The 244,093-nt window shown below is 42.1% G+C and overlaps 5 protein-coding genes across 7 annotated transcripts in view; all 5 read right to left on the bottom strand.

Moving 5' to 3' along the window:
- Positions 1-15,654, bottom strand: part of LOC136044326 (pre-mRNA 3'-end-processing factor FIP1-like) — a 23,849-nt gene extending 8,195 nt beyond the window's left edge. The window contains exons 1-11 of the mRNA XM_065729586.1: positions 15,267-15,654; positions 14,767-14,806; positions 11,836-11,920; positions 10,462-10,568; positions 9,384-9,442; positions 8,668-8,778; positions 6,218-6,348; positions 5,348-5,472; positions 3,617-3,722; positions 2,029-2,227; positions 1,420-1,446 (exon numbers count right to left, since the gene is read on the bottom strand). Coding sequence (XP_065585658.1) covers positions 1,420-1,446; positions 2,029-2,227; positions 3,617-3,722; positions 5,348-5,472; positions 6,218-6,348; positions 8,668-8,778; positions 9,384-9,442; positions 10,462-10,568; positions 11,836-11,920; positions 14,767-14,806; positions 15,267-15,360 — 1,084 coding nt within the window. The 5' untranslated portion in view covers positions 15,361-15,654. The remainder of the gene's footprint in view (positions 1-1,419; positions 1,447-2,028; positions 2,228-3,616; positions 3,723-5,347; positions 5,473-6,217; positions 6,349-8,667; positions 8,779-9,383; positions 9,443-10,461; positions 10,569-11,835; positions 11,921-14,766; positions 14,807-15,266) is intronic.
- Positions 15,655-19,658: 4,004 nt separating this feature from the next.
- Positions 19,659-37,864, bottom strand: CHIC1 (cysteine rich hydrophobic domain 1). Its single transcript, XM_065729551.1, has 6 exons — positions 37,670-37,864; positions 30,753-30,807; positions 24,197-24,352; positions 22,188-22,244; positions 21,947-22,006; positions 19,659-21,143 (listed from the first exon to the last, which is right to left on the bottom strand). The coding sequence occupies exons 1-6, from the start codon at positions 37,846-37,848 to the stop codon at positions 21,093-21,095; spliced, it is 558 nt and encodes a 185-aa protein (XP_065585623.1). The 5' UTR covers positions 37,849-37,864; the 3' UTR covers positions 19,659-21,092.
- A 4,474-nt stretch (positions 37,865-42,338) lies between these two features.
- On the bottom strand, positions 42,339-50,669 carry LOC136044459 (homeobox protein CDX-4-like). The gene is made up of 3 exons (XM_065729786.1): positions 50,228-50,669; positions 45,378-45,523; positions 42,339-42,949 (listed from the first exon to the last, which is right to left on the bottom strand). The coding sequence occupies exons 1-3, from the start codon at positions 50,667-50,669 to the stop codon at positions 42,743-42,745; spliced, it is 795 nt and encodes a 264-aa protein (XP_065585858.1). The 3' UTR covers positions 42,339-42,742.
- Positions 50,670-59,688: 9,019 nt separating this feature from the next.
- LOC136044458 (homeobox protein CDX-1-like) lies at positions 59,689-71,914 on the bottom strand. The gene is made up of 3 exons (XM_065729785.1): positions 71,476-71,914; positions 62,724-62,869; positions 59,689-59,943 (listed from the first exon to the last, which is right to left on the bottom strand). Exons 1-3 carry the CDS (start codon positions 71,912-71,914, stop codon positions 59,689-59,691), a joined length of 840 nt encoding a protein of 279 aa, XP_065585857.1.
- A 42,616-nt stretch (positions 71,915-114,530) lies between these two features.
- Positions 114,531-229,634, bottom strand: LOC136044318 (vascular endothelial growth factor receptor kdr-like). 3 transcript variants are annotated; one of them, XM_065729569.1, is made up of 30 exons: positions 229,410-229,634; positions 199,336-199,432; positions 195,073-195,284; positions 184,744-184,871; positions 181,485-181,644; positions 179,938-180,074; positions 178,103-178,262; positions 177,394-177,511; positions 175,520-175,695; positions 164,371-164,521; positions 162,293-162,398; positions 154,017-154,125; positions 147,787-148,080; positions 145,756-145,902; positions 144,066-144,191; positions 143,848-143,954; positions 142,413-142,548; positions 141,026-141,130; positions 138,532-138,648; positions 135,537-135,625; positions 134,479-134,644; positions 133,806-133,903; positions 133,115-133,237; positions 132,898-133,009; positions 128,382-128,481; positions 127,706-127,811; positions 125,918-126,042; positions 125,604-125,682; positions 123,337-123,431; positions 114,531-115,242 (listed from the first exon to the last, which is right to left on the bottom strand). In XM_065729569.1, the coding sequence occupies exons 1-30, from the start codon at positions 229,471-229,473 to the stop codon at positions 115,032-115,034; spliced, it is 3,954 nt and encodes a 1,317-aa protein (XP_065585641.1). In that variant the 5' UTR covers positions 229,474-229,634; the 3' UTR covers positions 114,531-115,031. The 3 variants fall into 3 exon arrangements, with proteins under 3 accessions (XP_065585641.1, XP_065585643.1, XP_065585642.1); XM_065729571.1 differs by having other exon boundaries at positions 125,604-125,679; XM_065729570.1 differs by having other exon boundaries at positions 138,532-138,645.
- Positions 229,635-244,093: the final 14,459 nt, after the last annotated feature.

The following is a 244,093-nucleotide window of genomic DNA, read 5'->3' as shown; positions in this document are numbered from 1 at the left end:
ACTGCAATAGAAGTAGCCTGAAGTCTCTAACTCATCTTGCAGAGACCTGTGCTGCAAACAAGTTGAAAGACATCTCACCCTTAGATGCTTTTTATACTAGAAAAAAAAACATCTTCCAATAAAATACAATACCTAGAGCATTTCCATCACATTTGCTCACCAAGTGTAAGTACTTCAAAGTGCTACTGTTATAAACACCTCAGTATAATGGAGGTGGATCACCTTCATTACCATAATTAGCAGGTATCCTCCTTCATCTCCCTTTTCAACCTTGTTACCTGCACTGTAAGTTCCTTGCAACAGCCTAGTTATTTCTTCCACCTTACTCCTCCCAAATAACTTCAGTCTAAATGCACGTGACTAGCACCTGGGTGCTGCAACTTCTAGAATCAAGAACAGTATTTGTATCCAGTTTCACTGCAGTACAATTTTCTAAATCCAAGTTTACTATGAGCAGGCTCCTTTAAGGACTGCAAGAAGAACCAGCTCTGCAACGTTAATGTACACTGAGAGGAGCACAAAGAGTGATGTTTTAACAAATAGAAATTATCTCAGTTTCAGAGATAGCCCATCTGGTAGAGGTTTTCTGTATTCCTATTTGGGAAGCCTTGGGCATACCATGAACACAAGAGCACAAACACAAAAGCTGTGCAACAAGTCCAACATGTCTGACACACAGTGAGGACAAGCACATTAAGTCCAAAAAAGTGCTTTGGGTGCAGACCTTTTGCAAGTAGATGAATCAATGCAGAGGCAGTGGCCTGACTGCACGTATGTGGTGGCCACCAGCCTTGGATTTGCAGATGTACAGCATCTAGTCAGAACTATGGCTACACAAATTGATACACTTTCTTTTCTTCCCTGGACTAGGCAAAACTTATACTAGAAAAAAAAATAGTTAAATGATACGCAGTTTTATGACAGCTTTAAGCTAGTGAGGTTTACAGTATATGCAAAAGACTGATTGTTACATTTCTTTATTAGCATTCACCAGCTCTCAAGGCAAGCTAGGGAGCAAAGGCTTCTGATGCATTTCTTGCATTCCTTCTGCTCAGTCTCACACTCTAAATTCCTATACAAATCATCAATTTGTCACTCAAAGACTTGCTGTGTAAGATGTCAAAATAAGAACTAAACTATTTCAAATTTAAGTGGCCTTTGCTATCTTTAATTCAACGCCTGCATTGTTCTTCAGATTTAAAAGAAAAAAAAAAAAAGTATGAATCCCTAGTAATTATTATTCAGGCCCAAAATACAAGATAAGCAGCCAAAGTTCAGCACTGCACTGAAGTTTATTAACCATAGATTAATTGTGATCTAAAATGGGCCTTGGTGTCATCCTCTTTTGAGTTACTTAATCCAAATGCTCAATAGGGCCATCTGTGCATGCTGCTGTTATTAGAGCAAGTTAACACCTACCTGGAATAGGACCGGGCGGCGGCAGACCTATGGAAAGGAACAAGCAAGAAAAACAAGTGAGGACAACAGGCAAAGCACGTCACCCTCTGTACCTCATGCTAAAGCTTTTGAACAAAGTTTCACACATTTGAAGAAACAAGCCAGTGAAAAAAAACAAAACTGTGCTAGTAAGCAGTAACTGGTTTACAAAGTATTACTCTCTTAAATTATGATCTGTTTACCTTCATATAATGCAGTTCTAGCATCATTCTTGAAGCACACAGAACCAGCCAGGTGCTGTACTAAACAGCCTGCTGACCTCACACAGGACAGCAATTCTTGCGCCCTTGGCTTCCCCCACAGATAACCAGAAACCCATTTCCCTACATTTATCAATACAGCAAAAGGATCCACAACATCTGAAGACCCTCTCACGGAAACAAACCTTAGATGTTGGTTTTTTTTTCAAGGAACAGATGCCATTTCAAAAATGGACAAACATTAAAACGGTCGACACACTGAGCAATGATTGGTAAAGCCTAAGGACCTGCTGCCTGACTACGACATAACCTCTGATTTGCTGAGCCTGGGATGCCCCAGCCCGGGATGTCTGCACTGCTCAGCACTCACCTGGAGGGTGCAGTGGTGGTGGCACAGAGGTGACGGGTGGAGGAGGGTGCAGGAAGTGCGGTGGAGGTGGTCCGGCGAGTGGGGGTGGTGGAGGGCCGGCTGGGGGAGCAAAGGGCTGCTGCTGGGGGGGCTGCTGCGGCTGTGCCGGCTGCTGGGGCTGCTGCGGGGGCTGGGGTTTGCTTCCGTGATCCCCGAGAACCTTGAGAGGCAGAGAAAAAGACAACTGTTTTAATCTATTCATTCCTGAAGAACGGACCTCAATGCACCAGCATAAAGGAACTGAATCAGCCAAACCGGCCCTGTGATACCTGACAGATTAGGCTGTGCTGGGCCTGGGCACAGCACCCCTTCAGGAGGAAGAAAGTAAACAATATACTTACAAACATACCTTCTCTTAAGCTGAACATCAGCATGACCAGATTCAAGTAGTATACACAACTGCGCAAGACAGCTCAACATTTCAGTGCTACAAACACCATTTGATCCATTTCTGAGAGGTTGGATTCAACCTCCAATAGAACAGCCACCTGCACAGGCTTCCAAACAAGAGCAGCCATCCTTAAGGGTGACACCACACTGCTTCCTATTTGTCTCCTTTTTGTCTTTTTTAAATCCAGTTTATCTTTCACAAGGACAAAAAGAAGAGTCCAAATTCTGCTCTAGATTGTGTCCATGTAGGCCAGAGGAAGACTGGATTCACATATCTGACAAAAGTAGGTTAAACACACGCTACTGCTGAAGGAATGATCAATATGTAGGGAGACCAGAACAACTTGGAAACACAGGTACCAATGCTTCTAAGTGGGAGGAACAATAACCATTACCCAGCAAACTTTCTCATAGCAAATTCCTTTTTCGGCCTCAGTTGGTAGAAGCTGGGAACTGACCACTAAGAAGTAAACAGACCTTGAAAACACATGTGAAAACAAAATAGAAATTGGTCCCAGAAAGGGTAATGTGGCTTTCTTTTTTTTTTGTGTGTGTGTGTGTGAATTAAGGGTGGTTAGTAAGGTGATACGAGATGAGTTCTTTCCATATAAGCCTACCAGAAAATGATGGATGTAAAAGATCTGAACTGGATCCAGTTTGAAGCTGCAGGCTTTTACTTCTTTTAAGATTCAGTAACACAGGCCCACTCCAAATCTGAAGTGCAGATGATGTCTCATGATGCTTAGTCTAAATGTTACTCTGAAGAAATGCAAGCCCCTCACAGAAGTTCTCTGCTACAAGATTGGAAATTCCAGTGGAGGGGAAGGGAAAAATCCACATGGGAGCCCCCCACCTCAGCAATCTGAGAATACCTTGGGAGATCCAATAAGAAAGGGAAACTGGGCATTCCCATCCAGATGGGAAGGTTGGTGTTTGACAGGACAATCCCTAGCTCCTAGCAAGGTAAAGCTTTTAGCACCAAAGTTAACTCAGCCTGCAAAAGAGAGTGATACACGCATACACATTAGGAGGGGTGATACTACTACTCCATAGATGCTTCAGTTACATGGCAGATCAGGAATGCACAGACTTTTTTCAGGGCTCACTGAAAACACAGTAAAAATATCAGATTATTTTCAAGGCAGCTCAAAACATGTACCTGAATTGGATTTTCTTCAGAGGCATGCTTATCACGTCGTCTTCCCTCCACTCTCCTGATTGTGCCTGCCTGGCCACCGATCACATCAATTGTTCCACCCAGCTTCCTGGTACAAAGCAGATGCATCTTTTTAGGCTCAAAAATAAATAATCGAATCATGCTGAATGAAAAATAATATTTATCAAGAGAAGCCTTTAGCATGACAAGTCTAGATTTCTCTTAGTTTCTGTCCAGTCTTCCAATTGATGCTGATACCACTGAAACTATAAATCAGATTGTTACACTTTCTCTCCTATCCCCCAGCACTCTGTCAGTCAAAAAAAGTTTTGCCACTGTCTTCAGCAAAGTCAAGATTGAATCTTTGGACAAAAGTATACTCACGTAGCCCAAAAACAGCACTATCTGGGCACTGGTGAAAATCAGCCACAGAAACTGCATTCTGGTTTGTACTTTTTCATCCGTACCCGCATTTTGCTCAGGACTAAACCATTTTTATAGGAGCTTATTGTAACATCATTACAAGTTTGAGAGAGAGAGGCATCCACAAGGGAAGTTTAAGAGCCCCTCATCCTATAATAACAAAGCAATAGATTTGTGTAAATTTGGCCTTAGACATGGTTTCCAGCAGTTATGATAGAAAAGAAAACCAAAACATTTTAACTTTTCCCATTTAGCAGAATTTTCTAACTCTGTAGGCAATTTAGACAAGGTGAACAAAAACCAAGCCAGCTAGCCGGGAAGATTACTCAGTGAAACCTGCTTACTTCGTCTAAGGAAAAAAAAGAAATCTCATTGCTAAAGCCCATGATTTTGAGTGATGCTCCAGTGCATGAGGATATTCTTCCTGGTCCATTAGCCTGTATCAGTACTTCCAAAACAAGACTGCAAGTTAAAATGGACAAAAATGCAGCATAATTAAAACAGCACCAGCTTCCCTTACAAGGCTGTACATTTTTTGAAGTCTGGGAGGGATGTATAACATCTGGAAAAAACAGGACCAATCTGATGACACTATGAACAGTGACAGAAATACTAGCAAAGTGAGTGAAGTGCTCACATGCAAACAGACCAAGAAGTGATTTATAAGCTTATTCTTAAAGTATTTGGTCAATTCTCTCTCAGACAAAACTTTATGTGGAAAAGGAAAAGCTGGGATATAAGACTAATCTGTGCAAGATAGGACTCCAAGTCCCTGACCTTTCTAGTTCCTCACAGCTTTATTTTTCTGAAGCTTTTGATTAAAAAATATAAAGTCAAAGTGATTTTCCCTGCAGTGGCTGTCAATCAAAGTAACCCTTCTTCTTGTGGCAGGAAGATACAAATTTGTACACATCTAGCACTGTAGCACACATTTTCAGAAACCAATAGTTCCTCTCATCAGTTGCCAAACATGTAATTCATCCTCATTTAAAAGCAAAGACTAACATCAAGGGAATAAGAAAAAGTCAAGTAAGCATGAGCAGTCAGCAAGGCATGCTCTTGGAGCTGAGGGATTTGTCTTGTGTTTCCCACTTGGGTCAGAGTACAGGGACCCATAAATGAGCAGGCAGGGGCTGTACAACCTTAAGCAAAGCACTGCTGCAATTGACAACAGGGAAAAAATGAACGAAGTAGCTTCCTGTAAAATTAAATCTTCCTTATGTTTCAAGTTCGAGGAGATTCAGATGTAGCCCAGGTGGATACCAACTACACCAGAGTGCTTGCAAGCTTTGTATCTGCATCACTTCTTACCTATTAGGAGGAGGCCCAGCTTTCATGCGTCCTCCCACTAGAGCCAAGAAGTCTGTTTTGAATTCTGTTTTGATGATATTGTTTTCCACTTCTTTTTCAGCATTTCCTGTTCGCCCTTGCTGGACCTAAGGAAAATAGTACATAATACACAGATTTAATGCAATTACTTTCAAATCAATGAAGCATCAGAGATGATACTGCACTGAAGGTCTCCAATGAGAAACCATTACAGTGCTCCTAGAAACAAGCAACCTACTCTACAGTCAAGGAGGCTGACATTCCTATAAAGTAGTTGGTTATTCCTACCTGCTGCCCCTTTTTAACCCATCAGAAGTCCAAAAGTTTAATGATCTCACATTCAGTTTCATGTAGTCCTCAAATCAAAACTGAAAATAGTAACATGTGCTCAATTTGTTGGTTTGAGTTCAGATTCACAGCTGTTAGCCACCTAATGAAATTCTACAAAGGCTCACATCCAAAGCAATCACTAAACACAAAATGCAGCTACACAACTGCAACAAGAATAAGCAACAACCACTGCTATCCAGCTCCACTCAGGTCAACCCTGAAATCAATCATACTCCTATCCACAGGATCTACCAATCAGACACCCTAAAACCTGGACAACCTCAAAGTCAAGCAGAAATCAACTCAGGTCAAGCAGTTCAGACTTGCCAAGCTGTTCGCTCCACAGAGACAAGATTTTTAGCAGTGTGATTTAATCTTTTAAGATATATTTTTGTATTTCTCATCATTGAAAGGAATAGAGAACAGCTCAGTAGTTTAAGTCCGTGTGCTCTGATACTATCTCCATGACTACACAAAAACAAGCCCTAGCTTTACTGTATGCACTGTATACATGTCACCCACCGTGATCTTATTTTCAGTGCTGATGGGAGGAGCAGGATCCAACCCAAGCTGAAGCCGTCGCTGCTTTTCACAATAAGCTTTCCACGTTTCTTCATTGAATCCGTAGTTAAAGTAATCAGAAAGATCAGCACCTGATAAAGGGAGTGGAAATTAACACTGGGATTCTGGTAGGTCTGCATTCTCAAACTGTCTTTTAACAGCTTAAACAAAGTTAAGAGAACTAGTCCTTGTATTTACAGAGTTCATTTCATTCTGTCAGAAAGCTGCTGTGTGACACAGCTAAGACTGCTGCAACTTGGAGTGGGAGGAGGACTGCAGCCTAGACAGCAGCAGGACTGCTCGGGGAGTACAGGAACGTGTGTATGCAGGCTATAAAAAGAGAGGCTTGCAGACAGCTATTCAATAACTGGATTCTTTTTTCAGTCTGGTTTCCTACAATTGTCCAAAAGAGCTGAGAACTGGGGAAAGCACACGAAGCACCACCAGTAAATGGAGTGATATGGCTCATACTATACTATTACATCCTGGTCACAGTCCTAACTGTGATCATTCAAGATGTTATCTTAGTTTGACATTCACTCTCCTGTAAAACGTACAATTTCCACTTGAACGCTTCTGAGCAAGAAGAGGCCTCAACTCCTTGCCAAACGAATGCAGATGCACAGAGACACATGCTGCAGCTCTGCAAGGCACAAGTGGCAGCAGGAAACATAGGGCATCTTGCACCTTGCTAAAGTGTCCCTTGCATGGACGCTCCCAGCCAGCCAGTTCTAAAACAAGCAGCTGATGCACAAGGGCTTAGCACAACCCTCTGGTCATGGTTCTGGATCTACAAAGTGAGGTTGTAGTTTATCTCCAAGGTAAGCCACTCCTCCTGTTGTACCTCCCAAATACACAGATGTCAGCAACACAGATTCAGAAACACTCACTTATCTCTCTGACTGGCCTATATTTCAGCCTTCTATTATTTTTTCCACACCATACTTTGTCATTCTCTCTCTCCCTAGAAGAGATACCAACCTGCTGAACAATTAAAGGACACAAACCTGAAAGGCTGCTGAGTAAGCTACTTACCTGCCATCTCAAATAAACTTACGGGCCACACCTCTGCCGACACCTTCCTTCTCTATGCATACTCCAATGCTATTTTTTAAGTCTAGTTGGCTCTGTTTTGGTCCAGGGATGTCAGCACAACCACACTGATTTCCATGCTTTGACTTTGAACTTCACTTCATTGTTTTCCTTTCAGTCTTCTCTTCGTAGTCCCCTCATTCTCACATCATAATCAATAGGAAAACTCCTACATACAAAAAGCTACAACTTCTATACTGGCTATCATTAATCATGGGCTGCTTAGTGCTGGTTTGACACCATAATACATCAATGCAGTTATTTGCACTGCTATATTCTGACAGCCTTCATTTCAGGCAGACGAGATATCTACAATATGCCACAGATAACCTTACAGAAGTACTACTTACTAAGCATATTAAAATTTCTGAAAGATAGGTAATATATAGGTGCACCTGGGAAAATAATATTTCTGTAAAGAGACAAGTGGATTTTACATTTCAGCTAATATTTTGTTAAGTATTTTATTAAATTAGCACAGCAAATACCTGGATCTCTTTGGCTTTTTCACTTACTGCTCTTTTATCATCTTAATTTGATACAAGTTCATTTGTAGTATCTCACAGCTGTGACTTCCGAGAAGCCTCCCTCATACAAATGATGAAGACAAAGGGACTGCGTATATACAATCATCTGCTGTCCAGAGTTCTGCCTACATAACATTGCCCTGAAGTAGTAAGTGGTGACTGCTTACTCAGTCATACACACAGGGGCAGAATCTGGCTGAGAATTAGGCAATGCTGCTTTTCTAAAAGAAAAACCATAGCCATATCAGAGTCGAAAGCATTTTGCTCTTCTCCTTTAGTCAACTGTCTGCAGCAGTAGAATTTAAGAGAAAAAACTGCTTTTGTGTTAGGATACACTGCAACACCACAATGCTCACGACCACTGCCCTGAAGAGGGGATGCTTTACCCACCACCCACATGAGAAAGCTGCATGGGGTGGCTGGGAGTGTGGCCACAAGATGGAAGTGAGCAGCTGCTGCACATGAAGGACAGAGCATGTGTCACCCTTAGGCCAACAACTTCATTGTATTGCTATCAGTGCAGTGTTCACTGCTAGTGAATTAACAGAGTGCTTTAAAAAGTGTTCTTTTTAGGAAGATTGTATCAATAAATTAAATGCAAACCAACTTTAGGTACAAGTGTGGCTCGATCAATCAGTAAACATAACCAGTTGTCTAGATAGACATCAGAGGCTGAGCAGAATAAGATCTGGCATCCCCCTTCACTGGCAGCAATAAATGGACAGGAAATACACATGAAATTAAAAAGACAACTGCAAAAAATATTTACCACAAGAAACTGTGAGGCCCCACCTGGTTTCCTCCATGGCTTGTCTTCAAATGAATCTAAATCCACTTCTATAACAGGCAATCCGTTTATATTCCCCGCAGCATCTAAATCAATACCTTTGGGCTGCAACTTGGCTTTGGAGAAAGAGAAACTGTTACTACCTTTAATCCACTAATCTGAGAGCAAATTGCTCTAGTTAAAAAAGTGCTACTCTGAATTACATTTAAATGCTGGCTTTACAGCATGGAAGAAACCACAGTCAACTTTCAAATAAAAGAATATAGATTACTAACTCTGTGAAGTGCCAGAGTATTCTGCACTTGCAGTTAAATAACAGAGAAGCAAATTCAACACAGACTGATACTACAGGAGCAAATGATTACAGCAAGCATGAAATATACCCCAAACAAAGAAAAGAACTTTTCTCCCCATGCAAAATACTATCTTCTCCCTCCTCAAAAATGCTTAAAAACAAAAAGCTTTTTCAGGATTTATCTTGAGCAGACAGCGTACCAACTAGAGTCAAAAGAAAACCACTGGGTACAGAACTCCCAAGGGAAATTTGTGCTCATATTCTCAATCAGAGGGTAAGCTGCTTGCATAAAGAAATTACTTGACTTGATCAGATTCACTAATTTATTTCCCTCTAAACAGAGCACGAGATGTGCAGCTGCTTTGGCTGTCACTGCCAGAGAAATGAAATATTACAAAATATGAAGGATAAAAGTAACAGCAATACCTGAAGCTGATGCTCCATAGCCTCTACCCGTTTTTAAGTTTAGATTCATAGGAGTTCCCCTATATGGAAAAGAATCACAAGGTTGGTATTCAGACAAATTATTTGGAGTTCTTCCACAAAAAGTACAGTAAAACACTGACATCCTTCACAAGACACTTGGTTCACTTCAGTTTACTCACACCTCTCTACAATTTTTAATACTAAGCAGGAGCACCCTGAAAGTGAGATTCATTTGGCACTCTAACCCTATGGAAACATAGGAAACATACTGGCCAACAACACTGATATGAGGGAGTTGTCTTAATCAAGAACAAAAAAGGTATTTCAAAGAGCTGCTGGCAGCTACAAGAATGAGTACAGTTATTTAAATGGAACTGAGCAACACAGAAATTAAAGCTGCACCTATATCACAGACTGAGGTGAGACAAAGAAGGATCAGATTTCAAAACGGATGTATGCAAAATCTAGTGAGCTGCTGACAGAAAGGATGGAGCACTGCTAGTCAAAGCAATCCACCAGACTCCAATCACCTCCATGACCAGAGATGTAAGAAACATATGAAGTAAAAAAATTAGAATACACTGCAAAGTACATGCAAGCCATTTCTTTAAGAGGAAGGTAGCTAAAAGCAAAAATACTGTCTTATTTTCATTAAGCCAATGTAGGTACAATTTTAATTCAGTGACACTATTTCCTGGTTCACAAACCAGCCTCACCATTTGTGAACCATATTGTGAACCATAAAAAACCAGACAGTTGAAACTAATCAGTTCACAGCTTCTGTAAATTCTTAACAATACAGATCTTGCTTCTCTAAGTTTTCACAGCTGATGAATTACATGTAGCTTCCCACCTTCAATTTTACTCAATCAAGTGATAAATATTCAGTTAATTTTCCAGCAGCAGATCCATTATCATTCTGACTTTAGAAATGGATTTCAACAAACAATTCCTTTCCTGCTTTCTGGCCATCGCTCCCATGCCTCCCAGGATACAGACTGACCCTTATTCCCACTTCCAATGAATATGGCAGCTCTGCTTTGCATCAAAACCTGTCACCACTACCAGACATACATACATGTATGACGGTGCTCCCGTTTTAATATTGCCAATAGTAACTTTCACGTCGTCGTCATCGCTGTCACTGTCACTGTCTTCTTCATCATCCTCTCCACTTGGAAGGGCCTTACAATAATAAAAAACACGCAGGAGTTTATTAACACATAAAAGTGAGAAGTTCCCCTAAACAGTAATTCTAATCTTATAAATCTTGCGTGAGGAAGGTCTGTTATACTGAAAGACCTGATAAAAAGGTAATGCTTTCTACTGCACTCCAAAGCTGTCTATGGAGACAAAAAAAAAAAACACCCATGGATGCAACCTGCCTTCAGCATAAACAGACAGGTGCCAAGAAGAAACTGCTGTGTCCTTTGAAAAAATGACCCTAGACGAGAATCAAAGCAGGATTTCTCAAGGTGGGACTGGTTTAACCCAGTTCAAAGAATTGCAACACATCTCACAGATCCACTCTCCTGCTTTCTTTGAGAGAGGTGGGAGAGCGATATTCCTTCACTGGTCCACAGTCATGGTATAAAACTACAGATAAAGTCACCAAAATATTCACCAGCCTCCTCATAAGGCCCTTGGAATAAGTATGCTCTCACACCACAAACTTCACAGCAGGAAGCTGCTGAGGAGCTCTGTTTGGCTCATTTCTCACATTGAGTTTATTGACTATACACATTAATTTTGCAGTTGATCTGCCTTCAGTGCAGCACTCACTGAGATCAAGAACACACCTCTGCTGCTGGCGTCCAAGATCACAGGAAACTTCCAGCAGGTGCAGTTTTATAAGATGCATGATCTGAATTAACATTTCACCACTACAAAAGGACATGGGAAAGTAGTTTCCAACGCTCCCTCCCTTTCCATAGCAAGCAGGTTTGATAGAATGCTCTCCAGGAATGCTATTAACATACCACAGTGGCAGAAAATAACCCCACTGAAAGGCTGGAGGAAAAGGGAGGGGAGATGCAAGCCTCTTCCCACCCATTCAGCAATGAGATGAGGTCTGAGGAAGAAGCAAAATGAGACCCCCAGCAAACTCAGCACTTTGGGCCTTCTATTGCAGCGTTCCCTGTATTTTACTGACTCCCAAGTAACATATTGAGCTGACAGCAACACCATACTTTTCCTTTCAGCCTGTGGCATCAGAGGCCTTCCTTCACCACCTCAGTGGGCATAAGCAGTGCTCAGACCACAGCTTACTCCCCTCTATGCAAGACAGACCAAGATGAGAAGCCTGTTGCTGTCATTAACATTGGGAATTGTCAGGATACCACAACAGTACAAAGGTATTTGACAGCAGGACCAGCACCTTAACAAACAGATCTTTTTATATGTGAATATTTACAAGCACAAAACCATCTACCATTTGCAGCAGAACACATACATGCTGTGACACCTCTCGGTCTTCGTTGCCGACAGGCCGGCTCTCCTGAGGAGCATCTTGCAGAGGATGAGAAGATTCTGCATGTCTAGTAAATGCAACAGGTAAAAATCAGTGGACAGAGGTTTACCTACAAACATTTCTAAAACAACTGCCCAGGTCACTTTCATACAGTGGTTCTACTCACGAAGCATGCTTATGCTGCTGGCAGTTAGCTCAAACAGAAGACAAACTGTTAACCTCCCTTGTTTGGCTTTGCTTTTCCTGAGAAGAGCAAGGTTAGTGATTTCAAAGAACACCTGACAGACAGCAAGGCCAAACATCACTGAGCAGTTTATGCTTGTGGCTGCTGCAACAGCTTTCAGTTTTGGTTTGACACAAACGCCAATGATAGAATAAAACAATAATTCAACGTCCACAGCGTAACAAAACTTATCTTGTCCTAAAGACTGCTACTAACATGTGTGTACAGTAAACAATAGGGACATTTATCCAGTAGACAGACAAGTATCTACCCCACCTTACTCTTCATTTCAGATTAGTTCTAAAGCAACAATAGCCAGTTTCAGATTTATCTCCAGTGAGAGACTTGGTACAAACACTAATGGCCTACTGCATTCACCAAGCGAGGAAGTCAAACCGGCACACGTGCTAGGAAGGAGTATACTGCATGTTACAGATCTGGAAGGCAAAGAGGAGCCATTCTTCTCTAACGTACAGGTAAAAACCCAGCAGAATTTCAGAACAATTTTGTTTTTTATAACACACCACCGAAGCAGCCCAAGCCAGTTCTGCCACCAGGACTTTGTGGGGACAAAAACCAAACCAGCAACTCCGCAATTAATTTAAAACATTATGACTGATAATAAACACACACAAGGTTATCTTCAAAAAGAAACACATGTAACACCTAATAGAATCCCAACACTAGTCAGATTAAAACCACAGAGGAGACTGCCTAAAAGGAGACACCAAACATATAAGCCAGAGATCACACTAACACAACTCAGCAACTAGTAAGAAAAAAGAATAAATCAGTAAAAAAAAAACCAGACAGGAACAATCTGAGCTGTCACTGAAGCTCTCATCTTGCAAAATCCCCTCCTATACAGAGAACTTCAGTCAAGTGGAGACCAAAGAGATGGATGAAGGTTCAGCAGCAGACTGAGGATGGCTGAAGATACTTGCTGTTACACAAACTAGAAAATGTGCCTAAGAGAAAAATCAGTCTCTGGAATTACACCCAAGCTGCAGACATGCTGTTACACAAGGACCAGAAGATGCATGGCTACTCACAGATGTCTCCAAAAACCTTAACAATGGTTTGCTAAATCCAGGCAACTTGTAACATCAACCTCACTCCTAGAACATTCTTAAGAATTCTAGATGACTGAACTAAGGAAGAGTGACAAGTATTACCTCCAGCTTCCAGTCACATGGAGTATCTGTGGGCGTGCATTAAAATTTATGAACTGGAGTTCAAATAAACATTTGCTAAGTAACAGTCAATCCCTAACCTGTCTGCTACCTAGGAACAAAGAACCTGACAGGACCACAGCCATCATCTGCAGGCAAAGAAACGTCACAGCTGCTCTATTTCCTTGGAACACCAACGTAACCCCACACACTGCATGTAGATGGTGCACAGACTGCAGGTACCCAACATGTCCTTTAGGTCAGGGAGTGTCAGTGGGTCCTGTGTCCTGCACTCCAATTCACGGATAGAGTCAAACACTGCAGCCAACCCAGCTGTTGTGGGTAGCTGCTCACAGAGCTGCAAACAGAGCCATCTTCTCAGAATGTGCCACAGCTCTGAATTCAGGAAGATACTCACTGTGCAACAAGGCTGCTGACACATGCATCACAGCTAATGGAGATGCCTGCTGAAAATTCAGTTTTTAAATCTTGCTTGTAAAACATAATTATTTCTAGAAGATAGGGACAAACAACAGTTTCATGCTAGAAACTTGTTGCTAACTATCTCAACTCTAGTTGGGGGTTGGACTAGATGATCTTAGGTCCCTTCTAACCCCTACAATTCTGTGATCTAAACCAAGGGAGGCTCTTTTTCACAACGCTCATTTAATGTTTTTTGGTAATCACTTACCAAGCCAGCCTAAAACTTGTGTTTTGTTGGTTTTTGTCAATTTGTCATATTGCCTAAGCACAGCATACGTACTGCAGCAGTAGGATAGTACCTGTAACAATCACTGAAGTTCCAGATACCAGATTCACAGTGACCTCAGGGAAAAGTGAACGTGACAAAGAGCCACATGATGGCACTGAGCACATCACAGCTCAGGCAACATTGGGGCATTCTGACACCATCCTGCACGTAAACATGGCAACATAGAGCAAATACTGAGAGAAAGGCCTGCTGGTGCAGAACACACTGCAACTGCAGAGGAGTTACTGCCCAGAAGAGCAGGTGATAGTTTCATGCACAGAAATCAATACTGATCATTGGGCTACCCCCATAGCTTTCATCTGACAGTCTTACCTGAATCACATAGTTTACACATTAAAAAAAAAAAAAAGTTACTGACTTGATGATGTTAAGAGTTTAACTTAAGCTCAAGGTTTTTAGCTTTTCCAGGCTAAAGGACATGCCACAGGTTTAACAACACCAGACCAACATGAAGTCTTATCCCCAGGCCACTTTATTTTCCCTGGAAATTAAACTGGAATATAGATTTGATTTAAAATTTATTTGAGGGGAAAAATGTGAGTAAGAGTTTTAAGTCGAATGGGCCAACTGACCCAGTCCAACTTCCACACGTGCAAGTGCAAGTCTGATGGTGGTGGCCCTGTGTGATGGGCAGGGCTGGGATGCACCTGGCAGCAGCACCGGTCCATGGCATTCCTCAGGCTGTGCTCAACGCACCTCAACCTCTGCAGCACAGTCTAAGAACGAACAAACAGCCTCCAACTTACCCAGAAGTTGGTCCGTCTTCTTGCTTACCAGTGGTGTCATCTGGAAAAACGGTAACAATAGAATTATTCAAGTGAAAGCAGAGGTAAGACATAAGTACAGAATACACACCGTGAGAGAAATACCGAGCTGTGACACGGCAAGCGTAAGCCCAGGGCAGGCTGACAAATTTCAACTAGAAACGGTGCAACCAATAAACCAACAACCCACAGCCAGCCAAGAAGACCCCACAGCCACAAGGGAAACAGCAGCTGCCTGCAGCAGACTCAATCCCAAAGGCAGAGGCACAGGAAAAGGCACCCGCCGGCGGCTGCGGGGATCTCTGCGCAGCTCTGTAACGCGTCAGAGCAGGGGAAACACGGAGCCGTGCAGCCAGGCGGGCTGCGGGGACAGCCCGGGCTGGAGGGACCCCAAAGCCGCACGGCTCCGGCCACAGCCCCCGCCTTGCGCGGGCACCCGCACCCACGGCTCCGCGCCCGCGCCCGCCCCCGCCGGCCCGTACCGCCGTACAGCCAGTGCTCCTCGTCCTCCTCCGCCTCCAGCGGCGCTCCGCCCGGCACGGCCCCGGCCGCCGGCGGCTCCAGCTCGGTGGCCATGGCCGAAGGGAGGAAGAGGAGGAGAAGAAGCGGCGACCGCGGCCTCCCGGGCCCCGCTCGGCTCCCGCCGCGGCCTGAGGCGAGGCGCGCGCCCGCTGCGCTCGGCACGGGGCGGGGAGGGCCGCAGCCGCCGGGCCGGGCCGCGCCGAGGACGACCCGGCTAACGCGCCGCCATCGCTCTTTCTTTGCCTCCCGCGGGAGATGAGGAGGGGAGGGAGGGAGAACGGGACGGGTCGGGACCCCCGGCGGGAGCGGAGGCGGCCCCGGGCCCTAGCGCCACCCGCTCCCGCCGCCACAAAGGCGCCGCGCAGCGGGACGGCGAGCGCGCATGCGCAGGGCGGGAGCGCATGCGCCGGGGGCGCCCAACGCGCGGCTTCGCGCCTCGCCGGGCCCACCTGAGGGCGGGGGGAGCTCCGCTTTCTGCTCTCGAACAGGAAGGGCGCGAGCAGGCGGCGGCTGGGGGTTTCGGCCGCCCGGGGAGGAGCAAGTCTTGGTAACGGTCCCGTCCTTCCAGCGGTATCCGCACGGCCCGGCAGGATCTCCGTGTGAAAGACGGCAGCGTCTTTTGGGCGAGATCTGCGAGCCGGTCGCGGCGGAGCAGCGCCGGAGCCCCGCGCCCGCCCGCAGCAGCGCTATGGAGCGGAGCGTGCTGGCGCGTCCTTTCCCACGGCGGTTCGTGCCCTCAGCCCGTGCCGCCTCCTTGCCCGCTCAATAGCTGCTGCTGATAACGGGGGGACAAGTTTTTTTTTTTCCCTTCCAGCATTGAGCCTTGCAAACTTGGCTACAATTATCAATATCTATAAAGCCAACAATACTTACAGCAGTACTGATAGCAAAGATGTATGTTGGCATAGATATTTTGGCAAGATTCATTACTGAGAAATACCGAAACTACAGTCCAGGAGTAGAAGCAGAGGGAAAATCCCAAATGTTCTTAAAATGGAGCCGTGCTGTAGTCTAGGTGGTCACATCTCATTAACCCCAATGGGATTAATACCGTGGCTCAGCCAAACATTCCTGTATCCAGCATAACAAGAAAGGAACGATCTCTACATTTCTCAAATAATATTCCGTAGCAGTTACATGCCAGAACTACTCATCAACCCAGGTGCTCCTGTATTTGTCCAAAACAACTGAGGACATCAGTTTCCAACAAAAAACACTGCTCGTGCCTATTTTGGGAATGTGATGTTTTCCCCCAGGGATGAACCAAAGGCTTTAATTTTAAGCCCTGCTTTCACAGCTACGAAGTTAGCCCGCAAACACACACAAAAGGCTGCATTGTCCTGCGGTCACACAGCACTCACATGAGCCAATGATTTATGTCATGATCACGCTATCCATGCTCAGGTTAGGCTCCCTCTGCAGAGCTACTGTAATGGAATAGGAAAAAAACCTCTGCTCTTCTCACAGCTCTCTGAGCTCAGCATCACTGCACTCCAGCAGTGACACTCAGAGCATCTGCCATGAAAAGGAAGGCACGGCCACAAAAATTCCTTGGTACAGAGGGTCAGCATGCCAGCTGAAAAAAGTCACACAGAAGACTAACTGTTCATTGTAGAATTGTGTTTTTGGGAAAGCCTTCCTAAGTTTTCCAAGCGTTGTCCCCTCAACCAGACAAACCACACTGGGAGTCCCACTGCTCTGTGTCAGAAATGTGTCTCATATCAAAGAAACCAGTGACTGCCATCGCGCTCACACAGTGCTACAGGAGACACAAACCACTTTGTTTCCAGAAACACACGGCACTATTCAGAGGTTTTCATCTTTAAATTTAATTAAAGAAAAATGTCTCATAGTGATTAAGCATGACTGACTTCCAGCTCCTTTAAATGGCATAAGCCTATGAAGTAAAATGTAGAAATAGAGCTCAGAATTTCATTTTAAAAACAAAAAAAGAAAAACTTTCAAGGTGTGAGGTCATATTAAAAAAGTGGCTGTTCACTTGTAAACAGAATAAAAATGTTAAGAAGACAATTTAAAAACTTTCATACACCTTAAACAAAACCACTTTCTATAAGCCATACAAGTAACATTACAGCATCATGAGGACATCAAGAGCAGAAGAAAATGGCAGAGGAATCACACAACATTACTTACTGAAGTAATAACTTATTTACAGTGAATATTAATAGCTTGACATTTTTATTGCTCTGATGGTAGTGTGTTGACAAGTAAACACAGTAAATTGTCATAGTGGGACAGTAATATGCATATATTTACAGTTTTGCATACGGTGGTTTTTTGTACCTATCAATAAAAGTATAGGGACATTTTCCCCCCAGACAATACCACACTAGATTTAGCAAAAATGTTCTCTTTTTTCAGTTATTCACCTACAACTGAGTCCACACTTCCTTAGACATCCCTGTGCACATTCTAAAATACATCTTTCCTCCTCTGATGGTAAAAGAACTTCTCAAGAAGTAGGTGGGGAACTGGAGGTAAGAGCTCTAATGCTCTGTCGGTATTCTTTAATGCTCCTCACATACAAAAAGTTTCTAATTAAAAAACAAAGCAAAACAGGCATTTCATAGATAAGTTAAAAAGGAAAGTGTCAACATGTTTATATGAAAAAATGAACGCTGGTTAGACAAATGTTCTGTAAGAGCTTTAAAAAATTAGCTGCAAACCCACACTATATACTGCTACTAGTCTCCTTTTCTCCTTTCTTGTTGCACATCTTCATTTTGTTGAAATCAGTCAAGGCACTGTCTTCACCATTTGTGTTACACTTTGCTCGTGTCAGTCTGTTACATTACTATGCGTGCTCACTCCAATTAACAAGCATCCTATATAAACAAGCTTACCAATTCATGTTGACTTTTTATTGGTGAAAATGAGTTCTCCAGCAGTATGAGATATAAGCTACCTGCTGGACGTTTTCATATTAAAGCTAAGGATAGCCTGGGCAAAAGAGAACCTGGAGGCAGAGGAGTTCACAGCAGCATTTACAGTTGCTTTCATCTTTAAACGAGCTATTAAACCCGTCTTTCAGATGCAAATGTAATACCACATGCTGTTATTGTATTTTAATGCAAATTTATCATCTTATTAAAACATGGAGCTGCTGTAAACTTCTGCTTTGGCTCTCATACTCTACTAGTTGCTTTATGGCCACATTTTTAAATGCCTGTTAAAATATAAAAGACCCTTTCACGGTTTGAACGCAATTGATATTTGAGGACAAGGTAAAGCATATCGAATTTATGTACTTGAAATGTAAACTTTTAAAATAAATATTCTGTGCTTAAGTGGGACACTCGGTATTCCCTCTGCTTGGCACTGCATTTCACTGAAACAGGACAGATCAGCTGAGAAACTCTCAAATCCATACAATGAAATCAGCACAGACTCAGCAGAGGATTTCTGCTCACAGTGTGCAGAGGGCTGCTCAGCACTCAGTACTGGCATCTACTGAAGCTCTCACGTGCCCCTCCTCTCAGTTGGAAAAGAACACTTTGAAAATATGATCATATAAAAGCAAAAATTAAGAACCTGCGGAGATTTCTCAAGTTCTTATACAAAAGCGAACAGTGAACAAAGTTATGGTATGACTGTAAGAAACTCCTATTGTTCCGTCCAGCTAAGCTCCCTTCACTTACACCACAAACTTATTTTTAAGGGAAATTAACTGTGCTATGTCAATTTTGCTTTTCACTGTTTCTTTCTGCCATTAAGTATTTTCTCTGCTTCCAGTTAGCACTCATCCTAAGAAAAATAAAATAAAAACAGAGAGAATACTTTTCATGGTTCTAGAACAGAAATCTGAATTGCAAGGTGTCGCTCACGTTAAATTAACACAACAATGCAGTTCATCCATTAGATTATATTACAACTGCAACTGATCAGTTAGTCATTACCAGTCTACTGGTCCAACTAACCTCTGCACTAACCACACAGATTTCAGACCCCGAAGCATTAATCTGAGATCAGGAACTACCGCAAGCGCTAGAGTCCAACACAGCTGTACACATAGAAGGGTGAAAGTAGATTCCAAGTAACAGCTTACATAGAACTGGCCTTCTGTAAACACTGTGCACTGGGTATCTGGCCCATTACAGCTATTAGAATGTAATGACTTTACTAATACTGTATGTTAATACAATATTGCACACTGAAGAGATGCAAATACATTCAGAGGAAGTTCTAAGACAGCCTGAAACTAAAAAGCAACCTGTGATGCTGCTGCAAGGAGTCAAGTCACTGCAAAGAAATACCTGCAGACTTTTATGATTATATTCATCACAATTACTGCAGATGATCAGTTACCTGGTTTTTTTGGGGGGTTCTTTTCCTCTCATATTTCTAGTTAGGAAGGGAGGAGAGGATACAGTGCACTGTTATTTGCTTATTTCTTTCATTTGCTATGAACAAATGGCCTTGCTTAGGCCAGGCATTACAGGAAGCTTTTCTACAGTCATTTCCCTTCCTGAAAATAGGCAAACAGGGAAGAGTCCAAAAATGCTTCTGAATTCCACAAGGTATTTGTGACTCTTCATGCTGTTCCTGAATACCAAAATATATACATAAGCCCATTCAACCGATCTACTTCCTCCCATCAGCACATTCTGAAATACTGCTCTGATTTTTTTTCCCCTCTGGAAGGGGATGTCATATCATTTAACTGTCAAAATGCTGAAGTACTATCATGCTATGAAAATATTCACTGTTACTTCAACTTTCATTTGTCTGTTGCAAACTCTTCTCATTAGTAATGACTCTCCCCAATTAAGAAACACACTTCTTCTTACTCTGAAAACAAAACAAAACACCCACAGAAACTGACTTTCAGATATCCCAAGTTTAAAAAGTGGGCTTTGGCATATTTTGCTAATAGCAGCTGCCATCTCGCCATAAATGTGATTTTTTCAAAAGATAATATTTAAGGTTCCCATTTCAGCTGCCACAAATAACACCTGAAATGTAACAGACAAAAAAAAAGAGAAATGCTTGCTACACATTTTTATCCATTTACTAAACAAAAGTGCAACGGAACCCTACACATCTGATAATATGTACAATCTCATTATGGCTTTACCAGAAAAACAGCATGTGAATGAGTCTATACAATCAGAGGGATGATAACAAGTGTAATGAATAAAACAATGTCAAACTGTTGGTAATAGAACAAGAGCTATATTACATTCTGTAAACCTTGGCATACCACACTTTACATTATGCAAAGAGTCAATATTTACAAGTCTATATTGGGTAAAATAATTAACTCCCTAACATAAATGATGATTTTGCAAAGTGCAGGACAAAACCAGTGCTGTTAATTTCAAGTCCTATGCAAGCAAGTGACACTAAAATCTTTACTACTAGATGCTTACCTGGACATTTCTACTGAGGGTTTATAGGATTGTGACATTTCTAATGAAATACAGGATGACACAGCATTAGAATGCATGTTTGAGGACAGCAAATGTAAAAATTAATAAGGCAGCATGCTCAGAAAGAGTTTAAGCAGCACTGATGTTAGATCCCTAGTGGCAACTATATCAGTTTTAGTTAATGTTAAAAATTCAGAGTGCAACACAGAAGCCTTATTTAACATTTAAAAAAAATGTGCAAATTGTTGTCAAACAAAAAGTAACATCTCAAGGAAGATACTCTACTGAAGAAATTTTTTTAAACCACAGCAAAGTAGACCATCTTCTTTCCAAAATCATCTACAAGGCACTAAGGGTAGAAAATGACAGGTAACATGAAAGACCAAATGCAGTTCCTCAGTCAGGTCGAAATATGGGATATTTTGGTAAGAACTCTATTAATATTACCTGTTGAAGAAGGGGAAAATACAAGAACAGAATACAGTAATCAGCAACTTGCAGTCTTCAGCATAACTTTGCATGCAACATTAGCTGGTCTGTAGGACTTGTTCAAGATTATTTTATAGGGGAATGTTATCCAAAGTAACAAAGAAGGTTCTGATTATTTTGAAACACACAGCTTATCAGGGCTTGGCTTTTTGGGGGTGATTTTCTGTCCTCTTTAAACCTAAGCAATCTTCATGTTTATACGTGAAAGTGGATGAAAGAATAGTAGGATAATAAAAATATTTAAAATACCACTTTCCTAAATGGACTGTCTTAGTTAAACCTTTATGGAATCAAGAGCCAGGAATAAAAATAAATAAAAATCAATGGTTGATAAAAAAAATAAACACAGAGTATTATAAAAATGCAGTATTTCTGTACCAAAATGTTGAATCAAAATAATCATAAATAGCAATAGAAAAGATGGGTAAGTGTTAAAGAGCTATGGACTGCTGTGAGAATCACAGTAGGGCACAAAGACCCAGTGGGCCTCCCTTGTTATCAGTTACTGATCAAACTATGTGCACCTACACTACAAAAACAGAATTGTTATGAATGGAAAACAAGTTCAGTGGTGACAGTTTCTCAGTTTTAACACATGACACAGCCACTCTTTAAAAATTGGCCTTCACAGGTGTATGTCAAACAGCTGCTGCTTCTTATGAGAGCTTATTCAGACAGGTGGGAGTCTGCTATATTAACAGATCTCACTATAAAGTCAAAGTAATGCTGAATACCAAATAAATATCAGAAATAATACTTACATATTCCATCATATTGCTAGTTTCGCATTTCCTTTTACTCAGCTTCCAGTGCAAACCAAGCTAAGAAAATAATTATCAGGGAATTAATGCATACCACAACATAATTTTGATAACTAATGTAGCAAGCATAAGCATTATCAAGTCATTAGGATCTGCAGCACTTCAGACGAGATTTAAAATCTTACAAAAAAAACATACTCTACTTAAAAGTGAAGAAAACAAGCACCCCAACTTTTCTTACCTTATGATATAGTCTGTTATTTTCCCATTCTAATAACTTCTGAATTGATCTTCTAGTCTGAAAAAATAAGTCAAAACTGTATTATGAATGTCTCAGTAGCAAGCCTCATCCAGAAGGATCTTACTATTGCACTTCTGGGTTAAGAATCACTTAAAATAAATTAGTTTTATAGAAGTAGAACCATGCAAAAGAAAAATTGTAAAAGGGAAGTTAAAGTGATAGGACTTCCGTTCCTCAGCATCAGAAAAAATAAATAAAAAAAAGCAGAACTCAGAACTGGACACACTCTGCTCTGTCTGCAAGCTCCCTTAAAAGATGGTCCAATTACAAACTTTGCTTTGATATTATAAATGGTTTACAATGAGCCTTACAGCTACAAAGAGCTTCCACAATACTTATAATATTTCACAAGATTATGGCAACCATTAACAAACAAAGGTGAAACCCTGGATAGAAGATACATCTGCTCCCTTATCTTATATCTATAAAGGAGATCTTACTTTGAGGAAAGCAACCCATTTCAAGAAGTAAGAAGGCATCTTACTGTGGGAGAAGGAAGTATTTTTAAAGTTAACTATTTTTTTCCCCTCTACTGTCACAGAAGAACCACTGTGACAACCTACTCTACTTCCTGCATGATGCTCCATGCAGGTATTTCTGATTTTATTCACAAACTTAACAATGGTAGGTGAGCTACACTACCTTATCAAAAAAAAATGCAAAGATATCCAGTCGTGAGTCAAAGACTCAATGATGGAGAATCCACTAACTTTGCAAATTATTCCAGTGATGAAGCTATCCCTCAGAGTTAAAAATTACATGTTGTTCTTTGCACAAATTGATTAAATTTCTGATTCCAGCCTTTGGATCTAGCCTTTTTTCCCCTAAATGAATATACACGGACTGGCTAGGACGTAGTTAAATTTGTTACAGCAGCCAGCACAGTGCTATGCTTTATATCTAATGGCTCATAGTGATGGTTGCACACCAGTGCTGCAGCTCTGGCTGAACAGTGCTTGCACAGTATCAGGGACATCTGTTTCTAACTCTACCTCCCTCTGGGGTGGGCAGGAGGTTGAAACAGCTGCTCCAGCTTGACCAAAGGGCTACATGACACCATGCTCAGCAACAAAACTGGGGCTATCAGGGCCCAGAGAGAGGCTGAGCATCACCCTGCTGGTGGCAGACGGAACGATTTGTTTTTGCATCTCTTGGGTTTTCCTCCTCTTTTTTTCATTCACTTGTCAAACCGTTTTTATCTTGACCTGAGTTTCTCATGCTTTTGCTTTTCAAAGTCTGTCCTGGCCTGCTGAAGACTAAGAGAGCAAAGGGCTGCTGTATGCTCAGGTACTGGCTGGTTCAACCCTCCAGAGATGAAGAACAACCTTGTACTTTTGATTCTTAGAGTGACCAAATCACATATATATTCACATACATACATATTTATATATTTAAGAATTATATTAATGCCACAGCCTCACATGGGCATTTATTTTTTCAATAATGAATAATAAATTTAAATATTTAATATCCCTATGCTTGTCTTTAATAGAAATAACACAAAGCATGACAAATAAGTAACAGTTCAAAAACATTATGGTATCTATTAGAGATAATAATAATAAAATTTATTTGCTTGCAAATCTTCGTGGGAGAAAAGGGAAGAGGAATAGAAATACTTACTCTAGTGAGAGTCAGCACTCACTAATTCCATTTTCAGAACTTTAGAAATCCTGGAAATGTTGGTTCTCCTATGTAACACCTTGTTCTTTTAACTGCAGTAAGATTAGCTATGTCCTTGACTGTCAATTCAATTGGTAATTTGGTATAGTTTGCTTCATTAAGAAGTGTTTTTTTCTATTTTCTAAAGAGTGGAAAATGGAATTTGGTTTTGAATGTAAGTGAGATAAATAAAAGGGTTTTGGAATGGAGATGATGCTATGCAACATTATTTAATGCTACGAGCAATTGCAAAACAAGAGAATAAGACAAACAAAAAACGTACTTACTCTTTTGTTAAGACACACTACAGGCCACAGGCTACAGCCCAGCGTGCAGCAGCAGCACAGACAGCCACAAATCAGCCATTTTACATTCACAGGAAGATTCTTTCTTAAACAGGTATTCACACGACTGATGCTGGTCTTGAATTCTTCTGGGGCAACCTGCAACAGAAGTGCTGAACTTCAGTGGAATGCCATTACAGATGTATTTTCTCAAGAATTACCTTTACAGATTAAAATGTAAATGAAACATAATTCCATTATGCAACATGACTCCATCATCCCAAACACCAGTCACACAGGGAGCGTGAAAAGTCATTTTCCTGTAACAAATTCATTTATGGTGCATGCTTTGCAAAAATTTGTGTTAAAAAACTCAATGCAGCTTAGATGAACAGCTTCATCCATATTTATTACACCACAGATCAATAGACTTGATAACAGAGTGGTCGCTAACAAGGCTAAGAAGTGGAACAGCTGTGCAACACCTTGGCTATGCTGACCACTAAAAAAAAAAAAAGAAAGAAAATGAAATTAGAAAAAAAAAAAGAATGAAGGCTATCATGTTTCCCAGGGAACAAGGAATAATAGGCTGTTACTTCAGAGTAAAAACATTGTTGTGTGTCACATTTAAAAAGACGGATATGTCCAAATTACTTTCATCCCAACTCTACACTGTGCCTGGGTGAGGGTGGACTGCCATCCACAAACCAGCTCCTGACACAGCCCACACAATCAAGAGGCTGCAACTTCTTTCTGTGACTCCTTCCTAAGCCAGGAAGGCCAGAAAGACAGGGAGTGGATTACATCCAATGCTATGAAATGCATCTTGTACATGATTTTCGGTAAGGCCTAGCTGTTGAAACTATTTCTTTAAGTACATTCAGCTCACTATTTCCTAAAGTAATATTTCCTATATGTGAGCACTTGCCTACTCACGTACTCCAAGCCCACCATCTCTCTGCAGTACCTAAACAACAAGTAGGGATCCATTCATTATCTAACAGCTAACGTGACCGCAGGATGGCACTCCTAACTGTAACACAGCCCAGAGTTGGGCACACAAAGCAGAACAGTGAGATCCAACTTCAACAGACTCCAACAGCCAGGTATAACAACTCCAAAATAATGATAAAAAAATCCTTCCTTGCTACTTGCCATGTTGAAGAACTGCCTAGAACTGGTCGACATGCAGTTATTAAACTCCTACATAAGCCTTCCAACCACCAGCCTGACTCTTCATTTGATTCCACAAACAAGGAGGGAAAAAAAAAAGCATTAACTGGCAGTGCCTCCTTGCTCTGAAGAGGTGAATTCAGCAGCCAGGAAGTGGCAACAACCTGGTTCTGCCACCTCCACCTATCACAAGAGCTAACTTGATTAAAGCATGGCAGGAAAGGGAGTAAATGCACAGAGCATCTGTTTCCTGGCCATTCAGATCACCACGCAGTACACAGTCAGAGGTCATCTGGATCTGTACACTAGCCAGACCTACAGTTAGCATCAGTTAATGCTGTGATTATTTTATAGCAGGAATGAATAACTACACAACAACCACTTATTCTGCAATTATACAGACTACCTTTCTTTCCTCAGTATGGAAAGACCTTCTTGTACACCTTTCTACATATACAAACAAAGCAAGTCCAAAAATTTTCTTTAGACTATGTGGCACATCAGCACTTAAATGTATTTTGTAACAAATATCCCAGATAAATAAATAAACAAACTGAACAAAAGAAACAGTAGTGGGATGTTTTTAGCGAACAAGAGAAAAAAAATACTCTGCGACGTGGAACATTAGCCTGTACTTTCAAGCACTTGAAACAGAAGGCTCTGCAGATCTCTGCCAGTGGCAGCTCTTATATTTAGGAAATCTCAAACCTTTGATGCATGTGAGTAAGACCACTTCATATTCACTCTGGGAGCAAGATTGGCAGTGAAGTATACAAGACTGGCTGTACACTGTGTGTGTAACAGCAGTACAGGAGTTGAGCTTCTGCAATCAGATTTGATTCAAAGTGAATCGAACTCACATGCACGAACACACCAGAGTTCACAATGCCTAAGGAAGTTCACATGCAAATATGTTCTTAGCAGTCATATATACAAAAATGACACCATCTTCAGTAAGTCTTTTGAAATTTGTACATGTATCATCCTATCTATTTATTTGAAAGGTAGTAACATATTTTTCTTTACCCCATTAGTACTTGTGTTATGAAGTCCACTAAGGATAGATAATGGCTCCTTACGTACCACTCACAAAGCTAGCAGCACACCTCACCCCCAGACACAGCTGTACAAACCTACACAGGATCTACAGTCTAGAGTTCTGTATATCACAAACAAATTTTATAATCAAAATTGACATCATCCAACACAAAAAAGAGGTCAACTACATTCTTTGACCACTGGTCTCATCATCAAGTAGCATGATGCTGCATTACAAGAACAACACTGAAATGCTGTCTTGAGCACAGCACTGCACACAGCTAAACTAGAAACCAGCTCTGGGTGCCATCAACAAACACAGATTTCTACTTCAGCTATTTTCATATTAGCACAGCACTGCTACTACCTGCTAATGCAACAACTACTTCTATAAAGGTGTATCTCTTAACTGCAACACAAGATGAAATTACTGAAGACTGCTTCAGCTAACCCAACCTGCTGGATGCATTTCCCCATTTCAGAAGGCTGATTGTGAAAAATACTTCCGTTAGTGACTTCATTTGAAGCTAAACTAATCAGCAACCAAGATAAGCCTCATTCTGTGACAAAGAGAAGCAAAGCCAGTTCGCCCCTCTCAGTTTATAGCTCAGTCTTGTTACAGTGACAAAGAACGAAATATCCATAAATAAAACAACACTCTTCTTATTTTATTCTAGAATCATTCTCTTACTAAACAGTCACAAAAGAATTTTGCTGACTTTTGGACATAATTTTAAATCTTGCCTTTCTTGAAGATAAAGATACAGAAAGGTTAAAAGAAAAAGCCTAAGTATTTAAAACAAACAATAAAGAGCAGCTCCTGAGCAAAGAAAGCTCACTAACAGCCTGGTTTAGAGCAACTCTGGAACGTCACTTGTAGAATTTCTGAGACTTGAAAAGAATGAAATAAACACATTGCTCCTGGCTGTGCAGTACACCTTGTAAAGAGACACTGGTTCCTTTTAGGTCTCCAAGGGAAAAAAGACATAAAAGGGAAGGAGGGAGTGTTATAATATTTTACAACAGGATGTAAGAGAATCTGCAAACACAGGAAGAGAGCAAGTACAGCCCAGCAGGCCTGATCTTTCTCCTTCAATCACGATCACAAACCCTATCAATCACACACTGCAATGGGATCACAACAGCAAGAGCACATTTTATGGCTTCCATTTCCCTGCACTGCACAGTAATCTCTGCGTGAGACCCTGACTGTTTTAAGTTTGGGGCAGGAAACTCCACTTCTTTCTTAAGGCTCACTGGCTCCACCATTTTCTTGTCACCTGGAGCACTGCTCTCCATTAACAATTCCTCATGAAAGTATTGTTTTTAAAGTCGGGTTGAAAAATCATGGCAGCCAAGGAACCACCCAAACTTTTAGCAGTTGAAGGTCTACATCATTTCAGAATAGTTACCAACACAGCTATTTTAAAACCCATTTTAAACGTCTGTTTTAAAAGAATTAATAACCCTATATGACCTATATGACCATAGCACACAGAATTTGAATTTATATCCAGAATTTAAATTTAAGCCAATTACTACAAGTTAATTACTGCCCATTTATTTTGTAAATCAGACCTTTTCTTGCAAAATTTTGTTGAAAAGTTCCCCAAAAGCTAAGCCCTGTATTTATACACTGGCTGATACTTGCTTCTTATCCTGCAAGATAAACATTAAGCCAATTGTGTTGAATTAACCAGACCCAATATCTGACCTAACTGATATCTTTGTTATTGTTTTATTGTCTATGTTATTTCCTCAAACATAAGCAACTACTTAAATATTTAAGATGTGCTCGCACGCAGCTTAGCTCTAAGCTAACTTACAGCAACTGAGAATCTGCAGAAATGAGGAGGAAGGAGAAGATGGATAAAAAAGACTATTCCATATCAAAAAGATAACAAAGAACGAAATTAGTGCAAGGTTTATCATAGTAATTATGTAGATGAAAACCAAACTGAGGATCAGGAAACTTAAGTAAATTCCCATGGGCTACACAGGAGCATAAATCTAAAAAGTTAGTGTGTTCATCCTCTGTTTAAAAACCAAAATCCTCATTCTGAATTTCTTAGAAGAAAAACAGTATAACAGAGAAGTCCATCAGAGCCACGTAACGGCTTCATCTTTTACACTGCATTAGCAGGGGAATTATATTATTACTATCAATTCACAGTGGACAACCAAGTAATTAAACTTAACATTACATGGACATTCTCCCAGTATGAAAACCATCACTATGTATTAATGCAGTCTTTACAGTATATTTTTTAATATAAAATTGTTAATACAAACAGCCACCACACTATTCATAGATGGATTTCATAAAAAGTAAAAAAGTAAAGATCTTCAAGAAAAATAAAAGATATTTAAAATAAAAAAGATTTTAAAAATAAAAGTATCACATCAGTAGACCACAATGCCTGCTGTGAATTATTAATCAGGGTATTTGAAGAACACTTACTGGAAAAATCTGACTTTTCGTTTTCAGCAGCGGTAAATGTGACGGACTGCCATAACCAGAGGAAGAAGCAGATTATTCATTTGTGGCAATTTATGAAAGTATTAAAAACCCAACAAGCCACAGCTATCACCTTTCACAAAAGCGTGTGGCAAGCATTAAGAAGCATTTGTTTACTATCTATTTTGATTGGTGAAAGTTGAAAGTCATCTTCCTCGAAACCTATCAACCCACATGTGGAAAAAAAAGAGTAACTGGATTATCAACATTCTCAACATAAGCAGTGTATCTATAGACACCAAGTTGACACTCAGGTGACTTACGCTGTTACTGGTTCAATCTATAGAATAAGAAAGTTATTTAGAAGTTTAATTTAATGAAGTTTAGTTTAATGAAGTTTAATTTAAACTTCTGCTCCTGTAAGCTTAGATCCTGTGGTAAAATAAGTTTCTCACTGTTTACTTAACAACAATAATACAATCATGTGGGAAATGTGATAATAATTAATTATTAATTATGATAATTAATGCATGTATTAAAAAGAATACATTTTTGGGGGGTAAAGTTTTATTTTTTTATATTTTCTATAGGCTTACTTACAGAAAACTACCACTTAATTAAAAGAACAAAACTCTTTCCAAAAAGCATTCCATGGCTGTTCAGTGATCTGAAAGAACTTTACAGAAAATAAACTTCAGACATGCAAAGCAGTGAGATGCAAGCTGTGCTATCATCAGCCTGTGCATCAGGCACTGTTAAGTCAACAAGCTTTCCCTTTTGCCTAGTGAGGTCCTGAAACAAGTCCAGACTTTACATGTCATCTTTTAACAAGCACATCAGCAGCTTGTCCAGCCAATGAGTGGACTGCTATCAAAAATGCAGGACAAATTCACCACAAGCGTCTTATTCATTATGCTTGGAGATAAAAATGAAGGAGAAAAACCCCAGATGGGTTTGGCAGAACCAGGATGCCATCAGAGGGGGGAAACTTCAACAAGCTCTAGCTGCAAGAGACTGGGAGGCTGCAGCTGCATGGGATATCCTTAGAGAAAGCAGCAAGAGCCAAGTACCTTTTTCTCACAAATTCTGGAAGTGATATGCAAGGGGACAACAAAATGAAGCACAGGAAAAGCACTGTACACTAAAATAGCTGAATGAAAAAAAAAACTGGAGAAAAAAAAGTCTAAAATACAACAAAAAACCAACCAAGCAAAAAAAAAAACCACAAAAAAAAACCAACAGAATTATGGAAAGAATTTAAAATAGTCAAGAAGTTTGCTACAAGTTTTCATTAATAAATAGCTACAAATGAATATTTACTAAATTGCATTTAGCAACACGACTCCAGAGAAATGATGAGACTTGTCACAGCAAATTTGCAGAATGACACAACTGCTGTATTTCAGAGAATGTTCTAAATAAACCTACTTAACTTACAGACTTGAGACCAGATTTTATTCCTTTTAGCTTCAGATAAAATTCTCTTCTTCAGATAAAGTCCAAAAATAAACTCAGGACTTGACAGACATACTGAAAAATGAGGTCTAGTACCTGAAATAGTTTAATTTGCACAGAAAGTAGCACAAACTGCAGGCACCTATGAAGCAAGGGTGAGCAAGTCTAACTTTTACGCAGACTGCCTACATGAGAACAGTACCACAGTGTGCTCAGAATTGTCAGTAATGACTACAATCATTGCAAACTATCTTTTCTGTAGGGACTGGTCATCAACCAGCTATTTCGTACAGGACAGAGTTAATTTAGCAGCCTTCAGTGCAGTGCTGGCCTGCAAGCAGTTCTGTTGGATTCATAGGCACATATTTGTAACACAAAAACCACTGGAGGCACTGGAGCTTGCCATTGAAAAGAACAGTTTAATCTCACACTTACCTTCCCTGTCAGAACAGAGGGAAATTCTGTATCAAACTTGTTGCTCAAGCCAAACCTTAAAAACAAAAGAGACAAACAAAATATATTCCACCTAACTTACTTTGTTTCCCTTAATAAAAAATGCAATAGATCTTTTTTTTTTTTTAAAAAAAAAGGAAAACTATTTCTTTTGCCTTTACACGTACAAAATTTTACAAGCTTTCAATCTATTTTTATATAAGCTCTTCTGTATTACTCAAAAGACTGAAAGAGAAATACAGCTTGTTGCCTTAGTTCAATACCTTTAAGCCACTAAAAGCAGAAAAAATATTTTACAATTGGATAGTGATAAGTTTCAATGGTTTCTTTTTTAAAGAAAAAACAAAATCCTGCAATCAGATGCTCATCCTTTTATTGCTGTTTTTCTTACTCATGCAATTTATTCACATGCAACAGATAAAGCTGCTTATAAGGAAACCATTCATCACACTGGAAAATTTATAATCATACAATCTTTAAAAACTGCTTTGATCTGAATTAAACTATCTCATGTAAAATATGTAAGGGCCCACACAGAGTGGTTTCAAGCAACTACAAACTTTAGAAACTGTCTTAGCTAACATGGTGCCTAATGGCTCCTGTCAGTGCAGCCTTTTTATTTAGCAAGAAACAAGTGTTCGTTACAACCAGCAGAGCCTGCAGGCAGGAAGGTGTTTTCCAGAATTGAGATGCTTTGCTTGAAAGCCCATGTTGCTCCAAGCTCCAAACCTACTGAACCAATTGCCGATGTCAAGAAGCTACTTGTGTAGGTCAGTAGGAAACAGCACAGCTGACATTACTGTATCTAAAGCATGCAGATAGGAAAGATGTTAACTAAACTCTGAGCCCACTAGTTTCTGTAAAATAAAATATTATGACCTTCTGTTCCCTCCATCTCATTTGAATTCTAACCTTTGCAATTCAGTAATGAAACAACAGCAATTGGTCCCTCAGCTCCACTGGCTCTATTCAAAGGAAGCTTCCTACAAAGCTTGTAAAGTTAAATACACCGCACACCAAGTTCTGACAGCCCTGATAAACCATTTCCTGAATATTTTTGTTCAAACAGAAAACAAAAGAATCACAGCCAAGAAGAAGAGCACGGATATTTGGTATTGTAATATTTACCATAGAAACAAACCCTTCTGGGCAGAGAGCATTCCTCTGAACCGACACTCAAGTGCTCTTTGCTGGTCACCAGGATGAACACTGACACTGCCCAAGCAGTCCCCTACCACTACACAACACGTAGCCCACGAGCACCCAGAAATAATTCAGTTACCCAAACCCAGCCATGGCACTTGCTTAGCAGTACAAACAAGTGAAAAATAAAGCTGAAGGATGAGAGGGGCATAAATATCTGTGCTGTCCTCAGAAATCCAGTGAGTTAATCAAAATGTTTGTCAGCAATACTAGTGACATCAAGCTCTTCAATTGCTTTCAATTTAAGTCAGAGCCTTGGCACCTGCAAGAACTACGTTAGCACACTATTTGTATAAGTATTACAAAACCACCAGAGATCAGACCTTCACTGAGGTGCCTGTCAACCTTTGCCTCTTCAGCCATCCTAAGCGCTATGACCAATTGCCACTTGTTTGTGTTTCCTTCAACGTACTTTCACTGGAAATTTTCTAGAGGTGAATGTGAGTGAATGGAACAGCAGCACAGCATGAGCTACAGCACATCTGAGTCAACTGGAAAACCATGATGCTAGATTACTGCTATAAATGCAAAAAATAAACACAATGTGATTTTAAGCAAACGAAGAGGCAACTGATACAAACTTATTTTCATTTTCTGACAATGTAACCTGCAGACCAGTCTCCCCATTTTGTAGCTTGTCTTTTTTAAAATGAAATCTTCCAAGTAAGTTGGTCTTTTCAGTTTTAAAAAGAACCACAACCACCAACAACAACAAAAAGAAAAGACTAACAGCCCCACAAAGCACATATGTCAGCCTGTTGAGAAAAATGGACTTCTATTGAGAAAATGTATGAAATGATCACAGAGCTTTAGCAACCAAGCAATGTAATTAACTCATCATAAATTAATTACTGGAAAGCAGGGCTATAGAGATGGGGAAGGGCCTGGAGGGCACCGTGTGTGAGGAGTGGTTGAGGTCCCTGAGTCTACTGGGCCCAGAGCAGAGCCCTCATGGCAGCTGCAGCTCCTCACCGGGTGCAGAGGGCAGTGCTGAGCTCTGTGACAGTGACAGGGCCTGAGGGAACTGCATGGAGCTGCATCAGGGGATTGGGGGGAGGGTCAGGGAACGGGTCTGCTCCAGGGGAGTGGGCAAGGCATATCCACAGGGCAGTGGGCACGGCCCTGAGCTGACAGAGTTCAAGAAGCATCCAGACAAAACTCTCAGATATAGGGTTTGATTTTTGGGTGGTCCTTTGTGGAGCCAGGGGTTGGACTTCATGATCCTTATGGGATCCTTCTAACTCAGGATGTTTCATGATGCTTTGGAAGCTCTGTAGAATTATTTACCCACATCACAGACTAAAATTACACTCACTTGTGCCAAAGACCCACCTAGATCAGAAAACTGATTCTCACCACAGCCAGTAGAAGATGCCTAAGGAACAGCAGAAGGAAAATGCCCACAAACTTTATGTACTATTGCCCCAGAATACTCTTCAAACCTTCAACAGTTTGCAGTTCAAAAACTTCCTGAGCCATAGGCAGCATCTTTCATCTCACTGGTCGCATCTACTTGTTAAAATTCCCATTGTACTACCAATTTCCCAAAAAAATAAAACAAATGAGTGCTTTTTGCTTTAGAACTGTTACAAACATAACAATATCACAGCGTACGTTACTGGGTTAAATCTGAAGGCAGACAATGTCTTGAAACAGATTTAGAAAACCAGAACTTTTATTAGTTGTGATAACAGTCCACTCAGATTTAACATGACAGAAACACATCTGTTTTACAGTGACACTCACATATGGCTAACAGAGCACCAGAGGCCTCAGCTACAGTGCAAACACAACTATGCCACACTGCAGCACTACGGCCTTCAGCAGTATCACTGAGACATGTGCAGAGGTCGTGCAGCCATCCTCCCAATGCACTGCCATGGAGTTCAGAAAGACTAAGCTCTTATTAGATGGGTAGAAGATTCAAGAAAAAAATAGTATTGAAAATAAATATTTTCAAAGAGTATTGAAGCTTTATTAAAAACTTCATGTAAAAAAAGGTTAACATCTGAACTTTTAATTAAGAAATAGTCTAGACCTTCTCAAATAGGTCATAGCAATAATTGATCTAACGTGATTTTGCCTTCACTGCTTTGTAAAATCCTGTGTGCTTTAAAAATAGCTATGCAAAATTAACTGCAGTATCAGCCAGCTCAATTATTTAAAACATCAGTTGGTGGCCACTTATTTCTGAGCACTTTCATTGGGTCCTCAGTGTAAAGTGTGCAAGGTCTAACACTCAGAAATTCACATCAATTCACTCACACACTTCAGCTGGAATTTTCTCTCTGGATGACATACCTCTATGAGCAAGGAGCCATTGCCTAACAGGCATCAACACTGGAACAGAACAAGGATGACCTCAATTTCTTTTCCCTTGTTTTAATGTATGACATAGCAGAAGCCCCATCATTTCATTTTCCCCATTTGCAAAGTGGAGGGAATGCAACTTCTCAGAGGCAGTTTAGTAAATAACAGCTCATACATTAAAGCCTGAAAGGAAAGTTCTGAATCATCATCTGCAAATCCTAGCTGCAACAGGGATCACATTATAGATTTCTTTACAAAGCATTACCAGAAGCAAGGTTGCCTGTCCCCAGATCTGCAACAGAAACATTCTGGAAAGCAGTTATATCTAGAACAGTCATATTTACAGACTCTTGAACTTTTTCCTTTTGACTTCAATAGTCCTTCATTCTTGTTTATCCTACTACTGTATTTATAGATAGTAAACAGTCTTACAAGACCATGTAAGCTAAAGCTATTCAGTCGACTCTCCCATGACAGGTTCTCTAGTGTCCTTTCTGCATGGCTCCCTTCCCCACACCTAATCCAGCCTAAGGTTAACCTACCTGGAACAGATGAACTCAGATATCCAGATGCCTCCTCTGTAGAGGCACCACATCAGTTTGTCCAACGTCACTGAATAAAGAAGACATTCATAAAGAGCCCTGAGCTGAAATTTCTTTCTAGTCTATGATCCTTTCCTATGAAGCCAGCAGAACTACTAAAGGGCTTCCTTCCTCATGCATAATGTTTTGAGGAACTAACTTTTTGATAACTAGTGGTAGGCTGAGGTCATTTGCTATTTTAAATACATAAAGGATGCGTAGATGGGACTAAGAAAAGATAACCAAATATCCCCTTTCTTACAACTGTGAACACCTGTCCTTTCCCTGCCTTGCCCAGTTCCTGACAACACACTTTTCATTGGCACCTGCATCGTGTGTCCCTTGGGCTCTACTAAAGGAAACATCACGGAAGTGCAAAAGTTAACTTATACCCAACACTATAAAGTTTGCAGACCTAAGCAGGAATCAAAAGCAGAATGCTATGGGCAAAAAGAGGCTCAATGTCTTATTTCACTGCCTCGTGTAAGTCAGCATGTCTAAAAACAAACTCCCCAGTTAAGAGTTCATTTCATGCTGTGTTTCTGAAAGTTACTGCTGTTGCTTTAACTCAGTCTTCACTAAAAATGTTATTCTGAGATTCTTGAATACATCAGAGTAACACTAATTATGTATGAAACAGCAAATTCCCTTACATGGAATTCTAGAAGCAAAAAAAAAAAAATAGACATTCACCAAGTTGTAGTAATTGCACTAAAATTCTAAAGCTTACTTAAAACTATGATGGCTAGTTAAACTTTTCTAAAATGAGAATCTTCTGGAGTGCGTGTTGAACAAGATGAGCATAAACTCTGCTACCTGCATTCATACACACTAGTTCAGAGATGAAACAAATACAATGTATACAATCATTTTACCATGCACAGGGGTGAAAGGTTAGCAAAAATAGAAAAAGCAAGATCCCGCTAAAAAGATTCCTGGAATTTACCATTAGTACAGCTGGACACTGCAGGGTAACTCTGTTAGGGTCAGCCACGCACTGACAAAGGTCATAACAACTCTCATGCAAGAAAATAGCACGTAGTTTAAATCTACTAATCTGGAAGTGTTTGAGAGGGCTGTACATGAAAAACTGGACCAGAAAATGAACCTAGGGTTAGAGGATATCCTTTGCTATGTAAGTATCCAAGCAGGCCAGCATCAGGAGAGGAACAGAAAATATGTGAAACAAAATAATAGATGGTTTGTTTTAAAACTGAATGCTCTTCTTTATTCTCCTTTTTTTTTTTTAGTTAAATTGAGTGTGCGTTTCTGATGTCTGTCAGGACAGTTTTTATTAGCAACATTCCAGACAGGTTCAGAAAACAAACACAAGTTTTAGGGCATGACATGTCTCACTTCAGTAACTAGAGCAGGCTCCTTCTGAAGCCAGCTGACTGCAAAAGATGCAGCATCTGTGTGATCAGAACGCAACAGAATTTCAGAGCTGATGCACACTAATAATCAGAAAATCTACAGGAAGCAAAACATTGCCCCATTTATTAAAGAGGTTAGGATTGTTTATTACAGTGTCCAGAGCCTATTTGCATTTCATCAGTAACATCCACTAACAGTTCCTATTAGTATAGAAGGATTTTGAGGAACTGTCATTAATGGATAAAAGAAAAGCCGTTTAGTACCACCAGACAGGTGTAGTTATTACAGGAAGGAAGGTGGCAGGAGTGGAAGAGAGGGAAAATAAGGTAGGTGGGAATTCAGGCCAGGTACTTTCATGGGCAGTATTCTAGCTCACTATTCCCACATCATTTACTACTATTTCTTTTGATGTGGACATCACTAGCTGACAATGCTTGGAGGGGTTCCTGCCTATCCCCAAAAGATGCTGGAGCCACGAAGGAACCTTAAGGAACATTGGTACACTGAAAGCTTCACAGCAGACAAAGCAAAGTGTGCAATGTTTTTTCCAGTTCCGTGCTTAAAAACAGATAGCTAATGAAGCAGGTATATGCTACTCTAGTCATTTCACTTAAGCTATATCCCTCCTTCAGTCAGGCCACATGCTGCACGGGGTCAGGACAGCAGGCACACTGCGGTGCAGCGGAGCAGCCACCCATGGCACCAGCTCAGCAAACTGCTTCAGACTTACATGGCGGACACAGCAACTCCAACATTAGTTCTCCTAGGATGAGAGCCTTCCCCACCCAGTGCTTTTGCTGCAGAAAGCTAGATCACACTGCACCTATTCACAGAGAGAAACGTGTGTTCTTATATGCAATCCAGACAGAACCAAAGCAACACAAGCCTGATGGATCCCTGCATTATGGAAGTTTCAATACCTCCCTCCTCGTTACGTAAACCAGCACAATCACCAACAACTTGGCACAGGTGCACTCTGTTGCGCTAAATCATCACTTGCTGGAGTGGGGATACTAAGAAAGCAAAACCAAACGGACACTCCACATTTACGCCGCAGCTCGCTCTAACGGGCAGCAAACAGTGCGCCTCGCGGTGCACTGCAGCGAGGAAAACGCTTAAACTGAGCACAACTGAGAAGGAAGTTTGGGGTCGGCAGATGACAGCGTGGCCGCGTGTGCATACCCTCCCCCCCACCCCAGCAGCGCCGTGCCAGAGCCCGCAGCGCTGAGGCCACGAGGGACAGCGGCTCAGCGCACCCTGGGCCGCCACGGCCGCGGCGGGACCTCAACGCCCGCCGCTCGCTCACCTGCGGCACTGCTCCGAGCTGCGGCAGCCAGCTGTGGGCCGGCACCTTCCCCGTGAGCAGCCGGCACGCCGCCCCTCACAGCCCCGCAGCTCCGTCCCTCCCGCCCCGCCGCCCCCACTCCTTACACGGTGATGTGCCCGGCGCCCCGCACCACTACGGGATCCGGCGCGTCGCGGGGCCGCGGCAGCTCCTGGCTCCGCACCACGGGCTCGGACTCCTCCTCCTCTCCCTCTTCTTCCTCCTCCTCCTCCTCCAGCTCATAGATCGTGTCAAAATCCGCCATGTTGGGGAGCAGCACACTCATCTCAACCCCACCCCCGGCGCGGCCCCGCCGCGCGCCTGCGCAGTCCGCCGGGAGGGGGCGGAGCGCCGCGCGCCAGGGGCGGGAAGAGGGGGTTGCGCACGCGTACTGCGTGCGAGGGTGCGCGTGGACGGGTTTCTTCTCGCTGCGGTCGCAGGTTCTGGCTCCTCTTCCCTTCCCGCCCTTTTTAGGGGCGCGAGGCGCTGCTGAGGGAGGCAGCCCTCGGTCGCGCTGTGCCGGCCTCCGACTCCTGCCTCGAGTGTGCTTCTGCAGGGCTTTTCTGAGTAAAATCAACCGAGCACAGACCCCTTCCTCCTGCCCCTTCGCTCTCAGCTGCTCGCTCACCCGCTGCTTCCTCGCAGGTTTGTTGGTAGAGAGCTGCGTGGGGCTGAGGTGCAGCGGGCTGAGCTCTGTGGGCTTCCTATCATTTTGGTAATTGGTTCCCCATGCAGAATAACGGTGCCCTCGTGAGGAGGAGCCCCGAAGCTGGGCAGGGCCCTCAGGAGGCTGCGTGCGCTGGAGCTGTAACAGTGAGCCTGCAGGCAGGCGCGCAGCCCTGCAGGTGCGTTTGTGTCATTGGTGCCGGTGCTGCAAACTGAGGCGTTCGGCGCACTGTGAGGAGGGGAGCTCGCCCTCTATGTCCTCTGCCCCCCAAAAATGGGGAGGGAAAAGATTTCTGCTCCCGTCTGCTGTTCTTGGGATAAGCTCCCCTTGTCAATTGCCTTTGCTGTTTTCCAGGGCTTTTTAGGTGTTAGCAAAAAGCAGCTGGCTTGATTATGAATACCTTTGCTGTTTCTGAAAGCACAACTGCACGACTTACAGGTAACTGGTGCTGTGTGCTTGTACCCTGGGGTGCTGCACCTGGTGTGCAGAGCTGCAGCGAGTCCTCGTGCGAAGAGATGCAACTTTCAATCACCACTGAGTGCATGCTGTAAGAAATTATAGGCTTGGTGCAGCGCGTTGTCCCTACGGATTTTAGTAATTACTGTTTTTATTCTTGGCAGCTTTGATGTCTTGTCCGGGAAGTACGTAACGATGCGTAAAATATAACTGCAGGGGGTGTAATGGACTGCCCCCTGCAGCAATTTCTATGGGAAAGAGCTGGGTTCACAGCTGTGTGCTGTGGCTGAGCAAAAGTCGGACAGTCCAGGGAGCATTTTGGAGCAGTCCAAGGAGTAGATTAAAATGCATGCTGTCTTAGTTTATTAGGGAAGCACTATATCTGTTGAATGCTTTAAACAAAATACAAAAACATAAAATACTGGGGTGCTGGTGACTTCTCTGACCTTCCAGTCTGATTTTTGCACTTTTTTTTTTACCAAGAGAGGAAGATGCAGTAAATGGTCCTGTGTGAGCGCAGTGTTCATGTCATGATTAAAGAATTGGTCTTGTCTGAAAGCAGTAGCTCTGTTTTGGAACGAATATAGACATGCATGATCACAAACACTGGAAGTGGTATGCAAGTACACTCAGTATAAAAATTGGTCTGGCTATGCTGTAGCTGTCTTCTTGGTGGGAAGGTCTGGGCAGGATTTGCACATGTGGTTGAATAGAAAAGCGTTTGTGTTGGATGAAGATGATGAGCTAGATGTGTGGAGGACAAAGAGCAGTGACTAAGTACAAGTGTGTACTGAAGTACCAGCATCTTGTTTTATTAGAGTCTGAGAGCCCTTAAAAGCCCTACTGAATGTTGTAGGAATAGCGTTGACCCATTACCAGGCAGCCTTATGCTCCTGAAAGTTCTTGAACTAACCAGCTGCCCTGTGAGCAAGCAGTTGTGCTGCTGCCTTCAGTACAGTCATGACTGCATGCCTGCTTGGTGACAGTCATGTATTTCTCTGTCCAAGACACTTGCTATCAACTTGCTATCAAATTCTGAATTGCTTATTTCCCTTGTGTCCGCTTTTTGTTGTGTACGTAGTTTTAAAATGATCTATTTCATATCCAACTTCTTCCACGTTGCTCTGCAAAGTACACCTAGTACAAACCTTACTGTAAGTCATAGCCTTGCTTTGTTGACCTTTTCCTGAAGGCCTCGGCCAGGTTTCTTCTTCAACATAATGATGCTTTCTTAATCATTGAGCTTTAAACATGGAAATGAGCTTATCAGTAACTGAGTTTTGTTTGGTTTTATTACATGCTGAATCTTAACATAAAAAATGACAGCAGGTATGTTTTTAAAACATGGTGTTCAGAGCTGCAGCTATCGGGGGCAGTCATATGATGTGTGCTACTAAACCCCTACATGTTCTTTCCAGTGTCCTGAGGCAGGTATCTCATTCAGAAAAAGTTGCTCTGGCTGTCTGAAAACTGCCTTATGAAATGCTCAGATTTCTACTGGTCTGCTGTTCTGTGTCCTGTCTGTGCGTGGTACTCACAGGTGTTCTGTTTCACTGAGTTTAGGTGTTCCATGTTCTATTGGCTCCATTTCTGATATCAGACAACAGGGAAGATAGCAAGTTCTGGGGAGTTTCAGTTCATGGAATGAGGTATTAAGTTGATCAGCATTTTAGTTACTTCTTAATCTCAGCTGCACAAGAGAAGCAGCAACTAATAGTCTTCAGATCCAAGATTATAACCTGGGTTACTTCGTGGTTGCACTGAAAATACCTATTGTAGAGGTAGATCGTTTTCATAACCATCTTAGTTTCAAGAAGTTGCCAAGTTTATGATCCAGGTTTTTATTTCTACTACTGCTCATTACTACTAGTAATAGTAGCCAAATTTGGATTTGGTTATGCTCTCCTCTATTAATTACTCTTTTTTTTTAATGTGTATTTCAATAGGATCCTGTAGGATTCAATAGGATGCTGTAAAATAATATTACAGTAATTAAATAAATCTGTATGTCTTTTCTGCCCCAGACCTGTACTTAGAAGTTAATTAATGAAGGCAGATAACTGTGGTGCTACCCAGAGCCTCAGTTTATGGTAAAATCATGCTTTGCAATTAAATATTTATAGTTTATCTGAAAAAGACAGTTGTTCCCGAGGCTTTGGCACCTCTACAGTATCCTCATAAGAGTAAAGAGGATTCAATTAAATGTCAGAAGGGATTTGCTGGGAGTTAGTTGTGTGATGTAGAATTTTCTTTTGATATCAGCATGGTGTAAAAGTGGTTCACTACATTACAAACCCAAAATACCGGTCCAACAACTGAATTTGAGCAGTGTGATGGTTTTCTTTTTACATGAAGTGAAAAAGAGAGGGAACTGAGAGCTTGGGAAAAATACCCACTGAGTGAGAAGGATTGTTTGATTTTATTATTTTAATTGCCTCATGTGCTAAGGGAGAGTCTAATTAAAGTCCCTGGAGGAATCTTCAAAGGTGGAGAGATAAATACTGAAATTGTTGTGTATAGCCTTTAGTGTTTCTTCTCACCCATATAAATACAAAAAATAGGAGTGCTGGGTCGTGTCTTCTGAAGCTTTTCCTTTACATAAGCAATGTAGAAGAGGCAATCATAGCTCCCCAGAAAATAACAGTGATGTAGGGACTCTAGTGGCTGGGTTGCCATTCTGATATCTGTGTTCCCATGCTGGTATTTGCAGAGCACGAGTACAGGATGGATTGACGTCAGAACGTCCTGTAGTGGGCCACTGAAGTGGGCCAGCATGTAGTGCTGTATGAACTTGTATGTGCTAGACAACAGTACTTTGTTTTTCTTTTCTGATGACCCTTCCAATGAAATAAAGGTTTCTATATGGAGCACAGAATTCTGTGTATCAGAGAAGCTCATATTATGAGATGCCCATGAGTAGGACTACTGAGAGGTTTAGGTATTCCAGTACTTCGTGTTTTCTTCCTGCTTTTTTCAATCTCATTGTTGCCTTCTAGATACTGATACTGACTACTCTGACAGTGTAGAACAGTAATCAAAGCTAACTTCTGTGAGCACGTTTATCCCAAATTGGGTATCCTCCAGGAGTGCACAGTTGGTACATGCTTGCTGTGACAGTGAATGCTAAGCTGCTTGATAACAGTTCTGAAGTACAAGGTCTGCTTCTACGGGGTATTCCTTGTCTTTTAACCTGAAATACTTGTCACATATCAAATTGGTGGCTCAAGTCTGCTATTTGAGAAAGCTGTAGAGATACTAATCAAATTCTTAATTTGCTTTTTGGTAGTGTGATAATAATAACAGTTCTATTTCTATTACATTTCTCCTTTCATTTTTCAGTGATATTACATGTGTCATTGAAGCTGGCAGTAAAGTAATATTTACACCTTCCGAACTATTTGATATTTATAAACGTGCATCACAGTTTGTTGCATTTATTACAACTGAACAAATTTTAGCAGGTTTGGTGTGATATTATGTATCTATTGCTTAGGAGGTCAGCACCCTTGGATAGAACTACATGGAATACACAGACTGTTCATTTTATTTAATTGGAAGCACTATGTCACCAAATGTAACATTGTTATGTTTCTTCGGTGTTGAAGTGTTTCAAAAGTTGTTTTCAAAAAATAACTTAATTTTCAGTACATGTTGAGTGTGAATATTTATAAACATCTACTGTTTAATGATATAAAATGTAATGAACTAAATACATCCAGCATCTTACATTTTATGCACTGTTACTCTATAATCAATTTACTGACACTTTTCACTGTATACATGAGCAGGCTAGAATTATGTTTACTTGGATCTTCAGTAGTATCTTTTCCTGTGTCGGTATCTGGAGCAAATTATCTCCTATTCAAAAGATTTTGAGTGGTGAGTATTAGCAGCATGAGTTCCCTGAGATTTCTTTAATTGAAATATTTCAATAACAGTCCTAGATCGTCTGTGTAGAAATAAGTACTGTGAAGATAGTTAAACAAGAATGGTCCTTTGCAAAGTTGAGTTTCCAAGAGAGAAAACTTCTTTTTTTTTTTTCTTTTTCCCTCACTGTTCATTCTGAAACTATGACCTGATGAATGTCAGTAGACTGTAATATATTTATTCTGTGTGGTGGTGGGAACAGGGAGCTTGTTATTTCATTTGGGCTGAGTGAACCAGAGTCACTCTGAACTGAGCCCCCACTGCCATCAAACTGTGAGATTTTCTTCTTGATTATTTTTCTTTCTTTGGCTCGGCGATTCTGGAACCAGATTTTCACCTGCAATGTTATAAGTGATGTCTGATTAGTTGAAAGCAGTCAAACTTTTTACAGCAACAGTAGCAATGAAAAAATACACGTAAGCAAAACAAATAAACATCCCCGTTCAGCTCCCAAAAACCAGTGCTGGACTTGTGCAGTGGAAAACTCTGAAGTTACTTTGTATTCACTTTCTGTACTATAATCAATAGAAAATAATTTGTACTTCTTAGACATGGTGTAAAGTGAACTTGCTGTGTTATGTTTAGAAACACAGGATTCAAATTTCTCACTTAGTGTCTGCAGAGTTCATCATCTAAACTTTGACAGTAGCATGTGTCATACTTAAATGAAGATGCAATTTGAGAATACTTTTTAAGGTTTCTTAATCTTTGATAAAGATTAATTCGAACATAAATAGTGAGAGTGCATTTTCTTCTTTTGATTGTGATTTGTGTATGGATGTATATTCTTTTGCATTTAATTTTTTTAACACGCATCTGATTCTGTGGCTCTGTGTTATGCCCTGTTATGGCAGTGCTACTTGAGGACAATGAATTTCAAACTAAATGTTTATTTTGAAAGACTTGTGAAACCCAATTTTAGTTAAGTATATAAATTCTCTTTTATTTTGTGAGGGTGTAAAAGAGCAGAAAACTCCATTTGTTTTCCTTAATGTTAATTTCCCATTCTGATTTCACTGTTTTTGTTACATCCTTTAAGGTATACTGAATACAATATTGTACAGAATGTTCTACCTTGGCTATATTTTCCAAGTAGTTATTCCATTATTACCTTGCAGGTAATAACATTAAGAAACATTTAGCAGTGTCAGGAGCTAATGCAAATGCATCATATGCTTTGATTACATCTTACCTGAAGGAAATTTACCAATCAAAAATTGGATGTCTTTAAGAAAAGAGCAACAGTTAGATAAAACTAACAGTTGTTTTTATGCAGAATCACTAGATACTCCAGGTATGTCTGTGTTCTCAGCTAGCTCATGTAACATTAGGACAGGGGCTTGAATTTTTTATAACTGCACTTCTCTGAAAATTGTCCAATGGAGCTATATCCTAGTGTACAACAAATGCAAGCTCTTTGGTGATGGACTTCTTTCTTAGCTACTTCCCAGAGCCACTTAGTGAACCACAGAACATCCGGAGTTGCAAAGGACCCTCAATGACCATCAAGTGCAACTCTGCTCCGTGCAGGACTACCTAAAACTTGATGTCTGTGCTCATTGTCCAATGGCTGATTGGTGCTGTGACCACTGCCCCAGGCTGGGAGTACCCAACCATTCTCTCAGTGTTGAACCTTTTCCTAATATCTCATATGATTTATAGTCTGTGGAGTGTAGTCTGTGTACTGTTTGGTTTTTGAGATTGAACACTGCTGCACTACAGGATGATTCTAAAACCCCAGTGCTTGAGCCTAAAATCCTGCTGCTTGCCTACTCATCCTTACACTTTTCAGCCTCAAATGATCCCTCTCTGTTCCATGTTCTTGCACAGACTGAATGCAGAAGAGAATGATATTTTAAAGGGCTGACTATATATACAAACAATAGTTTGTCAAATTTTAAAAAGAAAGGTCTCTTACTTAAATTTACCTGGGGGCAGTAAGTCTGGTTGCTAAGGTATGAGGTGCTTTATTCAGTACCGCCAATCTTCCCTTATCTTCCAACTGTAGCTGAACCATTGACATTGTTACCTAAGGAGGACTGGATGCAACAGTTGCTACACTTGCAGGCATTTCAGAAATGTGCTCTCCACCACAGTGATTTTAGGAAATTCTCTCCTGAATTCCTCTAACCTTTGTATGAACACAACTAGGATAGCTCAGGAGGCTCTTTATTCAGGACAGTGCTTAGATATGTACTTAACTGTAAAGCAGAGGTGCTTCCCAAGTGAGCAATTGACCCAAGTATACACTTCTAAATTATCTGAGCAGGTGGTCTATTACATGTGTAACAGGTATAAAAATTTAGCATCACATTTTGTAGCCTAAAGCTTCCTGTACATAATAGGTGTTTGTAGTACCTGTGAATGTGGCAGCAAGATGAAATCCTGACTTGAAAATCCCCTGTAAAAGTTGCTTACCACGTAAAATGGAGAGTGTCATAACTATTGAGGACTTAGCAAAGATAATGTTAAGCCAAATTGTTTAATTCCTAGCTGCCTAGCAAGCTGCTTTGCAACTAAAAATAACTACTTTTCCATACTTCTATTACAGATGAACTCCTAATACTTAGCTGTAACTAGAGGTTTCTGTCACATTAACCTATTTATTAATTTGTGTGGTGTATTCACTGTGTGGCTAATATATTCACAAGCTATCATGGTTGCCCTGGTACTACTTTTGCATACAGAACAAGAATGCTGTTTGTATCTTCTGGCAGCAGCCGTGTCTGGTGAAGGGGTGCAGGCGTTGGTTAGTCTCTGGGTACCTGTCTTTCAGATAGTCCAAGGTTTGCTGCAAGTTCTGACTTTCTCCTTATTGTAATATATCTGTTGCAGTGAAATTCCTTCTCTAATTCTAGTCTCTGATGGTCTGTGTAAACAACCCGGTACTTCTCTTTTGTTCTTGTTTTACCTGTTTGAGAAAGAAATGTTATTAATTCACTGTTGATTTTCTGTAGCATCTTTCTTTCATGCATCTTAAACATCGCACAGGCAGTTAATAAAGCTGCAGAGTATTGCATAAGACTGTTTTCTGAGATTATTTTCTGTGTTGCAGAGGAGTATGAAGTACATAGTAAATAAGTTTTTTTCCTAAGTGTTTTGAGAGCACATTGGTTATCATGGTTATTTTTTTCCCTCTCTCTGTAAGCATACATCTAAATATAAAGCTCTTATGTGAAGAATGTCCTGAAGCATCTTAAATTTGTAGCAATAATTTAATTAGTACTGGATACATTTGACCTCAAGATTTCGTGTCATTGTTCTGTATATCGCAGGATGTCAAGACTGACTCTGTCAGAGTTTGCTTATTTACGCTGTGTCCTAACTCTTTATTTGGGCTTTTGTAGCTCACCTCTGTGACACGAAGAAACATCCACTGAAAGTGTGTCCCCTTCCTTTTAGCCATGCTTAAAAGTTCAATTAATAATGTGGTATTTTTTTCATTAAGGTGTGGTTTTGCAAGGTGCTGAGTGCCTGTGGGTTCATTTGGTGTGCTGAGTTTCCATTTGAAATCAAAGACACTTGACAACTTATAAGACTAGACAATAAAAAAAAACTTGTAAAATTATTTTCTTTTGATTGGGTGAATACTGTTAAGAGAAAAGTTACTTGATATTTATAAAATACTTTTCATTTGTTACCCTTTTTCAAACAATTATTTGTCTAGTATTAATGCAGAGAGATGACTTTTGAACTATTTTTTTTCTCGTTTTCACTTTTAACTGCAAGCTAGGTACTTGCTCATTTTCGTCTGATCTTACCAGGTTTCTGTTTTTTTTTTTTGATGTGAGTTTTCTGGGACAAACTGTAAGACAAAGACTCCTTTAAAGTGGTTCCCTAAAATCCATTGAGGTGTTAAGATGAAGCACACGCCACACAAAAGAGCGACAAGGAGATCTTATCAAGAGCTCCTTTTACATTCAGAACACAAGCCAATTGGTTTGGAATTTACAAGCCCTAAACAAATGTCAGACTCTTTCATCTTAGCTGAAGGGAAAAAAGGACAGAAATAGAGTATTTTTTCTTCAGTTTTGGGCAGATATTTAGGATAAAATGAGATATTTTTTGCATGAAGGTTAATACATTTTGAAATACAGGAAATGAAGTGTATTTTTCTAAGTTCTGTGCTGCTTTGACTTCTAATGTACAGGATTTTACTGCTTAATTTTGCAGGGCTAAAACATTCATTAAACTCAAGTTTACTTTTTTAGAAGTTACAATTTGTTGGCTTTGAAATATTTGCTCTAGATGATAGTAAGAATGCTAACAGTACTATAGATATTCAGATTCCATGTAAACTAAAGGCTTAGAAGGTAATCTTTGAAAAGAAGTTAAAATTCAACAGGGCTATTCCGGATTCAATATAATCAGTAAATATAACCATGATTTGAGGGGGTGGAGAAAAGGAGTAGTTTTCCCCATTCCCTTTGGTCGTAAAATTCACAGAGCATTTCTTCTGAAGACAATAAAGCTAGGAGAAGGCCTCTTTATTTGCTGTGAAAATCATCACCCTTTCCGGCAATATAACTCCTGAAGAAAAAAGGGAGAAGGAAGAGACAAGGCTGCATATCAAAGCAAAGAGAAGTGTTGAGAGGGTCTGTTGCCTCAATATGACAGATAGGCCTCAAAACCAAAGACAATGTAGCCCAGTGGAAAATAGATGTCTCGACTAGTTTACAAAGAAAAAATAAATTAGCATTACAGCAGAGAATTGGCTTTTTTTTTTTTGCTTTTCTGTTTTGCTTTCTAGCTGTGTTTATGCTGTGAAGTAATCTGAATTATTTGAACATAACTGCTTGTTATGACATAAAGGTATTGAGTATACTTGAAAAAACAAAACCAAACAAATGAACAAAAGCCACTGAACAACCTGAAGTTGATCTTGCAAAATATAAAAAATGTTCTTGTCCTTCTGTGTTTTCTTTTTCTGAGAAGGATCATACCCAGCTGAAATGTCATATAGAGATTTCAAATTCTTGACCCTTGTTTAGATATGATCTCTTCAGTTAGTTTCATGCCTTGAAGATTTGCTCTCACAGAATTGCACTTTTTACACATAAGCTCACGGAGTTTAGAAATGATTTGGTCTGAAGTTTTAGTCTCACATAATTGAAGTTGTTTGGGCATGGTGAAAGTGTTCCCTTTCTCATTTTTGGAGCCGATGTGGGAAGATATGTTTACCAAGCCCTCTCTGGATGTTTATTTTTTAATCTTTCTTATACAGACACTGCAAACGTATTTATCAGTATCTGAAAAAATAATCTGAACATGCAATTATTGTTTTCTACTTAGAAGATACATCAATAGTAAATTTCAAACTAAGTTTGGACTGCTGTAAGCATGTAGTACTTCAGTCTTTGTGGTACTATCATATCCTAAAGACTGTCTTGCTCAGGCAAATTTTCAATTCAGCCTTCCTGATTTTTTTCATATAAAATGCCAAATATATTGAATCAGCTTAAATATTTAAATAGAGGGGATAAAATTCAATTAACAGTTCACCCAAATAGTTCCCAGTGTGTTAGTATTTTAGTACCCTACCTCATTTAATTAGATGTGCTTGAATTTTTGTTATTTTATGTTGCTCACATAAATCGTGTGACTGTGCACCATAAGTGTTGTTAAGGATATGTGTATGTATATAAATATTTGTAACATTCAGGGCTAAATAATTTTGATATTTTAGAAAAAGAATGATATTAGTGAGCAATATGATTGTAGAGGAGGAGCCAGTAAAAATCTGTTTCAAAGAGGGGTCAGTGGTATCAAGTAGGTTTTATTATGTTCTGGAGAAAGGATTGGCGAGTTAATATGCAGTTCCTTGCACCACGTTACCCTTGCAATTATCTTGTAATTTCATATAACTTTTTCTGACAATTTTTTCCAGCTTTTACGCTTAACATTGTAATAAAAACACTGAAGAAAAGCTGAGTGTAATTTGGTACTTTCCTTGTTTTGCAAAATAGCCAAGTTTGTGTTTTACTTTCCCAAACCCTTTGCATTAAGCAGGTTTGTTGTCTTGAGCCAAATTCAGTGAGGTCTTGAGCTGTTTGTAACACTTCAAAGAACTGGGCTCCAGGGTTGTAAAGCCTCAGGACACTTATCTATGCACGGCCCCCAGTTCACCTGTCCAGTATTGTTCATGAGGTGTTCCAGCATGGGTGTAAATGGTGTGCTTTTCAGACTAGAGATGAATTGAAGCACATAACTGCTTTTCTGAATTGCATGTACATTTTATGAAATTTAGTAAAACTTAGCAGTGCCTTCCTTGTCTGTGCATTAGGTTCAAAACTGAGGTGTAGATTTTTTTTATGCTTTAATCTGAAAAAATCCTAACATGTTCTATCATGTTTAAACTTCAGTGACATGACAGAAGGGGTTGGCTTTTTGACGTTGCACCATTCTCAATTGCTTCTGGTCTACCTTAGCTCTTGCATCACTTTCACACCTGGAAGACTCCAATGATGTTAATGAAGTTACTGCAGATTTACATGAGGATACGTAATCGGGGGGGAATAGAGTTGAAATCTGCCTGGCTTTGAAGATCTTTGTAAAGGCTTCCAGTGGAACTAACACACTGTGATGCCTTAATGTCCTCTAGGTATTTTATACTTGGTAACAAGGAGGAAACAGCATGTATCTACTTTATAACTGAGAAACAATTATTAGACTAATTTTACTCTTGAGTGATAATGTTGGAAGGATTATTTCTCAAGTGACACTGCTGATTTTCTGTCTTCTAGAACTGCTCCAATTGTCATTGCACTTATTTCTTTAGAGAGTTTTCTTTGATGCTCTCTGACACACACTTACTACTTTTAACCTTAACAATGGCTTTAGCAAACCTTGCTACACACAATTTACACCTTGGGAATATACACAGGAAAGCTCCGCTGGCATGCAGCTTGTGACTGAAACAGGCACATCAATGACTGACACTTGGAGGAAAGTGAATTTTGGTTGTCTAATAGTAGCAAGCTGCAAAATTTTGATTTGAAAGTAAATGAAATCAAAATTTTTATATGAAAGTAAATACAGCAAAAGCTTAACTGATAGAGATACGTGGTCTGCAAACAAAGTAGTCTATGCAGAGTATTTGAGTCAGATTACTTGTCTGGGGATATTTCTTCTCATAAATATCTGGAACAGTAAATAGCACAAAAACACCAGATAAAGAATGCATTATCACATAATTTTCTTAAAAAGTTTTTAGAAGCCTGTAAAGGCTTAAGGTCAGCCAGCTTGTAGTTTGAACTTCACCTTTTGGCATAAAATAATTATGTATTGTTTTTGCATGTAACTTCTAACAGCAGCATTTTCTGGTGTCAATTTGCATCTATGATGCTTCAAAATTGTTAGAACAAAGATACTCAGATGTGAGTTTGATGTAGCCACGTGTAAACACAATAGCCATTCTACCATAGTCACATAAAACCTTTATGGGGTGAAAGTGAAACTAGTGTAAATTTAGTTAAATCTGCATTAAGCAGTAATAGGTTAAATAAATGTCATAAGTGATCCACCAGCCTATGTGCTTTAAGTAAAGTTAATTATTTATAAGATCAGTGATAGCAGAAAAATTCTTTTTGAGATAGAAAGTTTAGTATGCACTTACCAGTAGTGTTAGTTTGCACGGTTTTCCTCATCCATTCGTAAGAGCTGTGCCTTTGGCTGTTGGGGGAGACCTGCTGTGCACTAACGGTACCTGCAGGAGGTAACCCCCCGGGTGCAGCGGGATGGAGGGAGCTGTACTCAGCTGGACTGTAGGAGCCCTGCCCAGGAGACGAGCCGCTGAGCTGTGCGGCAGCAGCCGTGCCGGAGGGCCCTGGGCACGGGCCGTAAGCGTTCCAGTCCTCCCTCTGGGGGCCGTAGTGGGGTCCCCAGGCTCCCGCGGGCTGTCCGTGGCTGTCTGGAGCTGGCACGTGGTGATACCCCATGTAGTCTGAGTAGGGGGGAGCAGGCACAAAGTTCTGCACTGGCAGGTTGTTGTTGCTGCACCTTGCAGGTCCTCCTGGATACATGCTGGTCTCTTTATCCAAGAGAGAGCTCACATACATGATGCTTGCAGAATGTAAATACGTTGTCACAACATCTTGCTCTTCCGTATTTTCTTTCGTCTATTTTTTAATTGTTCTATTTTGCTAATAGTATCAAACTGCTTGAAATCTTCTACTTCATCCTCTTCTATTATCAACTGTGTTACCAGGTGCTGGTGGTAATGGTTTACCAAGATCTTGTCTGACGTCAGCCAAACTCCCAGCCTCATAATTACATTTACATTCAAATGAAGGGCTGACCAACCCCACCTTGCTGCTAGTTCTGGTGCTTGCTCTTTTGGAGAACTTTTGTCTGTCCCATTACCCTTCACTGATATTCATCAGTGATTCCACTGTAACGTGATGCAACTGTTGCTTGTATTTGGAACTTAGTAAACAGACCTTTTTGGAAAGAAAAACATCCAAGTACCATACACTGCTATTATAGTTTAAATGATTCTTTTCAGGAATGTATATTTTTCTGTCACATCAGTCAACAAGTAAATCTATTACTCTCTTAATTTTTCAGATGCTCAAAAATCTCATTTTAAATTCTTTATTAATGGATGTAGTCAATTTGATTAATAACTGTCTCAAAAATTTCCCACTTGTTATTGATGTTTGTAAGCTTTTTAGTATAAACTAATTAAAATTCTATCTGTCACAAATAGGTTCATGCTTTCCCCATAAGTGGTGGTTTAAAGAGATCTCTTGGCTGTTGCAAATTGATTATTTTTAAGAAGTAGGCAATAGGTCTTCTAAACAAATGGTAGCAGATATGTAAAGAAAATGACAAAAAAGCTCTGAAGGTCTTGTATTAGGCCCAGCAATATTGTTGGTTTCTGATTCAAGTTGACGGTAACTCTTATGTGTCTGAAAGGTCTTCCTCTGAAACCCATGTGTAGTTTGTTCAGTGGTGGCAGCTAGAACAGTGGCATGAAGTGGCTGCATCCTCTGTCAGAGGTCAGAACTGCCCTGCTCTGTGTCTGTTGGGTGCTTGACACGTGGTAGTGTGCAGGTGAGCTTTTTCACCAGGAGGAATGATGCTAAATTTATTGTTGTATGTGATTATTAGGAACATGATAATAATGTGGGAGAATTAGTCCACTCTTTATGACTTGAGAATTGCCTCGATGTGGCTGACTCATTACAATTTGTAGAGTGCTTCTAATATCAGATTTTTATCTTGGATTAATTTCTTTACTATGAGCTATTTGTCAGGGGGTATGCCTGCAAAAGAGGTGCAAATTGTAATGACTTGTTTCCCTTTATGAAGGTGTGGATCTTCATTCTGCAGCTTTTGTATTTTGACACTGCTTATACTCGCACATCCCTTCTAATTTCAGCACCAAAGGGTTCTATGTACTTAAAGAGGAAGGATTCAATTTTTTTAGACTTTTTATTGATAAATGTTGCAGTATTTAAGGTTAATTTTTTATAGTTATGAATTTATTTCTTAATCCATGCAATGATGCTGAGGAAAGCTGTACTGTGGGATAGGACATGGAAAAAGTTAGACCCCTGTAATTGATGTGCCCCTTATTGAAAAAATAAAGTAAAATGTGCATATATGGACTATATATGGAGCATCACTGAGATTAAACAAGATAAGGTTTCCTATCCTGAAAGTATATTATATATTGTATACATACTTAGAACTTAATTTTTAACTGTCTTCCTTTGTTTATGCTTCTCCTCATGCCACCACAATTTCACTATCACTTGATCCTATTTTTTGTATCTCAGAGCCTTATCCTTCATTCCTTGTTCTTCTTTTATCTTTTGTTTATGCTCCTCCTTTCCCTTTCTTGTTTTGCCTGTTCCATTATCTGAAATTTCTTTAGATCTATTTCGATTCTTTCCAGAATGTAATTAGATCAAGATATGCTGATCACGAATTGCTGTACTGATTTTATATCGGTTGACAATAGTTAACTTTGGATAAGGCATTTTGTTTAAACAGATTTACATAGAAGGATAAGATTGGTGGGTAAGTCTGCAGATTTTTTTTAACACCAGAGTGAGAATAAGATAACTAAAATGGCAGCATTCAAATGATCTTCCACATCCTGACTGTTTGCCTCCCATTTCGTATCAAAGAACTGTGTGGTTCATTAGAAAGCAACCACATCTTTTCGTGTACTCTAGTATTTTAAGGAATGATTTTGAATTTGAGAACTAAATCTAAGCCCTTCCCATGAATAATTTCTTAGCCACCCATGTGTTGTTCCACTCATATCCACCCTATCGTTAGCTTCAGAGCCACATCACCTTCAGTGTAGAAGTGATTTACCCTGCAGGAGCAGAACTGCAGAGTTCCAGAAACACTTTTAGTAGACATTGCTGTCAAATGAGAGGGAGAGAGAGAGATCTCTGTCCTTCCACTGTCCGTATTTGCACTGTGATGGAGCACCAGTGAGTTGCTGGTGGGAGAGCAAGGGCAAGTGTGCTGCTTATGGCTGTTCCATGTGGTTGTGGAACTCTCATGTTACCATGGTCCTTCTTTGCCTTTCTGGGATGTGAGACGAAAGGGGAAACAGATCTGAGGCAGTAGGCGAGGTGTCTAGGAGTCTCATCCATACAGAGGCTTGTATTTATACAATTTTCAGCAGTGGGGGAAAAATACAGAATAGTAATCGTTGGTAAGGTACTGGCAGCAAGACTGCTGCACATTTTGTGTGCTTCAGAGAGGCTGATGGACAGAGAGAACTGAGCTCCAAAGTAATCATTTTTCATTTTACTCCAACTGTCAGAACATTATGTCTAACTTAGCTAGTGTCAATGGGAATTGTCTGAGCTTTTGGTTGGAATGAAGTAGTTTGTGTGTAAAATTAAATATAGGTAGGTTACTCTGAAAGGAATGCCTTATATTTATTTCCATGGAAAGTACAACACATACAAAGTGCACCGTAATCAGCAGAGCAAATTCTCAGCTACAAACCCCTATTTTTTGACATAGTCATCTCCATTACCTACGCATTTTCACCAGCAATAAACAAGACCCTGCATGCTGCACTTGTAAAAACTGGCAAAGCCATCCAGAACACAGCTTGTCTTTCACATCACTGCTGAGACACCACCCACTGCATCACTGTGCTCACATCCACTGCTTGGTTTACATTAATGCTTAGCAAGCTTTGATTAATATCAAAGGGTGCAATTTTTTCCACATACAGGAATTCACTTCCACCCCTTTGCTACATATGCACTACTGTCAGATGCCTCTGCTGCCAACTGTCACTCAGCAGCAAAATGTAATGGAAGATTGGTGGGAAGGTTCAACCTGTAATGCTGCACCATCAACATCTGTCTCTGACATCATGGGCTGATAAAATAAAATAGGAGGCATTACTTTTGGAACATCCCTCATACTTCGTGTGTTTAATCTTTGTGGAGAGAAATTGTCTAATTTTCTAGCAAGTGGTTGGTGAAAATTTAGTATTGCTCGTAGCAACAAGTGTAGTGATAGCTACTGGACTATAATAGAAGTGGTATTTCCGCAGTGTCGATGGAATGCCACAGTATGGGAGCTGTTCGACAGAGCGTTTCCGGGGACAGCAATAGCAGTGTAACCACAAATATGTGGTTAAGGCATTTTAATGACAACTGTCATGGCTCTAATTTCATGGAATACTGGCAGATTAAAATTGACCTGTACAATATGTGAATTAAAGGTGTTTATACCTGTGATTGTTTTTATAAGCATATTGTAAATGCTTGCTCATAAAGTCACTCTTTTTATATAAAGATAAGAAACAAATCTATTTCTGACACTTGGCAATTGTATGCAATCTACTTTCTGGGGTTATGTTTCTGAGGAGAAGAAAGTGTGTGAGTTTAGTTGTCTCATCCTAGCTAAGGTGCTGTCAGCAGATGTTTGTTTTCTTGCCTCCAGGGGACTGCTCCAGTAGCACATCAATAATGTAGGGATTGGGAATGCTTCTTGCTGGTGCCTTCATAACTGCATGCCTACGATTTCAGTGGAATGGCAGGCTGAGGAGTTTGCTAGTGAGCTACATATTAATGATGGATTTAGTGTAGTATTTAAGAGATATTACCCTTTATTAAAACCAGGCTTTACGTGCGCATCCAATCCTTCTAACATTAATAACTGTAGAAAGCTGAGGGAAAGGACAGTCAGTACAGGGCATGCTGTCAACTGAGGTCAGTTTTGTTGGAAAAAAATCTATTAATTCATGAAGAAAGGCAGTCTGTTTTTAAATCTTAAACCGATGAAGAGAGTGATCTTGCTTTCATGGGAGCTTCTACAGACAACCATTCTAAAAATGCTATTTACTCTTTTTAATTGGAATGGTTTAACAGTCTAGTTAGGTCTCATTTTCAGAGCATGAGATGCCAGACCATGCCAAATTGTTCTCCTTACTGATGAGCATGGTACAGCTCAGAGAGATGAGTCAGCCTTGGTAACTGAGCTACTTTCACCTGCTGAAGTTAGCTTTTCTGGAGGGAAAATGGGGAGATATCAGAAGTTACACTCTGTACAAATAAGTAGAAATAGAAGTGACAAATGTGCATGAAGCCTTCATCAATGTTGCAGTTTTGTATTCCACACTCTTAGATTTTGCTTGTTAACAAATCCTTCTGAAAAATGATCAGTTTTGAAAACTGGATTGTTGGGAGTATGGTGATCGTGTTCAGCCTTCTACCTCTTATGGCTATTTTTCTGACTGCTGCTAATGAGTTAGTTTTTATTTCCTAATGTTAATTTTTTCCGCTTTCTTAAGGTAGCAGCAGTATCTGTCGTGTATGATTTGCACCAGTGTTGCATGTGCTAGGGAAGAGTGGAATTAAAAGAGAGCCTTTCTGATCTGAAATCTAGATAATTTAAAATCTGATACAAAATCAATACAAACAGCAATAAAAGTGTGTCTTACTGCTCAGCAAACAGTCTTAGTGCAGCAGGTTTTAAAGAACCTGTATGTGAAATCCAGGTTAAATTGATTCTTTTTACCAGAGCTGTAAACAATATCAGCAGATCCTCTGATATTTGGTTTCCTTCCCTGAACCTGCTGTGCAGGGTTCCCACTTACTGTTGCTAATTCATCCTGACTGGAATTCAGCTAGATGGGGATTGTTGGGCACTCAGTATTTAGTCCTTCGGAGATTCCTTGAGTATGGTCTTTGTTTTTCATGAGGAAATAAAAGAATTGCTTGCTTTTACTGTTTACCATTATTGCTATACATGTGGTTTATATTCCTGTCCATCCAGTGTTTCTGTCAGAGATATTGAACTGTTCTTCCTCCCTCTCAGGTGAGAGGTCGTGTGTATCGAGTCCCTCCTGCCCTGGAGGACCAAGAGCATGCAGGATAAATCTAAGTTAAGCCTCTCCATTTTGAGACACTTCACAGAACAGTTTGTTACAAAATGTACAAAAAAGTGAATAGTGCTCTTTGACCACGAGAATAGCTGGCAAACATTTTCACCATGAAAACAGTGCCTATTCCTTTAATAGCGATGTCCACACAATTTTGAGTGTCACTTCTAACATCCAGTGCCATTTCCAAAATGTGACCCACCATCGAAGTTGTTCAGAATGAGCAGAGATGCACCATCTCAGTGTGTGCTCTGGGTGTAGAAGTGTGGCTTGGAGTGAGCCTGCACTGCACCAGAGAACTGAATAAGGATGCTTGAGGTAGAAGCATGAGTTTTATTTTTTGTGTTAACATCTAGAATGAGTCTATTTGTTTGTCTGAAGGCTTTTTTCTTCTGTTAGGAAATGTCACTTCACATTGTACAGCTTTCTTAGTTGCATGAAGTTTTTGCAGGAGATCCTGCCTGGTATGTTCTTGATCATTTTGTGCCATGCACTTCTCTCTGGGTAATGGGGTTTAAAGGTTAGTGAATTCCTCTGAAAATTGCATATACCTTGATCGTTGCTTTAATCACAATTAGGATTAAGGGCTTAGATATTCCTGTGATGTAGACTACGGTATGCTTTTCTTCTTGAAGGCACTTTGCTAACAACCAATCAATCTTTGCAGCAACTCTGCTTTAGTGTCCCTACTTTTATAGATGTGCTAGAAGTGATGGGTTACATGATTTGCCCAGTGTTGGAAGGGAAGCAGTAGTCTTCTGAGGTATTTAATGACTCAAAATGTTGGACCAAAATACTTCTGGTTGATTTGCCTCCCATTTGATGCTTCTCGTTTTTAGTTTAGCTAAGCAACAGTATTTTACAAGCTTTTTAATGAAAAATAGCTTATTTGTGTTTTTTTGGTGGACAACTTTTTAAAGGATTAAAGCATATTGGAAAATACTTACTTGAACAGATTGCTAGTAAGTTAAAAACAACAACAACAAAAAATTACATTAAGCCATGTAATACAATCACTGGCATAACCAGAGGGTTAATAATCCCTAAGGTATTATCCTGGTTTATAGATACAGCTTTTTGAGCAATAAATTTTAACCTTTGAACATGTGCTTCTGCAAATAAAATTCAGCCTTATTTTGTGTACTTAACAACTTCTGATTGGAAACACATAGCAACCTATAGTGAGCAAGCTTTCAGCAAACTGGGGCAGAAACAAGGGAGATCTTCAAAGTAGTCACTTATCTTCCTCAATAACTCTTCTACATGTAAACAAGATAAAACAGGTCATTTTTGCCAAATCCCTCACTCTTTGAATGATGTTGAAATAATTTTAAAGAGAAAGAAGTTGAGTCAGATTTATTTTCTTATAGTTTCTAAGGGCTTTTAAAATATATATTATTTTTAAAAATCTATTACAAAATCAAACTACGTCATGCAAACGTGATTAAAGGTAACAGTGAACTTGATCCTGCAAAACTCTGGTGCATTTAGCTAGAACTAGGTATCAAATTATTGTATATCATTACAAAAAACAAAGCCTCTTTCTGTATGCTTACAAGTTTTAAATTGTAAATCTGGGTGTTCTTACTGATTTTTCTCTGGTATGCAACCTAAATTCTGCTTAATTGCTTTTCTCTTTTAACCTTTTTCAGTCTCTGTTAAGTAGAATATGCCTGCAAGCTGTATGTAAAATATGTGTAGCATTTCTCTCTGTAGGCAGAATGGCTGTTCTGGGCATTTCCAGTGGCTGCTGCTTTTAGACATAAGCAGAAAATATCTCTTCTGGGAGACCGATGTTTCAGTTTGACAGCTGTGCTCATCAGTGTGGATCTTAAATCTCTCCTGTTCATAAGTGCTATTTATCATGTTCTGCTTTACATAATACGTGAAAAGCACTAGAAGTTTTTCTGTTGCTGAACTTTGAATTGTATTGTAATTGAGTTTCTTCATCTCATTTGGCTTATCTTACCAACAAAAAGCTTCAAAGTACTCTTGCTAACGGCACAATGGAAGAAAAGTGTGGGAATTTTACAATGTAGATGTGCATCCCTTTCAAGTTTACTCCTTGCATGCTGTCCTTGTTACAACCAGAAAATTCTAAGTAAAATTAAGAGAGAGAGAAAGAGAGTGAAAACTGCCAGCTCCCCGAATCAGCCTGGTTTTACCGTTCTCTGTTTTTTCTAAGCATCTCCCTGCTTTTCTACTTGATTCTGCAATTCAGTAACGGAATGTTCATCAAAATTATGTTGACTTTCTACAGTAGCTAATATCACAATGGCAAATGGTTATTGAAAACGTCATTTATTTTTATGATCTCTATATACACAGTAACTTTACATTACCTACATTTTGATGATCTAATAGTACTGTTTGTTATAATTAAGAAAAAAAAAAAAAGAATGTAGTGCCGAAATGACTTAATGTTCCTAAGTCTTATTTGTAACAATGTTGGAGATATTTATGAGGACACTTTGATGGAAATTCGTGAGGATAAGCATCCTAAAGTTCTAAATAGCTTTTGGCAAAGGGGAGTATAAATTCCCAAATTACCCGAGTGCTTCAAAAATTTTCTCTTTGCAGCCAGAGAATTATGTATGTGTGATTGATAGTCAACTCAGGAAGCAGATATCCAGATTATTCTTAAATAGTGATTATCTTCCCAAGTCTGCTTAGTGTAGAAGGGATCAGCATTTGGGGATTGGAACCTCCTATTCAGATGCTCAGATGTGGGTTTAGGAGATTAGTATTAGGTGCCCACTTAGAAATTGACGAGAGCTTATAACTAGGAAAAATATTTTTGCTTTGTCTTCTATTAATTTAGCTTTTCAGATTTATTTTTATTTTTTAGTATCACAATAGCTCTGAAAACCAGTCCAAATATGAAATTAGTTGAATGCAAGTATTGCATCTCTGTCCAGGGGTTGTGCTGTCTCACAAAACGCTGTCTATACCAAAAATGAACTTAGGCCAAGATCTGTATTTCCCAAATGTTTCCAAAACATTTATGATAAGATTGATTCATGTATGTCTATACCAGTATAGGGAGCACTGGAAATCATACCTGTCAAAACAAAATAAATCCAAAAAGCTCATCCATGACTTTCACCCTTTAAACAGCGAGTGCAACCACCACAACTCAGGGTTTCCATCAAGTGGGCCAAAACAATTAAACCAAGTTTTCATTTATCGAGATCCATGTGTAACATCAGTGAAAGTGAGATTAGTACATGGAACCTGTGTGGAGATGGAAGGAGAGGAATGCACTCTTTACCTAGGGGTGGGGACAGAGCACTCACATTAAGCTGCCGTCACAGCCTCAGCAATGTCATATTGCCTATGGCCTCTTTTGTGCTTTTCTTTGTTCACAGAATATACTTTCTGGTGGCCACTCTAGCCCTCAGCTCTCCTCTTCCCCAGTGCCAGCCCACCTGCTGCAGGGATGCTTGCCCTGTGGTGTACTCTTGCGAGGCTCTCTGCAGCTAGGACTCCTGACACACAACAGTTTCAGTGCCACTGGAACTCGCACTGTCCTGCAGACTGGGCAAGTGACTTCATTTACTGAACTTGAAGCAGATGTGCACAGAACTGTGTCATGCTGGAGACCCCTGCAAAGCAGCTGTCCTGCAGATGTCCTCTTCCATATTGTAGTGCTCTGTGTACTGGTAGTTCATAGTGTTTGTTAAGCAGCAGCTCCTCAGCCAGCCTTACTGAGAGGCCACCACCTGCTGCAGGCTCCCGGTGTGCTGCAGGCCGTTCATTGGAAGCGGAGCTGGCGGAGGTGGAGGTGGGAACAAAGAGCTGGGCATTTCTGAGTGAGTCTGTTGGTCAGGAGCTGGCATCGGGCTCACTGAGCCAGAGTCATTCTGCATAGAGCCAAGATTACTGCCATCAAAATGAGTCATTTTCTTCTTCATCAATTTTCTTTCTTTGGCTCTGCGATTCTGGAACCAGATTTTCACCTGCAGAGGAGCAGAGGAAATTGTTTTCAGTTGTTAATAGAATGCAGTGTGGTTCTTTGTATAGTCAAGGGCTGTAGGAGAAAATCAACTGCATGAGGTCCAGTGAGAAAGGCAGTAGCAAATTGGGACAACTGAGCTCTTTGCTTGCTTTTGTACATTTTTTTCCACATAAATAATCTTTCCTACTTCACAGTAAAATATTTAGTTTGATAAATAGCTTTATTAGTGTTTTATTCCTAGGAAGTATTTATTAAATGTTTGATTTTTTTTTTTTTGTACAAAGTCAAACAGAACCTAATGCATCACAGCAGTGGCCAAAAGAATATGAAAGTATCTTTGAAAAGTATATTCTCTAAGTCAGAGCAACTCAAAGCCTGTTACTGGCCTGTGAACTGAGAAAAGGTTTCCTGTTTGGATGCTGGACTCCTTTGCTACAATTGTAAGGCAACAGGAATATACCTGTGAGCAGAAATTCACCACTGCACTGCTGTAGGTATGTGTTACTTCAAAGTATTATAGAAGTGGTGCCTCAGTAGCTAAGCACTTTTTCCTGCATGTGTAGACAAAGTTAAAATCTGCTGCTACTTCCCACACAGTCCATGACTTTATTTCATAGTCATTGCTCTGTCACAGAAATGCAGACTTTGAGAAGAGATGAACTATTGAAGAATAAATGTATTTAGATTGGGATAGAACAGGGGAGGACATGAGAAGATGACAAAATTTAATTAAAAATGCAGCAGAATTTGTTCAGGTGTGAAAAAGTGACTCTTCTGTGGTAACTGAAATGTCATTGGATATGAATTCCTGATGTGGGATTTAAGTCTGTGTGTATCATTGGAAATGATTCTATATTATGTATGGTCTGCATAATAGGTCAAATTATCACATTTGGATCTATTTTTTGTATTTAATCAGATGACAAAGGCAGTGCTTTTGTCAACTGCTTTTTATCAACCCAAGGAAAAATCTCTGGTTTTCTGAGAAATGCTGATTTGTTTTCTTTTCCTTTCTAGCTGCTCGGCAGAGAGATAACTGACAATCAGAAAGAAGGAAAAACAGTAAAAACTGATAGTATCTGTGACCATTAAAAAAAATCTAGTGGTGAAGTCCCACAAGACATCACGAGGACTCTGCCAGTTTGTGTTCTTATTCTTGAGCCATTATTATACCCATTTTCCAGCTGAATGTGACAATTCCAGAAGCACATACATTTCCTTATGGAAATTTGAACCTGGATTTCTTAGGTCCCAGGCTTTCATCTCAAACATGCAGCAGTTCATTTCGTTGTCTTCATTTCTGAAATATCACTTTAGTAGCAAATGATGTTCATGTTCTATTAAAGCTGTCTCAAATATCCTACTTTCTGACTGTGCTGTGGTAATTTGGCTTTTCCCATCATTTGCCAGAATATATGGAGAGATGAAACTATCTAATAAACAAACTAACACCTGGTTCAGATTTGCTCTCTATGTTCCGTGATGTCTGCTTTGAATTTAGGGGTTTTATTCTTTTCCATCAACAAGCTAGATGTAGAGATCTGCAGCAGAGATCCAGAGAAATGTTTTAGTAGGCATTTAAGGGTTGCATACCAGTTATCAGATGCAGGTAAATACAAATCTGTAACGTTAGGCTAATAGCTTATGTGGACTTGTTCTTTACCTGTTGCTGTTCTTTTACAGTACTTCTGCCACTGCTTAGTGGTGCAAGTAATCCCACAGTGCAAGTTTAACTCTTCTTTCTTGTCCTCAACATCTGTTTATTTTTGTATCCTGTCTATATCAGAAGTGCATCATTTATCACTTAAAAAATAATTAGATATTACTTCTTTCCTTTCTTGTTTACGTGTTGTTCTTTGTTCTTCTGTCTTGAGATAATCTATCTGTAGAGTTCCTCCAATGAAGCTTTTAAAGTCATTGCTTACTTCAGTGCACTGTGGTAAGAAATCCCCAAGTAAAATGGAATAGAACATGCTCAGCCCATGTTAGAACTATAACAGAGCTCTCAACTGACATTTTATCTTGGTTGGTGTGAGCCAGCTGAGGTGTTTGAAAGCCAGGGTCTGTGCTCCTGCCTTGCCATAGCAGGAGGTGGCATAGGCACAAAAATTACATGATTCAAGAATGTGGCACTGAGTGGTTCCAGAGCAAATTGTATCTATCTTTTTGTCAGGAAAAATTGATTCCATTTATGGGAAAGGAAGGAGAGTTTGCAGGGAATGGAGGGAAATAGGGAAAGGAGAAAGGATTAGCAAGTGTGTAGGAAATTTTAAAGAAAAGGTAGAAGGTAGCCAAGACCCAAATATCTGCAGTGTCCTGAACATGGAATTCACAACTAATAGTACCTATGCCTCTGCTAAGAGTGGCCTTGCTTAAGGCTTCCCACTGACCTCAGAGGAACCAGGACTAGGAAATGTTTGCAAAAGCTTCTCCCTACTAATACTGACCCAGCTGAACAGCAAGAAGTCCTGGCAGGCTTTGGTTGTTAGTTTCTCAGAGCAAGACTGTACGTCAGGCTTCTCTTTGTCTTTTCTACGCAGTTGCGCAGCTCTGTGCTGTAATCATGTAAGCTGAACTAGAGCTGATGGGATGTGTCAAAAGGAATGCAAACCATGCCATCAGGCCATTCAGCTGGATTGTATGAGCCCCTAAATCGCAGAGGGAACGCAGTCATGTTAGATTTGAGGCATAAGCATTTCTGTATTCCTAACCAGTGTGGTCATATCCTTCCAAGTAATAATAAATGCAAAGGAAATTCTCAATGGATAATCCATACTCTACCTGTCTCTCGGAAAGTCTTAGGTTTGCAGCAAGTTCAGACTTCCTTCTGATTGTAATGTATCTGTTGTAATGAAATTCCTTCTCTAATTCTAATCTCTGATGATCTGTGTAAACCACTCGGTACTTCTCTCTTGTTCTTGTTTTACCTGTTTTGAAAGAAGAACACATTGCTTCAACCCAGAATTTTTTAATTTCAGTAACATAAATATCTGACTTTACATTTGATATATGTTTGTGGGTATTTTACGCCTGGTTCTCTATGCACTTACCCAGAGTAACTTCCTTGACTGCGGTGCACTTGGTATCAGTTTACAACAGGAGAGAGTAATACCATCAACTTTTGGGTTTGCTCCTTGGTAAATAGATGATAAACTGGTGCTCATATTCTTTATTACCCTTGGGTTATTGTTTGGGCAAGAGAAGTTGTTCTCGTTAAGAACGAGGAGCCAGGAAGCCTGGGTTCTGTTGAATTGCTTTTTTCTCTTCCCTAAAGCTGATTGAATGCCACTTGATTTGGAGATGAATTGTGAAGGGTATTTTACTGCATAGAAAGTTCTGAAAGCTTCCAAAGGTTCTCAGATCCTGTAGCTAGGAATATTGGTATGATATTGTTATTGCAATTTGATGGCTGTGTTTTTCCTTCAAGTCTAGCACAATCTAACCAAGCTTTGATCATATCTCAGGGAATAGTAAGATAAATTTACATATGGCAGTTAATTAAAAAAGGAGGAAAGGAAAGCAATAATACTTAACAAAGGACATTCAAATAATGGTAGAATTGCACCACTGGTTCCTTTTCAGGCAGCATGGTTGCTGCATTTCAGATGTGGGTACAGCTGACTGAAGCAGACATGGCTCATCAGTAACTGGGTCATTAAAAAGGTAAGAGCAAATTACATGAGCAAGTGAACACAGATGCAAGTAGCTGGAATGTATTGATTTCATATGGGATCACTTGTGAGGACAGAAGATGTTGGTAGTCATTAAATGCAACTGAGAATGAGGAAGATTGCTAATGCTTCCTTTCTCACTAGCCTTTCCACTCTTGTTTAATGTTCATTTTAGGCAAACAAAATCTTAGAAGTCAACAGCTGCTTAAAATCAGCTCCTCAGCCCTGCCCTAAGGTCTTCCTGCATTTTGGAAAGATTAGGTTGTTTTGGGGCTAAAACCAGTGTTACAGTGTTTGCAAATAGTGTCTTGTTGATTTGTTTTGTGCTTTCTTGTCTGTTTTCACCTGGATGCTTCTTCAGATGTGTATATCTTGTCTGTAAATTGTGCAGGACACAGAACACATTTGTAGTTGGTGATCTCTGCTATGTGTTGCACAGTGGTACTATGTTTTGTGAACCTTCCCATCGAGCGGGTGGGAGCAACCCCACTGGAGTCAGATTCTCTGGGATCATACATAAAATGGGAGACGTACTGGGGCTTGCTGACTGTAGCAGTCTGGTTGTGCTGCAGATGTAGCTTAGCTTCATAAAAAGGCTTTTTCGATCTTTGTCTTACAGAGCATTTTCTGAAAAAAAAAATGCATGCATGTCTAACTCTTCAGAAAAAGATTTACCTCAAACTTACAATACTTTCACTGGTGATGAGAGTAATTAATGGAGAGCACCAAAATAGACTTTCAGTAAGTGAATTGGCAAAATGTCCGTGTCTGAGCAGCTGCCCATGGCGTGTCACTGAGCAACCAGCCATCTCTGCAGCACAGAACAGCTGGGGGTTTATTGGTGGCACTGAAGTCTGGTTACTCCTCAGCCCCTTCTTCCCTAACTTGTGAAGTAGTACCCAAAGCTCAGAATTCAAGGTACAGAACTGTAATGGAATCTTGAAGTACTTTATCCTTTAATCCCTGATTTAGTTTCACTGGTTAATGTGTTTTTCCCCATCAGTGGAGAAAGATGTAGTTTCATTGTTTTAACAACTGCGTATATTTAAAGTTAGTTGCCTTCTACTTGTTATCTAAATGCATACACCACGTTTTAATGAGTTCTCCTCCAGGATTTGACTTCGTTGTCAAATTGCAAGAATTTTTGACTCACTAAGGTACTATGTACATGACCAGATTCTTAAGGTGATCAATTTTGTACCGTTTGTATAGGTATTAGATGCACGGTTGTTTAGCACTGGAAGTTCTGGTCACTGCAGTGCTGTAAACAAAATACCTCTGTCTGTAGGCAGTGAGTGGCTCAATCTATGTGAAAGGCTTTCTCAGGGACTCCTCCTAGCTTGCGTTACAAGATCTACGTCAGAATTTGGTCCCTTACCTTTCATACTTCTTGCTCGTTGACTGTGGGAAAACATTGTGTGTTAATAGTGAGTTTACAATGATATGGATATTTTCCAACTGTCATGAGGTCATCGTTGTGTTTACTTGGAACATTTCAGTAGGAAAAATAAATGTATACATTTTTTTGTTGCTTATGCTGGTGTCTCTGCTCCCTCCATGTAGCCAAAACAACTCTCTGTTAAATTAATCTGTTAACTTTCTTGTTACGTTCTGCTGCGCTGTGCTTGGCTGGGTCAGGCATTCTCAGCTCGGTAGCATTTCTGTCATTGTAGAACTGTAGTGAAAAGCAGAATTAGCCCAATTATGTTTATCCAGAGTATCAAGTGAAAAGTGCTGCTAATTTTACAATATCATGGTGAAAATGTTAAAGTCTCTGGGGAACTGCTGTTATTTAGCTGAGTCCACGTAAACACTATGACATTTGTTTTCATTCATTCAAAGTGTAAATTGTTTGTTTAACATATGACACGTGTTGTGCTTTGATGCTTTACTTGGTATATTTTAGCTTTAGATCTGTAGCCTGTTTTTTTTTTTTTTTCTTTCCCCTCTTCAAATGAGAACTTGAGGTCATTCTATGGGACAGAAATGTTTTAAGATATTTCCCTAGTCTCCTTTGTGTTGTTAAGATGTAGAACACAAAAGAGCAAAGTGATCTTATCTTCAGCTCTATTCTCATTCAGAAGTCACAGACAAATATCAGATGTGCTTCTGTTGCCAAAACAAGATGGAAAACTTCAAGGTATAGCTTCCTATTCCTGACTTGCAGTGCTTAAACCCTTATCTGAACTGTAGAGGTCTTGAGATCTGCTGAGGTCTCCAGAGAAAGCCCATGATGTTGGCAATATCATGTTTTGCTCTCAGTGAGGCCTGGTGAGGTCCCAACGTCTGTGAGGGACTTCCGTATCCCTTTGTTGGATGCTGTCTTGGAGTTACTCTGCATGTGGCATTTCATCTCAAAGGCAGAGTGGATTTTTTAATTTATTTTCTAAATCAACAGCAATAAAACCTGTTGTTAAACAGGTTGACAGAGTATAGGGCATTCTGTCATGAACCTTACAGATCTTCTGCTCATTTCAATTACAGTAATGCATTTTATTTCAAGAAGTACTACCTGAGTAAAATCTGAGGTAGAACTAATGCATCACCCCAGAGACAGCAGAAGGATGTTCTTCATTTGCCAGATCTCTTCGGTAGATAATGGAAAAAAATTAATGATCCAGTGATGAAGGTTAACATTTTAATCCTGCCCTTTAGTTGACTGAAGTCCTGAAAAATCTTTCACTCCTCAGTTGAGTGAAATTACCAACATTTACCTTTTGACAACCTTACTCTTTTATTAAAATAAATTTTAATAGATTGCTTTTAATCAGAAATTTAGTATAATTTTATTGGGATTGTATTGTTCCAGAGTCATAGCATGGAGCTGCAGGTGGCTGAGGAGTTATCAGTAGCTGGGTGGAACTAAAATAAAGAGCTTTGAAAACTGCCTCTGTGTTGAGGGGGCAGATTTTCAGAGTTTGGTGAGCTATTGAAGAACAGCAAGTTTTGCCAAAATCTGTTTTACAAATAGTGATTATTTAAGAGTGCCTTTAGAATGAGGAGAAATAAGGTATTTCAGCTTTAGAAAACTTTTTGTGAGATAAAGTTTAACAATCCTGTCTTATCACACCCACTTCAGCAATTTTTGTGACTGGCCAAGTTCTGAGTTGGGGGAAGGGAGCAGCTTTCCCCTTGGTCGTAAAATTCACAGAGCATTTCTTCTGAAGACAATAAAGCTAGGAGAAGGCCTCTTTATTTGCTGTGAAAATCATCACCCTTTCCGGCAATATAACTCCTGAAGAAAAAAGGGAGAAGGAAGAGACAAGGCTGCATATCAAAGCAAAGAGAAGTGTTGAGAGGGTCTGTTGCCTCAATATGACAGATAGGCCTCAAAACCAAAGACAATGTAGCCCAGGAAAGGAGGAAAAAAAAACAAAACCAAGCCAACACTGTCAGACCTCACAACTAGTTTACAAAGTAAAATAAATTAGCATGAGAACTGGTCCCTGGCCCCTTCCTAGCGCCTCCTCTCTTAACTGTCCAGGAATACCCTTCCTCTACCTAAACTGACATCATTCCTAAAATCCAGTGGCCAACTAATCTAGGCAGATGTCCTTGTACATAGTTATGTCAGATTACTTACGAGTGTCAGCATCTCAATTGTACAACTTACTATTGTTTGAGAGGGAGTTAGTATCTGTACTTGATGGCTGAAAGGCAGCATAAGTCAGCTTCAAATGTGGAGCAGTTTTCTGGCCTAAAGATCTGTTCTGTTCATATTCGTGTCTTTATGGTGGCGCAGTTTTAAGAGAGGGAGTAGTTAGCTCTTTGAGTTATTAGTAAAGGACCACTGGATATCAGGGCCCAGAGGTGTGGATATTTATTTAATTATTTACTTATCTATTTTTGTGTTGGAGCTATTTCTAAATATTCATGCAGTTTAAAATTTATGAAAGGAAAGGTCCAAACTCACCCTAGGGAGTATCACTGATTTAACTGATTTTGTGGAACGAACATAATTTAAATGAATAAATGTCTTGAAGAGATTCACTGTGCTGCCTGTGATGTTCTGTGAAGTTATGAGGGTACTGTCCTGCTCAGTATCGTTCCTGCCACAAGTCTCAGTGAGCTGAATAGAAATATTGCCAGGTTAGATGCATAGAGGTTTGTGATGCTGAAATTCTATATTTGAATTTTCTGCTGGGTCTTGATCATTTTTTTCTTACACATGCTCAAGTGACTTGTGAAAAGAACAGAGGAATATCAGAGAATCAGAAACTTTCACTGGACCAAGAGATTTTCCCCTCTGTTCTGTTGACTTCTATTTAAAGTGCGATCATTTTCCATTTTGAGTACGTTCTGTAATAACGCTCATTGGCCAACTTCTGTCCTTGGTCAGTGTAAACTATTCATCTTCATAGTATAGAAGGTAACTGAATCCAAAGCTGAATCATTTTTGTCACCTTTAAATGACAACTGGACAGGCTGCCCTGTGGGGTTTTGTTTGGCACAAGGACACAAGCTGTAGAAAGTGTAGGCAGTTTTCTATGTGGCAGAGTCAGGAAAAGTCCCATTGCCAGTGACTGTAAAACTAAAAAACAAGTGATTACCTGGATTTTTTTTTCCAGGTTTATGTTTTTTAGGCATTCAGAATTTTGCAAGAATCACTCTTTAAGAGTTTTGCTTCTCTTTCTTACATCTGAGAGGATATAAATTCTTCCTTCTTCTAGATACTCTACATTCACAGAGCATTTGGTAACAATACTGTCAGCACCTGTCATCACCATCAGAGAAATTGTCAGGGTAAATTTTTATTGAACAGCTACAGTGTTTCCTGTACTTGACGAACAGGAAAAGTCTCTGCTTACTGTTTATTTCCATCTGTTTCTGTACTTGCTCCCTCCTTTTTTAATAATGAGATAGATGCAGATCTTTAGATATATTTTCATCTAATTCTCATTACTGCTGATACTACCTGGTAGTTTACCTCTTCATACTTCAGATCTTGTGCACAGGTTTACACAGATTTATTGTTTTCTTACAAAAGCTAAAAGTAAAGGCTACTCCTATGCAAGGAATTGCATACCTCCGTAAAAGTACAGAAATCAGTAGGAGATTTGTAATGTCATCAGTGATGGGATCATACTTTTCATCAAAGAATTTGCCTGTAATTGTGCTTTGTGTACATAGAATTGCCTTCTCTAGTTGTCATGGTTCCGGCCTCTATTGCTATTGCTAGTTGATGTGGGTTTCTTTTCCCTTTCAGTTTGGTATTTTAGCAACTGAGACAGATAAGCACAGTGTAAGGGTTTGGGAAGGGTCTTTTTCCACTAGTGTTCTTGGATGGAAATACTCAAACAGTCCTTTATTCAGGTGGTCTGAGTCTGAACACATTTGCTTTCTCCTGTAGCCTGAATACCCTCAGGGAGGCAGCAACCAGGCATTAGATCCTACATGGAAGAAGTCCTACTCCCTCCAGTTCCAAAACTGCAGAAGGAGATGCTCATACATCCTTCAAACAGAGAGGAAGGGTGGATGAAAGCCTGATGACATCTTTTATGTGGGAAATGCATTCCAGTACTACTATCAGCATGACAGTCTTGCATTAAATACTGAGATCTTTCAGTAGTTTTAAGTAGCACATTCTCATGAACTTTGCTTAATGCCAGGTGAAGACCTGTTTTGGTATTTGATGTTGTTTTTTAAGTTACACATGATAAATTTAACTTGAAATAATTTCTTCTTTTGTTCCAGGTGAATTGTATAAACAACAATACAAGAATTTGTGTAGGGTATGAGGCAGTGGGAGAAATTTCAATCAAGTGTTTTTCTTCTCTCTCAGGTCATGAATCCATGAAGCCCCAACAAGAGAAGATAATCATGAAACCCCTGCAGTTGGAAATGTCATTGATTCAAGGCCTCATTTCTGTTGCTGTTGCAAGTCAGACTGCTGCCAACTGGTGTATGTAAGTACATCTATGGGAGGAGTCTCTTCTGATTCTAAAGGGATACAATTAGAGGAGTGTTTCTTGCAGACTTTCAAGAGCATCTTGCAAAAATTATTTGCCCTAATAATCCTCATTTCTATAGTGAAATCATATTATTGATAAGTATTTTTTCATTATATGTTGCAAAATAATAATACTTTATTTCTGTGATTTGCTTTAATGCTTTCAGGTAAGCCTAAGCCTTATTTTTTCTATCTTCAGAAACAATAGTTTTCTTTTTCACAGGAACTAAAAAGAGGTAATAAAAAACATACGTAATTCTTCTTTCCTTTTAAACATCTGTACTGAAATTCCTAGTGGTTTTGCAAGAAGATAGAACTGTAAGGCTGCAATGTAGGTCCACAAGAGCAAGAGGCAGGTAGGTAAAGAAGAGTGAAATACTTGTGGTTTTTGAGTGAGTATGTTGCAAGCGAGTATGATCTGTAAATCATACTGCCCGTGAGAATTTTCATTGTGTTCATAAGGACTATGCAGAAGTAAGCAAAGTCTTTTCAAGACTGGCCCTCTTCTGTCTTGTCTTGGTTAGCATTCAGAGAAGAACAGTTATGAGAAATAGATTTTAAACTTAAAAAAAAAAAAATCCCACAGCAGCCTGTCTTTTGTATTTGCTGAAATTCTTGTTCACTCAATGAAAGAACGTACTCTGTCCAAGTGTCATCCATGGACTCTGAGCTAAAGCTGCACTGACCAGGAGTAGGTATGACTCAGTGTGTCTATGTAAATTAGATGCATTATTTTAGCAAAGACAGTTTTTCTGTTCAGTTGCTTTTGTTTATGTAGAATATATGTTTAAATAATTGCTTTCCCTTCGGAGTTTGATTCAATACTGGCTTTGAAAACCACCATTTACAGATGCGTGGGAACCAACCTGGGAAGTGATTAAGGTCTGGAAAGAAGGGAACCTCCCTGAGTTGTGACAGTGAGGTACTGTGAGCGTCTCTGGGGGAGGTACTGAGCATCCTTAACTCCTAATGGTGTCGATGCATGTCAGAGCTGCTCAGAACCTCAGAGGGTCTCAAAAATTGAAGACTATCCCTGTTCTTTTCAGGCAGTGCCCCTCTACCTCTCCTCCTGTTCCTTGTTTCATTATTTTTTTTTATGTTGATCCAAGGAACATAGATGTTTTGGGTGTGCTTAATAGTTGTATGTATTCTTTGCATTAATTCCCACAACTGAATTAAAAATTTTCCTCAGACTTATTTTTACTTGTTAAACATGATTGAAGAATTTTATTTTAATCATTTACTCCTATGCATCAGAGACTGACCTGTCATAGTATTAACTTATTTTGTTATCGTAGATGTTTATATTCCTGCACATTTTGAGTAACTGCTATGAAGAGTGGCAAGTCTTTCCTTGTTCTTTCCCTGTTCTTAAAGCAATTGATCCTGTAGCCATTTCATTTTTCTGTTCTTAGATTTATGGAGGTTCTATCCAATACAAAGCTATTTCCAACCCCAGTACTATATATATTTTACTTGAACTTTTCATATCTACTCTGAAGATTAAGGAAAATAAGCAAGGCATAGGTGGCAGAGAAGTATGATGCTTTCATCATGATTTCTTTCTACAGACATACTTCTCTAAATCTATTGGACTCCTTAAAAGCAATTATATGATGTAACTTTTTAAAATGTATCCCAAATGAAAGTACTTTACTGTCAAAGGATGTTGCTTTTTATGTGACTCAGCTATGGAGATCAAGGAAGAAATATAAGGAATCATCAGCTGATCAGAAACAGCATCCAAAGATTGAACCAGTATTTCACTGCTAGCAAGAGTCTTGTTCAAATCTTCTTGCTGTTAAAACATATAGAATCTGACAAAAAAAAAAATAAAAATACAACAACAAAACAACAGAAACCAAAACCAACCACCCAAAAAAGGGAAATCTCAGCCTCGCTGCCCTCATACCTGTAGAAGTGGATTGCACGGTTTTCCTCATCCATTCGTAAGAGCTGTGCCTTTGGCTGTTGGGGGAGACCTGCTGTGCACTAACGGTACCTGCAGGAGGTAACCCCCCGGGTGCAGCGGGATGGAGGGAGCTGTACTCAGCTGGACTGTAGGAGCCCTGCCCAGGAGACGAGCCGCTGAGCTGTGCGGCAGCAGCCGTGCCGGAGGGCCCTGGGCACGGGCCGTAAGCGTTCCAGTCCTCCCTCTGGGGGCCGTAGTGGGGTCCCCAGGCTCCCGCGGGCTGTCCGTGGCTGTCTGGAGCTGGCACGTGGTGATACCCCATGTAGTCTGAGTAGGGGGGAGCAGGCACAAAGTTCTGCACTGGCAGGTTGTTGTTGCTGCACCTTGCAGGTCCTGGATACATGCTGGTCTCTTTATCCAAAAGGTAACTTACATACATGATGCTCACAGCCTGGCTTTGTCTTGCTGGGACATCCTGCTCCTCACAGTATTCGTTTGATCTCTTCCCCTCCTCTTTCTTTCTCTCTCTTTTCTAGTCCTGACTGGCTCTATAAATGACTCATGCTAGCCCTCATGTCCCTTTACTACACATGATTAACAATGGCTTTACCAGGTGCTGGTGGTAACAGTTTACTAAGGTCCTGCCTGATGTCACAGATAACTGCCTGCCCCAAAATTGCATTTGCATTCAAATGAAGGGCTGACCATGCAGGCAACCCCACCTTGCTGCTAGTTCTGGTGCTTCCTTTCTCACAGATCCTTTATGTATTACCGTCCTGGTTCTATATTTTTTGAATCTAGTTTGAAATCCCATGCTTTTCAAGTAGGATTGCATGCATAGTTAACCAATAACTATTTGAACAGTAAAAGTACTACTTTACTTGAGTAGTACGTGTTAAAAACTAGCTTCATGCATTAGGTCTTAGGTAAAGCCTTCAATCTGCTAGCCTGCTAGTTTTTTGTTAGAATGTGCTATAATATTTTAACTGACAACAAAGGTCTAATTCAGCCTTTATAGGTCTTCCACAATTTCTCACATGAGCACTCCTCTTCCCTTCAGTTCTTACTCTATGTGGGAGAGCACTTGCAAGCTACAGTATTCCTACATCTTTTAACATTACAAAGGGCATACAAGAAGTCTCATAGTCATTTTGAGCATTTGTTCATACCAATAGTCTTGTTGATGTTAGTAAGCCTATTCATGAGCTGGCTGCTCACCACAGTGATTGAAGTTTATTCTAGCTTAGAATGTTAACAGAAAGAAAATCTGTTATTGAGAGAATGCAAAATTTGTCGCTTTCTCCATGCTTGTGTTTTGTTTGTGATATTGAAATGAGCAGTAGTTGTCCCTAAAGGTTTTTCTGTTCTCATTGCAGTGTTTGTTCATGGTAAGTAGCACCTTTTCTTGGAAATCTGGGAACAAATACTAGATTTATGTCTCACAAAAAAAAGTTAAAAAAAAAGAACTTTCCTAATTTTTTAGGAGCTATGTTAATTAGTAACAAATTCCTAAGGGATTGTCTATTATCAGGAGTGAGGGGAGAGAGTGTTGATTTTTTTTTTTTAATGAGACAGATACTTGAACATTTTCTCTTAATGAGAACTTTCTGTTCTCATTCCTGTTTCTTTAACGATGTGGTACTTAATTGCACCTTTATTAACAAACCAATTTGTTAAAGATTTTTTTCTTAAATAGGTGCAAAGTATAATGAGTTTTTTCTTTGTTCAGAGGTGTATTTTTTCTTTGAGTGCTTTTTGCACTTTAACACCTTTTAAGCTTACAGGTTCCTCCTGGTTCTCAGGAGGGAAGGGTCACTTTGCACACCTGACAATGCTGTTGTTTCTTTGTGTGAGAGAACGGTTTCCTTAGGCTGTATTCACAAGATAATGAGCTGCAGTTGTTGAAGTATTTTTTATCTGTTAATATCATTGTTTCTGTTCTCACTTTATTTAACATTTTCCTACTGTGTATCTCAATAAAACTTGTATTCATATACATATAGCTTCCTGTGAGCTTTTGGAGGACCGTGGCATAGTTGTTGACAGGTATCTTAAGGAGGTTGGCAGAGGCTGTCTTTGGTGTTGGTGTATGTGAGCTTGTTCAGCTGCAATTTATACACGTGTTAGCTGTCGCTCAGCATGGCCAAGTCTAATCAGCTCACCACACCTAGGGAGGAGGGCAGTGATCATTGCATTGTGGCTGAGTGGCTTAATTCTCCTGTACCATAAAAAAAAAAAAAGCTATTAATCCAAGTACATTTTGGGAATGTATACAGCCTGTGGCTGTAGCTGTCCAATCCAGTGTGATTTTAAATGTGCAGCATGATCTTTATATACCTTTTTCTTTTTAAACTAGAACATTTAATTCCTCAATCGTTTAGTAGCACTTAAGGTAAACGATCAGTGCAGTTCAGACTGTTGAAATGGTTGCAAAGACAGATTATTTAACTTTTTATTGGGACCTGATTTAAAGTTCTTTTCCTTCCAGTCTGTTGAAGGTGCATCCTTTGAAGTGTTTCTGTACCTCCTGTATCTTTCCTGGGTGCAGATGTATCAATAAATGAGCTACATGAAGAAGAAGCATTTTGTCATTGGCCCTAGCTGTGGTTGTAGCCCTTCAGCTGTCTGAAAGATGTTCTGATTGCATCCAGTTGACAAAACTTTGCCTGCACACCTTAGCTACCTTGTGTACCATCAGCTGGAGACACTGCACAGGAGCTGGGTCTTGCTTCATAGCTTAAATCTTGATGTACCCTTCTTCAGTGTTTAGGAATGTTGGATCCAATAGTCTACAGCCATGCAGACATTCTCTGTTGTGCTGCAACACTGTTAAATGAGGGTTTGATTCTTTTGTTTTCGTAATGGGATAACGTGGTTCATGAAACAAGAGTAAGTAAAATAGTATCTACTCGTGTTTATTAGAAAAAAACAGCTATGATGACAGAAATACCTTTTGATGCTTTAATTTGGTACATATATCCTGACATAGGAGAGAGCCTTTTCTGTGTTCCATACTGCTTCAAGGAAGTACTTTACAACTTAAGATTGTCAAGCTAGCAGTGTTTCACTCCTCTGGCCACATGCTGTGAGCATTAAGCAGGAAGCTATTTCTTTCAGAATCTTAGTACCCTAAGTTGGTCTTATTTTAGAAAGCTGCATTTTGCTTTGTTAGTTCAACATTTTTTCATTTGAATCTAACCTACTAGGTGAACTACATCTTTTGATGTAGATTTTTTGTTTAACTTCTGAAATAGATAAATAATAATGCTGATACAATTTATGTAGACGTAATCATCTTCATAGGCTCTTGGAGAAATATGAAATATAAGAAGATTTGGATTTGAGTTGCTTTTCAAAGTTTCTGTCAAAAACATCTGTTAATAACAGGTGTCCTATGTGGAGATCAGTCTATCTGTGCGCCCAGTCCTCTGTAAATACACCGTTCTCTTCTGGGGGGAAAAAAGTCAGAATTTTCTCCAAAATCCATTGTTGCATCTGCAAAGTACTGTATGTGTATAGTACTCAGAGTACACAATTTGTTTTGGTGAATATAAACCTACTGCCCTGTTCAGTTTCATAAAAATAAATTGTCTTTTGTAGAAAAACTTCTGTGTCATAAGGTGAGGATAATGTTCATTTCTGTTGCTGATCCAAGTTTGTCACTTTACTATGTAACGTAAACAAAGAGGATAATGCCTGAAAAAATGCATCATAATTATTTTTAATGCTTTCTTTTTCTTCAGATCATTTTTGGTTTTGATAGTTGCTATTTTTCTGTTAGAAGTCTCTGTGAAAAGATATGCAGACATCTTTATTAAATATTTATTTTCAATAAATTACAAAAAATTGTGGTAGCACTTCTGAAACTTAAGCAGGGATAACTCTCTCTTCCCTGTTTTTTTTATATTATTATATATATTATTATATTTTCCTATATCTGTACTTTGAAGGGTATTAACATTTTGTACCCTTCTCAGCTTTGTTTGACCGTCAGGTAGCAAAGAAAGAGGGTAGATTCTGTTCTGAATATCTGATCTGAGGGAAAGCTAACTTGCATGCTTTGGAGAGAGGTCCACCAGAACATTAGAAATTGCATTCCTTTGTCTTTGGTATGTAGAATAAGTATTATAAAGCAGATGATGGGGCTGATTTTACAAAAGTGAAACAAATGAACAAGGAAAAGAAACAACAACAAAAACAAACAAAACAAAAATCAAACCACCAAACCTTTACTCTATGGCTTCATTGATTTACATTTTCCATTTCTGAATCTGAACAGTTTGTACAGTATGGGCTGGAAGTAGCAGCTACTACAGATAATGCTTAGGAAAACGTCTCTCATGGTTACTGCATCCAGTACTGCTGCTGTGCTACTTCTAGTCTGAAAGTAAACAGGAGTGTGGGATTGCCTGTCCATTTTGATTGTTTCTGTTCTGCCACGTGAGTGAGTTTCCAGGGATTTCTGTTATCTTTCATAATGTCATAGATCTTCTAAAATGTCATAGATCTTCTAAGCTTTCTGTACCAATCTGTTTTTAATTGCAGCCACGCCACTGCTGTAGAACATAGGCATTCTCTGATGCATCCATTTTCTTATCTGGAAAGTTAAAGAACTCAATTAGCTCCTTTTGTAGCTCCTTTTAATTTTTCTGAGTTTTCTTTTTTTTTCTTTTTTTTCCCCTCTTTCTGTCTGTCTTTCTTTCTTCTTTCCCCGCCAAGAGTAGCAGCATTCGTTTTTGGAAGTATGCATTGTCTGAAAATATCGATCTCCCGGTTGGAACGCTGGCTCTTCTTGTGAAGCAATGGGGTCATCTAGTGGTCAATTAGCTCAATGGCAAGAAGAGTGTCGCATTAAAATTGTCAGTGCTCGTCATTATTCAAAATTCAGGGTCTGCTCTGTACAGAGTAAATATGTATACATTTATTTATAAATACATGTAAATATTTATAGATAAATATATAAATAAATATGAGTAGTACCACTCTTGTATCATACTGTTTTTGTGTATTAGCTCCTTACCGAAGGAGCTGTGCCCAGATGCAGGAAGCAGCGCAGCTGGTGAAGAGATTGCCTTGGGATGTGGGCTACGTTGCAGGAATTATTTGTCGTGAGTTATAATTAATCCCTTTTTTTTCCTTCTCCTTCTCCTTTTTATTTTTTTATTTTTTGGTGTTTTCCATCTCCCTTTTTTCCTCCCAAAATAATGCTGCTGTGGAATATGGCAGGCATGTTGATGTTAGCTTGTGTAAAATGTTTTTCTGTTTAACAGAGTACTCAAAAGTCTCAAATATGTTGAGATACAGAGTTGGATATATGACTTAGAGGGATGAGTACATGGGACTGGTTTCTCTTACGCTGTAATATATGTTACATTACTCTGTAATGTAATATGGTATCTGGTCAGATGCTGGTATTTCACACCCACTTTACAGTAGCAGAAATATTGTATGAAGTGATTGGAGTGAAGAATGAAGAGCGGGGCTGTAGTATTTTAATCTTGTATTCTTTACAGAGTAGTTGTGTTTCTGGTATATTTTCCGTGTTAGCAGATATGGTATTGATAAAAGAATGATACCAACTTCCAGAATGCACTGCTTAGCTGTCTGTTGAGTGAAGAGAGAACTGATGTACCTAATAGATAGCATGATGTCATGGAAGGAGGGTAGAATGAAGGTGATTCTCAGTGTCACTAGTTTGTCCTGCTACCTTAGGCTACCTGGGTAGTATGTGTTCCATATTTATCCATAAGGATAACACTCATGACCTCCTGTTGTGTATGTAGACATATACATATGTAATTTAATAAATGCCACAAAAGAGATCCTGTACAGGGAATACATAATATAAATTCTTTCTTTCACTTTTGAAGTGAATTAGCTAATATATGTTGACTGCAATAGCCTTACTATTGCTGAAATAAGAGCTCATAAGAGCACTGAAAATGATGTTAGTTCTGAAAAGAAAATAACTTTTTCTGTTATTTTCAAATGCAGCTCTGTGCTTTGAATTTTTAGCACCTTGCAATATGTGCTGGAACTCCTTGGTCTGTGAATCATGCTGCTGACTTGCTGCATTTGAAGAGATGATATTCTGGAAACCTGACTTGGTAAGTCAATACTGAATGTAGGAAGAAACCCAAGGGGTCTGCTCAGTAAACCTTCTAAAACAAAATACAAACAAATCTTAGGCCCTTGTTTACTTCTATTTACTTCTTTGGTCTGCTTGCACACTGCTATTGTTTAGCAGACCTCAACATATCATTTGGCTTTTCATAGTGTAGCAGAAATGCTAAGTCATGGCTTGAGGCAGTGATGGAGCACCTGGTGGGAAGGCAGAGCCAACCCAGGGCAGCTCAGGTGCATGCAGTGCACTGAGTGACCAGAAGGGGTGGAGCCAGGATGCACCTCTTCCCAGACCTCATTTAAGGGTTAGCAGTGGAGACAAGAGTATCTTGCTGGAGATCCCTGTCTACTTGAGGTCTTCCAAAAGTAAGCAGCTTCTTTTTTTTTTTTTTTTTTTTTTTGTTTCTGTGCCTACAGCTGTTGCATTTGGGCAAATCCTCGCTGCAGCTTTGGGACATGCCACTCTGTTATCATTGTTGCGCTTTCCATCTTAATACACGTAATAATAGGAGGGGAAAATTTGCCCTATAGAGAAGTAGATCCTTCTCATCAGTATACACCTGATGTACTAGCAGGCCAAATCCATAACAGGATGTGATCATTCATTGCCAAGAATCCTATAAGCTTGAGGTGAACTCTCTTATGAACTGAGTGGCCAGCTGAGCTAAGTCACGTGCATTGTAGTATTCTGGGTTTTGTGTGTTTGTGGACTTGTGTTTAACTTTCCCTGTTGCGTGAGTCTTATTTTTTCATTTATGATGGAACAAAATCCAGTTTGGTGGAGTTTTTTTTATGTCAAGTAATTGCTTTGAGTACTCTATGGCCAGAGATCTGTAGGTGCTAATTCTGTTGGACTTCAGGTACTGACAGCTTGTGGGTGCAGTCTGTACAGAGATTATTTTAATTCTGAATTAGCATCAAGGATTATTTTTGGTGGTTACTGGAACTAGTGCTCTTTTTTTCCTTTAGTTCTTGAAAATATCTCTGAACACGGCAGTGTCTCACTGTAAGTGACTTAGTTATTTATAGCTATGTTTCATACAGCTACATCATCATTCATAAAATAAAAATAACCATATTTTTCACTAGGTGGCACTTGTAATACATAGCACAGACAAAGGTCTGCATGGCTGATTAAGTATCCCTATTAGTTGCTATTCAAATCTGTAGTTAGTAATTGAGCATGCTAAAAAAAGGATCAATGTAATGCTGCCTGCAGCCGTTGTCATAGTTTCTTTTAATACTAATGTTGATTAAATCCCCACCCCCATCTCAGTGTAAAAGAGAATTAGCTCAGAGATTATCCCCTTTCTAAATCCTTGGATCCACTCTTCTCTACTGCCCTCTCCCCAGCTGAATATTTTATCTACCTGAAAATTAAATACAGTAGTGGTACTTAAAGAGCAGATTTTGTTTTATGTTGCCAGATACAACCAAACCCAAGTACTGATACCTTCCCTATTGTTATTAAACATGAGCGAGCATCAAACGTCTTTGCTTTGCTCCATGCTTCTTCCTAGCCAGCTCATCAAGCTCCATCCCCAGCATTGTTCAAGGCTGCTCAGTATAAGACAGGATACTGCAGTATGCACGAATAAAATCAGCCAAAATGCAAGGACATAGGTGATGGTAGAAGGAAGATGCAAAGAACTGGCATGGAGAAAAACACTGGAATTGTAAAGAGAAGCCTACATAGAGATCTGTGTAGTACTTTTACATCTGAAGATCAGCTGTATTGATTTTTCTAATGTTTATTTTCTGTTTTGGAGTATTTTACTGAGCAGATCTCCCTAATGCCCTTTCTGTGCATGACACAGGTGACCCAAAATAGCACTATGTAGAATAGAGTTACACCAGAACTCAGTGCTTCAGCTCCTGTACTTGCCAGTGCTTCTGGAGCTGCCCAGGAGCTTCAAGATTAAAACTGAAGGCATGCAGAATTCTTGCTGTTTCTTTTGATATCAGTTACAGTCTATTCAGGATGGAATACAGGCAAAACCTAAGATTGAAAAGATCCTCAGTGAAGTTATATGATGTTCACTGACCAAAGTGAAACCCACTGGGGAGTGGAAAGAGTCATTGAAAAGCTTTAAATGTACATGGCTGTAACTGAGTTGCGTTAAGTGATACGGGCTCTGTCGGCATTGCACATCAGTTCACCACCAGTAAGTAATACTGTGTCACTGCTCAGTGCTGCTGAATATGCTTATTATCCTAAAGTGTGAGCACACATCTGTATTGAGAACAGAAAGGATAAAGATCTTGAACTGCAGCTTAGGAAGTCTAGATTCAAGTTATAGCTCTGATCACCAAGTTTAAATTTGCAGTTAGCAAATTATTTTGTCTTCTTTATTCGTGGCAGTACAATGTGTCTTGAATTGTTCAGGAGTACATTGATGAAATCCTGCTCTTTGCCATGAGCTGTAAAGAGATGAATTGGGAAGACTGTACAAAATGTAGCTCTTCCAATGGCTTCTGCTATGGAAACAAGTACAGTTTCAACAGCTGAGCTATTTGAGTGTTCAATATTAGACTTGCGCATCATCTTCCAACTGAGGATTTCTTAGGGTTCATATTTATTCAGTAAACTAAAAAAAAAAAAAAAGCTTAGAGCTATTTATGTTGACTGTGCCTTTTTGAGGGAAGCTAAGTTGTAGGCTTGCAGTTAGCATCATTAAGTATTCATTATAAACTAGATGAGGTTATTAAAAACAAATACTTTTGGTTCACTTGTTCTGATTTGCAGAGGGTATAGCTGCCATACTAAGTATGAGTGAGAAACATTTGAGTTTGACATCAGAAACAAAACTTGCAATGTCACAGTAAAGCTCTGATGTGGGAGGTGTAAGGATACAGCTGCTGTGTGAGTGCACAGCATCTGCAATGGTGAAGCAAAAAGTGGGCTTAGAAAAAGAAGTATGTGGGCACTAATTGTGCTGCTTTGAGAAGGTGTCACACCTCTTGTTGCCCTTTTTGGTTGTAGCCTTGATTTGCTAAAGTTCCTGTGGCTGGAAGACTATTACTCAGTAGCATCGATCTGTTCCTCGTAACTGCAGGGGAGGAGTTGTTCAAGAAAACAGATGTACTGGCAAACACTTCCAAAAGGAAAAATGTGTAGAAGATCCTCTCTGCTTTCCTTCTAGAGGTGCTATGGAGGAGTGGCTCTGGGTTCTAATTCATGGATGAATAGCACGTGCAATTTACTGCTGCAAGATCTTATTCAGAATAAAGAGCTTAGGAGGGTTTGAATAAAGGTTCAATAATTATATTAATCATAGGCCATACAGTGTTTGAAGATTCTGTCTTTATTCTTCAAGGTGCATGCTATAAGGGGTGACATTCCAGTTGTCTGGTGTGTGACTAACTGAAGATTTCTCTGAAGCATGTGTCCAAGTTCTGATTATTTGAAAGGCAGTATACTCAAATAAATGCATCATTGCATTTGTTTTGCATAATGATCCTTGCTTCCTCTATTACAACTGCATAATAGTATTTCACACATTTTATAGTGCCTTACAATTCAAGAAGATCAAAGTATTTTGCAGATAATTTCTATCTTTATGCTTATGACAGCTGGATAAATATTTTTGCTGAAATCTAATCTGTCATGCTGCCATTTGTATGACTGTTAAACTGAACATAAGATAGAAGTATCTATGCAGATAATCATCTGCCCCTAAACTGTGAGCTATTTATGAAGTCACTTGGCATAATTATATTGAGTAAGGGACATCTTGAGTAATGTTCACTCTTTATAGATTGAGTAGTGAAGCAGAGAGAGTTCACCTGGCAAGAAGTCAACACTTGAAGCATAACTCTGCATCTTATCTCCTGTGCCATTCTTTCTCCTCTGTGCCTGTTTAAATTCTTATTGAGTGCATGACCTGATGATTGTGATGCATTGAAGCAATGAAACTGATTATAAAGAACGCAGTGGCAGAGCTGCGGAGGCATGTCAGAATTCTGTCATTGTATTCTGATTTTGTTTCTCTTATAATCCTTTTGAAGAGAGAAAAACAGCCCTGGTGTGTGGATTCAGGAAAGATAACTGAAGAATAGTCTTCTGATGCAGTCTCTCTCTTTTTTTTTTTTTTTTTAAATTTCTTTGGTTTGTATGAGTGATGAGACTCCAGAAGATACAGTCAGTAAATTTATAAGCAAATCTAAATTGGTATAAATTTCCTTCAGGCCTTTCAGATCTTTCAGCACCTGATTGCAGAGATGTGAAGAAGGTGGCAATGTTCCATTTGGCTCACTGAACTGAACTTGAAAGATGATGAGAAGGTCTGAGCTGGCATAATTTACATGTGGGAGAGAATACTGTGTGACTAAACAGCCCCTAATGTTGCTGGGGTGCAGAGGCTTCTCAGTAGGCATCACGCAGAGAAAATCCCAAAGATACAAACTAAACAGCACTGTTGTCCCATCATTAGATTTATGTGGGCATTAGTACTGAAAAGGTTAATGGAAGTACCTGGCAGTCACAGTGCTCTAGTTGTCCCTAACTGAGTCTTCTGTGCAGTGACCTGTATGTGGGAATTACAAAGTGGTGGAATGAAAAATCTCACAGAAGCTGGAGAGGATGGATGCAATAGGGTTTAAAACAGGAGAGGTGTTCTAGCATTGGTTATCTACCACTAGCAAAGTGTTTCCAAAAACAAGGTTGGAAGCCACAGTATCCTGCTGTCCTCTTTTCTACTTGGCACTTAGAAGCTTGCTGTTCTTATCTTTTGGTGACAATGACAAAAAGAGGAAAACAAATGCAAATAATTGCTTTATGGATGCTACATACACGGTGCTCTTTATAAATACAGGAAAGATGATATTTGCAGTATCCAAAGGGTTAAATGTACAGTAGTCATATTGTCTTGGATGCCAGAGCTTCCAAAGAAAGAGCTTTTCAAGTAATAAGCATTGTATGTCTAATATGACATAAGTGTTAGCTTATTTTTCATATGGGAAAATGTGATGCAGATTTGCCCAGGGTCACACTGCTCCTGGAACAGAACCACAACTTCCACAGGAGTTTTTTACTCTAAGTATGGTTTATGACAATCTTTTCCTGTTTTACTTTGTACAATTTCATGTACATGTTCACCTATCTCCCCGAGTTGCATCCTACTCGTTCTTCTCTTCAGAATTGCTCTGGATCCAGCTGTGCATATCACCCAGTGGCTTTATTATTTTGCACTTCTTAGAAGACTCATATATTGTAGCTAGAATAGTTTTAGTTGTATGTGTCAAAATGTCATTCTCATTCTTGTAGCAGCATTCTGAATCTTCCTAGATAGATTGGACTGGGGAGCTACTTAATGCATGTTTATGGCTTAAAAAATCTGGATAGGTTGATCCTGTGGCTTGAGTTGTGCTTGCAGAACTCTTGTTCCTTTCACATTGCAAGTAACCACGGAGTTTTTTTATTTTATTTATATCTCAGGGCAGTTGGTAATAAAGAATTACAGCATACTGTTCTCTTGCTCTCATCCCTTGCTAGCAATGTGTTCTCAGTTACAGAGAAGATGTCTGAGCTGAGGGCAGGTCCCAGTTACTGGAAGGTGGGGGCTGGTGGTTGCGATGGGGATAAGAATTTGTTCTAGTTACATTCACACGAATCTTACACAAAGTAATCGTTCAAAAGACTATTCAGCTCAAATTGTTATAATAGAACAGTGTTATGTAGTGAATATCATGTAGTGAGGCACTGGCACAGGCTGCTCAGAGAAGTGGTGTGTGCCCCCTCCCTGCAAACACTCAAGGCTGGGCTGGATGGGGCTCTGAGCACCTGACTGAGCTGTAGGTGTCCCTGCTCATTGTGGGGCATTTGAACTAGATGATAATTAAACAATTCTGTGATTACCCTTGCTATGTGCTAAAATTCAGCTGCCTTGAATAATCTGCCATCCCTCTCAAATGGCTCTGGGGAGCAGTGAATTCATTTTTCTTGTTTTCTGTTCAAAGTACCTGAAACAATGCACGAAGTGTGTTGTGACTTGTGAGAGTAGGATGTTATGGCATGTGAAGGTGCAACACATACTTGATGGGGTCATGGCAGGGCATGAAGTGGGGAGGCAGTTGGACCTAGCCTAGTCTTGGCCCTGTGGTCATAGAAGGAAGGTACCAGAGCAAACTGTCGATAAGAGGTGCATTTTGTTGTACTGGTCATGGTTTCATCCACTTTCTTACTGCATACAGATGAGGCATGAGTTGCACTGACTATCAAAAGCATGCAAAAATAGAAGGAAAATAAAAGTTAAGGATTCTGTGTAGAAATCTGTACAGATGAGTACCTGGAACAAAGTCACTTATTGAATAAAATAAAATGTTAATTTTTTTTCTATTTACTTTAAAGAACCCTCTGTTCTGCTCCTGCTGAAGAACAGTACAGTGGATTCCAGTCTGTGAATGTGTCTTGTAAACATTTCTTTCAAAGTGTTATGCTCCAAATTTACAATATTAAAAAGGGATTTTATACACACCATATAGGAAGTGCCCTGAAAAAATAACCATTTATATAATTAGTTCCCTACTATTTATTCTTCAAGTATTGCTCTGACTGTAATCCCAAGTATTTTTTCCTGCCATATTTCCTTTTTTGACTAGAACTATTTCTTGATTCCTTTTAGGGAACAGGAAGGAGTACTTGAGGTCCCAGGCTCAGTGTTCTTTTTTTTTTTTTTCTCACAGCCTTCCAGCAGGATATCCCATTTTCAAAATAAATACAGCATTTTGTTTTTGGAAAACAGGAAGGGCAGGCCATGGGATGGATGGCTATAAAGATTGTTGCTGAGATTTCCAACCTTGGATCTCATATTTTAATAGAAACCGTGCAGAACGGAACCATGAACCTTCTGTTTGGGTTGATTTTAAGGAACAGAAATCCTACCTGAAATAAGATTCCACTGTTCATTTTCTGTCTTTTGTCTAGAAATTTATCTTATCCACAAACTTTACCACTTTAAATACAGGCTGGGTTGTAAACGTGGATAATTCTTTTGTGGACTAGCTTTAGATATCAAGTCTGCTGATTAATGCATGAATAAAAACTAAACAAAGGTTTTATTACACAATAAGCAGTCTGTGCATCTTATTTCTTCATTTATGTGTTGTTTTTTTTCTCTCCTACTGAAGTTGTTCTGGAAGAATTTAATGAGCCATCTGCTGAAATACAGTTTTGCTCTGTAAATCTTCAGGAAAAAATAGCAGATTCCTCAGAAGAAAAGCTTGTTCTTAAACTTGTTCAAAGCACTATCTTCTAATCTTAGCAACAAACCTTTTCTTTTGCGGTGTATGTTTTTTTAATCTTTATTTTTAATTCCCATTGCATTCACAGAGCCCAACAATCTGCTCTGGAGCAATCTATACTGTTTACAAACAAAGCGATTGAACATCTTTGTTACACAGAGAACTTTTGTCTTCACTCATGCCTATGATGAACCCTGTTAGGGTCGGTTACCTGACTGGCTCCCTTCTAAATGTCCATTGCTTTGCAGATTGATCAGAAGAATGTTGTATTAGTGGAGGTGCTCAAACGTTGACGTCGGTTGTGTTTGATGTTTTAATAACATCGCTTTTCATAATGAAGCCAACATTTTAACATACAGAGCAACTGAAAGTAACAGCTGCAGGTTAAGCCTGTGTTTGATCATATATAATGGGCTGGGTTTTTCTGTGAGACACTTATTGCTAAAGGATTTAATTTAGTAGTTGGGTTGAGATAGTGATAGGAGGATGGTTGGACTAGATGATCTTATAGGTCCTTTCCAACCTTATGAACTTATGAGAGTATACCAGGTTTCATACTTACAGGAATGTATTTTCAAAGTCTTCTATGAGATTTTAGGAATTCCTTCATTGTCAAATGCTGTCAGTTACGTCATATTAGAGGCAGTGGATGGCCCTTACTGGCATGTGTTTACTTTTTCATTGGCATAGATAGACTGTACTGACGCCACATCTGTTGACTGAGCTGGGAGCATCCTTTTCTCCTGGTCTGTACAGAAAGGCGTCAGCATAACTACATGGATCTTGACACAGCATCCATTGCATACATTTAGCTGTTTACAGTCATGCAGTACTGTTAGTCTTTTTTTTCTTTTTTTTTTTGTAAGCAATAGTGTTATTTATCAGGGATTTACAATGAGGATATTGTAACATCAGTATCTAAATTTGGTTATTGTTTGTAATAATAAATATTGTGAACAAATCTTATATATTAAAAAAAAAATCTATATGTATAAAGATTACTTCTGTGGCCTCTTATCTCACCCAGAACATTTCGTTTTATAAAATCTTGATGTTGCATCTCTCCAGTGGTCTGCTTTTGAGGTCAAGTCCTCATGTTATAGCAATGTGTTATAGGAGGGGGCATTCTAATTCATTATAGCTGCTTTGCAGTAACAACATTGGCAATAAAAACTGTCCATCCAAGGAGATGTGGCTTCTTTTGAGGTCAGAGGAAGGCTTGTATCCAGTCTGAAACATGGCAACTTCCAAACCAACTCTGAGGGCCAGACAGAAGTGCTTAGGAAGGCTCAGCTTAGAGGGGAGCAGTCAGCACCCCCCTGAGAAGCGGGGCTGAGGGTGGATCAGCAGCCAACGCCTGCCATTGCTTGTCTCTCTGGTTGCGTTTTCATGTCATAGAATGGCTCTTTACAAAACATAATCATGCTGCTCTAAGCTCAGTATGATTCCTGCTTGCTCTTCTCCAAGTCATCTCACACTCACCCTTCCTTTCACTTCAATTAGAGGGCAGGTAGTTGTTGCTGGAATTAGCCAGGCACTGTACCACCTGTTGCAGGGAGCTGCTGGTTTACATAGCAGCAGCAGCAATAGTATTTACCTAACATAGGGAAATATTGTGCTTGATTATGCCAGGCTGTTCTAATCCTCATCTTACTAGATTCCCTCCTGCAGTTTTTCTGTGTAGGTTTAGGACCGTATCGCTTGTATTTTGTTTATCAACTGCAGCTTCGTAACAAATGTGCTAGGGATGTGTTCATTTTTTTAAGTTAGGACTTGTGGCTGTGGTGTGATCACTGGACTTGAAGGAGTGTTCTTATTGAGCAACAATATTAAGTCACACCCATTTTTGGTGCACTGGGTGGTTGTTTGCCACTCGTTGCCCTCTTTGTAATGAATTGTCATTACTAGATAAGAACCACAATCAGAAGATTTTATTCCTATTTTTCTGTGCCTAAATCTGTACTTCTGTAAAGAGATTAATTGTCTCTTTCAGAAATTAGGAAGTCTGCTTCAAGTCCACAAGCAGGCTTTATCTGAGTCCACACAGCTTCGTTGCTTGGCTGCATAGCTAGACTAAGCAGTGCTAGTCACAGCTGGAGTTTCTTGTTAAGGAAAGCATTGAGGTTGCAGTTACTTCCATTTATCATTTTGTCTACACTGACAGGATGTACCTCAGATGAAGAGGATTGCTACCTTCACCAACATGTAGAGATTTATTGGAGCAACTGCTGTTGTTTTACTAAAAATGTTTTTGACTTTTCAGTTGCAGATTGTGAACATACAAACCGAGCTCAAAAAACTAATGCAGTCAATCTATGTTATTATCATCTTCTGTTCTGACTTTGTAGTTGGTGATGTGAAAACTGATGAAAAATGAAACTGATTGGCAACCACCTGAACATCTGCGGCAATTTCTTCCTAGTAGAACATCCTACTCTGTGTTTATTGACACCTCTACACTAGCAGACAGTGGGAGGCAGCTTGAGTTATATTAGAGCCTCTAATATTTTATCCAGGGCTTTTTTGTAACTGGAACTTTTGCGTTTGTAATTTGTGGCTTTTTGAATAACATGGCTGAAATGTGCTTGAAATCGCTGACAAGTGTTTGTAGCTTTTGTTGTACAGAGCAGAGGTCTGCTAATTGTGTAACTATGGAGGTGATTGGCTACAATGATTCGTGCCATTTCTACGTTCTACTTTTGTTTGCTCCCCGCAGCCCCGTCGGCTGAGCAGCCTCCTCTGACAGTGATTATATCACTGACAGTGAACAAGTTTGCAGCTGCAGCTCAGTTAGCACTTTCCAGTGGAGTCCCCAGCAGTTCAGCTGGTGGTAGTTTATTTATTTTTATTTAATAGTATTTGTCTAATAAAATTTTAAGCTGGAATGAGTTTGGGAATCCCTAACTTCAGTGTTTTCTGCCTTAGCAGTAGCCAGTCTTTCATCTTTGATAAGCAATTTATCAATTTATGTAACTATGATAAGCATTTCTTTTGTGTGTCTCAGAGTGCTAGTTTTGCTGCTTGCTGTACAGGCAGATGGTAACTTTCATTCCTTGGGACAAAGTGCCTATAGTCTTAAATGGGATGACAATGAAAAATTGGCAAAAGAAAATATGGAGTATTATTTACAGTGTATCACTTCTCAGAACAGCAGAGGAGCTGAATCGGGGTGTTGCTTTGGAGCTGGGTAGGAAAGATGACACAGCCTGGGAGGATGCAGGGAATGTGCCAGCCCTAGGCAGGGCTCTGTCCCTCTGACTTCCAGCACATTGCTGCAGGCTATAAGTTCTCTAGAAACAGTTTTGCTGTGCCCATCTCTTTCTATATCAGGAATGTAAAGAATAGAGCAGTGCTGGCTGCCACTAGAACAGAGCAGTATTGCTTTACAGTTGCATTGTTTTGGTAGAAATTATGCTGTGATGTGCAGGCAATGGAGGAATCTCAGGTGTACTGATTTCTTGCTGTATCACAAGTGCTTCTGTACTTTGTCTGGGGAGTAGGGTGGGTTTGAAAAGTTTTCTCAAACCTTTCAGCTTAAATCTCTTATCTTCAAAGAATAGGAATAACAATCAATTGTTTATGGTTGGATACTCAGCTGTACCAATAGGGAAAAGAAAAATAATCTGATCTTCCTACCTTTGTGGTGTGCTGGACTGCTGAGTTTCTGTCCTCATACGGACAGCATGGCACTGTGGTATCTTTATATGAGCAGAGCCTGACCTCTTATATTTGAAGCCCTAGCCTAAATTCAATAGTAAACAACTTAGGCTTTGATTTCCATTTTGAGATTGAATACAGGCAAAATTATTACTAAATAGTTAATAGGTGCGAGCTGTTTTGTATAGTTGTCTTCTTCTGCTCCTTTACCTGTGCCAGAAGCTTTGTAAAATGCTCAGTACCTAAATGCTCTTGCCCCAAAGGAAGGTTAGATATGAGCATTAACATTCTATTTCCACCAGTAATAGAGATGCTAGCTGTGTTGTGTCCTCTAAGATTGCATGTGATGAGATGGATGCCCATCTAAATCAGGAATGCTATGTTTTATTCCCAGGTGGTAATAGGAGCACAGTTATCTTTTTTAGAACATAATAGAAGTGGTCAGGAAATATTTTCAGATTCTCCTGAAAATGATTCTGGCGTCACTACAAGGACTCTTCTGTTTTGCACAGTGATCTGCATGGTCTGCTACATTTTTCATGTGGCCTGGATGTGGTGACCATGAGTTAGTTAGGATGATCTGTAACTTAAATTCTGCTTTAGCAAAGTCCTCTACTTAATTTTGATGAATATCTTTTTTCTCAGGATCAAGATGCTTTCTTCTTGTAGACTAAGGCACCTTCCCACTTCACATCTGTTGTGTTCTGACTTGGGTCACTATTGCTAGTGTAAGAAATAATGTAACAATAATACAGTTCAAAAAGAACTGTATAATTTTCAGATTTTAAGTCATTTGCAATACATGTTTTTAATCTTTAAGTATTTGATTGCACTGTTATAAAGTGATGAAGAACATTCGTGGAAAACCAATTTTTCATGTAAAACTCTTCTGATCAATACTGAGTCTTTGGGACAAAAAGAATAGTTGTGAAGTAAATGCTTAACGTTTGTTACCTTGCAGTACCATTACCACCAAAGGTCTGATGTTATTGCCCTATATCATCTTTTCTTGTCACACTTAGCCCTGCAGGCCTTCAAAGCAGAGATCTGCCCAGTGAACAGCAACAGATGGTGTGATGCTGCCACGTGGTGTCTGCTCAGCAGATCTGGTCTCCCTGCTCAGGGCAGAGATCCGTTCAGCAGGAGTTACAGGAAAGGTGTATGGGGACAGAGATAGAGAAAATCAGGAAGCAAGGTCTGCAATTTTTCCCATTTAGCAAGTGTTTTCTTAGTCAACACAGCTTCCCTGCATTGCTCACATTGCTTTCTACACAGAACAGCTGCTGGATTCCACAGAGAGAGCTGTATAGAACCTTATGTTGAACTCAGGTGTGAGGCTCCAGAACATGCATTCTGTAGTAGCAGCAGAAGAAAATGATGTACGTAGTTTTAATTTAAAACATAACAAGTTAATGTAATTATATACAGGGGGCTAAACTCAGTGAACCAGTTATGGAATAGGATCGTAGAGTCACCAAGATTGGAACAGTGATGTCCTCCTCAATCCTATGTCCCCAAATCAAGAAGCACGTATGTCACCAGTAGTTGCCAAGTGCTTACGGAGGTTACAAAAATGCTTGTGAAAATAAACTTGTGGTGGCACACATTACATAATGACAATTTCTATGTCAGGGTCTATAAGAACCTGTGTCACTCATGGCTCTGCTACTTCCCAGTCAGATATCAGCAGCATAACAACACTGAGAGAGGAAGCAGGAGGCACCAAAAGCACTGTGCTTGAGAAATTCCTGGTTTGTGTCTCTGCACATTTTGACAAGGCCCAGACCTCTCCTGGGGTTCCCCAGATTACCTTCCTTCTCCCTTGTGTAGTATTGAAAGCTAGGACCTGAACTCCCATAGCTGTCTGCCAAGTTCTGCCTTTGTTCAACATACTGTCTGTAGTGGAGCTGGCCTACCATGGCAGCAAAACTGCTGCAATGCTCCCACGAGAAATACTGTGGCTTGAGGAACATCCCAATGGGTGTGTGTTGGATTAACGTCCTGATACCAGGAGATGTGTCAGTGAGTCATCATATGCAGAACAAAACATTAGAAATTGTCATGCCTTATTTGTTTCCCAGTACTGTAATGGTGCATAAGCTTTCAAGGCTCCTGACTTCAGTGAACATCTCTGAGTGCATCTGGGATTTTCAGTAACATCATCCGCCAGATGGGAGTGCACCTTCAGGATAGAGGCAGAAACTACAGACACTGCTTATCACAGAACTGTAGGGGTTGGAAGGGGCCTCTGGAGATCATAGCCTAACCCCTCTGCTAAAGCAGGCTCCTTAGACAGGAATACAGAGGAAAGTATCCAGGCAGGTATTGCGTATCTCCAGAGGAGACTGCACAACCTCTCTGAGCAGCCTGTCCCAGTGTTATGTCACCCTCAAAGTAAAGAAGGTTTTCCTCATGTTTGTATGGAACTTCCTATGTTCCAGTTTGTGCCTGTTGCCTTTGTGCTGTTGCTGGGCGCTGCTGAAGAGAGCTTTGCCACATCCACTTATTTTTTGCCCTTCAGATATTTATAAGCGTTGATAAGATTTCCCCCCTCCTTAGTCTTTTTTCTCCAGGCTGAACAGCCCCAGTTTCATAAAGACCCTCATCATTGTAGGTTCCCGCTGGACTCTAGAAGTTTCTGTCTTGAACTGAGGAGCCCAGAACTGGACGCAGTGATCCAGATGCGGCCTCACCAGGGCAGAGTAGAGGGGGAGGATCACCTCCATTGACCTGCTGTCCTGTGGCTGGACAAGATTGGCATGCTCTTTTTAATGCACTCCATGATACCATTGGCTTTCTTGGCCTCAAAGGCATGCTGCTGTCCATCCCATTGGACTACTCAAAGGAAAAGCTTGGTTCAGGCAGTGAGAATTAGTTCATTTTAATACCTATGAAAGGAAATGATGGTAAAGTCCTCCAACAAGAGCTGACCCTTGCCAAGTGCATGTACTTTATGGTGCTAAAGAAGTGGCGGAAACTTTTTTGAGATGGCATACAGCATTGGTTCATACTTCTGAAGCAAAATACAAGAGCTAAAACTTTAAAAATCAAGTTCACATTTCCTCCTTTGCTTGACATTTAAAATTTAAGATCAAGATTAGGAGAAGCAAACCAGAATGCCTGTATTTAAAATCAGGTAGCACTCTACTGATAAAATGTCTGGGTTCCACTTAAAAATGGCTGGCAACTATCAGCTGGGGAGGCAAGTACGACCAGCAGAGTCTGTTTTCAGGAGTAGTACCTTCATTAAACTTTTACTTATATTTGTATTCATGGAGGATCCTTGTGATGTTACTGTGGGTTACGAATGTGTCGTTGCAGCAAGCATGCCCACTGTCTTTCCTCGATTTCATTAGCTGCCTCCTGGTTGAGACTGATCAGGCAATGCAAAAGCCACAGGCTGCTCTGGTTGAGAGAGATACCAGGAAAACTGTGAATCCAAGATTGTAGGAGACAAGTGATTACCCAGAGCTGTCTCTTTAAGAAATGAAGCACTGATGTCAAAGAATTCATTCAAAGTCAGCCTCTCCTGGTAGAGAGTTTTCAGCAGCAGCATTTCTGTGGTGAAAAGGTGCAACTTCCACACCCCTATGTTATTTCACACACCCATCCTTACTTATGGTTCAGTTACTGCTGAGCTGAGGCTGCAGTGCTCCAGTGAAAGACAGTGGCCCAAGTTTGGAGTTTCTACATGATGCAGGAGGTGATGACAGGCTGTGGGCATTTCTAAAAGCCTTGTTTCACTTTTCAGCTTGGAATCCTCTATCATTCTTACATAGCTGAATGAGGAATGAATCAGTACCAAGAGAACTACTTAGAAATATAAAATGAAGAGCATGAAGCCAAAGCTTATCTGCCTTTCTCAAGCATAGGTAAAATGCATCCATGTACATAAGCAAATGTGAACTTGAAATAAATACAGTGCTTCAAGAGCTGGCCTGCTGTGCTAGTGATGCTGTAAAATCTGAGGAAAGAATTGTGGTAGGGCTATCTGAACTGCTGTGTCTAGTTCTGGCCTCCCTGGGCTTCTGGAGGTTGCAGTTAACAGAAAGCAGCCACGGGGGCTGGGTGGAGCAGTTCCCATGCTGGCAGATCAGCCAGAGAAGCGTGCAGATGTGCACATCATCTCCCATCTCTGGGGCTGCTGTCCAGGTGAGCATGTGGGCCAGAGTGTCAAGAGGAAATTCTTGCAGCATTTGTTAGAGAGAACCTTTAAATAACTTTCTTTTTTCCTGTTATGCCTTCAGTGTTTAAATGATGCAGGAACAAGGTCTACTAAGGTCTCCTAAGGTGTCATTTGTTAACATTTCATTAGTCTCAGCTCCAGATGAACTTAACCTTGCAAAGCATTCTGTGGCGCCTGAGAGCGGCAGGAGAGAAAGAAAGCTTCAGTTGTTCTAAGTGCAAGAGGCATGCAGAACATGGGGGTGAATTCCTTATGGCACCTATAAGCAGCCTCAATATCCTCCCCTTTTTCTTTCTCCCAGTACTCGGAGTGGAGGGAAAATGAGTGTGTGTGTGTGTGTGTGTGGGGGGGAGAACAGCAGATTTGTTAGAGCTGAACAAGGAAGGAGGGAATTCCTGAAGGGGCAAGTGCACACAGGTCTGTGCTAATGTCCATTGAACTGGCTTGGCATTTAAAAAAAAAGTTTCTTCCATAAATTAAGTCATCTGGGGAAATAGATTCTCACCTGTTGTTGGTTCTCACCTGTTGTTTTTTGCCTGTGGAGGGCAAAGGTTGGCTTTATCTGCTCTATCTATTCTATCTGCTGCTGAAACACAGTCTGATGCATCAAGTTTGATTTGCCTAGTGGAATCTATCCTTGTTGCATGCAAATTGATTCTGAATTGCCAGGTTGGGTTTGAGAATCTAGCAGTTAATATACTGGAGTGAATGTGAACTGAATATGTTGGAGCATTTATATTTGCCTCTATAAAATATGATCTTAAATCTCACTGTATTATAGACATCTAAAAATCTGTACTAATGGCTGCACCAACCCAGTAGTGAGAACCATCTAGACATCCTGTTTAGCTAGCTGAAGCTTATGCACTAAAGCATATATGTACATTTCTTAACTGGTACTTAGAAAACCATATATTGATTGCTTGCTGAACAGTAGATGTCAAGCATACAATGAATGTTGGTTTGCAGAAATAATATAAATTCTGTACTTAAGTATTCATCTGGAATAGACGTAAAATTCCAGCTTGTCATTCCCAGTGGTCAAACAAATACTGACAGGTTTACTTGTTCCAGCTTATCAAGCAGGAGTGTACAGAGAAGTTTAAATAAAGAAGAGGAGGCCTTAGCTCCAGGGCTGGGAGTTTAATTCCAACACATGAAATGTAAGTTGCTTTTTTCTTGGAGGATTCAGTACCAGGCCATGTTCTTTTTTCAGGTAACTGCTGTGATGGCTACAGTGGCTTTACATCAACTTAACACTTGCACTGCAAAGTATAGTTTGATCCCTTGCCTTTGAGATTGAGCAGGGACAATAGTTGTGTGTTACTACAAGAAGTATTTTGCTAGTTTTGAAGAGCATTATCATCTTGGAGTGAAAAAGTTGATCAGTTGGTCCCACTCAGCTTACAGTTAAGAATAAAAAGCTCCTGAGTATCTTATGCTATGGGGTAATGGCATAGTATACGTTAAATATTATTATTATTATATATTAATATTATTTATAAAAAAAGCCAATTTTGCTGAAATAGATCCAATTCCTGGCTTGACACGTGACTACCTGAAAATCAAATCCTGTGTCTGAGAGCATTGAAACATTTCTTGAGCTCTTGCAGCTTGGTGCTGTGACCACTGCCCTGGGAAGCTTGTTCCAGGGCTCTTCTCTGCTTTCAAATCTCATAGATCCTTGCTAGGAGCCTGCACTTGAGAAGATAGCTTTTCTCTTTTTACCTCTCTTAATGAGACCTGAATCAAAAACTCATGGAGTGCAATTCAGGGACTTGATAAACAATCATCCTTGCTTATCAGCTTGGCTACATGGACTCAAACAGAACACTCCAAAGATATTTTCATAGCCCAGCATGACTCAGTGCATTGAAGTCCCACACTATGTCAAAATCTCAAAGCTAACTGATGGAAAATATCCTCTGTCTTGGAAGGAGAGCCATTTCAGAAGCTGCTAGGATCAGGAAACGTTCCAGAATTGGTTTAGTTTGCCTCTGGGAAGGCTTTAATACCTGTGGCTAGGGACTGATGATGTGCTACTACATCAGCAGTAGCAACAGCTGGTTTCTCTAAGATTTAACTCTGTGTTTGTTGTGCTTGCAAGGATAAATAAATAGCTCCTCCTACTCACTTTGCATACATATTTCATGAACACAAATAGCTGATATGAAAGGAATTCAAATGTGTCAAAAAATTCACTCTCACCAGTTTAAAATAGGAAGCAGAAAGGCAGCAAAGCCACCCTGTAGTACACCATGAGCACAGAGGATGCTATGTGGTCATGCTGGCTAGCTGTCGATGTACATTGCCTTTCCTGCCACACAAGAGCTTACAAGCTGGCACTGGCAAGTCAAAGCCAAGTTACCTTTTAGTGTTACATTTCTCATTTATACTCTTTTTCAGATTTATCATTCTCAGATAAACAGTAAGTGTTTGAATCAGGCCTCTATCTCTCCAAAATTCAAGTACCGCACCTGCTCATCCTGGTAATACAGAGAGAACAAACCCCTCGTAAATACACTGATATGTCAGCATGTGGAGATTGGGGCTTTTTGAGAAGCATTTAAACTTAACCTAGTAATTGTGTCAGCAAGTGAAGTACCGTTGGTGCTTGTTCCAAGAAATGATCAAATGTGCCATCTGGGATCATGTCTTCTCATGGGGGCCTTAAGCACATTCAGTGGCAAAGACTACTTTTTTGATTCTAACTAAATGTTGCCTAATTTGGCAGCATTTAATTTTGAGTTATATAGTAGGATCAAGACCCCTTTGTTCTTACAAGGAAAGTTACTGCTCTGGTGTGCTGATAAATAAAAGGATGTGTGGACAGAGGTGGACACAAAACTTACAGTATAGCTAAGTGATGCTAGTCAAGTCATTAGTTTAAGTACTCTGGGATCATAGGCAGAAATTGGTATCCCAATTTTTTCTCTTTGACACGAGACCATTCTTTCTCTATGGACAGGAGCCAGAAGAGAACAGTGCCTCTGCCCAGTATATAGTAACTACTCTTGCACCTAGCTGAGTCTGAAGTAAAAATGGGCCAAAGAATGAAGTGGTAGGAGATTAAGTCTGCATTTATCCTGAAATAGAGAAGCTGTAGAAGTGGGAGTATTGTATCACTCACAAAGGCCTCAGTGAACTTGGAGCCAGGAAACATTCAGGCACCACGTGAGGGACCTCTTGACTTCACCAGAGCATAGAGCAGCTGCCCAGACAGTGCCATTTGCACAGGAGCTGTCCTGGTAGACAGACCACAATGGAAGCAGCTGCTGAACTCACTGCATGTGGCAAAACAACTTTTCTGTAGCTGCATTTGCATTAGGGAATCAGACATGTGAAGGTGCAGTAGAGAAGTTCCAAAGTGCAGAACATTAATCACTGAAAAGGGAAGACAGCAATGCCATTTGTGCATCAGGGATATTTACCTTTAAGAGAAATGCCATATGAGACTTAGTAATCCATAGATCCTCAATTCCTACATCAGAGGTCTTGACTCAAACCACAAAATTTTAAGCTACTTTTCTATTCCTTCTTGTTTATAGCCAACATTTATTTTTAGTTAGTCAATACCTAAAGATACAGTGGATGTTATTAGCTAGCAAAAATGAAAAAAATAAGTATATTTTAAATCACTGAGTTCTCACTGCCAAGTGTCTGATAAAACCAGGACACCAAGTTGCAATTATTCCTAGATTATCAAATGCTTTGTGGACTGGTCTGTATGCTTGTGCAAACATTTCTGCTCTTTACCAAAATAGATTGGAATTAGCATTTTCAAATTTTGTATAGCAAAGTTAGCAAAAACTCTTGTTTACCTTAACTGTTTGGGATAAGGATGGATCATTTGCTGGTCAATGCACTTACACTGCTAGAATTGCAAGGCTATACAGTGCTTTGTCTAATGCTTAAGATAGAACAGCCAACACAATGGATTTTTTACCTGCAAGGACTTGGCTCAGATGGAGCTCCCCATCCCACTGATGTAAAAATTACTCTGAGGTGATTGTGGCATCTTTTCCATGTAGACTGTGATGACAAACATTTGGCCTCAAGAAAGCTAAATAACAAAACCAGGGATTGTTCTGCTTGGATTAAGTGTTTCTGAACTGTTCCAGTGGAGGAAGAAGGAAGAGAAGGGCTGAGAGTGGCCCTGTCCATTTCCCATCCCTTGAGAGACATGTTCTTCTACAGCTTTACAGGCACTTTTTTCTAATGGCTTATGGTTTTATAAAGTACTTTGTATAAAACTTACCTGTGAAAAGCATCAAATCTGGGACTCACAGTGGATGTATAGTAGTATTCTCTTAATACTAAAATTGCACCTGCCATCTGGGTGCTGCAGGTGTGTGCAGTGTAAGCTTTGTAAGAGATTACAGCATTCAGTTCTATGCCAAAGTAAAAGCTGTGTTCACCCCGCAGCCAGGTGTGTCTGAAGGAACACAAGCTAAAAGCTTTAGCATGCAAATCCAAACCTAAAGGAAACCAGATACCATCAACTTTCATGCATTGTCGTCAGGCTTTATGTAAGTAACTGTTCCAGAAAGGAATAGAAAAATACAATTGTTTGCAGAAGTACTTCAGCACATCTTAGAGTGCATTGGTTTCTCCCCAAGCTTAAAAGCAATGTCTGCATCTTCAGTAAAGTGTCACTCTGGCAAATAACTTCAATGCTCTAAGTCAGGGATGGGTGAGGTTATGACACACATCGTGCTCTCTAGAGGAAGGAAGTAAATTTCCAGCCCCTGGGGCCCATTAATTTCAAAATTCCAGATGGCTTTTACTTATCTCACTTGGCTTCTTTGCTTTGCTCCGGGGCTATTTTTAGTCACTCTATCTTCGAGGAAAAAAATTCAGAGATTACACCCAATGAATTTTGATAGAATAGTTCTACCTGTTGCATGGGTGGGTGGATTCTTCAGGACTATAACATCTTGCACCCATTACAAGGACATGAAATACAAGAAGATACCATATACACAATGTTTGTCTTAGCTATATGTCGACTAGGCAGAATGCTACAATAGCTAGAAGGCCCTTTTAGTTTAATTGCATTTAATTAATCTTACTAGCTAACATTTCAATGAAGTAAATTTAGAAAATTCTGTTTTGGAAAACTCCATTAATAGATTCTGTCAAGTCTTGGATTACAAAGTCTCAGACAGGATAGTTTAGAAACTTAAATGAAGAAGCCCTTTGAAAACTATTGAAAGCTGTGCTTTCCTCCTGAACCTTGGCTCTAACTCAACAAGTTCAGCAGGCTTTAGGACATGATCTTCCTTACTCTGACTACCTTGCATTACGCTGTATTAAATCCCATCCCAGAACCTGAAAGTAAAGTATTATACGTAAGAGGTTTTTTATTTTTATTTTTATATTTTTTTGCAGATCAGAAGGTAATTTTGAAAACAAACAAACAAAAGCAACTTAAGTCCCCCATGAATTCTGAGTCCTCAGAGTTCATAATGGTGATGTTGCTTCAGCAGGTGTCTCATTGTCTTATGATGTCTCTTTGGAGCTGTGTATTTCTTTTATTTTAGTAAAATTTCCTCATTTATTAGATGTTGATAGGCCCCAGGGAATTATTTGATGCCCACATCACAGGGAACTGGTTTTCAGAAGAGATAGTGGCTATTTGGAGAGGTAGACTTATTATAAGGTCTTATGACAAAAACAAACTAATAAACAAAGAATACCCAATTTCAAACACGATATTTTGAATTAAAAGGATCTTTCTCCTCAAGCTCACATCTAACCTTTCTGCTGTCTGCTGATAGAAGATGAGATTTGGGTTTTTGAACTGATTCAGCAAAAAAAATATTTCTAAACCTATTAACTTGTTTCTATTTCTTTTCACAAAAGTTTTAGAAGGAAGTCAGTAGAAAACTTCTGAAAGCACAAACTCCTCTATCAGTCAGATCTGTGGTGCCTGTTTGTCTGTAGTGTGTAAAGCTGTGGGACAAGCAGGATTTAAAGCTTCTGTATTAGAGGGCTGGAATTTAGAGTGAAGACTAAGGAAGAGAAATGATAGGGCTTGAACTCAAGCTACTTAATATCAGTTTAATATTCTTAGTTTTCCCTTTTTTAAATTTTAATTTTTGATTTTTTTTCTATTCAGGAATAGGTAACAAGCAGAACTGTAGTAGTAAGGGAAGTGGAATCAGTTATCTGTTCAGAATTCTTGGCTTTCATTTCTCAACAATTTCTTATTTTCCTTAACGTTTCTGTGTATCAAGAATGGCCATCATCTGCCAGACCTTCCTTTTGAGCTGCCAGACATTAATCTCAGGTCTGGATCACACTGACTCATGAAGGAGATAAAGGAGGATGAGATTATCACATTGGAATCACTGGGCTGAGCAGTGCCCTGGAGGGAACAGAGCGTCAGAGGGACATTGACGTGGCAGTTGTTAAGGAGACCTTGTGGAGCAGCACAGAGAATGTAGGTTATGTTAAGTGTGCAAACATAGCCCTAGCACTTGGATGCAGTGGTTCTGGGGGTTTGGCAAAGTGCAGGATGTTCCTGTGTATTTTTCAGGTTGAGCAAAACACCTGGAAGCCAATTCTCAGAAATGCTTCTGTGTTTTTATTTTACTCCCTTTTGCTCCATGCTCCCACAAACTGTTGATAGCACTTCATAGTACTTTATATGCTATCTCAAAATAGCAAAGGAAATCCTTTATCTAAAAGTTTTTGCTCTGAAGCCCTACTCCTGTCGATTTGAAGTGGGAGCTCCCCCAGAGATGCACGGCACTGCTTTTCCCTCACTGGCAGCATCAGGAGATGCCCCTGACCGATCACTGTGCCGCAGCAGTTCCTGTCCTGCCCTCAAACATGCAGTGTTGCCCCATGCTGCATCCAAGGGCATGGTGGTAGCTCTATAGGACTTGTAGGAGTTAAGTGAGGCTTTGTAGGGGAGATCAGTGTGCAGAGGATTGATGGTTTCTTTTTCAGCTATGCATGAGGAAAGCAATGGGGAGGTCAGGAAGGCAACAAACTTGCTTGTCAGTCCCAAACATTATCAAAATATTGTCTGAGGTATATGACACTTGGTCTTCTGTTTACCAACTGCTTCATGTATGTGTTTGTCTAATTAATGCCCTAAATATAGGAAGTACTATGTGTGATTATTGCTAAAACTACCCATTTACCTTTTGAGTGGGAGTCTGAGTATGCCTGGGAGTTTGAGTGTATTTGGAATTAAGCTTGCAGCATGGAGAGACTGTGCTGGGTACAGGAAGAAGCAAGACTTGCATGTCAGAAAAAAAAAAAAAAGTCCTTCAAGGATCCTAAGTTACAGTTTACAGAAAGTTATTTTGTTCTCTAGAGATGGAAGCTATGGCAGGGCTACTTCTTTCCTGGCTCCTTGTCTCTGGGGCACACACTGTGGTGTCCTATGGCAGAAGACACCCAGTTGTTCTTGCATTTGCTAGAGGTGCACCAGCTGAGGGTTTTTTTTTGTGCCTTTTCTGGGCCTTTTCTTGGTGCCTGCATACACACAGGCTGTGAACCTTCCATCACAGGAACATTAATCATTCATTGCTGAGACTGGGATGTGCCAAAAATCCTTAGGCCCTGGCAGAGCCCTGCAAGGAAAATACTGTTATCCACTGGCAGATCTTAGAATACAGGTTCATATTCCTGAATTGCATTCATCATCTTCTCACTGAGACACATCTGGTTTAACTGTTTATATTGTCTGTTATGAATCTGTATTTCTTTCTGCAGTGCTCCATTAGCTAAGTAGCCATGTATGTATGTGTCAGTAACAAGCCATTGGTGACAGGTCAGCTTTCACTTCAGCAGCATCAGTTAGGGCTGACAGAATGAGTGGCAATTTTGACAAATTGCTATGAATGAAGAGAACAAATTAAACATTTTAAAAATAAAAGGAAATAGGATGAAATATCTGTTAAAAAGGGTTATTAGAAATGGATGTTTTGGATCAATGTTTCCCTTCCAGTAATGTTGCTGTTTGCCTCTGAGATCAGGACTATTTTTATGTAGCACACTATATATGTTGCACTTTGTTTTTTCAATTACTTTTTTTGTTTAAGTGATGAGTATGACTGCACTTTAAAGTTGAATGAAGTGATAGAAAGATTTACCTTTGCAGAAGGCAGGAGATTTGCTATTACTCATGAGATTTGCTGATATCATCTATCAAAATAACTTCATAAAATAGTACTAAAGAGGGCAAAATCATTTTATGCCACATGCCATTCACTTTTGGCAGAATGAAATGAAATGCTTTGGTGATTATAAAGCCAGCAGAGCAGCAGTATTGTTGTGGTAGAACTTAAAGCACTGTAACTTGAACCTGTTCTTTTCCTTTCTTTGTCTAGTTTTTTAGCCTTCCAGTCCAAGTGGACTGTAATACTTGGAGTTATTTGTCAATGAGGTCATCACCAGAATGGCTGCTTCATGGACTTGGTTCCTAATGAGATTATTAGGCCTATGTTTATTCTGTGGGCTCTGGGTAGCCCACATAAACTTAGACGTTATTTTGCTGCCAAGATTGTGTCTGAAGCTCATTTTCTTTTCCAAGTCTTAAATCTAATATATTGGAGCTCCCAGGTAGCAGGGATATTTGCACTGTACAAATCTTCATTATGCACAGGGGAAAAATAATCTTGACCAAGTTCCAACTGAGTGGATGGATGCTTTATACTGATCAGACAAATAAAATATAACCCAAAATTCAAGATGAGAAGTCAGCTTGGTGGGAATTTCTTTCTTTTGCTGAATTTTCCTAGGACCTTGTTCTAAACATGCAGATTTTGCTTAGAGGAACAACTGTTTTTACCAATGGGGCGAAGCCTTCTGTGCACAGGGTTATACTGGACTTGTGACACAGATGATGCTGTGGAGCACGCTGGTGCTTTAGAAGATCTCACAGTGACACTTCAGCAGTTTAGATGGGGAAGTGATGACAGATTCTGTCTCCAGTTACTGTGGGGTTTGTACACCAGGTTGTGACATATCGTTAAGTATGGAAACGAATGAAATCCACTTCAAACTCTGTGTAGGAACTAAAAAGTTGTATTCACATTTGTAATGTAGAGATAAAGGTCAGTTTTATTTTTTTTCTAGATATGTAAGAATTCAGCTGTATTTGCCTAAAAGAAAAGAGGTTAAATGGGACAAATGTCCCATGTGGTTATTGGAATAAGTGTTACTATTAAAAATTAAAATTACAGTGGCATGTAGGGAACACACGAGGGATGGTCAGCAAGACATGTTGACAAGTGACCAAAATATTTTCAAATGCTATAAAGGAAGGTGATAGATGTGAGGAAAATCTGTTCCAAGGCAGAAATGTCCAGTGATGGCATGCTCTGGATCACTGATGTTATTCACAGAACTGAGTGAATCTGTCTGAAACCGATTTCTTCAGTTCCACTTGTAAATCTGAGGAGTAATTGTCAGCATCAGTAGCAGAAGCCATGGGGAAGTTGACAAGCACAAGATCAAAGAGTTTTCATGCCTTAAAATCTTTACATCAACACTTAATTGAGTCTAACAGCAAAGTTTCAGTATTTTTCATCCTTTAGTTCTCTATTAATATTATGTCACAGCTTTTAAAGATGACATGGTCCAATATGTTACATGGAAGAATTTTGAAAGAAACTGCCTTGTCCAAAAGCAGATAGCTCTATTGAAGCACATACAAAATACTTCCCTTCAGATGTGCAGTGAAGTGATTGAGATGAAACTTTACACATTTAAAAAAAAATTTAAAAAATGAGCAAGTAAGTTTACTCCTCTTTTTCAATGTTGTATCCTAGAATATTCAAGATTTTAGTATCTTTTCCTCAGAAAATTCAGCAGGTGTGTCTTGTTTGCCTTCTGCCGGTCTCTTTTAGACGATTTTTTCTCTTATGTCATCAAAGACAACTGAAAACAAAGTGGTTAGGCTTTCACCTAACAAACTGCATGTCATTGCAATTTAATAAATCAAGAACCAAATGTTCTGGCCAAACCAAAAACCAAAAAGAACCAAGAAGTTTGGCCATTTTTCTGGCCTTTGAAGGTGAGTGCCTCATGTATACAACTAGTGTTTACTCTAAATGGATCAAACTTAATATTTTACTGATTTTTATCATTTCCAAGTATTTTCTCAGCTCTGTAATACCCACGAACCAGTGATGGTGGAATCAATGAGTTTGCAAACATTTACACATTTTTATCTGTGTGGCAGATAAAAATGCTGAGATCTGAAGTGTCATTATTACATTTTCATTTACTCTGTAAGCAAATTGTGTTCCCCAATAAATGTAAATATTGAAGCTGTGTTAAAATTTCATCAAATGTCTTTACTATCCCTTTCATCTTTCATTTAAATAGAGTTCTAACAAGCATTCCATACAGGCATGCCTGATAAACTTCTTTTACTTGTCTGGAAAATGTTTTTCTTTCAATTTCATACTGGGATTGTTTCATTCCTTTATGTCACTCTTTGAAACTTAGATTTTAAAATAAAAATGCAGCACTGAGAAGAAGTTCTTCCTTTTACTGGACTTTTCCTTTATCTGTAAGGTATTTTATACTCGTTTCAGCATAAGTATATAACCATGATAGAAAAACAGGATTTTCCTCTATAGCCTTATCATCCTATGCCAATAGTTCTAGTTTAGAGCTTTTACATTCAAAATACAGGAAATATTTTGGCCAACCTATTTCCAGTAGTCTTCTTGCAACAGATTTTTCATATTTTCATGTTGGTAATCTATACTTCATGGTGACATCTTGATGATGATCCCTATTGCTAAACAAATCTATACCAATGGTGAAAAGAATTAACTAGCTGCAGGAATGTCTGAGACTTAGCTAGATACCTGCTGACAGCCAGTTACAGTAACAGAGGCAAATGGAGGAAGATGGGGATCTGAATGGGCTCTGCAGTGGCTCTTGGTCCTGTTTGTTTCACTTTGGAACAGCAGTACTGTTGATCTGTGGTGTCACCTTCTGTGTCTTCAGCTTGGAGCTCCTTTTAACTCAAAGATCTTTTGGTGGCTCAGTGCTTCTATTGGAACCCTCAGGCATGTTAGCTTCCTTTCATATCAGAGGTGACACTATTCTGAAGGTTTGGTTTGCACCTCTGGAAAAGGCCAGAGGTATACCTGTGCCATGGATGGACTTTCCATGGCCTAAGTCTTCCCTGACCTCCTGAACTTGTCTGTGCTTGCTGCTGGTGGTGGTTTGCTTGTTTGTCTTTAATGTTTCATACATAACCTATATTCACATATTTACTTGCTTGAAACATAAGGACAGATCAGAAGAAAATATTTTTTATATTAGTAATAACCAGGAATATGTCCCATCTCTCTAAAACAACAACTAAGACCCAACTCAACCTGAAGGAAGTAATGGGAAATGATGAGATAATAAACATCTGAAGTGTGGGAATATAAACAACAGCAAATACACTTCCGTGAAGTGCAGCCTATACAGTGGTTCCTCTCAGATTTCAGGCATTTCAGAAACAAAGGGAGGATCTTGAATCTCTATTGGGATTTGTACTGCTCTTTGTCAGACATTTTTCATGTATTTTGTCATAACTTGTATATGATTTCTAGCCTTTCTTTTCCTCTAAAGCAGATCAAGTATGTGTCCAGTGTAGTCATTTCATCTGAATTTCCTAAACCCCAAAATACATGGCAGGCCCCTAAAGTAATGAAATACTCTTCCATTATTTGAACATATACAAGGCAGACACAGACAGAGATGGAGTTTAAGCTTCTCTGCTATGAGGTATTACACTGCATAGTAGGAATAACATTTACTTAGGAATAATGGGGTCCTTCTCTATCAGAGCTTTATAAATCTCAGTTAAAACTTTCTTTATTGCTTTATCTTAATAATGATACATTGTGGTGGCATAATCCTGTTTGTAAGAGAACAATATCATACAGAAAAATAAGAAACAGTTCTTATTTATTATCAAGATGAAACCAACCAGACAAGCGTATTTAGCTTATGTATGTTGGAAAATAGAATAAACAGTTGTTACTTCTTAAAATATTGTGTAACCTTCCCCCATACATCTCTTGTTGCTCTCAGTCTGTACAGCCATGTGCCTGAATGCTCTGTAAAGTGTTTAAACGCCCTGAGAAAAGGAATAACAGACTCCCTTGGGACCTCGATACAGCCTGCAGCAACTTGCCACACATCATGATGTACCAGTAGGTGCCCCTTGGTAGGGATTTCACTGACCAGCACCAGGCTTGTAAAGATCACATCGGAGTGACGTGGATTGAGAGTGAAACAGGGACTCTACAAGGCACTGGGCTTCTTATCATGTTTACTGATACGTAGCAGATAGTCTTGTCTTGTTACTGTTATCTTGATACTGAAGATACTGTCCTGCTTTTGTGCAACATTGTTTAAATCTCTCTTGCATTATACATTCACGTACATAAGCATCTGCTGCAGAATCTTCCCCAGGGATCCCCTCAAGCCAAAAAGCATTAGACACCAGTCTAATCTTATCAGTGCATTTCATGATTTTTTATTTTATTTTATTTTTTTTACCTGCCAGTCACCTACTTTCCCACAGTCCATCAGGGACATTGCACTTCTGTTTATGTGTACTTTCTTCTGAACAGTTCCTTATGTACTTTTCAGTATCCTTGGAAGGCACTCAGAAAATTCTGTCATCAGAAGTTAAAGGTCTGGCTATTGGAAAAGAATGACCACAAGAGAAGACAGTTATCAGCTGAGTAAATAGTTGAGAGATGTTTCTGATTTTCACTTTACTTGACACTGCTTCTTCTGTAGGACTGCTGAGCACTTTGCATAGAAACAGTGAATTTTCTGAAGGGCAAGTTTTGGACTGTGTCTGAGAGAATCATGGACTGTGTCTGAGAGAATCAAGTGGTCCAACTGTACAGTAATTTAGATATTAGTGCTGCTCAATTTGCTAAGTGCCAAGAGGCCTTAAGTAGATCCTTGACACAAGTAAAATTTATAACTGCCACATTACCAAGATTCTTCTGTCTTGCATAGATTTCCAAACTACCTTGTGTACTTACTGCATTTTCTTTACTCAGCCTTAGTAAAAGGGGCTCTTGAATATTTCAGAATAAAAGCTGTGAGTGCTCAATCCCTCTTTCTAACCAGATGAAGCCCCACCCTCTTTAGGTCTTTTGCATTATGTCAGGTTGGAATATGGCAGTGTGAAAAATCTTTGGTACCTAAATGCCAGCTGAAGTCTTGGGAAATAGTTTTGGGATAGTGTTAGGAGGAAACTCTGTAGCATGACTTAAGGCAATGTAATATAGTGTTTTTGCTTAATGAGCTGTGGTTTGCTAAGGTCCAGGAAGAAGAATATGGCTGAACTTTGAACAGATAAAAATTGTTCTTGAGTACATCTGTAATCTGTCTTTCTGTCTTTATCAATCAGGGATGTTTTTTCTTCCTTTGACTCAAATGAATGTTGGCTGTTGGAGGCACAGATTGGAGTCCACTGCCAAAACAGTGTTTCTCTGTGTTTGAAAAGCTGGAGCTGGCGTCGGCAAGAAGCAGGTACTTTATGCACAGAATAGAGAGAAACAGTGTGATATGTCCAATTCCTGAACTGTTCTCAGCACCATTGGAAGGAGAGCTCATATTTTCTCTTCGGTTTCTAGCTTTTTCTTCTAAATTCCTAACTTTTTTTCTAGAAGGAAATTATGGTACAAAGGCTCTTGATCAGGAAGAGAGAGGAGACTTTTGGTTATTCTAGGCAATCTCTTGGCATGTCCCCCTTTCTACAAAAGAAGCTTGAAGATATTTGGGATCTTACAATTTCAAAGATTAACACAGAAGCAAAACAGTGTTGCATCCGTACTGACACAAACACCATTCAGCAGCAGGGGGATGCTGAGTCAATAGGTGTCAGTGCAATGGTCTGATTCTCTTATGAGTCATCATGACAATAGCAGGAATTATTGATGTAACCTCCAGTCTTTACATTCACAAACAATCCATCAGTTAGACAAGAAGTCATTTGTGATGTTCAGATTTTGATCTACCTCTTTAGGAGCTTGAGGAAGTAATTCTTTGACTTAGGTCCACTGTTCTGTCCTCACATAGGGTTATAAAATCATATGCTTCAATCTCAACATCATATGATGATGGTGGTTGGTTTGTTTTAGAAGCTTTGAGGAACTAGAGGGAAGTTGTTGTGTACATCCCACACATCGTAGTGAACATGATGAAAGAAACCCATTACCTTGATCCACCACATTTGAAATCCCTGCCCCCTTCCACCTGCTCTCCTTGGCTTATCCCTGCTTGTCTTTGTAGGTCTGCTCTATGCTAAGATAGTTTGTGACATTCTAGCTTGGAGCATAAACAATGGAATGCAGAATTTGAAAAATATACATGAATAAAAGGTCAGAACTCTCCCAGGAAAGAATAAAATTCTTTTTTTTTTTCTTTAATGCATAGCTATGAAAAGCAAGTTAACCTTTGGGTTTTTGAGGAATTCACCATGACAGTGGTCCAGCTTAAAAATAAACAACTACTACTCAAAGTAAAGTGTCAAACGATGCCCACGTTTATTCTCCTGGCCCTGAAGATTGCGAAGCGTGTAGCCCTGGCTTTAAAAAGCCATGCTGATGTTGCTCGTCCTTAGCAGCCTGGAAAAGCAGTAGTTGCTGGGGTAATTTTTTTTTTAGTTCAGTGGGAAAAGAAGGGCTGTTGCAATCTGCTATTTGTTTATTTAATCTTGTCTGCTGTCAGATTTGAGATTTCCTTTAGCAATGTTACTTTGGAAAGAAAAAAGAAAAGGGAAAGCTATAAATGACAAATTTTTCATAGCAGTAACAAATAAAATGTGAAAAAGGAGAGGAATATCTGACTGTGACAAGGAATAGTGTATTACTGAGAGATGTACAGTGCTCTGTCCCCAAGGTGACCTGAAAGAAATAATGTTCCCATTTCATCTGCAAGGGAAGAAAACTTAGTTTTTTTTAATACTTTTAATAATTATTTTAGTCATTTGATTTTATTTCGGAGACTTGCTTTAACAGAGGACTATGGTATCTTGAATGTGATCTTGAAAGAAATTCAGGGAGATGGTCAGTTCACAAAGAATACAGTGGACACAATTAGCTAATGACTAATACCACTCTGTGAGTGGCTACAGTTTGCCCTAGACAGTAAGCACTGGGTTTACCCCGTAGTGTCATTCCCATGCATTGGGATGGGAGTAGCATCTGCTCTCCCTAGAGCAGCAGAACCAGGCTTCTCAACAATGCTCCTCTGCCAGAGAGTGCTCCCAGATGTGCTGAGCTCTCTGCAGCAAGGTCCTTCATGCTTCACTGCTGAATTTTATTCTTGCCTTTCTAGTGGAACTGGCTGTGTTCTATGCATGTTTCTTGTTTCTCTCTTCAGTGCTTCATGTTTTGAAATAACCACGTGCTTTTTTTGCTTTGATCTCCCCTAAAGGAAATCCTGTGAAATCAATAATAGCATAAAGTTAAAGAAAAATCAATAAAACAATCTATAAATTTTTTAATAGGGCACATGAGGAAAAATGAGAACTGCCAGAATCAAGGTTTCCTGCGTTCTGTATCTTCAGTGCCTGTAGAAGGGAATAGTTTAAGTGGAACAGTTTATCTTCTCTCAGTTTTAATGAGTGCTTATCAGGTCATAATAACAATTGCAACTCATTGTAACTGACTTCAGCACTGTTAAAAATATGAGCACTACTTTGTTGCCCTTGTAGGGCTTTATGCAGAGCAATGTGATCTGCAGCAGGCACTTAGAGTGCCATTTTAAACGTGTAATAGCTAGCATTAAAATATGCACTGGGATGTTAGGAAAGACTTGGGCTACTTCATAGGTTTTGAGACAAAATCATTCTCTACTGCTTATGGGCCTCACACTTTGTACTGTGCATATAAAAATAACAGGGTTTTTCACATCTGCCAGAGCCTTTGTGCATTGCAAACTTTCCCAAGTCTCACAGTGCTAGGGAAAGGAAAATGACATGATTGGAAATCTGTATTCTCAGCTTTCTTATGTGACCATGAGAAAAATTTGTTCATCTTACTCCTAAATCTTCATCTTCCTAGTCCCTGTTGTTTCCTGGGATTTCTGCCACTTCATAGTGCCAGGTTTTGTTACTTCGGTGTTTGGTCTTGCATCTCTATGTGCTGCTGCTGTAAAAACAACAATCTTTTATATCATGTTCACCAAAAGGGACAGAAGTTGTGTACCTCAGCCAAGACTTAAGAGGAAAGATTATATTTCTTGATTTCTAGTTTTTTCCCCTTTTTTTACCTCAAATTATTTTCTAAGGGGTGCCAAAACAGAGTACCTTGCACAAGTGTAACTCCATCTGTGTGTGACTGATAATTCAAATTTGTGCCAGAAGGAAATCAGATTTAATTTAGTATATTTTCCTACTACCGTTTAACACATTAGTCTCCCCTTAGAGGAGGCCCAGCATGCAGTGACTCATGTGTTATGTAAGTAACTGAAACATTTCGTAGTTTACAGAGAAGAATGTTCTTGCTCATTATGTGGATGAAAGGAGATTGCTGCATTTCAAATGACATGTATAATTTAGACACTTATTTCTAGGACTGTTTGGAACAGTGAGCAAAGAGAAACTTTAAAATGTTTGAAGGGACTTGAGTGCTTTATGGTATTTAATGTGACAGTGAAACACGCAGACCAATAACTTGTAAGACTGCTAATGGAAGAATGGCTCTGAAATGCTAATTCTTCCTTACTAATGATGGTATTTATTTTAAGGTATAAGTAGATACTAGTATTTGTCAGTCTGTAACTTCTGCAACTAGTTATCTGCTGTGTCACCATAATGGAAAATTGGAATGGGAAGTAGTATTTCATGAAGATTAGCTATGATAAGGTAGCCAGTGGTAAAGGAAGATGACAAAACGACTCTTTTGGGGATAATATGAGCACGCGATATTCTGTATTTTAGCAGTGCAGAGTTCATTCAAGTGAGAATTTAATAACAGCATCATGGATGTGAATAGGGAAATACTTATGTAATTGTGGTCTTTTTAGAATATTATGGCAAATTAAATGAATCACTGCTTCTAAAATGTTGAAGCTCAACAAACTCCAAATCCTACCATCCTCTGCAAATTGTTTTCATATACTTATATGCTTACATGCTTTGGTGAAGATGGATCTAATTCAGGAAGCATAACTCTGATTCTGTCTCAGTAGTCCCATTGATTTTGCTAACAAGACAGCAATCTCTGTCTTTCATGGGCAGTTTTTGGCAGCACCTAGATCTGGTTTCTCTAGCAAATTGGGCCAGCCCTTTCCCACATCCCCGACTCTTTTAAACAAATGTAGCAGTTAGAAACCTCCAGGCAGTGACAGCGTGGCATGTTTATGTCCTAAGTGTTGAACCTTCTGTAGAAATTAATGAGATCTCTGTCTTGTAAAAATCTCTCAAACGGTTGCAATATTTATTTATATTCTGCTTCAAGCACAACACTTTTCAAGCCAAGAGATGACACAAAGGAGCCTTGGGCTGTATAAATATAGAATCTTTTTATTTTTTTTGGTTAATAGATACAGTACATTTTTTGACTACATAAGAAAGCATTGTTTTCAGTGCATACATTCTGCAGACAGACAGGAACAGGGCAGACATACATTCCTTAGTGTTCTGTGTACTACATGGCACTTAGTTTATTTTCTCTGAGTCCTTGTCACCAGCTGCTTTGACAGCTCAAGATCCAGGGAGAAATGAAGAGAGCAGTAAGTATGTGCTGGCTCTTGTGGCACAGGATTGCCAGGCAGGACAACAGGACACTGCTCACTGCACACCACACAGGTCTTCCTGCAACCACTGCCCTTAGGGCACTGTATGTGCTTGGGGTCCCAAGTGAACCAGTCTGTGTTAAGAAAATATGAAACCTACACATGCATCACAAAAACAAGACAGTGCTTGTGCTGAACCTTTATATCCTATACAGTGACTAGCTCTTGAGAGAATCAAATCCAGAAGTCCTTCCTGAATTTTACTGAATTAGCTAGCTTGGTACTAGACCAACATTTTCTTCCTTTTTTTTTTTTTTTATGTGTCACAGTACAGAACCAGGAAAATGGATCACAGTTCTTAGCCATTACTATTTTAGGGTGGGACAAAAGAAACATTGCTACCTTCTGTATTTTCCATTCACTTTATCACAAGAAAAAAATAGAGTCCAAGATGTGAGGTCCTGGCCAATTCCTGCTTTCAGGAACACATGATAATGCTTTACCTTGTTGCATAGCTATTTGCTGCTGTGTCCTGGCAGTACCCATTTGGTGCTAGTGGCATCTAGAGACTGTTGGTCCTGAACACCGTTACAGTTGGGATTGAGCCAGATGGAATTTGTAGAACAGGATGGGGCATGGCAAGGCAGAGCCAGTGATCAATGTGAAGGGTCGTTGAGAAGTGAAGTCATAAACTGCTTACTGACCAGATACAAGCAAACACATTGATGAGTATTTCTATGGTACACAAGGCATAAACACAAGGAAAGAAGTGCCTGGCCACTCCAGGTTGCCCTAGGTAGGTGGCAGGCCGGCTCCTTGGAGAGTTGTGCATTAGTGGAACATCTAAGCAGAGCAGCTATACCTGCAGGCAGCCCGGAATGTCTGCATCATCAGTGTTCAGTGGGTTCAACTGTCAGTGGTTTTGTTTGAGACCATTATTCAGAACGACTTCAGGTTTTTTTTCTGGCTTTCCTTGATATCCTGTGCAGATGGTGTGTGCCCAGCAGCCTGGCTAGCACCCCTTCTGATGAGGTTTACTTGGAAGAACCAAAAATAAACCAAATTGTTTGAGACAGCACTACAAGAAAGGTGAGATTCGCATAGATAGGCACCAAAATTCTTCTCACTACAGATACCAAAAGTTGAAAAATTAGAAGAGTAAAAAAGCTTCTCTCATTCAGAGAAGGAAACAGAGATGCTTCCAAGCACATCTGACTAAACTAGTTTCCTGTGCCTATATTGGAAACATTTTTAATGTGAAAAAAAGCGTATTTCAGTGTGACTAATTCAGCTTCTGCAAGAACAGTGGATGCACAAAATACCAGAGTGAGGTGGGCTCTACATCTGACCTTAACTCAAAAGAGGGAAGCATCAAGCTGTGGTGGATGAATACGAGCACGCAGATGACAAGTGTAGAGCCAAGAGGAAGTAGGGGCCCAGGCTGCCAAACCCCACCTGGCTGCTTGTAGTGCACAGGGGAAGGCACTTCCTGGCAGACTGTATGGCTGGGGGGGTGCTGGTAGGATACAACATGTTTGTGGTGAGCTCTAAGCTCCTCTGCCCCAATGCTACTGTGTTACAAGAAGAAAAACGGGAGGAGTGGGCACCATTAAGGAAAACAAAGGTACTTCTCACTACCAGATTCCACTGAGCTCAGTGAGACTAGAAAAGGCAGGTGGTGAACAAGAGTTGATTAAGAATCCCTGAGACATCTGAAAAACTGCTAAACATCACCTCGTTCAGCAACTTGGCTCCTTCTGATGCCCTTGCTGATACATCAGCCTTTAGTTAAAACAGAAGCAGTGGAAATCCCTCCCCTTTGCCTTGAGCTGCACAGTGGCACTTTCAGGAATGCGATAAACCTGCTGGAATCCTGCAGGACCCACTTCCTTACTGAAACTCACAGATGCGTTCAGCAAGTGAGAGCTGGGACACAAGGGCCAGCAGGGCACGGCCGTGAGCTGGCAGTGCTGCAACCTGCAGCGTCACTGAAACGCTTTGTGGAGATCCTTCGCTCTGCTGTGTCTGCGCATCTTCCTCTTTTGACTAAAACGTTGCAAATATTACCGTATAAATGAATCACTATATTTGTTCCTACTGGGTAAACTATATACATCATTGTAAGAGAAGTAAAATAATTAAATTAAGGGAGAGAAAAAGACAAAATATTAGTACATAAAATAGAAAACACATACGTTCCATAATACTTTTAGGTAATATTTATGCTTCTTACAGTTACCATAGGGGGAAAAACCTTCAACTTAAAATAAACATTTAATCCTTGCTAAGGAGGAAAGGCAGCGTGCTCGGCTCTCTTGGAAGAAGGCACTTCACACAGCAGTTTCCCATTTTTTGTAAAAACTGAGAAAGGAGTTGCACTATTTTTTTTCCCTTACATGTGCTTATTTCAGAGTTTATAAGCAAAGGTTTTGAAACATTGCTATTTTCTTCTGCTACACGACAAGGCACAACAACAACTACCACTCGCTGACTGACAAACCATAGGCACCTTTTTTTTGCCACCTGAATAAATTATTTCCAAATAAGTGATTCATTATTTGATCAGAACTATAGATAATTTCCTATTTGATGAAAAACTGATCCAGTGAGCTTTCTGTGACCCATCGGATGAATTATTTCTCAGTATTTTCTTCTGTAACTTGACCACCTTTACTTCACACAGAGATACTAACATACAAAGAAGTACAAAAATAGCCATGAAGTATCTACAGACCGCAGTTATTTGCCAGGCCCACTATGAGCAAGGGCCCATGGGTTCCTGCAGGTGATTTCTTAAACAGCTCAGATGGTTAAGGAAAACACGACATGGTTCCCAAGAGCCCTTCCACCAGATGCTTTAGCATTCACAGTTATGATGGCATGGGCTTTGGGGATTTTTCCCCTTTGATCATACCTGAGGCTTTTTCTGTTTATTTCAATGCAACCAACTGTAACCAGTCTTCCAGAAATATCGTCTTCACTGCTGCAGGGGTGTTTAGGCTGTCTTCACCAAGGTAAAATAATTGGTTGGCAAGCGTTGGATATTTTGGAAAAGAATTAATTTGTAATCATTTTAGTTTGTAATTAAGAACAAGATTTCTTTTCTTAAAGAAGTCTAATTAGAGTATCAATTCTAAAAAGAAAAGGAAATGGTTGTGCAGAGCTCAGAAGAAACCACATAAGGTCATGTCCAGGTCTGGGTTTATAACTTAGGAAGTTATAAGCTTGGCTGTCACTGTACATTTTTTTGTCTTTGCTTTTTCTACCTGAAAACTCCACACATTACTTCCAACATCAGCTGTAGTTCCTTCCTAGCACATTAAATGACAAGGATTAGTTGCTTAGTTTTGAGGTTGCTGTGAGGATGGTCAGGGGTGTGTGTGGGACCTGGGTTGCACAGCTGCAGGGCAGCGGTCCCTGCTGCACACTGCTCGTGGGTAGGGATAACACACTTTGATTTCTCACGTGAGAATTTGTGATCCGCTCAGATTGGTATGAGTGGATTCCAAAAATCTTTTCAGCACTCATGGAGGGTTTAGATATAGGAGGCATGGCATTTCAGCAGTATTTACCTTGGCAAGGCAGCTGGAGACAAGTGTGTTTTACATATGCTCACAGCTTAGAATGGGCTGGTATTCCCAAGATCAAACTGTTGGACTTCTGCCATAGAATTCAAAGGAAGAGCTTTTTTCCCCCATTTTAAATAATCTGTGTCCAGAAAGGAAACAAGAAAAATGCTGTTACACTTCTGATGCCTCAAGCTTATATGTGCATTTCTGTGTAACTCTCATATTGTGGATGAGTATTTTATGCACATGCACACAGATGTTCACGTGTGCTGGGAAATACCACCTGCTTAAGTTTAAGGTTCTTACTTAATACAGTGCTGATGCCTTGCAATCATTACAGATGCATCTCCATCATGGCTCCCTATTGCATAATGTTAAAGAATTTGCTGCTTGAACAAGGAGGGAAAACAGGGCATCAGATTTAACCACGTTGTATGAATACGTGGATGCTGGCGGCTTCCTTCTCTGTGCTGCGTCGTGGGGGGTGGATCTTCTTGGCAGTGGAAACTGTTAAATCACAAGTTGTAATAAACATATTCCAAAAACATTTACTGAAGGTGAGTTCCCAAGTTAAGAGAAATGTTTTAATTCCTGGATTTTCTTCAAATGCAAAACAAGAGTTTATGGCTGTCATTGTCAGCTGATCCCTTTCAGCCTCACACTAAGCAGCAACTGCAGGATGGATGCAGCACCAGCAGGATGAATCTTGTCACAGCTATCATGAGGTGACTCTTGGTGACTTATGGAGTGAAATATGATTAATAAACAGTCCCCACTAAGCAAGGAAGGATGGGAGCAGTTCAGATTACAGCTCCTATTAACAATTCTTATAGACAGTGTTCTAATTTACTGCATATGTTGCAACAGGCCTTTAAAGATAGCAAAGGGATGCTCTTAAAGATTTTCTGTTCATGTCAGAGATGTGCCAGATGAAACATAAGAACCAGTGTGCTGCCAGGCTTCCCCTTTGTTGGCTCTCCACCTCTTTAAGGAATCCATCGTGGCCAAAGTGAGGCACCTGCAGCAGGCTGGGCTGGTTACACTGGGGGTTCAGAGCAGTGCACAACAGAGTTGTAATCTGGAGGTGGGCTGTGGCACTCCAGGCTTGGATCCATAGGAAGGAGCACAGAGTCTTCCAGTGGGAAGTCCATGGTGTCTTCTTCAACCTGCACTGCGGGCTGGTATTTGACAGCTTCACGTTCATGGTCAGACAGGATGGACTCTTTGCTCTTGCTAACAGCTCGCCGCCTGTTGAGAACAGACAGTAGGATATATGGATCCTGTTTCCATAGGTTTTTATCTGTGTAATTCATGGTCAAAATTATTTATAAACATATACATACATCAGGCATTTCAATTTAACATTGCAGCACCCTGTAAAACAGTGACATTTTGCTAACTGGTTAGTAAGGAAACTGATAATTCAGTTTATTCTTTGAAGAACTAGTTGTATTATAAGCAAATTCAGGAAGCTAGGAGTCTCAGTGCCCTGTCTGGTTAGCTTTATACTTTTCAGTGCACTCTAGATGTCTTAGTTATAAATGTACCTTTCCTATACATACAATAATATTCTTCTCATGATATTTAACTTTTCTGAAAGCAGAGCTGAAGACTGTGACTATGACTTTTCTTTAACTCTAATAAAGGATGAATTAGTGAATAATCATGTCACACTCCAATTTTAAATGATTCTGAAAGCACCACAGGGCAAAATCTCTCTGATATTCTCTAGCCCTGTAAAATTCCTGAGCTGCATGTTAGCAAGTGCCAGTGATGCTCAGTGTGACAGCTGCCAGCCTGTAACTGATTCTATCAAAAGTCTCATTTTCTACTATCGCCTCTTATTACAGGTGATCCATGTGCTGGGAGAGAAGCAGCTTGCATCACACAGAGCAACCTCAGTGTCAGAAGTGGAAAAACCCAAGGGAGAATTTGTACCACGAGGTGACCTTGAGGAACAGCAAGCATTGTGGGAAAAAAGGTACTTGTGTTGTAGGCTGCCTTAAAAATTGTTTTGTTAAACCTGGTTTTCTCCATGTGAGGAATTTATTGGAACAGAGTTGGATAATTTAGGAATGGTTCTGGTAAGGATCCCAACCTGAGATTTTGAACCTCTTCACTTTGCTTACACAACGTTAACATGCATGTAAGGTAAGTCACTCACAAACTGGTTATGACATTGCACAGATTGATTTGTGAATGTGCCTGGGAAGACTCAGAACGAGGCAGTGCTCAAGCACTTTGTGTGTGTATTTCAGATTTGTTTTAAAGGAGCATAATGCTGCTTCATAATCACACTAAATCAAACCAAAATAGTCAACAGTCAACACATGACTGTGTTACTCGTTACACTGATTTTATCTGTACTGCTTCAGTGCTGCAGTCCACAACAGATGTTCAGAGATTGGGAATGTTGGGTGCATTTCAAAGAAAGTGAAGCCATTTCCCACTCCAGCAAACATAAAGCAATAGCAAAGAAGACAAGGGACAGATACAGTGAGTGGTGGAAGCAGAAGATCAAGCTGCCAACTGTGTGTGCTGTTGTACTGTACAGGTGCAACAGAGAGAAGTGCTGCTGTCCTAGAAGCAGCTGGGCAGGACAGAATTGCAGCATGCAGCTGTGCTCAGACCTGCCAGGTGATGCCTCTAGGACTCGTATTACCTTGCCTCTGAACCTGGAACTTAGCAAATGCTTTGATTTTCCTATCAGCTGCAGATGTTCTCAGTCTGGGTGACAGAATTAGAGCCAATGCTCTAATTGCTCAGTGCTCAATGTTGCTAATTCTGGAAAGGTCATGAGTGCAGTGCACTGCTGGAGCAGAATATTATTTTATGAATCTGTCCACAATCACATTTAAGAGCCTCTAGTGTCCATCTATAAAATATCCATCCCTGTAGCTCTCCTCTTAGAGAACTGTGCAGCAGGTGATGCTGTGTGCATCCCAATGCATGAGGCAAGCCATTCTAGGCCTGCAGCCAGACTCAGGCAGAGCAAAATGCTGCAGTCTCAGACAACTGCAATGAGAAACTGGCTGCCTTGTGGCTGGCCTGGTCTTAGTGTGCCATGCTGGCTTCACACTGCGTGTTTGTGTCCCTAGCTGGGTCTTGAGGAAATGAACCCAGACATCAGACTGGTAAGAGCCAGCTCACCACCTCCTGCACATAGAATAAATCTGGTTTCTATAACTTCTTAAGTGCAGAGGCAGAGTTTATAGATAGATTAAAGCCAATGTTACTGTGTTCTTAGACTCGCACAGGGCCCTGAAACCAAACCTGATTGGCAAAGCAGAAATTCTAAAATAAATAGCAACTCTGAGATCTTCAACAGAAACATGCCATGCTCTGATTTCATAATCTAATTTTTTCCTCTCTTTTCAGAAAAATAAAACAAAACAAAACCATGAATGGAAACTTCTGTATGCTTCTGATGTCCCTTTCTGCACACACACACTTCTCTGTAGATAAATTCTTCTGTGGGTTCAGAAACAGAAGCACAATTTCCCTCACTGCCTATGTATGTATTTTATTCTTGTTGCTCAGCACATTGATTTGTGTCTGATAGTTCTGGCTTCTCATTTGCCAGGTATCAAAGCTTCTGTTGGATACAGGGCAAAGCTTGGAAGTACCTGTGTAACTTGGCCCCAGCCTACATAGCTCAGGGTGCTGGAGAACAGAAATATTGTTAGGGGTTGGTTTGGCTACACAATGGGAAACTTTCAGACCCACACAGCCTCCCAGCGAGTGTTCCTGTGTCTGCCCATGCAGCCAAGGGATTTCTCAAGGAGTGCACAAAGCTGATGGGCTAGGTTGGAAGCAGATTTTGTCAGTAGCCATCTTATTGCAAAGCAAAATGCAATTAACTTTTAAAACTATTCTTTCACTCTAAATGCATTTCCTCAATTGAAGCTATCCAAGGGTCTTTGCATTTTTCCCTTTTCTGTTCTATACTTACTGTCACTTCAGTCTGCTCTGTTTGTGCTCAGAAACAGTGAAATGCACACATGTTTGGACCGTATATTGGCAAACCAGACTTCAGGTTCCCTTTTCTGTCTGTCCTTGAAATCTCATTTTCTGCATGTGAACTGCCACACCACATCAGCCAGCACAGCAGTGCTTTGCCCCTGGCAGCGCTCAGTGCTCTACCTCAGGGAGCACAAACCCCTGTGTGCCCTGAGCCAGCCCTACAGTCCTGGATAAGGTAGAAGAATTCTCCCTGAGTCCACAGATAAATATTTTCTGACAGAAGTCATTAGATTAATCACACAATTATGTAGCTACAAAAGTTAATAGTGGATACGCAATGAGATGATTTCATGAGAAGCTAGCCATTGTTTGACTCAGAGCTTCTGCTGTGTTGGTATTATGGCACCCCACAGGTATCTCCTTAGGCTGATTTTGTATAACTCCTGAAAACTGCAGCCACGGGAAGTGACAAAGGAAACATTCAGTTTGGGTAAACCTGCTCAGTGCTGTGGCTGTGCCATTCAGCTCCATGTGGCTGTCTGCATTTTCCCCACAGCACAGTGTGAAGATGAGGTGTGCCAACACCATGACACTCAGTGAAGCACAGTGAGGATGATGTGTGACAGTCAATGAAACAAATCTGCCCACTGATCCAGGCTGATCACGTTTTACATAAAGACCAACCAAAGAAATCTTCTGTCCTTCCCTGAACAGGTACTGTTTCTGGCAGGGCAAGGGGAAAGATGAAAATCCAACCTGAACGCTGTCATTTCCTGTCCTTAAACTGATTTTGTAACCAAAAGGACTCTCTTTCATAATGGGCACACTCATACAGCACTGGCTGGGGAAACACACTGCAGATGTAGAGAGCAGGCTTCAGCCTTATTTCATTAGCAGTGCTGAGAGTGCAGGATGCAGCACCTGTCTCATCTCTTTCAGAAAGACACCTGCAAATTAGGGAAGTTTACGAGGGAAGGACAAACACTATGAAAGTCTTGGAGGAACCAGTAGTGAAAGGTGAGAAGAATGCAAATTGGTAGCAGCAAATGAGCTAAAAACGACATTCATAGTAAACAACGAATCCTGCAACACTTTGGGATGTATTTCTATAGTGAGCCTGGAGCTAGTGCTGTGTTTGTCAGATTTAAAACCAAATCTAGGATGGACTTGGTGCTAATGTGGACTCATGGACCCAGTTCCACTTAACTGGAAGCCTGCCAGCTCTGTGAATGTGTTTATACTGTTACTGCTTTGCAAGTGCCCAAGTATCTTGCCCTCAGTAGGAGAAGCTAATAGACTCTTGCATCTACTTGGAAATCCTGGGCATGTTTGGAAGCTGTGTTTTGGGACTGCTGAGAGGTTGGGCTGGGCACTGCCAAGCAGAGCAGTTTGTCTCCTGGCTGCATCTCATAATGAGATGTAGGAGCTTCATAGCCCTATAACATCTTTCATAGGTGTCTAATGAGGCACAGGGTACCAGAGATTAATTTGCTTTATTTTTTCTGCATGGAAAGAAATGAAAGGGTTATTTCTTTCTCTAATAGCTATGTCTGTTTGCTGTTTGCTTTGAGACATCATTGACAGCACTGTGCGGTAGGAATTTACTGCTGGGTCCCCTCTGGCTGTATCACTGCAATCAGGAGCTGCTGGCAAGGAAAGCTCAAGGGATTAAGATCAAGAATTCATTGTTTTGAAGCATTTCTAACCACAAAGCACAGCTAGAATAAAGTTCTAACAGGCCAAAATCACCCACTCACTGAGTGTATGTCCCCTCAAAAGGCTGGTCAACTCTCTGAAATTCAAACCACCCAGAATGGAAGCTTCTGACTTCAGCTCCAGCACTCAGAAAGTGCTGAGATAAAAAGCACTGCAGTCAGAACCAAGCTGAAGTCCTTGCCACTACAAGCATATAGTGTGATACTATGAAAACAGAGGTTTACATAACTCTCCCAGAAGGTTCTGACTCAAAGCTTCTTGCATTTGGAGAACCCACATTGGGTCGTTGTGCAAGGTGCTACATGACACAATATGAAGCACATCTGCTGTCTCAGTGTGCTCATCGCGGAAGAAAAATCTGCTGTAATTAAGTTCTGCTGAAAAGTATTTCCATGCCTCATTTTTCTGTTATGTCAGAAATGGTCAGCTGGGCTGCACTGCTGTTGGCTGCCTTGTATCTAGACATAAATTTCTGATGTACCTGCACAGCAACATTTTACTGTGATCTTGGTGACCTCTCTTAGGTCCACACGGGCTTTGACAAAGGCAGTGCCTTCAGCAATGGGCCCCGGGTGCAGCATCAGAACACTGGGTGTGTGAGCCTTGTGGAGCCTGGCCAGTGCCAGACATGGTGTTTTGGGACGGTTGGTGCTGGGAGAGAAAGAAGGGTGAGGGAGGACAGCTGAGCAGATATCAAGCCTGTTGTAATTTTAAACAATAACTTGATTATAGAGTCTCTGGGAGAACTGGAAAGCAGTGCTAGGCAGTACCCTGTTAACACTGTGAGATGAAGCCTGACACCAGAGACATCATTAAATCCCTCTGGGCTGGATGCACTTCCTTGGATGCCAATTGCAGTGCTGTTGTCCTGGTCAGTCCTTCTGTCCCTTGCTGCAGCTTTGCACTGCTTTGTACTTGAGGCTCAGGCATGGTCAGTGCAGCACAACAGTAGTCCCAGGCCCAGAGCATCAGATTCACCTTGAAGATTCACTCAATGGTGTGTAGTGTTGCCAATTTTAAACTTGTCAGAGAAATGATAAGATAAATAGAAATACAGAAGAAAGATAAATAAACAGCAAGGTTTTGGCAAAATAATAAATGCAGCCACCCTGGTTTAGAAAACATGCTAAGCCTTTGAACAGTTTTGTTTTACAAAAGAAAGACTGTTTGAAAAGGATCCAGGATAAATGTTTTTGAGAGGGAGACATACACAATTAACAAGGGTGACTTTATCTGCCTTGTTAAACCAGAATCCCTTATCTGCCTTGTTAAACCAGAATCCCTTTCTGACCTTTCTGAGACATTTGGAGACTGTTCCACATGTTTTTGAGGCTTCTTTTTCCACGTTAGCAGTGCAGGGGGGCAAGGAGCGTCGTGCCTCAAATGAGAGGACATTGAGATACTCTGCAAGTATGCAAAAAAACTGTTCTTTGTGCCAATGGCAGTCTGCAAGGTTAAAAAAAAAAAGCTGGCAAAATAGTTAGACCTCAAACACTCAGTGAAAGGTCTGGCCAATGAAGATCATCTTCCCATTCGCCTGTCAGCAGCTCGGAGGGTTTTCCTGGAAACCTTGAAAGAACAGACTGCTAGGGGATTTCTGTGCTTCTGCATCTGGCTGGGTGCTGAGTTCTCAGCAGAAAGCTTTGAAGGGGGAGACAGGACCTTGATCTTCCCTGTTAATTTCATATCCAAGGGTGGAAATGCAGTAGGGGAAGTGCAGTCAGAGGTGACTGAAATCTCCTGGTCAGATTTTACCAGAGAGGCTGTGTGTGTTGTGTGCGTACGTGATAGATTTGTGTCAGCATGACATCATGCAGCAGAGAGGTGAATCAGAGCTGGTAAAGAACTGTGGCAATACAGTTCCTGACATTTGAGCAGCTTTTTTTTAGAGCTGCTGCCATTTGGTTTCCATAGCAATACACTGAGCTGTGCAGAAATCCCCTTAGCACGTGCATAGGACAGATACACAAACCCTAATCCTGACCTCTGGTAGTCCTGTGCCAGGTGTGTGGGAGTGCTGCAGACACAGTGCTGCTGAGCAGCAGGCTCCTAAGGGGTCACTCATGTCCTGCAGCATCTGAATGCTCCCTGCTAATGCTGCTCTCTACCCTTTGCTAGGCAACATTTTCTCTTTTCCTCTTTCTGCTTGTCTCTTGCCATCAAGCACTCATATACAAATATGTAGTTTTAAGGTCTGAAAAGACAAGGCAAGCTTCTTCAGAGCTACATCTCCTCTGAAATACTTCTATATTCTCACTGTGCACTTCCACGTCATCTCCCCCATACAATACAGGAATTGTGATAGCCTTTTTTACATCTATTGTCTCTCTTTAATGTGACAAACTGTGACTCAGTGCAAAACAAGGAATTGCTCTGGTGGGAAAAATCATTGAGTTTAATGCAGAGGAAATCAAGAGAAACCTCATCAACGGATTTCAGAGAAAACTCTAGGCAGTTCAATTAAAATGTAATTAGCTTAATTAACTGAGTAGTACAGAGTCCTTTGCTCTAGAATTGTTTTTTAACAATATTTTGAGCTACTTGACTCTGAAATTCGGCGTGTTGATATCTGAATCAGTACACGGGTTATTATTGCTATTATTCATTTTGGCAAAGGTAAAAATGGAGACCAGTTTCACTGCTAGGTTTGCTTCCTGCCTCTGCCTGTTAAAGAAATAGAAAGAACTGCTAGCTAAGAAATCATCTGCTTTTGTTCTTCTCTGATGGACTGTACCATGAATGGATAAAATACAGCAAATACTGGTACAGCTTCTATTTGTAAACTAAACAACAAAAATGCCATTCATAGGATTATGTAGGTGGTAGGGTTAAAGTCATCTTTGAAGGACTGTCATGACAGCTGTGAAACAGCAGATGAAGAATTCACAGCACTGGTAAATGCACCTTACAAAACTGTGGTGCTTAAACTATCCTTCAATAAACATTCATTCTTCATTTTTTCCCACATTCCACCGATTGCAAAGGTACCACTCCTTCTGCGTACCGAAAATTAGATAGAGCTTTGATACTTGTATAATAATAAATGTTATTCTCTGGATTAATCGTTCTCATTTTCCAAACTTTGTTCTACCAGTAAATGAGAACGCTACAGAGGTAGCCAAGAAAAAGCCAAAGTAAAGGTGTATGTTTTAAGCTGTTTTGCTCTAATCATTTGTCACGAGCAGATCAGAGCATGAACAGGGGAAACCAGCTTCGCTAGAGAGTGCTCTTCTGCTTTTTCAGTGTGGCTCAGAATCGCAAAGCAACTTGGCTTACTTTGGCAAAAGGAGTTCAATTGGTCGGTGAGACATTGTGTTCAAAGCTGATGAAATGAGTTTTCAATTTCATCACAAGAATCAACGTTTTTCACATTAATTAACCTTCCTGTAGTATAAATACAACAATGCTGCATCCCCTTCAGAGACCTAGAGGTGTCTTTTATGTTCAATTTACTTCTGGAAGCAGTTTATATCGTAGTTTTCTTGATCTTAAAATATGTTAACCATGGCCTTTCTGTTACAGTATTGAAATGCACAGTTACTTCTCCTTCTAGTTTAGACAACGTGAAAGTTTTCCTTTTGGAATCAAACAAAATTGTAAATTTTGGAAGCATTTTTCTGGACAGAGCACTGACTTCAAAAGAAATGCTTCAAAAGTACTCACGCGAGTGCCATGATCCCATAAGGCCAGGAGCGGATTTCCAGCCTCTTTGGAATTTTTATCTCATCTGAAGTCAACACCATCCCACTGTCTGACTCCTGGATAGCAAAAGGAGGAGAATGTCAACAGAGTGTCAACATGGAGCACACTGAAATTAGAAACTGAATTCCCCAGGGAGAGTGTGGACAAGTCAAACTAAACCAGCACTGAAGTCAGTGGAGAAGGAAAGCCAAGGAGCTAGTAAAAATAGCAAATTCTAGCTGTCTTATTTTGCGATGATACAGCTTTTGGGCCAGAACGGCACCTTACAGAATTGTCTCCAACTACAGAGCAGACAGAACAAGGGCAGGAGGATGCAACTTCTCCTTCATTGTGGCCTTCAGAGGTTGCAGCTCCCTGTCCACGCAGTTACTGTGGAGGTACTAACAGGAAGGTGGCCACCTGTAGATGTGATATTGCAGTGCTGTATGTTGGTGTATGTGGGTGCTGGAATTAATGTAGGAGCTACCAGCTACTCCGCATATTTGTAAGATCATGGGCATTGTCAGGGAGAGCTGGACACCAGCCATCAACCTGCAAGGCACATGTTTGCAACAGAACTCTCAATCGCGTGCTATCTGGTGACATGTGTAACACAGAGATATGTCCAGTTGGTATAGGAAATTAAGCCCATTCTTCTGAATTTTTCTCTTATCAGAGCCAGTATTATCAGTTTTCAGCCAGCTGGTCCTGATTATGCAGCTATTTAGCCTGGATTTCTCTCTCTTTTATCTTTATTATTTCCCCTTAAAATAATGCGCTCTAGAAATAATTTATCTCAGTGTTGCTTTTCAATTTTTCTTACAGAGAAATAGTTACAAAAATCTTAACAGATACTACATAAAATCAACAGAATGGCAGGAAGGTGTGGTAGAGTTTTAGAGTTCCAGGACAACTTTTTGAAATAATGACCTAATGAGCATTAATGCCTTGGTATTTAGGATAATTATAGTAATCCAAGTGCACTTACTTAGTCCAAGAGTAGATCATACCAGAATTTTCCTTAAAAGATTCTCATTGATATTATCTCACATTCACTTCCAATCTGTTAATGTATTACCCTCTTTTTTTTTTTTTTTTTGGAAACTTTTCTCCCTCCATGTAAGGACTTGCTTTAATAGGCCTTGAAGAAGGAGCATTTAGGAAAGTAATGCTTGTGCTGCCATCAAAAATCTCTTACTGATACCATATCTATCTACTGAGTGTCTTCACATGATTCTGAGGGACAAATCTTTATCTGGCAAAAGGAAAGACGCAGGAACCAGAGGAAATTCTAAGCCCTGATTCCTTAAGATGCACTGATAAAGGCACAGAAATTACACTTGGTGAAATGCTAGGGAATAATCAGCATCAATTCTGTGCTAACAAGGGAGCATTAGCTGGGGTTTCCTGCACCTAGAAGGTGAGTGCCTTCTGCCATTCTGTCCAATTTCTTCCACTTGCTACCTGCTTCAAATATGCATTACAAAGGTCCCTCTTTATTGGCACATGATTTGTCATTGAGACAAGTGGAGTGTGCTGCAGCCAATTATTACCTGAGTAAATGTATTAATTTTGTTTCATTTTCTTTGTTTAAATAAGGAAGTAAAAAATAGGAAAAAACTCCACCCCGGAACCTTAATTTCAGAGGAAGCCAACAAGCCAGGCCATTATGCTGCAACAGAACAAGCCTTTGTTTTCCACTGGAGGGAAAATGAAATCTTTCAACACTCTCCCACCTGCAGAGCCACTAAGCTACCCATAAAATGCCCACCTAGAGTGGGGAAATTGCAAGCGAAAGCCCTTTGAATCAAGGAAAGACAGTATTTGAATCTTGGTCTAGTTCCTCCTGAACTGACCCCCTCCCCCACCAGCTGTTGCCTGGTTCGGCCAGCTGGAATCTCCTTGGGACATTTCCTTCAACAGCTCAATTTCAGTAAGCTGCCATTTTCTTGTGGGGAAAAAAAGCAGACAGATATTGAGATATGCTCCTGTCCAACTGTAACATAAAGCTCCTCAGCCTGACCAAAGCCAGTCTACTCACACATGAGCTTCTCTTTAAATGATCTGTCAAACTAAATGCAGGTTTCTCTTCGCTGTTGCGCAGACCAGTGTGTGAGATGCTTGGGCCAAATATTCTCCTTGATTTGATACTGCTTTTTCTGACCAAAGAGATTTCAAACACTCTGATAACTGTTTGGTGTTCGTGCCAAGTGGTCAGTGTTTCTAGTGGAGAAGGACATAGTCCTTACCTCATGCATCACCTTCTCCTTTCCCACTGAAACCTCATCAAAGGTCTTCACACTCAGAGGGCGCCTCTTGCTGCTGCTGCTGAAAGACAAAGTTGAGGGGCCAGCATGAAGCCCAGGCAGATGCTGGTAGCTCAGCTAGTAGCCCTGACACAGCTCCATTCCCATCTCCGTCTTCCTTCATTGTCTCTTGTAACTAACAAACAACACCCTGACAAATATTTTTGTTCAACTCACTTAGCCACACTGTGAGAACAACCCAGCTATATCACATCTCCTTCTCTGTCACACCATACCCATACATGTGTTTTTCTTACCCAGTTTCCACTGCACTCCAGCGATTAACGCAGTTGTTCAGATTTTCCTCCACGGGGCAAGTTTTGGAGTTAGGCTCTCCATCAGGACACAAGGTGATGTTCAGTGGGATATAGTCTTTACCATCCTACAAAATAATTAGCATAAGAGAACACTAAGCTGGTAAATAACATTTTATACTGCATCTCAGAAATTAAGTTACCACATTATACAGGGCTTTACACTAGGAGAGGACTATATTTTATTTTAGTTGTGTATTTCTGTAAAGCAATCATTAATATCATAACACATAGAAGTTAGAATGTGTAGCTTTATATAACATTTACTGTGTGGAAGGCTTTGTATGAGGAGAATTGTTCACTCTGCATAATCTGCAACATAAAAAGGCTGAAAACTGTCTCTAACTTCCCAGTGGTCTTCTGCAGTTGGGCTGTTTTCTCTCCCAGGCACCTGTCTGAGCTATTGCCCCACTGATTCCCACAGCACTTCCAGGACTTGTGGGCATCCCTCACACGTGGCACAGCAGAGCCAGGTGCACAGAGGGGTCAGTGGACATGCAGCCAGAAGCTGGCTCTGCTGCCTTTCACATCAGTGCCCTTGGTGGGTTTGCAGCAATTTCCTTGTCATCACTGCTGCATTCCAGATGCTTGGCTGTTCTGCCCTAGTGAAGGGGAATGGAATTTCACTGATTTACCCTTCCTCAAAGCAATACTCTGTATTGTCACTGTGTTGGGAATTTCAAGGGGCCAGTGTTAGGAACACCAAAATCCCAAGTTAAGCCATGAATTTTAGAGGAGGGAGGAAGCAGCAGGAAGTCACAAAGTCCTCGTGGCTGATACTATTTTAACAGTTCAAAATTGGTTAAGTAATATTGCCTACGTAGAGACTTTTTGCTTATTATCAGCTTAAGAAGGAGTTGCAGCTTAAGAAGAGCCAGTCCTTAGAAAAGCCTTAAACAGTTTTATTTCTCATCCTTACAAGAAAATGGTACCACAAGTTTAATGGAATTCAGTTCACATCTCAGTAAGCTCTGCACTGTCATTTATACCACTGCAGAAATCATCAGAAATTATCAAATCCTAAAACTATTTGTCCAAAATTTCCTTTACTTTTGCACCATTTTAAAATCCTATTCCCTTATCATGATGCTTTATCTCCTTGATTTACCTCAGTTTCAGCACAAAACTCACAAGATCTTGATAATGCAAATTGAGCCCTCTCTGACTTGGCTTCACTAAATTTATTTACAAATAGGAAAGGGCTGGAGGAGGGTTGTAAATTGATAGTTACATAACAGATCAGGTTGTTTTTACTGAAGAAGGAAAGTGGTTAACTATTATGAAATTAATAATTATGTAATTGACTTTCTGAGATTCACACTGCATCCTTTTAAAGCTCCTAAGAGTGCTGATGAACATAAGCTCAGAAAATGAGAGAGATGGTTCAGCCCAACTAGCAGTTTACTACTTCAAAATCTAATTAAAATTGTTTGTGAGGTAAAGCACCACTGTTCCTCTAAGGGGCAAATGAGCCAACATTTAAATTAATGCACTGTAAGTTTCTCTTATTAGATGTGGATCAACTTCTGGTTTGGAAATATAACAGCCTTTGAATAGTAAACATTTTCTTTACTCATTTCAGCAGCCATTTTCCTTGTGACCTTTGTTATGAAGTCAAGTCTAATACTGCTGCTCAGCACAGTCATTACTTGTGTACAGGCACATGCATATCCACACACACACACATTGGTATGGGTCCATGTTCACTGAAGAAATGTTTGTGTTCTGTACCTGCTGTACGTTGGCCTGAAGAAGGTCTCCTAAGCGCTCTACGAGCTCAGTGAAGGTGGGCCTCTCAGTAGGCACTCCATGCCAGCAGTCCAGCATTGTCTGGTAGCTAGATAAAAACCGCAGGTATTGAGAAAATAGAATGATGCTATCTTTGCATCCAAGCTGTTTTCTTCTGCTACTGCTTGCTTTGGCCCTCATTCAGGTAGTTTCAGATTAAGATGTGTTCAAATCTCCAGGTGTTGAAATTCTACTCTAGTTATACGTGGCACATTTTTTTCTCTCTCTCTTGTTTCAAAAGAGCCTGTAGGCTTTTCATTCTCACCTAGCTTTAGATGGTTTGACTGATAGGCCCCACTGATGTTGCTGAAATAAGTCACAGCTATGGGTGGCAGCTCACAAGAATTTCCTGAACTGACATTTATGAACTACAACAGACTTGGGGAGATCTGTTCATCTTCTTGTTGGCAGGGTTGAGCTGACTTAGTTTTCACTAGCATTCATCTGTGTTATCAGGAGATCCAACATATGCACAACTACAATGTTTACTGAAAACGGAATACAAAATATATAGCCCTCATCTGACGAGGTCTCCTTCCTCCTCAAGATGTATTATAATCCCCTTTGTGATACTTAAATGACATGCAGCACCTCTCAATAGAAAACCAGGAGCTCTTACACTTCTGGAGTGGAATATTCTGGTGATCTCATCCGAGTTCCCTCCTTGAGCCGTCGGCAGAAGTCCTCATCTATCTGCACTCCAGGGTAAGGGGAGGCACCTGATGAGGGAAGTAAGGGGGGCACTCAGTGAATGAAACACAAGTTGGTGACATCTGCTGAGAAATTGAGATTGTCGGAAGTCATGTAGTAAAAGAGGCTGGAGCAAAGAAGGGCTTGTAACCACTGTCTAAATGTTTTTGTTGGCAGCACATTAGAGACTCACTCTTTTTAGAGGTTTTAGTCACACTGTCCCCTCTGAAATTTGTAATATAGGAAGGACCACTCCAAGGTAAAACATGGCAGAAAATAAATAAATGTTCTTAGTTTGAGATTTCAGATGAGCACTTGGTAGTGGAGTTCCAGTTCACGCAGTTAGTTATGTACTGCTTTCCATGGAGACTGATTTCACTTTCCTGCATAATTAGTTATCTTCAGAGGAATAAATGTATGTATTAATTGAATGCACTGTTCTCTCTAACAAATTAGAGAAAAAGGGCTTATCAACACTTGTGATCATTCTTATATGATGTTTGTACTTTACAATGAACCATTAATAGGAGAGAAAACATAATTTGTGGAAGTACCCCGGCATCTGAGTAATCTGGACCTCATAGGTAAAATTCAAGAGATGTCTGAGCTGAAGTTTGAAAAATTACTTAACCTATTGGAGATAAACCTGAAAGATTTGTAACATTCCTTCCCTTCCTTCTCAGCAAAAGCCTTACATGTAGTCCTGCCCTTGTGTTTCACATTTTGGCATCCTACAGCTGGATGGTGAATTTGGGAGGAAATTTAATCAAGTCTTAATGAAAGGGATTGAATGGAATCTGGATCTGTATCCAGCCCTCAAGGAATCTGTTTATGATTTACTGTCTACAACATTCCTGCATATTTATTTCTTGAATTTCTCGCCCCCCCCCCAGTTTGGAAACATCACTGAGTGCTTTGCTCTTGGAGGTACCACAAGCACAGCAGAAATCTTTTGGAGGAAAGCAGAGAAGAGGCCACCAAAATGTGATTGTTCCTAGAATTATTCTATTCTGTTAATCTGACCACTCAATCTGCAAAACTATGCACTGTGCAACAGAAGTCCTGGCAATGCCATGAGAGGGCAGCTCAACACAGCAAATAGGCACTGTGGCATTCAGAGTTCAGAGGCTTTCAGCCATTGTACATCCCTAGTTGTGCAAGTATCAGATCGCAGTATCAAGAGTGTTGCTTGGAGTTATGTATATTAGGAATTGTCAGGAGTATCATTTCTGCTTTGCATCTTGATTTTCCTTCCTAATTTTGTCCTTGTTCTTTCATTATGATCATAATAACTTGCTAATATAACATTCAGCTTATGTGGCACCACTCATTGGCCAAAGATCTCTGAAGATGCTTCCATCAGCTCTCAAAATCTCTCTGATTAAGCAGACAGATAGGACACTATATATATATGTATATATATAGACAATATAGCATTATTCACCCACAGTTAAACTAAGAAAATGGCAAGGATAGGTATCAGGTCTGGAAGCACTGAGCTGCCACTTGTACATCTCCTGACCTCTCAACAGCTTGTCTTTGTATCTGTATTGGTTGATTGGGATTGAGACCTTGAAGATGAGGCAGTGGAACCGAATGAGGAAGGACGGAGAACTCTATTTGTTCTGTCAATCTGAGTTGCCTATTCATGGTTACATCACTGATGTAATCAACTGCAATATATTTGGTGAGAGCAAGTACAGGGAAGGCAGCGGTGAACTGCCTTGAATTATGATTGCAGGATCTTTCATTGGTTTATATTCTGACCACTGCTGGCCTCCTGCTAGATGGAGGCAGATCAGATCTCAAAAGCAGGGAAATCTCCCTTTCCCACCTCCACTCACCATTATACTTCATCTAGACTGCCTACTAACTTGGATTTGGGATGCTGAGAGAGCTTAGGAGAAATGTAGGCTGAAGCATATGGTATGAGGTCTAAACATTATATTTTCTTTAGGAAAAATCTATTTCAAAATGCTCAAAGAAGTGGCATGCATCTGATATAGCAGTACTCCTTTGATCTTGGTTTTATTTTAGTAGGATAAGATGCTGATGTTATACTACCAGGCACAACTTGTTTACATAATTACATTTGATTGCCTTTTGAACACTGCACATTTAAATTCCAAGGGACATTGCCATTCTGTAAATGCCTTCAGGATCTATTAGGAATTGCTGGTGCTACCTGACGTGAGGTGTGCTGACTCCATTTACATAATGCAAAGCTCAATGCAAACCCAGCTCCAGAATAAAAAAACAACAGTCTTTCCAGTTCAGATTTCCCTGTATGCCACCAAAACGAATCCAGTCTGCCAGCTTGTCAAGAGGAAGCCTACCATGCTTCACTCTGCTGCTGACCCTGGCAGGACCCATGTCCAAACCAACTCTGCATTTTGCTAATTGGAAGCTGTTTTTTTGAGTATGCTAAGTCTGTGGGACCCTGTAAAAAGCAGCAGTTGTAAGTGGGAGCTAAAGCATCCCCTGTAGCAATCAGAAATATCTTTCCATCCCCTGGCTCTCAAATATCTGTAGAACTTTTATGTAAGAGAGCTCAATCAGTGACACAAATCCTTAATTAAATATGTATCATGTGAGCTGCAGATGTGAGTGGTGCCAAACCACAGGCATGCTTGGATGATCTGAATGAAAGCCCTCTTAAGAGAAAATGACTTAGTCTTGAATCTACGCCATTGATTGAGGAAAGCAGTTTGGATCTACGTCACAGTGAGGGCAGCAGCTCTATGGATGGCAGTCCTTGGAGTAAGGTGATAGATTTCCCTAAATTCACAAGAGGACTGCCTATTGTCCCAAGTAAGCACCTTTTCATTAGGAAAAAGGCTATCTAAGATGTAAAGAAAGCAGATATATGTGCTTCTATTTTATTTTTTTTCCCAAGTAGTTAAATGAATTTAAATGAATCAATTTTAACTTCTATTAGTCTCTGATATTAAAGGTCAAATGAGCCGAAGCTCACATCTGTTAAACACTATCAGAACCTTTGGGAAAGCATTAAGTTGTCCTTGCCATTCATCACTGTGCAGCTCATTTGGTTCCTTGGAGATGCACAATGGGGGGACCATCCCCCTGTACGTGCCCTGCTGTGCTGGTGCTGATGTATCTCCTGCAACCCTCTGTTAAAACTAGGGCATTGCCAGCACTTCTGGAGTTTCATCTTTCTGTGGTGTCTCAAAACACACACAGAATGATCCTGTTACAGAGCCCTGGAAGTGTTATACCAAAGTAACAAACCTGTAAATAGAGCTGGGCTGGGGGAAAGCAACACCTGCCACTAGCTTTAACCACTTGAGTGTGAACTTTCTCTTTGTATGCTGATACAAAATAGAGAAAACTCCAAATCAAAGACTTTGATGAAATCAGGCTATGTTCTTTGCAAACAATGCTAAACAAAGTTTGGGTTAGAAACACCTCTGGACTTTGCATCCAGATCTGGACTTGGCATCTTTAGCCCAATCATTAATTACAACTGATCCGTGGACCCAAAATAGTAGGAGATTACAGAGTTTGCTCTCAAATTCAGAAGCTTAAGTTGACAATGCTGCTTGTTTCCTTTTGTCTGCAAATGCTGATTAAGAAGCCAGAGCTGACATTCCCAAATTCCCTCAGGAAAACAAGACTTGCTACTCTGTAAAGACAATTTGAGAGCAGCAAAATCCAACTCTCTGTAAGACTGCTTGTCTGCATTTCAGGGCTTTATCTGCTGGACAGTAACCAGGTCTCAGTGAAGCTGAGATTTCTAACAGCACCAGAAGATTAAATCTACATAAAGAACAGCATTACCAGCCCTTCAAAAATTCTGTGGCTTGCAAATGATATGGCCAGAAATGTATGCATTCTACCTGTTCGCTGCCAAAATGACTTAAGCAGAGCCTAGCACTGCTTCTCACGTCAACCTGATGGCAGCTGTTGCCACTACATTTTCTTACTTAAAATCTTACTTAGTTTTTGCAGGGAAGATAATAGACTGAGATAAAATGTGATGTGGGCAAACTCCCCAGGGTTTCCTGGTCTGCCATGAGCAGCATCAGACCTCTGTGCCAGCAGCAATGCAATCCTCTGCAACCTCTGGACTGCCTGGTTTCCTGAAGCACAGAGCTTAAGGGGAAACTTCTTCATTGCTCTCAAAGAAATATTTCACCCCTGAGTAACTGAGAATTGCATTATCTCTGTGCTCCGCTGGTTACAGTTATTACAAATGTCAAGTTCAGGGTTTTAGATTTTGTTTGGTTCCTGCCCCTGCTCTCCCACATTCACTGCTTTCATGTACCTTGCCAGATGGAGTTCTTGTTGATGTTATTTTGCACCTGATATGCACTGTGCAGTTGTACTAACTGAAACAAAAACATGACGCCACATTATTATCTTTTGTCAAAAGTTTCTCATAGTAACCATAGAGCCATCAGTTAGGAAAAGAAAAACATTCTTACCTAGAGAAAATATTTCCCATAGCAGAACTCCAAAAGACCATACATCACTTTGTGTTGTGTAAATCTTATCAAAAATTGCTTCTGGAGCCATCCATTTGAGTGGAAGTCTTGCCTAAGAATGCAAAAGACACAACACATTGCCAGAACTGTTAATGATCTGCTCAAGTCCTAGGAGAATAAAGGAATGAGATTAGCATTTGAGTTTTTTTCCACGTACATCTCCTTTCCGCACATAGTCCGGGTCTTTGTAAATGTCCCTGGCTAGTCCGAAGTCACAGATCTTCACCACGTTGTTCTCAGAAAGAAGGATGTTCCTTGCTGCCAGGTCCCGATGGATGCACTGCGAGGGAATGAAGAGAGGCAACATCAGGGGGTCTGCCTGGACAGCAGGCTGAGGCGAGGGCTGAAGGCATGACACCTCCTTTGGAGATGGACAGATACAGGAGCTTTTGTTGTCAGCAGGTTAAAGAGAGGGAGAACATTACTTGGGAACAAACTAAGTGTTGCAGTTCATTTTCAGATTTTTTCTGAATGAAATAATGTTTACAGTAACGATGAGAGTACTATTTTCCAGTTAATTATTCTTTGGCAAATCTGGGAGAGATCAAAAAGCATCAGGAGCTACATTCGCAAATACAGTCCCATGAGCATGCGTGAGAGCAGGGTAATTTCACATAGGCAACTGCTGTGCCTGTCATTTCTGTGCGTGCTACCCATGCAGCTTTGTGCTTCCCAGCTCAGAACACAACGTGCTCCTTCGCAGCTCCTTCAGTGCTACTGGCTGCTTAACCACTAGAGCTAAGGTGATCTCCAACACTTTACTACAGAATCAAATAACAGATTACACAGGCTGAAAAGCTATTTGGGTTTCTTCATGTCAGATACCCGTGACGTTTTAATGAACTCACTTTTCTAGAGGCGAGGAATTCCATCCCTTTTGCCACTTGGAAGCTGTAACATATCAGATCCTCTAAAGTCAGGGGTCGCTTGTACAGATCTTCAGCATCTAGGAGAGATCACAGACAGAGCAGAACACTGGAGCAGCAGTCCCAGAGCTTTTGGGCACTGCTGTTGCTGCCTCACTGATGATCCCAGTCCTGCATTTAAGCACTGTTAGGTTCATGAGTTGTCTAAAATGCTATGACTTCATCAGAGTCACAGATCCAGCTTGGGAACCACTGACCTAAAGGCAGATCAGACAGCTAGAAGAGTTTAATCCAACATTATTCACATCATTTAGCTATGGGGAAAACAATATCTGGGGATAAAAGAGTGGGGAACTATTTATAGTGTGTGAAGAGACTGGGGACAGATCGGCCCTAACATATCTGGTAAAACGCTGCTGTTACTCCTACACAACAGGAGCAGCTTTCATATACATACGCTACTGCAAATTTCTTCTTGTGAGAAAGTTGGAGTGGGGCACAGGCAGCCCCTGGAATCTGCAGCCCCTGAAGCACTTCAAGAAGTGTAAGGGTTATAAAGTGTGCGACAGTGTGTGTGGCACTGACCTAGCAACAGAAAAATAACCAACAGAAATATTCACAATGAAAGATGTGGGATTAGGTAGGTTTCTTTTACCTTCTTCATCCTCTTCGGAGTCACTGTAACTCTTATCTTCAATAAATCCTGAGCTGGCAGAGCTCCCAGTGCTGGCTACACTCTCAAGGCGTCTCTTGATCAGCTCTGTCAAATCGCTGCTGGACTCATCCAGGCTTTTCTCTGCTTGGCCAGAGTTCTCCTGGGACTAGAAATGGTATAAAACTGATTTTAGCTCTTGAAGATGTCATACCTAGGTACTGAAAGATATGTAACCGAATGGCATATGGAGAGAAGAAAAGGTCCCCTAGAGATGCACTCAAACCATGTTTGAACATTATGTTCCCTGACTTCCTATTTATTAATACAGGTCCTCCCGTTTGACCCCCATTTACCAGTATTGCACCATGAAAGTTAGGTAGAAGCAGGCTGGGTGAGTTCGAGGGATGAGCAGAGAGACTGTAATTCTGGAGAGGCCCCTATTCTCGTAGGGCTTAGTGTACAGAGCCCTGTGGCACTATGTTTTCATCATGCGAAAGTAGCCCCAACCTCTCCTCATTGCTGATTCCTGACTTCCTGCATCTTCCCTTGTATCATAGTCCAGCCTGTGCTAGCACAAATGTTTGTGTGGATGGACACAACCCTCTGGAAACACAGCCATGGTTTGCTTTACTGCTTTACTCCAGGCTCTTGACTGGCTCAGGAGAAGGGAGGGTGCAGGAGATGGGAATGAGCACACAGTGGAGAAGGTGAGCTAGTTTTGATAGCTGGGGGCTACCAAACAAATCCCCAAATCAGGCTTGTGTTGTTCAAACCAGTTTTTGTGATCCCCTTGTGCTGGACAGTGTATCACAAGAAGTTCCCTTTCTGTCTCAAATGCACTGTGTTTGGGTTTTTGCAACTATTTCTTTAGTAGGTGCAGGAGAAGAAGAGGATGGGAGTGAAGTCCTGCAAGTAAGACAGTGTCCTTTTCTTGCTCAAATGAACTGAAGTGTGGTGAGAAAGCAGCCTATATAAATACCAAACTCTGTGTTAATGCCAAAAAAAATTGAACTTATGGTCAGTGGTTGTTCTTTGGCTTATGACTGTCATTTCTTTACCTTATATGCAATGAAATCTCCTCGTTTTCCTCGTAGATAATTGGACAGATTTCCATATTTGCAGTATTCTACTATGACCATTAAAGGACCTGAAAAGACAGTGAAAATCAAATGAGTTCTGAAGTACTGCACAGCACTTAATGTTAACTTATCCACACAAATCCTCTTCAAAATAGGTAAATGCTATCATTCCTGTTAGACAGGTGAGGAATTTAGGAAACAGAGAAGTAACATTCCAGAAGCACACAATCAACAGCAGATACAGAAAAAAGGAAATACAGCACTGATTCTTTTCTCCATTTGACGATGAACAATGGTATTTATTTCTTATTTATAGGCAAAGTAAAATTCAGAATTATGGAGAAGAATATGCACTCCCCTATATTATTATGATTGCTTTATTCTATTTGCAGAATCACAGCATCCTCTGTCTTTGCAATTGCTTGTTCTGGGTGGAGTTGATGGCAGTAGAGGCAATGAAAGTGTGCTGGATCCTTGACATATCTAAATCAGAAGTTTGCAGAAATATGTAGTCTGCAGTTTTTGAGAGTTCAAGAAGTCCTGTCAATTTCTTTTGTTCTTATTTCTGTGCAACTATTGTGGAGTTCAGTGCAATTGCTGCTTTTATACGATTATGTATATTATTAAGGCCCACTTGCAAATGCTTTTATATTTCAGTGTGAGCCGTTAGGAAAGGGAAAATCAGCATTCTCTACCTAAAGCACAATCACTGCTTTTTGTAATTATCAAAAGTAAAATCAGGGGACCAGAATGTATGTAAACATCCATTACTACCAATTGCAAGCAACTTTCATGACCAGGAATGTTTTTCTGTCTACAGGGTCTGCATTTCAGACTTAGGAGTTTGAACTTCAAAGGAAAGATGCTGAGAGCTGCACTTGGCCACTTGGGAATGAGTCAGCTGTAAGCAGCATCTCCCTGGCAGTGTCTGAAATGTGCACACAGAGCTGTACTGCAGTCTGATGTGCACTATGGAGTGAAAAGGTGCAAGGCAGGACTGTGGGGGAAAACTGGGATGTCGTGGTGGGACTATGAGCCCTGGTGATCCTTGCTGCTGCACCCTGACTCAGGCTGGGTGACAAATGCTCTTTTGAAGCAGACTGCCCCATTAAGAGGGACATGGTGAATTCTAACAGTAGTAATCAATGGCTTTCCAGTACAAACACTGCATATTTCTGCCAGGCTTTTTATTCATGCAAGCCTGATAGCATTTGCTGCATTGGGTGCTCACCTTTGGGCTGTTCAGGATTTGCTGCTCCTACTGACCAGAGCTGTAACCTGCTCAGCGTGGTGACTGCACAAGCACAGGCAGCCCCAGGTCAGGGCAGTTCTGCTGCTGAGCACGCAGCTTGCCCTTGTTGGAGTGAGCAAGGAGGCAGAGCAAGGAGGTCTTAGTGGGGAGTTTCTCTGAAGAACCCAAGGTCAAATGCTCTCATGGATGCCCCAAGCAAATAGAGATTCAAGCACAGCTTTGTAGCTCCTGTTACTGATTTATATGTGGTTTTGATAGGTTTCCTAGACATGGCTTCTCTATATTTTATTTCTTCATTGTAAAGCACACACTGTGCATTAATTCTAAGTGCTTAGCATCAGACACTCAGCCAAAGTGTTAGAATTTGTTATTTGTTATATTACTGAAGGAATGTATGTGCATACTTAATATCAGTCTTCATCAGTACTGTTGCATGGTTATATAAAACATAACAAGGAATGAGAAAACACCATATTCTGCAGTGGCTTTTTAATAGTAACTCCTCTCTCAGTGTCAGTTGTGAGAGCTTGCAGCTATTTTTCTTCAGTCTGCAGTTGCAATGGGGAACTGAGGGGCATCTAGGAGAAAAAGCTCCCCAGAGGATGGACAATCACAGTACTCGAGCAGTTACTGCAGTGTATTTTTCTAGGCAGATGAAACTTTGTGGCTGAAGTAGTGGTTTGGTTAACAACCAGTGACCTCCTGGTGAGGATGACATGTTTTAGGCGCCTGTTTGTGTTAAGCCACAACTCTACTCACAGTCCCAGCTCCTAGTCAGGCAGCTTGTGTCTGAATACAAGCTTTTGTGGTTTGCATGCTCCAAGAACCCCTGCGAGCTCCCCATTTCTGGCTCCCAAATGGCAGCAGGCTGCTGATGCTGACTGCTCCTTTAGAACTGGGAGGATCTTGCTGGGCTTAAGATTTCTTTCATCCTCACAAATCTACCTCACTGAAATCTTATTTTCCCCATTTAAATGGACAACTACGTGTTATTTGGGAAAATGATAGTTTCAGAGTCTCAGATAACAACAGATGTGTACACCATCTCTCACTCTTTCCCCTTCACTTATTTTACTCTAGTTTCTTTGTCCTCAGCTCTCTTAAATGTCCCTTGGGGATTGTTCATTGTAAGCCATTAAAAGGCATCTTTTGGAGTTGGTACCCTGAAGTTAAAGCACAGCATGGTAAATGACACAGATGCTTTGCAGGGTGGCATGGAAAGGGAAGGGATGCTTTAGTGACAAAGGTCTAATATTTGTGGGATCCTTCGTTTAAGTCTGCACTTCCCAGTAGATTTTTCCATGATGTGCAACCAGTCGTGTCAGCTCAGCCCCTTGGAAGTCCATGCTGCTGCTCCATTCACCTTTGGATTGCCTAAGGCTTCCTGCATACAATGCAAAATGCCTGCCTTTGCCTAGCAGGAGTGAATTGCTTGGGAAGAGGAAGCCTCCAGCACCTCTTAGCTTGGTGCATTCTCCTGACAAGGAAAGGAAGAAGAGGGAGAGGAAGAAAGAAAAAAAAAAGATAGAGAAGTGACACCTAGGTCTGGGGAAAAATTTCAGAAGCCATTCATGTGATGTGGCCATATCCGCAGCAGTACCATCTCTCCTTGTGTTTCCATTAACAGCATGTTAACTGGGTGCTCCACCACAGATACACCAAAATACCATCGTATCTGAGGAGGATTTCTTCTTTGTTTCATATTTAGTGAGCACTTCTTACCTCCAGCTTTGGTACAGGCTCCCAGCAAGTTGACTACATTCAGATGATGCCCTATGTGGATGAGGATCTTCAATTCAGACATTAAAGCCTTGCATTCATTAGTAGTTGCACATTCTGCTTAAGATAAACAGGAAAAAATCATCTTTACACAACAGGATATTTTTAACAGGACACAGCAAGATCCTGTTTATACTTGGAAACAAAAGCTACCCAGGTTACTTGCAGTATCTTTGCCTTTCAGACTCCCAAATAGATAATAATTCAGCTGTTTCATTGTTTTCTTGTGACCTTTATGAAGTGGAGTAACACTTTATCTTTTGAGTGACCCTTCCGTTCTCTAGAATGGGTTACAGAGGTTACTGTCCTGTAGGAGAACCTACCTAAATCAGATCCCAGAGAGCATTTGGAAGGACTGAATTTTGCAAGCTTAGTAAAGAAACAATCATTCTAAGCAACAATAACAGAATAACATGCTTCTCTTTGGTAGCAGTGAAGCACAGATTAGCAGTACTTCTTTACAATACCTCTGAATATATTTCTCTGCAGCACTGAATGAATATCATTCAAATGCAGGTGCTGGAGAACCCCCCATGTCTGCAAGGTGAGTCCCAGAAGGTACTGAAGAACGTACAGCATTACTAAATCTCAGTCCTGTGAGGTCTCATTGACCCAAGAAATACATATTCAAGCAAAGCTGAGGGAACTCTATATATGAACATGACCTCCACACTTCACGAGCACTGGTTAGCCACTATACTGTGCTTTCATTCTCCTTTGCTAAGTTAAGAAAGACACTCTCAATCCTGAGTGCTCTTCAGATTCTGACCTGTTTCCTCTGCCTTCTTTCCAAAACTGTCATGGTCAAAATGTATTGTAAAGAAAAGGGGCTGCATCCTGTTTTCTCTGTTTTTGCCTTAGCAAAATCATGTATAGTTTAAAAATGAAATAATTGTTACATAACATGATCACTTGGTGTAACAAATGTAAACAAATTTCTTTATCTGTTGGTAGAATTCCCATAAACAAATTTTCACCAAACTGTGTGTCATAAAGAAGCCCAAGGTTTCTTCAGTCACTGGTGTCACTGATGGATGTGTGTGTGGGTGGCACCTCTCCTGATTTACACCAGCATGAGCCAGAACACACTCCTGGTAAAAGCTAAATGAAGAAGCTTCTGGAATGCTTCAGATAATCTAGCACATCAATGTGTAGCCTTCAAGCTGGAACAGACACTAGTCAGCTTCAAGGACATAACAGATACACTACAATCACAGTAATGCAACTTCTTCAGAGACTTTCTTTTCCCCCTGAACGGATTGATTTACACTGAAGAATCTGTTTTATTCAGGAACACGATGAATTATGGCCATGTTAGTTTGAGAATGCCAGGTTAGAACTGGCTGACCCCACTAGGGGAGAAAAAGGTAGAATTAGATAGAGAAACTGTCAGTTTTTGCTGAATATGTGTGGGGAGGGTGGAGCTGACATGAGGATCAGCTGGGAAGCACAGCATGGAAGTGAATGAAAGCCCAGAGCTACCTAGGGCAGTAAGTTTTGGATAGACTGTGACTACATCAGTGGTTTCTAGGATACATCAGAGATGGATCTGAATATGGGTGTGGAACAGAGGAAATGAGAATGAAAGAAGATGATCTGAAGATCTAGTAAGTACTGCAGAGAAGGAAGACTAGGTTTGGAAGATGTCCAGAGAAGTGATAAACTAATGAATTTGGCACTTGAGAAATATGGGAAGTAGCAGAGCACCAGAAGCAGCTAGCAACAGAAGCCAAATGCTGTGATGGAAGAGAATTTCCCAGTTCATGGCATTGCAGGAGTTAATACAGTCATGCAGCAGCAATGCTGAGCCATGTGAGCTGTGCAAAGCTATCCAATGAGCATCGACTGCACCTTTGAAAAAGTCCTGTGTTAACAGCTAAAAATGCTGAAGCTCAAGAAGCCAATGTGCTGGCTGATGCATTTATTCATAAGCTGCCTGCAGAGGCTTTATATGTAAATGTAATATGAACGAATAGTCTCCAAGTTCATCCACTCCTCATTGCTGAATCGTAAAAGCTTTCCTTAATTTCTGTAATAGCAAGCAAGTTGTCTCTAATTTACTCTTGGTGCTGCTTCTTCTCAGCCCCTTGGACTGTTGTTTAAAATTGAAAGGGCTGTGATCGAAGGCTTAGATCCAATTCCAGACTATCTAGTGTAATTACATTCTGTAATCTGTTTCCCTTCTAACCTCACAGACCTGTAAGCTGCCATTTTCCTCCTCTAGGGATACCAGACTCAATCAGCAGCACAGCATGGAGCCTGCGTGTCATTTCCTACATGGTAACATTCACTCTGTAAGGACTAATTGCTCCCATATGGCAAACCCACTCCCTTCTGAACACAATGAACTTGAGACTTGTTTGGAGCTGAGAACTGGAAACCTCTTTGCCCACGTGTTCCCTGAGGAGTCTCCTGAGTATCTGAGAGGGAAATGTACCTTTAAGCATTTTTACGGCAACTGTTTTGCAGGTTGAAGATTTATCAATGCCAAAAGCAGATGCTTCCACCACCTTCCCAAAAGCACCGTGACCCAGTGTTTTACCTAGAGAAGCAAGAGTCAAGAATGAGCCAAAGGGGGCTTACAACAGTCTGCATCGGGTAAGAGGGAAACATGCATTCTCAGCTGTGCAAGAAACACAAGAGTCCAGCACCCAGGCACATCGTAGACTGACAGTCGACAGAAGCCTGTATCACATCTTTGCAGTATATGGATATAAACAGTATGATTTATATCCATATGATTTTAATGCAATACAGAATGTGATAGAACAGAGTAGAATAAATACATCTGGATTCAGCTGAAGGCAAAGCTGAATACATATACATATGGCTTAAGGGTAAAAACATTATGTATAGTTATCCTCAAGCCCTGGAAAATCAGGTTAAATGTGGAACTGTGGAACCCTGATCTCTCATGAGTCGCAGTCATGGAGACAGCCAGCTAAGGCACTCAGACAGTCAGAATCATTTGACCCTTTAGTTACTGACATTATTTGAAGTAAAAAATACATCAAATGGGATTTCAGGTGATGATCTTTCATAGTTTTGCTTTCATATGAACTTTTAGGGCCATACCACCTAGTGTGGCTCTGACCCGTAATGCAGTGGGGTCACAGTGGGCACTATGGTATGGCTCTTTGCTTCTGCCAGTTTGAGCCTATGTCCCACCACCTCTTTTTTTTTTTGGTCTGTCTTCCCCTCTCTTCTCTGTTCTCCATCTTAATCACCCTGAGTACACACACATGCACATATATTCCCTGCACTCACACAGATGTTGCTGTTTCTCTAAGCAAACACAACTGATTTTTACCTTTCTTTGCTCTATCATCCACTGAGTTGAGTTCAGTTAAATTTGGTTCATTTTCTTGATAGTTCTTTACAGCTCAAAGCCAAGTTTAAACGGTTGATAAATTATTTGACGAATAGATTTCTTCAAAAGAAAAATTCACTGTAAGACTGTAACCTTCCAGATTCACCTCTCTTTCCCTACTCCTCTGTAGGAAGAAAGCCATGCTTTTGACAGGTACAGTAGCTGCAGGTACCTTCTTTTCCCTGGTAAAAGTTTGTTTTCACTTCTACGAGGAACAGTAAGAGGTGGTAACTGTTTCAAGTGACATCATCTTGGCTTTTCTTACCAAACAACTTGTCTCACCTTGATTAAGGCTGACAATGAATTCTGTGACTCAGTGCCTATTCTCATCAAAGGATGGGAGGATGCCAGCCCTAAATGGCAGACTGATTCTTGGATTGTCCAACAGATCCACTGAAACTGAGGAGCATTAGAAACTGTCGTTCTTTACAATAATAATCACTCAACCACTCACCCAACCGCAGTCTGTCTCTTGGGAACTCCCATTTACTGCTGTCATAGGGAAGACGGTCGCACTGCTCATCAAGAGGCATTTCCTCTGGATCCATTATAATTGACAGGTATCCTGTTTTAATATCTGTGGCATCAGGCTAAAAAATGGAAAAATTATACACAGTGTTTACTTTGCAATTCTAATGGGAGAGAACTGTCATTTGTAAGATGAAAAGGAAGCTGGGGAGTTCCCTGTATTGCAGTCTTTGTTCTGGAATTTATTCCGAACCACAAATGCATCCCTTCAGTTTCTTGCCTCTCCTTTCTTCTTATCTGGGAAATAAATGTTTATGCATGTCTGTCACTCATCGGTGTTGGGCAGAATCTTGAATTAATGTTGATAAACACTCTGAGGACACAAAATCTATCACTGTCTTCTGACTATCTATTAAAGGAAATCAGTGCTTCTTTCAGTGACCTCCACGAGCTGCAGTTGCTGGTGACCAGCAGAGCATGTTTTGCTCCATTCTCAGTTTAGCAACGTTTTGTTTTGCTGACTTGATTCTCCACAGCTATCTGTTTTGTAGCTATTGCTTTAGTCAGAAGTTTAATTGAATATTTGATTAAATTAATTATTTTTAAATTTGAAGTTCTTTTAATTTGAGATCTGGTGAACATAGTTACTCTTAACACTGCTCAGTGAGAAACCGTGTTTGGTAGAACCTGTGAGCAGATTCACATGGGTGTAAAACATAATGGCAAATTTACTGTTCTCTACAGTGTTTGGGACAGGGAGTAAAACCATGAATTTCATCACTGTATTTGTTGTAAGAGAGGAAATTTTATTCAAGTGTCAGGTATCGGCACTAGGACTCTGTTTGGGTGAGCTTCAGAGCAGAGGTTTGAGGTTGCCATTCTGTTTATGATTTGTTTTAGGGGAAACAGACTAAAAATCTTTGAAACTTTACTGAAACTTGAGTTTTCTAAGTCACAAGGGGAGGTAAAAGACTACCAAAGCATGGAGATAAAATAAGCTTTGTGGTTTGGGCTCATTTCTGGAGAAGACATGCTAGAATTTTCCTTTGAACAATGCTCCCTTCAATATCTATGTTTCAGAAAAATCTTATTGGACAATGTTGAAATCAAGCCCTCATTTTAAGGGATTTAATGTTTTGTTTTCAAATCTTGCAAGGCAATTTGGCACATAAGAAAGGAGTCACCTGATTTTATGACACTGTGGAAGTGGGTAGAAATCTCACAAGTACAAGTGATCTTCTGGGAAGGCAGGGGACTGTCATCAGAAATCTTGGACTTAAATGTTATGGGAACATTTGTCACAATTCTTCTACTGTCTGTCCCAAACAGTCACACTGACTTCACTTCATCCCTGAACACTGACGTTATGCATAAAAGGGGTCCAATGTCAGAGCCTTTGTGCAGTATGGAAGCTCTCTTACTTTTCTCAGTTTCCGAATGAAGAGGGTCAGGAGGAGCCAGAAGAGGGTAGCTGCTAGACCGGTGCAGACCAAAATGATAACTTCGATGTTGGATTTCTCCTCAGAACCTGGAGGTTAAATGTACAACCAGATTTTAAATGTAGCCAAAACCCACGACTGATCAATAGTTCTACTCGGACCAGCACAATGTGTGTGTTTCACCTTAGCTTAAACCTTACCTTGTATTTTAATGAAGGCTGATGTGCTGTCTTGGCCCATGTCATTGGTTGCTTTGCATTCATAGAGCCCTTCATCATCCTTCTTCACTCTCTCAATGACCAGGGTATTATTTTCCATGGAAATTCCTGCAATGAGGCATCTAGGTGAATTTTATTACAATTCTCTACCTTCTTCCAAATGCTTTTAGAAGGCAGAGCACTGGAGATGAGCTCCCATTCATGCCCGTGCTGATGTTAGGAGCCATTTTAAGGCCATGTTCCTCATTGTGGTTTGGCAACAACCTGACACCAGTTTCAATTGCTTAGGTATTACTTATCCTACAGTAAATGCAGCTGTTAATTTATTACAAGTAGGCTGAGCCTGACAAAACTTCTATGGGAGTTAGTGAAGTGGTGAAAAGGTATGTTTCCTGAGGGTGACATACACTGAAAGAAAAAGGAACTCAAAGAAACTACTGGAGAAAGTCAGCATCTCGGGGGCTGTGGGAAGTGGTGGGAGTTGTACTGTGTGAACGTGGTCATCGGGCGGTATGCTTCCCTGCAAAACTCCTGGCTTCACAGAAGGCCAGGAGCTGTGGTGGGCTGCCAAGAGAGACATGACCTAGGGATGACTTCTGTGAGGCTTCTCCTCATTCTGTGGAGATTTTGTGGCACAAGACTGAAATCTTATCTGTTCCACTAGGGATGTGTTTGGGGCAGAAACAGGGAAGCATGTTGAGCTCTGAATGTAGAAGGGAAGGATGTTCTGCACTGCAGGGTGTTCTGCCCATGAATCCTGTCATTGTTAACAAGAGTACCACACAGTTTGCCATGTGCCCTGCTGAAATATTTACCCTGAGGTGTTTTTTCCAAATATTTTATTTATGTTTCCATTGGTTGGATGTTACATGCTTGTCCTTCCAGAATTATTTATAAAATTTCAGTAGCTATAAAGAGTTTCTGCTCAGAACACTCTGATCTGAATTATGTATGATCCTAGATTTTCTACCTAGTCCAAGAGGCAAAATTAAAGTTGCAGGACTAGCTACTGACACGTGTTCCTTCATGACTTGGAGGACATCTCAGGACAGAGATGAGGAGTTCCAGGTGCAGGTGAAGGGGCCCTGCCCTGTGCTCACCACAGCGGCTGCACCATTCTCCTTTCTGTGTTGTGGGAGATAAAGAACAGATGTGTGGTACCGTGGCACTCCTTGGCCTGGCCATGGGGAATAATTGCTACAGTTCATGGCAGTGCACTGTGACCAGCACCAGGGATGTGTGGCAGTTGAGGCCTGTGTTCTCAGAGCATGCCAGCAAGCAGCGAGTTACAGTCTCGTGCCCAAACTGTTGCCTAGAACAAGCAGACTGAGCAGCAGCACACTGTACTCCTCAGTCTCACTGATGCTATGCCAGTGTCTGCAGATTGGCTGGCAGACTGCAGGCACTGCTGCATGCGGGAGGAAAGCTGCATGAGCAGGCAGCGAGTTGCAGCCAGTGGGCAGCTCAGACCTTGAAGTCCAAAAGAGAGGCAGCTGCGGGCGTCCAACATACTTGGATTTGTACTCATGTTTTCTTGGGCCGTGTCTGCCATTCCTGCTCAGCCACACTGGCAGTAGCCATGGGGCTGCAGGACCCTGCAGGTCCCCCGTGGCAGTCCCACAGTCCCATTCATCACCACGAGTTAGAGCAGTGCTGTAGCAAGCGTGCTCACCTGATGCTGCTGAGATGAGGTAGCCATCCTTGCTCCACGTCACCTGTGGCTCTGGTGTTCCACTGACTCTGCACTCCAGAATGATCTTGCCACTGATGTTAACCTCCAGATCTGTCAGATTCTGTAGCACATACGGGGCTGCCTTAGCTGCAGTCACAAAGGAAAACAATACACAGTAAGATTCTAGGAGGCATCTCCCACACCTTGTCCCTCTGGTCCAGCTGCAGAGATTGGGTAGCAAAATTCCCCAAAAAGATCATGGGAGGAGCTCATCTGGCTTATTTTCAAGCTGCTTAACTGTAGATTCAGCTCAACCTGGAGCCTCCTCAAGTTTCTCATCCTCTGAAGGAAGCGGAGAACAGAGAGTGGGCAGAACAAGGGCATAGTGGATGCAAAACAAGAAGGGAGGAAGCAAAGAGGGATCCAATCTGAGGATTTTGTCTCCATCATGAGAGGGGTTATCTGCTTACTGCAAAGCATGTTAACCACCACTTTACAGAATAGAATACATTATGTTCACTTATAAAATATACGGGAAAGCAATTGAATAAAATCCCTACATAAAAAATACATTTTTTTGTCAGTAAGGAGTAGCTGATGGGCGTTGCTACATTAAAAAGAAGCTACTTGAGAGCTGGTAGCTGGTTTGTGTAGGGGAAGGAGGGCTGGTCTGCGGAGGTGTTTGTGTGTACATTCCTGAGAAAAACTGCATCTCTGCCATGTGCCAGACAAATAGCAGACCCCAGTAGTTCTCACAAGGCTGTGATTAAGACTGCAGTTCTCCCATGGCTGTATTCCCACTTTAACTGTGTTTTTCTCGTAGCCATTGTGCGTAGGTGTCTGTGTAGGTGGAAATTTCACTAAATGAATAAAATATCTGCCAGAGGAGAGTGCAGTGCATTGCCTGAATGCAGAGGGATCCTGGTGCCCCATGGCAGGTGATGCTGGCAGGTGGATAAGGCAGATGCCAGCGTGCTGCCATACGGTGTGGGATCCTTTCTCTGCTTTGTGTTGAGGGACGGGGCAGTGCTCACACCTTGTTGTGGGCAGGAGTGCAGCCAGTGCTGCGCAGCCTGATTCGTGCCTAGCAACAAGTGCTCATGGCCACAGAGCTGTCCCTTTGGTGTCTCATCACTCATTAATGTGAGTGGAGAAGCCAGTTTAGAAATCACTGTGTAACTCAGTTCTGAAGCACTCTGTTTGCTATGTCCGTGCTTGCTGCTGTTTATTTCAGTTCTGCTCTACTTCAGTGCTTTGGCTTTTCTTCACCTGTCTTCACTAGAAGCATGAGGCTTTTTCTCAGCAGCACTTGTTCTGCCAAGAAGGTTTTGAGTTGATCCCTCTCATTTTCTTTATTATGAAACTGATGAAACTTCGCTAATTTTAGTGAGTCTCTGTGTGGTGCTGGAGGAAGCATCTGGTCCTTTACAGCCAGAGCAATGAAACATGGCTCTGCGATCTGCAGTACTATTATTTCCAAGGAAATAAAAGAGCTGGGGATCTGCGTGGATGTAAGAAAACACCATTATAATGAAGTGCATCCTGTGAACCCAGAACAAGTGGTACACATCCCTAGTTTGTACACCTGACCAGACATGTCTGGGGTTACACCAGGTGTCTGTACCATCCTGGCAGCCCTCCCAAAGCCCCCCAGAGCTGGGGTGGTGGTTCCAACAGATAGAGCTGTGCTGCTGCTAAAGTGGTGGGAGTATCTTTATTTCTTAGCCAGGACTAAACCTATACCCAGCAGGGAGTCAGGGAAATAAATGCTGCTGAAATCACATTTCTGAGTAAGGGGAGCATTTTATACAAAACCAGTAATGGCTAGATGAATCATATGCCAAAACAGAGAAGAGACCTCTCAGGCCACATATATCATATCATAGAAGTCAAATCTCACCCAGTAATGTGAAAAACCACTAAGTGTGTATTAGGGCTGTCCCTAGGAAACGCCGTCCACCCTGTGCTTTGAGGGACACTGGAGGGAGCCCAGTTTTTCTGCTCCCCCAGCAGCAGAACAATGCAACCCACCTCTGACAAGGAGCCGTGTGCGCTGCTCCAGCGTGCCGCTGCCGTTGTGCTGGTGCTGGGCACGGCACTTGTAGAGACCACCGTGCTCTTCTGTGACGTTTGCAATGATCAGGGTCAGGGAAATGGAGTAGGCGTCAGCGCTCCGGGTTAGAGAACCACCATGAGCCGCCCCCAGGGAGGGGTAGGACCAGGCCAGGTTGCTGTAGATGTACCTGGACGCCCGGCAGGTCAGCTGGGCAGTGCTCCCCGCAATGGCTGTGACTTGTGGGGCCGTCTGCAGCCCTGATGGCACATCTGCAGGAAAAGAAAACGTCTGCCATCAAGTCGCAATTGAGAATGACTTTGGGTGCCCGTTTGCTACTTGATGGTAGGATTTCAGTGAGCAGCCTCAACGGAACGAGCCACTTTAATGAGATCTGCATTTGCTTGTGCAAAGAGGCATTACATTTTCAAGTAATTAATTGAAAGTTTATATATAGAAGTAGTTAACGAACTAAGAGAGTTTAATCAAGAGACTCTGCTATCCATGTAGATAAATGTGTTCATGACATCCTCTCTTTCTATCTACTATCAGTGCTTGAAAGTGTAATTGCATTAAAGAAACCTCTTCTCATTTCTCACAAGTAACACTCTCTTTCTTCACCACTGAACAATCTTCCCAATTCTCTCTTCTTTCACATGGATGTTTACTTGATCTGTGGATGGAGAAACTGGTCTAATGATGTATAAGTCCTTGAGGCTTTAACAGTTAGCACAGCAATACTTTGATGCAGATTCCAACCTATCCACAAATGAATAAGCAGTTTCTTGCTATATTTTTAGTAACTTTTCATTTCAGAAAAAAATCAGTTTTCCTGAATTGCCTAACTGAATCCATTTGAAGACAAGAAAAAATGTTGCTGAGTAGAATGCCAGAAACTGGCCTACAGACAATTCCTATTGCTGCATTAGCTGCCAGGGAGGACCTGCAGTCAAGTTGTGCCTGCAATATATTCTTTGCTCATTTTATTCTGTATGTTTAATGATCTATGCACCCAAAATACCTGAATGAAAGTGCATTGGTCACCACGGTGGCCTGGGATTGTTCTGTCTGTTAGGTCAGGATTTAGAAGCAGCTGAAATGCAGAATTTGGGAAGAATCCCCTAAGAATGGCACCTGGCATAATACTGGGGTAGGACACCTTGGGAGCACTAGTTGTGGTTTACCTTCTGAACACTTGCTTGCAATAAATCTGTTAGACTATTGCTTTACCACTGAGCTGTTAACAAGATGCTTTCTCCAGTGGATGGTACTTGGAGGGGGACAGCAGTAAAAGAGGAGCAAGGATGCGTCACATTCACAGTCTGACAAATTCCACATAGGAGCTGGTATTTGGCCAGGGGCTCACACTGCAAACCCGTGCTAAAAGCTCTGCTGAAGCTGTAGCTAAGCATAAATAGCAGGGCTGTTGAAATAACCAATCTGCCTTATAATACACCATATATTCTATAAAATACAGAGCCCTGAAGGAGCTTTCAGATATGATTAAAAATCCCTCTTCTTCACAAGTCATCTGGAATATAACCAATAAGTTTCATGATTTTTAATGACTGACACCAGGAATATTTTACAACAATTCCAAAACAGAGAAGAGACTCCTCAGGCCACAGCCATGGAAATAATTTTCCCTTTCTTTATTGAAATTTCAGCTCACTTTATGCAGTGTTTTGTAAGGCTCAATTGCTCTCTTTCGTAGTGCTAGTTGCACACTCAAGCTGACTTGTGTAACACATCCCTCCTCACATCTGATATCCTGTGGTCCCTATGTATCAACATGATGCTTATCAACAAGGGAGAAAGTCAGAGGTGAACAGAAATTCTCAAAACATTAAGAATTAAGGTCCAGTGAAAACGGTGGGATGTGACATAAATGGCATTCCTCTGGCATCCATCAAACCAAAAGAGGGAAAAAATGCTCTCTTTACCTGACTTCTTCTTGTCTTCTTTTCTCTTTTATTATCTCCTGTGAGATTTGTAGAACTGAACCAGATGGGTTTTTGGTTAGACTTGGTTCTTAGGTAAGCTCAATAGTCTGGGATCCTCTCTACCCTGAATTATCTCTACAGCTGGATCTCAGTTAAAGCATGAGTGGATTCTAGGTAAAGTGGCAAACTTGGAGCTTGGACTCTTCCTACCCAGAGTAAAACACTGCAAAGCCCTGCAATCCTGCAAGGAAGACGAAACCCTGCCCCAAAGTGGTTTGTATGGCAGCCCTTTCTGCCCTTGCCTCTGCTCCTCAGGCAGGATTTTCTTCAGGAGCACTAGTTCTTACAACTGGTAGCTCCATTTGTTTTGCAGGGTGTTACCAAGAGTAGCTGTGGGAAGAGTCCATCAGGAGTACTGCATTTCTTGTGCAGGCTTTCTTGTTAGCCTTTCAAGAAGCTCTTTCAACTCCAAGAGAAAATTCTGATTTTCATTACATAGGCAGGAGAAACAAAATAAAAAAAGGTCTCTCTTGCTATCCTGTCTCTGTTCTCCTCTTACCTGGCTTGTCTGGGAGTGGCTGCAGTGCTGGGAGCATGCTGTAAGGCACTTCCCCTCTTGGATGGCTTTGCTTACATAATCTCGAACCAGAGCAGTGGTTGACTTCCTCTCTCTGAGCAGATACAGTGTTTTGTAAGGCTCCCAGTCAGCAGCTAAAAGAATGCACCGTGGGGCCACTTCTCTTTTATCAGCGGTCACCACACATTTATCTTTCATATTGTGTTACAGTGTAGTAGCTGTGAATTTCACTCTCAACTGTGTGGGATTCCATGACAAAACAGAGAAATGAGCCATTGGGAAAAGGTAAGAAGTCAGCACAAATCAAAAGAAAGTCTGGCTCCATTTCTATTTACAAGGAATTAATTGGTTTTAATTTCCTGCGCTTTGCACAATAATCAGTGTAATTCAAAACTCCTGCTCCTTCCCAAATTCCATCCCTGTGCCTGTCAGAGCAGAAGGGGCTCTGCCAGGTTCATTCATGCAGGGAGAGTAGAAATAGAAAGGGAGAGCCCTGCCGTGTGAAGCAGCACAGAACTTCTAAATCCTGTAAGCATGTCAGGAGTAAACAGAGCGAGAGTGGCAGCAGCAGGAAGGCCCAGTTCATCCACTGATCCGATGTCTGATAGCAGATTTTTATCTCCTGTCTGACATACACTATTTTATTTCTGGTAGGAATCTTTCATTCTATTTTTCTGAGTTGTTTCTGTAATCAGATATAGGTTGAAAGAGAACTTTTGTTATTATTTGTTATTTATTTATATTCTAAGAACATTTGGAGGTTTAGTATGGGTGGGATCCCATTTTGTTGTATTTAGCACAGTCACTCAAGAGATAGAGTCTGATTTACCGTGGTGCTACAGTAATACATAGCTGCTCTTTCCAGACAGTTGGATGTGTGCTCACTGGGTGATGTTTTCACATCTCCTTGGCCCCCTGTATGGTTGGTTTCAGCACAATCTCCAAACCTTGATGACCACTGAAACAAATTTTACTGGCAAAGAAATGGGTTTAAAAATAGATTCCAGTGCTATTTCTGGTGTCTGTGGGTTTTTTTTGAGGGGTCTTTGCAGTGGAAGAACAAAATGTCTGTTGAAGTTATTCCATTAGGATGAATACATTTTTGAATGTCAAGGTGCAAGGACCAGGCTGAAGACATTTTCCCATCAGGCAGGTGCAGCCTGGGCAATATCTGATTGAGTTTCACTGTAACTCTGAGCTGTGTCCTGACAAAACGTTTCAACCCTGACCAACAGAACAAGTTTTTTGAGGAAAGAAGAGAGTTCAGCTGCTGTACTATTTTCAGATTTCCTCGCAGGGAGAAGTTAATTAATCCGACTTCAACTGAAAAGTTTGAAAGCAACTCAGGATCCATCAGATTGCTCTTCAGTAGGAGATAAAATTGTGAATTTAAAAGCAACAAACTGCTGAAATAATTGTGGAGCCCCATAGTTTGCAGCTGCTTTGCAGAGAACAAGGCACAGTGGCTGACTGTGAGTTGCTGGGAACCTTTGCTGGATGTTGCCCTGAAGGCTCACACACCACCTATGTGCTCTCAGAGTCTGCTTCAGCCTTCGTCTCAGCTTTTAGGTTCAGTCTGCATCAAATAAATCAGCCTAGCAGTTGTAAAATGTTTTTCTTCTCACTTTCTTTTCATAGTGATGATCCTGAACTGTCAGTTTTGTATCAGGAAAAGTGAAAGTTTGAATTCTGAGGCAGGATCCATGATAACAGCATATTACAGGTTATTCTGCTGTCTCTGCCAAACATACACCCCTTCTGTCACAGCACAGCTTTTTCTACCCTGGCAGTGCTCACACACACAGCTTGCTTGCTGCCTTCTGCTTCTGAACTTGCCCCACTTGTTAGCTCCAAACTTCTCCCCTCCAACAGCAGACCACGTGGTGAGAGCAGTCCAGCAGCAGGTCAGTGTGAGGCTGCTGTACCACTGCAGCATGACCAACTTAAGGGTCAGGATGGCCAAATTTAGAAAGGTAGTGTTTCTTTCTGATCCATAAACAGCACTATTTTTAAACACACCATTTATCCAAGTCAGTCATGCTCAGCTAGCATCTGCCTCTTCCCCACCATGGCACACACGCGATCTTTTCTTCATGGGCAAGAATGTCTCCCCAAGCCCTGTGCAACCCACTGTCTGTTTTGGTGAAAATGAAATGCTTCCACCAGAACCAGTGTCAGCAATTTTGTCTAGGGATTCATTTCCTTCATGATTAAAAACGCATGATTAAAACTTCCATGTCTCAAGATGCTGCTAGATTGATTGTAGGTTAAAAAATCTGAAATATTACCTCATTGTGCAGGAAAAAACAAACATGTGCCAATTCAGTATTTTCTGTAAAAGAATCTTTTCTAAAAGGCACAAAATGAAAATAAAATATAGTTGCATAAGGTGCAGGTACTGTCTCAGCCCTTTGAGTGTGACCTTATGCACATTGCCCCTTTAGTTCCTGCAGCACTGGCTTTAGTCCCCAGATATTATGAAGCACAGTGAAGGGTATGGGAACATTCTGCTTTGAGTGACCCATCCACATGTGAGAGCTCACAGACTTCAGAGCAGAAACAAACCCACAGGAAAACTCACTCTTGGAAGGGGTGATGTGTAAAATTAATAGCTGCTCTTTAGCCCAGCTTGGTCAGGCATCTTGTGGATCTCTTCTGTTTGTGCTTTATTTCTCACCAGAGAACTTTGAAGGGTTTTTTTTTCCTAGATAAAGAAAGGGTAAAGGCTTTGGAAAACATCTGAGTCTTAAAACTCCCTTCTGACTTCATATGGCATTGAGGTGGCACACATAAGCTGTAACTAGAGGTGAAAGCCCTACCCCGTTATTATTATTGTACGTCCATGCAATAAAAAATGGTGACAAGGCTTAGTGAGCACTTTGCTGACTAGTCTGATTTGCAATGTACTGAACTACTTTAGAGCAATGGAGTCAACAGAGGACACACAAGAGGCAGATGAGTGCAAAGCATTGCCACGAGTGAGCTTAGCCTTCAGTTGGCTTCACTGGGAAGAAAACACGAGGAAAAGACATTTACCTTCCAGGGCACTTCTGCACTCTTTGCTCTAAACATTGTTATTTTGATGCAAATTTTGCCAGCCAGCATCTACTCATCTAGCAAGTGAGCACAGAAATGATTCAGTGTAGACTGGTAAGCACTTGAACAGGGCTGTTCCCAGACTCGTTGCCTTTTTTAAACTCCCATTTCTCCTGAAAGCATGATGCAGGTCCTGATCTCATTACTAAAGAATTTCTGTGTTAAAAGGTTAAGCACATATTTGTTTGGATTTGTGTTCTTAGGAGAAATAGCGTGTCCACCTCCTCCCTCCTTAAAGGGCTCTGGAAAGTCTAATTGCTCGGGCAGGGATCTGATGTCACCACAGCCCCCAGTCATACTGGCCCTGAATTAGCTCTGAGTATTGGCCTTGCCCACCTTTGCTATGTTCACTGAGTTAACTGGAGGCCAGCTGTTTTCCTGAATCAGGGAGAGACCTCAGCCCTTTGGAAGACTGCTAAAGACTTCGCTTTTGCTAGAGGTTTCATAAGGACAGTGCTTTTGGAATGCTTTGAAGATACAGCATCTAAGGATTTCCAGAAGTGTCAACCAGGACTCCCCAGCCGTATGCAACTTTAAGGAGAATCATTGGATGAGCATCTATGTTTTGTGTAGTGCCACTTGTGATGTTTACCTGAGACATAGAACTCGATGCTCCTCTCTTCTTCACCAATCTTATTTGAGGCCACGCAGTAATAGATTCCTGATGTGCTGCTGTTTTCCATTGTGAGTGTGCTCACAATCTGCCCAGCAAAAAGAGAAAAGGTAAAGGCTTAGCAGAGAGGTTTGAGAGCAGTGGACAAGGACGTGATTTATGGTAGAAAAACAGTTACAGGAGCTTCCAGTAATGTGTGAAGCTCATAGCAGACAAGTGCTTGCAGTAGTGCTTTTGGTATCCCATCTAGCAGCACCTCATCCCAGTTAATTTTCTTCCCTCTAATTCCTTCTCCTTCTCCAATGTGAAACTCAACGAAGGTCTGAGCGTGACAGCATCAGCAAAGAGACAAAGGGAAGGACCTGGAAAATTCATCCAAGGCACTGTAAATGAAGCACACATCCAACTGTTTCCTTTTCTGCCTTTCACTTATGGTTTCCATGGGTCACAGGGCACTATATGGGAAGCAGGTTGTTTGTATGGATGTGATGTAAAGAACGTTACAGAGATTTGCTTCGTTTTGATACAATCCCAGAGAAAGGAGTGATGCAGCCCCTTTGGGACCCAGCTTACTCTTATAATGTCCTTGGAAACACCTTGGTTCCATAGCCCTTACTCTGGGTTTCTTGGGTCTTGTGCAGTGCAGAAAGAAACCCTGGGGAAGGTGCTTGTGGTAAGACACTGGCAAATGAATAAAGGAGGTTCATGAGGGAGAAGGGGGGAGCACTTTTCTTGAGCTTCAACACACAGAAAAAGGATGCAGTTCAGTTTTTCCCAGGGGCTGAATTAATATACCTCTTTAAAAACTTGTGCATCCTAAGCCCCTGCTTCTGTACAGGGCCTTGCTGGTGAGGAGCTGGCCAAATAGCACTCCCTGTCATGATGCAACATCGCAAGCTCATTGAAGTCTGTTCACAGGTTGTGGCTTCAGTTATTTCTGGTACTTCCTCTGGACTGCTAGCAAGAAAGTAGGATCTAGCCCACCAGGGCAGAGATGATTTTGCAAGATTACTTTGCTTTCCCTGCAGCCATTCACTTGAGGAACCCTGAGCCTTCACATTTGGAACAAATATCACTTTATTTGTTGTCCTCTCTTAACGACTTTGAGGATCAAAACTTATAACACCCTCTGGCCATTTGTCCTTATCTCCAGAGAGTCCTTTGAAGTGCACAAAAGCATCTCTGGACTTTTTAATATCCTAAACTAAATGCATACAAGACATTCCTTTACTCCTTATAAAGCTGTATCATGAATGTGTCTATAGCTGTGTGGGATGTATTATCGGAATTATTTAAGATTTTCTGAGCTTTGGCACTTTAAATCCTGCAGGGAAATGAGTTTTAAAGGTTTTGATCCTCTGTGCATTTTCAATTCTAAAGGGGAACATTTTCCTTTTCACCTCACCAGAGTAACTGGTAAGTGGAAGAGGAAAACTATCTACTTTTCATGGTTACCAAAGACAGAAATTAAGCAAACATGGGCACAAACCAAACATAGGGGTGAAAACAGAAGACCAGTAAACCCAGCTCCCTCTGGTGTCTGCCAAAGAAAGAGCTGTGCAGTTCTGATCTATTTATGACGTGAAAATTGCTCTGACTTGATGTTAAATCTCCCAGGGAAGCAGCTTGTTCCTCCTTTTTCTATTCCTGCAGCAGTGGGCCCAATGCCACAGGTTATTAACAAGCACATGTTCGGAGCACTACTGCTGACTTTAAGCACTAGACAGACACTGCCTTTTGAATTACTGCTGAATCAGGACAAAGATCTTTCACTGATTACTGGACCTTAGAATTTAATATTTGGGAATAGAAAAAGTCAATACAAATGCATGTGTTGAAACGGATTCACCAAGGACAGAAGGGATAAATTTGGACAGATATTGAGCAGCTATTAGTCTTGCAAAGTGACAGCTCTAGATGGGAAGCCCATTCAAATCATAAAGAGGAATGTAATTATCTATTCTGGAGTGTGGCCAAAGTTTCAGGGGTGATATTGTGACTGTTCTAAAAATGGATGCAATGCTTCAAACTGCAATTGTTGGCCCAGAGGTAAATGCACACATTGAAGCACATACAGATGCCAGCATCTCTATGTAACTCAAGAAACATCTGACTGATAGTAGAAAAAGGAAGAAGTGGAAAACAGCTATACCAAGAACTCATCCAAGCTAATCTCATATCTGTCTAGATGTGAAGGTGAAAAAGATGTTAAACTGATGGATGGAAACAAGCCTGGTCTGGGGGGCAATTTATTTTGAAAAATCCACTGTGGAAAAGAGAAAGCCATTTTCTTGTTTGTGCTCAAAATCGTGATTATAAACTTGGATAGCAGTTTGATACACAGTTGAGCACAAGCGAGAGCTCGGTGTTCTCTATTAGAACTAGCATCTCCCAGAATCCTCCAAAATGTGGCTTTCAAACTGGCAGCATCCACCAGAGAGCTGTGTGTGGTTTCAGAGTGGGAAATGAATGATTTGGAGTAATTTTCCTGTAATAAGGTGACTCCTTTGAAATCATTACACGTCACCTTTTCACTCTGGCTATCTGCTCCTGAGTAAATCCCAGAGACTGGGAGTCCAATTATCTTTGCAGCATCTTGACTTAAGTCCTCAGCCGCCAAATTGGCCTAATCCTGGTTTATTCTTCAACAGTCTGAGGCTTTGGAACACACACATATAATACCAAGGGCATCCAAATCCTTCTTTGGTTCATAAAGCCACGCGGTTCTGGCTTCTGCAAAAATGAACCCGAAATAAACGTTTAGAAGCCAGCAGCAATACCTGCTTTTTGTAGTATCGGGCAAATCAGTCAAGGATATTCCATTGACAAGAAGACCCTATTAACCCAAATGTTAAGAAACCCACAAACTGATATTCACAGGGCAGGTGTGTTGGCTGTTTGTGATCACCTGCTACTGTAAACAATCCAAGTTAAACAAATATCACCTCCATGACATTTGTCTCTGTTTGGTCACAGTGTCAAGTAGGGTAATAAAGGCTCTTCCAAATGCCACAACTGCACTTTCAATAAATCCATTACAATAAATGCATGCTAAACCTGGTTGAATGAGAGAACACGATGAACTCGAGCAACTGAGCATAGGAATCTTCTCCCATTACTAATGAGGAAAACCGTTAAGAGGATGTTCTCTCTCAGGGGAGCAACATAGCCCTAGCATTTGGGGACCTTCAGTATGCAGTGGAAAAATTCTGAGGGGATAATCTGCTTTATGTACTTAGTCCATGCACCTGCAAACATTTTCCACTCCTGGATTCAGAGCCAAGATAGAAAAGATAAGAATGCTGGCATTTGCTGCAGCAGTCACAGAAAGAACTTTGTGGGATGGGGCCTCTGGTGATCTCCCATCCTCAATTGAAGCAGGGCTGGCCTCAAACCTTTCTCATCCATTCCTCTCAGAAAACTTGGCTCCCAGATAGCACAGTGCTTTGTGCTAATCTGAATCAATGAAACTGATGAGAAATCTGCAATTACATCAAAACATTGTTATCTCTGCAGTGAAATGACTATGCATGAGCTCCTGACAGCCTCAAGGTTAGCACTTTGTAGTTTACCTTCCACACAATATCCTGATCAGGAGTAGTTCAGACTAACTGTCACATTAACCCTTGCCATTGTGCTCCAGCCATGAGTGGCACACCAACTGTGACTGTTCAGGCATTTGCTTCTGTGTGGGCTGCGCTGGAACCAGCGGGATTAATAGCAAAGTATTGGCATGTAGTGTCTAGACATTTTCCTGGTGGGAGCTGACCTGAGACCCAGTGAACTCACTGCATGCCAAACACTAAAGGTCCCTCAGACAATATCCAGTTTTGATTGCCTGTGTTGAATTTGGATGGAAAGGGCTCCATTTCCTATTACTTAACCTAAAGGCCACCCAATACTGTGAGCCCAAGGAAGGGCTTATTAGCTAATAAATAATTACTATAAAAGAATAAACCAAATTCAAAACTCAGTAAGAGAAGAAATGAAATGACTGATCTCTGAAGAACAACTACGGCAAGTAAATAGACATTGCTGCTGGGAAAGCCCATAATGGAATAGCTCAATAAAGTCCATATGTCTTTCACTGTAATGTTCCCAAACTGGTAAAAACATGCCATTTTAGAAGCAGCCAAATTACATTCCACAGCCCTATACCATGAGTGTTTTAAGACATCCTGTAGTAAGGACAGAGCAGCGAGACCTTTTTTTAAGCTGGAGCCAGCACAAATTAATATATCTTGAGATTCCTTGCTTTCTCATTCCTTTGTCTAATCTCCCCCTCCAACGGCTTTAGTTAACAATTCTCTCTTTCACTTCGTTAGCTGTATGTGGGCGAGGATGAGGAGCAGAAAAAGCGGGTGGAAAACTTCTCAGCTGTCTAACTCTGGCAGAGCTGGGTGGAGGTGGCTGGAGGGAGATGAAATTAATAGGGAACTTCACCAGAGATTCTGCAAAGAAAATATTCAGCTAGCTCCCATTCCATCTACTTGAATGGCACAGAATAATGCTTATTTTTATAGCCTGACAATTCCGAGCCATGCTCTTAGTTCATCCATTCTAAACACGCTAAAGGATGGACTGAGCGCAAGTGAGAAGATCAGGCTGTTAGCTGACTGGGAGCTTGGAGGGTTTGCTCTCATCTCTGGCAGGGGGAGGTTCTCTCCCTGCAGGAGAGGGCTCTTATGGGAGGAAAGGAAGCCTTCCCCAGGACAGTGCAGCTCATGTGCTACTGCTGAGTTGCTCTCTTGTATTGTGGATGCTATGTTCAGAGACCCAACGTGTGACAGGTCTCCTGCCAGAGATGACAAGGCAGGGCTTTCTGGCTCTCCCCTGGAACATTCACGTACCCAGGTGGCACTCAGCAGCCCTTCTGACTTGTTCACGTTTTTCACCAAACCCTTTCCATTACTTTAATGCCATTCTCCCGGAGGTTCAAGCCTGGATTTTTTGGATCAACTTTCTTGAGTGGTTATGAATTTCAGCAGCAAAATGATTTGTGAGTTTTATTGCAAAAACATCCACGTGGCCAGGCTACTCTCTCATATATACATGAGAGAGAGGAATGGAGAGAAGCCCCCAAGGAGGACTGAATTATGCATAGATCTTGCTCTTCTTTTCTACTTTTCCCCCAAGCTCAGACCAGTATGTTCAGTGCTTACTAGCAGGAAGGAAAATAAAATAGCAAGCTAGTGCTTTGCAACTTGAAAGGGAAACTCAGGCAATTCATGCAATCATAAAAAACAGTCTTCAGAGGTAGCTACATTGTAGTTTAAATCACGGACTGAAACCTTCAGTATTGACTTAAAACCACCAGGAATAGTAAGCTGGTGTGATATAATTGCCTCCACCAGTACTTAACCAAAATTTCTACAAACTCCTTCTTAATGGTAGTGGTAACCATGTGCTTTTCTTAAGGATTGAAACTCAGCCTTTAGGATGACAGGAGGGGGTGAAATTCACTTTTCTGTCTTGGAATAATGGAATAATCATGATGACAAAGATGATGAGATCTCAATTTTCTATGCCACTTGCATAAAACAGATGTCTGAAGATCTTGATGTGGGCCAGAATTGCTGGTCCACTGGAAGAATCCTCACTGCCTCTGCAAGTTTGTTTTTAAGCAAGATTCTGGATTTGGGAATTTCTGGGGGTTCCTTCCCATATTCCTGGCAGCTCTAAAAAGTTAATGCATTTTTTCAAATGCCAATGAACAAACAAACATGTATTGCTACAGTTCTTTGAGAGTGAACAGTAGGACACAGAGCAACAGATAATAGCATGAGGCTACGTAAATTCCACCTTCTGCTCCGAGGGCTGTCACAGGACACCTCAAATCACACAGGAAAAATAACTAATCTGGGCTAATCCCAGCGTCACAGCACAGTCAATAAAAGCCATGCTCTGTCAGACTCCGACGTCTTTATTATTTCATGTGGCTAGTCAATGCAGATGAATTACTTGTGAGGACATGGTGGGAATGGATTGGGTTGTTTCCTGTCTATTTCATTTCTGGTGGGAATAATGACTGATAAAAAACAAGAAGTCTGAAGGCTATAGGATTTCATCACTTTCTTTTTTGAATTATAGGCTATTATCTGGAGGCTCCACCTAACACAGATAGCCTTGGACTTCAGAAAGGGGGAAGGAGAGGAATCGTCTGCTAATGCAAGCAGGGAGGCAGAGTGCTGAAATTTGAGATTCATAAAGTCTAGTTTTATTACTTTGAATAAATCTTAATCAGGACATAAAAATTATTAGGAAACGCCTCAGAATGTGTTTTCAACCAGTGGATCAGCAGGAGATAAAAATAATGAATATATTAGAAGCTGTAAAATTATGTAACTTGTAAAGTTTTTAGGAAACTTTAATAATGAAATATGTAAAAGCTTAAGTTGAAGGGTGTGGGCTGAGCTTTTGAGGATGTCTAACAAATGAATACTTCAGTCTGCTTGGAGCCTAAGGAAGGGGCAGGGATGGCTGAGCAGTGCCGTGAGCAGCAGCCTCAGCTGTGTGTGGCACCCAGATGATAGGGCAGAGCTCAGACGTCCCTGATCAGGCACCAACATGGAGCAGAGATCTGTTTTGGAGTGCCCCACTGGATCCAGGAGCTCTGTAGTACCACTAAAGCACGTCATTCTTTGATTTTGTGTTGTTGGGGTATCTCACTTATCCCAGCATGTGGGTCAGTTCAGCAGCCAGCAGACAGCTTTTGAGTCACAGTAGTGGTGAAACATTAAACGTTTATATGGGAACTAACATAAATTAAAGACTGATCGTCAGATGTAAAGTGAGTTCTTGGACACCAGATCATGAATTTTGACAGGCTGTATATATGGACAGAAAGGGTAGCCACAAAAGCCACAAAACTCTCTCCATGCCTTGCTGCAAACAGAGGAAAGTGTGGAGGTACATGTTGTTGACTTATAATTTTTGCAATGAGAGCTCTGTAGATAGTTGCTTTTGCCTAAGATCTAAAATTCTTGCATTAAAGTGTGCATTAAAGACAGAGCTTATTGGATATCATGCCATCTAAATAAATCCCATTTCTATATATTTTCCAGCAACAGGAAAACTCAGGAGTGAACTGCAAACACTGATCTTCTTAATCCCAGCCCAACTTGTATGTTTCAGAGCTCTGTTTTAGATTAGGTTTAGAACTGGAAAGTCTCCATGAGAAAGACCAGATGACTGAGGCACTGATTCTGCCAGATGCTGATTTAGTCTGGACCCAATCCAGAAAAGCACTTTAGCATTGCACATAACTTTAAGCGTGCAAGTAGACCAAGAATTATCATATGCTTATAGGTATACCAGGATCCAAACTGCAGCATTCAGCACCTTGCAGGTTTGGGCACTAATTGATCTGAGTCATCCACGTCAAAACATGTGCAGCTGCAAAACTGCTCTTACAGCCACAGACTTGTGCAACAAGGATAAAACAACTGAGCCAGAGCACAGCATCCTCTCCAAGTGTAGCCAGCTGTCTGTGAATCTAGAGCAGAACAGCTTTGGCAGTTGCTCAAGGATTAGCATGGACATGTGTAATCGGAATCACTTGGTAGCATCGCAGGTACCTGGGAGGCATTTAGCAGATAATTCATTGCTGAGATCTTTGCAGCTCATGCAAGAAGCATGCTCCAATACCATCTGCTTGAAGGGGAAGTGGGCAGGGGTGAGCAGAAGGAAGATGTTCTTGCCCTCCTAAGCTCACCAGCATGGCTGGGGACACCGGTGGGTGAGGAAGTGCCCGTGCCTCATGCTGAGGCAGGCAGGTGCTTCAGGCATCCAGATGCTCACCATCAGGGCAGCTAACACTGACCGTGGCTGGCCTCTTGAATCATGCAGCTGTTTAGCTCCTGCCACTGAGAGAGTGGGCAAGTCTGGGCAGTATGAAGTACTCTCCAAGTGCTAAGCATTATAATCAACCTGGCATCCTGTCAGCTGGGTGTGCTTCACAGGACCCCTCTTGCTCTGAACTGGTCTTAGACTTCCTCAGGACTGAGGGAGACAGAGGTTTTTGACCCAAGAGACTTTGGAGAGTTTTAAATGGGGTAAGTGACATCATTGCCAGAATCCCAGCATTTATAAACAGCAGAGAGCTGAAAATGATCCCAGGGCTGTGGAATTCTAAGCATGTTAACAACCACCAGCAGCTTGGGAACTGTGGGCAGGATGCTCAGTGTGATTGCAGCATCCCTCTGTAAAGCCCTCTGCTATTCCAAGAGATCACACAGATTTCATCAGACACATACCTTTCTTTTGTCCCCGTGCATCATGGTTATGTTTTCAATGCTCTTGATCTTGTTGCCTATGAACATGTTCTCCTGAACCACAATTTTTTGCCCTCTGGGGTTGCATCTGGAAGTAGAAAAGGAAAAGTGGTGTTCAGGAACCTGAGTCACTACAGATAATGTAAGGAGGTGTTATTAAAGTGAGACAGTGTCATTCTTAAGCAGTAGTCTTAGGTCTTAAAAACCTTCTACAAGCTGTTGCTGATAAAGATCATTGCCTCTTTCTAAAACTGCTGTATTCCTTCATTGCAGCATTTCAAAATTATTTAGGACTCACCCTGACAAAAGCGACCGAAGATCAGCACATAAGCAGCCAAGAAACCCCCAGACTTTCTGCAGACTGAAACATGAGCATGCTAATTAAATCAAGTGATTTTAGTTTGGCTAGTAGGAGTCCAGCTCTGTGCAGTCATGGCTCTTTACATTCTGGTTTGAGCACTTGCAATGCATTTCAAAATTCAAAATGTGTATGTAACACATGTTGTGCTGGTGTACATCTGCACCATCCAAGGTAAAGGGCTTTTCTAACATCTTTAACTTGATAAATGCATGGGACTTCTTGTGCTTAGCAGCACAAAGGCTTTAGGAGCATATAGACTTCTACAGGTGATGACCAAGGTTCACTACTGCAGAAAGCTAACACGTGAATCAGCTGTGCCTTTGCCATATCAGTGCAGAACATTAACACCCTGGGTCAAGGGAGGGTTTATAGCTTTCAAAACAGCCTCGTTAGAAGCTGCCTTGGGTGACTTCCTGCAAGGCACTATTCTGTCTTAAGGATGAAGGGAAAAAACTCAAAGGAAGCAAATCACATCACAGCTATAAGGAACAATGACAGAGTTTGGGGATTCAAAGTACACCAGTGAGGAGGGGGGAGAGAAAGAGGGAGAGAGAGGAAGTGAGACAACAGAAGGAAGTGGGGTCTGTGTCATTTCCCACAGGAATCCTCCTACAGCTTCTGCTGGAAAAGATAAGGCTGCCCCAGAGGCCAGGAGAGGTGGACGCCACTCTGCAATTGTGTTTGAATTGATAAGATCAGAGTCAGGGAGCTGGAACAAGGGTTATGTGAGGTCCTTTGCCACCAAGGCACTCATTCAGAACTGGCTTTATTCAGCATTTGTGACCAATTTTCTCTCCCTTGACATAAAAGTCTAGAAAAGACTTCATGTAATCTCTGCGGCTTTCCTATGACTGTGTAGTATTTCCCTATGGCATTTCCATCCTGCTCCAGCTTGAACACCCTCAGAGCAGCAGCTTGTGTGCCTTCTGCTTACCTGAGGTGCCAACAGCCCTGTCTGAGCCTATAGATCATTGCCATGCAACTTCCTGGCCGAGTGTCAGCAAGATGAGGGGTGCTTTCCTTGTGCAGGGACAGTGGGTCACTTCTCAGACCCAGCATTGCTGCCAGGCTGCAGTACAGAGCCTGGGACACCAGTGGCTGTTTGTCACTTTTCCTTGTCAATTGCAGCATTTGGAAAAGCACTGAAACTGAGAAAATAAGGAACCATCCAACAGTTTTCTCTTTTGTGTCCTAGAGTTGCTGCCTTCTTTTTATGGATGTAAAAGCTGCCTTCATCCTCATCACCACAAAACAGAGCTGAAATGCAGCTGCAGTGGTTACAGGTGACTTCTCCACATCCCTGGGACTGCCACAGGAACACTGCCATTCAGATCTGAGTCCAGGCCCTGCCTCGTAGATCACTTCTGCAATAGGAACAAGGGAGGTGTCTACTCATAAAAGGTAAATCCCAAAAGGCATCTTGTGCCTTAACCATACAGGCTGCATCCAAGAGGGATAAGAAAATATGTTGGTAAGTCAGAGGAATGTTGGTAGACGAGATAAAGGAGTTTCCAGTCTGACTGGTATTCATTTTAAACTTATCTGACACAACTCTGATAATCTAGAAGGGGAAATCTATGGGGAAATCACTGCTTGTGATCACTAAAACACACAAGATGTGGTGGGAAGAAGTGATGTGGAGCCAGCAGCCCATTTAGCAGTGTGTTACCCACAGTGAGAGCTGCCCATGTGCACTTACAGCGTGTCCGTGAGGCTGCAGGGCTGCCACTTCCACTCAACCTTTGGGTCAGGATTCCCACTTACAGTGCACTGGATTTTGTGCTTGCTTCTTAATTCCACTCGCTCGATCTTATCAAAATCAGTTTCCTTCTCATAGATTTTGGGTCTCTCTAAAGAAAAAACAACAACAACAAAATAAGTACAAAAGAACAAGTTTACACCGGTGTTTCCATCAAAGGTTTGGCAGCCCCTTGCTGCCACCACTAACAGTGATGGTTTATTGATGCTGCTGAAGTTGTAGGGCAGTTATCAGCAATACTGAAAGCATCATGCACACAGAGGAACACAGGCACTAGTTCTGATGTTTCAGAGATGCATCACAGCACTACCACATTCATCTGAATTGCTTTCAAATGCCACTGTGGCCATGCTACGCTTCTAAAAATGTTATGCCATGAAACATCTATCACTTGGGGACTGCAGGATCAGGCTGGTGCTGCAGGTAGTGGTGGCACCACAGTGTTTGACTTCTGACGCCACCTCCAGAGAGGAACCTTATCAAGCAGCTGCTGCTCTGCAGCATCACTACCACTGTGCGAGGTTCTCCCCCGGGTCACTGCAGAAAACTCCTTTTGATCTGAAAACACTGCTTACCTTTTCCATTTATATATGCCATGCACTGGATGAATGGGAGAAGAAGGCAAGGAAGAAGTGATGGATGGAAACCACTAGTAGAGTTACACCAAGAAATCCTTACTACAGAAATAGCAAAAAGATTGAAAAGGTCACTGCGTTATTCCCATCTGGAAGGACTGCAGGATCACACCCTTGAATTGGAAATCTCACCACAGCAAATTTGCATGTGTGACACTTTCAGGGCTGCTTGTTGCCAGCAGGAAAAAAAAAAACACTTTGTCCCATTTATTTCCAGCTCCCACAGAAACAGGCAAAAATGAGAAATAATGTTAAAAAATCTCCAAAGTGAACTGAACTTTTCCTAACCTTGGAGAGGGTGGGTTTGAGATTGGAATGAAAGCACAGGCTCTTCCCTTGTGCAGACAGCTCTGCCCATCCCTAGTCCTATCTTTGTCTGCCTCTCATAACAGGAAACCACACAGATTTATTGGTTGGGGTCCTGCAGTGGAACCCCTCTGTCCAGCCGAGAGCGGCCGCTTTACATGAAGGCTTTTGACAAGTTGGGAAGTGAATGCAGATTAGCTTTCTATTTTTTGGTTTAACTTATTTTTCTGCTGTCAAGGAGGCCCCAGATGTATAAACAGAAGCCACTGCCCACCTCATTAATCTTGAGCCCTTTCCTTATTCCTTTTTCTTCATTTTTTTCCCTTCCAGCCCTCCTCTCTTGCCCAAGGACCCACCATGCCAACTCCGTATCTCAGCAGGACCCTCAACGACCATTCTTCTTGCTGCCAGGTCAGACTCAGAAGGTTATTCTGAGCTCAACATTGCCAGAAATACATCAGGTTTCCTTCTCCACCCAGTGAAAGCAATTGACTATAGCTGCTTCAGCTATATCCCAACATTCATAGTAAAACCTTTGCTGCTCTAAAGGACCTTAATTAGATCCCAATTAGCATTTCACTTAAAGAAAACCATGAACGACAGGACTTGGTTTGGTTTTGCTGTTGCACCCTTCTTTGCCTTTTGCTCCCCTTTGGTCTGCCTGCACATGCATCTCTGCCAGGGTCCAAAGTCTACTCCTCACCTCAGGGGCAGCACTGACATTTTGGGACAGAGGAGGGGAAGCAGGGAGCAGATGGAGCAGCTCTTCAGCCTTTGCCTGAGGTCTTTCCTGAACATCCTCATCAGGAAGCAGGAGCATTCTGGGCTAAGCAGTGTCTTGCTGACCAAGTGCACGGAGATCTGTGGGTGTATGGTCCATCCACGGCACAGACTTTTGGCACCAATGTTGAATTTCCTTGTAACTAGTGTCTCATTTCCCACCACCAAATTATTTCTGATCATAAAAATAATTTTGTGAAATTCCCCACAGACAGAAGCGCATTCTTCATGGTCTCATACATTTTTCCTTTCAGTCTCAAATCCTTTATTTTACATGTTTGGACTGAACTCAAAAGCATAATTTTCACTCAGAAATAGAGACTCGTGTTCAGTGTGAAAGATTACTCGAGTGTTGTGCTTTTAAGCTGAAAGAACAAAGATTTACACACCTGGGGAGAGGGACAGTACGCCTGGTGTTTGTTTTTGTCTGAAAGAGCATGAGGGACAAACTAAGTTTGCAATCTTTTAATGTTAGGAGATTTTTTTTTTTTTTTGTGAAATGATGAATGAGTTGAATGTCATTTAAATTATCCTTCTAAAAAAGAAATAATAGTTTTAACTTGATCTAATTAAAATAAGAACATCTGTGAGTGACAAATGAATTCCTAATTCCACAATTACTTCACTGCACAGCACTATTAAATATTACCTGAAACCTAGAATGAGTCAAAATGATTCATCAATTGAAATAATTAGTATTTATGAGGTTTGAGCAATTATTTTCTTAAATCTTGAGGGGCTGGCTAGAAGTGCCTCCCCATCATTTCTCTTGCAGTGCATTACAACATAGCTAGTGTTGGGTAGTAAATTCTGGGCATGGCATTCAGAAACATAAGTGTTTTTGTAAGTTTCTCTCTCTTTCTCCCTGCACAGGGTGCAGTGGACGTGTGTGTTACCCTTGGAGCGACTCTTGCTTTGGCATTACCCCAGTGGGAGCGCAGCCCTCCCCCTGGTTTGGAAGCAGTTCTCTGTGCTGTTAGAGATGCTGGCATCCGGCCCCGTGTGCCTCACGTTTGTGGTGTTGAATGTGCTGGGCAACATTTATTGGGCTGAAAACTCAGTGAAGCTCTTCACACTGTGCTAGCTACGTGCTGGCCATCCTACCACAGTGCCCCTGACAGCCATTCCTTTTGTTCATTGCTGGACCAGATTCTGCCTGCAGAAAGTGCCTCCATCAGTGACAGAAAGCCTTGGGCCTGCTAAGCTCACTGTCTTCTCTGCTAGGAGCTCACCTTTTAGATTTGCACAGACTGTAACCAGTGGGCAGCTGCAGTAACCTTGCCTGCAGAATGGCTCTGCACTTGGCAGCTAAGGATTTTTTAACCTAATGCTGTGATTACTTGATGTACACCTAATGGTGTATTTCTCAGACAGCTCTCTCCCTCTTCCATGCCTGCTTTGCTTTCTCCTTCACATCTGCTTACAAAGCAGTGTGGTGGGTTATGCACCAGCTCCTGTACATCTCTGCTTTGTGCGGGTGTGGGGGGAGGCTTGGGGTAGGAATCCAGTGGTACGCACTGCCAGAATCCAAGTCTATTTCAGGTTGCACCTTAAATTAAGCATCTAAAAAAACGCAGACACATTTGCATGTATATAGCTATCCTTAAGCATGCAAAAAACCAACCCTGTTGGAGCCTGAGAGCACCACAACAGCAGAGTGACACAGCAGCTGCCCCTGTGCTGTGCCCTGCAGTGCTCTCTGCCTGCTCCCCTGGGCACAGTGCAGCCCTCCTGGCTCCTCGTGGGCTCTCCAAACATTTCCCCATGTGTTCTTGCCCTGAGCACTCCTGCAGCAGTGCTGAGCTGCACTGAGCTGCACTGCACACTGCACATCACTGCACACTTCCTTGCTGACCTCAAGCATCCCTCGCTGTCCCACTTCTTGCCTTCAGCCCCTCCCCAGAGATCTGACTGCCTGCTTCCAACCTCTGCCTCCCATCCCTTGACTGCTGCCCTGCCCAGGCTGAGTTTTCTCAAGCAGAAGCCAAACAAACCTTAAAAGCTTTCTCCTCTCTGGCTGTATTTGCAATGTGCAATGTTCAGGGGGCTTTAAATGTATCAAAATAAGTGGGTTTTTGTCTCTCGGCTGAAAGTGTGATTGTATCCCCAGCCCTCTCTGCAGAGGTGCAATTGCTGGTGTGAGAACTGACCCGAATAACTAACGACTTTGCTGCTGCTGCACTGAGAAATGCAATCAAAAAGCAGATCTGCTTACTGTAAATTTCAAATTGATCAGCATTATGCAAATCTCATCTCACTTTCTTGTGTAGTGTTTAGTCTGTAACGTTAGGAGAAGACTGGGACATTGACCCCATGGCATTACTCCTTTGGCAAGAGACTCTTTTATCTCTCAGGCATAGCAGAGGTTATTATGGAGCTGCGTACTTGTCACCCAGAGGAGCATCCAAATATAGAGGCCAGCACATAGAAATGTTCTCTGTATTTTGCTTTACTTCCAGTGACCTGAACAGAAATGCTGTTTACGCACCTTCCCCACTACTAACTGAGTTTCAAAAATGTTTTCATATTGAGCAATCATTAAAACACCACAGTGTCCAGTGAAGCATTTTGCCTCAACCTGATGTACTGTGCTGGACTATGGGTCTTCATTAAAAACTATTCACAGTGTCCATTTGATTTCAGTTTGCCCTTTCTATTTCCCAAAAGCAAAAATAATTTGCACTTCAGAATATTTCATCTGTGTTTCTGTGGTACTTAATGGAAATAGAAGCTCTGCAAGCTGAGCCAGGTGAATACTTGTAACGTAGATAGGAAGCTCATTAACACATGCTTAGACTGGTCAAATGGTATGGGCAAAAGAGGATGAAATTTCCCTTGAGTAAAAACACTTCATCTGTGTTCAGCTTACAAGTGATCATTGCACTTCTTCATTTTTGTTGAAAGAAAGAAAAACTGTCTGAATTAAATTAGTTAAAATGACTTTTGTTTTAGGCTGAGCAGATCGTTGTATTTAACCCCAGCTGTTTCCTTCTGGGTGGCTGTCTCGTCCTATTGGCTGTTTTGTTTTGCTCTGGGTGGATTACACACAACCAGTGCCAGGATGAGCTGAGCAGCCCAAGTCCCTCCATGGGTCCCACTGTCAGGAACAGCTTTGGGCTCAACAGTAATGGGCCCCAGCCTGTCCTGCAGCACACTGCCTGCTGCTCCTCTGCAAGCTGCTGCTGCAGGCTGCAGTGCCAGCAGGGTGGGAGCAAATGGCACAAAAGCCATCCAGTTGGATACTGGATGAGCACATTGTAAGAAGAATCACAGTGCTCCTGCCCTACCTTACTGGGAATGTTGTGGTTAAGATGATTGCCGTTTGGTTTGTATTTTTCATGACCTTGTAAAGTCACTTTTAGATGTCTCTCTCTGTACCTTGGAGGAAGGAGGCTGTCTCTTTTTCAGTCGCATGTCACCTTTCCCAGATCTGTCACCATCACCTTTCTCCTCCAATGCTTTGGGGAAAAAAATAAAGTTTTTTCCTGTCTGTCTCTCATTCCTACCGGCTAAACAAGAGTTGAAAAATAAATGCAAGGTAGTGAGCTGCTTAATTTTTAACAGAGCAGGCAGTTTTCTAGGATTTTTCTCCGTGCCCCCTTTGCCTGCTTTTCAGAGGAGAAAAGCCCCATTTAATATACCTACAGACTTGGCTGAGAGCATGGAAACAAGTGCTGCCACTTCCCAACTTCTCCCAGCTCTAGATTTCAAGGGCTGTCAGAAGGGGATTGCTGCTGCAAAGACATGAGCTGAAAGTCTCTGATTTTTCTGGCAAACTACATCAGGCCCACACCTTCCTCTCCCTAAAATTGGTTTGGTAACTCCCAACAAAAGGAAAAAGGTCCATCAGGCTTTTTCACCAGGGAACACACAGAGGCTGGGGGCAGGTTGGGCCGCAGGGCTGCAAGTGTGCAGGGACTGTGTGATGTCTGTGAGAAAACTCCTCATCATTTGCTAGTAATTGTGCAAGAATGGCCTGATGCAGTCAGTTTGTGTTCCACATTCTTTCTTTTTTTCATGTATCTCCCAGGTCAAGTTTCTCTGCTGCCTGTGCCTGTTATCAGAGACCTGAAGGACAAACTGGAGCACCGTGTGATGGTGCAGCACTTCACACTTGCTTTCTCCCAGAGCACTGGCTAAAGCCAGAGCTGGCAGTACACGCAAGGAAAGCTAAGCAATGGGCTCAGGCAGGAACACACTGAAATAACAGCTAGTTGGAGACAGGCTGTGTTTTATACACAGGTTTCTAAGTTTGCTCATCTGGCCCAGGAGATGGAAAGTCACATTTTCTATTTTGGCTTTTCCTGAATGGGTTATCCTCCAAGGAGCTACACTGCAGTTGGATGTGACATACAACGGAAAGCCAGTCCTGGCAGAATACTGACACATGCAAGCAAGGTGAAGGTTTTTGCAGCCCCACTTCTCCTATCTGGCTCAACCTTTTCACCTAATTGCAGTATTAATACAAAGAAATTCCCATTTCTCACATCTAATGTCCAGCAGAGGTTTCTGTGGCCCTTCCGTGCACTGAGGACTGTGTGTGACTCCCCTCTGCTGCCCTTAGATGAGCTCCATCCCTCTAAGAGCTCTTTGCTCTGACCTGGCACAGCCCAGTATTAATTAACCTCATCCTGAGGGCTGTCTCCCTCTTCAGATTATTTCTGGATCTGGTTAAGGTGACGAAGTATTGTTCCCATGGATCACCATGTATTTATTAACTTCTGTGGAGATCACTGGGGACTCCTTTGATGTCAACTCATCCCTTGCAAGCCAAAGTAGGTCAAGCACAGAACTCCCTTTGCCTTTGATTTTAAACCAAATATGAAGAGCTGGCCTGACTACAGAGTAGGGCAACACACGCATCATTAAGTGCTCTGGAGCTAAATTCTCCCTAGTAACAGAAACTGAGGTACAGCCATCTCGGTGACATAATGGGGAGCACATGGCAATGCACATGTGAATTCTGCATGCTAGGGGTCTCCTAGTCTGGTCCATGCCCAGAAGAGAGGGAATTTGTAAGGAGCCTGTGAATAACTACTGCTTTTGGTAGAGCTATTGCTAGCACTTTGCTTTGCACTTCTTAGAGATACAATGAAGAAGCTTTGGGGATCAAGACTCTTCGAGGGAATGTAATTTCAATTGACAAGAGCAGCAGGAACCCAAAGCAATATTTGCTGGAAGAGCCTTGACAGAGCACAGGAGAGAAACTTTTGGACAAAGGAGAAAGGAAAAGTGGTGAAGGAGGTTATTCATCCAGGGTTTTTTTTTTTTTTGGAATTAACTTCTGCTCCTATACAACTTTCACTCACAGCATGATGGTCAGAGCGTGCTGACTGCCCCACAAAGGGCTCAGCAAGAATTCTGATGCATGCAGATGACTTGTGCAAGGGTGAGAATGAAATGCAGCCTGCTTCCCCATAAATAGATTTGGGGATTTTTTGTTTATGTTTTGTTCTGAAACGGCTTTGTACTTCAGCCTGCAATAACTCTTTTCTCCCACGTTTCTCCTCCTTGGCTGGCTCAGATGTGCAGCCACCAGCTGTTTGCTAGGATTGTTCCTTCTTCTTGCTCCCTCTCCTCCAAATTCTTTAGGACATTATTTTCTTGAAGCTTTTCTCAATAAGAATTTAATCAAACAAAACAAAAACACAGCAACCCACCGCTTCTTGGACAGTGTTTGATGTGTAAATATGTAAAGAAGGAGAGTTTTGAAAATGCAGTCAGCTGCCTCCTGGGGACTTGAGTCCTTCAATGAGCCAATAGGACCCCACAAGGGAGATATGTGCTCCTCTAAGATGAAATTCCAGCTGCACTGAGAGCATGGGTAACCAGAAGCACAGCTAAGCCACTTCTTAAAGACACTGCTTGCATAGCAGCGTTATTCTTCTCTGGGCCAGACAGCAAGTGCACAGTTTGGTGTGCCTGCTTCCTGCATATCGCTGGGGCCAGCACTGCCACCAGCTCCCAGGCAGCAGCTCAGGGCCTTATTTGCCCATTTGCTTCTTGTCTCTGTGGAGCTGAGACGATAAATACCTCTGCTCCCTGCAGACACTCATCAGTTTTATGGCCATATCAAGCTTTGCAGGGAAATAGCTCCTACTTTCTGCACTCATTACTATGAAGCAAAATACCTTGCAAGTACAGTACTTCATGCCAGAAGTGCTGTGCTGGCTACCAGTTAAGTGTGGAAGATGATTCCAAAGAAAGCTTGCAGCAGTGCAGGTCTTTCAGCAGGTCAGGAGATACAGTGCATGTAAGCTGCTGTCCTGCAGGGCTCGGGCAGATCCCTTATTTTCTCATCCTATTATTTAAGGGGTTCTCTTCTGTTGTTATTACAGAATAAAATGCACTGCAAAGTTAATATAACACAACTTGATGAGTAAGAGTTCTAGTGCTATTTATACTTTGTTTGTGGATAACATTTCACAACTCTATTAACTTTGAACTTCCTCTACACCTAGTTCAAATTGACAGTGATGGGTTTGTCACAGCACATTGCCTGCCAGTTACCTTATCTGTGCTGCTCAGGAGAATTAATGATGTATTACTTTGAAGGCACTCACAGGAGAGGGGGCTGTATGCTCGCTTATAATTTCTTCAGTGTAGCATCTATTTGCAGGAAGAGAAAGTATTCAAATGATATTTACCTTTACATTCCAAAGCCTATTTAAATAAGACAGTTCAGAATTTGCTTTCTTTCCCAGATGCAGCTCTGAAATTTAAAAGACTGGCCCTGCCTTCCGGGGACTAATGCTGTTACTCAAAAAGAAATGCTACTCCTCAGGAGTAGCTCATCAGGAAGCCCCTTGATGGGCATGCAGTTGGCATGAGGCTTGGCAGGTGGGCTGCTGCGGGCACCACCTCTAACACATGCTGCAAAACTGATGCTCCTACCACTGCACTGACTTGCAAACCCAAGAGAATTTTTCCATGAAGTCTGTTAATACCAGTGTTCAAATTCCAACTTCAGTAATTGCAGACTGCCTGGTTCTAAGCAGTGACATTAATCACCCCTTTCAGCACAGAGATGGTTCTGTTTCAGCAGTGGGCAAGGTAATCCTACATATCTGCAAAGCATTTTGGCCTCCTCCTGCTGAAATGCCAAACAATTGGATCTGCCCAGGTGTGATATCAGGACATCAGTCATGGGGACTGGAGATTAAGTGTCAGGCTATTTGTTTAGGAGTCGAGGGAAAAATTAAAAGCTGCATTCAGGTTGTTTTTTGAATATAAAGCAAATCATGCCCAGATCTGAAAAAAAAGCAGTCCATTCTCCCTAGCTGAAAGCATGAGAAAAAAAGTATTTTCCTGCAGTCAGATAAGCTTCAAGAACAGATTTTTCCTTTTTTGATCTCTTCCCACATGCATCTGGGCTGAATGACCCCATCCTTGGGTCGCATGCTTCAGATCCACACGCTGGGTTAGCACTGCAGAGGGAAGGGCCTGGCGAGGAAGAGAGCTTCCCTAGTTTTGTTTCACTCCTATCTGCAGTCCAGGCAAATACCTCATTGTTTGCAGTCATTTGCTTAAAAACAATGGCTTTCATTGGCAGGTATTTTCCACTTCGTGTCTCATTTGTGGGATGGCCTTTTTTACCAGTAAAGAAGCACCTGCTGCTCATGTTTCCTGTGCTTCAAACAGGCAGTACCCTCACTGGTCAGCAATGGTCCTGCAGCTGCTGGCCTTTGCATAATCTTAAGAAAGGGTGTTTTGCAATGAAATAATTATTCCTGATTGAAGTCTTCATTGGGCTGATCTGAAATAAAGGCTGACAATGAGCACCATGCTAGGCAAGCACTGTGTGAGAGCCAGAATAACACATGCCTGTACATACAAGAGAGATGAAAGGCTTGTACTGTACTTAACAGCATGGATGGTTTAATCCTGAAATAGCATCTTGCTCCTACAAACAAGGTCTGTTTGTTTTTGATATGCCTATTTGTGGAATGGCTGCTCTTCAACTAAACATTCTCTTTCGCACGCAAATGCTAATATTTACCTTGACAAGATAATTTATTATCATTCTTAATTTTCTCTTCCTTTGAATGTTTCTGTTCTCTAACAAGACAGCAGAACCATTGTATGGATAAACAACCCCAAGGGAATAAATGGCCTCAGTTTAACACATTCCTGGCCATCACTGAGCTGACCATGAGCATGTTCCCAGCAATCTCCAGTCCTATAGAACACATTAAGGGTTGTTTAAGTTGGTGCAAGCACTAGCTTTCTCAGTAGGCCAAGTGTGCCCAGGTAACAAGTTCTCCATTTGTTACGCATTATTCCTTTGTGAAAGGTGAAATGAGAAAAAAAAACAAATGCTGGAAGTTACATAGTGCAACAGTACATAAGTAATTCAAGACAGGACAACTGAGAATATTTTTAGTTGTAAAGAGAAGAAAGAGAAAAGAATTCACCAAGAAAAGAAAACAAATCTCCATCAACCACTTTACCTATCTCACTGCCTGAGCAAACCTTGGGAAATACAAAAGAAACCAGAGCTAAGATGCTGAGCTCCTGCTGGGCCTCATGATTCTGTCTCTGTTCCTAAGTTCACCGCATTAAAAGAAGCAGTAGATGTGCAAAGAGACAATGAGCTCTGCCTTCCATCATCCCAATGAGGGAGATTAATAAATGTGACTCCAGTATTTCCATTCCCTCTCTGTCAAGTAAGCCAGCCTCACTGCACTCCATTTTCTTTGTATCCTCCTGAAAAATGAGCCTATCCCTCAAATACTCCCAGCAGATAAATGACAACACACTAAACATGAAATGCAGACTTAGTATTTCTGTCGCAGGATGATGGAGAGACATGAAAGACAGAACAGCTTATCTGGTTCCTTCCGCCAGCACATTTGGGACTCTTCCTATCCCAACAGGATGTTCCCCAGTGTTTTGCCCAAGCTAGTTCTTAATCTCAGGGGATAAAACTTCCACCACTTCTCTTGGGAAACTGTGCCCCCAGCTCCAGACCTCACTACTAGATATCCTCCCAAACTCCTATTGACAGGCTCTTCACTTTCAAGCCATTTCCGTGTCCCTCTGCAGACACTATCCCAACAAAAAGATGGTGCAGTCTATTTCTGAGGTGCAACAGCTCAACAATTTGGTGGAAGGTAGTTTTAGATGATCTGATTTCAGCCTAGCTGCTCACTGCAGATCTCCATTCTATTGCCTCTATTCAGCATGGGTTGACATGAAATGGATCATCAGGGTTTCCTAAACAAGGGGGTATTCTACGCACAGTGCTGTAGTAGCTCATTTCTGGTAAACATGGGGACTTCTGTCTCCTTTCTGCTAACTGATAAAATAATATCACACAGAAAAAGAGAAAGAACACAGCAGTATCATTACAAACATCAAGTTCTTACCTGTCACTACCAGCTGCATGGTGAGGTTCTTGTATAGGCCATATTTTGCATTGCTCAAGACAATGGTGTAGTTCCCAGCATGCTTTGGTCGCACATCTCTTATGCCCAGCCTGTACTTCGCTGGGTCTGGCTCGTAACAAGTTTGGTTATCCTTGATCAGTTTGCCATCTTTGTACCTGTTGTGAAAGTCCCAGCAAGGCTCATCACGTGCACATGTGGCTGTTAGCCCTCAGAAAGCCTTACCCAAATGAGAGTGGTTAAAGGGTCATCCTTCAGAAACAGCACTGCAGACAGATCTGGAACCCCTGCTTGAACTGGGCTTCTATTCCCTTGCCCTTTCACACTAAGATTGAGTAGCATCTGCAGTGCTATAGGAAGAAGATATTTTAATGAATCTGAGCTATCAGTGCCTCTTGTATGCTCAGCTATTATCAGAAATGCAAATGGAGGTGCCCCCGAATTGTTGTGGATGGCAAACAGCAGCTTGCATGCGCAATACTAAGTGCAATAAATGATGGGTTAGCCCAAATTTGTATCATTAGTTTTAAAACAAGATATTAATTAATCACATATGTTTTTCAGCATGTATGAATGATCCTTTATTTATGAAAAAGTTAGGGAGGGTTTAGAGTCAACAGGCAGGAATTTACAACCCTGAGCCATCACTAGAAGTGGGTTGGGCGAGGCTCCATGACCTTCTCCTGCTCGCTGCTAACCCAGAGTTGGGTTATGAATATGAAATAGGGCAGACTTTGCCACACACAGAGCTTCAGACTTGGTGTAAGGAGAAGCTGGGGTGCATGTCCTGCTGTCTGAGCATGCTGAAAGCCTCCTCTGCAGTCATTCAAACTGCACTGAAAGACCTCCAATGTCAACATCTGCAGCATGTGGGGAAGGAGGCTCTGGTGGTCCCAGCTGCCACTGAGCTGCTGCGTGCTGAGCCCTGGGAACAAAGCCTGGCAGTGGAAAGGGGATGCTCCCACTCTAGCTCCCATAAAGGTTTTTATCTCCTAAAAACCAGAGGCAATTAAAAATAGCTCCTGGCACGCAGAGTTCATTGATTTGACTGAATATCGGATAATTTCTTGTTAGTTTGCTGCTAGGAAAATACAGCAAACCCATTCCTGAGCAACACCTTATGCTGGCTGCCAGGCCACCCTGAACAGCACTCAGCTGGCCAGGGAAGGGCACTGGGGAGTGTTGCCAAGCTTCCTGCACAGCTGGGACAGGCAGAACTGCTCATGGTGAGTGAGGTGGGGCTGGGAAAGCGACCTATGAAATGAAACATAGAGAAAGCAGCAGGGCTGAGGACAAGTGATTTAATGGCAATGAGAAAAATGAATGTCTCCTGCACTCACTGGCGGCCCCTTTTCACCTAATCCATCACAGTCCAGGTGGAGCCTTTACGGTGCGTAGGAGGCATTGCTGGTGGGACCCGATCAGAATAAATGATTTAAAAGATAAAAAGAGAAATATTTTTTCATGTTAATAGTGCGTCCTGCAGCTTTCTGTTGTGCCCTGCATCCCTGCAGACTAGCCACCACTAAAGCTGATAAACTGTCAGTCCTTCTCCAGCAGATTTATACTGGTTCCAATTTGTGTCTAGTGCAAACGAAACATCTATTTTTCCTGTAGGAAACTTTTTTTGTGTGTGTGACTAAAGGGGTAAAATAGCATGGGAAAGAGGTACAGCTTGCCACTTTCACAAAGCACACAGCAGCATGGAAAGGAGAAGTGACTCCTTGGCTGAGCTGTGAGGCCACAGCTGTGTTCCCAACTTCCACCTGCTGTCAGTGAAGGAACAGTGAAAACGTGCTCCAGACAGCAGCCTCAACAAGGCATGTTCTGCTTTTGCTCCAGGTGATGGTACTCACCAGGTAACAGTTGGGCGAGGGAAGGCATCCACCTTTGCAGCCAGTTTCAGTGACTTGTGTCCTGATGTAATCTCATAGTAAGGGCCTTTCTTGTGTGACACTTCAAGGAAAGGTTTGTCTTGAAAGAGAAACAAAGAGGAAGACAAAGAATGGTAGATTTGCCACAGTGCAGTGCTCGTATCTTTGCTCAGCGCTGTGTCTATCCTTGATCTTTTGCAGTTGCAGATGTGCAGAAGCTGGAAACAGCCAAATGTTATGACAGCCTGGTAGAGCAGTTGGGCTGCTCAGCTCTGCCACAGTCAGTGAATTATATCTCCATATTAAGGACAATTTATTTAATGAAGACAATCAGCAGCTGCTGTGCCCCTGGTGCTGCATGTCTAAGTGCTGGGGTATGCTGTCCCCATGCCAGCCTGACAGATTTTCCAGACCATCAGCAAACCACTCTTGGAGCTGTCTTTTCAAAGTAGCTCAGCCCCAGTTCACCCATACCCTCAGATACACCGTCTTGAGCTCTGTGATGGTTTTAAAAACATCATTCTGGATGCTGACTCTCTCATAGAATTATTACAGATTGTTAATGGCTGTTTCAACTAGTTTTCATTCTTCCTAATGACATTTAGATATCAGCAGATTTAGTAATGGGGCATTATCCTTCCAGCATAACAGTCCTGGCTCTTGGCTGTTACGGTTTAGCTGCAGAACTTACCATACACCGTAACAGTGACATTAGCTTCCAGCCTTGTTACATTGAATGTTTTGCATATGTACAGGCCTCCATCTTCCATGGTGACATTTTCAATTGTCAGGCTGCTGCCAACCTTATACACGGGTTCACTCTGGTCCATTGCTCTCCTGGGGTAGGGGTGCTGGAAGTCAGCAAAAGAAGAGGTCAAAAAGCAGCATAATCGGGACTGCTTTGTTTACCTTTTTGAAGTCCACCATAAAAGCAGTGATTCATAGCAAAATTATCATATCTCCTCATCATTGAAGTAAATATTATAAAAGACAAATCAGCAGGAATATCTCTTGTGTGAGCTGTCATTATCAAATCTAATAAGAAAGAAACAGTAGAACTGTGGCATGCGTCTGCTGAAACATGGGCATGCAGGTAAATAATGGGATGCTGCAAAGATCAGCCCTACCCAGGGATCTCACTGCAAAACTGCCTTTGGCTTCTGCAGGGTCACTGCTGTGCCTTTTTCTTTCAGGGTCACTGTCAGTTTTCTTGTCTTAGAAAGAAAGCCTACTTTCCAAAAGAATAACAGATATATTATGACAGCCAAATGCCAGTGCAAATTCCTGAAGAATCCGAGTAAGCATTTTATTATTCTGATAGGATTTTTGATATTTGGTCAAGAAATTTTACATTTATAATGTTCGAAATCTAAGGAGGTTTCTCTTCCATCATGTGGGTTTCAAGAAACAAAATTCAGTAATGCTGGAATTTAGAAGCTTGCACTTCTATAAACTCTATTTTTTTCTGTAGTTTCTTCACAGAAACAAAATCAAACATTCTTTGTTAAGTAAACAAAATAAGTCCAAAAATAATCGAATTTTAGGGGGCACATTTTACACCATTCCAAGAGGCTTAGATGCTCCTTTGAAATGTATATTTTGCAGAATTAAAATAGAAAGCAATCATTTTAATTCTGAACATCAAATAGAACCATGAATACTATATTGGATAAATGAACTGGTCTGGAACATACCCCTCCTCTCTGGCTCTCCTTAGGAGAACTGGAAGGTTCTGGAAGTACATCAAAGTGTCACATAGTTCTAGGTCAAATTCAGCATTTCTGTACTGCATTCCATAGAAAGCTCAAGAACCCACTTTCAGAATTTAAATTTAACTCTTTGGTGAGGTCTGAGAAAATACAATTGGCTTTTGTTCCACTTTCCCCTACTTAGTGTGCCAAGATGGGTGAGCAGATTGACAGCTTGCATGCTGCATGACTGCCCTTGAGACGTAAGTCATGAGCTGAGAAGAGGCCGCAAATAATGCAATAGTGATTTGTTCCAAGAAGAAATATTCTCTTCTGGCTTTTCTTGCAAGCATATGTTTAGCATGAGATTTGCAGTTTAATTTACAGGCTCAAGATGGTAGACACATCCTTCCAGTACTTGAAGGGAGTGTATAAACAGGAGGAGGAATTACGGTTTACATGGGTTGATAGTGATAGGACAAGGGGAGATTTAGGTTAGATACTGGGAGGAAGTTTTTCACTCAGAGGGTGGTGACACACTGGAACAGATTGCCCAGAGAGGTTGTGGATGCCCCATCCCTGGTGGCATTCAAAGCAAGGCGGGATGTGGCTGTCCCCCTCCATGGCAGAGGGGTTGAAACTAGATGACATTTGAGGTTCTTTTCAACCCAGGCCATTCTATGATTCTATGATTTTAGATTAATTCCAACTAAAAATACAATCAGTTGTAGGCGTACAAATGGTTGGCTGTATTTCAGAACAGCTAGCAGTCAGAACAGATTTTCCTTTTGGTTAGGAGACTGCATCAAAGCAGAGTCCTGAATTTCCATCAACTCACTCTCCCATTAGGACATGTCCATATGAATTCGATGCGCCCATTGATGAAGGTTTCTGCTTTGCATTCCAAATAGAGAGTTTCTCCAACCAGCAGCTTTCTGGGAGTTGCCTTCAGAGCCAGATTCTGCACTCTGTCCTCTGAAAGGAGAAGAATGAAGGTATAACCACACAGCACTCTATGCATAAATGACATTTAAAATAGAAACCACACTCTGAATGCCTCTCCAGCATCTGCTCCTTTCAGTTTTATAAAGCACTTCACCTTCTTCTTTAATACCTACGGAAACTGTTGGAAACACCAAAAGCACACAATGAAAAAACTAGGTCAGTTGTATAAACGCCTGAACATCAGCTGATCAAAGTGGTCAGATGTGGGCACACTTATTTATGAATTATTTTCTTGCTTTGGCCATGCTTGGCTGCTTGGCTCCAGCCTTCAATCCCAAAACATTCTGATACTGTTCTTGTACTTCTCTTCATTCCTAAGAACAAAGACTGAGATGTGACTCAACATTTTCATACCTCAGAGAGGGTTAATTTGTATAAAATATAACAAATTTCTCCTTTCCTCTGATGGACCATTACCTTTCCTTGTTGAATGGAACCAACAAATCACGGTCCTATGTATTAACTGATGTCTTAAATGCATCAACTCTGACAAAGCCTGCTTCAAGGCCATGCCTCTTGGACTATGGTGCAGCATAGCAGATACAATTCAAACTGCTGTACAGCGATACATTTCAGAGAAAGGTCTTGCTGGTGTGCTTTGGGGCTAGATAAGGATGTCCTCGTGGGTTTTTTAGCCTTGCATTCACAATTTTAGTAATAAATAATTACTCCAGCAATGAAAGAAAAATAGAGAGGGATTTACAGGATCTTTATTTGGCTGCTATACAAATTTGTCCTTGTTTAAAGCTGAGTGCTAATTGTATAGAAGGATGCTATAATCTAATGGGAATGAAGTCATAATCTCTCCTGTGAAAAATACAATGTATGAAGAAAGAAGTGCATTCTTGTTAGCTTCCAGTACTCCAAAATTTAATGATTGGTAGCTTCAAATTTGGATATAAATTCTGAGCTGAAGGGCAACTGTAAATACAAGGGAAAGCACATATTAAATCACCATGAGAAACCACATAAAAAGGCAAATATATGAATATGTTAATGAGATTTTTATACCATGATTTTGTGTGTTTAATGACCAGAAGCAAAAGGAAATCTAATGTTTGGTTTATTCTGAATTGGAATTTGCTTTACTGTAAATATTGCTCTATCCACGCAAACAAAGCCCCAGTGAGGTTTGCATAAAATTCTCCTGTTCTGTACCACCTCAACACCTGGCAATGTGAGTGGATCAGGAAAGCTCTACTGAAGAGGAAAAAAGGGGAAGAATGAGTTTGCTTTAAGTGTCACAGTTTGGACAGGCTACAGATACATAACAGTTAGATATACCAAATATTCTTAGGGCTAACTGATAAATAATAGCTGGTGGCTTAGCAATGAAACAGAAATATTGTGGTCATTCCCTGGCATGCAGTAGTCACTCACCCAGTTTCTGTACAAGGTAATAGGATGTGAACACACTTCCATTGATGTTTGCAGTGCATGTGAGCACTCCAGCATAAGTAAAAGCATGAGAGGGGATGACGAATCCTCTTTTTGGGTCCCACACCATCTTCTTGAAGGTTAAGTCTAAAGGATGAGGATACTGAAAGAGAGCAGACAATAGGAGGTGGCTGAGACATACCCTTTCTCCTCAGGTCATAGTGCCAAGCAGCCAAAGCTGTTCTGCTTTATAGACAAGGGAGGTATTTGACCTTTCAGGCTGGTTGGCGGTCTCATTCCATAACCATCTCAGGCAACAGCAACTTGTACAAATAGGAAACTCCTCCCTGAGGTACAACTGTTTGAAATCCAAAATTTGGACAATGTAACTGGGGCTCTTGATTCAGCAGCCACAAACCTCTCAGACCTTATGCAGGATACAGTGCCACCCATTTTAAATACAAGTTCCCTCATCTTTTTACTGAAGTAACTTTGCCTGTCCTTTGGAAGCTTTGCAGAGTAACCTTTTTGGAAGTGCCTAGGAACAAAACTTTGCTTTATGTAATTCTACACGTATGTACCGTGTGTTTTTCTCAACATACTTTAAAATAAGTGTTAAGTTAGGCCTCTAAAAGTCTACACCATTCTCTGACTCTATGATTAGCAAAGTGACGTAGACATCAGTCATCCTACATTCATAAATACTCATACTGTTCTGTGAGTCTTAGAAAAAAGAATCATAACTTGGATCTTCATCTCTGTGTTATGCAACACACAATTTGTTCTTCTGCCTCCAAACAAACAGTAGTCTTGTATGAGCTGTGTGGCTTAAACTGGATTCAGTTTAAATAACACTCCTGTTCTGATGAAATGTCAGCTACAGGCTTTGAGAGCTGATGCTCATACCTCTCCTGGGAACACACTGCTGATCAGGCTGGCATTGCTTTATGTCCCTTATTATCAAGTACTCAACACAGAACAAAGACCATGGAATTAAGAGTTTTGGGCAGAGACTGGTGGTCTTGCTCTGGGATGGCAGGCATGGCTTTCTTCTGGAACAATGGTCCTCTTCTGACAGTCAAAGCAAACACGGATTTTGGGAAAATGCTTTCAAAGCAATTGAGCTGTGCAGAGCCATTAGGAAAATTCAGGAAAAACTACAGAATGAGATCTGAGACCTGGGGCTTAATCGTGCTTTAACACCCATGAAGGTCAAAGCTGTAAGTGGCAAAGGCACGCTGGGCCAGATCAGTGACTAAACAGATCTGACAGGACTGAAAATGCTTTTTTGCCCAGAATTAAAATCATGTTAAGCAAAACTAAAAGTTCTAGTTTTGTGTCTTAGCATGTGTTTCTTAATAACAGAGACGATCTGTAGAGTTAGCCGGGATCTGTTTGGTATTAGTGAGTGCTACCTTTCCCCATACATATTTAAAGGCCAGAGAGTGCAATGATTTTAAAGTATAATGGTAACATAAGGAACTTAATTTACGGTGGGAAAAGTACATTTTCTACAAGAATAATAAAATGTGATAAAGATGAATTTCATGGTTTGGCAGCTCTGCTCTCTGATGGCAAGAGGAAGGGGAAAGAAAAAATAACCCTACTCAGGAGGCCCTTTTCAACACTACACACTTATTAAACATCTCCATAGAATATTCAAAAATATATATTTAAACAACCAAACAAAAAACGTCAGTGGTGCTTGGAGGAAATCACAGCGGCTTTCCTCCCTTTGAAGTGTGCTGTCTATAGGAGATTAAATTGGGAAGCAGAGGATGTTCTAAATTTGCCGGCTCGCGTCGCGCACCTCCCGGTCCCGCGGCCGTACCTCCCCACCCCGCTTCCCCTGCGCATGGGAAGCCGCCGCCTCGGCTCCACGCGGGGCCGTCGGATCCCCAGCCGGGCTGTGCTGGAGGTGACTTTCCGGCTGCTGGAGCCGGCACACAGCTCCTGAGAGCGTTCCCGTGGGAGCAGTGCTCAGCATCCCCATCCTTCCCTGCGCCCTGCTGCTCTCCCTTGCAGGGGAAGACTCTTTGGGGGACGATTTTCTTTGCAATTCAACAGGGAGATTTCAGTAGAGATTTCACTTCTCCAGCAGGTTGCCTCAAGGTAAAGGACTTAAGATTGCATTTGAAGAAATTATCAGGAGAGAGTTTAGCTGGCACACAGGAGAGGGGGCTGCCTATAAATAAGGGGATAAACCTGGAAGCTCCAAGGCCTTGTTTAGGCTCATGTGACTCTATTCCAGCAACAAATTTTGTTGAAGTAGGTTCACATAAGATGAGGATGTTTCATTTTTATAGCCAAGGAGAAGGCGATAACAGTTATCCAGGCTCAAGTGATAAGCTATAAATGGAGAGCAGCCTTATCCCCCCACTTTTAATCCCTACTGACAAAACTTAAAAATAGAGATCTGCTAAAGCAATAAGGCTTGTGCTGTCCTGTGCACGTCTGCTGGAAATTTGCCATTGGCTTCTGCAGGAGCTGGAGCTCTGTATCAGGCCTCCGTGTTTCGTGCACTGGCTCTCAGGAGGAGACACCCAATGCCTAGCAGGGGCAGAGCCCCTCAGACCCTCTGCCAGGCATCGTGTATCTGCATGCCCTGTTAGAACACCATCTTCAGCAGCACAGCCTCACATCTCATAGCCCTTCCAGAACAGGTTGTGGAAAAGGGGCAGTGGCAGAGGCAGCAGGGCAATGGAGAGGCACATCACCTACTGGGTAAAAGGCAGGACTGGAGCTACGAGACCCGTGTTCTGTTCCTTATTTTGTGATAGGTGTATATCTGAAGTGATTCAGAAGCCCTTGAACTGAGCAATTACATCCCTGTTGATTGACGGAGCCTACACTTCCATGTTTATTCCACAGACCATTCTGCAGCCTTTCAGGTGTGACTGCTGCAGAATGGAGCAGTAGCCGCTTATTTCTGAGATCAAAACTTGGTTTTAACTTCTGAAATCAAGCAGGAATGGGAAACAGTTCTGAGAGGTTCAAGATATAAAAGTGGTAAGCTTTAATGGAGGAACATCAAACCATGAGATGTGAACAACATTTGATAAACTCATCCTAATCCCACCAACAGCCTTATGCACAGTTCAGTACTAATACGTTGTGAGAGCAGTGCTTCCAGATGATTACCACCTTTGCAGTTTCCTTCTCAAACTTACTTTGCTTTGTCAATTTTATTTTCCACGTTACCCACTGTGTTGGCAGTGCAGACCACTGAGTTGTCTGAATTTCCCCCCAGCCAGCCACTTACCCGGGTAAGTTTGGGTCTGATATCTGGAGAAGTAACTCGGCAGGGGATAACAACTGTTTTCTTAGCCTCTAGGAGGTAGATGATTTCTGGATGCTCCAGGTGAATCTCCACAAATGGATTTCTGTAGTCTGCATAGAGAAGAACATTTTTTCAATGTTCAAACATTTTCAGCTAGTGAGGAAAAATCTCAGTACTTGAAATCTTAAAAATTCCATGTACCCCCTTCTGGAAGTTGGCTGCTCAGGCTGCTCTTGACAAAGGGTTCAAATAAATGGCAAAAGCCTCCCAAACTTCTCCTTTCCCAGTACCCCATCTGCTGGCAAACAGTGTTTTGCTTCAAATCGAGGGTGATCCATTGCTACAGCCAAGTGTTACAGCTGCCAATTTTCACCATTTCACTTTACATGAAATTAAGTTTTGATGGTGAGTGACTTTTAGGCTTTGTAAAGTGAATGTCCGTAACTCACTGGGCAGCACATCCTTCTTCACATCAGCTCTCAGCTCTAGAAGTTTTGATCTGCTAGAAATCGGTGCTTTTTTGACCTGTAGAGTAGTTTGAATGTGGGGTGTGAGGTTTGGATTTGCTCTTCCGTTTCAAAGTACAACTCCACTGACAAAGGATAACAGAAGTGGTTTATCTCACGCACTTTGTCATTGTTACCCCATGACTGTTAACTCGTCTGGGAATAGGTCATTCATTTGGGGATATCAGTGTTCATTTCTTTGCTAATGACAACAGCCCTTACTTAAGGAATGCCATGGAAATGTGTGAGTGCTCTCACTTGGAATCAATCTCAAAGAACAAACTGGATGTGGATCTGGAGTTCATGCTCTCCACAGCCCAGAATAGTTTCCCTCACAGAAACACAAAGTGTGAAAAGTAAGGATTGAGACAGGATAGTGGGACTGGGACTTTTGATAGCTCAATTTTAGCTGAGAATTGGAAATAGGGTTCTTAGCTGATGAAGTGTACCGTGTGCTTCAGTCATGATGAAATCAAATGGTGATACAGCTTATCAGAAAGGTCAAAACATGACAGAGTTGTTTTACAAAAGGACTTGGATTGCTGTGCAGGTACAAGAGCTGCATGATTAGCGTGGGGAGCTGTGACAAGGGGCCAGCAGGGCCCTGCAGAGCTCTTGTTGCACACTTTCTGATCTGAATGTGAGGCAGTGAAACTGAAGACAAAGACCAGAAATCCGATGATGTCTATCATTTTCAGTAACATCTTTTCATGTCAGCCTTTATTCCGTGCTATTCGCTTTTTCTGACTGCATCAATCTATTAAAAACATGCACTTTGGAGGAAAGGCACTGCAAGAAACATTGTGAGAGATACTAATTAGAATGAAAAATAGACCTAATCTCCCCACGTTTAGGAAGTTTCGGATACACATCTGAACTTTTTGGCTGGGCAGGCACTGGATCTAATCAAGCCTCCAGCTGAGAAACCTGATCTTGTGTCCACAACTCTGTAGCTTGTTCCAGCCCCTAAAACTAATAGGAAATATTTACGCTCAATATGGTTTGTCTACTGCAGTTTCCCAAACTGGTCAACTACATTCTTATATTGAGTTACATTACAAACGTGTTCAATGCTTGTGTGTGAATATTAGAGCTGCTTAATGCCCCTGTGGTCTTGCTCTCCAGCTAACCCATACTTTGGAATACATCAAATGTGATGATACATTCACAGCCAAATTTAAAGCTTATGCAAATAGTGAGAGGCCTTTCTACTTCCAAGAAGAACCTGTCCTTGGATTACTTGCTGTAGGAAAAGGCTGAGAAAATAGATTTGCATTTCCAGTGAACAACAAGAGTGCAAAAAAGTGTTGGGGGAAGCACATTCATATCTATTTCTCCTCTTATGGGTAAAAAGACAACTGCTGTGTCCTGTGACAGAGTGATGAGACAAGAATATAGAGCAAGAGGAGACCTGCTGAGAAAAAGGAGCTTTTTGTTGCTGAACTATTCACAAACCTGGATCAAATTTTGACTAATTTCTTCAACTGAATTTTAAAACATTTGTGCTGGTATTTTTAGAAGGAATTTCACTGTTTGTTTAGAAACTGAAAGTGAAAAAGTTAAAAAAACAGCTATTTTAAACAAAAGCAATGTTTGTTTGAAAAACAATAAATCAAAAGAAGGTGGCTATGCAAAAGAGTTAAATAATCCTGAAACATATGAAAACACTGAATTATGCAATAATCTAAGCACTTCAGTCAAAACATAATACAATTTCTCTAAAGTATTTCCTTTCCATGGAAAACAAGCCATTACTTAACCCCGTTCTCCATCGTTTCTCCCTGCCTCCAAGACTGACGTCTGCCAAATTTTCAGCATCACAACAGAACTAAAAATGATCCACTTATTTCAATTGTGAGTGGAACAGATACTCATCGTGACACTCCTAAATGAGCGGAGAACACCTCAGAGAGAAGCAGGAATTTACAGTGTATACCATGTGAGCTGTATTTCATTCCTAACTTGCTTTTAATGGCTGAACTGACGTATGGCTGAACTGCCATATGTCTAGACAGTTGCTAGAATTACACTATCCCAGAACATAAGCTACAGTCTAAACTGAAAGGCAAAATGCATTCAGCCTTTCACATCACTATTTTAAAATCTCTCGGCAAGTAACAACAACAAAAAGCAGCTTCTGGGTTATAGGGACCACTGAGCCTCAAAGAGGACCAGTGCACAGAGCCGTAGACCTGTGCATCCTGCAGTTTGCTCGTGCTTCATTCCAGCTGCTGTAACAGCCATGCAAGCAGGAGCAAGCCAGCTCCTCTTGCTTTGGGCAGGAGAGGCTTTGGGCAGGGGTGCTTCCCAGGCAGCACGACTGCTCACTTAACAGATAAGCAAATATAAAGTGGCTCAGCTTCAGATCTTAACAAAAGGACAAAGAATAAATACTGCATAGGGAACAAATCAAGTGCTAGCTGACACTTCTACAGTTTGCTCAGACAAAAAACGGAACCCTTCATGAAACTCTTACACAGGTCAGACTGACTGGCACAGAAAAATGATCTGCTGGACATCAGGAGTGTCACTGCCAGCTTTACGAACACGTTCCCCACCGTCACTTAATCAGCAGGCAGTTCACTCACTGTAAAAAAGCCTCACAGAGACACAACTTCTTGAAACAAAAGGGACAGGGTCGCTCTCCTTTAAAAATGATAATCTTGGCCTTAAGGAAGATCTCAGACTCCAGATGGTGGAAATCAATTGCACTCAACTGTCACAAGTGGGAGAGCTGTGTCATGGAAGATGCAGGTGCCGTCCTGCAGCGCAAGGCTTGGGAGCCCTGCCCTTACCAGCGCTCAACTGCAAGAAAAAGAATTCTTAGCAAAGAAACACTTTATGAAAATAGCTTGGCACATCTGTTCCTCCTGAGTGGGGAAGGTAATATGCCCTATGAATCTTACCCATAAGAAAATACCCATAAATTCCCACAGGGCGGTTAAGAAGAATAATTTACTGCAGGCTGCAAAGCTCATTATACGTGAAGAAAGACAAGAGCTGCAGCACGTGAGCGACTTATCGTGAGGGAGAGGCCCCTTCCTCCGGCCCCAGGCTGCCTGGCCGGCCCCACAGGTCAGCGGAGGTTTGCAGGAAACTGCAGCCAGGCTGGGTGCTGCTGCTCACCAAGCACGGCCTGGGGGAACACGCAGCAAACTGAGGGAAGCCAGCACAGCAGTGGGAAGGGACTGGCTGTGGAGCCGGCAGAAAATCAAGCACACTGCACACAAAGCAACTCAAAGGTCAAGTGCCTACAAGAACACTGTTTTCCTTCAGGCAGAGAAGCCCTTCATGTTTAAATCCTCTTTCTGCCCTGGACATAACTAAGTCCTGCTGGAGATGAGTCCCTTCTAATCCAACGATCTCAGCAACGTGCAGCTCTCTCCCCAGGACTGTGCTGCACCCCTGCACTCAGTGTGCTGCGTGCTCAGGCTCCTTGCTTCCAGCATTATATCACCCACATGCTCAGAGCATCCTCCCGAGGCATGTGCGCAAGACTTTGTGCAGAATGTTGGGTGCTTTTCATTTCTGCTCATGTTTTGTACATCGTGAAGACAAATTGTCTCATGATATTTGTATCACACCTAAACCTGTGGAGATAACATCACCTCTCCCTTCAGCTACCATCCATCAGCTCACAGATGATACACACTAAGTGGCCTTTGAGGACAGTCATCCACCGCTGTTCATTTCTTTCAAATTCCCAAACACTCTCTCAGATTTCAGCTGGAAGGGACCTACAAAGACCTCTCAGTCCAGTCCTTAGACCATGCACTTTGCTTCTCACTTTGTTCCTGCTGAAAACATACTGAAGGTACACACCCTCCCCATTTCTTTTCTTCCTTTAGTTGTATCTCACAAGAGCAGAGTAGCTGGAAAGTCTGAGTGATCGCTTTTCCAGATCCTTTGGTTCATTTTTTTGACATAAACCCCATCAGTATTTTCTTTTTCAAGGCCAAGAACACTCAGAGGACACTTATAATCATTAGCAGTTAAGCGACACTTTGGTCACGGGATTTTGGAAAGCGTTACAAGGAAATTGCCTGGCTTGCTGTATTCCTCCTGGTAGCCTATCAAAGCTTCTAGGTGCAGAGGTAACGTCTATCACTTGTTTTGAAACGGGATCTTTGAAAATAAAGGACTTCTCAGTTTGGCAGGCAAATGAAAAGAATTGGCGGTGGAATGTTTAGGTTAAACAGAAAGCAGAATATTTTATCTGTAGGCAAAACAAAAGTGACTGCAAAGCCCCCAGAAGCCATTCTGAGTCAACATGAAGCATTCTGTTTTGGTCAAATGAAGTACATTCTTCCTTTGCAGATTGCCATTAGAAACACAGGAATATTTGCAGAGAAAAATATTATTTTATAAAATGTCACTTCAAAAATGGTGGGAGCAAAATTCCTTTCAGTGCTGAGCAGGAAAAACAACAACAAAGAAGTCAAAATAGATTAAAAAAAAGTCTCCATGTGTTGGCTGAACCTATGTTTCAAGCATCAGATGAGTGCAAAAATTTTGATTACCCATAATATGAAATTTTCAGCAGACACAGAGTTTGTAGGACATATTCACCTACTGAAGTGCCACCACTGGTCTCCTGTATTAACTGCTGCTAGCTGCTCAGCTGGTAAGGCGCAGCAATTAGTGATTACTGGGCAGAAAACCAATGGGAAAGAAGAAGGGGGGGAAATGTGTTTGTGATTTTGTCTGTCAGGCTTTTGTTTAGGAATTCTTTATCATTAAAGGAGGATATAGTTACCTCTTGCTGCTGGAAGTCAAGTGCTGTCACTGACACCATGCCAGAACACAATGCTGCTTGCTCAGCATCATTTGTTACAAGGCTCCTCCACTTTCAAGTGGAGGAGTGGAGTTTAGAATATGGTTTGAAGATACTGAATGTCTTGACTGAGAACTGAAAGCAGCTCATTTTTCCCTTGTATCCAGTCCCTTATATTTGAGGAACAGCACAGAGAGCCATGCACACTGATGTAGCCTATATTCCCATGCCATGTGGCCCTGAATTTGGAGCCAGACCCTTCCACCAGTCCAAGAGATAGCCAGCTTATCTGCTGGGATGCATGCTGAGCAGATGGACACGACGTGCCTGTCTCAGCAAGCTGAGTGTCTGGCAGCATGTGTGGCTGTCTTGATGCCTCCAGAGTGAAAGGAGGAAGAAACGTGACTCCAACGCTGGTAATATCTTCTGGAGAGCAAGCCAAAGCCCAAGTCAGGGCTGCTTCTCACATTCGTATGATCTCTGAACTTTCAAGAGAATTAAGGAGGCAGAAATCAGCTTCAGAGAATGTCGGAACAAAAATATGGTCACATGAAGGATGCTTTCATGCATTTCCACCCTCTTTAGGTTTTTCTCAGTGAGGAATTATGAAGGAGATGGAGCTCCACATCTCTGGGCTGTGGCATTTGATAACCAAGGGACTGCAGCTGATGTGACACTCAGCCCTGGTGGAGCACTTGTCCCACCTGCCCTCTTCATTCTTCACAGCAGCAGAGAGAGCTCATGTCCTTGCCTGCAATATCTTGCTGCCAGAGCTGATGAGCAGCGAGATACGTGCTCTGACAAGACAAGCTTCTTGGATCCATCCCTCTTTTTCCTTCAGATTGGCTACGAACCAAAAAGAACTAATGGGAAAGGCTGCATGAATTTAAACAGAGATGAAGCAAGAGGTGAAGTATTTTCCTTCATCTGTGAACTGTGCTCACACGGATCATGTAAGCAGCCCTTGAGTTTCATAAGGAACCTTAGGAGGACTTGAGCTCCATTTTCAGCTCTTGTGTTCTGGACCCCTTGGCAATGATGCAGTACAGCTCAGGAGTGCTTCATGGTGTCCTTGAGAACACTGGAAGGAGACAGACCTCACTTTCTGTGCAGCAGCATATTCACGTAACACCATGTTGCTGCATGCCATACTGAAAACCAAACGTACGGAAGGGAATTACTCCCTCAGCCCTGTCATGTGCCTGGCTCACAGTATCACTGCCATGTGAACCTCCAGCAGCTGGCTGGGCCTGAGTAGGAAGCCAGTGTTAGAGTGTTCACCAACAAACATGTTCAAAGAGTGAACCACACCAGGCACGAGCAGGAACTAGTTATTCTGCCCCAGGGTACTCTCACCCTGCATGGCAGCCAGCACGGATGTACTGGCCCTGTGTATACTCTTTGTGCCAGTTACAGTGGTCAGAGGAGGTTGGATTCACTGGTTTTTGAGTGGTCGGTAAAGCATCAGCCCTGTCATGGCCCTTTATATTTAAAGAAACAGAGTAAGAGTTCTGCTTTGCATAATTGAGAACATTTGCTGCTGACCTGCTGTTCCCACGTCTTGACATCCCTTACTGTTCTAGTAAAGCAGGACCACTGGTGTGTATGGACAGGCATCAAAGCACAGCTCAGAAACTTGGATGAAGTTCTCTAGACAATATTTTGCAAGATGTGACCAGCTCCAATTACCACTGTAATCATGACGCACAATTTGCTGATGGAGGGGAGCAAAACAGAACAGAGCCCATTTACCTTCCTGCTCCTGAAGCTGAGCAGTACAGAGAGATACAGCAAACCCCATGCTGCAACATGGTGCTAAGGGCTGCAAGGAAATCACAGCCAAAGCCAAGGCAGCACTGGGCTGGTGCAGGGCACTTCCAGGTGAAACCCTGGGGACTATCAGTTGTTTGCTGACAGTAACAGTATTTCAAAGAGGAGAGCTGCAAGTACTGATTTCTGTCTAGGCTGAGGTGTGGGATGGTGGAAGAAATCTTTTTGTTTCTGTTTTCCTCCATTTCCGAGTCATGTTCAATTTTATACATGCCCAAGGAAACCCAGCAGAGAGGGCTCTCTGTGTTGGAACATGAGAGAGAAGCCTGTCCCGTCCTTGGGCTCAGGAATCCCAAAGGTTGAAATAAATGAGTACTCTCCCCAGGCACACTATTTGTCTGGGAAGAGTAATTGCAGAAGGCAGAACAGATAGCTGGCTGCCTTGCTCCCCTACCACTGCAGAGCTTTTCCCTCAGCGCTGCACTGAAATTAGATGAGCAGTTCAGAACTTCCTGACTATTTCTACTCCAGACCCCAAGCTACGCTGTATTTTCAATGAGGAAATGGGTGACAGGAGAAGAGGGTTGTCTGCTTTTTAATTACAATCCTTGGGACTTGCAGCTGCAGATGGGAAGCAGAAAAGGCCTTGAGAACAATGATTCAGGATTGAGGTCCTGAGCACTCCCTCCCTGCAGACTGCCAGTGCAGCTGAGAAGCAGCGCTGACCGCCACCATGAGAGCCCGTGGGCTGCCTGGTGTGTGGGGGTCACGGCCCGAGTGCACCGGGGAGAGCTGCTGCATGCCAGATTCTGGCAGAGCTTAGAAGCTTCACCAGGGAGGCTGTAAAAACAGAAGGAAGCACAGGAAATAATAGCCAATAAGCTGGGCTTCCGATACAATCATGTTCTCATTTTGGTGTCAAGCAGCAGGCCAGGAATGAAGGGAAAAAATACCATTCCTTCCTTTTTTGGCAATGCCGGCTGCTAACCTCAGAGGAATCTCCAGCCTACAGGGCCTGGCTCCGCATTTTCTCACCCCACCTGGCTCGGTGCTGCAAACAGCCTGCTGACCACGCTCCTCCACAAAACATCCCGAGATGGCTGTGGGGCGTCTGCTTCGTCTGGCACTCAGCAGGAGCTGTGCGTTTCTTCACTTGGAGACAACCGATGGGTTTCTTAGGGGTGCCCAGACACTGCAGGGCGAAGTTCTTTAACAAGGCATGTTTAAATACTGAAGGAAATCGTGGGTACATTCTGAATGCCTGACTTAGCCCCGCTATTCATAGATCTTTCATGGACAAACAGCTTTCTCATCCCCAGAACAGCCTGCTGGCATTCAGCTGACACACACAGGAATTACAGGGGAAGAGAAGCACCCCCTGCATCCACACTGAGGTACAGCTTCATTTCCATGGGTACGGGCAGCTCCTGTGGGCTGGCAGGCCAGACAGAGCCCAGCAGGCTCCAGCATGGGCCGCAGTGCTGCGGTGGAGCTGCGCTGGTGAGCAGCTGGCTTGGCAGGACACGGCGCGGGGCGACTGCTCGCCGGCTCACCATGCGTGGTGCAGACTGGCTCGCTTTCTGTATGCTTCCTGTAGCAACTTTTAAAATATACTAAATCTCATCTGAGGAAGGAGAATCCACTGAGGGTGATTTAGAACAAACCGCCCTCCCATGCTGTTTTTACGGGCAACCTTGGCACAGCACTTTCAGGCTAGCAAGAGGACATCCTGTGATTTTTTTTAAGATTAACACTGTTCCAAGTGCATCACTAGCAAATATTTCATAACTTGAGATATTTTCTTAAGATAAATACCCAAGCAGTCCCAAAAGATCCATAAGATTTCCTGCACGTGCTCTAGCCATAGAGTAATGGAGTCCTGGGTAGCCAGCCAGGGCACTGAATCAGGATAAAGAATTGAGTTTTCAATGCACTGTTTCCTGACATGTAGGCACTGAGTCGGGTTTACAGTCTTGGATGTAGGGTATCTGAGTGGTGTGTAATGAGAAAAGGAAACAGCTCAGCACAAGGACTAGGGTGGATAAAGAAACCAGGGCTTAGAGAAACAAGGAAAAAAAAGAGAAAGGAAATAGAAAGGGAGGAAAAAAGTGACTACAGGAACTAACAAGTAACACCAAAAAGCTACTTTCCGATAAGAGGAAGACTTGCTGGGAAAGCAGGATGACGGCAGAAAGGGACTATTTTCAACAGTCATAAAGAGATTGGAAAATGTAATCCACCAGCATCACACAGGTGTGTTCACCCACTACTTCCAAAGCTGAACTTCGTCGTGTGGGCGGACCACATTACCCAAACCCATTACATCTCTTGCATTTGTTTCAGTAAGAAGATTCAAAGAAGTTACTGGAAAAATTAAATTCACTCATTTTCTTGACTATTTGTAGAGAACTGCATAGTAACCCTATTCAGCACCAGTGGATCTCATGTGATCCCCTACCACGACACAAAACGTCAGCTCCTTTGTCTGACTACTCACAGTCTCAGCTTGGAAGACCCAAGATGATTCCATAGTTTATTAACACAGTTGTCAAATGGATTGGAAAAATACATCAACGTTTCTGGGAATATTCTTTCAACAAAAGGTCATATTATTGAAATGGTTTTTCAGTGTTATATTCACTTCATTTCAGAGTAATCTCTGAAGTTCGTTTCCATTTGTTATTAGATGTGAACCCAGTAATTGTGACACATAGAGAAGAGGCAGCTCAAGAGAACAAAACTGAGCAGTCAGACATTTTTCACCAAAACAACCCCAACAAATACGGATAATGCAGTCATTCAGCTTTGCTAAGTACGTCCCACAGATGTGAAGGACGAAGTGGTACACAGCTGTGTAGAGGAGGCAGGAACTGCAGACTGTTGTTGGGGAGTTTCATGCCTGGGGAGGAAGAGGACTTGGGTACTGGAGGTGAATCTCAGGAAGAGCACTGTGGTAGCAAAAGCCTTAAAAGGTCTTAAAAGGTTAAAGAAATCGTGTTCACTTATTTGGAACAGAAAAATAGGCAGGACAGTCTAGTCTTCAAGTGCTGGAATTGAACGAGGTAGCTAATTTCTGGTTCTTGTATCTGTGTCCCTTTGAATTCATCTGGCCTGAAAACCCAGCCTGTGCAGAGTGCCAAAGCTGTGCCTGCTGGGTCGGGGTGGTGGGATTTGTGCAAGCATCGGAACTGAATTGCTTCTTGCAGCACTGATCTTACGTTACCAAAAAGGCATCAAACCAAAACAAAGGGAAGTTCTTACCTTTAACAAACACATAAATCCTGGCCGTGAGGTCCTCCCTAGATGGGGCGTCATCGTGAGCGCAGGTGAGGTAGCCGGTGTCTCTGGCCGTGACGTTCCTGAGGAGCAGTGTGCTGCAGCTCTGCCCGCTGCTGTTGCGGCAGCTGCTGATGTGCACTCGGGGGTCTGCCCTCTGCTCCTCCCGCAGCAGCCAGCTCACTGCCCGTGCTCCCCTGCCAACAGCACACCACAGTTACAGCGGGCCATGGTTCGGGCAGAACGCGGGCTTCCTTCTGAACAACGGCTGCCAGCGTTCCTAATGCTCCCTCTCTTGTCATTTGGAAATGAATGATACAGGCTGCAGGGCGCTTGTATTAGCAGCCATAAGAAGTTAAGGGGGCTCACACCACACTCATGCAACAGAGCAGGGGAAATTCCAGAAATTGTAGCAACTGTGGCAAGCGAACTCCTGGAGGAAAGCTTAGTTTTCATTTTAACAGACATCCTGAACTCGAGTTTGTTTTTCTACCGCTATGTTTAAGCCACTTCAAACATTTTAAAGCACCAGATAAAATTATATGTTTCTTTCAAGTTGAGGACTTTGCATATTTTTCTGCTAAATTAACTTATACTTTCCTTTAACTGTAAGGCTCCATGGAGAGAGAACATTTATGTAACTTCTCATCACCTTTCTTGTTTAATCAGCAGTGACTCGATCTTGGTTTTGTGAAGGGTCTGGAACTAATCCGATTACAGATCTTAGAATATCTGCTCAGTACGCATCTTTTTCTATTCAACCCATCACAGCTCTCAGCACATAAAACCAGCAGGGCAGATAGGCACACTGTGTCACCCATTCGTGTCTTAGTTATGATCACAGCTAGTGTCAAATGCAATTTTTTGTAGTTCACTGACAAAAACCAAGGGCACCTCATCACCTGTTGTGGGCCTCAGAGAGATCTTCCAGTGTTCCAGGTCACCAATAGGCCCTGGTTCTGCTGGTTGTGTTGTGGTAAATACATCAGGCACACCGTAGCAGCTCCTGCAGCTCCGTCCTGCTTGGGATGCACTTTGGGGTATCTAAGAAAGCCTAGTACAGGCTCCACATGCTCATGCAAAGAGGACTGTGGTCTTCTTGTAGCAGGTTATTTTTTGCTGGCCAGTGTAGAAACTGGTGGGGGCAGGAGTGGTGGTCTGTGGATCTCTGGGGAGGAGGGGGTTTGGGCTCACACAGAGGAGGCAGTGCTTCCATGCCTACAGAAAGGCCACACTGTTCCAAAGGACAGGAGCTTATTTGCCCTTTTTACCCTGGTGAACTCCCATTGACCCAATGGCATTTGCAGAGCTGAGGAAGGAGCAAGAACCCTTGGATTTTCCCAGCTGAATGTCGCCAGAAAGAAATCCGGTCTAGACAAGTCTGCTCCATAAAGATGCTTGTCCTTAGAGTATCCAACAAGTGTGCTGTGTGAAATTTCCAGTAGCTAAGAACTCTGAACCCCTTCTGTGCCAGTGGCTTTGCAATGGTGCAGTCAGTGCAGTGAGGGAATGCGCTTGCCAGCAAGTCCAGTGACACTCAAACAAACATCCTCTTGGCTCTGATTCTGACCGTCCTTCTGTCGCCTTCCTGAAGACGGTGAGGACACGGGGCTGAGGTCTGGAGGTTATTCCCAGCACGTAGAAGAGTGAGAGCCCCGGGAAGAGTGTGGATGTTCTTCCTGGTGAGCAGCCTCACCCTGCTTCTTGGATGCACCATGGGCTTGGGCAGCCCTGCCTCACTCGTCACACCAGCTTCCTGTCCTTCTGAGTGCGGAAATACTTTCTTACGGGGACGTCCCTATCCAATGCTCTTTCCCAGCCCTACAAACCTCGCCAGTGACGTAACAGCCACTTCTGTCAAGAAATGGGACTCCTGGCCCCGTACATGAACAATGGCACTTCATGTTCTCTGAATCATTAAGACATTAAGACAGACCATTAGATCATCTAGTCCAACCACTGATTCATCACGACCATTCCCGCTAACCACGTCCCTCAGTGCCACATGTACCCTTACTGGATACCTCCACGGACAGTGACTCCACCACCTCCCTGAGCAGTCCGTTCCAGTGCCTGAAGACTCTGAGAAGAAATTTTTCCTAATACACAACCTGAATCTGCCCTGGTGCAACTTGGGGCCATTACTTCTGGTCCTGTCACAGTTATCTGAAGAAGAGACAACCCTTCCCCCACCACAACCTCATTTCAGGTATTTGTAGAGAGCAGTACGGTCTCCCCTGAGCCTCCTCTTCCCCAGACTAAACAGCTCAGTTCCCTCAGCCACTCCTCATAAGCCTTGTGCTCCAGACCCTTCACAGCTTTGTTGCTCTTCTTTGGACACAGACACAGGCATCACCAAGCCAGGTGTCTACAGCAGTGGCTCTGCAGAACAAATCATGGGTCCACAACTCTATGTTTCCTCACATGGGTCGGCTTTTTCCACCTGCTCTTTTCATAAAGGTGGAAGACTTTGACCACTGTGTTGGTATTTTCACATATTTGGCAGAGGGGTGTCACAGCAATAGCTGCAGCTGCCAAAAATCAGGAAATCCTGGCCAAGAATTTCAAATGAATGGAGTCTGCAGCAGCTTCCTGCCTGTACTGATTCCTTGTGCTAAGCCCTGAACTCTCTGGAAGCAAGTAGGACTTCAGAGCTCCCTCTGGGCTAGCATTTCTCCAACTCTCAGGTGGGTTTATTGCCTTGCACCTGTAAAGCAATTTCAGATTGCAGCCAGCACTACTGAAGTGCTAATAATTTCTTCATCTCTTCGTTCATCTGGTGATACAAGAAAATAGGGTGTTCCTACTGATCCAAACGGCAGTGGGTGGAGAACTGCTGAGAAGCGTTGATTCAGTTTGCCTGCAGCATCACACAACTCATGTCCACACATCATGTTTTATGAAGCACTCCACTGAGATTTTAAAGGACTTTAAACTTTATTGCCACGGTGCTTGCTGCTTGCTAAGCTAAAAATACCATTGTAAGGTTGCTTTGACCCCATAAGCCACACAGCTATCTGGAGGTATTTCGAAGAAAAAATGCCTTACACTCCAGAAAACATCACAAATTTACACAGTATGAGTCAGTTCACCATTCACTATAAACACTATATTAGTTAGACTAGGAAAAAAATCAGAAGGGATCTATTTATCAGCATAACCTACAGCTGAGATTCACCTTCCCACTGTTCTTTCTCACTGCCTTCAGTAACTGTGGTTGTGAGAACCCAACAGTGTACTAGCTGCACTCGAGGGGGTTTTGCAAGAAGGTGTAAAAAAGTGTGAGCACATGTCAAAGAACTTGTGATAGTCTGGATTACCTTCAGCCTTCTCTACTACAATGCTTGCTGAAGGAACTGAAAAACAACTTCTCACAGCAGCTTGATTTATTTAAATCACATTCAGAACAAATGAAACACCTATGTACATCCCACTCAGAGACCCTCTGTGTGGCCAAACAAGTTAATCTGTGTCCTGACACAGCAGAATGAGCTCGGACTCTTCTCACTGACTGCTTGGTTGTGTTCCTGCCACATGTGACAAAGCTCTGTTCCCTATTTCCACACAAGTCACTACTGACATCTTGCTTGTTTCTTCCATGACTACTTTTTACATGTTGTGTCAAGAAATGAATTGCTGCCAGAATTCACGATTTACAGTCTGGTTTTTATGAGTCTTGTTTATCTTTAATTTAAAGAATATATGTTCAAACAGGTCAGGTCTTCAAATGTACACATACTGACTGCTGTTTATTTAATTGCCATCTTCTAGGTGAGGCAGTATTTAAGGTTAGGAAGTTTAAACTTAAATACATATTTTTGTCTTTATACATATGTACAATTATATATATATGTATATATATATATATGGGTATTTACTGATGGACAGGGGGTAAAAGAGTGATTATAGCTGCAGAGGAACTGAAGTTACATCTCTTCAGGCAAGGGTTTCCAGCTGTGTCCTTAAGCATGCACATCCCCTTCCATGCACTTTACTGTGTGCTGACACAGGGCTTTGCTTTGGTCCCTTTATGATGAAAGAAATGAAGTGGGCTGAATGCTGACCACAGACTTTTCTCTCTGCTTTGTTTCAGCCCAACAAGTTCTCCTGAAATGCACCCAAGGGAAAGAATTGCAAGTTACAGATCATGGCTGTCCAGAAATCTTTGCTTCCCCTTGCCCAGAAGCTGTGCTGTGAAAGGTAATCAGTAGAACCGAGGGGATCCAGCACTGCTGGAGCAATCCTTACCTGCATTTTATTTTTAGAACTTCTCCTGGTAAGATGACAATGTGGTCTTTTGCAATGCTCAGCACTGGTTTCTCAAAAAAATTGTCCTCAGCAAGACCTGACCCAAATAAAGAAGAAATCATCATTAGGCAGGCTATTCACCGTGGTTAGAACATGCACAATACAGTGAAGGAAAGCTTTTTGTTTTGTAAATAGTTCCTAATTTGGAGGCCCACACAGGGCTTTACTTTATACCGATGCAATTCAGTTGAGCGTGGAGTTGCATGGTGCCCACTGAGATCCCCTCCATTTGTTTTTCTTCCTCTTATTCACCTCTTTCTTTTCTAACATTGAGCACCTGCATTTCTGCTCATAGTCTTCCTGCTTTTATTTAGAGCTGGCTGTGTTACCGGATTATTACAGTTTTAAGACAACAGATTAATTTCAAAAGAATTTTGCACAAATACAGAACTGGGAAGAATCAGTGTGGGAAACAAACTGATGTATGAGGTCATTTATTACTTTTCAGCTAATAAGGGAAAACAATAATTCTTGGGAGCAGCTCTCTGATTCACAACTGTGAAGCATGTGCTGTATTAAATGCAAATGAAAAGCCTACTGTTTTTCAAAGCAACATTCACAAATATTGCATTTGAACTAAATAGCAAGCTGCTTCCTTTGAGGCCGTTGGGGCTGTATACTCTGTAAGGCAAATCTACAGAAGTGCCTGAGCCACCATCACCAGTGCCAGGGCCATGAGGTTTGTCAGGTCTCAAATGACAATGGTCATTATTGACAGTAGTGATGAAAGCTGCTCTCATCATAGTCATCATCATCATCTCCTGGCACAGGGAAGGCCTTTAGAGTGGCCACCCTTCTGAAGGCTCTGTGGCAGTGGGACGAGAACAAAAAGTACCTAGCAAAGTCTCTTTGCTCCTAGATGCATTAACGAGAACTCAGAATGGCTCAAGTAAAAGCAGTTTCCAAATAGCATGTGAACACAGTTGGTGCATGATGACAGACTTATGGATATAAGCACTAAATGTGATGGGACATGCCCAGCCCTACCCAGAAAGGGGCACCTTGTGAGCTTGGACCCATGACAGTGTCAGCAGCTGAACTGCAGAGGACCTGTGCAGGGGAGCAGTGCAGGGGAGCAGTGCAGGGGAGCAGTGCAGGGCAGCCATCCTGTTGCTCTGGAGCAGAGTGCTGAACATGAAACTGCCCTAAACGAGACCCCTATCTGAGTGTACATCTAGAGTGATATCATTTTCAGAAAGTGAAACTGAGAAGAAGCAGAAGTGAGGCCAGCCGGGCTGGTTTCCTTGTCCAAATTCAAAGCAACATAATCAAGGAGAGGAGAAAACAGGCTTAGATAAGTATCTCAATTTCCAAAGCTCTGACATTAAAGCCTTATGTTTTCTTTCCCCTCCTGCTCTTCAAATCTACATCTTCTCCTTTGCCTTGAACTTGATAAGCCAGAGATCTATAGCTGGGCTTATAACAGAGACATTATACTCAGCAGAATAGTGAAGATAACATATCTTAAGAAAAAGAAACATAAGGGTTTAACTTTTCAACTGGATGAAACAGTGATTTTCATCCCTCCCACTGCTCATCTCCTCTCATCTTCTCTTTGCTGGGTTCAAGTAAAATGCTCTTAGCCTGGTACATTCTCTCAGCATGGAGAGTGAATCACTCTCACTTTGGAGAGCCTGGCTTCTTCCAGGAGCCATTCAGACTCCCATCAGAGGCTCAGTGAAGGTCAGATCATCACACAGTCCCAGAGGAGCCTTCCCAAAGGCATCCTGCCCAGCCCACATGTCGCTCAGCTCCCTTCAAAGGCACACTGAGCCTTCCTACAGACCTTCAGCTAAGGTGTCCCATCAGCTCTCATCAGTCCCATCAGAGACCTCTCCATCCCCAGTTTTACCTAACTGATGACACTGTAGCTCCTTCTTTAATGTCCTTTGAAGAATAAGGAATACATTGAAGAATAAGAATGTCAGAAAGTTTAAGAACTTAAGAAATAATAAGAATTAAAAAAAACTCAGAGTCTGGTCAAGAAAAGCTGTCCCCAGTGCAGCTGCGTGCAGCATGGCCCTACCTACAGACTGCTGTTACATGTGATGCAGTGGATGCTGGACAGTCACCAGGGTCCCAGCCCTTCTGCTCCCTGGTTCTTTAAGAAATGCAGTTGTTCCTAAACATCTTCAGGATGACCCATACAAGGTGTAGCATCACAATTAGCAAAGAAGTAACAGGAAGGAAAAAAGAAAGGCAAACTACACAGGAGGAGACCACTCTGTCAAGTACACCTTTGCTCTTGAATCTGAGTCCCCTCCGTATTCTGGAAGTACCCTGATTTCATGGAGCATGGGATGAGGTGCAGTATGTATTATGCCCAAACGATCCAAAAAATTGCCAATGTAGCTTTGAAAGTGTTTGGCAAGTGTCACTGAGTTAGTTAGCTGAGGGTTCTTCTGGTCCTGTGTAGCTTTTACAGGACACAGCTACAATCCCGATCCACTCTGGACTGTTCACACTGTGATGACTTCAGCCAGGCCTGCTCCGACTTAGAAAATCCTGGGGTTCTGACTAATCCTTTATTTGGTTCCTCTCATGCCATCAATTGTTCTTACAGTTTATGAGAGCTAAGCTGTTGTCTCAAGCTGGCCTTTGAACAGGCCTGGCTTCTGCCTCTTGGTCTGCAAGTGCTGGAGGAGCCTGGGCAGTGGGCACTGGACCTGAGCTGCTGTTGTTATGGGAGCTTAACACAGTCCTTGGGCTCTTATAGCTCCTGAAACTGTTTTTGATAAAAGAAAGAAAAGTATTTTTCAGTTATTCTGTTTATACTTCTGAGCTACTTAGTTCCTAGAGTTTATTTTGGCTTCATGAGTTGAAGAAAAGAATAAGCAAAGTATAATTTCAGTGTTTCTACCCCATGGAGGGCAGGAGGAGAAATTCCTCTGCCACACACACACTGGGTCGTTGCTGCCAGGTGACAGAGGGCTTTTATAAACACAGCATGCGCCCATTACTGGCATGTCTGAGCCAAAGCTGAGTGGACTGAAAGAAAAACATTGCAGGGCAAAAGAGAGCAGTGCAGGAAGACATTGTGCTGCACCAGGTGAGCATGCCGAAAAGATGGAGCTGGCAGTGAGGCCTCACAGGATGCTCAGCCTCCCCTGCTCCCTTCAGAGCTGGATTTCAATTTTGGAGGCAAAGGATGGGCTTGGGCACAGTGCTTTTCCTTTTTAGTAAGTTCCATGAATGTTCACCATTTTACAGTATTTCATTTATGTTTTATGGCTTTAATCATTATCTGCCTTCTCAAAAACCAAACATTTTCACAGCTACAAAAGCACCAGTGCCATAGCTGTCTCTGCCATTCTCTCTGTGAAGCTGACACTGTGCAACATCCTTCCTCAGACCTTCTAGTGCTGTTTGGGATATGATGCTAGAGTGATAATGCTGTGAAATTAGGAAAGAGACTATTGCATATTGCAAAGCTATATATAGGTCTTAGCCCAAAGTGCCCTCTTTAAACCAAGGGACATGCAGGTTCATCGTGGGGAGTGACGTGTAGCTCTGATATTAGGTTCCTGCTCTCGACTCTTGGTTGCCAAAGCAGGATGGTTAAAGCAAGGCAAGCATAGAACATCATCTAGGAAGAGCCCTGACTCTGGGCAGACCCTCCACCCAGTGTCCCACTCACAACTTCTGTTTCCAAGAGTTTGATCCTACTGCTAGTTTAACATTCTGCTCTTGTCAAGAGCAGAAAACCCTGAGCACAGCAGAACTGCACAGGTCCCTGGGAGGGAAATATGAAAGGTTGACTGATACACTGTCCAGGGAAGAAGAGTATATTGAAAACTGTTTCTCCTGGGACAATCTGATTTTGTAGCCCAGCCAACATGAAGCCTGGGAGGATCCCCAGGCGGAGGACGATGTGTGACCCCCTTCACCTCTGTCAAATGTCTCCCTTGATCCCACTTGGCTGAGGGACATCCCTCCCACACTGAGTGAATGCCTGATTGTTCATGCTAGGGCCATCGGTGAGCACGGATAAAAACTATTTTTAATCTCTGCATCTTATTGTAACAGTCCTCCTTCAAGTGTCCTTTAGGCACTGTAACTACCCACTAGCTATGCCAAAAGAGCACTCACAAATGCTTGTGAGATTGAGTGTGCCTAGGTATCACACGTAGTGACAGCTAACGTCGATACGATATCTGATTAAGAAATCCAAATACCCCTTTTGGGCACTGTGGCACATAGAGGAAAGGAAAACTGAAAGAACAGCATCAAAGAGCACCTAACCTCTGCATCAGATGACAAAAAAATGATTGCCAGGCAAAGCACAGCCTGCTGTGCTGACAGCTAAGTGAAGCAGGTTAGACCAGGGCCCACGAGGACTTGGGCACACAAATAGTATTTTGCACATGACTGAACTCTGGGGACTATTCATGTGTGTAAAGTCACTCTTGTGCACAGATCTGGGCCCTAGGACACATCAGGTTCCATTAGGAAAGACTGGAAGTCACAGCTTTAGAGCTGATTTTGATAGGCAAAGGAGAGAGACATATATACAGTATTTGAAAAGCTTTGTTCTCTGCTGGTGATAGCTTGGGAACACTTCTGTGAGCCATGCTTATATAGGAGTGTTTCTGAAAGTTACAGCCTAGATCAAGAGCATTATCTGTGCTCTGGAAGTGCTCTGTGGGGTCACTGGGGGCTGTAAGAACAACACACATGGTGCTGCTCACCAATAATAAGGCAGTCATCAATAATGTGGATGATGAGCTGCCTGACAGGGAAGAGCTGATGATAGCTCAGTCTCCCCAAGTGGCCTTGTGTTTGCAGCACTGAGCGACACAAAGGAGAGACAGTGTGCTTTCCTCTGAGATGCCAAGGTGCCTCACCACGGTGCGAGCACCTCTGGAAAGTGGACAGGTGCCACTTTTGTATTTTCATGAGTATATCTCCAAGGAAATCCTATTCTCACTAGAATTACAAAGTTCAAGGATTCAGTGCAGTGCTGTGTGTTTTTAAACCAATGGCCTGTAATCATTTTCGGATTTATCTGAAGGTCATTCCCTATGAAAAGAGAGGAAAGGACAGTACTGCTAGCATTATGGTATCACTTGCAATACTTGGTGTGTTTATTAGGTCTTCATCCAGAATCAGCATTCACTTGTTATTACTGAGTAATTTTCTAATACTTTGAAGGCTTAAAGAAGGAAGTAGCAACTAAGAAGACCCATCTCTCCACATTGCTGTTGTGATTTTAAGTAGAAGAAGGACGTATAAGTTTTGATTCTGCTAGACTCATGCATTCACAGCAATGAAATATCTTATCCTCTGCTCTAAATCCAAAATTCTGCGAATTAAGTATTATTGGTGGCATTAACTTTCCCAGCAGAGAAGAAGGCATGATGTAGGTCAAGGAGAAACCTCCACTTTCAGCTAGTGGATGCTGTCGAGCCACCAGGCAGGTACTGAGCCAGTACAGAGGGCAAAGAGTCAGTATACTCAGACAGGAATCCCCCAGAGTAGACTGGCAGCATAAATAATCCACGCGGGCACATAACTAGCAACCTGTGCAACACTCAGAGCTTCCATTCCTGCACAAGGTGAAGCTGTTCATCCCCAATGAAATTGGCCACCAGTAGCTCATCAAGAGTGATTTTTAAGATTCTTTCAGAATATTTCATTGCTAGTGTTAACCCACAGTGCAGCAGTTGTCACGTTTTTGTTGATTATCCAAGGCAGAGGACCTAGCATTTGTTTGGCTGGCTGATGAGAAAGGGGAGCAGTTCTCGGCCATTCTCCTCTGCCTGCTGCAGATGGCAGCTGTGTGTGGCTCCAGCAGGGGCAGGAGGGTGGGTGTGAGTGTCCCAGTGACAACAGACAATTCCATCATTAGTCTCGAGTGGAGGAGACACCTACCCCAGCACAGTAACAACCGCAAAGCAGAGTAAGTGTTTGAAGATAAGATAAGGCTTGGCCCTTCTCTTGGGATTTGTTCCCACAACTTTTCCCCACAACTGGATGCATAAGCATTTCCTGATGAAGTGGCACAGGGTCACTCAGTTTCCTTCTGTAATCAGCAGAAACGCTTCAGCAAGGCCACCTGATTGCTTTGTGTGCTGACAGTCAGAAACCATGGTGTTAATTAACAGGAAATTGACTCTGTTTGTCAGTAATCAAAACACAGCGTTTTGAGTTCTGCTACACCTGCTCAAAGGCAACTCCCTGAGCGTGCCATGCCATGTGCTTGACTTTCCATGACATGGATCACCGTGTCAGTTGCAGATTTATGGAAAGAGGCCACAGAAAGCAAATCCAGGTCAGAATTGTTTGGTCTTTGGTGGCAGCAGCTCATTAATCAGGGCCATTGTTCTCCCTCTGATTCTACAGAGTGTGGAGTCCCAAAGAATGACTGCCCTGGGCTCACGCTGAGTTATGGGTGATGGGGGTGAGCATGTCCTTTCTTTGTAACTGCATGACAAGTCCAGAACTTAGATCTACGGCCCTAAAATAAACATGAGATCTGGGAAAGGAGGTGGCAACATCTGCAGTCATCTGCCATGCACTCAAGCACAATTTAAAGTATTTAGGAAATGCGGTAATCTCGTGTTGATGGAGAAAAGGCTGGGAATGTTGTTATTTCATGATCTAAATTATGGCAATTCCTCTGGGAAAGAGAAGACCTGGCACGTCTCCATGGTTAGCAAATATGCAGACCCAGTGGGAGAGAGCCACACTCACACACAAGAGACCATGCTATGTGCTAAAGACTTCAGGAAACAAATAACAAAATATGTGAGGTATGAAACTGTCTTTGCCTTTCCCCGCAACATGGTCTCCTGAGAAATGCTTTAGGGTTGCAGATGCAAGTGCTCCCAACGACTCCCATTTAGGATTACCTCACTGGGGCTTCAGACATAGCTTCCATTCCTCTCTGACTTGCCACCCTGAGGAGGCGGCACATCCTGCAGGCTGTGAGCAGGAGGAGGCAGCACGGGCAGCAGCCCACCACGTTCACCTTCTGCCTGCCCTTCGCCTGCTCCCAGCAGACTCAAGCTGCTATTCTCTCTTCAGATATAAGTTAGCATTTCTCTGGAAGTGATTCTGGCCAAGATGTCTCTCCTTTCTCCAGACCACTGGGTAGGAAAATGAGAAAGTAGAAGACTGTCCCAGTCTGTCTCCACATTCCCTGTGTCACTGTGTCAGCTCAGAATTTCTCTGCAGGTGAGCTCTGGGATTGTATCTATGTATCTGTGTATGGATGGAGAAATCATTTTTACTCCACATCAACCCAACACTTTTTCATAGCTACAGACAGTAAAGCATGGATCAAGTTATGACTCCAGCTTGTCAAAACCCTACACTCAATTCCCTTCAATCTAGTCAGAATTGCTCTAGAGAGGGTAATTTGTATGAAGTGAGTAGTTACTTAGAAAGTTCTCATGTTGTAGAAGGAACATTTTAGAACACTTTTAATTAAGATTCTTTATTATTTTGAGTAGCTATCAGCAGATTAGCTCATTTATCAAAGGTGACATGTAAGGCTCAAAAGTCAACAGCAGTAATTCCCAGACTTCATGTGTGTCACATAGCACAGTGCTAAATGCTGCGTTCACTCACACATCAATGGGATTGAATCTGGCACCTCTATATTTCTTTCAAGCTTACTTGTTTTGCCCAGCTGCAAATAATGAAAGCAGTTGTTGTGCTGACTCAATTCCAAGAACTATTCCCCAGCCTGCTCATGCGTTCAGAAAGAATCAGCCACTATTTAAATCTATCTCGGTCTGGGCCAGGACCTCTAATGAAAAACCAAGTAGTAGGTCTCCATTGTTGCGAACAGTGATTTCTCTCTTGTTCCTACCCAGTTTTTACACTCATACCACACTTCAACTCTGCAGTAAAAGTGCTTCTATTCAAGGTAAGAGTAAATTCCTTGAAGCAAGATATTTTATTAAAGAGAATGGACTTCTTTAAAATGTAGAGCATTGGCAGAACGTCTTCTCTGCTATACAATTTTATAACTCTCATATTTTTCTACTTCATTGCCAATAACCACCAGATTAAAAAAAATGGCCAGCAATTTAATTTATGTGTGGATATGATATGGTCATATATATATTTTTTTACTTGTTATTCACACTACTATTGCACTCCCCTCTGCAGACTGGAGGACACATACAGTGCTTCCTATGCTGCGATAGCACTTCCTGCAGGGGAACCTCAGCAATGCTACAGCTGAATGCAGATCAGTCTGTTTGCAAGGCATCAGGCAGGGAGAACACAGTGTGGTTTATTTCTCTGATGGCAGTAAGTTGCGTTTAGTTTCATGCTGGGAAGGGAATAAATTACCCATACATGCACCAGCTCATGATTCATCCCGACTGCCAGTAGAGGTCAAGCTCCAGACTGGCAACATGGAATACTAAGGAGGGATTTCCCTTAGGTCCCCATAAAACTTGCTAACATCAGAGACCAGCAGTGATGACTTTTTATGAAAGAAGTAAATAAAGTTATGCTGGTTTCACACATGTTAAAAGATCTGTTCTGATATGTGGTCATACAGGCACCAAGACTTACTGCTAGAGCCATACATCTATTAACACGCAACAGTATTTCAAACTACTGAATAAATTAAAATATTGTACTGTAAGTCAGCCTACTCCTTTGACAATAAAATCCTAAGTGAAAGAGTCTGGAAAAGTGTAAGATAGATACCCTAGAGAGACATTAAAATGGCCAGAGAGAAAGACAAGTTATGTCAAATTCTAGTTTAGCAAAATGTTTGTTTCTTTGAATGCATTGTAAGGTCTCTGCCATCAGCTTCTACATCTGCCTTAAGTCAGTACATAAGGAAACCTGTCCCTAAATCTCTGCTGGTGTCTCATCTCCAACAAAGACAAAATATTTCAGTGCTGCAGAAATATTTGTTTTCAAGAAAGCCTGGGTTTACTTACTCATCAAAAGTTATTATTTTGGAGTATCATTTTCCCGTGATGCTCGGTCAAGGATCAATAGTCTGAATCTACAGAAGGGAACAGTTAGAGTATGAAATATTTGCATTTAAATCTCAGCTTTGTATCTTAAACCAACCTCAGGTGTCAGAGATGATTACTTAGCTAAAACTTCATCTCAACATTGTTGAGAACAGTTTGCATATCTCAAGCAAAACTTCTGTGTGGTTTAAACTGTAATTTGTTATTTTCAAATATGATTTATTTGCCATGGTCTAAACCTGAAGACCAGGAGCACCCTCCATAGATCTGATACTGCTTTCTTGCACACTGTATTGAGGCCTTCAGTTGCTACAGTAATTACACTTTGGTAAATCAGAGGGCTTAACGGAAAGGATGGGAATCACAGGAGATCTGATACCAAGGGCAGCTGCTTATCTGCTTTTACTGTTGAAAGTACTATGAGTCTGGGAAAGCGAAGAAAATCTTCCCAAGGTTGAGTTATATCAGCCTGTGCAATTCATCTCCCAAAGGAAGCGATGATGCCAGCCCTATCTTCAGGAATATTTAAAATTAGAGGAGATGAAGTACTAGGAGATGTCCTTCAGAAAACATTTGCTGGTGACCTACATGAAGCAATCTCTATTGTGGCTTTAGCCTCCACATTTAGTGCAGTATTAGGGCTACTCTGTCCTGCTGAGAACAGAGCGGGTTTCTTTCCTTCACAAATTTCTTTGGTACTACCTCATCACTGCTGGGACTGAAAGGCAGAGCAGGCATTTTTGGCTTTGGGCTCAATTGTCCTTATATCAAACCTCAGAAGAGGACAACAGCTGTTTTCTAAGAAATGCAAGAGCCAAGAGAGGAGCTTGGAAGAGAATCTGCTGAATGATAAGAGGTTGGTTTGCTGAACAACTTCTGACTGTGATCCATGGCTAAATACCAGTGTTGCCATAAAGCAAACTGTGAGCCTGCTGCCACTCAGTGTTCTTGGATTAGCTGTTCAGAAAGACTGCCTCTTGTCTTGGGCCACTTGCCCCAGGCTTCCAGCTTGAAGCCTTGCCAGTGTGAATGTGGCAGTGAGCCCTGCTCCCTGGGTGCCAGTGGATCACACATGCAGCATCCCAGAAAGCCCTGTGGGAATAGGGTAATAAGTATTCTCAAGCATTTTTGGGGTGGTAAATTCCTCCTCTCCATCACCCAGCCCTCTTTTCTAGGAAAAATATCAATTTGTGTGGAAACACTTCCTGGTACAGAACATCTTGTGTCCTCCTCTGTGATGAATCGCTGACCTGCAGAAGGAGCAGGGCAAGGGGAGGTCAAAAGAGAGAAGGAGCTGCAACCAGAATGGGGAAGGTGGATGGCCACAGTGAGGCAGAGGAGCACACACATAGTTAGTGTTGCCTTATCAGTTCTCCTTCAGATATAAATCCAGAATTAAATGAGCCAGAGCCTCCCAAGATCAACCCAACTGACGCACTGCATCGGATTGCCAGGCTCACATTTGTCAGAGAAGTGCAAATGTTAAGTGACAGTAAAATCTGCCTGGCAGGTAATTGCTGTGTATTCCCAGTTTCTTAGCATTACCCATTAAGAAGAAATGGGCTGAGACCAACTTTGGACTTGATGCTGGAATCTGTTTTCTATCAGCTCTGCGTTCCACTTTTGTCGGCTTTGTGTGTCTGTCTCAAGACTCTGTTTGTTTGTTTTGAAGAGTGGGAGGTTGCTATTTCAGGAGATGAGATAAAAGCTGTTTGCTTGAGATGGGGAGAGAGAACCTACCGATGTGCTTGCAAAGCCTCGCAGTCCCAGTTACAGTTCTGCAGCCCCAGGCAATGTTACGTTCTCTCTTGCCTACAACTTCGCTCTGCAGTTTGGCCTAACTAGGTCTGGAAGCTTGTTTCCTCACTGGTTTGCATTAAGCTGGAAAGTACCAATCAGACCCAGGGAACTGGCTGCAAAGCATTTCTGAAGTCCTTCTTAATGACAAACTCCATCAGGCTGTGGATCGGGGCTTCACTTCCCTGCAGCCGCCACCGCATCGCTACCCTGACGTGACCCCAGCTTCTCCCCGGTTTGCTGGGCTTCTCCACAGCTGTGACATAATGTTTTTGATGGCAGCCTTTGGAGGAATTCTGCTTGTGGCAATGCAGGGATCTGCTTCGAATTAGCACTGCACATATTTACCAAGTCTGCATAGCATGGCTGCCTGCTGACAAAGATCCCTTCTTCTGTCCGCCGCTGCTTTCCAGATCAGCTCACTTGCCCTGTGAAGGCCGAGGGGAACTGCAGCCGGGGAAGAGGCAGCCGCTGGGGATCCATGGGGTGAGCTGCCCAGAAACAAACCTGCTTTGTTAATGCCAGATCCTTTACTTCAAGGGGCTTTTTAGGGGTCACACACCTCGAGGACTCCACCTTGCTTCCCTGCTGCAGGGGACGTCCCTGCTGCTCAGCCCCTCCGCTCGGCACTTCCCTCTGGGACAGGTTGGCTGGGTGCAGCAGCTCAGAAGGAGCCATGGCACAGGGGAGATGACTGCACAGCAGTCTTAGGTTTGCTTTGAGGGATCCTTCTTTCAAAGGTGCTTCACCACATCCACTCTGAGGAAAAGAAAACATTGCTGGGTACCCGGGAGCAGACCCGGTTTGCATTAGAGCCACCTACGCCATTCAGAAAAAGCTGGGCAGGAAATTCTTCTCTCTTCATGTCTAAATATTTAAGATCTATTTATTTATTTTTATTCCTGTTGTTCATAGGGATAAAACAAAAAATCCTTCAAAGGTTTTTTTTTTTTTTCTTTTTTTTTCTTATTATGAAAAGCAGCAACAGAAAAAGACTCATCTAAAAATAGCCAGATATTTAGGGCAGCCCCTGGTAGTGGGAGGCACAGATTCAAAGGCTTGATTCCACTGAGGAATATGGTGTCTCCTGCATCCTACACATGCATTTCGGGGATGGCCATGGCATGGCTGGACCGTGACCAGAAGCACCAGCCTGGCTGGAGAACCCCTCCTGCATCCAGCCCACACACTTTCTACACCATATTTTGCCTTTCTTAATGTAAATCTATTTTATTATACAACTCCAAACTGGTTCTGTTTTTACTACTGATCTCAAACAGAGCAGAAATAAGTTCACCACTGTTATTTGTTCTTTTTACTTTTATTTTTTAATTTAATTTTTCCAGACCAGGAGTTCATTGCAGTTCCTATAGACAAATTGTGCAGTTGCCCTTTAAGAATAAAATCAGTTCTTCAACTGAATAGTTAACAAAATCAACAAACATGACTCTAAGTGCAATTACACGAAGAAGGCAGCTCCTCTGTTTTGAAACTATCTATCTCCTGCCTACTCTTGCAGAGTTGTGGAAGCCCTGGTAAGACCTACAGAACTGTATGAAAATGACAAAGAGAAAAGGCAATCATGAAAATGCATTCAGGGAGGGAGGTGTGCCAAGGCTAGAGATGAAGGAATAATGGAAATAGGTTCATAGGTACATTAGGTTGGAAAGGACCTACAAGATCATCTAGTCCAACCATCCTCCTAACACCATCCCTACCCACTAAACTACTGAATCAAATCCCTTAGCACACAGAAAATAAGGTTCCTTCCCATTCTGAATCCACACACACAGCACATACTGCATAGTCAAGTAATGGTGCTTTTTATTTCTGTTTTTTCTGAACATGTAATAAATTCATGCAGACACCTGGATCTGCATGACCAAGCCAGGACGAGACCAGCCACTAGTCTAGCCAACAACACGCAGTACTTTCATTCAGAGAAACATGCTTGTTTTCCAGCTGGAAAGGGAAGCTGACTGTTTTGTTGCTCTCTTAAGATATTGAAATGTTTATATCAATTTAAAACAGACTCTTAGGGAGAGTAGAAAAACAAAGAATTTTCAGGCTGCGACCTCATATGCCAAGTTGTAAACCCTCAGCTAAAAAGTCTTAGGGTAGAAACAACTGCAGAGCATTAACTGCATAGCAGTGGTTCACACAGGAGCCATAAGAGTAAAGACAGTATTTTGGAAGATTGTGAGGCATTTCATTTGGGCTTTAGTGCAAGGTCACAGGATCTAAGAAGATGCAAAAAAAAAAGTAATATTTTAAGTTACTTGAGAGTAAAAATAACCATATGCCGAGAACCAGACCTGCAAACCTTACTCACAGCAGCTGCTGTGTTGATAAGAACATCTGTCTAGTGGGACATACACTGGTTGCCTATGTTGACACCATCTTGTGGTCCAAAACAGAGATGGTGACAGTGGGCAACAGCCTGGTAATGAAGGGACAGTTTCCATTGCTAGGAGACAGAAACCCTTATGTGCTCACAACACCACTGGGAAGGACAGCAAATAGTTCTTGTCATTCTTTATTTAATTGAGTTATTTTTAAATTACAAATCCCTAAAAGAAGTACTAGATCTTTAGCTTTTTACATATCCTTCTAAAAGGTTTCTGTTTGTTTGTTTTTCAAAAAGTTATGTTTCTTAGGATTTGGGCCATGAAAATAAAGTTCATCCTAAGAGATTTGATGTGATTGCACAGGATATCAGAAAAGCATGATTCAGTAATCTGTTACATGGCTCAGAAAACATGATCCAGCTCATGCAACTATAACGGTACTCTCCTGATGAGTGCCGGCCATACCACCCCATGGCCACCTCAGAGAAATGCTGATGTTTGGGTGCAATCCTAAGGCCAGATTCAGATTGCTTTTTCTGCTGCATATGAACTGATTTTCTGCTCTCAAATACACAGCAGCAGCGATGCAGACTACAGCCTGGCCTGCTGGCAAGTTAACAATGCTAAGCACAACCTGTTTACTGTTTTAAAATGTGTATGTATGAGTAATTCTCTGTATGATTCATTTAACTGTCGTTGTTGTTACTTAGCCAATCATGCAGTTACTTTAGAAGATCAATTACTTTATGACTGCGGAGGGACTTTCTCTTTTCCCTAGTTTTCAGAGAACATGGGATGTTAAGGAGGGATCACAGAGAAAGGAGGAAAACTTGCTCATTTTCCTCTGAAGTCCAGTTTTGATCTTGGTTATTATCTTCCCTGTGTCCCATACAGACATAGATCCCCTTAAGCCAGTCAGTGGCAGTGGGGATTGCATGCAGCTCTGACTTCTACATCTTATCCAGTGACGGAGCACGATCAGTTGCAGTAGATCCAGACTGACTCTTGCACTGGCAACCGCAGTTCTACCCCTCAGAGCTTCCTACTTCCCATGAATTTTACAAGCCCACTATCATGTGCTAACTAACACACAAACCTTCCTTTTCCTTATCATTGAGAGCTGTTTGAACAGTGAGGTAGGTTCTGACCCTACAGAAAGTCGAAGAAAAATCATTTTGTATTCAGATTCAAATGTAAGATCAGCTTGATGTTCTTTTTTTTCCTCATTAAGTGTCTCACTCCTTCCTAATGCTGCAAAATCAGTGCACTTTGGTGAGTCCTTAATACAAAGTCCAACAGAAAAAGTAATCCAAGTACCAAGTTGAATATTTTTCTAACTAAAATGCAAGCAGGATAAAATCTGCAGCTTTAACTTTCCTGTTTTCTTAAAAGACTGCATACCCCAGTCCTGTGCAGAATTTGGCTGAAGGGAGAAAGATGCTTTCAGTTACCCGAGGCTTCAACCAACTCTTACTTCAGCACATTGAGGCTCCTGCTGAGGTGCAGGGCTGGGTTTATACCTCCCCATTCTCTGTTCCCATAGCAGGCCAAGACCAGCAGTCAGCACCCACAGCTCACAGCCAGAGCTGGCTTTGGGAAAAGGCAGGGAGTGCCAGGAGCTGCTCTACGGGGAGCCCACAAGACACTGAGACAGCCCTGACATTTTGGCTCCCTCTTAAGAGCTAAACCCAGGACACTACGACAGGACCTATTCTTCCCAGTTCAGCTGTTAGCACCTCCAAACCATGGGGACCTCAAGAGGGCAAAATTCTGAGCTGCTGCCTTGGAGGAATTTGCACCCCTCACCACCATTCGCCGGGGTTCTGTGTGCATGCATTGCATTCAGCTCGGCTCTCTTCTCAGTGTGCTTTCATCTCTCCCCATTTTAAAGAAAGCACTGACCACCCCACCCTATCCTACAACTGCTGAGCTATTTACCACTTTGAAAGGAAATCCCATGTCACAACCCCTAGGAGCACAAGGAATAATGTCCGGAATTCCTTTATCTGTGACTAGGCTTGGCGCAGTCTCTTTCCCGTCTCTTAAGTATACACAAATATATTCTTTTCTTTGTTCAAGGCAATGGGCCCAGATTTTAATGATGGTTTATTATTTTTTTATTTTTTTCTAAAAAAGCTTTGGCATCAATAAAGAACAAATGTTTTGTCTTTAGGGCCTTTTGTTCTTCAAGGTGAAAAGTGGCTATAAAGAATAGGGAAAATGAATCACTGGTCTTTGCCCTCCATAGTAAATGTGACCCCCACTGTTTTAACAGAACCTAAAATCGGTGTTCTGGGCTACTCAGGAATACGATGCGGTGAGTCTCTCTCCACGGCTGCTCTGCTTGATCATTTTGTATAATGCAATCAGAATGGCTCTTTCTTTGGACGCTGCAATTTTCGAACCCTCAGCCCACTGCTGTCCCGCTGGGTGCTGCATAGAGGTGGCTGCCTCGTGCCAGGACAGCACATCACTGCCCAGAGCATCTGCGCCAGGAGAGAGGAGGGAAGTCTATGGCAGGAAGCGGCTAGGAGCAAGGAAGTTACAACAGAAATGCTGGCACCAGCAGTCTGAGGGAGGCGGGGGAAGCAGGAGAAGGGATCTTTCCAGAAAAAGAACATTCATGGCAGATACTTCCAAAAATATAGCATCAACACAACGGAGAAATGTTTCAAGTATTGGCAGCCCTGCTGCCTTGGCCTGTCACTCTTTTCGGTGGATACAGCACTCTCGTAATTCCGTTTGAAAAAAGTGCTTCTGCTCCTTTCTTGTAGAGTCCTCCCATGCAAAGAGAGAGACACATGCCAGCGGGGGACCGCAGCCGCCCCTAGGGGCATGTGGCACCCGCTGCTCGCTGGGTGGTGATGTTAGAAAGCTGACAGCCCTGTTGCAGTACAAATACCTCGGCAGCTGGAGTTTACTGGCTCTTTTATTTATATTCCTCCAGCACACAGGCAATGCCAGATGTGCTGTGGCTGATTCATGTGTATTACGTTTGATGTCTCTCATCAGAATCAACCCTGGGCTAAATTCAGAAACTAAACTGTTTTCAGCAGAGATAAATATTTAGGCAAGTCGGTGATTGGCAAGGCTGTCCCTCCTTTTGCCAGCCCTTTCAGACTGAAATAAAGGTAGCAGCTCAGAGCACAAGCACATCAAAGCCCATGTCTGCACAGTGAAGGAGAGGATTCAGCAAGAGAGAGCTGAAAGCAGAGCACTTACACAACACCATGTCTGTGAGCTGGACCACAGCACCAAATTAGCACCTGCTCTTATCTGTGTGCTGCCAGGCTCTCCCCTGTCTCTGGGGCATGACAGACTGTGTTGCTCATAGATGCTATCACAGCTTCAGACAACAGGGAGGGGAATAAATTACACAGCTTGCCTCGTCTTTTGTCAGGTATGGATGTGTGTGTAGTGAGCTGTCTTTGGACGCTGGATAGTGATAAGTCTTGATCTTCCACTGCCCTCTTTGTTCTAGTCCTTAAAGTGTATGTAAAACACAAAGGTTTCAGTTGTAGGACAGTGACTGGAGAGGCTGTACGCATAGGTTTGTCCTTATTTGCTGACAGAATCACTCACTTCTCCACTCACAGAGTGACTTAAACTAGATGAATAACTCCAGCGTGCTTCTCTGAGCTTTGCTACTTGAAAATGGCCTCTTTCCTGCATTGGGATCATCCACAAGGTATTTCTGGGTTACCCACAGCACAGGGACTGCCATGGCAAGAAGCACTGTCAGAGCAGGAAGGATGGTCTGGCTGCACAAGGCTCAAGTGAAGGAGCTGAAGTTCAGTTGGCTCTTCTCTTACCAATCATTTCACTGAGACATTCTCATTACAGAGGTTCAGCATGATTTGCATCATCCTGACAGTTTCAAAGAGATGAGACTGTTGTGTAACAAAACTAGAAGGCAGTTCTCAGTTTCAGCAGCCCAGCACTGCAAATTGCATGCATGTCTATTTCAAGCAATGCTGATTTTGGGTGCATGTACTCTGGGCAGTAAACAACATGACAGTGTTGATATCATTTGTAAAGGAGAGCAAAGATCAAAAACTTACCGTAAAGTACCCAAAGTCCTTGAGAGGGGGGTTCAGAAATACCTCCCTTTTTTGTATCCTACCCAATATCTGCTTTTGAACGAGGTCAGAAGAGATTGTTATTCCCATCAGAGTGTTGCTGTGTTGAAATGAGGAATTTTTCAGGAATTTTTCATTAATGTTGGCTCTGGCAGATAAAATATTGGCCATGCCAAAGACAACAAGCTTGGGAATATGTTGGTCTTGAGCACAAAGATACCATACTCTTAGCACTGCAGTTCACAACAAATGGATTGCCCCAGCTGACAGGTAGATTAATAGCCCTGAAAACTGATAATGCCCATGTATTTTGTTTTAGATATATATTTTCCTCTTAATTAAAAAGACAGAATAGCATATTCCAATAAAAACTCATTTATGCTGTCCCATTTTAAGTAAGATAAAGCACTTAGTAAGAAATTAAGCAATTCTAATTTAGCTTGGTGTTAAGATGAACTTTCTACCTTTTCAATAATGCCATTTTTTTAAGATGGTGTAACAACACATGAGAATTGCCGTGTTCTTGGCCATCTGAATGTCTGAAGAAGTGGCTCTGGGGCTCTGTGCCATTCAAACCTTAGCCCTGATTTACCCTGCCCCTAGACAGCGCCCAGGTCCAACACCCACCACCATTTGCTTTCTCCATGGCTGTGCTCACCCTCCAAGTGAAGGTTTGATACCCTGTGCTCAAAAAAGCAAAAGGCTTCTGTGGAAACTGATACTTTAGACCCAGCATTAAGTTTGGGTAGATAAGGACTTCTGGAACACTCATGGCTGAAAAAGGTACATGCCAAAATGACAGTAACAAAAACAATCACAGCAGCCTGCATTTCTAAGATTAGTTGTGTGATTACTTGCAAAGGGATTTAACCTCACTACATGTTTGTGAAGTTGGTAATTAATTACTATTATATACTGCTGGAAACTGAAAACAGATCAGTATCTTACTTAAGATCATACAGGAAGCCTGCAGAATGGTAGGAATTAGAACTCAAGTTAATTGACTCCCAGTTCTGTGCTGAGCTGCACAGGAGCTGGAAAGAGCTAACAGCAGTGAGTATCTGAGTGCACCGAGTGCCCGCTCTGTGGGGGTGACTGTGGGGCAAGCACATGGGGCAAGGAGGAAAGAGCGTGCCACAGTGTATGCTGAACTTTGCTGTGTGCTGCTCATTGTTCCTCGCACACCAAAAACCAGCAAATGCCACAACAAGTGAACTTTAGGAAAGAGGGGTTTCTCCTTTTGCTTCTTCAACTTTTGACTAATTCCATTTTTGCTCTCAGCATCCTGCACAGTCTCATATCTGTAAGCACCCTATTTCTGCGGGGGTGAATGCACTCAATATAAACAGGCTACAAGGGTGTGAGGGCTACCTCCCCTCTTTGAGGAGGGGAAACTCCTGAATGTCAGCACAAGCACTCAGCCACACTCCAGGCTCATTAACCAGCTCTCCAAAAAGCACCTCCAACATAGCTGTGCACAGGGGAGATCAGAACAAACTCTCAATCTGGAATCCTTTAACTGTAACAGACACTCAGCAGGGGAATCCATTAGACAGGAGCTGAAAATTAGCTTTGCAAATTTCTCTGTGCCAGAAGACACATTCTAAAGAAAACCAAGAGGCTTTCTGGAGAATGGCTGCACTTGAAACAACGCTGCATCCCTTTGCATCTATGTGTGTGCGTGCTTCACTATTCCTCTGAGGAATCCTACAACATACATGTGGGCTGAGGGAAGCTCCATGTTAAAAAGCAATCAGAAGAACCTGTAGCCTTGCAAGCCTGGGGCACTGATGCCATGCACCTGGTGGCAGCAGGTAAGCAGACTGCAGGGAAGCACAGGTAGGGAAGGGTGTGCCTGGGTGCACCTTTTGGATGGGTCAGGCAGAGTTTCGAAGCAGGTGTCACATTCCAGACTGTGCAAAGGTGTTTACAGAAGCTAGGTAACAAAGACTGACCTAGTCTCTAATCTGTTTCATCTGCTTGGCTCTGTTCCCATGCAAAGTACATGAGAACAAAACATGTTCATGCAATAGAGCAACAGCCAAACCCAAGTTCTGTAGAAGTCTGTCTGGAAGACAGGGGAGAGATTCATTTCTGACTGTTCAGGCAATGCCTAGTGCCGTGTTTCAGTCCTAATCATGACAACCTTAAATGCCTCAGTATCCTTGTAGCTTTAAATGGCTTTTTCACTGATGATGGAAGTGGAAAATGAAGTAAATTTATGGCTCCCACCACTGTGGTACCTGAGCTGCTTTTTCTCTTCTAAATGCTCATTGCCTCCACCCTCCAGGAAGGAGGAGAAGTGCTTGTCTCCCTGATTTATAGAAGGGCAGATGTGCAAGGCAGCTAGCATCTCTGTATGGCAGAGAATGCCCTGCTGCAGCCACTGCTCTACAGTTAATGCTTCAAAGCCACTGCAGCTGTGCTTCCACATGACCTGAGGGGATCCTCAAAGGACAGGGAACCAAAGTTGAGTTGCTCTCACAGCACAGCTTACATCCATTCCACCTGGCCACCCTGGGTGACTTGGAACACAGCACCTGACCCACAACCACTGCCATGCCTCCCTCTCTGTCTGGCCAAAACCCTGCAGACCTGGCCTGGTCCCCTCTGCTCACAGCTCTCCAAGCCCCAAAAACATCAAGGCACTGCCATGTCCTCCCAAAGTACTTCTACTCAACCTCTGCTGCAGAGAGGCTGCTGGATGTACGCTGTGCCTAACAAGGCAGCTGTTCAGGGCAGAGGAAGACATCAAACCAAATTATGCCCAAATCCACTTTCCTAAGAATGTAAAGGAAATGCAGCAAAAAAAAAAAAAAAAGAACTATACAGCTACAGAAAGTTAATGTATGCTCGTTTGTATATCAGAGCATTGTCCAGGGGAACTCTCAGTTTCCTCTCAGGATCTATAATGAATAGGCCTGTAAGAGAATGTTATGGTAGCAGAAATTTCTCTTTTCCTACTATTTTACTCAGAACAATATAGAATCAAAACAAAACAGCAACCTTTCAAAGACTGGTAGCACAATGCACAGTAAAGAACATCACTTCAACCTTAAATGAAAGAGCACAAGAGACCCTTCCCCTGTGTGTGCTGAGAATCCCTCCTTCTTTACCATATACACTGCACCAAGATTTCTGTAGGAGATGCCCTCCTCACATCCACCATACCCAAGTGCCACCACTTTGCTCTCACAGTCAGCAGATGACAAGACCAGAATCAAAACAAGCAGAAAATTTAAAACAAGAAAGAAAAATAAAAGAACAAGGTTGTTCAGAGCTCTTCTAATGACGCTCTTTAACCCCTTTTGCTGTCTCTTCTTATGTTTGTTAAGCATAGCTCTAAATTTAGGGAGCCTGGGTATAGTGAAACCAAAGACAAATATATTGTTGGCTTGAGAACAGAAGGAGCAGCAGCCCAAAGCAATGGCTCTGCAAGGTGTTAGCTGCCTCATTCAGCAAGGTGAAGTACTTGCCCAGAACTGTACTGGTGATGGCTTTAATTATAGCCTTACTAATTACTAGCTATCACTGCTGTTCAAAAGATACAGAATAAATGCACAGGAAGAGTTTAACCACTACATCATAAACGTCCAGAACCTATAATAGAAATTCCAGGGTCCTAGAATAACACATTCGTTTTTTCCTTTATGCAAACTGGTGAGCACTGGACAGTAGATTAAAGATTCAATTTGTCCTTTTGTTGAGGAAAAGGACTTGTTCTCAGCATTAGTGGTTTCCACTTTATCAGTTGCATACTGTGGTTGCACAAGGCATGAGCCAGGAAAGGAGATGCCACGTGAGATGGGGGAGTAATGACAGCATCACAGCGATTTGAATGCACATCCTTCTATCACTGCCCAAGGAGAACAGCTTCAGTGGCTTTTCTGCGCAGCAGACCAGCCCCTAAAGGACATTCTGCAGTACTGCACAGGAACACGAGCACGGGGCGCAGTTCTGTTGTGTGCACTCGCAGACTCTGCAGCAAGTAGCTGTCCTTAACAAAAGTCTGATTTATGCTGAGAAGAGGTTCATGCTATCAGCTTCGTGTCTCGTATTTCTGGCCTAATTGATTCTATTCAGTCATTTGTGTTACAATGATTATTCCTCTTTTCCCAAGCTACAGCTGCCTGTTGCTGAGAAACACATTTATCTTTTTAATGTAAGCTATTTTGAAAACAAGATTTTTATGTGAAATTTCTGTTACATCAGGAAGGTGTTCAGATGGAAATTCTTAGCTCCAGTGGTCACACTGACGGACATCCCGGCCATAGGTGGACAGAATGTGAAAGCTGCATTGGCCAACCATGTGTCCATGTATTTATAAGTCTGTAAGAATGTTTGATAGTGTTTGGTAGTACTGTGATACCACGATACAGTACAGTGAAAGAGTAAATGGCCTTGAACTGCAGCTATGCAAACTCTTCTCCATGGGAATCAAGTGTAGCTCTTCCACTAGTGCCACTCCGAGCACAGAAATTTCAGCTTCTCTGCCCTGATTTTCTCGAAAGTGCCGGACAACTCTGGCAAATGAAACAGATTTATACACAGACAAAACTGTCTCCTTTCCACTTCTTTTGTCCTTCTGCCAGAAACTCTCCAGAAAGCTGAAGATACTGTCAAGAAGAATGTTAAAACAAACTGTGGCACATATTCTCAGGATGGGAAAAGGAGATCCTCTCTCTTGGGAGCATTAGTCTGTGCTTGCAGACTCATAGGATGTCACAGTGCCTGCTCGTGGTTGCCTGCCCTGGATGATATCGTGTATCACCTTTGACATGCTGGATAGTAAGTTAGGAAAGAAAGGTTAGCAATGTAATGTTAATAATAACCACAGTTATGCACAGACTTCAATAGAGATCAACTTTAGTAACCAAGAGAAGACACACTACTTCATGGTTTACCAAATTAAATTAATATTGACATTTCTTTATAGTTGAACAGTGGACAGATTGGACAGTACCCCTAATAATCCCATGTCTCCATAATGCTAAGAAGACAAAATCAGCCTTTTATATGTCCTTCTTCAAATATAATGACCGTTTCCTGAGGGAGACTTGCATTTGGAGTCATATGGGAAGAACCTCTGACATCCCCTTCAGCATCCTGCTGCTGTCTGAACTCACCTTGCCCAGGCAGTTCCTTCATTCTCCCAGCTGTATCATTCCGGCCCTTCTGTTTTGACCTGCACTGCTCCTTCATTAGGGCAGTGTGATACTGCCCAACTGAGGCTGCATTTTACAAGTGGTGAAATGCACCAAAAACACAGTGACCCAGAGAATGGAGCCACCCATGTTTGTTTTACTTGGAGAGGGAGCCATGAGAAAACAGACCAACTGTGAGCACAGCCTAGAAACCCCAGAACAATTCCAAACCTATAAACACATCATGTGTAAGACTTGTTTTATCTCCCTTTTGGACAAAGTCAGCAGCCAATGTATCAGTGGACTAAATAATAAAACTGTTAACGGGTTCATCAGCAGCTTCACGCTCGCTGCCAGGCCTTGCTGTCCCAGTGACCCACGGTATCGTTATGTTTGGAAAAGTCATCGCTGAGTGGGATTATGAGCTGTGAAAAACACAGGCTCTCTTTCAATGTGAGATGGGCCAACAGCGTTGAGATCACAGCCAAAGGAGGATCTGCCCCAGGCAATCCCTCCCCATTGCATGCCGTGCTGACATAGGATTCGCAGATTAATTACTCTCTCTGGTAATTCCTATTGGGCCAGCCCCTGGTCTCTCACCTTATCTGTTGCTCCATCCTTACTCAACACAAAATTTGCCAAGGTTGAAGAAAAGTTGTTTTAAGCCCAAGAACCTCCAGGAGGCTTAGCAGGATCAGATCTTCAGAGACAAAGTAAATGTGAAGTGAAAGCACACACGCCGCTGTGGGGCCACACCAGCTTTCCTTCATCATCCGAGAGTAAGCAGGGTACTGAGCTTTCTTGAAGGGAATTTTCATTTCCAGAACAAATTAGGATACTCCAACAAGATCAGTAAAATCTCCACCTTGGAAAGCATGCAGTGAAAGAGCAGCTTTCGGTGAGGTCTTCTCTCACTCAGATTCTGATAAAGAAAGTATGAGCAACCACAATAAAACAAATGTTCTTAGTCACACAGAGGCAAACTCAAAGACAGGCTACTGTCTGAAGCCAAGCTACAGCTTTAAACCTGTGTAACTGAGAGCAAAGATGGTCCCAAGTGCATGAACATGAAATGAAAATAATCCAGACATCATCCATTTGTAGAAAAAAAAATGTGGCTAGCCAAAAGGTTAGCGACCCACTCTGTTTTACACCATGTCATAGCTTAAATTGTGTTTAAAAGGTTCTCTGGGTGACATCACTGTGTACATTTATTTGAATCACCCTGTAATTGTAGTATTACAAAACCTTTTTAAGTAGCCAAACTCGCTGTTTAGCTCCCTCCTGCTGTGTCATGCACAAGAGCCGATATAACTTCCTTGCCTCATGCACATCTACAAAGAGATCTGGGAAAAGCATTTCTCCCCACATCTGGGCACTGCATTATTGGTTCTTATTTTATTCCTTGTAGGTTAAGAAGAAAAGCAGCTCTTGGGCTTAAAGCAGTAGCTGTTCATGAAGTCCTTTCCATTATCTGTGCAAATTAGCACCGATAGCGTTAACTCAGGAGAGGTACAGCAGTGCATGCCGTGGGCACCCTTCCCTATGCGGAGAGGCAGGACCAACCTGGTGACCCAGAGCCACTCAGTACTGCACCTGTGGGACTTCTGTTTTCTGCAAGGCAAGACGGGGGCCTCGAGACTTGCAACTGCTAATCTTCAGTGCTTCGCTTCCCTCCTTTCAAATGCAGCCCCATACATCTTCCTGTTAAGTGTTCTGGGCAGTCTCCTCCAACAGCCATTTCCTGTATAAAGGCTTATTGCAATTAGGATTGCCCACAAGAAGGTGCTGCTGTGCTACTGTGTGGGCATGAGTTATGGCTCCTTGGGGAGACAGCTTCAGGCAGCTGGAAGAACAAGTGAAGAAGCAGAGGGGAAAAACACTTTTTATAACTCCTGAAGGACATGCTGCAGTAGCATCTGCACCTTAAAAGTCTGAAACAGCAACCCAAACCCAAAAGCTAGGGAAGACCAAGCTCAGTATGGGCTTTCGTGGATGCTCCCTATGGCTGCAAAGGGACAAACTGAACCCTTCTCAGTGGCTGTGAGGGAATCTGGAATCAGGAGTGGGATATAAGGAGGCTCCATGCTCACACCACCAGCTGCAGGCTGCTGGAGACAAGGAGGAAATTGCATTAACTCCCAAATTATTGTATTCAGCGCTAATTTCAGTTAATGAGATATGAGTTAATGCCAAACAGGATGAATCCCTTAAAGAATAGCTGCTTTTGTGTGCGTATTTGTGGGGCATATCCCTGTGAGTGACATGGGTCATCCCATTTTACTCATAGCTATAGAGGAACACGCAAAGTAGCCCCATGGAGGTTGGTGTTTTTCCTGCAAATTGACCTCAGCATATCTATAAGAAAGAATTTAAGGTGTGCAATTTCTGAGCTGTGGGCTCTAAGGAAGCAAACATTTTGGCTGAAGTATTTCAAATTCATGGGGATTTAAAAAAAAATGGCACAGGTAATGACTAGGTCAGGTTTCCTTGACCCTCAAATCAAGAACAATCCCAGCAAGGCTGAAAACTCCCCACTCTACTTCCTTGGCAATCATGTTCCCACAGTTCAGAAAAACACAGGAAGATCTAAGGAAACCTATGTGGAAATGCAGAAGACAAAGGCAAGTGGTCTGAAAATAGAAGGTCGGTCCATATATTTCCTTTACATTCTGGGCCTGATTCTAGTTTTTGGCTGAATTTTGAAATCTCAGGGACCATATGCTTTTGCCATTCTCTGCTGGGCACAAAGGAAAACTGGCTTGTTTGTCCTTGTGTGGTTATAAGGGTTAGAAGAGGTTCTTTTCTTCTTGCTCAAGGACTCTTTTCAGTGCTAAAAGCTTTGCAGCTTAGAGCCACAACAAAAACCCTGAACATGGGTTACACACACCAGGAACTAGCTGTGACTCCTTTTGCACTTCTAGACATTGGGGAGAAGGCTTGCAAAAATTACTCTTGTAAAGGTCTGCACAGCATGAAGACTTGATTTAACTGCTTGCAGAAAATGAGGCACTCAGCTGCAGATCTCAGACCCTGACTTGCCAAACCTCTGCACCAGACAATATTTAAGAGGAAAAATTCATTTTGGTACAGGGAAGAGAGACTGTGCAGACCCCAATGTGGAAGGGCTGAGAAATTCCTTTTGGCTTTTTCTAATGTAAAAATTCAAGGAATTCTGAGCCCTGAGGGGAGCTGAGGAGACATCCAGGAAAGGGGGGTGAGAGAAGAGGGAGGTAGGATATAGTGAGGACAGAAAGTATGTGCTGTAAACACAGACTAATCCAACCTGCCTTATAAAACACTTCACAGACTTATTGTCCATCAGAGTGCATAATTGTACTAAACTGTTAGCAACAACTCTACACAAAGCTAGCATCTGCACAGAGCAGCAGTTCAGCTGCCCTCAGCATGTGAATTCATTGCTTACATTTCCACGGCCTTTGAAAGTACAGAGCTGAGATCTGTCCCTCTGACACATGCAGCACAATGCCAGTGCCTGCGCTGCAGCCCTCCCTGCCTCAGCTTCAGCAAAGGAAAGCACCATTACCCAAAGCTTTCGCACTGTGGGGGGTTGGACTTGGGGCTTTTTCTAGTTTTGTAATGCCAATATTGGCAAATGCAGAAGATATGATCAGGTCTTAAAGGCAGCTGCAAGATTTACCTCGTTCAGTCCTGGATTTATGCTAATACCTGGTTTCAGGTGAGCTGGGGTTCCCCACACAAATATGTTCAGCACCCTGCCAGTGTGGAATCTGTACAATATGGGCAGCAGTCAGTTTTCTTCATCACAGTTTCATGAGATCAGACTCCCTGCCTTCTCTGAACCTTCCTCCTTCCCCCACTTGAAATGAGTGGCTCATGGGCAGGTCTCTAAGATCACAACTCTTAGACAGAAAGCTTTGCTTCACATGATTTGTTCTAATCTTGCCTTGCTCCTGGTGACTACAAACTGTCCACTGCTAAAGCTCTGCTCCCTGGGGCAAGCTTCAAGCATGTGCTTATATTAAATGCCATTTCCAGATAACAAGCTTGGCTGGCTGATTTTGGCAGGTTCTTCTGTTTTCTTTATGGCCTTAAAAGAAAGACTAAAGAAGTGTTAAACTTAGGAGATCAGTTCTTTATTACACACTTTATGCCCACTTGTTTATGTAGTCCACTTCTTTTTGCTTGTGTGGCTGAGTACAGTCAGATGCTCTGCCCAAAGGTGAGAACTAGGATGTCCTGATGGGCACGCAGAAGGCTTCATGTCCTGCAGTCATCTGAGCTGATTTCTAAAGGAAAACACTTGGGGACAGATCTGCTTTGCTCCTAGCTGTTGTTTAGATACTTTGGACATCTTTTAATTACTTCAACTTGTAATTCCCATTTCAGTGACATTAGTCTGGTCTAGAAGAAAGGTGGAGCATAGGAGATAAGAGGGAACCTCAAACTAATCATGAACTTCAGCAGGGCTTACTTTAGCATCCTTCTCACGGTCACTGTGAAAGTCAAGTGCTGCCTCCTGGAAGTTTCCTGTGTAGTTTTAAAAAATGCAGATTGCTGCTGCTGCTGCCCCAAAACTGCTTTGCAATGTAAGCTGAAGCAGCTCCTCTGTTCATCCTGTCTTTTTCTACTGAAGTGACCCTTGCTGCATATATTTGCAGATGTCTTTGGAAGCAGAAGATGTATTTCATCTCAGAGTGAATACAGTGGAGGGCAGATTTTCACCTTCCTTCAAACTGCACTGGCAACTTGGAAAACTGGCTTACAAAACAGGCAGCTCACCTAGCACTGACTGAACCTAACAAGCCCCCGTGCCTGTTGGAAACCTTTTGCCCTTGTGTATCAGCAACAGAAGTATTATATCCATAGCCAAACTTGATATATCACAATTAACTGAAGTAGATTGTGCAAACAATTCATCATACAGTCAGCAATTTAGAGAACATACGAAAGGAACTTGTACCCTGCTGCTCTTATTTAGATTCATACGTACTGGCAGACCAAAGTGGACACCTTGTGTGCAGATAAAGATTTTCTAAGTTTTAAAAGAAAATACGTTAAATTCTTGTAACAGAAATCTTCAACATTCAGTCTGGATTGTATTCTTAGTATTCTTTTGGGTATGATGCTCATTTTTGGAAGCTCAGGGAGTACTGAGAAATACTTTGCATTTTTTTACTTCCTTAAATAGATGAGTTAGTGTAAAGAGATTTCCAGTTGGTTTTGAAAGTGGCAGCTTTGGGCAGGGAAGCTCATATATCACAATCTTAAAAAAATTTTCATCCGCTTTTTATAACATTTTCCCACAGTAAAGCAAATATTTAGGAATAACAACAATTAAAAGACATATTTTTTGGTTTACTTGAACCAATCAGCAGCCCATAGTGAGGGCTCTCCAGTCTTCAGCTTCTCAGAGCGGGCTGCCTCAGAGCAAGGCAGAAGCACAGCCTTAATGCCTTTCTCTTTGCAGCAGTGCTCCCTGAGCCTGTAATACTCAATGCAGGGAGCATCCCATTGGAAAACCTGGAGGATGCTGAGCTCCCAAAGCCTTTGGTTCAGCTACTGATATGTGGCATATTTGAAATATATATTATTAAGCTTAATTGTTGTTCCTGGTATATTTGTGTATCTATTAGTAGAAAAGTTGCAGAATGCCAACAAAGGAAAACACTAAATTTCAGATTGATTTTAGTTTCAAAGGGACCAAGCAGGACCTAATTGGTATTTTGGAATCTTGTTAGTTTTCCAGTGTTGCAACATTGAAATTACTGTGTTTATTCCAAGACCTGAAAACTTATTTGGATTGCTCATATATCAAAAACTTTTGGACAGCATTATCAAGGAGTGAAAGACACAAAATGTTTCATGCAAGATACAAGGTGTTGTCAGCATTAGTAATTCTTTTCAGGCTTTTTTTCAAGGGCTTCCTAAAACCTAGGCCTGCCATTGGCATTTCCAGTACTATTGCTACGTAGAAAGTTCTTGGCAGAATGACCCTGACTCATACAATAAGGAGCTCAAAATAAGCTATTCAATGAAGAAAAAGAAAATAGGTATTTCATGAGACCTGTCCTAATATCTTAAGAAATGTAGAGATGCATACAGTATTTTGAAGGTGTGTTTTATGATGAGGCAGGAAATTGCTGGGATGAAGTTTGCAGGGTCTCTCCCCATGCTAAGCATTGACAAGGACTGAATGAACCAAATTGCATTTATCTGAAGGAGACCATCCACTGATCTGGATGCATTTCATGGCTAGACAACTTCTGTCCTCTTCTGGCAGCCATGACACACAGCTGGCAGCCCTGGCGATGTGCTGAGCCACCAGGCAGGAGATAATGGCACAGCAGCTCCTGTGAGGCACGGGTACAGAAGCAGAGGACACCCAAACTCCTTTGCTAAGGTTTGGTAAGAGCCACCAGAGCTTCCTTTCTCTTGGGTGCCTGGAAGTCCTGACCAGGGAGGCATCCCTTTGACTGTGCAGCTGCACTGCTCTCATGCAGCACCACGGGTGACTGTCTTTTGCAGTTGCAAAGTCTTCTATCTGCATTGCAGATGAAACTGTTTGGATTTGAATCAGATTCAACGTCTTCAGCATAACTCTGCCTAATTTTCACAAAGATCCCACAGAAAGTTTATCCTGCAGCCTGCAGGATATATCCATTCCTCTTGTGCCTTGAGAGGTCAAACAATGTTTGATTAAACTCCTTGCAGGAGATGAACTTTGAGGGAAAGGTGGCTGAGGCATTAACACCTCACTAACATCAATGCTACCCAGAACCTTCCAACTTCCTGGCCCTGATTCAGTTTGGCTTCCAGCCTAATTAGGGCACACAGACACTGTGCTAACAGATCATCTCTTCCTAATGATGGACAAAGGTCTGACAGCAATAATGCTGCTTCCAAATCCATCATCAGCCTTTGCCTACAGGGACAGCTAGCAATGTGCCTGTCTTCCTTTCCTCATCACAGGATGCAGGCACTGCCTTCTCTGTGCCTGGCACCGATGGGACAGTGAGCCTGGACCAAGTTCCAGTGCTATTTGCACCAGATCTGTCAGGAAAGTAATGCTGGTGAATTCGGAGCCAAGGCAGCACTGAAGTGCAGGCAGCAGGCCTGTCACGCAGCCTCCCCAGCGATGGCTGGCACTGCTCCACGTTGTCCCTGGCAAGACATGCTTTCTCCCTTCCACCAGATACTTGCTGCTCTCTCTGATCCACGAAGTCTGTGGTCTTACACCTTCGTGACACTCAGGCTGGATTTCCGGGGACATGTCCTCTGCAGGCAGCCCCTCCAGTCTGGAGCACCCCAAACCCAGACAAGCCCTGTGGGGCTCAGGCTCAGCTCTTCGTGTGCAGGGAGCTGAGGGAAGCGTTGAAAAGACACCTGAAGCGCGCTGCGCCAGCTGGGATACAAAGAACCCAAGGACACTGCTGCTGCACTGCTTCCAGAAGCTATCCCACTGACACCAGCCTACAGACGGCGGCGTGCTGGAGAAGGAGCCCTCGCGTTCAGACGCGTTCCCCAGCGCCGTCGGGAGGAGCTGCTGTCACTCACAGCGCAACGCGCGGTGCCGCGACCCGACGGGACGCGACGGTCCGTCCCGGCCCCGCAGCTCCGCCAGTTCCGTCCGCGGAGCCCCCGCACCGCCGCCCATCGCTCCCCCCAGCGGCCCCGCGCCCTGCCCGGCGGCGCTCCGGACCGAGCGGCTCTTACCGAGCGTGAGCAGCAGCGCCTGCAGGGCACAGGCGGCCAGCGCGGCTCTCGGCGCGCCGAGCATGGCTGGGCGAAGTTTCCTTCGGTCCGTCAGAGCGGGCGGAGGGACTGGAAGAGCGGGATGCGCGCACCGCTCCCACTTGTTGGCTCCGGTTCTACCGTCCTCTCCGTTCACCGCTCCATCCTCGCCGCCCGTCCTTTCTTCTCGACGCGTTCCTCTTTTCCCCTTGTCACAGCAACTTTATCCCCCGCCCTCCCCGCTGTCCCCGCGCTCCGCCGAACTCGGGGAGAAGTTCGTCGGGCCGCGCGTTGTGCGGGGACGGCGCAGCGGAGCGGCGACGCGCGGTGCCCGTCCGGGCCGTGCAGGTGCGCCGGGGCAGCGCCGCTACCTGCGCTACCTGGCGGGGAACGGCCGGCGGCAGCGGGGCATGGCCGAGTGCCGCCCCGTGCTTGGCGCTCCCCCGCCCTCCGGGTCCGGGTGGCTTTGCTGGGAAGTTTGATGCGAGCCCGGGATTCTTTATAGGGACAGGAAAAAAAAAAAAAAAGAGGAAGGAGAGACGTCACCAGCCCAAGCCAAGGGACTTCACTCGCTCTCTCCCTCTCCCTGTCATTTCACAGAACTCCTGGATTTCCTGTTGCCGCTGCTGCTGCTTGAGAAGGGGCAAAGAAGCGAGCGGAGCTGTTCCCGCCGCCTCCCGGCATCGCCCGGCCCCGCACGGCCGGAGCTGCGCGAGCATCAGGTGGCAGCGCCTCGCATCCCGAGGGCAGGGAGTGCCCGGGCTGTGCCCCCCCCGACGCCGGCCCCGGGATTCGTTGTGTCAGTGAGGAGCTCGGAGCCGTGCTGCCCGAGCAGCAGCTCCCTGCCGCAGTACCCTCCCTGGCCCTGGCTGCTCGGCAGGTCGGGTTCTCCGTGCGCTGTTCCCTGTTCAGCCCTGTCCTGCTGTTCTGCTGCCACTGCCACGCAGCACTTCTTCTTGGGGCACAGTGAAAGTTTCTTGTTCGAATAGGATATTCTGGGCAGCCCTACTGTTGTTATTTACATTACTCAGCTGTTCCCGTACTCTCTCATGGGCTTCTCATAACAGCTGCTTCTGTGTCACCCAAGCATTATCTGCAGGCGTTTGGCTGCACGCAGACACACCCTTGTCTTGGCCTGCCGCCTGGCACCGTGCTTCTGCTCTCACCGTGCCAGGCAGGACTCGAGCAGGGCGAGCACTCCTGTGGGGTTTTGGCGGAGGCCACGCAGCTGCTCCCCCTTACACCTCTGCCTCAGGACAGCTCGGCCTTTTCCCAGTTGAGCACTGCTGTTTTAGCCACCGGTGCCCGCTGCCGGGGTCACAAACTGTGCTTAGGCATCCTGGGGGTGTCCCTGCGTGTAAAGGGGACACTTCTGGAAATACAGCTGGTGCTCAGGTGACAGGAGGGGGCTCTTCTGTGCTATCCTTCTGGCACTGCTCATACCACTTACGTGGCTTCTTAAATACACAAACTGCCTCTGTGCTGATAATGAGAGTGTGGCGGAAGAGTCACAGTCTGTCAGTCCTGGTAATGCCACAGATGAGGCACTGCAGCTAAATGACCTATTGCAGTGAAGCACTGTCAATTCCTGTGGCTGAATGGCAAGGTTTCTTTGGACTTTTTGTTACTCTAGCTCAGTTCATGCAAACAGAAGAGAAAATGAGCAGGTGCGTTAGGGCCTTATACCGAATGTGTATCAAGGGTTTTAATGAAACTGAACTGTGATCAGGATATTAAGAAGTTTCCAGTGCCTCTTTTTATTATGCTTCTAAATTCTTAATGCATGTAACTGGTATATATACCACATCAAAATGCAAAGGGAGACATAGGTACGGTTCTGTGACTTACAAATGCATATCCTGCAAGGGAAGTGGGTGCATCAGAGAATCGGAATTGATTTCTGGTGCAGAAATGTTCCCAATTCAAACAATAAACTGAACAGAGGAGCCCCAAATAATTCTAGTTCTATGAACTAGAAGCATCATTTATTTACAGTATTAAATCAGGAATGCTGTTCTCAATACCACATGATGTCACCAGTTAATGCTAATCTTCATGTCAGTGCTCAGATCACTCTTACAATGACTAAATGTGTTTTCTGTGCCTAGAGTTAGTTTTTAGGACATAAAACTTTCCCCATATCTGTGTTACAGGAATGGACTTCTAAATAGTTATGAATAATAGCAAAGACAAATTGTATGCTAAGCTTAACAGAAGAATGAAGCTTCCAGCTCAGCTACGGCACTGAGCGGTGTTATTGGCTTACAGGGGTGTGTTTAAGAATTCATCTGAAGTTACGGAACAGCTGCTAGCAAACCGTGTTGTGTTTATGTCATACCTCAAAAAATCTTTTATTTGTTGTTGATAAACTTAACTGATCATTTAATTGAGACTGGATGCCCATGGTGTGTAGTTTCACAAGGAATTCAGAGTGAGAACTTGGCCAAATGATTCTGGGAACTATTTTAATTCTTTATTTTCTCCCTCAAAATATGCCTAGCCAAAAAGAAAGTTGTAAGAATGTCATGTTTTGTTCCAGAGCATCCTCACACGCCTTTAGCAGCCAGTTAGAGCTTTCCCAAAGCACAGCAGACTTCCCTAAACAGCGTGTTCCATTTGTGCAGATGGAAAAAGCAATTTGTAACCCAACTTGAACCTCTTCATAGTAGTAGAGCCTGTTTTGCTGTGACAGTTACTCCATCTGAGAAACGCAAAGCTCCTTGTTAATACTAATGAACATTTTCACAATGCTTGTGGGAACTGAGGTTGGGCTGGAAGGGGTCATTTCACTTCCTAATGAAAGGCTCTTACCTTTTCAAAGGCACTTGGCAACTGTGTCAGTATGGCCATAAATTTATAAAATAATGCTATAAGGGAAGCAAAGGTACATCTGGTGGAAATACTAGACAGTGGGGATGGTGAGCAATAACCTGCACAAATTTGGCCAGAATATCAGGGCTGTGGCCTTGTGTACCATGAAGCACTTGGTGCCAAGCCAAGGCAGCATAGTCTCAGACCTGTGCTAACTGCAGACTCTGACCGTGCAACTTGCTTGGCTGTCCCCAGGATGACCTTCAGCCTGCCGATGGTATTGGCCCAACATGGAAAACCTCATGCAGTGATCCCTTTTACTAGCTTAGAAGAAGATGGTACCTGAGCTGGACAGTCCTTCACTTAATCTTGCCCATCCTAGGTAGGTCAGTATCTGGGAAACACAGCAGAGGGGGTGGCTGCTGATCAGAGCATGGCCTGGATTTTGACCAGCATTCATGACTGCATGCTGTATTTAGCCTTAGCCAACGGTAAGACCTATCTGAACTACACATAGCCATCCAAATGTTAGTTGTCTCATCTGGGCTGGTTATCTTGGCTGGCCTGCTTAGTGACTGCAGTGAGCTTCTTAAAAAGTACCACTCATCCAGTGTACCTGATGCATCTGTTTTACAGACCTCCTTTGCCAGTTGTCTGTTTCCTTCTGTCAACAGCAGTGCAGGATCAAGGCAAGTTTACTCCATAAACCCAAATTTTAGCTGGCTAGTTCTGCCCTGTGACTTAGAGACTTTAGTGATAAGAGCCTTTCTTGTCTTCTTGTCACATTTTCCTGTGTTTGTAGTCTTTGGTAGGTGAGGAGAAGTGTAGTGACTACCTTTAAGGGACTGTGAGTTGGCAGGGCTAGGGATTTTCATTTCAGTGTGCCATATAAATCAGTTTGATATCATTTTCCCAAGGAGACTTAGAACCCTTTTTGAACAGATAGCTTTCCATGTCCTGTAAATCCAAGCTCTCCTAAAGAGGTGGTAGAACAGGCAGGGCATTGCAGGAGCACCTTGCACTTTCCTGCATTGTTGTGGGATGAAAAAAATGCATGAGTTCAGCTACATATTTGACAGGAACATAAGGTATCTTGGAGGCATACACTGACCTTCAGAACGGGTGTGAAGGTGGCTGCGTATGGGTCCTTCAGCTAGTAAACAGGGTACACAACCCGTCCCCAGTCCCACCTCGTCCCTCACACAGACAAGAATCTTTGCCAACAGTAGCTGCCTTAATCCCAAAGAGATCTGCAGGACTGTCGCTGGGTGTGCCTCTCTCCACGATCTGGTCAGGCTGTCTTTGATTCACGCACATCCTGTAGTCCCTTGGTGATGTAAAGACAAGTGAACGTTGGCAGTCTGTGTGCAAACAGGGTGGGGAACTTTTTGATGAAAACATTTTTCATTGGAAAACGGCATGCTATCAAAACAGAAACTTTCTGAGGGAAGTCTCAGTTTGGAATTACTTCTGCTAGGGATGCAGTTTCTGGAAGGGAAAGCACTGTCCCAGCCTCGCCTGCAACTTTGTGATGTCTTTTTGTGCAAGCTCTGATTTTTAGACTCTACCCTGAATTAGGTTAGAAAACCTTATTGTGATTTCCCATGTCTTGCAGGAGTCCTCTATTTAGCAAGTCCGCTGACTGTCCTTTGGCTGCTGCTTTCAGCTTCTTGCAGACATGTTTGCTCGCTTGTTCTTTTGTTGTGAAAAATACAGAAGGGAGGACTTCATGAAAACCCCATTCAGCTTCTCTAGCTGGGAAAAACATTTCCTGCACAGCTTTTGTTCAGATACACAGTAGTACCATAGGTGAAACTTAACAGCAAGAGATGTGATGCCACAGAGCCATGGGCATGTTTCTCATGACTTGCTGCTCCTGTGTGGGATGGCAGCGTCAGAGGGGCTGAGCAGGAATCACATACAGTTGTTAACAGAGTCTGTATGCACCTTCCTCCTTTATACACAAAGGGAAAACAAGCCAGAGAAAGGTTCAGTAAATCACTCCGAATGCAAAAGCTGGAAGAGGTCCGTCAGTCACCTTAGCAGCAGTAGTATAGCAAAATATAAATAATATACTGCAAACAATTATATTTTTGTTTATAAAATGTCAAGTGTGCTCTGTTTTCCCCAATGTGCTGTTACCTGTGCCTGCCTAGCATCCTGGCAGGCTCTTCCTCACTGCCCAACTGAGGCTGGTCACTGCCTGCATCTTTTGCCACTCCTGTCCCAGTCACAGCCTACAAGCCGCTCTCTTACCAGGCAGTCCTACTGCACCTGCAGTGATGGAGAAATGTGTGGACCTGCCTGAAAACACCTCTCAAACATATGTGTTCGGATAACAGAGGAGAGCAGAACATTTCATCCTTCTGTTGGAAACGGGAGATTAAAGGATAAAGATTACGCACCTCCCATTATTTGTCGCTTTGAACTGTAGTCTGCTTTGTAAAACTTTAACGTGGGGGAAACGTGTGATGTTCCATCTCTTTGTGTTTCCTCTGTGAGGTTGTTTTTGAGCATCTCCTTGTAGCTGTTTGACTCAAATCCTTTATAACTGAGGCTGCCTGGGGAGATGCTTACAGCTTACAAATATAATCTAGGCCTTGGGCCCGTATAGCTTTTAGGAAGAATTAACTGGTTTGGAGCACAAGACAGACTTCTGAGCCAAGAGTACAAAACAAGAGAAATGTTAAGGAAAATAAATAGCCATCAACAAAAGCAGACAGATGCTGGGTTTGATCAGTATTTTGTTCTGCTAGATTCTGTGGCAGAAAGTCAAAGCTACCCACCTAATGAGGAAGAATTTAATGAGCCGGGTTTCATCCACACATAGCATTTGAGGTAAGAAAAAGATTCCATCCCACTGAGTTACCTTGATCCATATCTTCTCCTTGCAGAGACCTTCCTCAATCGGAGGTCAGATTTCACATGAAAGATTTTCCCTCCCCAGAATGTGAACTTCAAAGTGTGAGAAAAATGGGTTTCATCCAGCTATAGGCCTCAGAGTGAGCCACCAAGAATGCTTGTTTTATTTATTTTTCTTTGGATTTTAATTCCCTCTTACACTTTCTCTCTCTTTCGGGATAAAGCAGGATTTTCTTACCAGTAAGACTGAGAATGAGAAATGTGATTCACATATGAGGTATTCTTCAGACGTTCCCGTCAAACTAAAGATTTCTGCTCACATCCCCAAAGTATGCTCAGCAATTAGAACTGTCTGGTTGAAATCTCTGGAGTAGAGGGAGAAAAGCCTGAGAGGAAGAAAAAGCACAGATAGGCCTTGGCAGTGGCAAGACAGAAAAACATTGGCAATTCCAGAGTGCTCCCATTAATCAAGACACTAGACACATCCATCATGAAAGTGTTAGGGTTAATTCAACCCATAGTGCAAGGCTGGAATCCCATACCGTGAGCTTTTTCTTTCTGACTTGGCACCAGAAGGGCACTGTGCCCCAGTTCACCACCGAACATTTACCAATCCTTAGTCTGAAGATTTTTAGAAGCTGTGCTGTAAGTGCTGTGCCTCACTCCAGCCTTCCCCCGCAGTGAGGAGTTTGTGATCAGCCTGTCCCAGCCTGTTTTCTCACCCACTGTTACCTTACAGAGATCGCAATGACTGTAGAGCAGCATCTGGAGCAATGTGGCGTTCCCTTCAGCACTGACCTGGAAGGTGGTGGGAGGAGGCCAGCACAGCCCTAGAAGTCCCCCTCAGCAGGCAGACCGTCCAGCAGTGCTGCACAATCCTGTTCTGATGGCCACCAGCTGTAGAGCACGTGATAAGGTTACAGTGAAGTGAGAGCCGCTTCATCATAACACAATTTTTTCTTCTTGTTGCGTTTGCTAAAAGAATGTGCTCAGCAGCCCTTACATTGAGCTGCCATTTTCCTGTTAGATTTCACAAGTAAATGCTTCTTGTCTCTGTAGGACAAGCACTGAGATATCGCTGGTTACACTAGCTCCAATGTAAACCAGAGCTACATGACTCAGTGCAGCCAAGCCTGTGAGGCAAAAATAGCGAGCTGGTGCACTGAGATGGTGGAGAGAATCAAAGAGACACTGTCTACCAAAATTAATATGTCTGCAAATGAGCTTTCAACCAATGCAGAGCCAAAAGAAATGTTTCTTCCATGGACTTACTTATTTTTGAAATCTGAAAGGAAGCAGTTGCTAAAGACAAATGGACATTGTGCTGACGGCTTTAGAAATGAGAGATGGTGGCACAAAGACACTGATAGTGAAAATGCCATCACTGATCTTCATTGTCCAAGCTGAGAGGCACTGAATAAAAGCTTGAGCTAGAGCCAATGGAAGTGAATAGAAGTGAATGGGAAGATTCTTGCTGTCTTTAATGAGTTTTGGCTCTGACCCTAGATGGAGAAACATAACTAGCAATGGGTAAACGGGACTCTAAATATCCTTTCAACTTTAAGAGAACACAGTGTTACTAGGAAAGTGACAAAGGAAATCTGTTTACAATGCACTTTTTTTAAAAAAAGGTGGCTGTGTCCAGCCTTGAATAAAATAATCCAAGCGTCATGTGTTGCCCTTGCATTAAATTAGCAGCAGCAGCAGCCAGGCTGGAATCTGGAAACAGAAAACCAAAGCTGTCCTAGATCCCCCAGCAGAAAGCCTGCTCCCACCAGCCAGCATGTCAACAGCCTTAAGTGTCCTCTTGCCAAGCCAAGCACTGCATGTGTGGATGAGGTGCCACTCTGAAGAAGACAGGGTATAACAATGAACAGCTGTAAACAGAATGTGCTTCAAGAAAGTAAGCAACCGCCTCAAGGCTGCAGTGTGTCCTTATGGCAGCTGAATCTGGTGCACTGCAAAAACAGGACTCATGGGCACAGTTAATTGTCCAAATAAAGAAGGAGAAGGAGAGATCATAGGAAGACAGTAGGACAGTTCCCATGTGCCACAGAGGATAGGTGTTGAAGGAAAGCAGAAGAAATACTTCACGTTTTTCACCATCTGTGGTTTGAGTAGAACCTGACCTTAGGAGACGACAATGGCTTTTGCAGCAGACAGACTTTCTCAGCAAGGTCAGCAAGTGATTCAGGGTAAGGCTGGGAATAGAGCTCAGGACTAGCACGGCTGTGTGGAGCTGAGACAACAGGCTCTTCTTTGTCTCCAGGGAATTGCCACCCCAGACAGGGAGAAGTACTCAGGCCATGCCATGAGTTCCAGAGATAAAATACATATTTCTTAGATGCTGCTTGCCGTAAAAAAAAAAAGGCAGTGAGATTTTGCCATTCTCAGCAACCACATTCTGTAATTTGTCTGCAAATGAAATCAAGTGTTCTCTCTCTATTGGCTGTTCTTCGTTCTCAAAGTTTCTCCATCAGCGATCTCTTAAACTCAGTGGGATGTCAAACATTTGATGGGAGGAGTGATTCAGTTATCAGGGCATTATGCCTCCGGTTAAATAGCACGATTCAAGCTACTCCTGCCAAATCCCACCTATATCTTCCTGGAAAAGTCACTTGATATCTTTCCTTCCCCTCCACACCTGAAAAACCTGTTTAAGTACCTATCCTGAAGACATAGAGGTCTCGTAAAAGCTGTGCTCCAGGCTCCGTGCTAACACTGGCTGCTGAATGCCATAGTCATTGTGAACAGGGAGAATCAGCCTGGCAGAAGAGAAGGTGGGAATGTGAAAATGTGTGAAAGGGTTAAATGGGAGAAAGCTTTCACTACAGCTTCTTGTGTTTCTATGGTATAGGGATGAGACCAACTGGTTCTTAGGATAGTGAATTGAAACCGTGTTACAGTAAAGCCTGTATGCCATGGCAGGGGAATTCTGTTTCTGTCTGTGCATATTGTTCAGTAGCACTCATAGACACAAAAATTATCCACCTCTGAAAGAAATGCTGCTCCTCCTAGGTCATGTGTTCTGGAAGTCATGCACCTGCCTTTTCATGGGCTCTTTGCTAGCACTTAAAGAACAATTAAAAGCATTACCATTCCTATCAATGCCACAGGGCTCTTTTGTACACAGGTTCTTTGTCTTCTAGACATCAGGAAGAATGAAAAGCACTGCAGAGATTTCACACGCTAAAAGTCAAAGGTAGGAATGGCAAGAATTTTTAACAGGAAAAACAAGGGTTTGAAAATCAGCAGGGCAGACTCTGAAGACTGACTTGTGTGTTTCTCATCTCTAATCTTCTCTCCTCTTATCGTGTCTCTGTATGAATGCTTGTCATAGTCTCTTGGCTGGCGTGTTTGGCAGCTAGGATCGAGATCTCTGATCACAGCAATCCTTTTAGCTATGTCTAAGGTAGTTCTTTCTTCAGATGAGGGTTGAGCTCAGACTGTTTTAAAAGTGAAACCAGTCTTTCTTCTGTTGTCTCTGATCTCCTTGAGACAGATTCCATAGAATCATAGAGTATCCCAAGTTGGAAGGGACCCACTAGGACTTGCTCCATTTCTTCATGCAGCACAGAGTCCACACTGACATTTGGAAAAATTGCCATCTCCAGCTAACTGCAGAATTGCCCTGATGCTATGTCTCTTGTTACTTACAGCTTCGCAGCAACAGTTAGTAGATCACAAAGCTTTATTATCTTCTCCAGAGCCCAGGGACGTCTTCAAACTTATTGCTCCTTGCTGCTGGCTTACTTCAAGTTGGGAGCGCATGGTGTGAAGACGAGTCATGCTGCTGCAACCCAGAGGAGCCCTCCTGGGAGGCTTTGGATGTTCTCTGGGAAGAAACCGTGGCACAGCTCCACTGGGACTGCTCGGGGATCACTGAAGTCAAGACTCAGATTTCAGAAAAAGGATTAAATCCCTCAAAAAAAGTTGGGAAAAGAGGGAAGGAATTGCACTTCTCTTTGTCCACACAGTGTGTCACCCTTACTCCATGCCATTGTACTCTCATATAACATTCCTACAGGATCATAAATGAATTTTAAAGGAGCAAACTTCACTGACTTATTCCCAGTTCATAAACTGACACTGCCCAGGTGAAATGAGGATTGTACCGGTGACCATTTTAACAGCTAACTTCTTTTAAAGGAAATGGCAGCCTGTGAGGAGTCCTTCCAGCACTGTAGGTTGATAGGCGTGTTGCAAGGCCAAGAGCTGCCTCTTCCTTCCCAACATTATCCCAGAGCACTAGGGAAACCATTTGTTCTTTCAGTCTTTCCTGCAGGATTCACAACCAAGCTGCCTATTTCCAGCTGCCAAATGCTGCATGCTGGAGCCAATGGGCATCAACACCAGCACTGACAACTAAGCCTTTTTAGAAACATTTGACTGCTGCTTTCACATCAGCCAAAGGCAAAAACATGCTTTCTAGCTTTTGTTTCTTCCCAGGTTCCCTAAGGCCCCATCACGTGTTTTTAAATCTTCCCCTCAGCACTCCTGAATCCCATTCACCCTTACCATCTTGCCTTCTTTCATCTGCTGTTGCATGATGAAACCTTTGATGTTCTCCCAGCTCTTTTTGAGTGATGCTGGCTTCCCACAGTGACTCTTCCTCTTCACCCCCCTACCAGCTGCTCTGCTGCTTCCCTGCTTCACATGGCCCTGCACACCCAGTCCCACTCCATCAGCCTTTCCTGTGGTGTTACCAGTATGGCTGTGCTTTCACCCTCTTTGCTTGGCTGGACAGTTGTGCTGCACATCCATGCCTACCTATTGTGCTGTCCTGGCTATATCCATGCCATGGCAGCTCTGTGCTCCTTGGATCTCATCAGAAGCAAACTCAAGGCATTGCATTATTCCGTGGTTAACTTCTACTGCAACATCTCGCTCCAGGGAGCAGCAGTGTTGGCCCAGGGGCAAACTAGACAGAGCAAATTTATTTTGTCTTTAATAGTACTCCTACTTTCCTTGATAAAGTAGTGATGATAGTGCAGAAAGAGGCAAGGTGCAGGACTTGAAAATTGCAATGTATCTACTTTCTAAGGAGATGTGTATTGAAGGGGTACCCATGGGGGTAAGATTCAGCACATCTTTCTGTTTCCCAACTACTTTGTCTCATTTATTGTGTTTCAGTGGCGTTTTGTCACTCTATTACAAATACATTTCAGTGGTCTCAGAAAACCTGACTGTTTCAGTGATAAGGGACAATTAAAATGCATAAAGGAATCAGAGTCTGGCAGAGGGAAGCTGATGCAGAGATGCAGCAGAGAGTGCTTCAGAGGGTGCTTTCTGCCAATTTTATGCACTCTATTAAAATTTAATAGGAAGGAAACCACCAAGGTTCTGTAGGAATCTAACACCGATTTACTGAAATTGTTTAAAAATACATAAGCTGCATCTTCTGTTAGTATATATTGGCAAAATCAGTAGAGCTGTGCTGATACACACCAGCTGTCTGAGCCATAGAACTGAATAACAAGTGATTTGTCTGCTTAAATTGTTGGAGTATGGCCAAGAATTGTATACTGAAATTATTAACCTGTGTTAAAGCCTATAAGATTCTTCTAGAAGACTTTTTCTTTTAGACCAATGAGCATCAAAACAGTGCTACATTCAGCTTGATGGGTGAGTAATAGTGTCTTTCAAACCCCTTCTAGCCCCAGAAACCCAAGCTGAAGTTTGGATGTCCCTTTGACAAGTAATGTCATGACATTCATACAGCTCTGGTATTAGCTCAGTTGTGTGTGATTTGACTGTTCTTTTTCCTTTTCTTGAGTCAAGAAAGCTGTACCCATGAATGACAAGGAAAATGTTCAAGGTCAGTTGCTAATAGTTTTTGGTTTTTTTTGCCATTCTCTCTGGCTGTAGCTTATTACAAGTGGTGGTCTGGACAGTAATAGAGATTTTGCAGTAGTTTGCAGTGTTATGGCCATAAGGAATTATTTACTGCTTCAATCTTCTGGCAATGTTGATGTCAGCCCTCCAGCTTCTCCAAAAACAAAACAAAACATGTTAGGGAAAATGGCCTAAAAAAAAAAAGGAGAAAAAACACAGATCTCATTTTAATGGTGAATTTCAACTTTGCATCCCTTTCCTAAATATATTGCTTTCCCATTTTCCATGGGCTGCATCCTTTGGGCAACTATGCTATCTGCTTACACTGGGAAGTTGTGTTGTTCAGTAACAGTTCTAGCTTCTTTTAATGCAGTTTAGCATCTGGAAACCAGGAGGAAAGCCAGCAAGCACAGGAGCAGCCAGTTCACTGCATACTTCCTTCAGCCAGCCAGCATGCCATAGCATGGAGCTGCAGACTCTATGCAGCTCTGAGCAGAAAGGCAGCAAAGCTTTTCTGTGGCTTCCTGGATTCCTTCTGCATTTGCAAAGGAGGAAGAAGACAGCCAGGTCTAAGACTCATGGGATATAGTTGCCTGCAGATACTTGCAGAAAGGTACCTAGGAGTACTCATAAGAAGTTAACCTCAGTTGGAATCAGCAAAGGAACAGATGGTGGAGAAGCAGCTTCCTGCAATGTTCTCCATCTAGCACAAAGCATTTCAGAACATAAGACCACCAATAGTACATCATATCAAAGATTAATTTACTCCAGCAGCCCGTCTCTGTCAGTAGCTAAAATCCGAGGTGCTTAGAAGGCAGCAAGGAAAGGGTCTTTATCAGGAGTGGCTTCCCAGCCTCCAGCTGACTGTGAGATAGTGTCTTTCTGCTTAGCAGCTCTTGGTGGCTGGCTTACCCTTTGGCCTCCATAAGCCCATTAAGATGTTCCAGGAAAAATGGGTTCCATCTGCCAAGAAAGAAGAGATGCAAAGCAGGAAGCCCTCTTCAAACCATTTGGGAAATGTAGGGAGTCTTTCTTGGACAAATTTTCCAAGTGTCTGAGTTTGTTTATTTCTGTACTTAGTTCATTATCATACTCATACTTTATGCAGGATTCTCACCAGATCCCTATAACAAGCCACCTACACTTGGCACTCCCAAGTGAATACCATAAAACACCATCTCCTTTAGCCACAGCCCTGCAACATTTCATTTTCCTTCCCCTTTCCCATCTTAAAAGTGACCTGCGTAACTTTCCTCCATACGGCACTGATTCTGGGCTCCTCCATGCTTAGAGCAACATGAGATGCCTAAAAGGGGAATTAATAATGAAATCGTTCTTTCTCTCTCACTCCTTTAGAAAGTCTCAGGATGGGCTTGTAAGCTCACACAGGTAAGTTCCAGCCATGGGGAGGGATGAGCTCTCAATTTTGATATGGAAATCATGTTGGACATCACATAGTGCACTGTGCATTCACTCTGATTTGTCTTGGGCAGACCACTGTTGGCAAGGGCTGCCTTGTCCTATATTCTTGCATGCTATGGCAGTTAAAAGAGAAGCTACAGGTGATCTGATCTTTTCTCCTTTCAGGCAAAAGCTGCCTGTGGTTGCCTCATGTTCTCTCCGATGTGACAGAGGACCTGAGACCCACTATATGCAAACTCCAGGGAAAATAGGAAAGTTGCTTATTTTTCTTGGCATAGGAATGATTGTTCTAGCCTAACCAAGTTCACTTCTGTGTGTGTTTATGTCAGGCTTTATGATTTGCTTGGGTAGTTCTGGTGTGGTGGTCAGTGGCTGGTGGTTTTGTGATTTGTACAGCCCTCGGTCTGTTGCCCTTCTGTATTCCACCGTTGTTGTGGTGGTTTCTTTTTTCACTGCCACTTCCTCATGTGGGAGCAGTAATTTATGGCCAGAGGTTAATCCCATTTGCTGAAGCATCCAACTGTTGCGCCAGTAGATCTATAAAAACAGAGAACAGGGACCAAGAGATGGGAAATAAATAAAATAGATATTCTTCAGATGACATACACAGCCATTCTTGTAGAGACGCAGAAACAAAGGAATTTCTGTAATGGCTACAATCGATATCCACTCCAGTGCTGTGCCTCTGCCGGGGCATCGTAGCAATACCTTGGAGGAAAAGGACAGCTCCATTAAGTAAAAATTGTGGAGCCATCTGCCAGTAATGGGCTTTGCTCTCGGCCAATTTGCTTCCTGAGCCAAATGCTAATTGTGAGCACCTTACAGCAGGTCTCCTTATCACTACACGTTGTTACACAGTTCTGTGCAGCCGCGGGTCCTCCCTTTGTGCATACGGCACTGCTTGGCTCTTGACTCCAATGACATTTTGTGGTAATGAGTTCTGTGGATGAGTTGTGCATAGCAATGTCTCTTTCCGTGGCACTGTGATGGCAAGTGGCTGCAGCTTGAACTTTCACATTGGCCTCGCTACCTGCAGCCTTAGAAGGAAAAAAAGGCACTGCTTGGCAGAAGCTGCTGTAACTCCACACCAGCATGAGGGAAAGGACAGGGTGGGAAGCATTTGTATTAGAAGACCTCAGCACACTGGATTTCTCTGTGCAGATCACAGCAGTGTGTGAGAGCTGAAGTTCAGGGGCTGCCGACTCTGGTGACTGTAGTGCATTTTCATTGAAGTCCAAGTGGGTATGCCAGATGGGTGACTTTTATTGCTTTTATGGTAAGTTTTAGCTTTGGTCTGCAGGTGTGTATGTCTGCATGTGTACAGGGAACATCAGAGTGCAAAACTAGAAGGCAAGCAATGAGATTTGGGGAATGTGATTCCTTTTCCTTCAAAAATATAACTACAACTTCATCACTGATGTGAAAGAGGGAGAAGGAATAAATGTTTAATTTTTCATGCTGCCATAGCAGCCACAGACTTTCTGTCCTTCTTTACAATGAGATTTTGGTCTGTCTGCTTCCTTCAGAGATGCTTCCAAGTGTGCCCTTTCTGTGATGTTTTGGTTAAGGATGGAAAGAAAGACTTTTAAAAGCTGTATCAGCCATAGGATTGGTTCTGCAAAACTATGGCACATTTCTTGAGACTGTACACTGGCACTCTGCTTAGCATTTCTTTAAATTGCTATATTATTTCTGTAGCATTTCATTTTTCTGTTTGTATTAGGCAATGAACATTT

Source organism: Cyrtonyx montezumae, unplaced genomic scaffold, assembly GCF_038088225.1.
Source record: "Cyrtonyx montezumae isolate F1298 unplaced genomic scaffold, pur_monq_1.0 scaffold_11, whole genome shotgun sequence".
In the NCBI taxonomy this organism is placed as follows: Eukaryota; Metazoa; Chordata; class Aves; order Galliformes; family Odontophoridae; genus Cyrtonyx; species Cyrtonyx montezumae.
This window is presented reverse-complemented; position numbering and strand designations above follow the sequence as displayed.

Bases quoted from the DNA above. Each gene is read 5' to 3' on its own strand.
- CHIC1 (XM_065729551.1), bottom strand. From the start codon at position 37,848: ATGAGTGTGCTGCTCCCCAACATGGCGGATTTTGACACGATCTATGAG. The intron at 30,808-37,669 runs GTAAGGAGTGGG...TTTGTTTTTAAG, and splicing joins GGCGCCGGGCACATCACCGT to GTTTGGCTTGAGCAACAAGT. The intron at 22,007-22,187 runs GTAAGAAAAGTT...TTATTTTCTTAG, and splicing joins ATAACAGACTATATCATAAG to CTTGGTTTGCACTGGAAGCT.
- LOC136044459 (XM_065729786.1), bottom strand. From the start codon at position 50,669: ATGTATGTGAGCTCTCTCTTGGATAAAGAGACCAGCATGTATCCAGGA. The intron at 45,524-50,227 runs GTAAGTGCATAC...TTTCTCAAACAG, and splicing joins CGTGCAAACTAACACTACTG to GTAAAACAAGAACAAAAGAG. The intron at 42,950-45,377 runs GTACCCAGAGAC...ATAACATTGCAG, and splicing joins TTGGACTATCTGAAAGACAG to GTGAAAATCTGGTTCCAGAA.
- LOC136044458 (XM_065729785.1), bottom strand. From the start codon at position 71,914: ATGTATGTAAGTTACCTTTTGGATAAAGAGACCAGCATGTATCCAGGA. The intron at 62,870-71,475 runs GTATGAGGGCAG...CTTTCAAAACAG, and splicing joins CGTGCAATCCACTTCTACAG to GTAAAACAAGAACAAGAGAG. The intron at 59,944-62,723 runs GTAGAGTATGGA...GCTCCTCTGCAG, and splicing joins TAAGACTTTCCGAGAGACAG to GTGAAAATCTGGTTCCAGAA.
- LOC136044318 (XM_065729569.1), bottom strand. From the start codon at position 229,473: ATGCTCGGCGCGCCGAGAGCCGCGCTGGCCGCCTGTGCCCTGCAGGCG. The intron at 178,263-179,937 runs GTGAGTTGATGG...GCTGACTTCCAG, and splicing joins GGACATGTCCTAATGGGAGA to CACCCCTACCCCAGGAGAGC. The intron at 142,549-143,847 runs GTAAGAGAGCTT...TCCATTTTTTAG, and splicing joins TCATTCGGAAACTGAGAAAA to CCTGATGCCACAGATATTAA.